At 39.3% G+C, this 288358-nt stretch overlaps 2 protein-coding genes across 12 annotated transcripts; both read right to left on the bottom strand.

Moving 5' to 3' along the window:
• Window positions 1-30651: 30651 nt before the first annotated feature.
• On the bottom strand, window positions 30652-32477 carry LOC126336480 (transcription factor Adf-1-like). Its single transcript, XM_050000221.1, has 2 exons — window positions 32345-32477; window positions 30652-31208 (listed from the first exon to the last, which is right to left on the bottom strand). The coding sequence occupies exons 1-2, from the start codon at window positions 32475-32477 to the stop codon at window positions 30931-30933; spliced, it is 411 nt and encodes a 136-aa protein (XP_049856178.1). The 3' UTR covers window positions 30652-30930.
• Window positions 32478-58189: 25712 nt separating this feature from the next.
• On the bottom strand, window positions 58190-247782 carry LOC126334859 (tubulin monoglutamylase TTLL4-like). 11 transcript variants are annotated; one of them, XM_049997533.1, is made up of 18 exons: window positions 247382-247782; window positions 226661-227921; window positions 224586-224689; window positions 206732-206787; window positions 197349-197477; window positions 197163-197264; window positions 196002-196112; window positions 192890-193058; window positions 176751-176853; window positions 162416-162623; window positions 162192-162318; window positions 158666-158882; window positions 136518-136781; window positions 136314-136399; window positions 113973-114094; window positions 100149-100222; window positions 65517-65644; window positions 58190-59299 (listed from the first exon to the last, which is right to left on the bottom strand). In XM_049997533.1, the coding sequence occupies exons 2-18, from the start codon at window positions 227819-227821 to the stop codon at window positions 59029-59031; spliced, it is 3432 nt and encodes a 1143-aa protein (XP_049853490.1). In that variant the 5' UTR covers window positions 227822-227921; window positions 247382-247782; the 3' UTR covers window positions 58190-59028. The 11 variants fall into 11 exon arrangements, 10 of the variants coding, with proteins under 10 accessions (XP_049853490.1, XP_049853486.1, XP_049853488.1 ...); XM_049997529.1 differs by having other exon boundaries at window positions 195987-196112; window positions 247382-247745; XM_049997531.1 differs by lacking the exon at window positions 247382-247782 and adding an exon at window positions 247156-247314 and having other exon boundaries at window positions 195987-196112.
• Between the last annotated feature and the right edge of the window lie 40576 nt (window positions 247783-288358).

Here is a 288358-nt window from a genome sequence, read left to right as displayed (position 1 = left end):
GCTCGATTAAAGCTTCATTTATTTTCCTGGCCAATTCCTTCTCTGTAAGTGCCTGTTTTCCATTCCTTTCCGTTTCTTATCTTGCTAACTTTTCGTATCGTTCCTTTTATGAGATCCTTTCTTTCTGAAACTCGGTAAGAAGTTGTTTTTGCCTCATTACTTGTCTCTCCTGTGTTTTTCTTAAAAAAAATCGTCTGGTTTCCCTGTCTTCCATTCTCTGACAATTCGAGTTTCGGGAATATCACAGAAAGAACATCAAGTCGGTTATTGCTGCGTGTAGGAGACCCACTGCCGCTGTCCTCTGCATTGTAATATTCATAACAGTCCCGCTATAGGACGTAGTTGGTATGTTTTTTCTCTCTGCTAACCCTTTGCGAGGGTCAGGAGTACTTCTGCCTCTTCTGTAACTTGCGTTTCCCAAGACAGGATTTCAGCAGTCAGCATTTTGTTCATAATTTTTCTACCCATGTGATGAATATTATGTGAGTGTGTGTCAGGTATCTCCTGAATGTTAAGTCTCATCTTCACGTTTTGGCGTAACTATTTTTCTCTAATGAGGTCGTACTGTACACATAGGATACACAAATGACTTAATACGAAACTTAACGAAGAACTTAATACGAAACAAAAATGTAGACAGAAATTGTCTGGCTACATGCAGATTGTATTGCGACAATTCAAGACTGTATTCACAGCTGGTGCTTTTGAGTCCCGCATCAACTGCTACTGCCAGTTAAAATCGATTATTCAGAAATCAATTAGGCATACACCGCAGGCTAATTGCTAGGCATGCTGAACATTCGCAGTAAATGCACATAAAAAGTGCTTACTTTGAGTAGATTCTGCACATTATTACTGTCATGTAAGTTTTGCGGTTAAGCTTTCTTCACATATCAATCAATACACTGTGCGTCCCAAGCACATGCTTGATGTCAATTTTAGTTAATTGTTCTCCCAAGTACACGAAAAAGAAAAACACAACTGCATTAACAAATTGTACAGATTATATACATCTACATACTCATATATCCAATGATGTTTATTTATCGAAGCTTCACGTTATGCAGTGTGAAACAATAAAAAAAAGTTTATCAAAACTAGACACGATTGTCTTATTGGCATTGCCGCTATCATTCTTTGACTAAAAATATAGCATTTCAGTCTTTGATCGCTATTTTTTTATTTTCAGTGACCGGTTCTGCCCATGTTCAGATCATACATTGCAGTTACAGAGTAATCTGTCAGTACAGAACTATTGGAAATAATGACGTCGCAGTCTCGTTCATGCGCGGAAAACGAATCGCTCCGCCACTGACATTCTCAACTTGGACTAAGACTCAATTGCCATGGCAACGAGTGCACATTGACTTTGCATGACCATTTTGGAACACTCCTTGGCTCATAGTGGTAGACTCTTTTAGCAATTTCCCATTTGCGGTGCCTATGGCTTCTACCACATCACGTAGCACCTGTTAAGTGTAGTCCTCCATATTTGCCAGACGTACTTGTGTCAGACAACGGACCACAGTTCAGTTCACGTAACTTTGAGCAGTTTTGTGAACGCGATGGCATTCATAATCTAACAAACGCTCCCTTTCACCAGCAGTCCAACAGAGAAGCAGAATGCTAAGTACGCACTTTTAAGCAACTGAGTGCCAAGCTTCGCACCACCCACACATGGGAACAGGCGTTACAACTCTTTCTCGTCTCCTATCGCTCCCACCCATGGGACGGACCATCACAGGCGGAACTTCTGCACGGCTGCCGCCATCGGACACTGGTACGCTTGCTGCACCCACTTGCAGCATCCAGCGCAGCCAATGGTCCGCAAATATCGCTTTGCGCGGCGTGAGCGTGTCCTTTTCAGGGTTTATGGCAACCATGGGCGCTGGGAAAGAGGAATGGTCCAGGAATGCATCGGCTCATGTATGTAATTAAGTGCAGGTCCCGATGGTTTGCAGCACCGCCACCAGAACCAAATTAGCTTATGTCATTTGCTCTGTGATCCTGCTGCTTTTCTTATCCCAGATTCATGGCTTCACAGGACTGTGAGGCCTTTGCAGCTGCCTACTGGTGCCACCAGGGCACCCCAGGAGAATGTGACGGATGAATGAGGCGCCCTCGCCCCCACCGTTCCCGCTCGCTGACCTGTTGGACTTGGACCCACCATCACCCATGCCGCCATCATCGCCCCAGCTCACGACCTCAGGCCTGGACGTGTGCCCTTGTAGCAGTTTTCTGGAGGCTGTTCCTGTTGCCTCAAAAGCCAAATGGCAGCATACAGTCAGGAGTACACCATCCTCCACAGCTATGGCTCCTGGCCCATTTCTACATGCAGCGTCCTGCCTCCCTCCGCACTATCGTTCACAGCCTCACTGCGTGACAATGGTGCGGCATTTCAGGGTGGAGGAACGTGCTGGTGTAAGCTGGCACAAACACACCATGTGGCATAGAGATTGTGCGAAGATCGGCAGAGGCCAAAAACAGACTCGCAGGAAACGAGCCGCCAACGCCCTCTTGGCCACCAGTGTTTAGACAGTCGCCTCGGACCTGAGGACAAGTCAGTTGGAGTCTGTTCGAGTCTGACACAGTCTATTGCACCGAGTAAGTTCCAATGTCATCAGTCATAGCACAGTGGGAATCGCAGTAGCAGTTAGCTCTGCCACTAACTCAGAGACAGGCAGCACTTAGCAATCATAGTAGTACATAGTGGACTTCATACTTTACCAGTAGTGAGGCTAACATGGACTATTACAGAGAGCTTGTGCCACAACGACGATCTGGAGTTAACTTTCTATTCTTATGAATAAAGAACCCAGTTAATATATGCTTGCAATTTGTGTTATAGGAAAAGGATACTGGCCACCAAACAACAGCCTCTCCTTGAGCATGGTATAGCTCTACAGAGACAACGAAATAATATAAAAAATCTTAACATCGTAGTACCCAGGAAATGACACTACCTTTATACAAACAAAAGAATATTATTTTAAATTTTTCAATAATAAATGTATTTTCAAACACAAACGAATAAAATATTAGTTGTTACACACCTTGAGAGATAAACATCAAGCAAAATGTTAGTGCGTCCATTCAGTTCAGCGGTACTAGCCAGAAATATGAAACATTTTATCAGACAAAAAGTTTGCCATATAGGCTTTCCAGTGTCGATTTTTCTGCAAGCTCAGACACATGCTACTCAATATTCCATCCTTGGTTCAATCCATCTTGTGAATGAGGCATGAGTATTTTTCAACTTACATGTAATGTCTTTACTAAAGTCAGTTCCAGAAGATGGTACATCGCAAGCAACTCGGATATTTTCACCCACCTACAAAGAGCAGTGGTCATTCTCAATCTAGAAAAAGGAATTTTCATAGTTGCTGAGACTGCATTCTTAGGGCACACTATTTCTGTTTCTGGCTAACAATCCCTGCCCAAGAAACCCCTGCCATCTGCGAATTTCTATGTCCACAATGCATAAGGAGCTTTCCAGATTCCTAGGCCTACCTAAATGGTTTTGTTGCTTCCTTAAGAAAAAAAGACCTGCGTTTAGGAACCTCTCACTGCCACACTGCAAGGTGACTGAATGAAGTATAACGAACCCACGATGTGGGCCCCACCTGTGGTAACCAGTTTCAAGAGCACTATGCGTGACCTCCGGTGCTTCTCTACTGGCACACCTCCACCCTTCCATCCCCGTCGCTATCATCGCCAGTACGAGTCATTCTGCAGTTGGTGTGGCCCTTAAACAGTGTGTTGGGGACATTTGGCAGCCGCTGACCTTCTTTTCAGTTACGCTATCAGAGCCCCTGTGCAAATGACCTACACATGAATGGGAATTACTCGCTATCTATGAGGCAGCGGAATATTTCCTCACTTCTATTGAGGGTCACCCTTTCTTACCACTGTCCTTTTACGACAGGCTTTTGTCAGAAACATGTTCTGACAACAGGAGTATGTGGCTCAGTTTTCCACCAGTATACTCCATGTAATCAGCAACAATAACAGTATCAACAACTGCCTCAGCCACTCATCCATAAGATTATCAAGTCCATGCCAGTCCACTGACACCACTGACCTTGTCCCCAACTCCAACGTGTCCCTGGCACAGATCTGCACATTTGATGTGACATCCATCTTGACCCTGTGCACACCGATGGATCCAAAGATCGTATCCACCCCTACCTTCCTCCCCCTTCTGTAAACTACTTTTCGACTCCCTGCATTGGCTGGCACGCCCCAGCATCTGCTGCCCTCGTCCAGTAACTTTTCTTCTGCTGCAGTGTCCAATACCACTGCCCACTTGGTCCTTGTCTGTGTGCTATGCAAGTGTACTGAAGTGTCGTCAGACTCCAGCCAGCCTCAGATTACTGCATCGTCTTCTCACAATGATAGACCATTTTACATGCTGACCAGAAGCCATTACCATCCTGGAAATTTTGGATGAAACGGTTGCTGCACCATTCATCCATTCATCAATGCCTAGGTTTCACATTTGTTTCCCCCACACATAACATCTGACGGCGTGCACATATAGGCTTGCTGTTGATGAATAACCCGGTATGAGGCTTGCACCACCCTTGTTCATTTTACTACCAGTTATCACTTTGCAACCAACGGCATGACAGAATATTTCACTGTACATTAAAATTCACCCTTATCTTCTACAATGCAAAATGGTTCGCCAATCTGCCATTGGCTCTGTTAGAATTGTGGGTGGCCCACAAGTCTGACTTGGCGGTGTCTGGCACTGACCTGGTATATGGGCAGACCTTAGCTCTACCATACTACTCTATCAATCCACAGCCTCTTCCCACTGCTACTTGTGTCCCAGCTTATGTCCAGCAGCTTCAAGACCATATGGTTTGCCTATGACCATGGTGCAATGGTGAATTAGAGACTTCTGTGCATCACAATCTCATTTCATCCACTTGTGATTCCGCCACAGACACCATCTGTGCCAGTGTTACTGAAGCATTGGTTGCCACCTGAGACCCAGTTGCAGCCACCTCAATTGCTTTTGCTTTCCCTTCCACTCCCACTTCTCAGGATGTGGAGCCCAACAATGAGCATGTGGCACCTGATGCTGAGCCAGATACCAGTCACAAAATGGAGACGCAGGTACCCCTGTTTCAGTAGCAACACAGCACACACTGAAACTCCAAACACAGCCTTCAGCAGCCCAGAATCGCTGCTAAACACCACCACCTTGCCTGCATCTCGCTAGGATATCTGGCAGAAGGCACCAATAACAGCAGCAGCATCATTCACACATTCCAGCACATAGTATGCCACACATGCCAGCCACACAGTGGCAATACTCTCAGTGAGACATCACTTCATCACAAACCTTTTGGTATTCAACAAATGAAAAGGAAATACTGTGCCCTATGGTTCTATCTTGGACCTAGTGTGGTTCTTGATATTTATCAATGACCTAGAATCATCCAAAAAACATACAAAATTTGCAGGTGACACAAATGTATTGCTAAAGGACAAAACTGCTGCTGAACGACAATATGAAGTAGAAAATTGCACCACACACATTGAAAAATCGCTCACCACAAACAACTTATTGTTAACACAGAGAAAACTGTTGCAATGCACCTTTATAATAGACATAATAAGCATTCATTAACTCCCACTATAAATCTATTTAAAAAATAGAAACTTTAAACTCAACAACATTTCTGGGATTATGGGTTCAGGACAATATGAAGTAGGACACACACATCAAATACATCAGCAAGAAGTTAAGTTCCATATGCTATGGCATAAAAATACTTGCTAAATGTACAACAAAAGAAACACTAAAAATGTGTATTCTACACAAGCGGAGTCACTGCTGTGAATGGAATAAATTTTGGGGCAAATTTGGCAATAAGAAAAAGCTGTTTCATAGCCACACCGAGAAATTCTTGCAAGCCCCTTTTTGTAACACTCTAGATACTATCACTACCACTGTACATTCTTGAGATAATTACATATGCAAAGAAAATTTCAGAAACTAAAAGCTACTTAGTATGTACAAATCAAGCAGTCCATGCACATGACGCTATGCAAAAATCGGACTCCCACAGTGAACTTGCAAGCACAGCTCTCAGACAAAATGGACCACAGCAGACTGACAATAAACTTCTCCACCCATCAAGTAAATAAAAGAAACAGAAGCCAAAGTGGCTTTGAAAACATATTTACTAGGCAGGTATTTTATCCTGTACATAAATATCTGTTAACATAAATTTAAACTATTTCCTTTCTTTTATTATATATCTGAAACTACATTTGTTATCTATTATACTATATATAAGGTTGTACTAATATTAATGTGTTGTATTTTAATGACGTGCTATACTGTATCATCTGGTTATATTATTTATGTTAGTGAATCAATGTTACTGTTACGTAACATTTATTTAAAATTGTTTACTACACTACAAAGTACGCTCTATCACATTTGAATTATTTGGTGCATGGATACTTAACAAATTAAAAAAATAATAATAAAGGAATGGGAGTAACAGCAGGCTTGAAATTTTGGTGGGAAACTGTACTGTTTTATCGCATTTTCAAAACTGGCAAAAGACTAGACCATGGGTGTCTATTCAAAATTTTGTAAACTTAAGGTGGAAAGTGTAGAACATGTGCATATCAATAATGTGTTTCTGGTGTTTCTGCTAAAAAGACAATGTGACCATATTTGCTGAACATGGAAAAACAACGCTTCTCAACTGACTTTTTTAAATGATCGTTAGCCTTAGGCCTTTATGGTAATGCAATTAGAAAATCGAAAACTTTATTTATGTATTTATTATTAATAAACAACATGTTTATGAGAGGACTCAATGTATTAATTATGACAAATGCAATGTTATTACAATCTACAAAATAGTATGTATAATATTACTATAAACATGAACATCAAAACAGTTATCATAAAACTTGTTATTGGACATATTTTTTTGGAGAATTAATATTCTTCAGAAGTTTCTCATTCCACCCCAAGAAATTGAATAACTCAAGGCAGCTGTATTTGAAATTTATTTTGGTAAGCAACTATGCTTCAGCATTTCACTGTTCAATTGCTTTTTTTCTCATGTCCTTATTTTGTTCATGCTTGCATATATTCTCTCTACAGGTGTATTAGTACCTAGTGGTGATAATCGAAATTATACCACATTGGTAAAGCTGCTGAATGATAAATTTTGAGAGGTGAGACACTGAGTCATTTCTATCCAGCTCAAATGAAATTCTTTTCCCTCATTATTCGACTGAGCAGTTTGTCTCCAGTAGTAAATTGCTTAACATAAACTAATACGCTAAAAATGGCGTTATCATCGATATTTTTTGATCCACCAGATGCATTTGTAATCACTAGCATACTTATAACAAACTCCATTTTATTCCATTTTAAACAAGATTTATATAGATTTCTCATATACTTCAAATCTGTCAAATTTAGTACATGAACTATTCTGTTTTGGAAATCCTCTACCTTCACCTCATTTTCTTCTTGTAATTCATGCAAAATACATTTTACAGCATGTGGGATAAAACTGTTCTCCTTTTTCTCAGTCGTATTTTCTTTCAACTCAAATTGACCTAGAGCTACTTGAACACCTTCTGTAAGCTCGCTTTCTACCTGGAGAACTTCCTTGTGGAAAGTTGTGGAAAAAAAAACAACAAGTTTTGCCAACGGATATTCAAGAAAAGATTTTATTATCTCTGGATATTTTTCCCTGAAGAACTTTTCGAGGTGCTGACATTAACAATAATCATCTACTGTTACTATAACCTAATAATTTCCTGTACTCCATCTCAGTAAAGCTGCAGAAATCTTTCAGTTATTCTATTTGCATGGTGTATGTGTGAAAATGATAGTACATTCTGCAAACAACCATTTTAAATCAGTACATTAACAGCCTGCAGTAGTCATAATTGTGTTGTGCACTATATATGCTGCACATCCAACCCGAAGGAATTCACAATTCAGTACCATTTCAAGTTTGTGATAATATTTCTTGTTCCTTTATGTGCTGCCCCCATCAAAGTTATTATTGATATTATCACCACAGAATGCGGTTATCTTAATATCGAGGTTGTTTTTTGCAAGCACATCAGTCAGGTTACGGGTAACAATATCTGCTGTTTCGCCGGGACATTGATCAAGTTCAAAATAAAATTCGGACATGGATACCCTGTAGTGATAAAGAGTATCTAATCCTAATAGGAAAGATCTTTTTGTTCCCGTGATTAGAAACACCCGTAAACATTGTAACATAACTGATTTCCTACAACTCTTTTTCAAACAATTCACAATACTGAGGGTCAAATACTCTACAACAATGTCTTCAGTTTTCATGAGACCACGAGAATTTCTGTTCAAACCAAATTTTACTAATTTTGAAGCATAGTCATTTGAGTGAAAATTATGATTTTCTTCAACCATATGGTAAGACTAGGCTCCTTTAATTGCAGCCAAGTGCAATCCATGGTCTCTTGCTGAATTTGGTCGAAAAAATGAAGTTGCACTTCCGGATGACACAGCACCGATTTCTGCATTTTTATGTTTACATGAATGTTGATGATGCTCAATGTCCCTCTTCCTTCCAAGATATTCACAAAACTCAATGCTACAAGTGGTGGAGTGTACATCAAAATTGGACACGTTTTCTTGTGTACCTGCGATAGAAGGTAAAGCATAATAAAAAGACTTAGTGTGTGTTGATTTATGCATCGTGAGTTAATTTGAAATTCTCTATTAACTTCAAGTCCTATGCCATCGGCTGAGCTACTTACTTTTCTTGCAACGCTGCAGTAAACGCACACTTTCGTTTTGGCATCTTGAATCTCTCAGGGAAGTGCCGAAACAATGCACATAACACTCCCACTGTCCCCATGAGAATGGGATCGAATTGTAGAAATGAAGCACAGTGTGGCCATTTAGATGATTTGGTTTTCGTAATTAATTTTGTCCATCGACAAAGTTATTTCCATTTTATCAGTTATGGACACAAATATTTAAGTATTAGGTAACAGAATACGAAGAATAAAAAATAAACGTTGCTTTCTAACAAAACAGAGCAAAGAGGCATCACAACAAAATCTATTGGGATGGCAGGTTAAAAACGGTGCTGTCCCGTTCAAAACATGATGTCTGGTCTCTTTAAATAATGAAAAAAACTAAATAATAGGATCGGTGATCATGCACAGTACAAATAAAACATGAAATGAGTGGGAAACATGCATAGCAAATAAAAGCAAAACACAGAAAAATATGCTAGTGAAAATACAATATTGTGGGGAATCCAAACGTCAAGAAAAAGTAATCACAATTGCTTCATTGTTCACATCCGCATATAATAGCTAAGCAGAAGTTGTCATTCAAATCATATCTTCAGTAATCGAACTACAGAAGTTTAATGGTTTATCAGTTGGTAATAATATTTCATTCTTACCGTGCATGCAGAAATAGCATTATGTTTATTGGAGAAGAAATGAAAAATAATTTTGCTCACTTCCTTATACAGTATGAACATTAATAACACCGAAAAACTACAGGGGTGGATTCCTGACTAGAAATGGAGGGGAAAAGGCCCTATAAACATGTGCCTGGAAATGCATCGTTGTCACAATGGATGGTGCTGAAGAATGTAAGTTCCTCTGACCACATTCCGCGTGTTCATTGTGTGTTACACGCTGTGTGACTGACACAGTGTATGTAGGCAACAGAATGGTCCGATACTCATGTTGGGAAAGAGCTGAGATGGTGTTTGCTTACGGCCAAGTAGATGGAAATGGTCGAGTGGCAGCATGGTTGTACCAAAATAGGTATTTTCGCGGACACCTTCAACACCTCACAACATTTCAAGCACTTTTTGGGAATTTGTGTGATTATGTGTCCCTTCAGACCGATGAACATGCAGGGAGGCGATAGACTGTGCATACACTAGATTTGAAGGACTGGGTTTATGGGACATTGGGACAACTCCTATACCAAACTCCCGGCAAGTGGCCCACCAACATGGTATAAGCCAGAGTATGACTAAGTGTATCCAGCACAATAACCGCTGCTATCTGTATCGCCTGCAACAAGTGCAAGGATTATCAGCAGCGGATTTCCCTCTACAGGAAGGATTTTGTAGATGGTTTTTGCACCAGACCATCACAAGTGGAATTTCTGTCATCAGTCCTTGTTACCGACAAAGTAACCTTTACCATAACTGGCACCATCAACCTGCACAGTAGTCATCTGTGGGCTATAGACAACCCTCAGGGAATGGATAAGGCGTCTGATCAGCATTGGTTCAGCATCAATGTGTGGGCAGGGATTCTTGGCGACCACATTTCTGTACCACTTATTATTCCATAATGTCTCGACAGAGAAATGTACCTGGACTTCCCGCCAGGGCTGCTTGAGAATGTGCCTTTGGCATTACGACTTATTACGTGGTTTATGCATGATGGAGCACCATCACACTACCGTATTACAGTTCACTGTCACCTCAACAACATCTTGTTGGATAGGACGCCGAGACCTTCTAGAATGGCCTAGTAGATCATTGGACATAACCGCCTCTGGGGGCATCTGAAAAGCGTTGAATTTGCCGAAACAATTCCTGGTGTGCAGAACCTTCAATGGCATGTTCACGACATCTTGACACTATTCAGAGAGAGCCTGGATTGTGCGTAAGAGTGCGGTAATCCATGACGCGACATAGGAACGTGTTCATTGTGTCATATGGAGGGCACTTAAACAGCTCTTGTGACGTGGAAGCAATGAAGATCTTTATTGCGTTCCAGGACGATTTGCTGTCGTTGCATGCACACTGACCATTTCCGGACACATACTCATAGGAGCTTTTTTCCTCAAATTCTAGTCAGGAATCTGTCTCTGCAGTTTGTCGGTTTTATTAACGTTCACCCTGTATACTCGGATACAAATGGATAATGATGATGGACGAAAGTATCACGATTTTCAATAAAACTTGTTTAATAATACATGTTCGTTTTTCCTTTATGGGAGTTGCTTGCAATTTTTTTATATTGTTGGGTTAAAAAGTGGGATATGAAAAGAGGTAGTTTCAGTGCATTGTTATCAGCTCTTGAAAAATTATTATTTATTGCAAACCATTTTGTAGGTACATAACAGATGGTGCATCAACAATACTTGCAAGCTACAAAGTGTAGCCACTCTACTGCGTAATCATTTACATTAGAATTTCACTGTTGTGCATTGCTTGAACCACAAAACTTAACTAGCTATCCATGATGTTATGAATGATGTGACATACAATATACAGACTATTTTAGATTCATTATATTTTGCATGATCTCAGAATTCAGAGGCTATTAAAACTAGGCCATGTTTTTCATGTTCGTTGGGTTGCTTCATGCTGTTGGAGTTCTTCTTGAAAGTCAAAGTCGTCTTGCATAACTTTTTGAGAAACTGAGTCACCTTGGCTCCCAATTAACTTACGAGAAATTAAATTTGAAGGGCTGCTTAAACATCTCACAAAGTGGTAGCTTATAACAAAATTATGGTGGCCGGGACGAAAATAGGGCTTCAAGGTCATCTGGAAATCTTACAGCATTGCCAGTTTTTTCTAATAGTGATAGTTTCAAACGTTAATTAAAATTTAAAAAAAATATTTGGCAACTCTATTTTTAGTCTAGAATATGATGGAGTACTTTCCAAAAGATAGCTGATAGGGTAAAAATGAAAACTAACGTTATAAGAAATTTTGGAGGAAAATAATTTTTTGCTTCAACCTGTGGTAGTAACAGAATCATTAATGTAATTTGACTGAACAAAAATATGAATTTTTTTATGTTTACAGATACATATGCTGCGTTTCTTATATTGGAAACATAAAAGTACTCTGAGATACAAAATAAAATATTTTAAGAGGTGTGAAACTGTGCCGACTGCGTAGCGAAAAATGTAGTCGTTGATGAATTTTCGTTCTGTAGGACTGCGAAGAAACTTCCCGCGAGAAAGTTGTTAAGAAAACTACAAAATTATTTTTGGTAACATTTCAGACATCATTATTATATCGTATCACGTACAGAGGCAAATTACTTCCGCGATATTCCGTGAGCAGCAGCGTGCGAGTCGTTGTAGGCCATAACCAAGAGTTCTATTCGGAAGGATGGCGTTAATATGACCGAGAATATTCCCTACTTTCCGAAAATATTTTACAGGCTACTAATACATATACTTCGTCATTGCATCTATCTACTCTAAAAGCCAATATACGTTTCGCAAAAGTAACTTTCTTTTGAAGCAAATATTTTCACTGAAGTCTAGCAAAATATTTGTTCGAGAGGTTTTGTGAAACCCAAGTTTTATCTAAATTTGCTGCAAACCTATTATTCTCAGCACGCAATATGTGACTGGTACACAAAAACCTCGTTCTTGCTAAGCGATGTCCCTGCCTTGTTATACAATTTTCGTCCATCATTACATTTACTTCTACGTCTACATGGATACTCTGCAAATCAAATTTAAGTGCCTGGAAGAGGGTTCATCGAACCACCTTCACAATTCTCTATTATTCCAATCTCGTATAGCGGGCGGAAAGAATGAACACTTATATCTTTCCGTACGAGCTCCGGTTTCCCTTATTACACCGTAGTGATCGTTCCTCCCTATGTAGGTCTGTGTCAACAAAATATTTTCGCATTCGAAGGAGAAAGTTGGTGATTGTAGTTTCGTGGGAAGATTCCGTCGCAACGAGAAACGCCTTTCTTTTAATGATGTCCAGCCCAAATCCTGTATCATTTCTGTGACACCATCTCACATATTTCTCGATAATACAAAACGAGCTGCCTTTCTTTGAACTTCAGTCCTATCTGGTAAGGACCCCACACCACGCAGCAGTATTCTAAAAGAGGACGGACAAGCGTAGTGTAGCCAGTCTCCTTAGTAGGTCTGTTACATTTTCTAAGTGTCCTGCCAATAAAATGCAGTCTTTGGTTAGCCTTCCCCATAACATTTTCTATGTGTTCCTTCCAATTTAAGTTGTTCGTAATTGCAACACCGAATTTGCGGCTTTTAGATTACACTGAATTAACGTGTACCGTAACCGAAGTTTAACGAGTTCCTTTTAGCACTCATGTCGATGACCTCACACTTTTCGTTATTTATGGTCAACTACCACTTTTCACTCTATTCAGATATCTTTTTCAGTGTGTTTTGATCTTCTGATGACTTCATTTGTCGATAAACGACAGCGGCAGGTGCAAACAACCTATGACGGCTGCTCAGATTATCTCCCAAATCGTTTATATAGATAAGGAACAGCAAAGGGCCTATAACACTACCTTGGGGAATGCAAGAAATCACTTCTGTTATATTCATTCGATGACTTTCAATTACTACGAACTGTGACCTCTCTCACAGGAAATCACAAAAAAAGGTTCAAATGGCTCTGAGCACTATGGGACTTAACTTCTGAGGTCATCCCCCAGAAATTAGAACTACTTAAACCTAACTAATCTAAGAACATCACACACATCCGTACCCGAGGCAGGATTCGAACCTGCGACCGTTGCGGTCGCGCAGTTCGAGACTGTAGCGCCTAGAACCGCTCGGCAACCCGGGCCGGCGACTGTGTGTCAATGGACCGTTTTCTTCGAGGTAATTCAAAATGTTCGAACACAACATATGTTCAAAAATCCTGCTGCATATCGACGTTAACGATATGGGCCTGTAATTTAGTGGATTACTCCTACTACCGTTCTTGAATATTGGTGTGACCTGTGCAACTTTCCAGTCCTTGGGAACGGAACTTTCGTCGAGGGAACTGTTGTATAGGATTGTTAAGTATGGAGCTAATGCATCAGCATGATCGGAAAGGAACCTAATTGGTATACAGTCTGGACCAGAAGACTTGCTTTTATTAAGTGATTTGAATTGCTTCACCACTCTGAGGATATTTACTTCTACGTTACTCATGTTGGCAGCTGTTCTCGATTCGAATTCTGAAATATTTACTTCGACTTCTTTTGTGAAGGCATTTCGGAAGGCTGTGTTTAGTAACTCTGCTTTGGCAGCACTATCTTCGACAGTATATCCATTGCTATCGCGCAGAGAAGGCAGTAATTGTTTCTTACCGCTAACATTCTTCACATACGACCAGAATCTCTTTAGATTTTCTGCCAAGTTTCGAGACAAAGTTTCGTCGTGGAAACTGTTATAAGCATCTCGCATTGAAGTAAGTGCTAAATTTCGAGCTTCGGTAAAAGATCGCCAGTCTTGGGGATTTTGCGTCTGTTTAAATTTGGCTATTTGTTTCGTTGTTTCTGCAACAGTATTCTAACCCGTTTTGTGTACCAAGGAGGATCAGCTCCGTCATTTGTTAATTTGTTTGGTACAAATCTCTCAATTGCTCCCGATACTATTTCTTTGAATTTAAGCCACATCTGGTCTATACTTATATTATTAATTTGGAATGAGTGGAGATTGAATCTCAGGAAGGCATCAAGTGAATTTTTATTTGCTTTTTTGAATAGGTATATTTTTCGAGGATTTTGGGAATACAGTATTCAATCTCGCTACGACAACCCTGTGTTCACTAATCCCTGAATCGGTTTTGATGCTAAAAGTCAGGTGTGTTTTCACAACCGTTTACTATTCGCATAGGCTCATGAACTAACTGCTCGAAATAATTATCAAAGAATGCGTTTAGCACAATTTCGGATGATATTTTATGCGTACCTCCGGAATTAGACATGTATTTTCGCCAACATATCGAGGGTAAATTAAAGTCACCACCAACTATTATCGAATGAGTCGGATATGTGTTTGAAATCAAACTCAAGTTTTCTTTGAACCTTTCAGCAACTGTATCATCTGAATTCGGAGGTCGGTAAAAGGATCCAATATTATTACATTCCGGTTGCCAACAATGACCTCTGCCCATACTAAATAACAGGAAGTATCTACTTCAATTTCACTACGAGTTGAGTTACTTCTGACGGCATCAAAGACGCCACCGCCATCCGTGTTTAGACTATACTTTCGGAACCCCGTTATGTTCTTCGCAAAAATTTCGGCTGAGCTTATTTCCGGCTTTAGCCAGCTTTCAGCGCCTATAACGATTTGAGCATCAGTGCTTTCTATTAGCGCTTGGAGCTCTGGTACTTTCCCAAGACAGCTACGACAGTTTACAACTGTTATACCAATGGTTCCTGTATCTACATTCTTCCTTCGTTCAGCCTGCACTCTTTGTGACTGAAGCCCTTCTTGTGTTTTCCCGGGACCCTCTAGCCTAAAAAACCGCCCAGTCCACGCCACACAGCCCCTGCTACCCCTGTAGCCGCCTCCTGCGTATTGTAGGCACCTGACCTATTCAGCGGAACCCGAAACCCAACCACCCTTTGGCGCATGTAGTGGAATCTGCAGCCTACACTGTCGCAGAACCGTCCGAGCCTCTGATTCAGACCCTCCACTCGGCTTTGTAACAGAGGTCCGCAATCGGTCCTGTTGACTATGCTGCAAATGGTCAGTTCCGCTTTCATCTTGCAAGGAAGACTGGCAGCCTTTACCACTTCCATTAGCCACGTGAAACCAGTTGCAGTTGGCTGCGTCCTGTGCTCTTCATGGCATCTGGGAGGACACTTCCCACATTTGGAATGACTCCACCCGGTATGCACATGGAGTGCACGTTCTTGTCAGCCGAGTCCCTATGGGGCCCCATAACATTCCTAACGTTGGAGCTCCGACCACCAATAATGCCACCCTCTGTGATTGTCCGGATCTTGCAGGCTAAGTGGTGTCCTCTCAAACAGGACAGTCGACAGCATCTGGGTCAGCGACAGTGTCAGCCACAGACAGCACCTGGAATTTGTTTGTCAGACAAACCGGGGTGGCCTTATGTGCGGCCGCCTGGGAAGTCTTTCGCTGCCTGCTTCGCATTGGGGCGACCTCCCAATCGACCACAGCTGAGGGGACAGCCTCAGTGCGAACAGTAACTTGCTTGGCCACCGGTGAGGTGCAATTGGAGGACTCTGACGTGCTGGACGTCTGTTGGATCCCCACAGCCGGCCCACGACAGTAGTGCCCATCCAATGCAGCCTCAAGCTGTGCCCATCCACTGCAGCCTCAAGCTGTGTAACTGAAGCCATCACAGCCTGAAGCTGAGAGTGAATTGTCACCAACTCGGCTCGCATCCGCACACAACAATCGCAGTCGCTGTCCATACTAAAGACCATGGAAAACTAAACTATGCAGATAAACGGACTATCGACACGCTATGCACAACTCTACTGTAGACCATGACGAAAACTCACCAACTATGTCTAGTAATACGCAGCTATTAAAAAACCTAACTACCGAAGCACTCGGGTGAAACTAAATAATTTGCCCCTGATTTGGAACTTGTAATATGTCAAAAAATCGGTTTACTTTCCGACGCAAACGAAAACGCGAGAACTGTGGCTATAAGATATTAAATTTACACGTAGAAACTCAAGAAACGAAACTATTAAAGCACACAGATGATATAATAAAATTCGCTACTGGTTAGGAACTCGTAAATGTCACAAAAGCGGTTACTTTCCTGTTGCTGCGTCTGTCTCGGTCAACTATTACTGCTGACATTTTATGAATTAAAAACCAAGTGAGCAGAGAAGACAGTACATTGAAGTGACTGGCCAGAATAATCAATTTTATCACGGACATTAACCTGTATTCTTCTAGCCATCGGATACTGTCCTCTGTCATACTAAAGAAATACAATTCTATGTTACAGCTTTTTGTAAAAGTCGTCAAATATAGATTTCTATGCTTCTCTCGGAGAATCAGAATAGGTGCTGGGACTGTTCTGATGTTACTGCACTGATTATATTAACTGCATTATCCTTACTACTAAACAGCCAGTAAATCCTTCTATGAAAAAAAGGAGTTACATTTCGAATGTAGTAGTAAACCGAATGCAGTAAGATTATATCTGGATGTAAAGACACTCGATACACGTTTTTAGGACACGTTTTTAGGAAAAACTGTTTTAATTAATAAAGAATTGACTATCTTATTTTAATTAACATATACTGTCGAGTGAATTAATCCCACCACTTGTGATAAATTTATCAGATGTCTACTGTAAGGGACAGACAGTCGCAATATGTCCTATATAACTGAAATGAATAGACAAACATTTAAATCAAGTCAGCTTTTTACATAGACGGCACTTACCTAAACTGAAGGATCTTCTGGCTCCGTGTCTTCAGATCCATTGTCGCTTGTTTCATCCAGATGTATCATCACAGATTCCATTATGGTGTCTCTGAAACCATAGTTCAAGGAATCAGTTTCTTGCAATGCTTTTGCTTGTTTTACGCACCTCTCCTAGTCCTGCTGAGTATTATTGTCAAGAGCTTCGTGTGTTAGCTTCTCGACATCAGCCAGTTTGAAAGAACTATTTCTTTTCGCTACTTCTCGCTTTACTTGGGCCCATAGCAATTCAATGGGATTACATTGGCAGTGATAAGGTGGTAGACGTACCACTTGGTGTCCCATTCCGTTTGCCAGTTGATCTAATTCGTAAGTCTTTTTGGCACCTGCGATTTCTTCCTTAGACAGGAGTTCAGACTTCGTTTCATCGACTGAAAATGAAACATTCTTCCTCTTTAACCACTCCATAATACCTGCCCTGCGCCAATTCGAACGTGGCGGCTTTTCTATCTGAATGGAGTGGTAGCTGGCGTTATCCATCACGATAATTGATCCTTCTTCCAGCGAACACAACAGTGGAATAAACCAATTCTTAAAAACTTCTCCATTCATTTCTGAATGGTAATCCGATTGGCAAGAACTTTTCCCACCACGAAAAACGAGTTTGACCTCTGGTATAAAGCCTGTGGTTAATGAACCAGCGTGGTCGATGATTAATCGGCCACCTCTACCAGTAGGCACTTTCAAAACACCGTTTCCTTTGGAGTCGTGCCATATATACTTATTGATGTGGTTCCGTGAAACAAAAGTTTCATCCAAGTTCACTACAGTCCTGGTGTCTTCAGCACGCAATAAGTGCTTTGTACGCAAAACTTCACTCTCGTTCCTGCAATGTCTCTGGGTTCCATTAACAATTTCCGTCCGTCATTACACCACGGGAGCGGCGAAGACGAAGAACTGCTTCTGAGCCCAGGTAATTTAGTCGTTGGATACTCTCCTCTGTCGTAATATTCAAGTACAATTCTACGCAAGAGCTCTTTGTTAAAATCATCAAAGTCGGTTGATTTCCGTTCACGTTCGTATCCCTTCCTGGAGAATCGAAACACACATTCATGTCTGGAGATTCTGCCAATGACGCAGACTTGCTAATACAGCCTACAGTTGACTTGGAATCAAAACACGCTTTAGCACTAAGTTTATGAATTTGTGCGAAATTTAAGTTATTCCTCGCTTCTTCATTGTCGGCCAGATCAGTAAAAAACTTGAATATATTCGATATGATAACTTTCGAATGTTTAAGAATGTCTTTCCGCCCTTTACGCACACCGACCGGAGGAGTACTACAAGTAGGCTGTTGCTCCTGCATTGTTGTTCACCAACGAACACTCGTCAGAGCACCTTAAGACAGTAAGGCCATTCCACACTGCACGTGGCGTGCGTGTCCGGGCGTACGCTAGCTACTTTTAAAAATATCGCTTCCCCTGTTATCAAATGAGACCTTTCACACTGCAGGGCCACTGCCACGCACTAGGCCAGCTATACTGGACACGTGTGGCTTCCGTTCGCTCCCTGAACTATCTTTTTAAACGTGGCGGACACGTTTTCAGTCCGCGCATGCGCAGAGCTAAGTTTACACCTCGTGCAAGCCAAACCTCGTGCGCTACACAGCGCGCCATCATTGTTGTCTAAGCTGTTGTGTTTATTGTGGATCATTTGCAAGTAGCAGGTGTGAGATTGTGCTTCCAGAAACTTTCGTGAGTTCAAGATGGAGCAATTGATTGAAGAAGTACATACTCATCCAGTGATTTGGGACTCTACATTAGAAGTCTACAGAGATGTGACATTGAAGGAAAAAGCGTGGGATGAAATTGTCGAATCGTTATCAAAAGACAGTAAGTACATACATATTGTGCAGTAATATTATTAAATATCTTATAAATAAAGCTGTATAATATTTTATTAAAACGCGCAAAAATTGTTAAATGTAGTGTCCAGTCACCATAATTGTTCACCGTATTTATTACTGATATTTGTATTTTTAATTTTATTATTACATTTTGAAAGAAACTAATATTTCAATAAACTGAAATCATCACAAGAAAATTTTAAAATCAGCTACTGTTATATTCTGTTCAAATAATAGTGCAGAAAATGCAGTAATTATAAATAAAATGCAGTATTAACATTCAGTGCTCATTGTGTTTACAGACAGTGAATACCCGTAACAGGGAACTGGAATATCCAGTGTTTTCATAAAATAATGGTGTGTTTTGGATATTAAATAGCAAACAAACCAAAAAGGTACATCCAAAACATTTAGTTTATTGAAATCCCCACAGAATACAATTAAACTATCTCTTAAATGAAGCAGATTGCAAATTTGTTGTGAGTAAATTATCTTTTTCAGCTATTTCTATGTGAACAGGATATTTAAATTATGTTTCCTATGGAAAATCGCAATATGTTTCTTTTAAGAGCAATAATGTGGCAGTATCCTCAGTAACAAAAGTCATGTTGTACCATGTGTGCTATGAACTAGACTGTCATTTAGACATTTGCACAGCTGTAAATGATGGGCACATTGACATGAACAAGTCTTGCATATATAATTGTATTTCGCGAGGATTTCAATCAAATAAATTTTTTTGTTGATCTTTTTTGGTTTATTCGTTATTTCATGTGAAAACTGTATCATTATTTTATTAAAACCCTATATAATGTTTCTAAGGTCCTACATCAGCTACAATAGCAAGTTTAAAGAGAGAGAAAAAAAACCTACGAAACTTAATCAAAGTAATAACACTGTTAATCTATAAACATTACATTTAAAAATATGTAGAATAATACAGTATATAATGAAAGTATGATAGGATTCTACGATGGCCTCTGAAGAGGCCATAGGTACCGGGTCACCTCTCCTTTGAAAGTAGTTGTGAGGACTTCTGTAGCTTTTATTATTTTGTTTACTGTATCAATGCTACAAGTCAATGGTCGAAAGTTCACCCGTCACCTTTGTGCCAGTATACTGAAAGCATTTTCAGCTACCCTCTTACAATGACATACCCTGTAATTATACACACGTTTTTCAGATGTCATTCTTTTGTCACGTGGAAAAGGGCGCAGTAAAAATCGCTTAAGAGGAAATCCCTCATCTCCCACAATTACATATGGGAGATTGCTTTCTCCTTCAACAATAGGCTCATCAGGAGGTACTGCAATACTGTAACTTCAGATCCTTTGTCCAAGGGCGCTTTCCGTGAAGATGCTTCCATCACACTCTTTACCATATGAACCAGTATCTATTGCTATAAATTTATAATCTGCATCAACTAGTCCAAGTAGTACAATTGAATAATACTGTTTGTAATTGTAAAATCTAGAACCAGTGTGAGGGGGTCTCTGGATGGCAACATGTTTCCCGTCAATGGCGCCAATACAGTGAGTGAAATTCCATTTTTCTTTAAATCACCACTCAGTCTTACGCCACATAGCTTCATCTGGTGTTGGCATGAACTCTGGCTGCAAGGGTTGCTATAATGCATCACAGACATCTTCCACGATGTTAGCAACTGTGCTTATTCCAACCCTGTAGCTGAAGCTGATCATAGTATACGTATCACCAGTTGCCAAAAATCTGAAAATAAAATTTTTTTTCAGTAAATTCCTTAAGACACTTAAGGGACACTTAAGACACTTAAGGGACTGCCACCACTAAGCTTTGAATAGAAGAAGAATTACGACTGGGCAGGCCGCAAACAAAATAAAAAAATGGAAGTGCGAGAATGATATGAAGTTCGTACTTAAGATGATGATGCATAGACCGTAAGTATAATTTGAAAATTAGGTTTCATTACACTCTTTAATTTGATAAATATTTTATCTTAGTGATCTGAAACTACTAACAAGTACCCAGGTGTATAACAAAAAATATCAGATTAGTAAAACAGTTATTTTAACTTGTGATTTGATCTCATCTTGAAATATATCTCTTCTCGTAGTTGTACACTAGAAAACAAACTTTCATTGTACAACGTGAACACTGTTATTTTTTTTAACTTCATTGTTGGTGGTGGAAGGTTTAGTTTTTAAACAAGCTATTGTGAACATTTTCGAATTTAGTAAAAAATTGTTTTGTCGTTACTTGTAGTTGATCTGCAGTTACAAACCAGCATTTAATAATTTATCAAAGATAGTATGGTATAAAGTAAGACAATTATTTTATGAAACATAAATTTTATGTTTGGTCCTAACACATAAGAATAGTACTAATTCGTTAATATACTTTCAGGAGTGACTAACATTCCCTTACCGGATCGAAACGAGGAACAAGAATTAAGTATTGGGAAGCTGCACTAAAATGAGGAACACGATGATATCGACAGTGATATCGAAAGTAATGCCGATGGTGTAGAAAAAGTGGACGAAATGGTTGCAATGGGGAAAGAACGTCGAAACCGAACTCCAAGAGGCATAGACGAAGTTCTAAATTTCATGCACTGCAAAGAAAAAAAAATAGAATTCTCATACAAAAAGTGTCCCTGATGAAATAGGCTTATTTTTTGCCAGTGCAGCCCAGTCGGTTTGGAAATTACCACAGCGGTTACAAGAAAAAATTGAGGTGCTAAATAGCATTTGTAAAGTGGAGACGAAAATGATCTGTACTACCATTCAGCTGTTGTTGTTGTGCTCTTCAGTCCTGAGACTGGTTTGATGCAGCTCTCCATGCTACTCTATCCTGTGCAAGCTTCTTCATCCCAAGTACTTACTGCAACCTACATCCTTCTGAATCTGCTAAGTGTACTCATATCTTGGTCTCCCTCTACGATTTTTCCCTCGATGCTGCCCTCCAATGCTAAATTTGTGACCCTTTGATGCCTCAGAACATGTCCTACCAACTGGTCCCTTCTTCTTGTCGAGTTGTGCCAGAAACTCCTCTTCTCCTCAATTCTATTCAATACCTCCTCATTAGTCATGTGATCTACCCATCTAATCTTCAGCGTTCTTCTGTAGCACCACATTTCGAAAGCTTCTATTCTCTTCTTGTCCAAACTATTTATCGTCCATGTTTAACTTCCATACATGGCTACATTCCATACAAATACTTTCAGAAACGACTTCCTGACACTTAAATCAATACTCGATGTTAACAAATTTCTCTTCTTCAGAAATGCTTTCCTTGCCATTGCCAGTCTACATTTTATATCCTCTCTACTTCAACCATCATCAGTTATTTTGCTCCCCAAATAGCAGAACTCCTTTACTACTTTAAGTGTCTCGTTTTCTTATCTAATTCCCTCAGCATCACCAGATTTAATTTGGCTACATTCGATTGTCCTCGTTTTGCTACTAAGCCTAATTCATCTTCGTCTTTTGTGTCGACTCTATCACCTACCACTGTACGCAATCAGTCCTCTTGTTCTCCTTTGTCAACTATTTCTGGACCGTCATCTATCCCTTCCCCAGAGTGTATTGCTTCATCCCTTCTACAACTGGGTATTTCCTTAAATATGTCAATGAAAACACCTTTGAACTAGTATAATATTTTTGTCAAGAAGGTTAATTTAAGTTATGTGACATGTAACATTTTCGTATGTTACTTTAATCTACTCAATTTCTCATTACTTTAATTTTTTAAATATACCGTAAAAATAAGTTTAATAAAACATAATTTGTGTAAATGTTAGTTTTTCATAAATTACAATAGTAACATAAATATGTTTGTTAACTATTAAAGAATAAATAGATAAAATGATACTGTCAAAATTGCATATTTTTCTTACGTTAAACAAATGGCCAGTCGTTCCCTGCTACTAATTGCTTCCCTGTAGGGAGTGTCTTTTTTCCTGATCACACCGTCAACCATTGTCAGGACCTCACTGAACTAGTCGTGACCTAACCTAGAATATGTGCTGAATTTTCCATTATTCGCCTCAAGATCACGCATCAAGTGGTGGTATTCGCCATGCTTCTTCCTTTTCCTATTGGTTGGATGCACCCACTCGTTTCTTGAAGTCAAAGTATACAATAAAACCAGCTCATCGTCACTACTGTAACTGATGCTGGTGTCATCAAACCAAGATAAGCCTCACGAAAATCCAGACTGACACCACAGAACCATCAGAGTTGACATGTTTCTGCATACTGACAGAAAATGTGGCCGGTATAGCATCGCAACTATCGCCGCTATGTGAATTGGTAAGAAGCTATCATGGCCGGCGTGGCGTACATCCAGACATGCACACCTCATGCAGTGTGGAATCGCCTTAAGGCACTGAGGTCAGACGTGAACACTCGATATAGCACGGTAACACTGAGCTTTCAGCTGCTCTGACCTACTGCAACGCTAAGGATACCTACATGGCAACAAAGCTGAGAGGTGGGCGAGATGAGAAACCTCCACCCAATACAGATACAAATTGGTGTGATGTATAGTGTAGGAAAAGAACTTTTCGATCTGCAGATGAGCAAGTATCACTCACAACACGAAAACAACAAACCAACAACATACACTAAACAAATCAGAATACATCTGTACAACCAAAAAAGCTGTATGCAACTGCACTAAAAAAAAGTGTAGAGGAAGAAAAACCTCAAGCATGTGCAGTACCTCAGCAATGCCTCTGCGACGTCTAGGTTACCGTCGTCGCTGGCGGCGCAGTGTACCTGTGTACAGGTCGTCAAAGGCCATTGATATTGACCTGGCTGGGCAGTTTTCCAAACAGCAATTGATTGGAGGAGAAAGTGTTTTTCGTGGACTGCGTCTGAACTTCACTTGTGATGTACAAGCTGTGTTTGGAGGCTCAACATGGCTTACCTTGGCTGTTGTTTGGGGCAATCATGCAGACTATGGTGGCCTTGAAGCATTTCCAGGTGCTAATATTTTGGCCTGGAAGACGTGGAGTATAACAGACAGCTGGAATACTAGCAAAAATCCCATATGGTACTCTCGTTCCCAGTATGCCGCTTGTTTTGTCTACCAGAAGAATTAAGAAGTCGAATGCTGACGAGTACCTTTCTATATTTGCTAAAGTGGGGAAAAACAATTGTAAAATAAAGATAAATGGTGACTGTATGTTATATGTGGGCTATCCACAACGTATATTACGTTTTGGAACTAAAAATAAATAAAGTATTGGAATTTCTTTTATTATATACAGATGAAAGCCACACTTAAATACTAGTTTTCTACATAGTTGCCATTTAAATTAAGGCACTTATCGTAGCGACGGACGAGCATGGAAATTCCTTCGTCGTAAAATTCGGCCGCCTGCGCCTTCAACCACTTGGCGACTGTCTTTTGGGGCAGAAAAGGTGTGATTTTGTGGATTTCCTGGAAAGAGGCACTACAATAAACTTTCAAAGGTATTGCCAAACTCTGCACAACCTCAGAAGAGCAATACAAAACAAGCGCAGGGGAACGTTGGGCTGAAAGATCTTGCTGATTCACGACAACACCCGGGCCCACACGGCAAATGACACTCGTGAAGTTCTCGAATCTTTTAAGCGGGAGTTGTTTCCTCATCCGCCGTACAGTCCCGACCTAGCACCGAGCAACTTCCACTTATTCCCAGCAATGATGAAGTGGTTGGCTATGCAGTGTTTTGATGACGACACACAGCTTCAAGAAGAGGTAACCACATGGTTGAAGGCGTAGGCGGCCGAATTTTACGGCGAAGAAATTTCCAAGCTCGTCCATCCCTATGATAAGCGCCTTAATTTAAATGGCAACTATGTAGAAAAGTAGTATTTAAGTGTGGCTTTCATCTGTATATAATTACAAAATTCCTATAGTTTATTTATTTTTAATTCCAAAACGTAATGTACTTTGTGGATAGCCCTCGTATTATAGACAAGAAAAATTCCTATCTCCTTTCTAAAAAAAATTAACAATTATCATGTAACTACTGTGTACTCGGTTTCGTGCTAAGTAGCGCGTGACCTTGAACAGCAGTTAATATCTGACTTGGAGTATTTTATCTATGGCGTTCAAGCTCTTTGGTCAACATGGCGGCGACCACGGCGCATGGGCCTTAGTTTCACTAGCATCAGTCAGAAATTCAAGTACTAGAGAAAGAAAAATCATAATAGGCACTGGTGAAGAACAAGGAATGCTATATGGTGAGAAAAGAGCATGGTTTCATTTATGGAAAGTGAAAAACGGCATAACAACTGAAAATGTAACCAAATTCCTTGAGAAAATCTTTCCAGAATATAGCAACTTTCATGCAGAAAGCTGTAAACAAAGGGTGTGAACAGCAGCTTCAAGATTGGCCTGGACTTCCATCTAAAGGACAAGGTATTGGACATGACACTATAGCCAAAGAATATTGTTGTCAGGCGTTTTTCATTCCGGAGAACGACCACCCAAGCCCCATAATATCTCACAGAAGTAACAGCAGAGATGATAGTTATAGGCCCATAGTTATAGCAGTTGTTAAGATACAGTGTTTAAGAACCAAGGTGGACCTTCTGTCATTCTTTGTAGAATAAGTCAAACCAGATGTTTTATGTATCTGTGAACACTGGTTAGATGAAGCAGAAGGTGACTATTACAGAGCCATTGAATATTTGGACATGGTAAATTCATGGTATTGAACTACTACAATTCATGGTGGTGAATTTGTATATGCAAGCAAGACTCTTAGTGTAAAGGAAATAGACTTAAATAACTTTTCCACAGACCTAGATCTAGAATTAGCTTCACTAGTGATAACAAATATTCACCTTATTATTGTCTCTGTGTACCACTCACCAGATGGTAATTTTGAAAAGTTTATTGCAGAAATGGAAACCTATTTGTCCTACCTAACATGTCTTAAATCTAAAATTGCATTGTGTGGAGGTACATATAGGTGATGGAAACACTAAAGAGACGGTATTCATGAGTTTGATAAATAGCTATTGGCTGTTTGTTGCAAACCGACTGCCGACAAGAGGTGATGCCTGCCTAGACACAGTTTTCACTAACTTCAATATCTGGAACTATAATATCAGTGTAGTTGAATCAATGATTGCTGACCATAGTGCATTAGTAATGGAAATAAGTATGAAATGCTCAAGCCAACTGCAACCAAGCTCATGGCACTCCAGTTACACATTCAGTAAAAGGATCATAAAAGAAGAAAGACTGAATGACCTTAAAATAGCCCTGTCAAGTGTAAACTGGCAGCAAAAAATTGCAATAATGGGGGCCAGTGCCTCATTCAAATGTCTGTTCCAATTATTAAAAACTAAATTTGATTATTTATTTCCAGAAATCCACAAGAAGTAGCCTACAGGCAAAGCTAAACAAAGGGACAAACCTCCTACAGGGAAGATGTGGTATACCTCTGAGCTAAACAAATTAAAATTGTGCTAATTTTCAGGGACCGTATGAAAGCAGCTAGAGATTTCCCATTTAGAGACCTGCTTCATTGTAACTATGTAAGAGCCAAACGAATTTACACAAAGCAAGTGGAGGAGGCAAAAAAAAAAAAAAAAAAAAAAAAAGCCCACCTCAGCCTTAAATTCCGGTAGGCCTGACGCCTTCAATCAGTACTTTGTTAGGATAGTGAAAGATACTATTAATGAAATACCTGACTCAGTCTTAGTCCCCACAAGTCATGAGAAACATAACCAGTAGCACTTTTGAAAACTCGAAGTAAGTGCACCCTAAGGATATTGTAAAAATAGTTAAGTCATACAAGAACTCAGAGAGCGAAGGTATCTATGGTATGTCTTGCACAATGCTGAAGAAAATTATTCTACAGCTTGCTCAACCATTATCTACAGCAATTAACAAACGCTTATCCTCTGGTGTCTTCCCAAAATTCCTTAAACTAGCACAGACAGTACCAATCTACAGAAAAGGTGACCCATGTGAAGAGTCTAGCCGCAGACCAATTTCTATCATTCCTATTCTAGGTAAAGTTATGGAGTCTGTTATGAAGCTCCAGTTACAGAATTATTTTGAAGTAAATAAGTTCTTCCAGGACACACAGCATAGTTTTCTAAGGGAAAGTCAACGTTTACGGCAGCACTGGACTTAACCAGAAAAATAAGGCAAGGATTTGAAGACAGAGAAAGTGTGGCACTGACACTCTGTGATCTTAGCAAGGCATTTGACTGCATTTCCCACAAGATACTGCACAATAAATTGAAGTGTTACGGTGTCGGAGGTGTTGTTCTGGTAACTTTTCAGTCTTATCTGGAAAACCGGAGACAAGTGGAATCAATTCATGGGGCGACATCACAAGACAAAAGCTGGAATATGGAGTACCCCAAAGGTCCATCACAGGGCATCTCCCGTTCCTTATTTATATCAATGATATGGGTTATAACAACAATATGTTAAAGTTTGCTGATGACACCACAATTTTTGCCAAAGGAAGAACTGCAGAAGAATCACTCCAAGAAACAGATGCGCTCTTCCAGAACATTAAAGAATGGTTCATCAAAAATAAAGTGAAAATGAACGAAGAAAAAAACACATCTGATATGCACCCTTAAAAACATTGGATGCCATGATAATATGGAGGCTGTCAAACTGTTGGGCTTCATGATAGGAATCTAATAATGGACGAACACACAGCTCTCCCGTGTAATATACCTTCTGAGGAGGTTAAAAGATGTATTGACTGACAAAAATCTCATAAAAGTATATTATGCCCTATTCCATAGCCACATCAATTATGGCCTACTGTTATGGGGACATTCTGCAGGTTGTAAGGATGTGCTAATTCTACATGAAGAAGCTCTCAGAATAATCACATCAAGCAAAAGACTGAAGCAGTACAGGCCTATATTAAGCAGTTAGGAATTATGACAGTCTTCAGCCAGTATGCGTTTTTATGTCTCATCAGCGTGAAAGAAAACCAAGGAGTCTTCAGCAAGAGGCAAGATATACACAATCACAATACCTGTAACAAGAGGAGCATCGAAATATCCAGGTGTCGACTGACGGGAATGCAAGACAGCTTTCCAGTGGTTGCCCTAAAGATGTTCAAGTCACTGCTTCAAGAAGTGCAATCCCTGCCGCTAGGAACATTCAGAAGGAGAGTAGCACAGGACCTGAAAGAACACCCATTGTACTCCACTGGTGAAGTCTTTAATAGTGACCAAAGTAAATGGACAAACAAATATTGTTTCTATTAAGTATAAATGTCTTAGTTTTGTGAATATCTTTTTTAATGTATATATGTAATTAATCTTGACGCAGTCTGTCCAGTCATGAATGGTAAACGACACAGATCTAGTAATAAAGACTCACTGCCCGCAGCCCCTGCTTGGGGGCAGGCAGCGTGCCAGCTACGTTAACTTGGCGCCAACTGCTTCGCTCGAGTAGAATGTATTGTAGCACAGATTTTTTTTGTTTTCCTTTAACCGAATTTTTATGTTGTTCACAAACTTCAACACCTTTTAAGCTTTTCACACTCATTAAGGCCGTAGATGCATGGTCTTGTCCAAATGTACTTGACCAAAAAGCGATTGTAGTAGTTGGAGCCCAAAAGTTTTGTACATCATGCCTTTGACGTTCTTTTGGAGACATTTGCAGAGAATATTTCATCCTCTAACACACATTTTAGTATATCTGACCGAAAATTGAAATACCAGTTTTCATACAATTAACTTTAAAATTCTTTTAATACACCATAAATAATATTTTCCTAAAAATTTTCATCCCCTATTTCACCTCCTTAGGGGTTGAATCTCAAAAAGCAGTGAAACATTTTTTTTATTTCTAAAAGAGAAGCCAAATAAAAGTTTTCATAGATTTAGCTTGGAAAGTGCTTTCATAATGAAATAATTTCGTAAAACTTTTCATCTTCTATTTCACACCTGTAGCAGGGGGGAGGGGGGGGGGATATCCTAAAAACTGAAACAATTTTTTATATTTTTAACTGAGAAGTCAAAAAATACCAGTTTTATAGATGTAACTTTAAAAATACTGTAGTAGTTTCTTTAACAATGATTTATTCAAAAGTAAACTTTCACCCACTATTTTACCTGCTTAGTGGCTGAATCTCCAAAAATGCTGAAATACCTTTTTTTTAAATTTCTGACTGGGAAATCAAATACCAGTTTTCGTAGTTCTAGTTTCAAAATTGACTTAATACGGTAGCGATTTACTTTCAAAAAGCCTTTCACCCCTTTTTCACCCCCTTAGAAGTGGATTTTCGAACAGTGCCTACAGTATAAGATTCTCATCCTCTCCAATTCCAAGTTTATGTAGTTGGTGGTTTGGGCTGGGCGATGATGAGCCTTAGGGATAGAATTTCTAAAAACTAAGAAACACGTATTTTTTTTTCCTTTTCCAACCGAGAAGCCAAACACTAATTTTCAAAGATTTAGCAAATGCAGTGAAATGTGTATTTTTTTTAATTACAAACAGAGAAGTAAAATAGAGATATTCATAGATTTATCTTAAAATGCTTCCATAATGAAATATTTGTATAAAAACCTTGATTCCCTATTTCATCCCGTTATTGGTTGAATTTCCAAAAATGCACAAACATATATTTCTTTATTTCTGAGCGAGAAACCAAATACAAATTTTAAGTCTAGCTCAAAATTGCCTTAAATAGTGAAATTTTTCAAAAAACCTTTCACCCCCTATTTCACCCATCTTAGGGGCGGAATTGTGAAAAAATCCCTTCTTAGACGACCCCTACAGTACAAGATCAATACTCTGGCCAAATTTCAAGTTCCTATCCATAGCAGTTTGTGATGGGCGATGACGAGTCTGAGTGTCTGTGATGTGATGTGATGTGAGGTATAATGGCCAAAGCGATGCAAAGCGACGTAGCGTTCATATTGCACACGATACAGCGCGCGCGCGCTTATCTGGCCAGCAGTTATTGAGCAGTCTCGGCACAATGTCGCTTTTCCTCGACCCAGTAAATTCGTTGTTATTAGAAAACAGTGCTCTGAGAATTCAACGCAGCCGTCAACGGGGGCATGAAATCAACAAGGAGGGCTTTGGGAGGATTTCATCATCTGTGCAGTGACTTGAGAAAAGATGAGGATAAATTTTGGAATTATTTCAGAATGGGTACAGAGACATTTGATTATGGAGTGTCGTCTGTTTCAATTAGATTACAGAAGCAAAACACAAATTTCAGAATGGCTGTACCCCTGAAGAGACAGTTATGGCCACCACCAGATAAGTACACAATATTAAGTTTACAGCAATCATTTTATTTTGAAAAATTTACAAATTGTGATAGATTCAAACTTTCTTTTAGTAAATTTTGACGTAGTTGACAATGAGAAGTAAAATACATCACAGTTCAGTCGCTGAAGTATCAAAGTTTTCAGTATCTTGGTGGCTTGAAATAACAATGTCATCAGGTTTGAATTTCAGAAATGACTATTTCATTTTGCGGATTTCCAGCAATTACGATTTCAACTGGATTTTCAGGTGCATAGGGTGGCATCAACGAATGTGCAGTGGAAGTGGTTGATTGTTCCAATTCTTCCAAAAGAACCTGCTGAATTGTTATCCTGGCTCTCAACTGAACTGCTGGTGATAGTTTTCGCATTGCTGGAAGCAAACTCACTACAAAATGATAGCTGTCATCTTGCGTTTCTGATTTAGACATTTGCTGCTTAATTAGCTTTAACTTTTGCTTCTCTATATTTAGCATCTCAGAGTTTGTCAATTTCTTGGGTCTCTTGTTTTGGTTTGTGTGTAGGGTGGGTGAGGGAGGAGGCATCGAAACGCTTCCCTCTGAACTTACAGTGTTGAAGACCTGGCTTGGTTGGTTTCATCAGGTGAAACACTCTCTTTCTCTGTTGAGAGCTGGTGAAAATGGTACGTTGTCGTGTGCGTCGTCGTGTTGCGATGCTGTTCTTTTACTGTGATGAACATTAGTCTTCGTCTTCCGTGGCGTCATTATGTCAGTCAGGAAGGTCATTAGCTCGTACCACAGCCAATTGGATTGGAAATGCGGCATGCCACCGTCTCCTGAACGTTCAGCACGAGTTTTTTTGAGTTCAGAGCGGAAAGTGTCACGTAGGTTCTTCCATTTATTCTTCAGTACCTCGCCTGAAAATATAAACGTGAAAATATGCGTAAATAATTAAGTACACTGTATACTTAATATTTGTCTTTAACACATTAACTGCAAATCCTATGAAGATCCTACACATCATTCAATTACGCTCATTTCATTCTTTTTCAGTTATTTGTCGGTTGGTATGTATGTCCGTGCACAGTCACAGTCGTTTGGGATGGGTCTAACTACAGTCGCACAATGTGTGCATGAAACGTGCGCCACAATATGTGAAATTCTGAGCCCTGTAGCCTTCTCCTACTGTACCACTGCTTCAAACCGCCGCAAAACACATGTATGCCAACTGGAATTTTCGAATTGTGTGAGGGCCATTGATGGTAAGCATGTTCGGTTCAATGTCCCCCTCATTCTGGGACAATGTATTACAATTACAAAAATTAATAGCAGTTGACATTGGAAGCTATGGCAAGCAATCAGATGGTGGCACATTTAGAGCAAGTAACTTGCACATTAATATTTTGAACATAACTGAAAACTGGCCTCCACCGAAAGAACTACCAGGTACATCAGTAAAAGCCCCATTAGTGTTGGCTGGAGATGAAGCCTTTCCACTAATGGAAAACTTAATGCGCCCGTTCCCTGGACTGCCACTGACTGAGGAAGAGAGGTTATTTAACAGGAGGCTATCGAGGGCTAGAACGGTGGTGGAACGCACTTTCGGAGTTACGGCCAGCAAGTGGCGTCTTGACCGAAAGGAAATTGAAACTTCTGTAGAACATGCAGACATTATTATGCAGTGCATCCGCGTCTTGCGCAATATAATAATCGATAAAGATGGGCCTGACATTTCCCTTCAATTGTCTATTGACCATGACATAACAGAACACAGTGCTTTGGCAGCATGCTTCCAAAATGATAGAGCAAACAGAAGTGCTTCAAGAAGAGCGAGAAGTGTCAGAGTGGCCTTAAAAAACTATGTCAACAGTCATTAATGCACATATATTTCATGTCGAAATTATCAAATACTGTAACTATTGTGAACGTCATTTCATTATCAAAATACTGTAATAGTATCTATACACAATTAAAATTAGAAAACAAACAAAGTTGTTTGTGTTACTTATTTCTTGGAGTCTTGTAGCTATTTATTTTACTTTTTTGTACTTACTGTCTGTTCCACAATCTTCAGCTATTTCATTCCATGCTCCACGAACAAAATCCCTATTGTGGCAATATTTATTTTTCTGGTCCCACAACACCGGGCGTTCACACACTTTGTTAATTAGTCTTTCGACGTCCATCGCAAGCAAGCAATTACTCCAGACGCAAGCGCAAACAAGCAATCGCTCCAAACACTCGCGCGAAACACAAACTCGGTTGTGACTTCAGCGGAGTCATCGCATCACATCGTTCGGCCCAGCCTGTAGTCTAAATGGGCACTGCTCTGTTGCCACTGTTAAACCAAGCCTGCCCATTGTCACGCGATTTCAGCGCGTCATCGCTCGGCTCGACATCGCGGGCAGTGTAAATTTAACCTGAGTGAGTCAGGACATCGCTTTTTATGTATGTGTGTAAAGATTAGTTACGCATAGAAGTTCTCCAAGTATTGTCATTATTTATACAAAACAGAAATTCTTCAGCCGTTGAAGTAAAACAAGAAACTGGCATGGCTATAAAAACTCTCGAAACACTGAAGGCAAACGACTCGCCGCGAATAAGGATGAAAGTAAAAGCACAGATTGAAAGGAGTCGTAACTAAAGAAGTTTCTTTTTTCCGTCTTTGGTAGACTATATAAAAAACCGTTTCGAAAACTTGGACTTCTTTTCGGATGCAGCATTACTAAATTCAGACACAGGGCCTTAGGCGAATATGAACATGTGTTTTATGGTGACATTTCATTCACTCGTTGTTGAATGAAGTGGATTTGCAGTTAGACGAAAGCGCGTGTGCATGATATGCGTATTACAAGGACCCCGCGCATGATACGTATTACAAGGAATGAAGCTCTCTAGAACTCAGGCACAATACACTCACAAAAAGAAACTTGCTAACATAAAGGAGAATCAAAAAGTTTCTGTTCAAAGGCCGTACGACCCAGAATTGGTATGGCATCAGGAAAAATCACTGTGAGCATTGAGGCAAACATACCACCAACATACTAGGTTAAAGATACCCTTTTGGTAAAACCCCGTGTCCTGCCGCGTGAAGAATTCAGTAACTGCCTACTACACACCCTCATCAGACAGGGATCATTGACGCTTCAATGCATTTCTGGGGACCAAAGGTTTGATAGTTGCGTGGGGCTGCTCTGATCGCCTCATCAACTGCCTACTTGTTGTCTGTAATGGATAATGTTGGCCTCCCAGATCTACTGGTCTCTTGTGTCGAATCATCACAAGCACAGAAGTAGGTGCACCATTCCACAATGTTAATTTTCGACAGACATGCAGTCCCAGTCCGATGGATGTCTTCCAGTGTTTGTCTTTCTGCAGCCAAGAAAAGAAAACAGCACATTGGTCCTGTTTTTATGCATTTGGTAAGAACGTCACCACACTTCACATTACCACATTTACCGCACACATCATAAAAACACTAATGCCAAACTAATACCTCACCTATATGTCAGTGCTTAGACAGGGTGTCTCAAACTTTTGCTTGAAATTGAAACAGATAATAGTGGGTCCCCAACAGACAGCAGTTGGCAGATGTATTTAATGTATGGTGTGACAGGATGTAGTGGCCATAAAGCAACAAGAATGTATAGAGAGTGCCTTCAGGTGTCACCCTAACTGGAGGTAGTTTAGTGGATGCCAACTTATGAAAGACGGGGTCATTCAAGCTACACACAGCCAGCCCAGGTTCCTGTTACAGACATGGGTGAACAACAGACTTTAAGGAGATAGTATTGGATCGAGTGGCCAACCACCCAGCAATAAGCACCTGAGAACTTACCTGTGAAATGCGCACTTCATAGGAGAGAACGGGAGGAACAGTACTACACCCCTAAAATAAAAAACATGAGCAAGCACTGGGACTAACAGGTTTTGAGACCCACTTTGACATCTGCAGTGCTGTAGTGCCAAACTTTGTACAGTTTGTATTGGACATGGATGAGGTCTCATTCACATGGGATGGTGTTTTCAACAGCCATATCTGGAGTGAGGACAATCCCCATGCCACATACATCACCACCAGCAATGAAAATGAAATGTCGTGTGGCTAGGGCCTCTTGTCAGGTAGACCATTTGCCTGGTGCAAGTCTTTCAAGTTGACGCCATTTCGGCGACTTGCGTCTCGATGGGGATGAAATGATGATGAAAGATACACAACACCCAGTCATCACAAGGCAGAGAAAATCCCTGGCCCCGCCGGGAATCGAACCCGGGAGCCTGTGCGCGGGAAGCGAGAATGCTACCGCAAGATCACGAGCAATGATTGATTCTCTGTCAGTGTAGGGACAGGCATTGTCCAAGATCACCTAATGGGACCTTATTTGCTGCCTTCCCATTTGACTGGTCCACATTATCTGGTGTTCCTGCGAGATGTGTTGCTACAATTCTTGGAGACTGTATCCCTTGTTGTCTACTAAAGGGTGGTATTTCCAACATGATGGTGCACCAGCCCACTTCAATGTTAATGTCTGCGAGCACCTGAACAACATGTACTCTCATCATTGTCCCAAGGCCAGTGCAATCGTCAGATCTCACAGCTCTGCACTTTTTCCTCTGGGTTTATGTCAAGACATTGGTGTATGGAACACCCATAGAAAAGGATAAAGACTTGCTAGAGTCCAAGCAGCCTGTCTCCTGGTAAAACACACAGCAGGGGTCTTCGACAGAGTGCAGCAGAACTTCATGTGCCATTGCCACGCATGTATTGAGACTGGAAGTCTATGAGCTATGTCAGTGTACACTGTGTATGTCTATAACACAATAAATATGCACTTGCAACCATTGGTTCCCTATCTCAGTAGGATCAGTTGTGGACCCACTATCACCTGCTTCAATTTTACCCAAAAGGTTTGAAGCACTCTGTATACCACATAGGAGGTGAGCTGCATCGAATATATGCTGCAGCAACACCCTCAGATTGAAACTTATTGATCACCTCTTATAACAGTGTGGCATGTATCTGGTCTATTCATTCATGAATCTTTGGCTAGATGGTGACACTTGTGTTATCATATTTTAGTGCACTCTGGTGAAACATTTACAAAATCTCTTCTACATTGGTTTAATTGCCAATGTCAGAACTACCTAAAACATTAATACTAAATGTTATTAACCTCCACCCTTGCACTGTACATTTCCATCTTAATATAGCTCAAACCATTTATGCCCTCTTCAACAACCCAGTACTCTTTTGTATAGAAATGGGCTACAAATGATATTTAAGCTGTAAGATATACTGTGTGTACAGTTCCAACATTAGATGTGGAAAATTTAGAAAATATAATGCAGGTACATGAAACTATATAAATTTTTGAAAAGCAAAAATTTGTATGTATATGCCTCACAGCAGACATATTTACAAAATTTAAAAAGAAAATGAAGTATTCAATTACTCAAACAGACATAACACTTAAATGATCATGTATTATGGTTTCCTCCATATTCTCTAGTTGTCTGTCCACCTACCAATAGATCATTGTCTGTATCTTTTCTTAACTTGTTTAATATGATGATAACTTGATTTGTTTGTATATTGTTCACTTCCATGGCTACATACGCAGCCCAGTCTCGTTTCATTTTCATTAATCATAATCATATTGTTTAGTTTGCTTGCTGATTTATTTTATTGTTTTCCTGTCTCTCCTCATTATCCACAACATGCGTGTCTCTACCACTCAACCAGAAACCCTAAATACATTTTCAATTGTTTTCACATGAAAGTACATGAATAACTGTCGTAAGTCAGAATAGGTGGCACACCAATTGCTGTTTCATAAACACTGGAAGCTTAGTGTTGAAAGGTATTTTGTTTACAAAATGCACACCAATCCATGTTTACACTTCTGCTTATTTCTTCCATCATTCATTGAGTTGTGCTCAACTGCTCTAAATACAAAAACTCAACTACTTTTAAGACTTCATTGTTAATCTGTACTATTTTTCTTTAAAATATGTTGCTTATATACTGTTTTAGTCTTGTTCTAATTTATTTTCAGAACTTTACTGTAGTGGGCTGGACAAGAACTTTTGTTATTGTTGAGCGGAAAAAGAATAGTAATGTAAAAAAAAAAATAGTAACAGTAAACCAGAGGAGCATCCATGGCAACACCCTAGAATTAGTATTTCTTAATAATTCCTGCATAGTATTAGGAACTGAAAGCCGGTGGAAACCAGAAGTGACACACAACAAAATCCTAAATTCTGATTGGAATGTATTTCAGGATACAACAAACACCTGTAGTGGTAGGGTATTTATTGCCATAGTGAACTTTGCCTCTGGAGCAGTAGTGGCAGAGTGTTTAAAAAAACTTGGAGAACAACACAAGTAATTGTCCTGATCATGAGATTATCATAGATATAATTATCCAACTACAGAATGGAAGAGTCATACAATTTAAACTGAGGTAGAGACAGAGATTCTTCTGAGTGCATTGTCTGAAAATTATTTTGAGTACATAGTGTGACAACTGTCACATGAGGGCATCTTACATCACCTATTAAAAAGACCCAAACTTTATGAACGAGTTATCTAGAGGTGGACATCAGCAATCACAAGGCTCTTACAGCATCAATAACAAAAGGTGTTATAAGTCATTCTAGCAATAGTAGGAAATATTTTGGCTTAGCAAGAATGACAGGAAAGAAAATGCACAGTCTCTGAATAGTGAGCATTCACTGTTCATCTTGCAAGGTGAAGCACAAGTGGATAAAATTTGAAGGATTCTATGATACACCTTATAACTACAAGTATGTGCTAGATTGTGAGTGATGGAAAAAACTCGCTATGGTTCAATTGCTGTTTAAAAAATTGCTAAGAAAGCAAGGAAAACCCCGTCACAGGTTTCGGTGACGCAAAATCTAGTTGACAAAGAAAAACGGCTGTTTTTGGGGGAGGAGACCAGACAGCGAGATCATCGGGCTCATCGGATTAGGGAAGGGCGTGGAAGGAAGTCGGCCATGCCCTTTCAAAGGAACCATCCTGGCATTTGCCTGGAACGATTTAGGAAAATCATGGAAAACCTAAATTAGGATGACCGGACCCAGGATTGAACTGTCCTCCTCCCGAATGCGAGTCCAGTGTGCTAGCCACAAAGAAAAACTGAATGAGTACAAAATGAACATAATGAGAGCAAGACAAGGAATATTCAACATATTTGCAAGTAAAACTTTGTCAACTGATGTGGCTAATAATCCCAGGAAGTTTTAGGTTTTTTAGTCAGTAACTGCACTGAAATCTCTTATTCAGTCGCCCAGTAATTATACTGGCATGGAAACTGAAGATACCATAAATAAAGCTGAAATACTTAATTTGGTCATATGAAATTGTATCGCTACAGAAGGTTGCAATATGGCACCTCCTCAATCATTGCATGAATTTCAATGTGGCAGATTCTGAGAAAAGTGGTCAAGGAGTAGAAAAATCTATCAGCAGTAGGAAGGCACCTGGACCAGATGAGATACCTGTGAGAGTATTGAAAAAAGGGCAACAAGTGATTGGAAAAAAGTGCATGTTATTCCTATTTCCAACAAGTATCATTGGACAAATGCACATATATTAGCCTATACCGCTGATAGCTGTCTGTTGTAGAATTATGAAACATGTTTTATGCTCACACATTTGTAGCACACACGCGTACACATCCACCCACCCACCCACCCACCCACCCACCCACACCCACACCCACACCCACCCCCACCCACACACACACACACACACACACACACACACACACACACACGGATTCTACAAACGTAGATCTTGGACTCATCTCACCCTTTTCATCCAAGAGAGCCGTAATCAATTGCATAAGTTGATACAAAGCTCCTTGACTTCTGGAAGGCATTTGATGCAGTTCAGTACTGCTATTTAGTGAACAAAATATGGGCTTACAGAATAATGGACCAGATATATGACTGGATTCAGTGCTGCTGAGTAAACAGAATTCATGTTCTTCTTAACTATCATAACTTACAGACATAAGAGTAACTTTGGGAGTAACACAAGGGAGTGTTATACGGCCATTACTGTTTACAATATATATAAATGATCTATGGGTAATTTTAGAAGCTCCATGAGAGTTTTAGCAGACAATACTACTGTATATGAGTAGGTTGCAGAGGATTGACAGTTGACGCAGGACTGGAAATTGACCCTGAATGTAAATAAATGTACCTAACATATTGAGCATAAATAAGCAAAGAGATTCTTTGCTTTTCAATTATATACTATTGGTGATAAAACACTGGAAGCAATAACAAGTGTAAAATACCTAGAAGTAACCTAAGTGACCTAAAGTGAAACAAATGAGATACCAGGCTGAGATTTATTGAAATAATCTTAAAAAATTGCAATTCATTCACGAAAGACGAGGCTTACAAAACTCTTGCTAGACCACTTCTTAAGCTTGCTCATCAGTCTGGAACACTTATCACATTTGATTAATAGAAAAATCCAATGAATAGTAGCATGTTTCAGCTTGGGATCATTTAGTAAGCACAACAGCTCAACAGACTCCAATGGCAGACAATAGAAGAGAAGATGAACATCCCAGAGAGATTTACTGTCGAAATTCTGAAAGTATATGTTCTAAGGACAGTACAGCAACATATTACTTCTTCCTACATGACTCACAAAATTAGCATGATGAGTAAATCAAAGAAATTGGAGTTCATATGGAGTTCTTCCCAAGCATCAGTTGTGAATAGAACAGGGAAGGAAACCAGCAGTACCCTTTGCTATACAGTGTGGGATAACTTGCAGAGTACAGAAATAGAACTTCATCAGGTAATTCTAGAGCGATAATTATACATCTGCTGGAAGACTATATTGGAACAAATGATCCAAGTTTCCTTATTTCAGTTCTAACAAATAAAGCAGAATTAAGAGGAGAGCTATTTGGTGTGCCATCACAACATGCAATATTTATTATGACAAGTCATTATCATGTGAAACTGAAAAATTTCCTACTGAGCTGGTAGTTTAAATGAGGGACTAATTGGTGTGCCAGCACAATATGCAATGTTTATATGACAAGTCACTCTATCATGCGAAAATGTGAAGCATTCCCTATTGAGCTGGTAGTTTAAATAAATTATTATTATTATTTAGTTTGGTGGTTTAAAGAGAATGTGGAACTATTAGTAAGCTTTAGTCTTCTTATCAACATCTTCCCAAAAGTTCAGCTTCTCAAGGTGGAGGAGTCAGATACTTGGCAGAGGCCTACAGCCAGGTGGTCGAGGTTCATAATGGCAGTGGTGGAAGAGCCCTTTGTCTGCAGTTTAGATGATTAGGTCAGGATTTGTTTTGAGATTGTGTATGGCTACAGTGATCACATCCATGAAGTCCAACACAGCCTCCAATCCCTGCTTAAAGTCTCAGGCCCTTCTCGGGAGCTCTCCCTGGAATCCATTTCCCTCCTCACCCCTATGAGACTCACACACCCACCTTCAACATGCTGCCCAAAATTCACAACAATCCTGGACACCACACTCTAGCTAGTTATTATGACCCCACTGACAAAATTTTGGCCCTTATTGACCAACACCTCCAACCAATTGTCCATAATCTGGCCTCTAATGTCAAAGACACCATCCACTTCCTTCATCGACTCTCCATCACCCCCATCCCTTCACCTCCTGGATACGTACTTGTCACTGTTGATGTCACTCCCTTATATACCAATGTGCCTCTTGCTTATGGTATTACCACTATTGATCACTATCTTTCCCAACATCCTTCAAGACACTAAATCCACTACCTTATTCCTCATACACTTTACTAACTTTATCCTTAGTCATAACTACTTCTCCTTTGAAGAGGACGTATAAAAACAAAGTCCGTGGCACAGCCATGAACACCCACATGGCACACTCCTATGTCAACCTGTTTATGGACCATTTAGAGGAGACCTTTCTAGCCTTCCAAACACCCAATCTGTTCAGATCCTCATTTCTTCACAATCTCAACAACTTCTCTCCCATCCACTTCAACTGGTCCCCCTCAATCTAGCATGCCACATTCCTGGATGTGATCCACACACCTATCCATATTAGAACTACCAACCACCATCAGTACCTGCATTTCAACAGCTGTCATCCCTTCCATAGCAAAAAATCCCTCCCATACAGCCTGAGCACCCAGAGATAGGGTATCTGTAGTGAGAACTCCCCTGCCCAATATGATGAGGGTCTCACCAAGGTCTTCACAGACGGGCACTATATCTCAAGACTTAGTTTCCAAACAGATCTCCTGTGCAGTTATCTGCACACCATCAATCATCCCACCACCACCAAAAACCGGCAGCAAAGGAGTATTCCATTTGTCACCCAATACCACCCTGGACTGAATCAGCTGAAACAAATCCTTTTTCAGGGCTTCGATTACCTACCATCATGCCTTCAAATTAATGAAATCCTACCCAAGATCCTTCCCATCTTATCTAAAGTGTTGTTCCATCGGCCAATCCCAATCCCTTGCCACAGTGATCATATCCCTATGGAAGACCCAGGTGCAAGTTCTGCCCAGTCTACCCACCCAGCACTTCCTATTCTATTCCCGTCACAGTCTTCTTGTACCCTATCAGAGGCAAGGCCACATGCAAAAGCAGCCATGTCACATACATACTCTGCTACAATCACTGCACAGATTTTTATACTGGTATGACTACCAACCAGCTGTCTGCCAGGATGAACAGCCACCACCAAAGTAGACCACCAAAGTAGACCACCATGTGGCACAAAGAGCTGAACACAAGATGATTGATTTCAATGGCTGCTTCACAACTCCACCATCCGAATCCTCCTCTACACCACCAGCTTTTATGAACTGGGATGATGGGAGTTATCCTTACAAGAGATTCTCCACTCCTGAAATTATCATGGTCTAAACCTACGGCAACCCATTGTCTCCACACCCTGCGTCCAATAATTTCTGCCCCCTCTGTCCTATCACCACCTCATGTATCATACTCTGTGTGCAGCCCTGTGCAGTGTACCCATCCATATTTCCCCTTCCCTCTCCTCTCCTGATGCTGCATGTGTTGGCAATCTAATCACAGTGTGCTTTGCCAGACAGCCCTCTTCTCTCCCTCCATCTGTACCTTGCATTCCCTTCCCCTTTCCTATCCCCTCCAGATTGCTGCTTCCATTCTATGGAACAGTTGCATCCTGGTCCGAGCTGCATTTGGCCAAAAGCTAAATGTTTAACTGTCTTTTAGTTGTGCCTGTCTTCAATTGTGTTTCATCTTTATGGTGAGTAGAAATCTGTCTTATCCTTATACAGCTCATAAAAGATTTTTAAGGCAATTTCGATTTTCCTGCTTCATTACTATATAGAACTTTTTTGCACAAAGTTTGTGCAATCTGTGGTTTGTTATTAATTGATTGTTTGTCTTGAGATATTTTTCCTTCTTAGAGTCTGTCTTTGGACATTCCTGATACAGCTTGAAATGTTGCAGCACATGCACTTACTGTTTGGCCACCTCTTTTTCCTTGTGATGTATTTTGCGAAATAGTTTTTCTTTCTTTCTTTCTTGCTGGTCCTCCTCCCTGACAATGCGGGCTCAAACTGAGCAATAATCACGAGTTAATGCTGTTGTGAAAACCACTAAATTATTTGTATAGTTTGCTCTGGCAGTTAAGTGTTTGCCTACTCTTTTTTTCTTCTTTTAGATAACTCTCTTGCATCATCGCTGTGAATGACACCTTACATTGTTATTCTTCCTTCAGTTCTCTCAGAAGCAAAGCACAATTTACATTTATTGATTTTTGTTTTAACTAGCTGAGAGCAAACACAGAGCTGTCCAAAAATAAAAGTAATTGTTTTCAACAGCCTATAACAACAGCAAATATTTATTTTTGACAAACTCATTTCAACATGCCATGCATGGCAAGAAGCTTGATTTGCAACTACAAGAATCTAAATTTTGAACAACTGAAAAAAACATTCCTCCTTTGTACTGCATACAGCCACAGAGGAATTTATCGGTGTATCAAACAGCAAACAAACATACATGTGAGAAGACTTATTAAAAATTAAATAGAAGAGAATTCAGTAGATTTTATGTAAAGCACGTTAAATAGATAATACTCCTGCACCTGAAAAAACTGGAATGACATAAGTAAAAATACTGAATATAATGAATTCAAATATCATTCATAGGTATGTTGAGTGTCCCAGGAACCTGATGTCTATGAATTAATTGACTTTAAAATAAAAGAGAAGAAGACAAATATTAGTTCAAAAGAGACACTGTGGTGTGCCCTGGGTCACAGCAGGGAGAATAACAGAATGACATAAATGAATTATTTTTGGATGTGGTCATGACCACTCTGTGAAAGAAGTTGCCAAATTTGTTGCTCCATAAACACAGACTGTCCGTGTGTACAAGGGATATTATACTACTTGTGGCCATGAAACATAGTGTAAGAACAATGGTTGTAAAAATATGCTAACAGAACTGGACCAGAGAGGACACATGCAGTACGTACCTTTCAAAAGACCATTGCTCAGTCACACTAACTACACATCTTCAAAGGGCTGGCCGAACAGAGAATGGAGGGATGTAGCTTTATCTGACAAAGTCTCTATTTTACGTCTTGGTGTCAAGTGCACCGATGGCTAAATGAGTCATTTAATCTATCGGCGCTGTGTGGAGGGAGTAGCTCATGCTAGCTGTGGTTCAGTAATGTTTGAGAGTGTTTTTCAGACTATGATTTGGGCCCACTCCTTCAGGTTACCATGAAAGTGAAGAAGGGTGTTTGCTTCAACATTCTGTGTCCAAGCATTACCCTTTCTTGTAGATGTTTTGGATGAGTATGCTTTCAAGATGAAAACAGCTTTGTTACTGGTTCAACGAACACTCAGGCAACCTACTGCACCACCTGGCTTTAATACCATAGGAAAGGTCTGGAACTCTTTGGAGTAGCGGGTGAAACACAGTGCTCAGCATCCCTGCAATTTGGTAGCTGCAAGGGTTCTAATCATCAATGAACAGAGTCTGCCAGATGTGAAATACCTGCAGGAACTCATGGACACTCTTCTTCATCAAAAGCCATTAACAAGGCTAATGACAGCCTTACTTAGTATTATCATTTTGTCTCTTGGGAGTGACCTTTTTTGTGTTTACCATCTTGGATGCAAATATTTTCTACATCATCTGTCATTCCATTTCCTAGATGACATTACTGATGATGACTCAAACATATACAATGCTTTTCAGAGAATGGCCAAGGGGAAGTGGTGAAGTTTGGCTTTGGTGGAAAGGGATTTCTCTTTCTAGAATATAGTTCTGTAGGGACTTTCCCATTTTTCTGCAAGAGCTTATTGCTCTTCCTTTACCATTGTTCCTGAAAATTTCACCTATGGGGTTAAAAATATTGATTTGTACATTGATTGTTGATTACAAAGCAATTATAGTAGACCTTTTCAAGGGATGGATTTAAAAAAGAAATCTCAAAATGCTATCTTTCATCTCATTTTTGTCTATTAATGTTTCTCCTTGGGAGATGTTACATTCAGCAGCATGCTTAATGGAGTTTACATAATTTTCTGACTGACTAAAAATACTGTTAACTACTATGTGAAGCAGTTATTGATCTTCCATAATAAGAACTATTCATTGGTGATTTGCTATATTAGCTTTCCCTACAAAAACTGTGCATTAAAATGTCAATCTTTTTTCCCCACGATATACTACTATGGTAATCAGTACTGTTTTATCTAATGACTTACGATTTTCTTGGTAATACTACCAAACTGTAAACTAATTTTCTGGTCAAATTTTAATATGTCAAACTGATTTCTGATCAACTACCCCATGTATATTGCAGTCATACCAAATTCTGTAACATTCTTCTGACACTATAACTTATTTTTTATTTCATTTCTAACCCGGCACTATAGTATCACTTTTTCTTATTTTACCACAACATGACTATGCAGCCTTCATCATCATCGTTTTCAAACTCCAGTTTCCTGGGTGTGGTGTACAAGTGCTTGCCATCTCCTTCTATTCTGTTACAGGACATCTTCCCATTTGTGTCATTTATTTTTATTTTATTTACATGTCAAGTTCCATTGGACCAAATTGAGGAGCAAATCTCCAAGGTCATGGAACGTGTCAGTACATGAAATTACAACATAAAAGTAATAACAGAAAAAAAATAAATGTCTATGAACCTGAAAAAAAGTCAGTCGACAAGTTTAAGTAAACACAATCAACAATACAACAAGAATCAGCTTAATTTTTCGAGGAACTTCTTGACAGAATAGAAGCCGTGACCCATGAGGAAACTCTTCAGTTTCGATTTGAAAGCGCGGGGATTACTGCAAAAAGTTTTGAATTCGGGTGGTGGCTTATTGTAAATGGATGCACCAGTATACTGCATACCTTTCTGCACAAGTGTTAAGGAAGTCCGATCCAAATGTAGGTTTGATTTTTGCCGAGTATTAAGTGAGTGAAAGCTGCTTATTCTTGCAAATAAGCTAATATTGTTAACAAGAAACGACAGTAAGGAATAGATATATTGAGAGGCGAATGTCAAAATACCCAGACTCGTTAACAGGGGTCGACAAGAGGTTCGTAACTTACACCACTTATTGCCTGAACCGCCCATTCCCGAGACAAAAAAAATACTTTTAGACTGGGAAAAGTTACCCCAAAATATAATACCATATGACATCAGCGAATGAAAATAGCAAAGTAGACTAATTTTCGTGTTGTACGATCACTCACTTTTGATATCGTTCGTATAGTAAAAATTACCGAACTATCAATTTAATAAGTCACAGCTGCAAAATACTAATGCGAATTCTTTACAGACAAATGGAAAAACTGGTAGATGCGGACCTCGGGGAGGATCAGTTTGGATTCCGTAGAAATGTTGGAACATGTGAGGCAATACTGACCTTACGACTTATTTTAGAAGAAAGATTAAGAAAAGGCAAACCTACATTTCTAGCATTTGTAGACTTAGAGAAAGCTTTTGACAATGTTGACTGGAATACTCTCTTACAAATTCTGAAGGTGGCAGGGGTAAAATAAAGGGAGCGAAAGGCTATTTACAATTTCTACAGAAACAAGATGGCAGTTATAGGAGTCAAGGGGCATGAAAGGGAAGCCGTGGTTGGGAAGGGAGTGAGACAAGTTTGTAGCCTCTCCCCGATCTTATTCAATCTGTATATTGAGCAAGCAGTAAAGGAAACAAAAGAAAAATTCAGAGTAGGTATTAAAATTCATGGAGAAGAAGTAAAAAGTTTGAGGTTTGCCGATGACATTGTAATTCTGTTAGACACAGCAAAGGACCTGGAAGAGCAGTTGAACGGAATGGACAGTGTCTTCAAAGGAGGATATAAGATAAACGTCAACAAAAGCAAAATGAGGATAATGGAATGTAGTCAAATTAAATCGGGTGATGATGAGGGAATTAGCTTAGGAAATGAGACACTTAAAGTAGTAAAGGAGGTGTGCTATTTGGGGAGCAAAATAACTGATGATGGTCGAAGTAGAGAGGATATAAAATCTAGACTGGCAATGGCAAGGAAAGCGTTTCTGAAGAGAAGAAATTTGTTAACATCGAATATAGATTTATGTATCAGGAATTAGTTTCTGAAAGTATTTGTATGGAGTGTAGCCATGTATGGAAGTGAAACATGGACAATAACTAGTTTAGACAAGAAGAGAATAGAAGCTTTTGAAATGTGGTGCTACAGAAGAATGCTGAAGATAAGGTGGATAGATCACATAACTAATGAGGAGGTATTGAATAGGATTGGGGAGAAGAGAAGTTTGTGGCACAACTTGACTAGAAGAAGGGATCGGTTGGTAGGACATGTCCTAAGGCATCAAGGGATCACAAATTTAGCATTGGAGGGCAGCGTGGAGTGTAAAAATCATAGAGGGAGACCAAGAGATGCATACACTAAGCAGATTCAGAAGGATGTAGGTTGCAGTAGGTACTGGGAGATTGAGAAGCTTGCACAGGACAGAGTAGCATGGAGAGCTGCAACAAACCAGTCTCAGGACTGAAGACAACAACAGCAACAACAACAACAACAACAACAGTAAAAATGGCAATATCAAGTCTTGGAACAAGATCCTGAATGTGCGCTATCCATGATAGCTTACTATCTATCTGAACACCTACAAATTTGAACTGTTCAGTTTCACTAATTACATGCTCATTCTGTGAAATTAAAACGTCAGGTTTTGTTGAATTGTGTGTTAGAAACTGTAAAAACTGAGTCTTACTGTGATTTAGTGTTAGTTTATTTTCTACAAGGGATGAACTTAGGTCATGAACTGCACTATTTGAAACCAAGCCAATGTTGCACACAACATCCTTCACTACCAAGCTAGTGTCATCAGCAAACAGAAATACTTTAGAGTTACCCGTAATACTAGAGGGCATATCATTTATATAAATAAGGAACAGGAGTGGCCCCAACACTGAACCCTGGGGCACCCCCCACTTGACCGTACCCCACATCACAGCCATTGTAAACATAGTGAATATTGACATTTTGCTGTCTGTTGCTAAAGTAAGAGATGAGCTAATTGTGAGTTATTCACCGTATTCCGTAATGGTCCAGCGTCTGGAGCAATACTTGGTGATCAACACAATCAAACACCTTAGTTAAATCAAAAAATATGCCTAGCGTTTGAATCCTTTTGTTCAACCCATCCAGTACTTCACAGAGAAAAGAGAATATAGCATTTTCAGTTGTTAAACAACTTCTAAAGCTGAACTTTACATTTAATAGCAAATTGTGTAATGTAAAATGAGCAATTATCCTTTTCAATAACTTTAGCAAACATTGATGGCATAGAAATAGGTCTAAAATTATCTACATTATCCCTTTCTCCCTTTTTATAAAGCGGCTTTACTACTGAGTATTTTAATCGTTCAGGAAACTGACCCTTCGTTATGGAAAAATTACAAATATGGCTAAATACAGGGTTAACATGTGCAGTGTAGTGCTTTAATATTCTGCTAGTCACTCCAACGTAACCACGAGAGTCCTTAGTCTTAAATTATTGACTCAATCTCCCTCTTGTCTGTATCACAGAGGAGTATTTCAGACATCAATTTCGGAGCGACATTTATAAAAGCTATATGATTCCCTGTAGAAACTAAATTTTTATTTAATTCACCAGCAATGCTCAGAAAAAGATGGTTAAATACTGCAAATATATCTGATTTATCACTAACAGAAATATTTTTACTAAGAACCGACTTCATATTGTCGACCTTGTGCTGCTGACCAGACACTTCCTTCACAACTGACCAAATGGTTTTAATTTTATTCTGTGAATTAGCTATTCTATTTGCATAACACACACTCTTTGCCTTCCTAATAACATTTTTAAGCATCTTACAATACTGTTTGTAATGGGCTACTGTAACTTAATCGTGACTGCTTCTAACACTTTGATATAATTCCTGCTTTGTTCTATGTGATATCCTTATCCCACTAGTTAGTCATTACTACTAATACCCCATTTTGAACATTCTAATGAAAAGCAACTCTCAAAGAACATGAGAAATGTGTTAAGGGAAGCATTATATTTATCATCTATGTTATCAGCACTATAAACATCCTGCCACTCTTGTTCCTTGACAAGGTTAAAAAAAAAACACTCTATTACTGTTGCATTAACTTTCCTATGTAGTTTGTAATTAATTGTGGTATTTGTTTGAGTACTAAAGCCTTTAAGTGTTAAATTGTGCAGCATGGTCTGAAAGGCCATTCAACCTTTTACTATCCAAAATGCCCATCAAGTAATGAAGACTGAATAAAAATATTGTCTATGGCTGTGCTGCTGTTCCCCTGCACCCTGGTTGGGAAAAACAGTCTGCATCAGATCATATGAATTTAGGAGATCTACAACATCCTTTTTCTTGCACCATCATATACAAAATTTATATCGAAGCCACCACATAAAACTATTTTCTGGTACTTCCTACAAATTGAAACAAGAACCCTCTCTAGCTTGAGCAGAAATCCTCTGACGTCAGAGTTAGGGGACCTATAAACAACAGCAATTAAAAAAGTTGTTTCACTAAATTCAACTGCCCCTGCATAACATTAAAATATCTGTTGAGTGCAGTGCTGTGATACATCTATGGACTCAAGTGGAATACTGTTTTTTTACATACATAGCCACTCGCCCGCCCCACAAGGAACTCCTTGAAAAACAGCCAGCTAATCTGTATCCTGGTAAAGGAAGCCTCTGAATTGTGAAATTATTTAATGGGTGCTCTGATATACCAATAATTTCAGAGTCAACATCTATAAGCAGTTCACTAACTTTGTCTCCAATACCTCTTATATTTTGATGAAATATGTTAATTCCTTCTCTACTTGAAAACATGGTGTCCTCTGGAGGTGAGCCTGTAGTCAGAGGGACTTCCTTTAAGCAGGCACACATATCAGCCGACTTTAATCTAAGAAAGATGCAGCTCTAACACCAACTACTACAGGAATTTTTCCAAAAGTGATACCACCACCACCACCACCACCCACTACACTGTCACCTATAAGCTTTTCCAGGCTCTTCTTCCCATACCTACTGAGGCGCACGCCATGCCTAGTGAAACCCGATCTACTGATAGACTCAACTGGCACCACTGATATGTGAGCCATGCCCTCTGACTTCAGTGCCTTCTCCAGCCCCATGTTAACACGCCTAACAGCCCCATTAAGATGAGGACGATCATGATGCTGAAACAGTTGCATGAAATGCACTTTAGTACCACCAGTTTGAGTATCTGTCTTTACCAGGTCACCATCTACATCATATTCCTCGTCCTTACCAAGGCTGTTCCCTGCTCCACCCACTATCACTATCTCATCTTCCTTTGTAAAATTCCTACATAATTCTCCTCTGCTGTCAGTCACGTGAGTCAACCCTGCACTAGCCTTCACAATGCCTCCTCCACGTTTGATCTTACAGTCCCTATTCAGTGTTTTCATGGTCTTTCCCACGGCCTTCTCCCTATTAGGTAAGGTTGAAATACTTTTTGGCAGGTCTTTTGCTGTTCATTCGCATTGTGTCCATACCACTGAAGGCTGTGCTTCTTTATGGCACTGGTAACAGGAACCTCAACACCAGCTACTTTTCTATTCACCTCATTTCTGATTTTGTCCTTTATTGTTGTTTGATTCAAAGTTCTAATGAATCTCATTTCTGTTGCCTGAATTCTGCTGAGGTCTTTGTTTAGTAGGATACATGTTTCTAAGGCATATGTATTTTTTATTGTCGCAGAGACGATTTCATTTGACTGTGAAAATTGGATGCTTTCTGTGTCTTGCTGAGTACTTCCGGGTTAATGATGTTGTCTTTTGAGGTCATGCTTCCTATGTACTTCAAATGGGAAACAGCTTCTACTTTGACTCCTCCTATTAGTATATTTGAGGTTGTTCCTTGCCTGTTGATGGTCATTCTTACTGTCTTTGTTTTACCTTTTTTTAGTCTGAAATTTTTGAATGTGTTGTTCCAACCATTAACTTTCTTCTGTGCTTCAGCTTCTGTCTCTCCCCATACCATATAAACCAACAAAAGAAAAATTACATAATAGAACTTCATCAAAACATTCAATACTTTGGTAATAAAAAATTAGAAGCAGAAATTATATATATATATTGTGCCGGTCTACTGGCGCTTTCCCACTTGGGAAGTCTTGGAATCTTTGTTTTTAATGTATTTTTCCCATGTGGAAGTTTCTTTTTATATATATATAGAAAGAAACTTCCACATGGGAAAAATATATTAAAAACAAAAATTCCAAGACTTACCAAGCGGGAAAGTGCCGGTAGACAGGCACAATAAATAAAACACACACACACAGAATTTCTAGCTTTCGCAACCGATGGTTGCTTCTTCAGGAAAGAGGGAAGGAGAGGGAAAGACGAAAGGATGTGGGTTTTAAGGGAAAGGGTAAGGAGTCATTCCAATCCTGGGAGTGAAAAGACTTACATTTTTTCCCCTTAAGGAAAGTTCTTCAAAGAACTGGGTATACTAACTACTGCCTCTCAGTATATTTACTCCTTAATGAAATTTGACCTAAACAATATATCTCTTTTTCCAACAAACAGTTCAGTTCATACATACAATACCAAGAACAAAAATGATCTGCACAAGGATTTAAAGGCACTTACTTTAGTTCAAAAAGGGGTCCACTACTCAGGAACACTCATCTTCAATAATTTGCCAGCAAACATAAAAAATTTAGTTACAAATAAAGATCAGTTTAAAAGGAGCCTGAAAGACTTACTAGTGCCCAACTCCTGCAACTCCACTGACGAATTTTTTAATAGAAACAAATGATGTGTTGTATATATTTATACTATTAGTATTGTTATTTCAGCTTTAAAAAAAGTGACATGTTCCACTTCCACGAGGATCTCCTCAACACGGATCTATGGAACTAAAAACTTATCTAATCTAATCTAATGACAGTTATTGACAACATAATTACTAATATGTGTAACTATGAGTCACATGTAGTTCATACAGAAATATCTGATCATCATGGACAACTAATCAGCTTTTGCAGAAGTAATGACACAGTATCAGAACCAAACTGACAACCAAAGAAATTAGGGTCATCATTGAACAAAATATCAACATCTTTAGAACAATGTTAAGTAAGGAAACCTTGGATGAAACCCTACAGGCCCAGAGTGTAAATGAAAAATATGATGCATTTATTTCAACAATTGAGTACCATTTTAATGTAGCATTTCCCAAAGTAAAGAGACAAGAAAGGTAGCAAGATCAAACACAGTGGATTACCAGTGAAATACTAGAACCGCGAAGGAAGCTTCAGGACGTAAGATGGATGGGCGAAGCTGAAAGCTATAAAATGTTAAAAAAGAAGAATGTTAAAAAAGAAGTATAGAAAAAAGAATAAGACAAGCCAAAGCAAGAGCAATTGACACCACCATAAAAAAAAGTCAAAGGCACCTTGGAATGCTATCAATGCTGAAAGAAAGGAAAAAGATGGGTCAAACAAAGAAGAAGGTATTAGGTCAATTAAAACAGACAACACAGTGGTCACAGATGGTATGGAAATGACAAACATACTGAATAATAACTATCAGTGTCATAGAAAACTTAAAATTGGAAAGAAATAGTCAAAAACAGAAGGATATTAAGGTACCAAAAAGATCATGCAGTACTGTGTTCATAAGACCAGTCACAGAAGATGAATTGCAGAAAACTATACAGAAACTGAAGTCCAAGAAATCAGCTGGTGATGACGAAATATCAAATCATGTAATAAAGCTGGTAAGTGAGGAGATGATAACACTACTGCTGAACATAGCAAACTGTTCTTTCAGAGATGCAATTTTTCCAGAAGAACTGAAGATAACGAAGGTAGTGCCAGTATACAAGAAAGGGTATAAGGATGATCCCAACAACTACAGACCAGTTTCACTGATATGAGGTTTCTCAAAAATCCTAGAAATGCTTATGTATACCAGATTACTTAACTATTTGGACAAACATAACATTCTCATACCCTCACAACATGGTTTCAGAAAGGGAAAATCTACATAATCAGCAATTGCCAGTCTAACAGAATACATTTTACAGCCCTTAGATGAGAAAAGGGTTGTCTCTGCAATGTTTCTGGATCTTTCAAAAGCATTTGACACCACTGACCATGAAATGCTGATGCAAAAATTAAGCAACTATGGCATTCGAGGGCAACCAGGTGAATGGATAAAATCATACTTGGGCAACCGCAAGCAGTATGTATCATTAGGAAACTCATACTAATCAGAAGCCAAACTCATCAAATATGGAGTGCCGCAGGGTTCGGTAATGGGGCCATTGTTATTTAATGTGTTTGTTAATGATATAGGTGTTGAGGAGGAAGAAAAGAAAATATTGTATGCTCATGACATGACAATACTAAATAGTGACCAAAATATGCAACAGCTTGAGATAAGTGCACACATATCTGCAAATGTCACAGCTCAATGGCTGTTAGAAAATGAACTAGTTATAAATCTAAAAAAAAAAAAACTATATATACAGTGTTTAAAAGCAAGGAAAATGCTGTTGACATGGATTTAGAGGTTGATGGAACAAGGCTGGAAGAAGTAGAATCTGCTAGATTCTTAAGTATTCTAGTGGATAATGAACTGAAACGGAAAAAAACCATAGTAATAATATCTGTAAGAAACCGAGCTCTGTCACATTCTTAATGATGCAGCTATCACAGTATTCACACAAGAACATTCTGTGTACAGTGTATCATGGACTTTTCGAACCATACTTACAGTATGGAGTGACTGGGGGGAAACTCAAACAAACAAGAGACAAAACGAGTGTTCACAAAAAAAGAGCAATTAGGACCATTTTAAGAAGAAAGACCTCTGAAATGTGCAGAAACTGTTTCAAGAATTTAGGTATCTTAACTTTTTCATTGTTGTATATATACTAAACAATAATGTACATCACAAAAGGTAGTGAGGACAGGATTTTTTTTTTTAGAAAAAAGGGTTAGTGTATACACCTACAATACAAGAAGGGAGAATGAAGTACGGAGCATACCCCATCGACTGGCAATGCTAGAAAAAGGACCCCAGTACTCTGGTATCAGACTACTAAGAAGTCTGCCTAAAACCTGCAAGATAGTGTACTTCACAATGACTTTCCAAAGAAACTTAAAGACTATCTCATAGAAAAAGAGTTTTACAGTGTTGCAGAATACTTATGCCATTAAATTTGTATATATTGTTATTCATTATCAATTATGTAAAAATGCAAGCTAAAGGTGTAGAAAAATAAGTGATAATGAATGTTAATACTTTGACATGTCCTATATTACACATACATTTACTGTACACAATGTAATCTTACAGGATCAAATAAAATTCAGTTCAATTAAAAAACCATCAAATGAGCAGCAAAAACCAGAGCATTTGGTTCGCTGCCTATTTTCTTGCTAGATTTTATGATTAGTCCATAACTACTACAAACATGAGTGGTAATAGGACACTTCCTTGTTGGACACCTCTGTCTGTTTCAAACCATTCTGATTATCTGTTGCCTGTCTGGACACACTGTAACTCTTTTGGTATAGCTTTATGAATTAGATACTTAGGTCTTCCAAACATTCCCATATCTTGTTTCGCGGAACACTGTCATATGTTGTCTCAATGTCTCCAAATGCAATCACAAGATATCTTCTATAATCCCAGTACTTTTCTCTCAGCTTTCTTACTGCAAATATAAGATCCATGGTACCTCAGTCTTTCCTGAATCCAAGTTGTTCTTCCTCAAGCAAGGGCTCTACCTCCTTTCTAAATCTTATTTTTATCAGCTTCAGCATGGGTGACAACAGTGTGATGCTTTTGTAATTTTCACATTTTTATAGATTGCCATTTTTGAACACAGGGATGACAACTCCTTTACTGCAGTCTCCTAGAATTTTGTTTTCTTCCCAAATCACTGATAAAATATAAAGCCAATTTAAGCATAATATTTCAGCTGCCTTTGTCATGCCTGATCTAAGACCATCAAAGCCTGTCAACTTTCCATTCTGCATGCTCTTTAATGCTGTTTCTACCTCATGCCATGTTAAAGGGGGTCTGTTGGTATGGACTTCATTAATTACTCTACAGTCATTGAAGGCTGTGTCCCCCATCTCCATTTAGCAGCATGTTGAAATACTTTTTCATTTCATCCCTTATCTCTTCCTCTGTTCATATTAAGTTACCGTCATTTGTTTCCAGAGCAAGGATATTTATATATTCATTTCACTTACTCTTTAGTATTTTGTATAATAATTTCCTACATGTCGGACAGTCTTCCTCTATCCTTGTAGTAAAGTCAGCCCAGCAGTTTTCCTGTTCTTAAGGAATCAGTGTTTTTACACTTACTTACTTTTTCCTGCGCACCAGATGTTCAATGTTAATTCATTTTGTCTGTCATCTGTTTTTTTTTTTTTAATATAATTTTTTTGATGCTCTACTACCAGCAAAGTTTTTGCACATGTCAAATAAATAAAAAACTGGAAATGGAACTCCTGATAACAGATGGCTTTTCTTTCTCGTTACTAGTCAATCAGTTCTAACTGAACTACTTTGTCACATAACTTTCAGACTTTGCAACTGCATTTGATGATGATGATGATGTCTCACACTTTATGTAACTATTAAAAGTATGACTTAAAAAAGGACTCCAAAACTATAAGTGATGTAAGTTTCAGCACTTTTCAGGATGAAATTTTATTCTGCACAACTAATGAATTGCTAAATGGCTCAGCAAGAAGCCGCTCCAGTGCAGCCACTTTTATACTGCACTATAACAATGACTGGTGTCATTGTATTAGCTAATAATTGGTTTAACAACCAAAAGGTGTTATCCCGTTAAATAGTTCGTACTGTGGAAGGACACAAAAAACTTGTGGCAATGCCACAGTTCTAAATGTGAGCATGCAGGCCATCTCTGAGACATCATGATCTCCGGCAGGCAGAGCATTTGCAATCATGCATTGTCCAGAGCATCCAGCAAAAGGGAAATCTCACGGCCAATTGGAACACGTGGCGCCAAGTTTCCTTAGTTTAAAAATTGTGCATCGTCAACATAAACAACATTAGTAATTTTGGTTGCTACTGTCATCAGCTATCTAGGGTTAAAATTCTGTGACAATTTTTCTCAGCCCTGTATACAAAATTAGTTACGAATGTATGAGAATGTGTTTCAGTATTTACTCAGTAAAGTGCCTTCTCATATTACAAAACAGAATACTCTCTTGAGAAATGCTGTATGTGCAGAAGACAGGCAAACTGTGACAGTGCGATTTTTTGATACAGGAGAGAGCTACTCTATTTTACAACACAGCACTCAAATATCACATTGCACGTTAACTATAATAATTCAATAAACATGTGATGTGATTTATAACACACTGAAGAGGGAATATGTGGAATAAGAACTATTACTATTTTTATTTTTGAATAATTGAATTACTGAAAAGCTTCTGGATGTTTCCACATGTAGAGGTGGACAGCTCACAGCGGTGACTGTAGACCTGAAGTTGCTTGCAGCATATTCCACCTACCCATCGAAATACAATTAATAAGAATGTTCCAAGTTGTTACATTTCACATTGCAGTGAACAGAAGACGGATGACTTATGATCAAATCTGCGGTGAGGCTCTACATTTGATCACATTTCTTTTACAACAGGTGAGATTTCACAAAGTTCTGTATTGTACCAACAAATTTCTTTCACATAAATTTTTGACATTTCAGCTTTGACAAAGAAATACACTATTGTAATGCCGACCTTACTCCCAGATCTCGGTCTCCCTCTCTGCCCCCCCCCCCCCCCCCCCCTCCAATTAGTGAACTGACAATCCCTTGATGTCTCGCGGGATGTGTCCTACCATCGAATCCTTTCTTTTAGTCAAGTTGTGCCACAGGTTTCTTTTTACCCAAGTTTCATTATATACTTAAACTATTTGCTATTCAATCTACCCAGCCAATTTTGAACATTATTTGGTAGCAACACATTTTAAAAACTTCTAGTCTCTTCTTCTCTTAAACTGCTTATGATCTCTGTTTGAGTTCTATATAAAGCTACCCTTCAGACAAATACTTTCAGAAGATAGTTACTAACACTTAAATTTATATATGATGTAAATAAATGTCTCTTTTTAGGAAACACTTTTCTTCTTAGTCAGTCTGTCAACTTTTTGCTATCCAAACAGCAAAACACAGTGACTACTTGTGGTGTCTCCATTTTCAAATCGAATTCTATCAGCCTCCCCTAATTTGACCACATTCCTCTACCCCTGTGTTACACTTGTTGATATTCATCTTATAACCTCTTTCCAAAACTTATCCATTTCATTCATACGCTATACCAAGACCTTTGCTGCCTGGCAGAATTGCGATGTCATAGCAAACTTTTTATTACGTCTCCCTCAACTTTAATTCCCTCTCCAAATTTCTCCGTGATTTCCTTTACTGCTTGCTCAGTGTAGAGATTGAATAACATTGGGAAGAGACTACTATTGTGTCTCACTTCCTTCTAAACTATTGCTGTCCTTTTATGCTCATCAACTCTTATAACTGAGTCTGCTTTATGCGTAAGTTAACTTTTTGCTCCTTGTATTTCACTACTACTATGTTAATAATTTCAAAGAGTACATTTCAGGAAACACTGCCAAAAGCTTTCAAAGTCCACAAATGCTATAAACAGTTTTATCTTTCTTACATCTGTCTTCCAAGATAAGCCATACAATCAGTATTGCCTCAAGTGTTCTTACATTTCTCTGGAACACCAACTGATCTTCCCAGAGGTTGGCTTCTCTTCGTTCTTTTATTTTGTAATCTATTTTGTAATCACAACTTATTCAACTGACGGTTCAGTAAAATTAGCAGGTGTAACCTAAATGTCATTAATACATGGTCAATTCACATTAATGTGACCACTTCCTATGCTCGATGACAATGTGCAACAACCACTCACAGGCAGCAGGTGGCAGCACCACCAGTGAAGGGTATATGTGTGTAGGGGGAAGGGAAAACAGTGTAGGTGTTGTACTGTGAAGACAGAGCAATTTATTTGATTCTATAAAGGCATCATCACTGGCTTTCGGGCAAACTGTTAAGTCTGTAAACTGTTCACGTGCTGCTATGGCTAAAGTACACTGTGCATGATAAAATTGCACTATCCAAACCCAGACAGGCAACTGATAACTGACTGACAGCCTGCCCAGAGGGTACCAACAGTATCTCCTCAATGAGTGTACAGCAAATGTTGCTGCATGTGGGCCTTCACAGAAGGCACCTTGTTCATGTAACCATGCAACAGCTGTTCACTGTGATGAAGGCTGGAATCTGCAAGCCAATACCTCAACTGCATGTCCACTGGGTGGCCGTTTCAGATAAAACTTTTTATGTTCCGTCAGACAGATGGCCATCCTTGCCACAATTATCAGATGGGTCCAGTTCAGTGGGCATTCGCTAGGTTAGCTCTCATTCTGGAAGGCACAATGGATCAACATAAGTTGCATCTATCCTTGGGAATCATGTCCACTCCTGCTTGTAATTTGTTTTTCCTCGACACAATGACATCTGCCAGTTGGACAATGCAATATGTCACACAGCTCGCAGTTTACGTGTATGGTTCGAAAAGCATGAGGATGAGTTTATTGTACTTCACTGGCTACTAGAAAAACTGGCAGAAAATCTGTAGGACCGCCTTGATTGGGCTGTTTCCACCACAGATCCTTAATAGAGAAACCTTGTACAGCTGCCCATGGCACTGAAGTCAGCATGGCTTCACATCCCTGCTGATACCTACCAAAACCTCATGGACACAATTCCTGCATATCTCTCAGTGTTCCGCAATGCGAACTGTGATCTATCATGCTTTTGACATGTGGACCAGAGAGTATAAGACCCAAAACAATAACCTGTGAAAGATGCTTTAAATAATGATATTTGTTGTGTTGAATTTATTGTTCTTCCCCCTCCCCCAAAAAGAGAGCTTCTAACAAATTCTACATTACGGTGGGGAGGGGGGAAGAGGCTCTGTTGTTTTCCCCCTCTTCTCCTTTAAACCACGATTACAAATGCATTCATTATATTTGACACCACAGATAAATTGTTTTTCTATTCCGTTCTTTATTAGCTCTTCTCTCTCTCGCCTTGGAGAGAGTTGCAAATTAGGCAGGCAATTTATGTCCCCCTAGGTTTTTTCTTCTTAGCAACACTCAAGAGCAGCCAGCACCAGAAACTGTAAAAAACACTTGTGATGACATCGCAAAAACATCTCACTTCAACAACAAAATGCAAACAAATACAGCTAAAAAAAAGAACAGTTTTTTATTCAAATTAAATTTACTGTGGTAAAAGATATGCAGGATGTGAAAAAAATAAAATGCATTAAAATTTATCAAGAAATGCAGTCTAAAAGAAGCATTGGAACAAAATACTATAGTTCTTACCAATAGTAAATTTTGAAAAACTTTTAAGTTTGTCAATAACACAAATACTAGTGGTTTGTTTGGAACAGTTCTGGAGACAATAACTTCTTTTTTAAGAATTAGCATTGTCTTAACAAACAATCAATGAAGGAACTCAGAACACTGAAAACAAAGACATAAATTTGACGTGTCAAAATCAACAAGACAAAGCAGGAAGAACAATTTCATCTTGTGTATCAATACTGAACCACAATTTGAACAAAAATGAATGAATTATTGTCAATTATATAGCATGGATTTTTATATTAATAACTCTGTGCTTGTCAAATTCTGCATTTATAAAACCTAATTTCTTTACCAAACAGTGCCATGACATGGAAGCAATGGCAATAACTGAAATTCTTCCATTACTTTGTAACAAATCTTTTTATGTATATTACTGTACAAAAAGGTTATTCTGAAATCAACTATCAACGGCATTTAGTAATCTCACATGTATCAGCACTTCAAAAGTCATACAAAACAATTTACACACAAGATGCCCACAATATTCTCCACAAACACAGGAACATGACACAATTATCTGTTACGACCTGGAATGTGTGATTTTCCCATAACATCATTATAAAAAAATTCTTGTATCAAAAATGACATTCTCACAGCATAAAACCTTTCAGAAGATCCTGTAACAGTTAATAAACTCCAAGAAACACTTGGTTTCAAGAATCCTGAATGCATATGGAAGAACACAGTTTACTGTCATTTATATGTCTCTCGTTATTTGCTGGAATCTTCATTTCATCATCGTAGGAGTCACATTCCGTATTTGCATCATCACTTGAGGTTTGCAGTTCAGACAGTGTTGTTGACGACTTTGGTTTGCGAACTATATAACCAGACCGAGGAAAAGGTTTCAGGACTACACCCAACTTCCCACTTCTGGGACGGGCAGCGCGGTGCAGTGCTACAGATGATAAACTGAGCACCTTCCTAGATAAGGAGAAGGAAACAGTGAATTAATGTTCATGCTTAAATTTATTGTATATTTTTGGCATGCAGCTTATGAAACCACTGACTAATGGACTTTTCTTAACTTTACCAACATTACAATGCTAAGACTGACTTTTTCTTATTTTATGAGTGTATCATCCCTATAACAAAGTGGACATTACAGAAAAAGAAGAAAAAGCATCTTGTCCAAATTTTGTTACAAAGACACATTCTTATGTTAGGTCAGCCAGGTTACTGTTGGTAAGCTCTTCTTCGAGAGGTACTCAGCAGTTAATCCACAGTCAGTCTGTTTAGTATCTGATGTACTTACATTAGATGTAATGTTATGCGTGAATTTAGAGTCACTCTAAATACAGTGCAGCTCCCTTGATATATTCCTGGATTTAATCTTTCTACACAGTTTACAATATTTTTAATCTGTCCCTTCAAATTTTCTGTGTTAACAAAGCTAATTTGCATCTGCTTTTGCATTATCACAATTACACATTTCAGGCTGTTTACATTTCATGAAACATTAATGCGGAGAAACAATCAAAGTTGTGCAATTGATGTAAAATGTTGCTGGTAAGGTCATGTTTACAAAGATTATGCAATTGAATTTCTTGAGCTGTTAATTCCTTACTTCTCAAACACAAGAAATTGTTAAAAGTCAGAATAATTCATACCAGTAGTGCCTGACATCCTAACACAGTTAAATTCACAATAACTATCTGGTGTGTAGAGTTTGTTACGATACTGAATGAAGTGATGGGTTGGGCTGAGCTTCAGTATGATGATGATAAAATGATGAGAACCCGCTGGGAACTGAATCCATGACCCCGTGCTCGGGAAGAGAGAACACAACTGAGAGACCACAAGCTGCAGACCTTCAGTACGAGTGCAAATGGATAGAAAGAGGGCAACAATAAATGAGAGTTATGGTATTGCCCTTATGGATAACATACAAAATAGTTTCAAACAATTATATATGAAAGCATTAACTTTGATCTGCAGGAGGGCATTATCAAGTGATGTATGGAATACATTTTCTTTTTTCAAAATACATAGTGGGCTCCAAGGTGATGCTTAGGTTGCATCGAATAGTGAGCTTTAAACAGTTGTGAGTGAAATATGTAACAACCATATTTAAATAAAATCATAATTTTTAAATATGGCACTTCTTTTGGAATGCTTACACCCTGGTTTCTAAGATGTTGGTTTAGAGAGGACTCGACAGTACAGTTCAAATTTAGCTGCACAATTATGTCCAATACAAGTATATTTCATTATGGTGCCATCTATCTACATACAGTTAATGATGTAAGGTCATTTATGGAAAACAGTTCTCTCATACGGTCTGCCACCTTATTCAATCACCCAACATCACCTTTTGCCATTTCAATCATGTTTTTAGCAATTTTCTTAAAAAAATTAGCGTTCGAAGTAGCAAGTTTTATGATCTGAAGTTTAATATACATCTTGTTTATAGTTTGATGCCATATGTATGTTTATAACATACATCTAGATCTTGTAATTGGTTTCTGACCCCTACTAAAATGTTAATATAGACGTCAAAGCTTTCATTTTTATTTATGAACTATAAAACCAGATACAAGAAAACAGACAAATTATAATTCTGGATTTTTTGGCAAGGAAAGTATTAACTAGGAATGTGTATGAAAAGTAAAACTTCTGTAATACCAATTGATTAACATTTAAGATCAGTATGCTACAATCAAATTAATAACTGCTGGGTTAAGAGGTACGTACAGGGTGGTTACAACAACACTTGCTACTTGAGAGGGCTCCATTGAAAAATTAGTAATCTTAGGACAATGAAACTATGTAGAAATATTTGTAACAACATGTGGAAGACAAATAACAAATAAATCACTGAAAAAAAACACACAATTTCATTTCCATAAGAGAGTAACATTTGCTAACTGCGCACCACATTTACATTCCTGGTTACAAATGTTGCTCAATGTGATGACCACCTGTATCCACGACAACCCTGAACCACAGTACAGATACCATTTCACAATTGTTTGTAACACTTTTGAACAGTGGATCATGGAACATTCAGCTGTTGTGACACAGCTTGTGCACTGCTTGAAGATCACATACTGCATCCAGCATTTTCCGCCAGGGCAAAACACAAATCCTGCAGTGTACAGTCTGAACATAATTCCTATTAAGTTTGGTATCCATATGGTAAATAGTTTTCTGCCTATATGGGCTCAAGTAGCAAGAGTTTAATTAAATTACACTGCACATAAATAATAATTACCAACAATTTACATTTGCCTGTAATTCACACCATTTTTGAAAGTACTTTGGAAGGTTGTATACATAAAACACGGATACTTATGGGGTTGTGTGTCATCATCTGTTGGGAGGAAATTCTCTACTACATGGATATTCTTGCATGTGTTAGAGCAATATTATAGCAAGAGAGAAGCTGTGGAACTTAGGTGAGGATGGAAACATGTTGAAACTGAGCTGGCCCATGAACTTTATTTGGACAGTGCAAATGGTATATCACACCAATTTTAACTAATCACAAATAATTATTATCAAATTATAGTTTGCTTGTCAGCGGAATCTTTATAGTTGCAAATTCCTGACTTATTGTCAGGGGACTGCCAATAATTACATTCAAGTTACAAAACTTCCAGTTTTTTTTCCCCTCAGGACTGGAAAAAGACAGAAACATATGGTTTGTTTTTAAATGTGCATGCACTCATTGTGAATGAGATGGCGGCACTGTGTGGGAAACAGAACTCTAGCAGCTGCTGTGAGAGTGAGCAAATGGGAGCATCTTGACTGATACAGGGATTAGTAACTATGAGGTGGTTGTGATTGGACTCTGAAGGCCATGTCATCATCAGCTGACAGACATCACTAAATGCAGATAGAGGGGGGCATGTGGTCAGCACACTGCTCTTCTGGTTGTTGTCAGTTTTCCTGACCGGATCTGTTACTTCTTCAATCAAGTTGCTCCTCAACTGGTCGCATAAGGCAGAATGCACCATAATTAGCAAGAGTACTCAGCAGACATGGATGGTCACCCATAAAGGGGCTACCCAAGCCCAACAACTCTTAACTTTGGTATACTGGCAGGAACTGTTGTTCTCTCTCTGACAAGACACAATCAATGCCTTCACTATGCAATACCAATGGTAATATTGCCAATGATAAGAGCAAGTAAAGCAGATAAACACAGCTTATCGAAATTCCCTCTCCACAGGTGATGTCTCGTAAAGTCATCACAAGAATATATATGGTGCAACATATGCAATTGTCTATCAATAATGACAAGTGTGAAATCATCCAGATGAGTGCAAAAAGAAAATTGTTAAATTTCGATTCCACAATAAATTATGCAAATTTAAAGGCTGTCAATTCGACTAAGTACCTAGAAATTACAATTACGAACAACTGAAGTTGGAACAATCATATGGATAGTGTTGTGGAGAAATTAAATCAAAGACTGTGTTTTATTGGCAGAATGTTTAGGTCCACTAAAGAGACTGTAAACTATGATTGTCTGTCCTCTGCTAAAGTGTTGCTGTGCAGTACGGGATTCTTACCATATAGGATTGACGGAAGACATTGAAAAAGTCCAAAAAAGGGCAACTTGCTCTGTATTATCGCAAAATCTAGGGGAGAGAGTCATGAATAATGATTTGGGTGGCAATCATTAAAGCAAAAGTGTTTTCCACGGTGCTGAAATCTTTTCATGAAATTTCAGTCACCAATTTCCTCCTTTGGATGCAAAAATATTTTTTTGTTGTCAACCTGCATAGGGAGAAATGATCACTGTAATAAAATAAATCAGAGTTCACACAGAAAGAGTTAAGTGTTCATTTTTCTCACATTCTCAGAGAGTGTAACCATAGAGTAGTAGTATGATGATAGTTCGAAGAACCCTCTACCAGGCACTCAAGTGGGATTTTCAGTGGAACACACTGCCTCCAAAGTTGACATTTCCACAGGATCCGTGCACACAATCCTGCACGAATACCTGAAACCTTGTAAAACACTACCATCTGTGCCTCTTCACCATGACAACATGCCAACATGCCAGCTCATCGGGTGAACGAGATGCTGCATTTTCTTCATGACAATAACTTTGAAATGATTTCTCATGCTCCCTACTCAGCTAAACTAACCCTTATGACTTTAGGCCCTAGCCAACAATGAAAGACTTTCACTGTGATCGCACATTCACTAGTCGTGCTGCTACTTCAGAGATTTTCCAGTGGTCAAATCAGACTCCTAGACAAGTTTTTTGCAGGGGCTACAGAATGATGGCACTGAGGTAGTGAATAATGTAGTATGGCTGCAGAGATATTACAATGAGAAGTTCCTCAGTTTTTAGGTGATTAGCTTGTGAGAAAATAAACTGGAGGAGATAATCTGTATGCACCTCATAAATGTAACTTCTGGCTAGTGGCAGCAGCAATTTGTCATTACCATTAACAACTAAAATGAAAAGCTAGCTGTCAAGGTTCTAGAATTTCACAGCAATTTTTTTGCTTCTCTGAACAATTATGGAAGGATGCACTGGTGAACCATACAAACACTGTCTCCCAGCTATCATGCTACACAGTAGTATGATATATTCACAGAGGTCTGTCTAGTACAATAGCTTTTTGTTTTACCTTCTATTCTTCCCAATCACTCTAAACACATTTAGTGTGTTTCTTCTTCCGCTGTTATGTCTATTCTGTAGCTTGCCATGAGCTTCTTAACAAATTTGTTATTATAATTATAAATTTCACTCTACTGTGAAACATTTTTCATATATCCTGAACTGCTTTAAGTCACCATGAGCTACTGCTGGTCAATAGTTCCTATTTTTCTACTGGTAAAGCTAAGTTCAGAATTTTATTTGTGAGGCTGTTGCTATTCATTCTTTGTGATCACAGAACTGTAATTGTTAGTCACTGATTGTATCTGTCATTTTTTCAGAAACTTGATAAATTTCCTTAGATTTCTACATAATTTATCTTCCTTGTTTCTCAGTGTGTGACTCAAGAGCTCCCACAAATGATTGTAGTTTCAAATGCTTAAAATCCTTCTGCTTTAACAACTATGTTACATCATAGCTTTGCCTTCTAAGACAGATTTTTTATATCAGACCTATCCCAAGTGAGTGTGTGTGTGTGTGTGTGTGTGTGTGTGTGTGTGTGTGTGTGTGTGTGCTCTTTGTAATTTGCAATTCTTTCTTTGTTAGTGTTTATTTTGCCAGGCTGGTTCAATAATCTTACCTAAATATCCAAGTCTTCAGTATGTCCACTTGGAAAACTTTCCTGTACCTAATAAATAATGGTAAATGGTTGAGTCTCGATGTGGGGCCATACATGCACAGTAACTTCTCTTATGAAGACTGGGTGTCTACTTTTTGCCCCTAATTTGTATAATGTCTCCATAGGATGAATTGATTCTTTCCTATTTTTGGAGACATCTGTGAATAGTTATACCCTTAAATTAATTTTGCTATTTTGTAGTCCCTTTATCCTGAACTACAAAGAACAGTATCCATCCTTCTATCTTTGTGGCACAAAAAGTTCTCTCGGCAATTTTGCTTATGTCTGTCACTCCTTCTATAGACCCAACACTTTTCTCAAGACAACAGATACAATTATTGTAATAAGTTTAAGCTGTGGAATTTGTTCTGCAAAGGATCTGCTTTTAGGTATCATTCCTGATATTCTGCAATAAAATCATCTGTTTATACTTCAAACCTCTTCAGTGGAGATTTAGAGGAATTTTGTAGCTGTGAGAGTAATGAGATTACTCCGTAGTTTTTTATATTTGACTCATTCTCTTTCTTCTGAAATATTTGAATTTATGTGCACTTCAGTTCTTTGGGGTTTTCTCGGTTTGTCGGATGTTGTGCAATATATCTTAAATGTTTCTTCTTGTAATATGGGTCCATAGCCTGTATCAATTATTTAAAGGACAAAAATTTCCACTTATGGCTTTACAGGGTTTCAGTCTGCTACTGCAGAATTCTGGAAGTTTTGAAACAGTTTTTCAACAGTATTTCCAATATTTCCACAATAACTCATCTTCTTCAGGTGCATTCCCACAGTAATAGTTATTGAACAGTTAATGGGGTGAAGGTGGGAAAAAATTAGGAAAAATACAAGCACTGTTCTTACATTTTAAAATGTTAAATCTGCACTTGCTGGAATTTCCATGTTACCTTTCAGGTGTAGGTCTGCTCTCAGTTGCTTCTTCGAATGCCTCCTGACAACTCTGTAAATTGTGGGCACCTTTGAGACTGAGTGTGTTGGGGCTGTGAGCCTGAGGATTTAGGTGGTTGACAGAAAACTGAAATATAAGGAGAATTCACGTCACTGATATTTGTAATAAAGTCAAAGTCAAGCAACTCTAGAATATGTAACTGGAATATATCAGCCTGGTATTAATTAATGATTATGAAAATAGATGAGTACACACTTCCTTATTTAACAGGGAACTTTCTTTAATATACATTTACAGAAATTTCTTTCTGGCCAAACCCTCATTATCTTGTTTCTCAATACTTCTTTTGCATGTTCTATTATTTGGTACATGGAAATGCAGAGTAACTGATGAAACAAATGTCAAATGAATAACACTTTGATGATTTACTCTAAGGAAAAGGGAGACCCATTATCACATTCCACAAAAAGCAAGTTTTGAAAAATATTGTTGCAACTCTAAGGGCAAGAATAAATCTTCAAGAACAACCCATAATCTATCTAAATGTATTCCATAAAGATGTGCAAAGCAAAAGTCGAGGTAATTTATGAATGTACACTTGTATGTGCAATGCAAAATTTCATTAGTAATCCAAAGCATTATTGATCTTAGGGTTTTATATTACAGGTTTAAGTACAATTCAGACATAGTGAAATCTATCATTAGACAAAGCAATTTGAAGGTATTACAGCAGTGGCATCAGTTTCTTTACATTTTGGATCAGGAATGACTGAAATGTAGAAAGAGAAAGAGAGAGAGAGAGAGAGAGAGAGAGAGAGAGAGAGAGAGAGAGAGAGAGAGAGAGAAGGGGTGGCAGCAGCAAAACAACTTCCAGTGAATTACTATACAGTCTTTAAAAATCACACAAAATTAAAAACAGTAATTGTATAAAACCTTCCGCATAACACACATGTTACTGATAGAAATCCTAACATTACATGAGCTGCACAATTTAACACTTACTAATCTCATACCACATCAATTAGGAAGGAAGGTGCATTGTACACATTTTAAAAAGTGCACTGAATACAATCATCAGCTACAAGGGCAGAAGTTATTAAGCCAAATTAATTTCATCAACTGAAAGCTGCATTTGAGTATTACAGTTTTTTACTAAGCAGTACCCTACTGGCTGTGGTATTCCCTGGCACGCCACCGACTCAAGAATGGATTAATTCAGCCAGATATATGTGGTGAATGTACTGTGTAATGTGGAACCTTAACTACTGTGCAACTTCTCTGAAAGCCACATTCATTTCCAGAAACAACTGTGACTAAATGGAGATTAGGACATGTACCTTTCAATTTGTGGTGAAGCACTCTCCCTCACCCCACAGTCATTAAGCTGTAGTGTAGTAATTTCCAATACTGAACAGAAGTTCTGGTGTTAGAACAGGTACAACAGAGAGAAGAAAGTACGGATAACGTTAAACATTTCAGTTACACTGGAATTATTATTGCTGGAGTCCTTACTCTGTTGGATATGAATGAAGGCCAATTGCTGATGACTTTGCTGAAGGAATCTTCCCAGTTACAAAAGAGCATGAGAACAATTGTTTGAATGTGTTGTAATTGCATGCAAAAATATGAATACAAAACATAATGCTAGTGACAGACATAGGAGGTGCAGTGTACTGATGTGTGTATTTTCAGTGAATGCTGGACATACACAAAATGACATTGTTATCTTAACTGAAGATAACTGAATCTACAAGGAACAGGAGACACCATAAAATGTGAAAGGGTGCCTAATAAAATTCAAAGCACACTGACATTTAAAGACAAAGAAAAAAGCTCACATTATTTGTAACTCCAAATTCTTTTATGTGTGAGTAAAATAACAAACTTAGTTAAATGATTTCCAGCAACCCCACAAGTGAATCCCATGGCCCAATAACAGGCATCTACGAACGTAAAATTGATGTGAATTTCTGAAAGCAACCACTGAATTTCGTCTCTTCTGTTCCCTCCCTCCCTCCCTCCCTCTCTCTCTCTCTCTCTCTCTCTCTCTCTCTCTCTCTCTCTCTCTCCTGCCAACCTCTCACATATTTATCTGGAATGATCCAATTTTAAAGCACTGCAGTATCTTCTAACTTTACTTTGCAGTTTCAAGTGCACAAAAGTGGTCACATGTTTGCAAACCATGCATTTCTAAAGCTCCTATCCAAAGTGAATAATTCTTGAACTTATCTCCTTATTCCAAAGTATGTAGTAAAAATAAAGAGGACAGTTGTTTATACTGAGATAGTGAAATCATCAGGTGAAAGCTCCAAATGTAACTCTGACAAGCACAAAAGTGGACAATTAATACCCTATTACTTTAAACCAAACTGTTACTCTTTAGCTATATAACTGAATAACAAGAAATCTAAGGGTAAAGAATTTTAATTTAATGTGACAATTATGATACATACAAACAATATCTGCAAGCTCAAAGTAAACTCAAATAGTCTCTTCCATAGGACAAAAGATTTCATCAGACTCAATTCACTTACAGATGTTATGTTTTTTGGACTATATCATTGTTACACTGCCAGCATGTGTCCTTCCTTCCACATTCAAAGCCGAGATTTAAGAAAGGATACTCCTTGGTCTCTATATTGTTCCCTCCCCCCCTCACACTACAACCTTCATTTTAAGTCATAGAAGTTACCAATACATATCTGAGAATAATAGTTTCAGCAATTATCAGAGAGACACATCTTTTCTGTGAGTTATTTGTTTAGATCTCGTATTTTCACACTGAGGGGAGTATCACAATTTCCTATCACCAGTTACTACAAAATCTGAAAAATTCATCAGTGGTTTGTCTTTTATAGCACGATATATGCTATAGTAGGGTCTCAATTATCAGAACATTTTCTGTAGCACAGCAAAACAAGCGTGAAAGATATTTAAACAAACTTTGCTCTCCAAGACACTTTCAAATTACATTTGTCTGCACTCGGAAACTGCACTGAAGATACCTAAAATATTTGTACTTTCACAAGAAAGATCTTTAAGTACACAGAACACATGTGTTTACAGAGTCTGCTGTCTGATCAACAACAGAATGCCATCTACACAAGTACAATTATTTCATTTATCTCAGAGTTCGGTGTTCCAACTATTCAAGATGTTCATCTCCTAACTCTTTATTAACTACTACTTAATGACACACAGGAACATAAACTGGAACATTTCTGTTAAATGTTCATGCTAGTTTACAAAAATTGAAACTTCAAGGTACAGAACGGTGTTACACTATTAAACATGCTCTATCAATGAAATTCAATCACTGCATCAATGAAACAGTGCATGGCAACAACAATGTATGGAAATAACCAACTGTTATACAAAAAATACTGGATTCTAGCAACAACTTAGTCGAAATTCAAGATATATTCTTTTAAATTACACTGTACTACAAATAACAATTGTAAGCATACATTACAACAGCTACCCAATACACATGTACAAAAACATGTACAAAAACATGTACAAAAACATGTACAAAAACATGTACAAAAATTAAAATCTATCAAGACATTTAAGAAAAATATTAATAATAGATAATAAAATACGATGAATAGTTAATAGCAGGCTTTCAATATAACAATCAATTTTAAGATGTTTACACATCAACTGGCAAAAACCATGCATTTCAGACCACTGGATCTAAACCATTTAAACATACCAATATTCAGTACCTTAGAACAATGCAAGCACATGACTTTTATTTTCTAAGTGTGCAGTACCCCCCTCCCCATGCAAGGTCTCACACATGCACGGACACACACGAACACAACGGGGTGGAGGGGGATAGGGGCTTAGGGTGAGGCGAGGGAGGAGGAGGGTGAGGCGAGGGAGGAGGAGGGTGAGGCGAGGGAGGAGGAAGGGTAGGGGAGGCGAGGGAGGAGGAGGGGTAGGGGAGAAGGAGGGGTAGGGGAGAAGGAGGGGTAGGGGAGAAGGAGGGGTAGGGGAGAAGGAGGGGTAGGGGAGAAGGAGGGGTAGGGGAGAAGGAGGGGTAGGGGAGAAGGAGGGGTAGGGGAGAAGGAGGGGTAGGGGAGAAGGAGGGGTAGGGGAGAAGGAGGGGTAGGGGAGAAGGAGGGGTAGGGGAGAAGGAGGGGTAGGGGAGAAGGAGGGGTAGGGGAGAAGGAGGGGTAGGGGAGAAGGAGGGGTAGGGGAGAAGGAGGGGTAGGGGAGAAGGAGGGGTAGGGGAGAAGGAGGGGTAGGGGAGAAGGAGGGGTAGGGGAGAAGGAGGGGTAGGGGAGAAGGAGGGGTAGGGGAGAAGGAGGGGTAGGGGAGAAGGAGGGGTAGGGGAGAAGGAGGGGTAGGGGAGAAGGAGGGGTAGTGGAGGGAGAAGGAGGGGTAGGGGAGGGAGAAGGAGGGGTAGGGGAGGGAGAAGGAGGGGTAGGGGAGGGAGAAGGAGGGGTAGGGGAGGGAGAAGGAGGGGTAGGGGAGGGAGAAGGAGGGGGTAGGGGAGGGAGAAGGAGGGGGTAGGGGAGGGAGAAGGAGGGGTAGGGGAGGGAGAAGGAGGGGTAGGGGAGGGAGAAGGAGGGGTAGGGGAGGGAGAAGGAGGGGTAGGGGAGGGAGAAGGAGGGGTAGGGGAGGGAGAAGGAGGGGTAGGGGAGGGAGAAGGAGGGGTAGGGGAGGGAGAAGGAGGGGTAGCGGTGGGGAGGGAGAAGGAGGGGTAGCGGTGGGGAGGGAGAAGGAGGGGTAGCGGTGGGGAGGGAGAAGGAGGGGTAGCGGTGGGGAGGGAGAAGGAGGGGTAGCGGTGGGGAGGGAGAAGGAGGGGTAGCGGTGGGGAGGGAGAAGGAGGGGTAGCGGTGGGGAGGGAGAAGGAGGGGTAGCGGTGGGGAGGGAGAAGGAGGGGTAGCGGTGGGGAGGGAGAAGGAGGGGTAGCGGTGGGGAGGGAGAAGGAGGGGTAGCGGTGGGGAGGGAGAAGGAGGGGTAGCGGTGGGGAGGGAGAAGGAGGGGTAGGGGAGGGGAGGGAGAAGGAGGGGTAGGGGAGGGGAGGGAGAAGGAGGGGTAGGGGAGGGGAGGGAGAAGGAGGGGTAGGGGAGGGGAGGGAGAAGGAGGGGTAGGGGAGGGGAGGGAGAAGGAGGGGTAGGGGAGGGGAGGGAGAAGGAGGGGTAGGGGAGGGGAGGGAGAAGGAGGGGTAGGGGAGGGGAGGGAGAGAGAGATTACATGCAGAACATCAGCCACTTAATTCCATATAATAATCCAATAATACCAAACATCAAATATAAGACTGACACTGCAGTTGGCTTAGCAGGGATGGAACTCTGTTGATGAACTTGAAATCTTAATACAAAAAAATGGCAAAGAAGGTATGTAAGTCTAGGAATAAGGATAGCTAGTATTTAATCCATGCACAGAAACCCTTGTCAAGCAGGTAGCTTATATCATGCTAGAATGCACATCGGTAAGTGTTTACAGTTGTGAAAAACACAAAATTCAAACAAAATGTATACAAAAATAAATAGCTACAAATTTTGAGCAACTGGTGTTTTAATGGTTGTCACACATTATCTCACTAAATCTTCTCTCTTTTTCCTCCTCCTCACTTACACACAGTTTCATTCGATATTAATTTACTGCTCTGCATCTGGTCTTGCTAGGATCATGGACCATTGCAATTATTTTAGCAGATTTTCTAGTCCACTTTTAATTTTCAACTCTTCACATGAACCCTTCCCTAAATCTGGTCCTAACACTCATAGTTTAAGATCTGTTATTAAATATTTTTGTTACTGTTATTACAATATATTGAAGGATAGTTGCTACTCACCATATAGCGGAGATGTTGAGTCGCAGGCAGGTACAACAAAAAGGTATCAGAAAATGAGCTTTCAATCAAGAAGGTCTTTGTCGGAGATGTAAGCGCACACACGACAGCAGTCTCTGGTGTGTGTGTGTGTGTGTGTGTGTGCGTGTGCGCATGTGCGTGTGCATGTGCGCGCCTGTGCGTGTTCTACCTTCGACAAAGGCCATGCTGCATGCTGACTGAAAGCTTGTTTCCTGACAGTCTTTTTGTTGTGCCTATCTTTGACTCAGCATCTCTACTATAAGGTAAGTAGCAACTATCCTTTTCATAACACTGTTCATTCCATCCTGGATTTTCCATTGTTATTGTTATTGAATACTGTCTGCTAATGTATCAAAATTCCTCCAGTTTCAAGCACATAAAATTATACTTACTCTGCCTATTTACTTAATTTAATTCTTATCCGAGTATAAATCCAGACTTTTATGTCAGACCTCTACGTGCCGATTATAACATTTGCTGGAAATTCATACTTAGTCAATATGTAACTTCTCAGCCTAAAATTAATCACTATTCCAAAGATATTTCTTTAGATTTACAAAACTAGTTTTGAAAGCTCATAATAAACCTTTATGGTGGTTATTCAAAACTCTTTGAAATAAAAAAAAGAAAATAGAACATCCAAATCACCAACCATAATGCCCAACTTCAATTTACTACAATACATTGCTTTGCATAGGTACATCTACCACCTTATAGGTGGATTAAAATGTTTTTGCTTGTCTCTTTGATGTAAATCAACACCACTTTATTAAATACATAAAATAATAAAACATTTGTTAGCAAGACAGGCACAATTCAAAGAATCATCCACATTTTTCTAATGGAAGAATGCATTCTCTACCACATTTAAGCAGTATTGTGGAGTAATAGTTAACAGCACATTTTTTCAGCAGCTCAGAACCTGAGTTAACAGGTGTTGACAGACGTGAAAATAACCGAGCTATCAGTTTAATAAGCCCTGGCTACAAAATCCTTTACAGATGAATGGAAAAACTGGTAGAGGCCAACCTCGGGGAAGATCAGTTTGGATTCCGTATAAATGTTGGAACACGTGGGGCAATACTGACACGACGACTTATCATAGAAGAAAGATTAAAGAAAGGCAAACCTACGTCTCTAGCATTTGTAAATGTAGAGAAAACTTTTGACAATGTTGACTGGAAAACTCTCTTTCAAATTCTGAAGGTGGCAAAGGTAAAATACAGGGAGCAAAAGGCTATTTACTATTTGTACAGAAACTAGGTGGCAGTTATAAGAGTTGAGGGACATAAAGGAAGCAGCGGTTGGGAAGGAAATGAGAGGGGGTTGTAGTCTCTCCCTGATGCTATTCAATCTGTATATTGAGCAAGCAGTAAAGGAAACAAAAGAAAAATTCAGAGTAGGTATTAAAATCCATGGAGAAGAAATAAAAACTTTGAGGTTCGCTGATGGCATTGTAATTCTGTCAGAGACAGCAAAGGACTTGGAAGAGCAGCTGAACGGAATGGACAGTGTCTTGAAAGAAGGGTATAAGATGAACATCAACAAAAGCAAAACGAGGATAATGGCACGTAGTCGAATTAAGTCGGGTGATGCTGAGGGAATTAGATTAGGAAATGAGACACTTAAAGTAGTAAAGGAGTTTTGTTATTTGGGGAGCAAAATAAGTGATGATGGTCGAAGTAGAGAGGATATAAAACAGACTGGCAATGGCAAGGAAAGTGTTTCTGAAGAAGAGAAATTTGTTAACATCGAGTATAGATTTAAGTGTCAGGAAGTTATTTCTGAAAGTATTTGAATGGGGTGTAGCCATGTATGGAGGTGAAACATAGACGATAAATAGTTTGGACAACAGGAGAATAGAAGCTTTCAAAATGTGGTGCTACAGAAGAATGCTGAAGATTAGATGGGTATATCACATAACTAATGAGGGGGTACTGAACAGAACTGGGGAGAAGAAGAGTTTGTGGCACAACTTGACTAGAAGAAGGGATCGGTTGGTAGGACATGTTCTGAGACATCAAGGGATAATTAATTTAGTACTGGAGGGCAGGGTGGAGGGTAAAAATCGTGGAGATGAATACACTACGCAGATTCAAAAGGATGTAGGCTTCAGTACGTACTGGGAGATGGTGAAGCTTTCACATGATAGAGTAGCATGGAGAGCCGCATCAAACCAGTCTTAGGACTGCAGACCACCACCACAACAACAACAACAACAACAACAACAACAACAACAACTTTCACTACTAAAGGTGTGCTCTCTGCATTCCATGCTCTGTGTGGCTTCTGTAATGGCTGCACTGCTTGTCAAATGCACGCTGAGTGACGGGCTCATCACTGACAGATATGAAATACTTTATCACATCTTATAGTCTGATATGTTCAGTCAATAAACAACTGAATTTCTTTTCAATGTGTGTCATACTTACTGGGCTGCAAAAATTAAATAAAATGCGTGGAATTTTAATGAGTTTGCAGAGGTCAAAACACATTGTAGTGAATGAAAGTAGACAAGACATAAAAAATTTATTTTAAATTGAGAGCAGAATGTTGTCTCATTTCATTCTCAAGCTATTGGGTTTTATAACCTACGGACGATTGCCCATGACACACCCATTCATTCATTGTACATCAATTAATCTAATCTAATCTCACAAATCATGTGGTCATAACAATCGTCATACCTCAAATGAGTTAAGACATTGAAACAAGGTTTTCTGCAAATGATAGCACACAATGAGGCATATATGTTGTATGATAAACACTCTAAACTTTTTTATTTATGGCGATAAGGAAGTAACTCATCTGCTGCAGTGAGAGGTTAGTGGCTCAGGACGCAGACAGACAACCATACCACTGTAGGGAAACCCAAGCAGTGCACACACACACATCCACAGCTGATGGGCAACGTTGCAGCAGGATGTGTATACTCATACATAGCAGTGAAGGTATTAACTAGCACAGTTAAGATTCGTATAAAAGAAACCTTGAATTCCTACTGTTGATGGGAAACTATTACTTTCAGACAGTAACCACCACCGTCAGTCTACTGCTTTATGCAATTGCAAAAAGGTAAGAATTTTTGTTTATAGTTCAGAGTTCTTCCATGTAGCCTATGGATAGAATTAACTGTACTGCAAACTGAAATTGAAAGATCTCAAATTTATAAATATATCACAACAGGCATCCAAGTCCTGTAAGAAGAGATAGAAAAATGAAATTAGTGGGAACAATTTTGAAGACACAACAAAAGTGTCTGTGAAATAATAGAATCTTTTAACCAAACAGGCAGAAATGGTTAATTCTGAGGAGGGTAATGCATGGCCACACATTTCAGATTTTTGAAAGTGCTTGCTTTTATCAAGTATGGGAACAGAATAAATATATAAAAATTGGTATTGCTTCCACTCATGTCATTAGATTAAGTTTTGTAATGTCTTCTATATACATTTCCTCATATTAATTTCTTGAGGTCTTGGAACAACAGCTTGCTCTCTAACAAGCATTTACTGTACATACAACTTTGCCCATTTGATAGCTCATGAGAATGGAGTGAAAAAGCCTGACGAAAAACACTCCTGTCACACGCGTCACATGTTGTTACAAAAAGTAATGATCATCTAATGTAAGACTGTTGAATTAAGAACACAAAAAATTATTATTTTTAACTTATTTTCTGAGCCACAAAGTAAACAAATATTCTGTATGACAAACTGTTACTGTGGCACATTTCCCAGCAGCACATTGACTATATAACTCAGGATTGAAAACTTAATTTATTTTCTACTTTTAATAGCTATTGCACTCAATCTTGGACTAAGTGGTTCATAACAGATTATGTTTACTGGAATGTGAAATGTGGACCTAACTACGTAAGTCAGGTCATTAGATGATGTAACAAACTGGTGCAGCAGCTGTTAATTACTAAAAATTAAAGATATCATAACTGTTACATACCCAACCAAGGGAATATTAAAGCAAAATCCACTACTTAAGAAAATAAGACTCTGGAATATTTTTGCAATATTCTCTGCCTGTATGAGGTATTTGATAAATACCTAGAGGCAACTTCCAGGGCCAGAATTATCATGCAGTGTATGTCAAACAGAGAACTGATTACTTACACTGAAAAACGATTTCTGAAATTAAACTCTTACAAGTCAGATTGTCTATAATACGCTGGCAGCACCAGACAAACCAATTCCTTTACACAGCAGCTTTCTTCAGCTATATGTTTCAGCAAGGGAGAAAGAAAAAGTATTGGAAGGAAGGAGATTAAATGTGGATCCATCCATGACAAAGGGAAAATGAACACTGGAGTACATAGAAATCAAGTGCACATTACAAATATGAAATTTTGAGTGCAATGCTGAAGCACTTATTTGATGCCTGTCCCAGGAAGCTGAACCAGGAGCACTAAGTGAGCTGTGAACAATGGAGATTATGTAATGCATGCTTTCAGAGTCAGTATGCATGTATTAAGTGATTTTCGTTTCACAGACTTTAAACTATTGTCCAACACATATTTTTCAGCCTAATGTTTTTTTTTAGCAGTGTCTGAGACATAACTGGAGCCTATAAAGGAACAACACAGCTTGCAGAGATTGTTTATGTTTGAAACTGCTTTCTGATTCTTTATAGTTTCTGATGACATCTCCAGCACTGAGAGACGAAATGTTAGCAGAGAAATATGCCTTGGGCCATGGCCTAATGCCCACGAACAAGAATTACCTGACATACATTGGAGACTGCAGGGAAATTATTGAACCCAGCATCTACTTTAAGTATGACTCCAGTTTGATATAAACTGCATCCTCTCACTATAACGGTTGGACAGCGACTTTAAACTTTCAATGCCCATGAGCACCAGCAATCTTAACCCCCAATAGCAATATTTACATCTTAAAGATGTAGTCTGATATAACAGTATTCAGTCAATAACCAATTCTAGAATATGGAACATGCTGATATTAAAAACGTTTCTGTTTACAATCAGCAATATTACAGTTTCTCTGGGAATGAAGATCCTTTCTGGACTGACATCTACTATTGTGAAAAAAACTTAAGAGAGACTATGGCAAATAATTCTAGCATGACCAGAAGAAATTTCGAATTTTTTAAATTCCTTTTTGAAATATTACAATACTTGGCATTAGTGACAGATCTATAATGACAGCTTAATGATAACCCTTCCTCACTTGTTCATACTGTTCAGATACAAATATTATTATTCGTTCTTTTAACTTCACAACAGCAGCCTGTCATTTATAACAGACACTTCTGGAGCCACAGTTTTTCTGCAACAATATGTTTCATCAATTGCACAAACACTTGTCTACAGGTTTTGTCAGGAGTATAAAAATACTGAACACATCTAAAGTTCATTTGCAAATAATTATAACAGTTTTCAAGCAACACATGCAACATTTAAATCAATTCTGTCCCACAGCTGTCCACTTCCTCATTATCTCTCTTCCCCTGAATTCTATTTAATCAAACAGCAATGGTTTCATATATGAAATGTTATCATTTCTGACAGGTAACTGTCTGTAACATGATAGCCAATTTATTTCACTATCAATTTTTGCCTGCAGCCATTTTCTAGGGGGATTTGGGATTTTGAAGTTCCATAGTGAACAACACTGACTAATGTAGTAAACAGTGTGCCAAATCAATAGTGGGACAAACTGAATATCATCCCATAGTCAGTCATCAGTTAAAAATACTACCTTTTCATAAATACAATGTGGCTGTGGCAACAACCATTGATGGTTGTGGTGATTGTAATTGGCAGGTGGGGGCTTATGTTGCGTAAGATAGGACTGAAGTAATATATACAATGAAATAGACCAGTGGCAGTCAGATGCTTTTTGTGAATAGCAAAAGCGTTAATGTCCCCAAGATTAATATCAGCATACACAGGGTGGACAGAGACAACTTGCTAAGGTCAAAACATGAGAGGCAACATTGAGTCTACCGAAATTTTCAAAATACCCATAGGTTGGAAACAAAGGATTATTGAGCTACAGCCATAAGATTATAGCTGATCAGCAATTGGCATTTAGAAGATCAGCAAATGTGTCGGTATGTCATCTGCCAGAGCAGTTTTGTCTGCTTATGCTGCTGCTGTGGTTATTATGCCATATTGCACTTTTTGAATTTTTAGCATTTCCTGTAAAAATGTAGCTTGACAGAAAAACAGACTTCAAATTTAAATTTATCAGTGATTTTTCATCACTATCTTAGATCATATATACTGATCTTCTATACTTGATAGAATAAATGTTCATTCATACTCTCAGTACATTTACAAAAAATTAAATTTTACTATCAATAACTTTGTTCATTACAGTACCACATGTTCACTATCTTACTGTAGTGCTGTTCTGCCATCCAGTGTATTACCTTTAACAAATTAATGGCATTATGAAGCTTTTGAGTAGTTAATTTAATAGTCAAAATTTAGCCAGCAAAAGTCAAAGAAAATTCAAGTCTAAAAGTAACCACCCCGGGATAGCAATTTAAAGTTTGAATTTTGCCTTGCCTTTGACAGTTCACTTAAAAATCATTATCCTCATCTCATTTAATTAGCAACTGCACTCTTTACAATAATAAGCATTAGCTGGTGTAAGTTACTTTAAATACACATACATTTCCAATCGCTCATCACTGAATGTCTCTTATTTCATGGCTACCGCTCCACAATGGTGCACTTCCTACTTATGGATATTCAGAAAATTGTGCTCTATTCGATCTACCCTACCTTGCTCTAATCTTATTGTCAGGTTGTTTTTCTCCACTTGTAGTAGAAATAACTATCTCCCCCCCCCCCCTCCCCTTTCCTTTTTTCATTGTAACATCTTTCAGTTTGTTTCTTCTTTCTCATTAGTATTTAAGCTCCTCTAAAATGCAACAATATTAGAAACAAAACATTATCTCAGCTTTATTAACACCAACAAACAATCACCTATGGCGTTCCTGAAGAAAATATTCCAAAATTTGCCTTAAATTAAGAATCTGTCAATGAAATTAAAATTAGTACAGCTTATGTGAACTGAATGATGACTTTTCCCCAACTATAAGTTCTATATTTTACCACTACAGTGCTACCTAGATATTTGCACTATTTTCACAAAATGAGTTCAAGTAACACAAATGAGTGATTATTTTTTTAATTCAATGCAATTGTAAAATGTCATGGCCGTTTGAAGGTCAAATTGTCAACTGACCTTTATGCAACTTCCATCCAACAAACTGTAACATTGCCAGGTGGGGTAGCACTGTCAAGGTGTAAAAACAGTACAAATATAATTACAGTATCTATAGCTTACACACACCCTATTATTCATGCCATACTCTTGCATGCAATTTCTCAGGCTCAATCATGGCTGAGGTTCAGTAATTTATGAAAATATAATACAATACTGGGTTTAAAAATTTGTAAACCAACCATTAGATATACAAACCCTATTTTTTAAATCAGCATTTCATATTACATAAATTCTCATCTTTCTGCTAGTGAGTGACACAGAAATTTAACATTCAAAACTGGTTCGCAAACAGCCAAAGCAGAGCCAAATCAGTACAAATGCGTGCAGCAGCCACTAACTGTGTACTATTTTCGTCAGAACTCTTCTGAAAATTTGCATTCTGTTGTCTTTTAATGACACTGACTTTTCTATTTCACTTTTGGAAGTGTTCCTATCTTCCCTGTGCAGTTTACTCATGAACCTTTCCAAATAAAACAGTGTACTTTTATCCTATGCTTTTATTTCTCAATTTTCTGTCTCAATTCCAACTATGTGGCCCCAGGACCAGGAGGAGAATTGGGAGGGCTGGGGGTGGTAATGAACAAGGAGGAGCAGGGTTGAAACAGTTCCTATGCTCTGCACTAGACCTCTCTACAGTTACAGAACCATGATCAGTCTCAAGATTCAACATGATTCTTATTTTGAATACAATCATTTTGGTGTTGAGCATCATCATTATAAATACTAAAGTCACTATGGATTTTTCAACCGTGTTTGCAGCAGTCCTCTTCAGGGTGATTAAACTGCTAGATTCTGGGATATCTTCCCTCTGTATATACTGTCTTCAGTTGCCATCACATTCTAGTCTGTCATTAAACAGTTTGAAGCAAAGATGCCTATAGAGAGGTGGCTGCATGATAGGATATTGCCCATGCTAGTCTAGTAGGTCACTGATAGGCATCACTGATTCAGCAGCTTGTAATCAGGGAAAGCATTTTCTTGCAGAACGATGTCAATGCCAAATGCCAGTTCCCTTACGACCACTTATTTGTAGTGTAGGTGCTGGGTCTCGTGGAGCTGCTGGCTAATGAGCACAGAGGTTTATTTGAAATCGCTGGCTGCCAGGCTATCAGCAACTTCTAGCCATCCATACTGTTCTTGCTGTTAGGTTGCTTGATTAATTTAGTAGTTTTTCCTTATTTTCTGTTGCAGCATCAATAGCTGCCAAGCAGGCACACTGAGTTTTTGAAACTGATGGATTGTCTACAGACATGGTGTTCAAATGTGTGGGGATTTCTAAGGGACCAAACTGCTGAGGTCTTCGGTCCCTAGACTTACACACTACTTAAACTAAGAACAAAACACACACACACACACACACACACACACACACACACACACACACACACACCAGGGAGGACTTTAACCTGTGATGGGAGTGGCTGCGCAGTCCGCGACTTGGCCCCTCAAACCGCGAAGCCACGCTGTGCAGCAATCGTGGTGTGTTACACATGTTGCACACAAGTGTTAATGCTCCGACATGCAAGTGCTAATCAATATCCTGATTTCAGTAACACAGACTTCTCTGCATTAACAATGTAGTTGTTAGGTGCAATACTTCATGGGCCTCAACAGAACTCATCTTTCAACGGCATTGAAATACTGGTTTAATTTCGACACAGAACAGCATTTTTTCTATAATGTTGTTGACACCTCTCACTTAGGGCAAGCTTCTAACTCATTGCAAGTTCTTGCTGCTACATCCATTTACACAGAATGTTGTACAAAGCCCATTTAGTTCATGAGGAAGATTATCAGCATTGTTAATTTGGTGAGCTCATGTCGTCACTGTCTGTAGAACACCATTCCTTCGGGCTGGTTAGTGACTTAATTCCACAAGCAAATATCTGCTGCTATGTGTCTGTTTTCTATACACTTTATGCCCAAGTTTGCCACTAGATGATGTGCGTACTTCTACCTCCAAGAAGGAATGGTACCATTGTTCTCCTTTTCTAGCACAAACTGACGTTTTGATAAAAGCTGACGAGACCCACATGAAATGTACACTGTTCTGCTCCTCCAAGCGGCAATCTGAAGAAAGTGTCATCCACGAACCTCAGCCAAAAATGTGGCCTGAGCAGTGTGGTACGTACTGCTGTTGTTTTGAATACTTTCATGAAAATGTCAGCTGTCACAGGTAAAAGGGGGAGCCCATTGCCAATCCATTTGCCTGCTCACAGAATTTGCACTGCTAACTGAAATGTGTTGATGACAAGCAAAACTGCAACAGATTGTACATGTTTGGTGACACATATCACATAAAGGAAGAGTCACCCTAAGCAATCTCAGGAATCCCAAAGATACTACAATTTTACAAGCAGACAGATAGACTGGCAATGGTCACCCATTTTTCACCTGTAACAGCTGACACATCCATGGAAGCATTCATACAAACAGCAGCAGGTTCTGCACCCCAGCACCAATGCTGCTGGCTAAGGTACGTGGATCACACTTTGGCGTATGGCAACATTTGCAAGCAGAACTCTGCACATTTCACCAACAGCTTATATAGAAACACTGTTCACATTAAAAAACAACAATGGTACAGTTACTTTCCTGGATGTACAACTATGTATACAAGAACATCTAGAAGCAAATTGCAACAAACTTGCAACAAGCAATGAGGTACAGAAAAGATGAAACAAAGAAACAGAAGGCAAGCAACCGCAATGGCAAGGCACTACCTGCACTGCACTGCACTACACTGCACTGCAGAGGAATTAAGCCAACATTCCAGAGTGGCTGGTAGAGCCGATGTCTGATGAGGCCCCAAAAGAGGTTCCAGAGAGGCATCTACAAACTTAAAAGTGGCTGTGAAGAAGTTATGTTGATGAAATCATGAGATTGATAACCTCTTGCATATCACAGCACGAACATATGTATGACTTAGGTAATTCAATAAATTATCTACTGCTGAATATCACAAGGACTGAGGCTGACCCATCAACTGTTTGGAAACCAGTGTGCTTGCTCAACAGCTGTGGATGCAGCAATGGAAAACAGAAAAGGCTATTGAAATAAATGCCCCAACAGCTTGAACATGGAGAATAGCTACAAGTTACCAATGGCCTGTCTGCCAGAGATCCCAATCCAAAGGGCTTTGTGTGTACAGCAGTCACTGGATCCACAAGAATCAGTTCTACAATTTAAACAAGCATCCACATGAGCGCTGTTATGTTGAATTGACATTGCACTGCAGAAAAACACTACCCTGAGTAAAGGCTGCCGATTCACTGTTACCTATCAATCAACAACCAGAACAACATGGACAATATTGCAGAGCCACACCTTTATAGACATATTTATTTCTAACTGCCCAATGGCCCACAAAAATGTGATGTCAGCAGTCATCTGGCAACCAAAGTAAAACAATATAAAGGATGATTCAGCCACAGCTTGCCTCAAATATTCCTGGAACTGTTTAAGATATCAATTCGGTTTTCACCCAGATGAATTGGGATGACATATAGTCTCTCTTTATAGCTACATTAATTACAGAAAGAGCACCATCAACATTGCTTTTTTCAAATGGAACTAGAATAATTTCTGCTGCTAGTATTTCAGTTCTATACTAGAGGAACTCAATACTGCTTCACCCTTCAAAATACGATTGTTAATTCTGAAGTAAACACAATAATTAGACATTTTTTCAAAGAAAAATCTGCACTGGCTGTATGAATGATTTTTATTAACACTGCAACCTGTTTCACACCACTTATCGGCACATCCTCAGGCAATCTGCAAAAAATTTACATCATAAGAGCTCGTATAAACTATTTGATCCCCCAATACTGAGGTGTAAATTAAACTTTTAAATAGCCAGTTTTTTTAATGAAACAAGAAAGTACTCACATGCACTATTTTAACATAGTAACATTGAACATTGCCCTGTAGCCACTCCCCACCATTCACGTCCAATATACCGTCATCTGGTGAAAGCGATAGCTAAAATTTAAAAATCTTTTTTAGCCTTACCCCTACAGCTTACTTGTTAGTAGGCCCTGTCCAATATATTTTTATGCATACTCCGGGCCTTACATATTCAGAACCGCCACATTTATTATTCTTATGGTTTTAACTAACTACCCATTTTTTATATTGGCCACCTAGTATGGTATTTAAAAAAACACAGACAAAGGAATTGTTTATCAAATGTTTAGCACCCCCCCCCCCCTTTCACACCTTGTACACGTCATCCGGCCTCTGGCAATTCTCGCGCCACTGCGTGTGTGCTTTCTGGGTTTCGGCCAGTCAGTCAGGCCGTGTCCGCATCTGTGTGGCTCCTCTCAACTTGCACGGTATGTTCCGATATGTTTACATGGCCCTAATTCCACTGTTTGTTCGTGCTAATGTTCCGCTCTTAGTCGTTCGTGTTTAGGGGAGTTTTATCAGCGTCGTATTTTATTTTTATTTTATAGGTCATTGCCACTCCCATCATAATATATTTTTATTTAAAAAACACTTTAAAATTTTGACTATCGTTTTCACCAGATGACAGTATATTGGACGTGAATGGTGGGGAGTGGCTACAGGGCAACATTCACCGTTACTATGTTGTAAATAGCGTATATGAGTACTTTCTTGTTTCATTAAAAAAACTGGCTATTTAAAAGTTTAAAGTGGAGGATTGATTAGTTTATATGAGCTCTTATTATACTATTTTTGTACAGATTGCCTGAGGATGCACCAATAAGTGGTGATAAAATGGTTGCAGATTTAATAAAAATCATTCATACAGCCAGTGCGGAATTTTCTTTGAAAAAATGTCGAAGTTTGGCTGCGTTTGCCCGCCCTACAAAACAATAATTAGCTTAGCATGGATCTCTTCTGAATATTAAAACAATTGCAGTCGTACATGAAACTTAGTGATTTGATATCCAAATAAAGGAATACATCACTTCAGATAAAGGAGAATCTAGAGTTTTGCACTGCTGTGACTCCAGTACAAATAAGACACAGAGGAGATGTAGTCTTCATTCTGCTTGTGTTGTTCACGTATGGTTGAGTACTTGCTACTTTGAAATCATTATCGTCTTTCACAACACAAGAGAAAATAGATACACTACTAATGGAGTGATCGAAACAGTTGTTCTGGCAGCTGTTGATAATGATCCATGTGTTAGCTCCAGAGAAATTGCATGTGCTCTGGATTAAGTCAGCCTAGCATTGTATACAGTGATGGATAGTCCCTGAATCTAGTAAAATACTTGCTCTGAAGATAGCCTCTGCAAAGATGGCTGAAACTTAGGTTGTATAGCTGTTTTAGTGGTCCGAAATAACTGTACCGAAATTGACACTGGCTATGGAATCCTATTTTCACTGACGGAAAACACTTTCCACGAAAGACCAGAAAAATGTAAAAATACTACTAATTTTCTCTCTAAATGTTTTTCATTTCCTATGTTTACACTTACTCTCATTTGTAAAAGTTGTGACAGCATGGCAATAATAAAATAATGCTTAATGCATTGCTACTTATGACTGATAACAATGCTAACAATTAACCTCTCTTTAAATTACAGAGTTCACAGTTATGGTCACAGTTTATTTTATTAACTTTTACAGTAGGTTTTTGCTTCAGAGCTGATACAAGACAGCTAATGTACCATTTATTTCTATTATAACACACTGACCATAAGCCTTAACAGTCATATTTTCAACTTGTATTAATTGTTTTCTACTCTCCTTCAGAATGTTAAAGTGTGTTTATATGTTTATATCTGTAGAATCAAAGTTAGGGAGAGGAGATAAGCTGCTTTCAATTTTTTGTTAAACAGTAACAACTATGGGATATAGATTAGAACCATCTTAGTAATTACCGTCTGTTGAAATAGAAAATAGCCAATCTCTCAAGTTTCTATGATGCCGTAGCAGTGGCACAAGTGACTGCAATACACACATCTCCCACAACTTCATCATCACATTCTGACAGGAAGTGAAGGTAATGTCAGAGGTATACAATGCCAGTCAGCTCTTCAAAGAGCCTAAATGGTCAGTCAGGCAGTGACACGATTACAGTACATAGGTTGCTGTCACAAAGATCATTGATTAATAACCATTGTAGAGAAGCCACGAGATTGGGGAAAGTGATCGTACCATCAGGAGCCCAAAAGATGCAATGAAGCGAGTACCAATACTGTCATTAAGAGGAGACAGATCAATATTGGAAAGAAGTTGGTCAAACAGAAGACCCTACCAGACACAGTGGTACTTAGCCATAGGGAGTACTGTGCACTGAAATTGCCAAACAAGGTAGATTGGGCGGGGGTTATTGGATTATGTTGGTCAGCTCAGGGTGAGTGAGTGTCTTGCCCGGAGGTAAATTAATATTAAAAATGGTGATAACTGGAATCATTTGCACTTGCACTGTAATTGTTTCCAACATGGTATGGTAGGGTGTCAGTTATCCAGTCATTGACAAAATCAGTTAAGTGTGTTTCCTGGAGAGCAACACAAATCGTAGAACAAGAGGAAGTTAGTTGTAGTTGCAGAACGTGAGAGTAATAATACTGGTATTGAGGGTGGCCTCATTAGGTATGAAGGGGTCAGGACAGGATGTAACTTATGATCAGTGTCTCACACTGGTGAGTGTGGAGCAACATTCGAGTCATACGGCATGGGGGGATCTGGCACATGCAGAGGGGCTTTCTTCCAAGATTTATTATTCTTCTCCTCCAACTTTACAACTTTAGGTGGTCAAAATTCTTGCGAAGTTTTTCCCCTTTGGGTGTAGGGACAGAAGAACAGTGGGAGCAATCCTTGAACCTACAGTCCATTTCCCCTTAAGCTGCTGGCTGATGCCGGGTCTTTAATCTGTGGATAACTGGGGAGCCTCACCTATGCACATTAGTGAGGGATGCTGTTGCTGCAGCTGGTTGTGGTGAGTAGTTCCTGAAGATGGTGCCGCAGTAACCACGGGGAGAGCTGGTCTATTGATCCCATGGTAAAGTTTACTTGCGTGACTACTGGATGCTGATGTTGAGGGAGTGAATACATCATGTACAGCTGTGACATGGCCACAGTAGAGGCAAAGATCGATGTAATCCTGTCGTAACCACATCAAGTCTAAATCCAAAGAGTGGGTCATCAGTTAAGTACAACTATTACCAGTGAATGCTTGTTTATTACAAATACCAGCATGCAGCCAGAAATGAACTCTTGGGTAGTGTGTGCTGCTTAAATACTCAAGAATATACAAATATAGTAAATTCTGAAAACCTTTAAGATGTGATACATACTAAATAACAAATAACTCTGATGATCAGGTTTCAGGTGGAAACCCAAAATGTACCAGTTAGCAATGGTAATAGTTACACCATACTGCATTCACCACAGCTTGCTCTTCTGGAGAAACAACAACCTGCTGCTTCAGAAGTTCTCACATCCTCTTCATTATGATGAGCATTGAATATAGCCTGTTGAACCTTCACATTCATCGAGGTAGGTTTTCAGTTTCCTTGAACGAGAACATCCTCCCCCGATCACTGATCTTTGCCGCAAGACTGCAGCAGGGCTTCAGGTACAGAACACGGACAACACGGCACTTTTGTCGCCTTGATAATGGGTCATAATCCACGACCGCGTATGCGACATCCGGCAAGCGATCAAGGACATGATATGGCCCAAAGCAGCACTTCAGTAACTTTTCCAACAGAACCTCTTTCCACACAGGCACACAAATCCACACCAAGTCTCCCTCGCTGTTTCGCACAGGCAGTGCTTGGCATTATAGTGCTCTTGGTCTATGTTGTGGGGGTCCAAGGTCTACATGCGAGGCAGCTATCTTGCTTCTTCGGTCCTGATGATGAGACGTTTCACATAGTCACTCTCAGTATTGCCCAACTGAAACGGGAACAGTGCAACCAATGTCGTTTCAATCTCATGACAGTGAAATGAAAAGAACAGTGTGAAGCCTTGTAGTACCTTGGATCAATCGTTTTATGTGAGTGTCACGATAGGCCGTATTGTATCCTGATCTCTCTTTTTGACAGCGGTGTACATGGAAAGCATATGTGCCAACATCTTATTTAAGTGTTCTGCGAGACCATTTGGCTGTGGGTGGTAGGCAGTTATCACCTTGTGGGTGATGTCTCAATTTGAAATTACTTCTGATAGTGGTCAAGTTTTCCAGTCGAGACTAGTAGCAGAGATCATCACAAGGGATGCACCATCCTTCAAAATGATGTCACCTACAAGAAACGTAATTTTGGAGCTTCAGTTGTCAGTACAGCTTCGGTGATAGCATAGTAGGCAAGTCAGTTAGTGCCGACTATTCTTGTTTGTTGGCATTGGGAAACACCCCAAGCCATTGATTCCAATCATTGTCAGTAGTCGATGCAGAAGCACCATGTGCTATCCTCCCCCTTCAAATGGAACATGGGGAAGGGCAGAGGACACACTAAAGGTTCAATGAAGTCATCTTGTAGCACCTTGGTGTTCGACCACATGCTGCTTGATCTCTCTTTTCTCCACTACAGATCTGAAAACCTCCGAAAAGTGGCGCACAACAGCTAATGCTCTCTGATGATGATCAACATCAGCATCCCCCCTTGGTTTGTTGTTGTGGTAGTTACGCAGAATTCTTTGTCAATAGCATTAAGCTGGCCTTCCTGGACTGGTTCGGCTGTCCCTACGCAAATGCCTTGAGGGATGAGATGTGGCTGCTTATGTCAATGAGTGATCCACAGTTCTCCTTGACTACCTAAAATGCTTATGAGAGTTGCTGGCATGTAGCTTTCATTTACCAGCCTGAGAATATTTCTGCTATCAACAAAAGATTCACAGTTTAACTGAGTTTCCAGACTGATGACAGACTCGTCTTGCTGCTGCTGCTGATGATGATGGACAACAATGTCACCAGAAATAGTTTTGTTATGTGTGCTTGTTGAAATAGCTTCGTCAATCTGGAGCTCTGATCTTCCACAGTCTATGACTGCATGTGATGCCTGTGAGCAGTTCCATACAAGAACATTATAACTATATTCAGATAAGATGACAAAGTCTAAAGGCTGTGTTTAATCAACTAGTGACCGGACAGGTTGGCTATCAATGACGATGTCAATGCGATTTCCTGACATCTTCAAGACTATCACCCATGGAGGATTTTCATCTGTGGTGACCTCACCTCCATAGACAATCACCTACGTAGTTTTCCCGAATTTTGGTATCTATGCAAGTGACCGATACCTGTGAATTGCAACGGGTAACAGCTAAAGCATGTTGGCGAGTAAAATGATGGGTTTTGTCCCACATGTCAACTAAAATCGGTTGCAGACGATTGGTGCAAAAATAACCGCCTTCTTTCTCTGCAGTTCTGCAGAGGAAACAAACCAATGTGTAGTCTTCTGTCCCCAAATGTGGAGGAGTTGGTAGTCCTATGGTGGTCAGGCGCCGAGTGGGTGGTTGATGGCTGCGGCGTTAAATCCGAATTGGACAAATCCATTCTTCCTGGATGCATAACTATTGCCAGAGATTGGTGCTTAAGATTAATACAACATTCTATATTACCTCCCGACATACGAGGTTAACATTCACGGTCGCTACATCTTGCTTAGTTCATCAGACAGTTCTGCCTGTCATAAAATGCTTTTCTTTCTTCTCCTACAACATAGTGTAGGAGAGAGGCAAAGACATGGCAGTCTTCCCCAAATATCACAGGGGCCACATTCTGGAGAGGGCCATACATCTTTTGTTAACTCCTTTATGCTGCATTTCCTCAATGCGCTGACACCATTTGATGAATTCCTCTGTTGTTGTCACATCCCTTACCAGAAGTTGTAAATTGCCATAGCTGTGTTGGAAAAGTACCAGAGCTTCAAGCGTTGATAGAAAGCACTGAATCTGAAAGAGTTATAGAAACAGAAAGCTGGCTACAGCCGGAGATAAATTCTGTAGAAATTTTTACAGAGGCACAAACCGTGTTCAGAAAGGATAGAGTAAATAAAATAGGTGGTGGTGTGTTTGCATCTGTTGGTAGTAGTTTATCTTGTAATGATGATGTAAATAAAATAGAAAGAAACTTCCACATGGGAAAAATATATTAAAAACAAAGATTCCAAGACTTACCAAGCGGGAAAGCGCCGGCAGACAGGCACAATGAACAAAACACACAAACACACACACAGAATTACTAGCTTTTGCAACCGATGGTTGCTTCTTCAGGAAGGAGAGGGAAAGACGAAAGGATGTGGGTTTTAAGGGAGAGGGTAAGGAGTCATTCCAATCCCGGGAGCGGAAAGACTTCCCTTAGGGGGAAAAAAAGGACAGGTGTACACACGTGTGTGTGTGTGTGTGTGTGTGTGTGTGTGTGTGTGTGTGTGTGTGTGTGTGTGCGTGCGCGCGACTGTACACCTGTCCTTTTTTTCCCCCTAAGGGAAGTCTTTCCGCTCCCGGGATTGGAATGACTCCTTACCCTCTCCCTTAAAACCCACATCCCTTCGTCTTTCCCTCTCCTTCCTGAAGAAGCAACCATCGGTTGCGAAAGCTAGTAATTCTGTGTGTGTGTGTGTGTGTGTGTTTTGTTCATTGTGCCTGTCTGCCGGCGCTTTCCCGCTTGGTAAGTCTTGGAATCTTTGTTTTTAATTTATCTTGTAATGAAGTTGAAATAGACATCTAGATGTAGATGTTCCTGCAAATTACTATGGGTTGAGGTTATATTCAATAGCCGTACCAAAATAATAATTGGATCCTTCTACCACCCCCCCCCCCCCCCCGACTCAGATGAAATAATAGCTGAACAATTCAAAGAAAAACTTGAATCTCATTACAAGTAAGTATCCTACTCATACAGTTATAATTGGTGAAGACTTAAATCTACCCTCAATTTGTTGGTGAAAATACATGTTCAAAGCCAGTGGTAGACAGAAAACATCTTCCAAAATTGTACTAAATGCTTTCTCTGAGAATTAATTTGAACAATTAGTTCATGAGCCCACACAAATTGTAAATGGTTGCAAAAACACACTTGACCTCTTAGCCACAAATAATCCTGATCTAATATAGAGCGTCATGACAGATACGGGGATTAGTGAACACATGGTCATTGCAGCGAGGCTCAAAACCATATCAACCAAAACCACTAAAAGTAAACGCAAAATATATCTACGAGAGACTCTCCATTCCTTCCAAGTTAATTATGCAAGTATAGACCGGCTCAAATTGAAAGATACAGTATCAAAAGCAATAGATAGATTGATACTGCACAAGTGAAGAAAAGATGGGCCTGATCCACCATGGTACACAAAACATGTCAGAACACTGTTGCAGACAACGAAAAAAGCATGCCAAATTCAGAAGAACACAAAATCCCCAAGAATGGCTAAGTTTCACGGAAGCTCAAAATTTAGTGCCGACATCAATGCGAGATGCTTTTAATAGTTTCCACACTGAAACATTGTCTCAAAATATGGTAGAAAACACAGAGAGATTCTGGTCATATGGAAAGTATGCCAGTGGAAAAAAACAGTCAATACTGCGACTGCGTGACACGATTGGAAATGTTACCGATGATGGTGCTACTAAAGCGGAGTTACTAAATAGTTTTCCGTAATTCCTTCACGAAAGAAGATGAAGTAAATATTCCAGAATTCGAAACCAGAACAGCTGTTAGCATGAGTGACATAAAAGTAGATATCTTAGGTGTTGCAAAACAACTCAAATCACTTGAGAGAGGCAAGTCTTCCGGCCCAGATGGTATAACAATTAGGTTCCTTTCAGAGTATGCCGACACAATAGTGCCTTTCTTAGCAATCACATACAACCGCTCACTTGACGAAAGGTCCATTCCTGAAGACTGGAAAGTAGCACAGGTCACACCAATATTCAAGAAAGGAAATACAAGTAACCCACTGAATTACAGACCTATATCACTAACTTCAATTTGCAGTAGGATTTTGGAGTATACACTGCACTCTAACATTATGAATCACCTCGAAGAAAATGACTTATTGATACATAATCAACAGAGATTCAGAAAATATCGTTCTTGTGAAACACAGCTAGCTCTTTATTCCCATCAAGTAATAAGTGCTGTCGACAAGCGATCTCAGGCTTGATTCCATATTCCTCGATTTCCAGAAGGTTTTTGATACCATCCCTCGCAAGTGACTATTAATCAAATTGCGTGCATATGGAGTATCATCTCAGTTGTGTGACTGGATTCATGATTTCCTCTCAGAGAGGTCACAGTTCGTAGTAATAGACGAAAAGTCAGAGTAGAACAGAAGTGGTATCTGGTGTTCCCCAAGGTAGTGTCATAGGCCCTCCGCTGTTCCTGATTTACATAAATAATCTAGGTGATAATTTGAGCAGCCCCCTTAGATTGTTTACAGATGACACTGTAGTTTACCGTCTAGTAAAATCATCAGACGATCAATTCCAATTACAAAATGATCTAGAGAGAATTTCTATATGGGGCAAAAAGTGGCAATTGGCACTAAACAAAGAAATGTGCAAGGTCATCCACATGGGTACTAAAAGAAATCCAATAAATTTTGGGCATACGATAAATCGCACAAATCTAAGAGCTGTCAATTTGACTAAATACCTAAGAATTACAATTATGAGCATCTTAAATTGAAAAGACCACATAGATAATATTGTGGGGAAGGCGAAACAAGACTGCACATTGTTGGCAGAACACTTAAAATATGCGCCAAACCCACTAAAGAGACAGCCTACATTACATTTGTCCATCCTTTGCTGGAATATTGCTGCACGGTGTGGGGGATCCTTACCAGGTAGGATTGACGCAGGACATCGAAAAAGCGCAAAGAAGGACAGCTCGTTTTGTGTTATCGCACAATAGGGGTGTGAGTGTCACTGATATGATATGCGAGTTGGGGTGGCAGTCACTGAAACGAAGGCAATTTTCTTTGCAGCAAGATCTATTTACGAAATTTCAATCGCCAACTTTCTCTCCCGGATACAAAAATATTTTGTTGACACCCAAATATCTAAGGAGAAATGATCATATTAATAAAAGAAGAGAAATCAGAGCTTGAACAGAAATATTTAGGTGTTCCTTCTTCCCACATGCCATTCGAGAGTGGAATGGTACAGAAGTAGTATGAAAATGGTTTGATGAACCCTCTGTCAGGCACGTAAGTGTCAATTGCAGACTAACCATGTAGATGTAGATTTAGAGCTTGGTACAATGTACATGTCTTCTGCAACTCCTTTCACAAAGTATCATATTTTGTTGGCTCGTGTCATGTTAATATTCATGACATGGCATAGACTCAAAACATTCTATATATATGACAGAGTCAAATCACCATGACATTCGGCCCTGTTCTTCAACCGCTCTTTCACTAAATGGACTTGCTGCTGATTATCGCCAAATACTTTCTTCAATTTGGCTTGTAATTTGTCCCAGCTATTGACTTTCTCTCTTCATTGTTCTCTAGCCACTGCTGGGTCATACCATCCAAGTAAAAGTACAAATTTGCCACACACATCGTGTCATGTCATCCCACCTGTCTTATTTTGTGACTTGGTCGAATCCTTTCATCAATTTAGTCGAGTCCTGATCGGCATTTCTGGAAAACACCAATGGATGCCAGATTTGTGATGTTTTGGAATCCATTGGTCTTCTAAATATGCAGACCATGGACCAATGTATTGCTTGTATTCCGATTCTCATCCATGTAGGTGATGGCTTTTACATTGCCTAATTGAAGTTATTGATTTATTTACACGTCAAGTTCCGCAGGACCAAATTGAGGAGCAAATCTCCAAGGTCATGGAACATGTCAGTGCATGAAATTACAACATAAAAGTAATAACAGATAAAAATAAAATATTTATGAACCCGAGAAAAGTCAAGCTTTACGACTAAGTAAATGCAAACAACAATACAACAAGAATCAGCTTAATATTTCAAGGAACTGCTCAACAGAATAGAAGGAGTAACCCATGATGACACTCTTCAGTTTTGATTTGAAAGCACATGGATCACTGCTAAGATTATTGAAAATGGATGCAGCAATATACTGCACACCTTTCTGCACAAGAGTTAAAGAATTCCAATACATGATGTTTTGAAGTACCTAGCATCCTCACCAAACAATGTTACGTCATAAACAGACTCTAGTCCAAATCCAGAAACAAGGTCATCAATGAAGTGTAACACTTAGTACTGAAAGCACATACATTACGAACACCAATATTACGTGAGAAGAGAACTCCTGGACAAAGAATACTGCTCATACACTGTAGGTTTTCACAGCCGGTGTTGTCTTCAGTTGAAACTTCCGGGCTGAGAGGCCATAGTTGATGTATAAAATTTCCACCCAACGTTTCGTCTCCATCTGTCGGAGACATCTTCTGAGGTTGTCTGGCTATTGCCACTGAGGGTGCAGGTATCCTTGCATTTATGGAGCGCATAGAGGGCACCACCATCCGACACGTGATGCCGACGGTATGCATATCTTTGGAAGGTGGCATCATTCTCGATTAAGGGTAATCGATTGTCATTCTGGTGGCGCAATGTCGACATCCATATTTTGTTCAACTTTAAAACTTCCTCTCTTCTATTAAAATTATTATGGTGTTTGTGAATCTCTATTGATTCTCTATTCATGCGCACAATGGGATGCTTGTGCTAAAACACTTGTCTCATTAAATTTAATTTTGTAGTTCCCATCTCAGAAACATGCTCAGCTATGGCCGATTTTTCGATGAGTCCCAAGCGACAGTTTCTTTGATGTTCGGCTAAGCGGGTGTTTACACTTCTTTTCGTTGCTCCAATATATACTTGTCCACAACTGCATGGAATTTTGTATACCCCAGGTGCTGCTAGGGAGTGTCAGGCATATTTTGCAGTTCTTAAGTATTCCTTAATCTTCTTAGTGGGTCGGAAGATTGCTTCGATCCCAATACCGGGCCAGAACTTTCCTGATACGGTCCGTGGCTTTATTAATGATCGGTAGGAAAACTTTTCCAGTAGGTGACCGTTGTTGCTCTTGACTTCTTTTCTTCTTTGATGGAGGGCTCGATCAATTTCCTTGCTGGTATATCCATTTTTTATGAAGGCTGACCATAAGTGGTTTAATTCATCTTGCAAGTAAGCCGGCTAGCTTGCTGCAATCATGCATTTGAAGAATGGACAGCTACATTAAAAGCTTGGCTAATTTTATTGAAAAACTGAGGGAGATTAACATCAACCCAAGTGATATTCTTGTGAGCTTCAATGTAAGGGCATTGTTTACCATGGTGGGTGAAAGTTAAAACCAGTTATCTGTGATGCTAAAACAAACCGTGGCCAATATTTAAAGTTTTACAATTTATTGAGGTGTAAAGATCACTTGTCTCCTTCAAAGGTCAAAGTGATAATTTCATGGCTTTTTTCCTCTGACTTGCAAATTACAAGTCCCTCTTCCCTAAATTCATTAGAATGCAATATTGTACTACCCCTGCCTGCATATGAGTGAACTGTCTCTTACTGTCACATTCTTATCCTGCTCCAGTTTTGTTACCAACTCTTCCTTAATCTTGGATCCAGATGTTGATTTAGAAAATTCACCTTCTTGTTTATTTACGTATCTGCTGCTCCACATCACATCACTTGTACAAGGTGAATGATTGCTGTCTCTCATACCAGAATTTCCCATCATCACTTGGGTGATTCCAATATCATTATCATTATCACTTGGGTGATTTCAATATCACTATTTGACGTTATTCATGCAAGAGCAGCACTCCAAGATAGTACTTTTGGCAGTTACAGTACTTTTGAACCGTTGCATCATCAGACAATCTCCTAATAATAAAGTCTGCCATTTTGTTTCAGTTACAGTCACATTACCCCTTTACTGCTTGCTTTGTCAGCTTTAATGTACGTTGTAATAGTGAGAAGAATTAAGTGTGAAGCAGTACTGACAGCCAAGTTCTGTTACAGGTTTCATTATTCAGGATCCCATTATCCTGCTAGAACATAGCACCAGAAACACACAAAAAGAAGAGAGTATATTCAACTGCTACAGCTTCAAAGAAGGTCTTTATTGGAGTATTCGTAGCTCGCAGCAATCAATGTTCTCGATTTTACTCCCACTATTACTATGACAGTAGGGTGAAGCTTTATACAAGTGCCAGACAAAGTATTCAAATCATTATCATCAAGTAATGTACATATAACTATGTCAAATTAATTTTATGCATCTCTGAAAATAAGGCAAACTTTCAAATTTGCACCTGTGTGTGCCAGCCATATGTACTAACTATTAAGAGTCGAAACCATCACTTGCTGTTTCGACTGACAAAAAAGCTTCAATGATTAGATATTGTGATAACACTTTCACAAACACACCATTCGTGACAGACCACATGTCGCCAAATCTATTCTCCCATGACATAACATTTCATTAAGGTTTCCAATTCATTACTTCCAGAAATGTTCCTGCACTGAAGTGACAATATAGTGGAGAAATTTGTACCACAGCAAGGGCGACAATTAGTTGCTCAAGTCTGTACATACTTTGCATGGCACTATTTGCAGTTGACATAACGTGATCGTTTTAAGAAAATTTACAGCTTGTCCATGAAAGCATAATACTTGTTTAACAGCTTCCTGTTTATACACTTTGTGCATATATACCAAAAGCACTGAATAGTGAAAGCATGCACATACGTCAAACTACCCTGCCATGTACTCTTGTAAGTTTCATTTAACTCTGATCAGTTTCTTAGGGCGAGTCATTTCCTGAAACAAATTTACTACGCAGAAAGTTGTGTCCTTAATTTTACTTCAGGTTTATTTACTGGCATAATCACCTTTAACAAGGACCATATGGACAATGAAAATTGACAAGTATGTTATTAAATAACTAATGAAGTTTGAAGCCTAATTAACACACAATGTAAGCAATTCCCTAAAGCAGAGACAGTGACAACCATTTTTTTTTCTTTCTTTCTTTTTTCTTTTTTTGAGGGGTTTGTACACACACACACACACACACACACACACACACACACACACACACACACACACACACTCCGGAATGCTCTGGCGACAGTTGTATTACATCAAAACAAGAAATGTAGTTCCTGTAAACATATGTTTGAAAATCTTTTGTTTTTGAGTTATTATTGAAAGTTTGTTTGCAATTTAGGCGATTGGAGCTCATCAACACAGACTCATAATATATGCCTCAAATGTCCTCTGCTTGCTTCTATACATGCATACACTTGTTGAATCATGGACTGTCACTCCCTTTCATGTACTCCATCACAGTTTTGAATGGTTATGCAGACTTTCACAATGTGTCGATGAAGAGTTGCTGCTTAGACCAACTGTTGAGGGTGCACCCAGAGATAATAATCCAAAGGACTGAGGAACATGCAGGCCATTGAACTGGTCCTCCTCTACCTATTCACCTGTCATAGTAGATACTAGCCAGTGCATCTCTAACACAAACTGAAAGGTGCTGGAGCTCTTATCGTGTATAGCCCACATTTCTTCATATGTGTAGGGGTACATCATCTAGTAGGTCTTGTTGTTGGTTGTGGAAATTTGTCATTCCATCTCCATGTTAATTAGCATTCGGATGGCTGCACATGAAAATCAAATCATTCTGCTCATGAAATGAATATCCTGCCATTTTTGAATGGAGCACTTTCCATTAGCTCACAACCTGTACACAATGGACACGTTGAAGACAGATGAAAGACAAATGTAAACAAATCTCTGTGGCAACACTATGCCATCTAGGACAAAACAGAATTCAATGGGTGCATAGATAAATTAACTAATTGGGTTGTATCTGGAAAGCTGCTGGGCATCAAGTTTCATTATCAAGTCAAAAATGAAGGATTTTCTGTCATATATTTATTATGAACTTTTTCCTTGCTTTGGTGTAAGGAAGGAACCTGGCTCCAAAGTTTGTGAAAATATTTTTGGATCACTGTGTGTGTGTGTGTGTGTGTGTGTGCCCTATTTCTGTTTTTTCCTTGTGTGGCTTAAGTCAGCCCAAACAAATGAGTTCACTATGTCTTTCATTTGACACCCACTGTTGATGGAAAGCAAAGTGATTTTTAAAGCAGAATTTTATGTGCCCATTTTTATAGAGTGGTCTCTGATTAGTCTAGTGAGATATTTGTTTTATCGATATGTATTAACAGGAACAGTAAAAAATCGAAGAATAACCAGTACACCAGCAACAACAGGACTGTTCTAGCTTGTGCCAACAGCTACCGCCCAGCATGCAGCACTTGAATTGCAGCTGGATTGTTGTCTGTTCTTCATGTTTTACTGTTCCTGTTAATATTTATCAATAAACCAATAAACTAATTTGATACTGCTCTATCAAATGAGGATACTAAATTCCGACATAAAAATTGTTTTGTTTGTGATGAAAAACAAACTGACACTTTCTGCTGACACTGGGCATCCCATGAAAGACAGGACAAACAATAATTATTTGGTCTAACTTTAAATACACAATGCAAAAATGAAATTGGAAATAGCTGCTGAAACACCAGAGAAAGTGCACCTGATGACTTTTAGGAGTCTGTGTGTGTGTGTGGGGGGGGGGGTCGGCGGCGGCGGCGGCATGCGTGCGCTTCAATCACACTGGACTGAGGGTCAAGGGAGGGGAAAAAGCAATCTGGGGGGGAAAAAAACCCACAAAGGAAAACAACACAGCAACAAATAAATCTGCTTTAAAAGAAATCACAGTAACAAATCGTGTATTAATGTTCAGCTGTGAATGGACTATGAAATGTGACAGTAATGAGTCATCACCAATTTCATAGATGTAATTAGAAGAATCATTTATTACTTTATTGTGTTTAGAACAAAAGCTTTTAAAAGTGTGAAAAAAGATTAGGTTATTCATGCCAGGCAGAAACACCAACAAACACTGGAAAAAAACAAAAACAACTATCCTACCTGTAACACAATATAAGGAAGAATAGGGAAATGTCAAGGCAGCTAAGATATTTATCAGTTAAAGCTCTGATGGATCTTGATCAAAGTAAGAAGAGTTCATCTGAAATCCATAACAGGTCTGAGAAAACAACCACAGCATTATTAATGCAGTAACTGGTAGGAAAGGACTAATTTTTACTTTGATTCTAAACCAGCTACAGTTTTATATGCTGGAAAGGGACTGCATAGTGCAATTTGTCTCTGTTCTGATGGCAGCAACACAAATAAATAAGCAAACAGGGAACAGAACTAGCTTAAAATGAAGTGCAAACATCAAGTAACTACCTTTGATTCCAGTATTTCTCACACAATAACTCAGTAAACTGAAATAATTTACCAACTGCTAACTCAAGATTAAACTATTAATTTGTAGCTGAAGTGTCTAACCTACATAAAATACTATGCTATAAAGTGTCACTTCTTAAAATATGTGTTTCTTACAGTTATAAATAACCAAATCTATTAATACAAATGGCCTATGCTAAAGTAAAACAGAACATTACAAACTTAAATCCAATATACCCTAAATAATCAAGTTTTAACTTACTCTTTTCGGCTTTCTTATATTGGCTGTAAATTTTCCTCAACAGACCAAAAACTTTGTCCTTAGTAAAGAAAATGACAAAAATGGTTTTTAAAATGGTACCCAACTGCACAATTTTATCTAAAATAACCTTATTTTCAGAAATTTAACATAAGACACATACATTTCACTCTGCATTTTTCGAAAAATAGATGAATTCCATTATCTAAAACTAGCATATAGAGCTGGTACAGCTGACCACAGTATTTATAATACTGTTGCTATGTAGGCTTAAAAGCTCTGTAACACCCCAATTTTCCAAAGGAAAATTAGATAAGAATGGACAAGAATGATTTTCTAATTATTGCGTTAAACTGATTCAATATGCATTTCCAATTTATACCAGAGTTCCTCTCTCTAAAGAAGATTGATCGAGATTTACTAAATGAAGTAGTACATAACATTCAGATTCTTGTGAGTGATGCAACTCCTAACCACAGCTTTACCAGACAGCACATTACTAGAAACTTAGAGCTAATTACCCCTTAACATTTAAGTTTTTATAATTATTGTCTATTCCTATATTTAGTTAAGAAATGTGCTCCACTATTACAGTACAACTGACTACAGTGAAGTTGTGTATATAACCATTCAATTTTTTTCCAGTCTATTCTACCAACAACTCTCTTACAAAAACTCAAAGAAAAGACACAACTTATTATTCAGTTTTTAGCTGCCGAGGAAAAGAATGAAATAATCAGTCATTATCTTGTGAAGATAAAGCGAATATTATTATATTCCAGTCAAAGGGCATAAATGTGGAACTTTTCTTCAATTTCCAAGTGTAATTAAATTTTAGACACACCATTTACTTTTATTATTGCATAAAAACATAAAAATGGAAATTTGCTTCTGTGACAAATCTTAATAAATTAATCTAAAAACATCCCAAAATACCCTACAATGAAATACAGCTTTTATAAGAAAAGAAATTGATGAACGGCTTATGTGAGGTATCAAACTGTTTTAAGAATGGTTCACTTAAATGACACATGACTATCAAATTAGTCTTTAGAAAATACTAAATTAGGTCTTAACATCCACACAATGACAAGGTTATTAGGGGCTAAGTGCAAGCTGTCACACAATGAGGAAGGAAATCCAGTTCTTTCCTTTTCAAACGAACAATCCTGGCATTTGCCTTAACTTACTTTGGGAAATAATGGAAAACATTAAAATGGATGTTTGGATGGTGATTTTTCAACCCTACTCTTGTATGAGTCAAATGCCTTAACCACTTTCCTACCTCAAAGGTGATTTTGGAGAACTCATTTAAGTTTATTTCTGTAAATAAACAAGGCATTCGGCTGGTATAAATAACACAAAACTAATTCCATTCACATAATCATTATGAATTCTGTAAGTAGATGGATGGGCTATTGTGTTTCTCCAGACAGAAAAGATACAAATCAGCAGATCAAATACAATCAGAAACAGGATTTTCTTCACAGAGAACGTGAAACGGAGATGGTGAAGTGTAGGCTAGGGTAGTGAAGTGATGTCAGTCTTAATTTGGAAATATTCATATATATTTAGCAGAAATTTTCCCCGAACCTTTCAGCATACAACCACAATAAAATCCCGGAGTATGATACAGATGGTTTAATTGGACTGTTAGAATAATGATGATGAAACACTTATAGTACATGACAATACAACAGCTGTAAGTACTCTCATTTTATTTCCACATCTATCTTTGTCAGTTACCAAATTTGTAACGCATGTTACACAATCCTGCTTTCAAAAATTTGGCCAAAACGGACAGTTCTTTGTGCGGAAGAGGTGGAACATTGTCAGAGCTTTTCCAGTGTGACAGATAACATTTATGAAAGCACTTGTTCACATCAATGTCAATAACGGGAAAATGCATTGAATGCCTCAACAGACTTATAAAGATGCACACAAACAAATATTTTGTATGTGCCTGAAATAAAATAGCTACACTAAGGATAGACATGGGAAACCACAGAAAGACTCACCTTTGCACCTGGTGTGGGGACTGGTACAGCCAGGTGTACTTTTTTACGACAAAGTGATTCCAGAACATCAATACCTGTAAAAGAAGGAACACAGAAATAAGTAAGCTTTGCAGCAAATCTCTTCAAAAATGCTCCAAAAATATATTAAGTTAACAGTTTTTACTTAACAAAGCCATCACTTTTTGCGAACAAAACCTATTGCTCCTACTTCCCAATTATTCATAAAACTTTTACAATGGTAGTGCCCTTGGGTTTGCTGCAGATCCTAAAATCAACACGATGAGACATTTTGATGTTCCACCTGTCCGCCACCTTCAGCAGAGATGTTGCTGCTGCTGAGTCCCAGAGAAAACTAATGCGAAGGCCAGCAACCATAGTCTGATAACACATGCGTTGCCCACTACAGATGCTGTGTTCAAAACCGGGTTCTTGGTGCCCTTAGAATGTTGTGTTTTGATGTGGGATAGTATAGGGTTCATTGTCCTGACAAGAGGAAAACCCTTGTCTCAATCAAGTTGTCTGCCAACCTAATTTCAATGCCTCTTTATAAACACTGTCCCAAAAACCAGACATACTGGCACCCATCATGGTTTCAGTCATATGTCATCCCCTGCCCTTGGTTACACAATGTTCCACAAGTGTTGATTTTTAGGGTGTAGTAGCTTCATTTGGCAATGATGTTCCACACCGCTGTCCAAAACTGTGCGAGCTGACAGGCTGTTTTATAAATGGCAGGATTTGTAACTCCCAAACTGTCCTTGACAGAGCCTAGTAGTTACCTGAACTTGACAGGTGCACAGAACCCACTCTTCATGTCAAACTTCTTGAAATTCTTTCAGTCTTAAAGGATATGCTCCCAGGATAAAGAATAAAGACTAAGGATCTATACTCCTTTTCGTGCAACTCCAAATATGAACCACACTCTGTAGGGAGAAATTGCTTTGGATAGTAACCATCTTCCTTAAACACAGATGCCAAGAGCTTAAGTCCACATGTCAGATAGTTAGCATCAGAAATAACATACTGACTTCATACAAAATTTGTAAGTACACCACTGCATTGGTAGTGTGGGTGGCAAGTCCTTACATGCAGACATTGATCAGTTATGTATTGGTTTTCAGTAAACACCAGGGTTTTTTGTAAATCATAAATGGAAGCTTCTCATCATTTTCAACCTCCACAGAAAATTTAATGCTGGGATGAAGACAGCTGAAGTGGCTCAAAAATCTGTTGAGAGCATCATGTCCAGATTGCCAGACAAAGAAGGAGTTGTATTCAAGGACTCTACCAGAGGGACTCATGTAAGTAGAGATACTATCATTGAAACTCACAAACAAATCCATAGGACCCAGCCTCAAGTATTTCAACCATCAAATAAAATTCAACAAGTTGGAGATACAGTGAGCAGCAAATGGGCGGTAAATACTTTATCAGGCTGTAAATGGACACAATCAAATTACTAACTATAGGGCATCAGGATACTCCTTAGTTGTGTCTCTTTGGCAGATCAAACAACCATAGTGGAACGGAAGTACCAAGACACAGTTTCTTGTACAAATGTTTCAACAAAGTGCTTCTTTTCAAAAGTGATAAGAGTCTTGCATTTAATGCAGGCTGCTTCATTTAGCAATGAATCCCTTTTAAATACATAATAATCCCTTGTTCTGGTAAAACTGTTACTTCTTCACTATTTTTCAGGGAACAAATATCTGTTCTCCTCAGAAGAGATGTTATCCTGTACACACTGTGTGGGACACTTCTTGCCTATTTCTCCTCCTCGATCCTGGGGGGTGCTGTGTAATGTTTGTTCTATAGAACAAACAATTTTGTAACCAGAAATCTCCTTGGAGTGGAAGCAAAATTTAATATTGTCACTGTAGAAACATCAAACTTGTAACTTCGAAAGAATGTATCCCTTTCTGATGCTGTAGAACAAGAAAGCAGCCATTCAAATTTAGGAGGGCTGTCAGTTAACCTGAATTGTAAGTGCTCGGTCCATCTTTGATCACATGAAACAATCAACCCACTCCCAAACATCTCTTGGTAACTGCAAGGAGCAATCCAAATGTCTGTAAAATATATCTTTGGAAATAACATCCATTTGTCTATGGGTAATACAAATGTGTTCCCTTACAGTGTTTGCTGGCACATTTCTTAATCCTAATAGCCCTCCTGCAATCAATAAAATGGACAAATCTGGCAACATTAGTAATGATATCTCCCTCAAGCAATCTCAGTGAGAAGATGAGTGTCCTCAACAGCTTTCCGTTTCGCGTTTCGTCCTGAATTATTTTGGATAAACTCTAGAGGAAGTTCTTGCTGGGGTGCCAGTAACTAATTTTCCAAGATGTGTCCATTTTATTATTGGCAGGAGGGTTTAAAAGATTAAGCCTGATTATGGAGCTGTAGATTAAAACTGAAGAAACTGTAAAAAGGTGGGAATTTAAGGAGATGGGATCTGGATAAACTGACAGAACCAGAGGTTGTGGAGTGTTTCAGGGAGAACATTAGGGAATGATTTACAGGAATGGGGGAAAAAATACAGAAGAAGAAGAAGAAGAAGAAGAATGGGTAGTTTTGAAGGATGAAACAGTGACGGCAGCAGAGGATCAAGTAGGTAAAAAGACGAGGGCTAGTAGAAAACATTGGGTAACAGAAGATATATTGAATTTAATTGATGAAAGGAGAAAATATAAAAATGCAGTAAATGAAGCAGGCAAAAAGGAATACAAATGTCTAAAAAGTGAGATCGACAGGAAGTACAAAATGGCTAAGCAGGGATGGCTAGAGGACAAATGTAAGGATGCAGAGAGGTATCTCATTATGGGTAAGACAGATACTGCCTACAGGAAAATTAGTGCGACCTTTGGAGAAAAGAGAACCACTTGTATGAATATTAAGAGCTCAGATGGAAACCCAGTTCTAAGCAAAGAAGAGAAAGCAGAAAGGTGGAAGGGTCTGTACAAGGGTAATGTACTTGAAGATAATAATATGGAAATGGAAGAGGATGTAGATGAAGACGAAATGGGAGATATGATACTACGTGAAGAGTTTGACAGGATACTGAAAGACCTAAGCTGAAACAAGGCCCCAGGAGTAGACACTATTCCATTAGAACTACTGATAGCCTTGGGAGAGCCAGCCCTGACAAAACTCTACCACCTGGCAAGCAAGATGTACGAGACAGGCAAAATACCCTCAGACTTCAAGAAGACGATTAGAATTCCAATCCCAAAGAAAGCAGGTGTTGCCAGATGTGAAAATTACCGAATTCTGAGTTCAATAATCCACGGCTGCAAAATACTAACAAGAATACTTTACAACCGAATGGAAAAACTGGTGTAAGTCGACCTCAGGGAAGATCAGTTTGGATTGCATAGAAATGTTGGAACATGTGAGGCAATAACGACCCTACGACTTATCTCAGTAAATAGATTAAGGAAAGGCAAGTCTACGTTTCTAGCATTTGTAGATTTAGAGAAAGCTTTTGACAATGTTTATTGGAATACTCTCTTTCAAATTCTGAAGGTGGCAGTGGTAAAATACAGGGAGTGAAAGGCTATTTACAATTTGCAGAAACCAGATGGCAGTTATAAGAGTTGAGGAGTATGAAAGGGAAGCAGTGGATGGGAAGGGAGTGATACAGGGTTGTAGCCTATCCCCGATGTTATTCAATCTGTATATTGAGCAAGCAGTAAAGGACACAAAAGAAAAATTCGGAGTAGGAATTAAAATCCATGGAGAAGAAATAAAAACTTTGAGGTTCGCCAATGACACTGTAGTCCTGTCAGAGACAGCAAAGGACCTGGAAGAGCAGCTGAACAGAATGGACAGCATCTTGAAAGGAGGGTATAAGATGAGCACCAACAAAAGCAAAACGAGGATAATGGAATGTAGTTGAATTAACTCGGGTGATGCTGAGTGAATTAGATTAGGAAATGAGACACTTAAAGTAGTAAAGGAGGTGTGCTATTTGGGGAGCAAAATAACTGATGATAGTCGAAGTAGAGAGGATATAAAATGTAGACTGGCAATGGCAAGGAAAGTGTTTCTGAATAAGACAAATCTGTTAACATCGAGTATAGATTTAAGTGTCAGAAAGTCTTTTCTGGAAGTATTTGTATGGAGAGTAGCCATGTATGGAAGTGAAACATGGACGATAAATAGTTTGGACAAGAAGAGAATAGAAGTTTTTGAAATGTGGTGCTACAGAAGAATGCTGAAGGTTAGATTGGTAGATCATGTAACTAATGAGGGGGTGTTTAACAGAATTGGGGAGAAGAGAAATTTGTGGCACAACTTGACTAGAAGAAGGGATCGGTTGGTAGGACAAGTTCTGAGGCATACAGGGATTACAAATTTAGTATTGGAGGGCAGTGTGGAGGGTAAAAATCATAGAGGGAGACCAAGAGATGAATACACTAAGCAGATTCAAAGGGTGTAGGTTGCAGTAGGTACTGGGAGATGAAGAAGCTTGCAAAGGATAGAGTAGCATGGAGAGCTGCATCAAACCAGTCTCTGGACTGAAGACCACAACAATGACATGGAACACATTGATTTTACCTCCAGACAGCAAGATATTATTTCCAAGAGATTTATTTTACTTACATTTGGACCTATCCTCCCAACTGTCAGAAGATGTTTGGGAGTGAGCAAGTGTTCTATGTGGGCACTACTGGGTTGATCATGTAGGCATATGATTACCAGACAGCCCTCAGAGTTTGCTTGGCTCTTACAGTGTCAGAAGCAGATGCATGTCAACACACTTTCAAGTAACGAGTTGGGTGGACCCTCAGTGGCAGTGTTAAATTTTGCTCCCCCTCCAAGTAGACTCCTGGTTAAGGAATTTATCTGCTCTGAAGAACAACTATTACACAGAATCCCTGAGGATCTCGCAGAAGATATTAAGCAAGAAGTGTCCTGCACATTACATCAGAGTTGGTCACTGTAGGACAACAGCTCTTCTGGAGAAACAGCAGCTATTTGTTCCCTTAGGAATAGTGACGATATAGGTTTACCAGCTAACAAGGGGAATATAACAGTTGTTTTGATAATGAATGATTATGTAGTAAAAATGAATTCATTTCTAAATTAACCAGCTTACAGAAGATTAAATACTGACAACACTGAAAGGATTAAAAACAACACTCAATTTTTGAAACTAGCTTGTTGTCAGAAGATTTGTGCAAGAAATTTCATCTTGGTGCTGCTGTTACACCAAGGTTGTAAAGTCTGACAAAGATACAATACGCAGGAGTACCCACACGCACTGTAGCTAGCAACTTGGGTGTGCATATTTACAACCTGATGAAGTACTGAACATCTATTCTTTGCCCATGTATTGACATACTCTCTCTCCTTTCGGTGGATTTTATTAGATGGTTGAAACATCTGAGGCTGGTCCTCAGGATTTACTTGTCCAGTTTTGACAGTGGTACCTCCACCTGATCAATATCTGATGTAGAGTTGTCACCCAACATATCAATGCAGTGTTGTCCTTAGGTCTTTGGTATGAAGGGCAGGTGCTATTTCCAGCACTGATGACTAACACAGGAACCTGCAAGCTTGGCAGCTGTGTTTAAGAAAAATGGTTACCCAGAAAAGCAGATTCATCTGGCTACGGTCCGCGGCTCGAGGTCTTGCGGTAGCGTTCTCGCTTCCCGCGCACGGGGTCCTGGGTTCGATTCGCAGTGGGGTCAGGGATTTTGTCTGCTGCGAGATGACTGAGTGTTGTGTGTCCTAGTGGCGTTAAAGAACTTGTGGAGCATCGGCCGAACTGCCCCCGCGAGGGGTCTCCTGGCCACCAATGCCATACGCTCATTATTATTCGCTCCCATATTTTATTTTCTCAGGCTTGTCTGACATTTGGCATTACCCCCCAAAGGCCTCACACTTAAAGTTCTCATCTCTGGCTGCAACCCTTCTTTCCATCAGTCCCTATACCAGTTTCAAACTGAACAATACATTCCCCTCACCCACCTAATCCTTCACCTACACATCAACTCAGCCAATGAACACACCCGTCAACTCCTATCCTTAGTAAAAGTCCTCAATTTTTCCTCTCCCACATCCACACCGACTGTTCAGAGCATCCTCCTACAGGCCAACCGCAAATTAGAACAGCATGCCACCCTCCACCTCAAAAAACTATCCAATATCCTGGTTTCCCACATCCAGAAAGGCAACTCAATCACCCTTCACAACCTTTCCAGCAAACCTCAACCTCCTCTCATTGCACACAGACCCAGTCTCTCCCATCTACTCAATCTCCCACTTCCAGCTCCACTCCCTCCAAAACCTCAAAATTCCAATCAACACAATCTGGAACCACATCACCCTAATTCAGTAGTTAACGTTTCCTCCAAACCTCTCTCCCAATCCAAAAACTCTGTCCTATCCAAAGGCCTCACCTTCAGCCCCACTCCCAGATTCAACCAAACAGCCCTCGTCAAAGATTTACTATCCTACACTCGTACTCTCTGCTGGAAATATCACTTTGCCACGAAGAAAAATGATCCTAATCCTACTCCCCAAGACACTATCCAAATTGAACTCTGCCTGGAACAGTTCCGTCCTCCGTCACAGCGGGTCCCACCTCCTCTTCCTCAAAATCACCCTCTCCAAACCTTCCAGGAATACCTGACTTCCAGCCTTGCCTCTCAACCTTCTTAAGAAACCTTAATCCTACTCCCAACATCACCACTGCTGAAGCCCAAGCTATCCGTGATCTGAAGGCTGACCGATCCATCGTCATTCTTCCGGCGGACAAGGGTTCCACGACCGTGGTACTTGATTGACGGGAGTATGTGGCTGAGGGACTGCGTCAGCTTTCAGACAACACCACATACAAAGTTTGCCAAGGTAATCCCATTCCTGATGTCCAGGCGGAGCTTCAAGGAATCCTCAGAACCTTAGGCCCCCTACAAAACCTTTCACCTGACTCCATCAACCTCCTGACCCCACCGACACCCGCACCCATACCTTCTACCTTCTTCCTAAAATTCACAAACCCAATCATCCCAGCCGCCCCATTGTAGCTGGTTACCAAGCCCCCACAGAACGTATCTCTGCCTACGTAGATCAACACCTTCAACCCATTACATGCAGTCTCCCATCCTTCATCAAAGACACCAACCACTTTCTCGAACGCCTGGAATCCTTACCCAATCTGTTACCCCCGGAAACCATCCTTGTAACCATTGATGCCACTTCCTTATACACAAATATTCCGCACGTCCAGAGCCTCGCTGTGATGGAGCACTTCCTTTCATTCCGATCACCTACTACCCTACCTAAAACCTCTTTCCTCATTACCTTAGCCAGCTTCATCCTGCCCCATAACTTCTTCACTTTTGAAGGCCGGACATACCAACAATTAAAGGGAACAGCCATGGGTACCAGGATGGCCCCCTCGTACTCCAACCTATTCATGGGTCGCTTAGAGGAAGCCTTCTTGGTTACCCAGGCCTGCCAACCCAAAGTTTGGTACAGATTTATTGATGACATCTTCATGATGTGGACACTCAGTGAAGAAGAACTCCAGAATTTCCTCTACAACCTCAACTCCTTTGGTTCCATCATATTCACCTGGTCCTACTCCAAACCGCATGCCACTTTCCTTGACGTTTACCCCCATCTGTCCAATGGCCAGCTACACTCTTCCATCCACATCAAACCCACCAACAAGCAACAGTACCTCCATTATGACAGCTGCCACCGTTTCCACATCAAATGGTCCCTTCCCTACAGCCTAGGTCTTCGTGGCAAACGAATCTGCTCCAATCCGGAGTCCCTGAACCATTACACCAACAACTTGAAACAGCTTTCGAATCCCGCAACTACCCTCCCAACCTGGTACAGAAGCAAATAACCAGAGCCGAATGTGGCTCTCCAGCAGGGATACGACTTCCTTTGATCCTGCCCTGAAATGAGATCCATCCTTCACGAAATCCTCCCCACTCCACCAAGAGTGTCTTTCCGCCGTCCACCTAACCTTCGTAACCTCTTAGTTCACCCCTATGAAATCCCCAAACCACCTTCCCTACCCTCTGGCTCCTACCCTTGTAACCGACCACGGCGTAAAACCAGTCCCATACACCCTACCACCACCACCTACTCCAGCCCTGTAACCCGGAAGGTGTACACGATCAAAGGCAGAGCCACGTGTGAAAGCACCCATGTGATTTACCAACTGACCTGCCTACACTGTCAAGCCTTCTATGTGGGAACGACCAGCAACAAACTGTCCATTCGCATGAATGGACACAGGCAGACAGTGTTTGTTGGTAATGAGGATCACCCTGTGGCTAAACATGCCTTAGTGCACGGCCAGCACATCTTGGCACAGTGTTACACCGTCTGAGTTATCTGGATACTTCCCACTAACACCAACCTGTCAAAACTCCGGAGATGGGAACTTGCCCTTCAGTATATCCTCTCTTCTCGTTATCCGCCAGGCCTCAACCTCGGCTAATTTCAAGTTGCCGCCGCTCATACCTCACCTGTCTTTCACCAACATCTTTGCCTGTGTACTTTCGCCTCAACTGGCATCTCTGCCCAAACTCTTTGCCTTTACAAATGTCTGCTTGTGTGCGTGTGCGTGTGCGTGCGCGAGCGAGCGAGCGCGTGTATACCTGTCCTTTTTTCCCCTTAAGGTAAGTCTTTCCGCTCCCAGGATTGGAATGACTCCTTACCCTCTGCCTTAGAACCCACATCCTTTTGTCTTTCCCTTTCCTTCCTTCTTTCCTGAAGAAGCAACCGTTGGTTGCGAAAGCTTGAATTTTGTGTGTATGTTTGTGTATCTATCGACCTGCCAGCGCTTTTGTTTGTTAAGTCACATCAACTTTGTTTTTAGATATACATTATTATTATTATTATTATTATTATTATTATTATCTGGCTATGCAGTTTGGACCACTCCTTGAGGTTCATGAATAGAAGCGTAGACCTGTTGTCTTTATTTCTTAGTCTGAGAGCATATCTTTTAAGACTAAAAGAACGTAATAGTGTGATCTGTTCACATGCCATGATTACAGAATTGCTCTGCTCTGTCAAGGACAATTTGGGAAGTATAAAACTCTATGTCAATGTGAGAAGGCTTACATCAGCCAGGTGACACACACATTTTAGGACAGGTGTATGGGTAATCAATGTCATATGGGGCTACAACATACCATTAACAGCAAAAAAGTAACAATTTTTGCAATGCAATGGATGAACAAACAATTTTGGTTGTGAAAGACAAATTACTGGTGGTGTATTTCGACAAAAAGCAAATAAACTCCTATGAGAATGCAACTGTCCACAGCATACTGTTCTCCATAGCTAATATACTCTATTCCTTCCTCATTCTTCTTTTAACCTTTGCAGATAAAAGAATTATTTAAAATGATTGTGAGATAAGAAAAATATACACTGAAGATCCACACTTAACCAATTCCAGTTACTGGAACAAATTTTTTATGGACTGTATATTTCACGAGTTTCTGCTACAATTTGGTGCAGTGTAGCACCAAATTTTTATGTTTCTGGCACTTCTAATGTGTATCCAGGTGGCAAATATTATAACAAACATTGTCTCTGAATCACATAAAACATCGAGAGGTCTACCAGTGTAAAAGATTATCGTACCGTGACAAGACCTATCTAGAAACGTGTGACAATAACACATCAATTCAAGATGATGCAAAGTGTGATATTAATGTACACACAAAAGTAATAATAATTAAATTTCAAGAACATCACTTTCAATTTTGTATGGATACAATCTATCATTCAATGCACAATTACATGTAATGTGTGATCTTATATGCATTTCGATCAACCAGTTACCTGGGATGCTTAATGCAATCTACTATCATTCTCTAAACAAATAAGGAATAAAGGGGGCTAGATTAGAATAATCAGAAGCAGAACATTTGTGTATGCTTACAATGGAAAGCTGTCCTGTTGGGGACTACAGGTGACTTGCTATAAAGATGACATCTTTATTGGGGGAGGGGGACCAACAAGGACTTCATAATTACAGAAAACACTTTAGACATTAAGAAATTAACCACCTCCAACAGAATATAGTCCAGTGTTAGTAGCAGTAGCAGTAGCAGTAGCAGCAGCAGGATTAGGAGTAGGAGTGGTGGTGGTGTGGTGATGGTGGTGGTGGTGGTGGTGGTGGTGGTGGTGGTGGTGGTGGTGGTGTAGTCACTACCATCTCTATCACTACAGCCAGCTAGAAATTTTGTTGATCCCACAATGCCATGCAAAGCAAATTTGATTCCTCTGCGTAAAATAAAATTTACGATTTCACATATTTACTATTTAAGGAACAAAGATTATGGACACAACCACAGGTTAAAATATTTTGATTTGCAACATATCCATCATTACACCAAGTCTCACCTTTACCTATCACAGTAACAACTAAGTTGAGTTGTTCAACAAAACAGTTCACCCCAAGTTGAGATGATTTTCCCAAAAGTGTTTCACACAAATTAATGAGAAAATAAATTCCTGGAATTAGTATGTGATCATTATCAACTTTGACATGTAGTACTATTGAGACTGCTTAAAGATTTTTGTATTTATTGCATTATTTCATGATCTGGCTTGACTACTGGCTCACCACAGCAACAAATGAAATAAATCATGAAAAATTTAATGGGAAAAAATCACTAAGGACAGTATCATATACAAAAGTATCACACTGAATCAATAATACCACATCTACTGTAATGAATGCAATTTAAAACAATAAAACATATCAATAGCAGGCATTGCATTTCATTTGCCACAAATGCACTTCATACCAAAAGGTTTTTTTTTTCTAAAATAAAAATAGTACAGTGGAACCTCCCATAGCCCACAATTCGTATAAGGAGCAAAACAAATTCTAAAAACATAACTCGCTTAACGAGTGACAATGATTTAGTGCGACGTCACCACAATATGAGCACATTTCATTGTCGGCAGTGGCATATGAATGATGTCTTTAGCACATCCTGCAGTTTGGGTTTACTGCTCTTTCTGCTACCATCTTAGTCCAGCTTGTGAACACAAATTTTTCTCAACTTGTGTTCATACAGAGTGTGTGTGTGTGTGTGTGTGTGTGTGTGTGTGTGTGTGTGTGTGTGCAGGCAAATTTTAATAACCTCCAACCTCCATAGAAATGTCCCCAAAGATGAAGCTGTAAGAAGACAATCACAAGAGAAAGAAAATTACCTTAGAAATGAAACGTAAAACATTGGAAAACTTTAACACGGTGTGAGTGTTGCTGATTTAGTATGCACACAAAATCGGTCTACATCAACCATTTGCACTATCCTTTAGAACAAGGGCAAGATTAAGAAGACAGATGCTTCCGAAGAGACTGACAAGAGTATCTAAACAACAGTTTCGTATTCTGGACAATGTTGACAGGTTACTCTTTATATGTAGAAATGAAAAGCAATTGCGAGGCGACACTGCTAACGAGATCATCATTTGTGAGAAGGCAAGAATGATTTTCGATGACCTTGTTATGAAGATGCCAGGATCATCAGCAGCCAAAGAAATGTTTTTAGGGGAAGCTGTGGGTAGTTTGAGAAGTTTAAGAGAAAAACCAGGATCCACAGCATTGTGAGGCATGCTGAAGCAGCCAGCTCTGACACAAAAGCAGCAGAGAACTTCATCAGAAACTTCAAAATGATTGTGGATTCTGAGGGTTATCTGCTGCAACAGGTTTTTAGCTGTGATGAGTGGGTCTATTCAGGAGAAAGATGCCGAAATGTACCTTTTTAACAGCACAGGAAAATGCAATGCCCAATCACAAGCCTACAAAAGACAGTCTCACACTGCTATTCTGTGCCAATGCAAGTGACAATTTGAAAATTAAACCTCTACTTGTTTACCATCCAGAAGCTCCACGAGCCTTCAAGAAATGTAGTCAGAGAATGCAGTCGTGTGAGAGTTGTGTTTGCACGAGTAAGATTCTGGAATGAATTATGCTCATTGTGCAAAGTTCCACTGTATAGTATCAAATGAAATTGGTGACTCGGTCGAGGACACAGCATATTGTCTTGGATGTACAGACACTAACAGATGTAGAAGTAAATTCACTCATGCCCCAGCAAAGTATTTGGACCCTTGCTTTTGAGGTCAATGTTTATGACCTGATAGTTAATATTAATAGTAAACTTAGACTTCTTTCAGATGATGTAGTTACCTATAAGAAGTATTGTCTGAAAAAAGCAGTACAAATATTCACTCAGATCTTCATACAATTTCAGAGTGATGGAAAGATGGACAATTTGTTTTACATGTGGAGAAATGTAAAATTTTGCACCCTCATAACTGCAAAAATATAGTATTCTATAATAACAACCTTAGAGAGTCAAGTTTAATCAGACAACCAATACAAATACTTGGGTATAACAGTTTGGGTGTATATGAAATTTTTAACACTCGCATAGGCTCAGTTGCAGGTTAGAAAGTTGGTAGACTTTGCTTTATTTGTACTACATTGGGAAAATGCAGTCAAGATCTCCAGCAAAACACTCGTGCAAACAATCCTGGAATATTACTCTACTTTGTGGGACACATATGAACTATGTCCAACTGGGACCCATACGAACTAGGTCCAACAATTTAATGAAAGTAAACAAAGAAGGGCAGCATGACAATCACAGGAGAATCACGGAAATGCTGAAAACCCTGTGCAATCCTTTTGATTCATAATGCGCCATCTCACCCCAGCACTGATGAATTATGTGATGGAGAAATTGTGGCGAGGTTTTTTCTGCTGAATGTTACACCACTTCTACAGCCAATGGTCCAGGGCATACAGCAAACATTAAAACTGATCTACAGAAAACAATGTTTAAGAATGCTCATCCAAGATGATAGCATTCCTTTAGTAGACAAATAAAAAAGACCAATGTGAAGCCTGTTGTTTCTTGGGCTGCTGAGGCATGGCAGAATATTTCAGAAAATACTCTGAGAAAATCGTGGAGAAAACTGTGGACATCTCTTGAATTTCAGGACAACCTAGCTGAAAATGAAGAGAAAAATTTACTACAAATGATACAGACAATCCCTGGATGTGAAGAACCTAGTGATGGAGACATAGATACGAGGATGGCAGCAGATGGGGCATGTGTGGAGAACCTTACTGACACTGATTTAGTTACTGCTGTTACTCAAGACCAGGAAGAAGTGGACTGCTGTGACGGAAGTGACAATGAATCAAAGTGACAAAGGAGAGCTGGTACCAAACAGTGATGCAGCAGAAGCCCTTGACCTTGCACTACGTTATTTGGAGCAAAAGTCCACTGCTACAACTGCCGATTTGATGTTTATGAGAAAGTGGCACAACTATGCGTCATATAACACACTGCCTTCATTACGCCAAAAAACAATGAGTTTTTGTCATCTAAAAAGTAGGGTTAAAAGGTCCGCTGTATTTTAGTAAGTTTGACAGCTTTTCTTTCATTGTTATGCATTGTTTAAACCTAATGTTTTCTTGGCAATTTTTCCAATACATATTAACTGTACTGTGTAAATTAAAATAGTGTGTATGTACAGCAGTTAACCGCACAGTTTTTCCATACTAAGACTAACATTTTTCATGTTCAGATGAACCAAACGTTCGGAGTACTGGGGTTTGGATTAGCGGGACTCTGCTGGCACGTGTGTGTGTGTGTGTGGGGGGGGGAGGGGGGGGGGGGGGAGGGTCTTTGATTATTCAAGGCCATTCAATTAAAAAACCTATAATTAATAAGGGCATCATTAATTTAGGAACAAATTATCTTTTTCTTTACTAATATTGTAACATCTGACATTCACATGACATACCTTCTTGTCTGTTGCTGTAATATTTATTTTCCCAAGCATCAAACACCATATTGTAATATCTAGGAGATTCAAAAAATTCATGGTACGTGTAAGTGTATGGTGTTGGAAATATCCTTATGAATCTGTAAGCCAAAAAGAGGGAAAAACATATTTAAGAAAACATGAAATTCACATATTAATACACAGTATAATCAAGTGTCTTAAGTAGAATGACACATCATCACATGAGGAAATTTCAGACACATGACAATACGAAAACAAAATAACTTATACACAAGTGTTCTATTTCTAATGGTCCCTGGATAAATGCTTAGAAATGTATTCTAATTCATGAAAGGGTTTCAATTTTGATCGATTCTTTTATCTTTTGTTTGGTCATGTTAAATATTTACAGTAGCATGGAATAATTCTACCGTGTTATAAGTGTCTCCATGGTTTCAGGAGATAGCTGCAAAAACTCTACAAGACATACAGAAAAATTGACCTAGTGCGACTAGGACTTGTGCTCTGAGGGTCCAACAGAAAATTAATTATGTGTATATTATGAGAAGGAAAGTTGCTACTCACCATGTAGCAGAGATGCTGAGTACTCAGATAGGCAGAACAAAAAGGTTCACACATTTAAAGTTTTTGGCCAATGGCCTCTGTCAACAATAGACACACTCACACACACACACACACACACACACACACACACACACACACACACGACTGCAGTCTCAAGCAACTGAAACCACAGTTGCCTAAGACTGCAGTCCTGTGTTCGAGTTGCATTTGTGCCCGCGTGTGTGTGTCTTTTGTTGACAAAGGCCATTGGCCGAAAACTAAGTGTGAAATCCTTGTTGTGCCTATATGCGACTCGGCATCTCTGCTATATGGTGAGTAGCAACTTTCCTTCTCATAATATTGTTACACTTCATTCTGGATTTTCCGTTGTTTAATTATGTATATACATAATTCACTCATCCAGGGAGTTGAGAATCATGACCGTTTTAGCCCACAGTCAATATCTATATTGGCAATATACTGGTCCTAGGAATTCCAAGACGTGTGTGTAATTTGGGTGCAATTGCTACAAAAATTCCTGAGATGCCACAGTTTATGATTCTAAGTCAATGGGAATTACCCTATAGGTTTTGATGAGCAAGTTTGCGAGTATCAAAATATGTGACATAAATGACCGTATATTTTGACTGCACTGACTTAGAAGCTTAAACTTTTTACATCGCTAAGCAGCTGTAGACCTTAAGAATGAGACAAATTTCAACTGATACACCTATCTTTCCCTGAGGAAAAGCGGACTTGACAGACAGACAAATAAGCAATCCTGTAAGGGTTCTGTTTTTACCAACTGAGGCAGGCTTTCCAGAAAATTTAGACAAATCATTCTTCCATATTGTCACACAAAATTATGAAAGAGTGCTGACAAGTAATATATCTACATTTTTTTATGTGAAAACTCTTAAAGCTTTCTAAACAAACAGAACTTTATTAACATTCTAAATCTGTATTCTTCATTTCTAGATATTTCTCAACAGTCATTCTGGTAACAAACTCATTTCTCCTAATGAAAGACCACTTTATTGATAATGTCACTGTATAATATTTGATTATGTTGACAAAACCACAATCTCACGTCGGCTTTGCAATACTTCATCAATATCAAAGAGAAGTCCTCGAATGTTATCTTTAGGTTTTGGAAGTAGATGAAAATCAGATGAAGCCACGTCGAGACTGTATGGAGGATGATTGATGACTGTGAATGCTTGGTGTCGAATTGTTGGAGCAATCTTGTGTGGACTGTCATTGCCATACTGAAGGAGAGGGTGCTCCAAGAGTAATCGAATTTATGCTTTCAGTTTCCCGAGAGTCTCACAATAATACCTTTAGGCATGAATTTCACATGCAACACACCTTCAACATTCCAGAACATTGCGAGTATGACTTTGCCTGCTGATAGCATGGTCTTTAACTTTTTTGGTGTCTGTGCACCTTTGCGGAGAAAATCCTCTAAAGCTCTTTTGTTTTCAGGGTCAAAATGGTGAAACCACCATTTATAGCCTTTCACAATGTTGTTAAGTAACTCATCACCATCACGTTCATAACGAAAAAGAAATTGTTGAAAGTTCATGTCAGGAATAAACATTCAAGGCACCGAACGCGCACACAGTTCTCTGTGTTGCAGTTCTGCAATGAAGGCCTTCACACACACTTGTGATCTGCCACACTTACCCGAGACCTGTGTTTGTGTTATATGATAATTTTCTCTAATGGGTTAATCAACCCATCACTGATGAGTCTTGCTGGTTCCCATACTTGGTTGCCCACAATGAGCTTTGTCACACACACTTCATTCTGAGCACAAACTACCCAATGTCTTATCACCAGTGTCAGTACAATCATCGTCATATGCAGATTTCATTCTTCTATGGATTTCATTTTGAGGAACTTTTTTGCAGTTTGAAACTTGATTACAACAAGCTGTTTCTCACGCACCTACACAGTTACATTATACACCACCATGTTACATGCTACAATTCATAACCCTTTAGTGAGGTTCAAATGGCTCTGAGCACTATGGGACTTAACAGCTGTGGTCATCAGTGCCCTAGAACTTAGAACTACTTAAACCTAACCAACCTAAGGACATCACACACATCCATGCCCGAGGCAGGATTCGAACCTGCGACCGTAGCAGTCGCACCCTTCAGTGAGGGTTGCAACTTGTGTCAATGAAGCAGTAAAGTTAACCGAATAATGTGCATTACATTTAATACCTCAAGCAATATTCAGGATAGAGTAAAAAGTTCGGATTCGTTCCAACTGTCGCCTAGAATCAGTTCACACCAGTAGACAGGCAACCTAATGAACAGATTTCCAACATGGGTTGCTGTTGCACCTTTCCAGGCAATTTTTGTCAACAACTTCAATGAACTGCACGCTTGTATTGATATTTGCCACATTACAAATGGTACCCCTACTGTGCACCTGTAATGTCATGGAGAGTTGCCCACAATAAGTCTACTACAACCTACAATAACTGTCCATTCTTTCATTAAAAAAAAATTGTCACATCATGCAAATCACTTACAGAGTAGATAATTGAGGCTATGAGCAATCACTGAGAACTGTGGCCACCAGTATCGTCTGAATATTGTTTCATAAGCAAATCAGCATATGCATATAACAATAATATGAGGATTAAATGAAAACTAATGCCTCCACCTTCATTAATTGGATTTGGATGGAAATATTTTAATAAATCAAATGCAAAAATGATCCTTAGAAAGTGATCTTTAATTACCAATATTCACTTTTCCACATAATCACCAGCCAACTGGATAAATTTCTGCCAATGATGAACAAGTTTTCTGAATCCTGTCCAGAAGACGTTGACATTTTGTTTGCGGAACACAGTCTCAGTTTTCTCAATGTCTTCATCAGCAGCATAATGATGTTCCTGCAGATCGTCTTTCATTATGAGGAACTATTGGACTGTTTGGAGGATACCATATGATGGTGAGATTCAGTCTCTGAAATTTTGCTGTGTTGGCACATGAAGTGTGTGGTTTGGCATTGCCAGGCTGCAGGAAAACATTTCCCTTTTCCTTTCAGACCCTTGTTAGCCATCATTCCAGAGTTTGCAGTGTTGTGATGTAATGCTCTGAATTTACTGTTGTTCCACAATCAAGGAAATCAACATGGATAACACCATCTGCGTCCCAGCACACTGTGGCCACGATTTTTCCAGCTGAGGGCTGTGTCTTTAATTTCTTCTTCAGCGGCGAGTATGTGTCGATATTACATAGACTGACGTTTTGTCTCTAGGTTGTAACGATGTACCCACGTTTCGTCTCCTGTCACAATTGAATGGAGAAAGGTGTCAGTTTCATTCTCATAACGCGAGAGGAGTTCCTGGCAAATTTCAAGTCTGTGCACTTTCATTTCAGGAGTCAGCTTCCGGGGTACCCATCATGCACAGATCTTCCGATAGCCAAGCAAAGCAATAATGCAACCCACACGTTCTTGTCAAGTGCCGATTCTGCTTGCAGTTTCTCTCTGAGTGATGCAATGATTGTTCTGAATCAATCTGCCAACATTTTGCTTGTGAAACTCGGTGGTTACTGTCACAGGACGTCCAATTCTTTGTATATCATGCAGGTCAGATGTTCCTGCCTCAACATCTTTAAATTTACTCACCCAACAACGTACAGTACTCACATCAACACAATAGCCATAAACTGTTTTCATTCTCTGATAAATCTCTTTTGGGGTGACACCTTCTGCTGTCAAGAATTCAATGACTGCATATTGCTTAAATCACATTGACCGACCATCTGCGCACGGTTTCATACTTTACAATGTAACAACCGTTCAATGCTAAGGCTTCCCACCAACTGGAGCTGTAGAGAAGAGGCTACGGAACAAGCCAACACCTGCTGCCAACTGTTGAAGAGTTACAGAGGTGTAGGCATTACTTTTCAGTCAACCCCTCGTAGAATCTGCATGAAACAAATCAGCACTTGCCCTAGTTCATTGTGCGAATGTAAGTGTGCTTGTTTGTTCTGCATATCCTCCTACAACACTGGACTGATTTCAACCATACTTGGTACACATAACTTATTGTCTGGAAAAATGCACTGTGGGGGTAGAAACCACCTACCTCTCTGAGGTGGGGGTGACAGGCTGATAAGTAGAGGGGAGAGGTTGGAGATGGACAGGGGGATGGGGAAACTGGGGATGGACAGCTCCTTACTGTAATGTAATGGCACAACGAACAAATAACAGCTAAAATGCCACACAGGATTCTTCTATTTCCTGGTATCTTTTAGTCTAGTCAAACAATCTTAAAAATGGTGGTTAATTCATTGTCATCCAATAATGCAGTTGTAGCGACAATGGACACCCAAGTACAAAGTATACAGGAAAGTTTACATGTTCAATGAAATGAATAATGCACCTCAAATTCAACACAAAACTAAAATCTATATCTACATCAATACTCTGCAAATCACATTCAAGTGCCTGGCAGAGGGTTCATCGAACCACCTTCACAATTCTCTATTATTCCAATCTCCTATAGCATGCGGAAAGAATGAACACCTATACCTTTCCGTACGAGTTCTGATTTCCCTCATTTTATCGTGGTAATCGTTCCACCCTATGTAGGTCGGTGCCAACAAAATATTTTCGCATTTGGAGGAGGAAGTTGGTGATTGGAATTTCATGAGAAGATTCCGTGGCAGTGAAAAACTGCCTTTAATTTTTAATGATTTCCAGCCCAAATCCTGTATCTTTTCTGTGACATTCTTCTTCCGTATTTCGTAATAATACAAAATGTTCTGCCATTCTTTGAACTTTTTCGATGTACTCCGTCATTCCTACCTGGTAAGAATCCCACACCGTGCAGCAGTATTCTAAAAGAGGACGGACAAGCGTAGTGTAGGCAGTCTCCTTAGTAGGTCTGTTACATTTTCTAAGTGTCCTGCCAATAAAACGCAGCCTTGGTTAGCCTTCCCCACAACATTTTCTATGTGTTCTTCCCAATTTAAGTTGTTCGTAATTGTAATAGGCCTACCTAGGTATTTAGTTGAATTTACGGCTTTTAGATTAGGCTGATTTATTGTGTAACCGAAGATTAAGGAGCTCCTTTTCGCACTCATGTGGATGACCTCATACTTTTCCTTATTTATGGTCAACTGCCACATTTCGCATCATTCAGATATGTTTTCTAAATCGTTTTGCAGTTTGTTTTGATCTTTTGACGACTTTAGTAGTCGATAAACGACAGCGTCATCTGCAAACAACCGACTACAGCTGCTCTGATTGTCTCCCAAGTCGTTTATATAGATAAGGAACAGCGAAGGGCCTATAACACTACCTTGGGGAACATCTGAAATCCCTTATGTTTTACTCTATGACTTTCCGTCAATTACTACAAACTGTGACCTCTCTGACAGGAAATCACAGATCCAGTCACATAACTGAGACGATATTCCCTAACCATGTAATTTCACTACGAGCCGCTTTTGTGGTACAGTGTCAAAAGCCTTCCGGATATCCAGGAATAAGGAATCAATCTGAAATCCCTTGTCAATATCTTGCAGAGAAGGCACTGATTGTTTCTTACCACTAACATAATTCACATACGACCAGAATCTCTTTGGATTTTCTGCCAGGTTTCGAGACAAAGTTTCGTTGTGGAAACTGTTATAGGCGTCTCACATTGAACTCCGTACAAAGTTTCGAGCTTCTGTAAAGGATCACCAATCTTGGGGATTTTACGTCTGTTTAAATTTGGCATGTTTGTTTCATTGTTTCTGTGTACCAAGGAGGATCAGCTCTGTCGTTTGTTAGTTTATTTGGCACAAACCTCTCAATTGCTGCCGATACTATTTCTTTGAATTTAAGCCACATCTGGTCTACACTTATATTATTAATCTGGAATGAGTGGAGATTGTCTCTCAGGAAGGTGTCAAGTGAATTTTTATCTGCTTTTTTGAATAGGTATATTTTTCTCTTATTTTTCGAGGATTTGGGGATTACAATATTAGATCTTGCTACAGCAACCCTGTGTTCACTAATTGCTGAATCAGTTTTGATGCTGGTTATTAACTCAGGATTATTTGTTGCCAAGAGGTCAAGTTTATTTTCACAACCGTTTACTATTCGTGTGGGCTCATGAACTAACTGCTCAAAATAATTTTCAGAGAACGCATTTAGCACAATTTCGGATGATATTTTATGCGTACCTCCGGAATTAAACATGTATTTTCGCCAACATATCGAGGGTAAATTAAAGTCACCACCAACTATTATCGTATGAGTTGGGTACGTTTTCCTGAACCATTCAGCAACTGTATCATCTGAACTGGGAGGTCGGTAAAATGATCCAGTTATTATTTTATTCCAATTGCCAACAATGACCTCTGCCCATATAAACTAACAGGCAGTATTTACTTCAATTTTGTGACAAGTTAAACTACCTGTGACAGCAACAAACACGGCACCGGCAACCATGTTTAGCCTATCTTTTCGGAACACTGTTAGGTTCTTCGCAAAAATTTCGGCTGAGCTTATATCCAGCTTTCAGTGCCTATAACGATTTGAGCATCAGTGCTTTCTATTAGCGCTTGGAGCTCTGGTACTTTCACAACACAGCTACGACAATTTACAACTGTTATACCAATGGTTCCTGTACATATGTTCATGTTTTCAGCCTGCACACTTTGTGACTAAAGCCCATCTTGTGTTTTCCCGAGACCCTCTAACCTAAAAAACCGTGCAGTCCACGACACACGGACCCTGCTACCCGTGTAGTCGCCTCCTGCGTATGGTGGACACCTAACCTAATCATTTGATTCCGGAGTGAATACATAGATATTGCTAACGTTTTAAAGTAAATATCTATGCAATATACAATTAGATAGATTTTCCTGCAGGTTTATGATAGTACCGAGAATTCCCTAGCAGTCAGGATGCAGCACGATATATTCAACCTAGAGTCATCTACAGATACTAAATTAGTATCTGATGTGTCCTAGGGGAGTTTAATAGGACCATCGCTGTTCATGCTACACATTAATGACTTAGCACATTGCATTAGTTTGAAAGCTCAAGAGTATTCACAGATGATGCAGTTATATAAGAGGAAATCCCATCAGAAAAAATGTTAGCCTGGTACAAACACTTGCAACTGGTTTTTAACGTATCAGAAATGTGAAACTGTGCACTTCACAAAATATAAGTATTTGTGGCACTATATGATATTGATCAGCCACAACTAGAGTTCATCATAGCATACAAATACTTAGGAGTAACAAGGCATGTATGTATGTATGTATGTATGTATGTATGGAGCGGAACAACCACACAGGCTTAAGTGTGTAAAGCATGTGGCAGGCTATGATTCAATGGTATGATACTGGGAAGCTGCAGTTTCAGTGTTCTGGGGGAGCTATCATTTGTAAAGGTTCCTGATGTGATTATGGCTGCATGACAGGAATTAACAGATTTAGAATGTGGAATGGTAGTTGGAGCTAGACACTTCGGGCATTCCATATCGCAAATCTTTAGGGAATTCAATATTCTGAGATAACAGTCTCAAGAGTGTGCCGAGAATACCAAATTTCAGGCATTATCTCTTACCATGGTCAACAAAACAGCCAACAGCTTTCACTTAATGATTGAGAGCAGTGGTGTTTGTGTAAAAGTTGTTAGTGTTAACAGACAAGCAACTCTGCATGAAATTAGCAAAGAGATCAATGTGGGACATAAGGCAAATCTATCCATTAGGACAGTGCAGCAAAATTTGGTGTAAACTGGATATGGCAGCAGATGACCGATATGAGTGCCTTTGATAAAAGAGCAATATCACCTGCAGTGCTTCTCCAGGGCTCATGACCATATTGGTTGAATCCTAAATGACCAGAAAACCATGGCCTGTTCAGATGAGTCCTGATTTTTGTTGGTAATAGCTGATGGTATGGTTCGAGTGTGGCGCAGGCCCCACAGCCATGGACCCAAGTTGTCAACAAGACACTGTGTAAACTGGTGGTGGCTCCATAGTGGTGTGGGCTGTGTTTAAGTGGATCACTGACTGGAAGTGATTATGTTTGGCTATTTGGAGACCATTTGCAGCCATTCGGGGATTTTATGTTCCCAAACAACAATGGAATTTTTATGGTTGACAATGCAACCTGTCACCGGGCCACATTTCTTCGCATCTGGTTTGAAGAAAATTCTGGACAATTCGAGTGAATCTACATCTACATCCATACTCTGCAAGCCACCTGACGGTGTGTGGCGGAGGGTACCTTGAGAACTGCTATTGGTTCTCCCTTGTGTTCCAGTCTCGTATCGTTCGTGGAAAGAAGGATTGTCGGTATGCCACTGTGTGGGCTCTAATCTCTCTGATTTTATCCTCATGGTTGCTTCACGAGATATACATAGGAGGGAGCAATATACTGCTTGACTCCTCAGTGAAGGTATGTTCTCAAAACTTCAACAAAAGCCCGTACCGAGCTACTGAGCGTCTCTCGTGCAGAGTCATCCACTGAAGTTTATCTATCATCTCCGTAACGCTTTTGTGATTACAAAATGATACTGTAACGATGTGCGCTGCTCTCCACTGGATCTTCTCTATCTCTTCTATCAACCCTATCTGGTGTGGATCCCACACTACTGTGCAGTATTCAAGCAGTGGGCGAATAAGCGTACTGTAACCTACTTCCTCTGCTTTTGGATTGCATTTCCTTAGGATTCTTCCAACAATCTCAGTCTGGCATCTGCTTTACCGACGATCAACTTTATATGATCACTCCATTTTAAATTACTCCTAATGCATACTCCGAGATATAAATTTATGGAATTAACTGCTTCCAGTTACTGACATGCTATATTGTAGCTAAATGATAAGGGATCTTTCTTTCTATGTATTCGCAGCACTTTACACTTGTCTACATTGAGATTCAATTGCCATTCCCTGCACCATGCGTCAATTTGTTACAGAGCTTCCTGCATTTCAGTACAATTTTCCATTGTTTCAACCTCTTGATATACAACAGCATCATCTGCAAAAAGCCTCAGTGAACTTCCAATGTCATCTACAAGGTCATTTACGTATATTGTGAATAGCAGCGGTCCTACGATACCCCCCTGCGGCACACCTGAAATAACTCTCTCCACTGAGAATGACATGCTGCGTTTTGTTATCTAGGAATTCTTCAATCCACAATTGGTCTGATAGTCCGTATGCTCTTACTTTGTTCATTAAACGACTGTGGGGAACTGTATCGAACGCCTTGAATGATTAGGGTACCCATATTGCTCAACATGAATCTGATTGAAAATGTATTGGACATAACTGAGAGGTCAGTTCATGCACAAAATCCTCCACCGCAACACTTTCGCAATTATGGATGGCTAAAGAGGCAAAATGGCTCAATATTTCTGCAGTGACTTTGAATGACTTGTTGAGTCCATGCCATGTCAAGCTGCTGCACTATGCCGGGCAAAAGGAGGCCCGAAATTGTATTAGGAGGCATCTCATGACTGTCACAGAGATTATGATAAAGTGTGGCAGATGACAGTTCTGACAGAGCTCTATAAGCAATCATTCTTCCCAAACTGCTTTTGTGGAAGGAAAAGGAACACAGACCAAGTCTGGAACAGCAAAAAGTAGCCTTTTCCATGAATTTCACAGTGATCCATGCATAATGAAATAGACGAACACTGCTAAATTTATTTCTTCAAGGAGACCAATGATGCAGTATAGAATGAACAACTGATAGGGTATTGCCTCACACAGTGTGGTCCCCTCCTTTGCTTCCCAGCTTGGCAAGCTTATAGGATGGTGCCCTCCTTTCCTTTCCGATAAAAACATTCGACTTAATTGTTTACTGTAATTGGCTGCAACAGAACAAATGATACACATTGCATACGAGTTTGTTAACACAGCAGAATGCAAGGACTGACCAATTTCTGTGATCTCAGTACACAAGACAAAATATGTAATCACTTTACAGTCATACATTTTGCCTTTCCTTCCATACAATTTGTTCCTTCCTTCCAATGGTTTTTATCATGAAATGAGTAATTTAAAAAATGCTCTACTGTTATTATTATCCTCTTTCAGGAGGTACTGCATTATTGTAACACTGTCTATGAGGCAAGGAGAGTTTGCGTGTTCCTGTGAAGGTGAGAGCTGTACCAGTGGTACCATAGCTACTGGCAGGTGGTCTTATGTAGCAGGAGGAGCCATGCAAAGTGTACCTCACAGTGAACCATCTTCCTTTATGTTCCATTCCCTCCCTGTTCTTTTCCATCTCCTGTTCCCTTCCATCAATTACTTCAGCAGTGCAAGAAGTGGGCAATGTCGATAGACGATGACGCAGAGTAGGGCCATAGCTGGTCACAAGCCTGTTTTGAGAAAAGGAGGTTGGTAAATGAATGGATGGATGGTAAGTCTTTCTAGGTTATGCCAATGTCAAGCAGACATAACCACTAAAACTTTAGCTAAGTTTTTGGCGCACATGGCATCTGTGTGTGAAACCAGTAAACACCATTCCTTGTCGGGAAGAATGAGGGCAGATGACTAGCATCTTAAAAATGGTCCTTTTGGCTAAGACATGGTAAATCTTGATAGAAGAGTCCCTCATCCTCTAGGTTGGGGTTGGTCATCTGGTTGAACATTATACACAATAAAAGTTGAAAAAGTTAAAAAGACAATAAATCAGCCTCGGATATGTGCTAGATTACCTGGAAGATAACTCAACAAGGAAAAGTGATCAACAATTTGATCACAGTCACCTGGAACATCCAAAGCCTCAACTGTCCAGGGGTTGCTATGGTAGTAGCTTTAGAGAGAATACATTATAAAATAAATGTAGCTGCCTTTCAGGAAACTATGTGGAAAATGAAAGGGGTATGTGAAGCAGGTAGCAATACTACAATATTCTACAGAGGAGGATCGGAAAGAATTTGACACAGATTTTGTCTGCAATAAGAGCAAAGGCAAACCAAGTAAAGGAGTTCAAACTGTGAGCAAACATTTGTCATACATGACAACTGAGCAGAAAAACTATGATGTGACCATCAAAATTCAGGCCATTTCCAAGGTCAAGACAGATTATGCAAAGATAACTTTTATGAAGGGCTAGATAATGTTTATGAAAAAGTTCTGAAAAGGAACATACATGTACTTCTAGATGATTTTAACACAAAAGTAGGCAGAAAAAATATCTATTATTTGACCATCTAGGAACACTAGTCACAAGACAGAAAAATGGTCAATCAGATAATCATGTAATGACAGACATACAGCAAAGGCAAATATTAAAAGATACTGCATCCCAATGGGGACCAGACTGTGGGGCAGATCGTTTTCTGGTGGAAGCAAAAGATCCAGAAAAGTTCAGATTTTGTAAGAAAGAAAAAATTGGAATCCTGGTGTTTGATGTTCTGAAACTAAAGTGAGAAAGAACAGAAAGAGTATGTGTTAGAAATAAATAACTGTTTCAGTGTAGTATGGAATGCAGGTGATGTGAAAGTGTGGCACATTGGGAAGACAGCTGTGACAGTTGCTGCAAATAAAGTGATATGACCGAGGGGGGGCGGGGGGATAGGGGAAAAGATGGTTTTGTAAGGAACAAGGAAACTTAGTTGAGAGAAGTATGAAACTGTGCCAGTTATGGCTACAGGATACACAAATGAAATACCAAATGAAACATACATAGAAGTGGGCAGAGAGAAATCAAAGAGTACTGAGAACTGAAAGGAGAAAATATCCCAAACAAACACAGAAAAAAAGAGTTTTTAAACATTAAATTTACTACATAAAATAAAGGAAAGGCAACCTCTCACCTACAGCCGATTGATGTGTGTAGCGCATTGTTACACCCAACTTCTATCTATTTATACTAGCCTTTGAGCTCATCTCTTTCCCTAAAAGAAGTACACACATCAACCACACATGATCACATAGACACCCAAACAGACATGCCTCTGGCCATGGTGGGACGGACTTCTGATTAGCAGTTGACTGGGCAGATGGAGAGAAAGAGAGATGGTAGGGAAGGATGCTAGGGAAGGATGCACGAGGTGAAGTGGGGATACTGTGAGCCATGTCTTTCCACCAATGACTCAGTAACTGCCCAACAAGATGAAAGGAATTCAGAGGGTAGAGCACATAAAGCAAGAGGAAACAAGAGGGGGGGGGGGGGGGGGACAGGAGGGATATGGGAAGGGAAGAAAGGAGAGGATGCTGGAGATAGATGAAGGATACAGAGAGGGAAAAGAGAAAGGGAGAGGGGTGGTAAAGCGGGAGGGAGAGAGGGAGTAAAAGAGAGATTAGGTTGAGAGAGGGAGCAAAAGAGAGGTTACTGTGCGCGCATGAGAGAGAGAGAGAGAGAGAGAGAGAGAGAGAGAGAGAGAGAGAGAGGACCCACATTGAGGAGTGGGTGGTGGAAGAAGGCAGTGCATGATTTGTATTGTGCAGGCATGGTGTGGAGAGGAGAGAGAAGGGAAAAGGTAAGGTGAGACAGTGGGCAACAGGTTAATGGAGGCTTAGTCCAAGGGGAAGGAGAGAAAATTCCCACCTGTATGTGTGTCAGAGAAACTAGTGCTGATAGGGAGAATCCAAATGGCTCATGATGTGAAGTAGCTGTTGAAGTCAGTTTGGGTGTTGTGCGCAGCATGTTTGGCAACTAGATGATTAAGTTTGTGGTTTGCTACAGTTTGCAGTGTCTGTGCCCATGTGGAATGCTATACAATAACTGCAGCAGAGCTGATATAGCATGGCTGCTTTCACACATGGTCTGGCCTATTATTGGGTAGGAGATGCCTGTGATTGGACTCTGGTAGGAGTTGGTGGGCAAATGTATGAGACAGGTCTTACACCAGGGTCAACCACAAAGGAATAACCCATGAAGCACAGGGGAGGAGCTCGATTGGAATAGGGATGGACAAGGATACTCTGTAGGTTGAGTTGGCACCGGAACCCAACTTTCAGTGTTGTGGGCACATCACAGAGAGTGGCAAGTGGTGGTCTAAGCACTGGTGAAAGGTGTTGTTGAGCTTGTCAAGATCAGGTCATACTGCGTGATCAGACAACTGCCAGTCTGTGGCTAGATAACAGATTTACTGGTGTCAGGAGGAGGAGATAGTTATTAAGCAATTTCAGCTTTTTTGATCATACAGAAGGTAAAATAAATATGTAGTACAAACACCAAAATGACTTAAACAATAATTTCTGAATTTGTAAGAAAAAGGAACTCTCATCATAGCCATAATTTACCAGTGTAAATAAACATGTTAATTGCAACATGGCAGATACTGGTCAGTTTTTGTGCAACATGCAAAAAAAGTTTCCAGAATGAGATTTTCACTCTGCAGCAGAGTGTGCGCTGATATGAAACTTCCTGGCAGATTAAAACTGTGTGCCCGACCGAGACTCGAACTCGGGACCTTCGAGTTAGAGTCTCGGTCGGGCACACAGTTTTAATCTGCCAGGAAGTTTCATATCAGCGCACACTACGCTGCAGAGTGAAAATCTCATTCTGGAAACATCCCCCAGGCTGTGGCTAAGCCATGTCTCTGCAATATCCTTTCTTTCAGGAGTGCTAGTTCTGCAAGGTTCGCAGGAGAGCTTCTGTAAAGTTTGGAAGGTAGGAGGCAGATACTGGCAGAAGTAAAGCTGTGAGTACCGGGCGTGAGTCGTGCTTTGGTAGCTCAGATGGTAGAGCACTTGCCCGCGAAAGGCAAAGGTCCCGAGTTCGAGTCTCGGTAGGGCACACAGTTTTAATCTGCCAGGAAGTTTCATGCAAAAAAAGTGTTTGTGCCAAAATTATAAGTGCAAAAAATCTGAATAATAAGAAGCACAATAGAAAGTTAGCACATATAACAAGTAACATATCATAAATGTATAACTTGTGGAGAGTAGCATTTTAAAAAAAAACTGTTGTGGTATTTCTTAAAATAATATAATCCATAGCCACAGAGCTCAACAACCAGTAAAATGGACAAGGTCTGCAGGATAGTTGCGGGAGAGGAAAGCACTGGTAAGGTTATTGGTGTAATTGTTGAGCACTGCTCCAGTGACGAATCCCTCAACAATTACACCAATAACCTGACCAGTGCTTTCCTCTCCCGCAACTATCCTGCAGATCTTGTCCACAAACAGATCTCCCGAGCAATACATTCCTCCCCGTCCAACAACAATGTTCCTACCCTCAGACCACACAGAAGTATCCCCCTTGTCACCCAATATTATCCTGGCCTCGAATACATCAATAAATTACTCCGCCAGGGATATGACTTTCTCAAGTCAACCCCTGAAATGAGATCATCCCCTGACAAAATTCTCCCCACACCACCCAGAGTTGCCTTTCATCGCCCCCCTAACCTCCGTAACATCCTTGTTAAACCCTACAATATTCCCAGACTACCTTCTCTACCCAGCGGTTCCTACCCCTGTAACCGACCCCGTTGCAAAGCCTGCCCCATGCATCCCCCCCACAACCACCTACTCCAGCCCCGCTACTGGTAAAACACACACAATTCAAGGCAGGGCCACGTGTGAAACTACACATGTCATTTATCAGCTGACATGCCTGCACTGCACAGCCTTTTACATTGGTATGACAACAACTAAGCTGGCTGAGCACATGAACGGAAACAGACGAACTGTCCACCTAGGAGATGTCCAATACCCAGTAGCGGAGCATGCCCACCAGCATAATTCTAGGGACCTAGGAACCTGCTACACCGTATGTGCCATTTGGCTTCTCCCACCCAACACCAGTCCCTCTGAACTGCGGAGATGGGAACTTGCACTCCAACACATCCTTTCATCCCACCATCCCCCTGGACTGAACCTACGTTAAACAACCTCACTCCCATTTACTCTTCAGTCTTCTCCTCTTTCCCTTTCCTCTTTAGCCATTCATGCATCTTTTCATCCTACATCTTTATACTATATACCTATTTACTTCTGTATGCATCCTCTCTGGTTTGAAGCTGGCACAGTACCTACAGTAGAATATCTTTGGCTTCCCTCTGACAACCAGGCCTCCATCCTTGCTACCCTACCTGTTTTCCTTTCCCTGTTGCTTCATAACCTGGGTTGTGAGTAACTAAATCCAATTTCCCTTCTTCCCTTTCTTTCCCCTCTCTCCTCTCTGATGAAGGAACATTTATTCTGAAAGGTAGGAGCGTAAATTTTCGGTTGTTTTTTGTGTATCTATCGGCTGTACTGAGCTAAGTACTGGCTAGCCCCTCTATCTCTTTGTTAGTATTTGCTTCACATCTTTATTTGAGATTTTCCATTAATTATTTAAAACATCACATCTATAAGTTAATTAAATTTATAGTATTTACAAAGCACAGAATGCCATGGACATATTCAATTTATGTCTTTGTTCCTGGTGAGGAATGCATTTTGGGCATGTAGGAATGATAAGCTGAACAGTTTTGTCCTTCTGCACCACAATCACAACCAAGCAATGTTATTAATTCCCGTTTATACTTTGAGCCAGCACATCTTCCATTATTTGTCCTTATTCTGTGGAATGCAGACCAAACCTTGCAGTGCTATTCGAAACTCCTGTTTGCCTGTTTGTTACTCAAATCGGAAAAGCAGTGTCAGTTGTGCAATGGTGTTGGTATCAGTGGGCATGTGAACATTCTCACGCCAGTAGGTCCTGGATGTTCACTCAGTACAGATGCCTACCATGATTGTCACATTGCAAGGACAGCAGTAGCAAATGGTACAGCTACCACAGCATAGTTAAGAGGACTTGTGGGTCCAAACATATTAACAAAAACTGTTGCAAACCAGTTATTAGCAATGGAACTACAGCCCATCTTCCACTGACACCAGAGCATCGACATGCTGTCAGAGGATCACTTAGAAGATCGAACTGCATACCATGGTCTTCAGCAATGACAGCAGATTCTGCTTGCACACAAGTGACAGTTGTTTGCGCATACAACATAAGGTTTGTGAACATGCAAGACACACTAGCACCACCCCAGACCTTACGCTCTGGGGTGCGATAAGCTAAAACTCTCATTCACCTTTGGGTGTTTTGGAAAGAACATTAACCAGCTCTCTGTATGTGCAGAATGTTGAGAGACCTTTTTTTGCGTTCTTGCAACAGGAAGGTGATATGTCATTCCAACATGGTAATACTCTGCCACACACAGCCGGTGAAACTCAACAGGCTCTGCAAGATGTGTCGCAACTTCAGTGGCCAGCACAATCTCTGGACTGGTCTCCAATCCAGCATGTGTGGAATATGATGGGACCAGAAATATTTGTGTGACTCATCAACCAACAACTCTTACAAAACTATGTCAACAGGTCATGCAGGTGTGGCATAACATATCCCAGGAGAGTGATTCACCATCTGTACAATTCGCTGGATGCCAGAGTCAGCATTTGCATAGTCGCATGTGGAGACTACCACAACACTTACTAATACGGGTGTTGCAGCATGGATCAAAACCTAGTACCTCAGAATTGCCTGAGCTATTGATCAGTAAATTTAATCATTTCATATACTACTTATGCACTGTTGAAACAATAAATCTTGAGTGAATTGGAAACCTCTAAAAGGGTGTACCAATTTTTTTTGTCAGGAGTGTAGTTTCCAGAACTGCTGAAAATTTTGCAAAAAGCAGGAAGTGTGTTCAGTTTTGTACAACAATAAGTAAATCTACATGAATGATAAATGTAGTAAATGAACAGGAATCTGAACATGGTACAATGTTCCTATGTTTATGGAAGTAACACACACTGACAATAACCTGAAGAAAAAAAAAAAAAAAAAAAAAAAAAAAAAAAAAAAAAAAAAAAAAAAAAAAAGACTGGACCTCCACCATACATCGTAATGTGGCTAACTGAGTATTGATGTAGGTGTAGATTGTTGTTACTTTAACAGCTGGGTTCAGCAACATTTGCTCTTTCCATAAGCGCTAGTTTTGGAAATAAGTCAACGTGCCATTTATGTAGCTAGTGATGTCAAAAAGAAACAATTCCCTACAATTTGAAAATAATAGTGATGTCCACAATAACAACACCTTTAGAGGTTAGATTAGATTCAGTTTTCATTCCACAGACCAAAAAATGAGGTGACTTTAGTGGGTGTGGAACAAGTCAGGAAGTATAACGTAGAAAATATAAAACATTTGTATATAATACTCACTACTCTGATCATTTGTCAGGGACTGTCAAAATAGGTGAATACATTACAGTAAACTGGAACAGTTAATATTTATAAAATCAATAATTTGTCAGAATGAAACACAGTTATACACTTAATAAATTTATCACACACAAAATACCTAATCTTGACTTATGACCAAGTGTTGCCAAAACTGAAATTAACAGGCATTTTTACTTAATCTGGTCTAACTGTCCCTTTTAAGATATTCATATAGCCCTGTTAAGATATTCATCTATAGAGTAGAAAGCATTGTCTACAAAAATTCTTTCATGCTCTGTTTAAACTGTACTTCATCTGAAACTAAGTTTTTAATGGTTGTTTCTTTTTGGATCAAGGTAAGCAATTTTAGGTCTTCATGTAGATTGTTCTTATTCCTAGCTATTGATTGGAAACAGATATATTACTTGCAACAAATTTCATTAAGGAATAAATATACTGAAAAGCAGTGGTTAGAATACAAAGTTCCTTCAACAGGTTTCTACACGATGATCTTGAATTTACACCACAAATGAGTCATATTACAGCTTTTGCAAGAAAACTTTTGCTTTGTTAGACGAGTTACTCTGGAATATGATCCCCTAAGCAATAACAGAATGCAAGTAAGCAAAGGATGCAAGTGTTTTTTTTTTTTAATATATATATTTACATCTCCTACATTTGACACCATCCTCACTGCAAATATAGACTTGTTTTGGGCAATTGTGTTGTATGCCCTTCCAAACTGAATTTATTATCGAGTTGTAATCCAAGAAACTTGACATTGTCAATCTCTTTTGATATGCCTGTCTTCATATGTTATATGTATGCTGGAAGGAAATCTCTTGTACGTTCTGAACTGGATATAGTGTGTCTTTTCAAAGTTTAATGACAGTGAATTAGCTTTATCCTATTTATTAATGTCAGTGAAAATTTGATTAGCAGCCTTTTCTAAATCTGTACTCGACTTGCTACTTATTGCAATGTTTGTATCATCAGGGGGAGGGGAAAAAAAAACCCCTTAGGATCTGGTTGTGTAACAGACGAGAGGTAGGTAATGAAAAAGTAACGGACACAAGATGCAAGCTTGAGGAACACCACATGTAATTAATTCCCAATCAGATGAAGTCTGACTGCTTACCACACAGGTATTCGCAACAACACATTTTGTTTCCTGTTAGTTAGATAACACTAACCATTTCGCAGCACTGCCGGTGACACTGTATATTTTAATTTACTTATGAGACTGCTGTGATTCACACAGTCAAAGACTTTTGACAGGCCACAGAAAATGCCCATAGCCTCTAATTTGTTATCTAATTAATTAAGTACACTCTCACTGTACATGTAAATAGCTTTCTCTATATCCAAACACTTAAGAAATCCAAACTGTGACTAGGACAATATTTTATTTGTCATCAGATGCTTAAGAAGGTGCTTGAACACAACCTTTCCAAATATTATGGAACAATGTCCAATATTTTTCAAAAAGTCAGCAAAAGTGAAATTGGTCGATAATTTGATGGTATCTCTTTATCCCCCTTCTTGTAAAGAGGCTATTTTCAGTATCTTAGCCAGTCTGGAAATGTTCTGCTCAAAGGGATTGATTACACGAATAACTTAAGACAGAACGCAACTTGCATGAGCACTATTCGTTACCTTAGTTGATATGTCATCGTAACCACTAGAATATAAATAAAATAGAAAGAAACTTCCACATGGGAAAAATATATTAAAAACAAAGATTCCAAGACTTACCAAGAGGCGCGTTCCCGCTTGGTAAGTCTTGGAATCTTTGTTTTTAATATAACCACTAGAATACTTAGATTTGAAGGATTTTGTGATGGATGCTACTTCTTTGGGAGACATGAATGTCTTTTCTTTTTTACTAACATTATTTGTAAAAACTGGTCTCAGGTATTTCATTACATTGTTTACCGAACCTTATGACCCCAAGCTGTCATTAATGTCTCATTTCTTTGTAGAGCTATCTGTTCCTCTCCCTTTGTTGGTCCCACCTGTCTCTGTCTTCACTATATCTTATGCAGTTTTTATTTTGTTGCCTAATGTAATTACCTTTTTCTTATAATAAAGCTATTTAGATTTATGGATTACATGCTTTAATTTTGCAGTATTCTCTGTAACACATTACAATGCTAACTAACATCAGAGCTGTTCCTATATAGTAGATACAGTCTCCTTTTTGTCCCACATGATATCTTTAATCCTTGTATAATCCGTAGTTTATTTTTAGACTTCTGTTTGATTTCAGTTGCCTTTAGGGGAAAAAAAGGAAGTAACTTGATTAATGAATGTTTTGTATTTTCCATCTGAGTCAGAAGTACTGTAAACATCTATCCAGTTCATGTCTTGAGCAATCTCATAAGATCTCAATTTTTGACTGATTTATTACCTTCCTGCACTCAGATTTAACACATTTTTAACGTGACAAGTTTCAACATTTAACACAGGATGCTGCATGTCATGATCAGATAGCCAATTTTCTATTGGTTTTTTGATATGACTTTTTCCCACATTTGTGAACAAAGATATTGTCAATAGCACTCTCAGAGACTTTAGATACCATAGTTGCAAAGTTGACAGGAGGAGTCAAACTGAACGACAGGGTTACCAATTGCAATAACTGTTCACCGACAGAGCTTTTCAATAAATCACTAGCAACCACTACTTCCTATTTTCTTTCTTTCTGTGTGACAGAAAAGCTTCTAGATTTTTTATGAAGAGGTTAACGTTTCCCGAAGGTGCTCTGTATATACTTACTATTATAAAGGACTTATTATGAAATAATACCTCTGTTGCACCAGCTTCAAGTGCTGCTCTGAGCAAAATTTATTAATATTAACACTATTGAAATCAAAGCAGTTTCTGACAAATGTGGCACCACCTCCTTTTTTCTAATGTCCTCTATGGAAGTAAGAAGCTAACTTGAATCCTGTAACACTTAACACATCTATACCCATGGTTACATGATATTCATAGACACAAATTGTATCGACACAAATAAGCAATTCATTATGCTTATGCTTAGACATAGAATACTCTGATGCAATGAGGATAACTGATTTTGTGCACTGGCTGAATTACAACTGGACGAACCTATTTTTTCTGCCAGTTTTTGAATATCCCCAGTTTCAATCAGAGGCTGTCTGCATGAATTGTGTACATTAAAATTTGGTTTCTGGTTGCCTGTTTTATCAATGTGAATGTCATTTTCAGTCTGTCTCTGAACACTTTTTGGTTCTCAGGAACCACACCGATATGAGACCCCACACCTGATCCAAGCAGTCATTCCACCTCTAAATTAACTCTACTAACAGAAGAGATTAAATAAAGCCAGTTATGGCACCTCATAACAGGTACAAGCCAACCCACTATTAACACAGTGTCTTCTCTTAAGCCTTTGCAAAGTGAACCTACATCCTCTATCACCTGACCCAGAATTGCACATAGGTAAAAAAAAAAACAACAACAACAACTTGTGACCTGGTAACCCAACCCTAGTTCTCCTACAACTGTTGGCCAACATCTCTACCATGTGAACTACCTAACAACAAAACTTTCTTCTTCTTAATTTTCTCTGACTATTTACTTCCCAGACACTTTTTGAAAGTTTGTTGTGTCCTGTCTACTCTTACACATACTTGTGGCTGATCAGTTTTCATCTGTGACAACAGATCAAACCTGTTTTCCACATTGGCATCAACACTGTCTAAGAAAGTCCTATTCCTATTTCTTCTACAACCTGTTCTGTTGTCACTTCCCACACCTCTCTTCCCCATTAACCTTTCCAGATCTTGTTTTGCCTTATCTAATTCCACCTGATGGACAGCAATCTTCTTCCTCCTGTTCCGATTTCCACAACGCTAGTCACCCACATGAAAAACACTGGAACAACCCTCACACCACACCCCAGAACTAACAATCCTACGGCGAGTCACACTCTTCTCACTCATGACAAACAAATTTTAGTTTTAGTCTCCATTAAACAAGAATCATTTCCTCGACTACTCCATTAATATTCAAAACTTCCAGAGAAATATAAACTATTAAATCTGTATTGTTTTTGTGATGAAACAAAAACAAAGAACTATGCCTACACTGTATGACCTTTTTACTTATTTATTAACTTTTCACTTGGGCTGCTTCCTGAAGAATAAATGCATGTGTGTAAGAATACACTACAATGAAAAAATTGAATAAATGCCATCCTTTACTTGCCACTACGGCTATTGGGTTCTCAATATGGAGTGACAAAAATCTTTTATGATGGGCCTATTACGAAAGTGTCTAACCAAAAGTCTAACAAGCAGCCAAGCAAACTTTAAATCTAAACGGACATAATATTTTTTGGTCACTATATTATAGACAAATTTTAGGGCAACTAGTAATGTGTAGTATATAAGGCAAAGATATTTACTTCTGTTATTATATAAGAGAAGAGTTGAGGACTAATATGTTCACTTTTATTATATGTAGTGCACTGCTGTCTTTAATCTTTAAATATATACATATACAGTTTGTTGTATCAACATAAAATGTGGATATAATCTATGGAAAGTAGAATCAGTTAACTGTAAGTAAAAACTGTACGGGTCCGATTTCAACAACACATACGTACCTGCCAGCCTGGGTGAGTTCATCCTCAGATTGAATAAGGTGTCTCACATCATCAGGAGTCAAATCTTGTAAGATGTCTTCTAGGTACTGATGACAAAGAGAAAGAAAAAATGGATATATGCCCAAATATATCAGCATCACCTGAATTACTGGCTCTTATATTTATCTCCACATTCAATGAAACAGCAGATGCTGATCTACATACCTCTTGGCGTGTGCTGTTTTGCAGGTGATGGTTGTGTTTTGCACGTTCCTCCTTTGATAAAACTGTTGTATACAGACGTTTATCAAAACAAAGATTCGTAACTCGACCTTTCAGTCCAAAACGATTTAGTAATTCTTCCTGCAGTGAAGAATGTAGCTTGTTGGGTATCTGATAACCTGCCATGTTCATGAGATCACACACCATTGGACCCTTTACAGCCAGATCAAGTGGAGATGATGAATGCAGTGATGGTGAAATATTTACCTACAACACAAATACCAGAATAGCGTATATCAATAATATACACAAAAAGGTAACTCAATCACGTGCCAAAGCAGATAAGAGAGCTCATTGTCTTCGATATATTTAGTTTATTTATTTATTTCATCATAAAGCATTTTGCATACTATTGATGTTCATAGTTTTTACAAATTAAGTAATACATAATGGTACACATACTAACAAAACAGTTTTGCATACAGACATACGAGTATGAGTTAAAATTTTATATCGTCGTTTGCACAATCAACAAATTCCTTTCAATTTTGTAGAACACCTCTGAAGAGATGAGAGTATGCTTGTGGTGGCAGTCACTAAACAGTTTCACTTCAAGATACAGTTTCCTGAAAAGTGGTTTACAAGATACAAAATAGCCATTACACACCTGACAGCCTTTTTTGCCACATAAAAACCTTTTTGACCCATTGGATCTACCCCAAAGGAGTATGCAATATGTCGTATGGCCATGAAAAAATGCTGAGCACCATGTTTTCACTCTCACGAGATGAGAGGATCCGAGAAAGGGAGGGTGACAGTTTCATTATACCTCCATTATTATTATTATTATTATTATTTCTTTCTTTCTTTCTCATCTCAGACGTTATGTCAGGTCAAAAGTAGAAAGTGACGCGGACCTCGATCAAGCGTGACTTCCTTTTAACTGTACGGTATATGTTATATTGCATTTAGGAACTTTCGGGTAATTGAACATATGCCTAAATATGTCTGCTTGTGTCTGTGTATGTGCGGATGGATATGCGCGCGCGCGCGCGTGTGTGTGTGTGTGTGTGTGTGTGTGTGTGTGTGTGTGTGTGTGTGTGTGTGTGTGGGGGGGGGGGGGGGGGGGGGAGTCTTTCCACTCCCGGGATTGGAATGACTCCTTACCCTCTCCCTTAAAACCCACATCCTTTCGTCTTTCCCTCTCCTTCCTGAAGAAGCAACCATCGGTTGCGAAAGCTAGTAATTCTGTGTGTGTGTGTGTTTTGTTCATTGTGCCTGTCTGCCGGCGCTTTCCCGCTTGGTAAGTCTTGGAATCTTTGTTTTTAATATAACTTTGTATTTTTGTATATATAAAAAAATAAAAAAGACCTCTTATAAATGGCTAGCCTGTAACTATGTTTACAAATGTGTGATGTAAATATAAAATAACTCATTCCCCATCATTTCAATTTAGTGTGCAAATGATCCATCTAACACGAAACTAACTAAAAATGGAAAGTCCAGATTGAAATAATAACACTATGAAAAGGATAGATTGCTACTGACTGAATATGACACACTGAGTTGCACACAGACACAACAAAAAAGACTGTTGCATCCCTGAGCATTCAGCCGAAGCCTACTTCAAGGGAAAACACACACACACACACACACACACACACACACACACACACACACACACTTCTCACGCACATGACAGCTATCTCTGATCACATTCAAGTCATGAATAGAATGAGAAGAAAACGTAAGAGTTACAATAAAAATTAATCTTGGTTATTCTCTTTGTAGCAATTTGCTAACAGTGGATAAGGAATTACTTTGTATATTAATTGTCCAAACCAGTGACAAACATCTACATGCAAAACTGGGTTCAAAAGATGTTGAGGTTGTTACTGGCTGTTTTGTGATAGTTAATGTTGTCAATACAATAGCCCAAGAAATGCATCAAAAACCTGCAGCACTGCATTGAGTGATAGTGTGTTATGTGTTAGCTACATGAGCTTGGAGACATAGGGCACATTTCTTTATCTATTTTCCTGTCAGTTGCTCCCAAGTGTTTCAAACTTCCTAGTGCTCCCCTCATTCATCCCCAAAATAATTACTAAACAAACAAACAATTATTTGAATACTATATTAAAATAAACTAATATCCGTAGAAATTGCAGCACCCCAAAAGAGTGGACAACTAAAATGGAATATGACAGCAAGTGATAGCAATTTGCATCAACGTCCAAGATCAAGTGTGAAAAGGGGGAAATGATTAGTTTTTATATGTGCTGAAATTTCAACTTGTACATGTACAGGTATTAAAACAATGGTCCATGTGAGGAACTAATGGACAGAAACGGCTTCAGCGAAGTGACGTGGATTCTGTCCCATGTAATGTCAACAGTGCATGAAAGGTCCAACTTGGGATTGAACATCAAGGTTGGGATATTATTTTGCAGTGAAGCTGCATCACTCAAAAGATGAGGGCCATTTCACACAAATCATTCCAGTCTTATGTATACCCAGACATCTAAAATATTGCACTTTCATGTTCGAAACATAACAGTTTAAAAGTGGAGGAGGAGAGGTGTGAGGCACTAAGTGTGGGGCATAAGTGGGGAAGCTGTTAGTAAATGCTGGACAGATGACACTCCAAGCAGTAGTGGTCATAAGCCAATGATAAGAGGAGTTAGATGAATCGTGGTCCATGTAGGCTCTTCCTGTTTTATCCTGCTCCATTATCAAAAGCGTAGCCTTTGTTACGCTTATATCTACATTATTATACAGTTGTTTATTTTCCATCACTGTGGCAGCAATTCCAAAACGATTTCTTATGAACAACGTCACTGCTTACATTTACGAGATGGAATGGAAAACTGTACAGTTGTTACATGTACAGAGGCTGCTGCTGCTGCTACATCACTATCGCAGTACAGTCAACCTAACTTGACGTAACACCAGCTGTCAAGTGCAATGTTTCACCAGTGCATGTACATCTGAATTCACTACATCAAAGTCGCTGCACGACGTTCCCAATGTACAAAAACCTTGAACGCCTCAGTCTGTAATGAGCATATGAATGCCACTGTTTGTGTACTGAGTTGCATAATGTAAATGCAAGCTGCCATGTTTACAGAGCAACCTACAGTGACACTGGTTCAAAAAACACAAGACACTAGATGCTGCCACACTGAATGAAACCCGGTAGTCCGTACCTTTAGTAGCACATCAAACATACTGAATGTGGCAGTTTTAGATAGCACTGCATACAACTTGCAATACGTACTTGTATCCACCGAGAGTATTCGGAAAAGCAGCTGCAAGCCAAAGATATTATACTTCCCTCAAGTAAATACACTGATAAGCCAGAACATTATGACCACTGCCCTCCATGAAGTTAGATGCCACCTGGTGATGTTGCGGGCACATGACACGGCGACAAAAGTGTGTGAGCAGAGCAGACATGGACTAGGGATCACCTTAGCGGAGGTGTAGGCTGTAAATGTGGAAATCTGTTGATGTAAGCATCTTTAACAAAGGGTAGATTATTATTACGCAGAGCCTGTGAACGAGTATCTCAAAAATGGCGAGCTGGTCGAGTGTTCATGTGCTCCTGTCATGAGCATCTACAAGTGAGATAGGAAGACAGTGAAACTACCACTAGGTGCTAAATGGTTTGTAGATTGGTCTGCTTTATAAAATACGATAGATGATGATCTGTGACAACTGCTGAAAGAGCACAATGCTCGTACATGCACAAGTCTTTTGGAGCACACTATTCATCTTATATTGTGGAACGCTGAGTCTACAACAGACCACCACTATGTGCTCACATGCTGGCCTAACGACATTGTTAATTACGTCTGTAGTCAAGCAAGGGACCATAAAGATTCAACCATTGACCAATGGAAATTGGGTTGGCTCTTTGGGGAATCACATTTTTACTACACTAAGTCACTGGCCGTGTCCACAAATGCCATCATTTGAGGTGAATGGCGGCTTGAAACATGCAGCACACCACAGAGACAGGGTGGTGGGAGCAGTATTATGCTACGGAAGACATTCTCCGGCACTTGCATGGGACTTGTGGTAGTAATCGAAGACACGTAGACAGCTGTGAAACACCTGTATCCCTTCATGCTTATCTTCCCTGACAGCGAAGTCATTTTTCAGCAGTACAACTGTTCACATCTCAGAGCCGGAACCATGCTACAGTGGTTTGAGGAGCATTATAGTGGACTCACATTTATGCCTCAAAGACCAAATTTACCTGATGTAAATCCTATGGAACTCATCTGGGTCGCTATTGGGCGCCATAACTATGTACGCAAATCTGTGGCTCGTTATTTACGTGAATTACACGACTGGTGCGTAGACATCAAATGCCGTACACTTCCACAAACCTACCAATAAATTGCTGGATCCCCAATATGCATAATCACTGATGTATTTTGTCCCAAAGATGGACAAACAAGCTATTAAGCAGGTGATCATAATGTTTTGGCTCATCAGTGTATACATGAATTATATTTGAGCAGGGAAGATCTAGCCACAACTGTTGAGGAATAAGCAATTCTACCAAGAATGACAGCTCAGGTAAAACTGTTAGATAACTTGTTAATTTCAGCCATTGTGGATACTTTGTAGACTCGTGTACAAACAGCACGTAGTAATGCTATCACAGAATATATGCATGCTCTCTTTAACTTATGACACATTCAGAATGTCAAAACGAGAGAAGAATATGTTTTAACATTAAATTTGTGACGCAAACATTCAATACATTGTTCTAACTCAGACTGGACAAGGATGAGGGAGAAAATTTGCACTTCTCCATTGTGGGTCTTTTTTCTTATTTTTATTTATTTATTGATTTGTTTTTTTAAGGGATTGTCCTGGGACATACGGTAAGAGATTTAAGCAAAACAGTAAAGCCGAAGTCTGTGGTGCGAGCCAGTGAACACGCTAGTGGTCTGACTGCCAGTAGCATGCAACTGCTCTATAGACTGAGGAAATAAGAAGGAGAGGAGTGGCGAGTCCTTCACCCAAACCCGGGCTGCCTTTCACCCTTGGGAAGTTCCACAGTACTCATGTAGACAACAGGCTGAGTGGAACTCGGGTTGTCCTGGAGGGACTGGAATGGCCTCCTCCAACTACTCCTCTTCAGTGTAAGTCCACAGATTTAGCCAATGTGCCACTTCACTTCGCCCACATTTAAGGGCTCCGATTGCGGCACATGGATGTTTCACCGCATATTGAATTCTCAACATGGGTCATATACTGTTCTACCATAACCCAACTTGCAAAACAAAGTTCATTCTGGATCCCTGTATCGCTCGTTTTCCCATTTTCACAAATGTTACTGGAGTTTGAATGACAATGAAAACTCCCAAATGGATGGAGAACACAAATAATTCGGGATGCCATGGGATCGGGGCATTGTCTGACCTAGAACTAATTATTTACAAAACAGGTCTGGGAAGATACAAGATATAAAATTTGAAATTAAACCACAGATATCGTCTAAGTATTTGCCACATGAGATACTCCAAAGTCATGAAGGTACCAAGTTGGGGGAACCACTGTGTAACGGGGGACGGGAATCACAGATACCTCAATTCGGGGAAAACATGCCTATTGAAGGTACCTGCTGATATCAATCTATGGAGGTGGTGAGGGCACATGACAGCAAGGACTTTAGCACCTTCAGTAGTAATGAGACTAGTGTGAATAAAGTTCGCAAAATTATTAAAATGAAAACTTCAAACAAAAATATAAAGAATGTCCTGCAAACTTGCACATTCTTTCACTCCCCGCCCCCCTCCGAAAAAAGGCCAACAAGAATTTCATGTGGTCAGATGCAACACACAGTAAAAAGTGAAGAAGCAATGAAAATAAATAAAAGAAGATTACTTGCAGCTGGCTGGCAACTGGAATAAAGAGGACACGCCATCCACTCTGCAACAAGCTAAAAATCTCCAGACTAGAAGCTTACACTAGGGTCAAGATAACTCAAAATTTGAAGAGCTCAATCACGTGTTTTGTCATCAGATAAAATAGAGGGTAGATCCCCATGTAAACTTGTTTCTGCCTACTTATCGTAACACTGAGGTGCATGGGGGCGGGGAACTAGTATGAGGTATGCCACAACCAGATAGTTTGCATGGGAATGGCACATTGTGTAACATTATATTCCCTGCAGCCCACCTTGGCAGCTTTGTCTGCCAGTTCATTTCTCCAAGTTACCACGTATCCTGGTACCCAGTAGAATAACAACTCCTTCCCCTGTTGCTGTAGTAAGTACAGTTAGTCACACGTGAACTGGACAATTTTCTCTGCTGAATACATGAGCTGCAACGGCTGAAGGACGTGAAGGGAATTGGAGCAGGTGAGAAACTGTTTGCTCGGAAGATATCTCATCTGCTCCAGTGTCTTCAAAATCACAAGGCTCTGCAGAAAATACGTTATAGTTACGTGGAAGGTAAAAAAAGGTAAATCCTGAGGACACAGTCAAAGAAGACGACTTAACATCAAAGGGAGTCCCTGTCTTGGGAGCCAATAGTGTAGACAGCATTAAAACTGGGATGCCTACCTGAAATTGTAAAGAACAAGAGATTGAAATTTAAGATTTTGAGAGCAATATTTCTTAAAACTCTTCAAATCTGCATTAAATCTGGGCCTCTGTATTAGCCAAGGTAGAGATCTGCTCCAACCTTGAAGTAGAATCTTAAAAGCAACCACATCCATCTCCAAAATGCATTCCTTCACACCAATCCCACAGGGATCTTACCCTCGGTGTCAAGTATGAAACTGATGGCTGAGCAACAGTATGGTATGGTACAAAGATGTGTATGTTGACTGGCACGCCATAAGAAGTCATCACTTGATGTGGAGCACTGCCTCACTAGCGTCAGCACAAAAGCTCGGTATGGGGCTGGTCAAAAGGCCCCAGTGGTCACCTGAATTCCTTTATGGTGTATCATCAAATGGTCAGCTGCCACACCACCTAGAACAATCTCCATACTATAAGCCATAGAAAACACTTCCCCCATGTGTATCTCTTTGCAGGGTAAACATTACAGGGCAAAAGAGATTAAAATAGGATTAGGAAGACAGCCACTGGATCATCTAATCATGGGAAAAAATAACATGAAATGCTGAATATGTTAAACCATAATCCTCCCTCCCATTCTTAACTGACAAGTTGCCAAGATGTGTTACATAATGGTACATGGCAATGACAGGTTATGATTGGGATGGAAACTACATGAAGCAAAGCATTCCAACTACCAACAGGCCACCGCACAGGTAGGAGTGGAAGTATGATCTGATTAAAATCTCTCTGTGACTAATGTTTCAGTAACTCAAGTGGTATGTGTGAGTCACCATTCAACCTCAATTCTTTCTCAAGTGCCAACTGCTTGCAGCACTGCCTGATTTGCAGGTATGTGCTAAGCTTTGTGAAATGTGGCTGGCTGCGTGCTGGTAACATAGAAACTGTGGGCATATGCTTTCAATAATCTAAATGTATAAAATACTATAAACTGCCATAGGCATACTGGTAAGAAATTAAAAACTTGGGGTTTAAATTTCATATAATAATGTTGTTCATCACAGATTTTTTTGATAATTAGTTCGAGTCATATCACATGCAATTCTCAAAGTTCGTCATCCACATCTCCCTGAGCTTTCTGCTGCAATTATGTTGCTATAGTGGTGTGCCTGTGTGAAGGTGGATGATGGGACAATTCACAGAGGCAAGAAGCTATTTACCATGTCACGGTACAGCCAACAACATTGTTCTGCAGTGTAAATCTGTAAAGTACACTTTGGCGTGCACAGAGAACATGTTAATTTACTTACGGTAATGTTCTTATCCAATTTAGCAGTGGTTCCCAACCTTTCTGAGATTGTTACCCCCAAACAAGATCAGATGACATCCAATACCCCAAACAAACATTGAATTTAATTTAACTCCAGATTATAACTATCAGCATTTTCTTTTAAACTGATAAAATTATTTATAATACAGTACAACCCCACTTTTACGTTCCTGGAATTAATACTTTCCTGCCGCTTACGACTTTTTTTTATCGGTCCCATCAAATTTCCTATGCCCACAATATTAATTTGCACCTGATTTTGCGTCAACAATTTATAATATTCCCGCGATTTACAACTTACGAAAAAAAGGCTGTGGAGAAAATATGATGCTGGCATAATGTTGGCTGTCCAGTAATGTTTACAAATATTAAGTGGTTAAGTCTCTTGACACCAGGGCACTCTATTCAGTAGATTCGAACGGTTAAATGAATAAAAGTTGTAACAATTCGTGCCTTCTCTCAGACTGCTGCCCAGCTCTATGTGGCGTGATGGTTGATGGAAGTATATAACTACGTTCGTTCGAATGAAGATATCATGACCAATCACAACCATTTACAAACTGTCTCTACTGCGCAAATGCAGTTTCGTGATTGCTGTGATCATGGTGACACCTTTGTCGAACCATATTTAGCGTGTTTCAGTGTATGGCCACGTGGAGCGCTAGTTGACACCGTCATTCACTTTTGTGTTGCTCAAATATTGTTAGTATAAACACAGTGCCGGTTATGTATTTTATTCATGCTGAGCAAAACTTGTTCGAGAATTTATTCTCGATGTCAAGTGCAGTATTTACATATGTATTTTTAGTGAAGTCACACAAACAAACAATGTGAGTGATAGTTTGCATGTAAGTGTGGTTTTCTACATAACTGACAAGGCACAGTACCTGATAACCTCAAAAAGACGCAGAATAACATACTCAAACACCATACAAAATACTTATTTACATATTTGCACTTGATAAAAAAAAAGATCTTGAAATGTGTCATGCTAATCATGAAAAAATGCAGTATTTCATTATTTAAATAATGAATGACAGCTGTAGGCTTTCCAAAAACGTCGATTATGACATTTGAAATCAAGTCAAACGTTTCCACTTCCCAGACAGCTATCACTCCCAGTTACATCAGCGGTTTTTATTAGCTAATAGACCTTTATTAGATAATAAAAAGTCACTGACAAGTCTCTTTATGTCTGTTATGTACATACATCATACATAAAGTGCAAGGGGGGTATCCTATATGTAACTTATACAGCTTAAAACATTATTTCCCACATTTTACACTATTTTTTGAAGTCCCTTGAGAAGTGTAAAAGTGGGGTTTCACTGTACTTAGTTAAAGATCAAACAATTGAAACATTCATGTTTTCCAAGTTTTTCACTACACTAAGAAATAATGCGTAGGGGAGGGGGGTGTCTGGTTCTGCTTACGTCTAATATTGCTTTTTTATGTGATCTGTCTTCTCATAGTGTATTTCTAACGTTTAGAATTATTGAGTGTCCAGCCAGATCATGTCATAACTTCTCCATGATATTTTGACACACAGACACATTGCCATTTTCAGGTGGCCCCTTATGAGTAGTCTGGGACCATCTGAAGATCACGACGAGCAGGTTTGCATAATCTCATGCAAAAACTGTGACGTGATCCCACCTGATACCTGGAAATGCTACAAAATACTTTTTTTATATCTGGTTTTCTGTGCACAACTACAAATCTTATGTCATGCATGAAGTTCAATCAGATTTTCATTTTCATTGTTACCATAGTCAAAGGTTTGTGTTCACACTTTTAAGTTGCAAATGTAATAGGTAGAATATGTTCTTCCAATAACAACAGCTACTAATAAACTGATCTTTTACTAAAATAATATTAGTTATGTTGCAAGGAAAACTGTTGGGAATGTATTGCCTTTTAGAGGCTCAAGAAATGGATGCATTACATATTAGAGTCTACAATTTAAAAAAATATTATCAAATTGATAATTAATTTAGAGAGATCAGCTTCAGTTATTAGAGAGAATTTGTAGTAAGGTCTTATGGGTCCAAACTGCTGAAGTCATAGGTCCCTTTTCAGAGAGATCAGCTTTACTTTTACTAATTATCTATCCAAACCATGACAGCTGAGCTAGTCACAAGGGCCCTAATCGCTGCATGTCAGTGGGAACTGTCCGTGGACAACTTGCACTGACTGGTCTAACCACATGTTACCTAATACAGTAATTTCATAACCTGAAGATGAGATTTTAAAACCCTGAAAGCAGTTGTGGTTTGAGTAAGTAATTAGTACAACTGAGGCAGGGTTGTAATTAATTAGCACAATTATCAGCCGTCTATGTCCTACATACCAAATCTTGTGCATTATCAGAGTGGTCACTAAGCCCACATCAAACCCTTTTGGTTTTCCCCTCAGAAACTTTAATTTTGCTCCCCGGGGGAAGGGGTATTAGCCTCAGTTTGGAAACCATTGCAGTATAATGTTAATTAAGGGCAGCATAAAGCAAACAGCAACTATTACCACAATAAGCAAGAGAGGTGATTGTCAAAGCATATAAATTATGTTAGGGAGGATAAGAAGCAGGAACAGTGGCCCAGTGTAGCACTTACCCCAGTGTTGCCAATTACCATGGCAGGCAACAGCTGGAGCATGCAGTGTGGAACAGAAAGAAAGCTCACTGGCAACACTGCAAAGTATGCTCTGTCTCTTTGCCCAGAATGCATAATGCAGCCGCCTTCTTGTGTGCACACTACTACAGCACTATGTCTGTGGATAAACAGGATGAGAAAATGTAATAATAGACTAAAGGATCATTGAGTGAATTCCAATAATCAGCGCAGTATTAGTGAATAGAATAAGAGGCTGATATGGGGGATGCTGTGAAAGTATTAAGTAAGTGCAAACCCTTTCCAGCAATCATTTAATAAACTTCTGGGAACATTCGTTTGCCCCCCCCCCCCCCCAGTTTTTTTTTTTTTTTTTTTTTTAGTTGTTTAGTAAATTTCGTGGTTTAGTTTTCAAATGACATTTCTTATTGTTTCTAGTAAAATATTTCAGTAAAACTTTGATTCACTGAGTGTTCCAGAGGCCACTTGAATTTTTGATTTTAGTTAATAGTTTTGTTAGTATCTGTATTAGCTGTGGTGTTGTTGTATTAATACAAGTCGTTGCTTTCTTAGTAGACAGAGAATTCAGAGTCCACTATTGTTAGTTTTATAAATAGTTCTACTAGTGTAACTGAACTTAGGTAACAAAGACATTTAGTTTTTTTTCATTAACTGTAAATTTTTTTACCATGAGTGAGAATTGTGGGCTCTGTTGTAGGTTTGAGAGTAGTGGGTTATGATGTGAGATTTGTTCAGTGTTTTCATTGGGAGGGGGGAATGCAGTGGAGAAGCCAGTGGGAATGCTAACGGGATCCTCTCCTGGGAACGCAAAATCTGTAGTAGAAATAAGATGATAGAGGAGGAGAAGCATAAGATCTGAGCCTTTCAGGTGAAGTTACAATGCACAAAGGAGGAACTAAATAGGCTGAGGAGAGAGAAGGGTGGTAGGGAATGGGAACTGGCAGTTGGCAAGAAGGCAGCTAGGAGGAGGTGGTATTCAGTTATACTTCGCATTTATGCAATATAATTGACCAACTGTCAAGAGTTGGGTGGAGAGGAGCCTCTTGTAGCTGTAGGTGTAGGAAACATTCAGCAGTCCTCAGCAGTTAGGAGGCCTAGGTCAGTTGCAAAGTCTAACAGTAAGAAGAAGGTTCTGCTGCTAGGTAGTTCGCATGGTAGAGGTGTGGACCAGCAGTTGCAGGAAGTGTTGAGGAGTGAGTACCAGGTCACCAGCATTGTGAAGCCTAGTGCAGGGTTGGCACACGTGATTGACAGCATAGGAGAATTACGTAGGAATTTTACAGAGGAGGATCAGATAGTGATAGCGGGTGGAGCAGGGAACAGTCTTGATACGGACGGGGAATATGATGTAGGTGGTGACCTGGTAAAGATAGCTATTCAACCTGGTGGCACTAATTTGCATTTCATGCAACTGTTTCAGCGTCATGATCCGTCCTTATCTTAATGCAGCTATTAGGCACGTTAACATAGAGCTGGAGAGGGCACTGATGGTAGAGGGCATGGGTCGCATTTCAGTGGTGCCAGCTGGGTCTATCAGTAGATAGGGTTTCACTAGGCATGGCTTGCTCCTCAGTAGGTATGGGAAGAGGAGGCTGGAAAAGCTTATAGGTGACAGTGTAGTGGGTGGTGGTGGTGGTGGTATCACTTTTGGAAAAATTCCTGTAGTAGTTGGTGTTAGAGCCGCATCTTTCTTAGATTAAAGTCAGCTGATATTATAGATGTTGACTCTGAAATTATTGGTATATCAGAACACCCATTAAATAATTTCACAATTCAGAGGCTTCCTTTACCAGGATACAGATTAGCTGGCTGTTTTTCAAGGAGTTCCTTGTGGGGCGGGCGAGTGGCTATGTATGTAAAAAAAACAGTATTCCACTTGAGTCCATAGATGTATCACAGCACTGCACTCAACAGATATTTTAATGTTATGCAGGGGCAGTTGAATTTAGTGAAACAAAACTTTTAATTGCTGTTGTTTATCGATCCCCTAACTCTGACGTCAGAGGATTTCTGCTCAAGCTAGAGAGGGTTCTTGTTTCAATTTGTAGGAAGTACCAGAAAATAGTTTTATGTGGTGGCTTCGATATAAATTTTGTATATGATGGTGCAAGAAAAAGGATGTTGTAGATCTCCTAAATTCATATGATCTGATGCACTGTTTTTCCCAATCAGGGTGCAGGGGAACAGCAGCACAGCCATAGACAATATTTTTATTCAGTCTTCATTACTTGATGGGCATTTTGGATAGTAAAAGGTTGAATGGCCTTTCAGACCATGCTGCACAATTTAACACTTAAAGGCTTTAGTACTCAAACAAATACCACATTTAATTACAAACTACATAGGAAAGTTAATCCAACAGTAATAGAGAGTTTTTTTTAAACCTTGTCAAGGAACAAGAGTGGCAGGAAGATAAACATAATGCTTTCCTCAACACATTTCTCATGTTATTTGAGCGTAACTTTCCATTAGAACGTTCTAAATGGGGTACTAGCAGTAATAGGCTGCCAGGGCGGCTAGCTAGTGGGATATGGATATCATGTAGAACAGAGCAGGAACTATATCAAAGTGTTAGAAGCAGTCACAATCAAGTTACAGTAGCCCATTACAAACAGTATTGTAAGATGCTTAAAAAAGTTATTAGGAAGGCAAAAAGTATGTGGTATGCTCACAGAATAGCTAATTCACAGGATAAAATTAAAACCATATGGTCAGTTGTGAAGGAAGCATCTGGTCTGCAGCACAAGGTTGACGATATAAACTCAGTTTGTAGTAGAAATATTTCTGTTACTGATAAATCAGATTTATGTATTGTATTTAACAATAATTTTCTGAGCATTGCTGGTGAATTAAACAAAAATTTAGTTTCTACAGGGAATCGTATAACTTTCTTGGCAAATGCCTTTCCGAGATTGATGTCTGAAATACAAAGGGAAGATTGAGACAATAATTAAATCACTGAGGACTGGACTCTCATAGATATGATGGAGTGCCTAACAGAATACTGAAGTACTGTGATGCACATGTCAGCCCTGTATTTAGCTGTATTTGTAATGTTTCCTTTAGGAATGGTCAGTTAGCTGAATGATTACAGTACTCAGCAGTAAAGCTGCTTTATAAGAAGGGAGAAAAGGATAATGTAGACAATTTTAGACCTATTTCTATGCCGTCAGTGTTTGCTGAAGTTATTGAGAAGGCTGTGTATGTAAGGATAATTGAACATATTACATCACACCACTTACTATCAAATATACAGTTCAGCTTTAGAAGTCGTTTAACAACTGAAAATGCTATATTCTCTTTTCTCTGTGAGGTACTGGATGGGTTAAACAAAACGTTTCGAACGCTAGGCATATTTTTTGATTTAACTAAGGCTAACTAAGGCGTTTGATTGCACTGATCACAAAATATTGCTCCAGAAGCTGGAATTTTACATAATATGTGGAGTAGCTCACAATTTTTAGCAATAGACAGCAAAAGGTCATTATTCACAGTGTTGAGAATGGCTGTGATGTTGGGTATATGTGGGGTACTGCCAACTGAGGGGGGGGGGGGGGGGGGGGGGGTGTGGCGGCACTCCTGTTCCTTATTTATATAAATGATGTTGTTGTTGTTGGCTTCAGTCCTGAAACTGGTTTGATGCAGCTCTCTATGCTACTCTATCCTGTACAAGCTTTATCATCTCCCAGTACCTACTGCATACCTACATCCTTCTGAGTCTGCTTAGTATATTCATCTCTTGGTCTCCCTCTATGATTTTTACCCTCCACACTGCCCTCCAATACTAAATTGGTGATCCCTTGATGCCTCAGAACATGTCCTACCAACTGATCCCTTCTTCTAGTCAAGTTGTGCCACGAACTTCTCTTCTCCACAATCCTTTTCAATACCTCCTCAATAGTAATGTGATCTACCCATCTAATCTTCAGCATTCTTCTGTAGCACCACACTTCGAAATCTTCTATTCTCTTCTTGTCCAAACTATTTATCGTCCATGTTTCACTTCCATACATGGCTACACTCCATACAAATACTTTCAGAAATGACTTACTGACACTTAAATCTATACTCGATGTTAACAAACTTCTCTTCTTCGGAAATGCTTTCCTTGCCATTGCCAGTCTACTTTTTATATCCTCTCTACTTTGACCATGATGTGCCCTCTAATATTTTAGGTAACTGTAAAATATTTCTGTTTGCTGATGACACTAGCTTGGTAGTAAAGGATGTTGTGTGTAACACTGGCCCAGTTTCAAATAGTGCAGTTCATGACCTAAGTTCAAGGCTTGTAGAAAATAAACTAACGCTAAATCACAGTAAGACTCAGTTTTCACAGTTTCTAACACACAATTCAACAAAACCTGAAGTTTTAATTCCACAGAATGGGCATATGATTAGTGGAACTGAACAATTCAAATTTCTTGGTGTTCAGATAGTTAGTAAATGGTCATGCAAAGCGCATGTTCAGGATCTTGTTCAAAGACTTAATGCTACCACTTTTACTATTTGAATGGTATCTGAAGGGAGTGATCGTTCAATACAAAAATTAGTCTACTTTGCTTATTTTAATTTGCTAATGTCATGTTATATTAGATTTTGGGGTAACTTCCCATTCTAAAAGTATATTTTTGGCTCAGAAATGGGCGGTTCGGGCAATAAGTGGTGTGGCGGTTTGGGCAATAAGTAGTGTAAGTTCATGAACCTCTTTTTGACCCCTGTACACGAGTCTGGCTATTTTGACACTAGCCCCTAAATATATATATTCCTTACTGTCATTTCTTTTTAACAATATTAGCTTATTTCCAAGAATAAGCGCTTTCACTCAGTTAATACTCGGCAGAAATCAAACCTGCGTTTGTATCAAACTTCATTAACTCTTGTGCAGAAAGGTGTGCGTATACTGCTGCATCTATTTTCAGTAAGGTACTGCTCGAATTCAAAAAGCTTAGCAGTAATCCACGCACTTTCAAATTAAAACCGAAGAGTTTCCTCATGGGCCACTCCTATTCTGTCGAGGAGTTCCTTGAAAAATTAAGCCGATTCTTGATGTATTGTTGGATTGACTTCTTTTGGGTTCATAAACATTTTACTTTTATCTGTTATTTCTTTCATGTTATAATTTCATGTACTGACATGTTCCATGACCTTTAGATTTGCTCCTCAATTTGGTCCTACGGAACTTTATTTGTAAATAAATAAATAAATCTCCTCAGAGGGTGCCTGACACTTTACGTCTCCCTCAGACACCTTTGCTTCAGTGTTTTGGTACATTTGTCTACCCCAACACCACTTCAGTCTCACTAGCCACTCTATGTCATAGACCCCTGTCTTCTACTTATCTCTTCATTCCTGATCCTATCTCTAAAACTCACTCAAATCACAGGTCTTCCTACAGCCCACGAGACAGACCTGGAGCCAATTTGCGCTGACTGTTGTGTCACTGTATCAGGGCGTTTGTTGTTGCTGACACGATGCATATGCCAAACTTTAATTTTTAAATTTACAGAGATAGTCAGTTTACAGAGCATGTAACCAACTTTTCCAAATGCCATTCAGGTGAGGCCAAATCACAGGTGATCTCTGCTGTTTGGTTACCTTGCACAAGTTGGATTTTACATCCCAGAAGTATGTATTGATTTACTATGTCCAGAGCATGGTTTTTGAAGGAGACACTGACAGTGACAGGACTAATGACTCTGACCTTTTCAAGGCGATTTTTGAGGCCTGCAGATTCATAAGCACGTTTGAGATTTTGGATGATTGTTGTCAGTTTATTTGTATAGTTGCTGAAGAGGATTATATCATCTGCAAAGTGAAGATGGTTGAGACACTTTCCATTTTTGCCGATACCTTTCTGTTCCCAGAGACGGACAGACACTTTTACATTTCTCTAGTCAAGGTAAAAATATAGAAGAGATTGTGTCCCCTTGTCTGAAGCCTATCCAAACGGATACCTTTCCAGTGACACAGTCTTCCTTTATTTTCACATGTAGAGTGCATTCTCGTACATGTAGCGTATTAAGCTGGTATATCTGTAGTCAATAAGGACTCTGTTCATTGATCTCAAATAGTGCCTAGGTCTATAGATGCTATCTGAAATGGAATGTTATACTCCATACATTTCTCTATCAGTGTGCATACTGCTTGAATGTAGTAACTGCAATGAAACCTTTTTCAAATCCCACCTGTTTCACTGCTTCCATAATTCCACAATTAACTGATTATGTTTAACAATTCAACAGTGATCAGCCTTCAAAGACTACTACTTAAGTTGTGTGACGACATTGTAAAAGCAACCTACAGTAAAATCCAATTATAAGGTAGGGCAACAAAAAATGTAATAAGTGGACTTTCACTGAACTTTCATGTTATCAAAATGATACAGCAGATCTACTGCCAGTGATACTGTGAATAAAAAATCAGTGGTAATGGAGAAAAAAAAGCTCCTCTCCTGTGAGGGTACAAAATTTGGCTGAATTAAATTTGGGGATTTTCCAAGAAGCATCACAGACATGAAATTTTATATACCTTAGTGTTTATAAATGAGCATGTGTGTCTAAAACTAATTTTATTATAATTTGTATGATGGTTAAAATACTACAGAAAGAAGTCATTTATACATATACAATGGCTTGTATTGATTCAATGTTTGTTTTGTATTTTATTAGTTGCTTGAGGTACTCCTTGGGCAGCATGCAGCAAATGGAGTTCATAAGCACACATTCCTGTTGCACAGAGCTACCAATGGCATAGAGTGCAAAAGGAAGTAAGATAACGAGATCAATAGAGACTGAGCAGAAGATCGGATTAGGGAATGATGGGGAAGGAAATCGCATGTCACAGCATTTGCCACGAACAATGTATGAAAATCTAAATCTGGATGGCGGATGGAGATTTGAAATGTCATCATCCTGAAAGCAAGTCCAGTGTACTAACCACTGCACCATTTTGTTTGGTAGAGCTGAGGAGGACCACTGAGTATTGCTTTACAAGATACACCAATGAAGATGACATTCATCAACGATGTCAACAAGAAAAAAATTTAAAACTCTTGTAGAGTCTTTAATTGCATAAAAGCATTTGATCACACCCTGTACCTGTAATCACGCATATAAGAAACGTTATACGTTATTCACTCACAATTGCCAAAAATTAACTGAAACATAATAATATTAGAAGATCGATAATTACGATTATGATTTGAAAAAGAACCTATACCGAGAAGATGTTTCAGAACTGCCGTCCTCTCAAAAGGACATAAAAGTATAAATTTTCTTAGTCAAACAATGGAAAATCCAGGATGAAATGGAACAATATCAGAGGAGGAAAGTTACAACTCACCATATAATGGAGATGCCTAGTCATGATAGGCATAACAAAAAAGATTCACACAATTATAGCTTTCGGCCGTTAAGCCCCCTCCCCCCCAACACACACACACACACACACACACACACACACACAAAGTCTGCAGTCTCGGATAACTGAAACCATACTGCGAGCAGCAGCACCAGTGTATGATGATAGTGGTGACTGGGTGGGGGTAATGAGGAGGCTGCAGCGGAGAGGGGGAAGGATAGTATGGTAGGGATGGTGGAAAGTTCAGTGCTGCATTTTAGACAGAGGGCAGGAGAGGAGGAGGAGGAGGAGGGGGGAGGAGGTAAGTAGTGGAAAGGAGAGAAATTAAAAGACAGGGTGTGGTAGTGAAATGACGGCTGTGTAGTGCTGGAATGGGAACAGGGAGGGGGGCTGGATGGGTGGGGCAGTGACAAACGAATGTTGAGACCAGGAGGGTTACGGGAACATAGGATGTATTTGCAGGGAAAGTTTCCACCTGTGAAGTTCAGAAAAGATGGTGTTGCTGGAAGCATCCATATGGCACAGGCTGTGAAGCAGTCATTGAGAAGAGGGATATCATTTTTGGCAGCGTTTCAGCAACAGGGTGGGCCACTTGTTTTTTGGCCACATTTTGTCTGTGGCTGTTCATGCGGACAGACAGCTTGTTGGTTGTCATGCCTACATTGAATGCAGCACAGTGGTGGCAGCGTAGCTTGTAAATGACATGACTGGTTTCACAGGTATCCCTGCCTTTGATGGGATAGGTGATGTTAGTGATCAGATTCGTGTAGGTGGTGGTAGGAGGATGTATGGGACAGGTCTTGCATCTAGGTCTATTCCAGGGGTATGAGCCATGAGGTAAGGGATTGGGAGCACAGGTTGTGTAAAGATAGACGAGTATATTGTGTAGGTTAGGTGGACGGCGGAATACCACGGTAGGATGGGGTGGCAAGAATAGTGGGCAAGGCATTTCTCATTACAGGGCACGACGAGAGGTAATCAAAACCCTGGCAGAGAATGTAATTCAGTTGCTCCAGTCCCGGATGGTACTGAGTGACGAGGGGAATGCTCCTCTGTGAATCGGATGATTTCATTTCATCTCATTTTTTCCCCTTGTACATCCGTTTCGTCCTTCTGTGATTTGTCACACATATTTGGGAGTATTTTTCTGACGTAATTCTAATTTTTTTACGCAATTTTTCACATTTTTTTGCACCACCATGGATTGTGGCTCCTTCAATCTGTGTAAATACAGAAAAGTTTCCTTATCCCTAGCCAGATCCCAGTCCCACATACTGTTCCTGCGTTTTTGCCTGGCTCATGAAATCCCCCCCAACGGCCTTACCATCAAATTACCTATCTCTGGTTGCCACCCCTCCTTCCACAATGACCTCCACCTGTTCAGATTCCGCCAGTCCTTAGCCCTCACCAACATACTCCTGCAAAACCATATCAACTGCGCCCAATCCTCCTTGCAGTACCTTCTCTCCATCCACAAAAATCTCCTGCTATGTAATGTCAAATCCCATAACACACATTGAAACTCTTGCCCTGCAGGAACTTGAGCAACATGCACACCACCACCTCAAAAAGCTCTCCATCCTGCTCACTTCCTTTTCCTGCCTTTGAGTGCCAGTATCCACCACCTCTACAACAAACTCCAAATCTCCCCCACATCCCCTCATAGCTGACAAACCCTGTCTCGCAGACCTACTACACTTACCCCACCCTTCAAAACTCCCACCACCACACAGAACCCAGAACCTAAACAGAACCGCAACACAGTCATGAACCTTTCCGCCAGAAGACTTAGTCCCACAGAAATATCAGTCCTTTCGAAAGGCCTCATCTTTTGCCCCAATCCCAAATTCAATCAAGCAGGACTTGTTAAAGACCTCCTCTCCTTCTCCTGATCCTACAGGGGAAATACTTTTTCGCACCACTAACCCGACTAGCCAGACTCAACCAAAGACCAATACTGAACATTGCCTCACTCAGTTCACTCCTCTATCCAACTGTGATCCACCACCACTGCCTCCAAACCATCCCCTGTTAACAGAATGAGATTTTCACTCTGCAACGGAGTGTGCGCTGATACGAAACTTCCTGGCAGATTAAAACTGTATGCCGGACCGAGACTCTGCAAGGTTCGCAGGAGAGCTTCTGTTAAGTTTGGAAGGTAGGAGATGCCTTCCAGAGATTTTTTACCTCGAACCTTGCCTCACTAACATTCCCCAAATCCCTCAACATGCAATCTAACCTTACATCCGCAGAAAGAACCGCAGCCCACCATCTAAAAACTGATTCCGACCTTATAATCCTACCTGCAAGGATTGTGTGGCAGAAGGACTCCATCAGCTGTCAGATACTTCCACCTACAAACCTTGCCACAGTGACCCCATTCCAGTAGTCCAGCAGGATCTTGAGTCGCTACTCAACTCCTTAGGCCCATCCCAGAACCTCTCCCCAGAGTCCATCTCTCTACTTACCCCCACCACTCCCCACACCCCAACCACCCAGGACATTCCATTGTGGCCAATTACTGTGCCCCCACAGAGAATCTCTGCTCTCATAGACCAACATCTTCAACCCATTACCCAGAACCTATCCTCCTATATAAAAGATGCCAACCATTTCCTCGACTGATTCCCCACAGTTCCTGTCCCTTTATCACACTGTACCCTGCTCATCACTGTTGATGCCACCTCCCTGTACGCTAACATTCCTAATACCCATGACCTTACTGCTACTGAACACTACCTTTCCAGACACCCTATGCATTCCAAACCAACAACCTCCTTCCTAATCACAATGACCAACTATAACCTCACCCACAATTACTTCTCCTTTGAAGGAATTACCTGCAAACAAATCCGGGGTACGGCTATGGGCACCCGCATGGCACCGCCCTATGCCAACCTATTCATGGGCCATCTAGAAGAATCTTTCCTAAAAATCCAGAATCCTAAACCCCTCACCTGGTCCAGATTCACTGATGACATCTTTGCTATCTGGATTGAAGGTGAGGACACCCTACCCACATTCCTCCAGAACTTCAGCAACTTCTCCCCCACTTGCTTCACCTGGTCCTACTCAACCCAACAAGCCACCTTCCTAGATGTTGACCTCCATCTCAGAGATGGCTACATTAATACCTCCGTCCTTATCAAACTTACTAACCACCAGCAATAGCTCCACTTTGACAGCTGCTACCCATTCCATACCAAGAAGCCCCTTCCGTACAGCCTAGCCACCCGTGGTCGTCGCATCTGCAGTGGCAAGCAGTCCCTATCTAAATATACTGAGGATCTCACTGAAGCCTTCACTGACCGTAATTACCCTCCCATGTCTTATCTTTCCAGTCTCCCACCACTCCCAAAGTCCGGCCACAAAGGAGCATTCCCCTCATAACTCAGTACCATCTGGGCTACTTGTGAAACCAGTCATGTGATTTACAAGCTAAGCTGCAACCTATGTAGGCATGACAACCAAAAAGCTGTCTGTCCGCATGAACGGCCACAGACAAACTGTGGCCAAAAAACAAGTGGCCCACCCTGTTGCTGAAACGCTGCCAAACATGATATCCCTCATCTCAATGACTGCTTCTCAGCCAGTGCCATATGGATCCTTCCTATCAATACCAGCTTTTCTGAATTGTGTAGGTGGGAACTTTCCCTGCAATACATCCTACATTCCCGCAACCCTCCTGGTCTCAACCTTCGTTAGTCACTGTCCTCACCCATCCAGCCCCCGCCCTGTTCCCACTCCAGCACTACACAGCCGTCATTTCACCGCCACACCCTGTCTTAATTTCTCTCCTTTCCACTAATTCCCCCCCCCCCTCTCCTCTCCTGCCCTCTGTCTACACTGCAGCACTGTACTTTCCACCACCCCTACCACACTATCCCTCCCCCACTCCGCCGCAGCATCCTCCTTCCCCCACCCAGTCGCCACTATCATCATACACTGGTGCTGCTGCTCGCAGTGCGGTTTCAGTTATCTGAGACTGCAGATGTGTGTGCAAGTTGTGTGTGTGTGTGTGTGTGTGTGTGTGTGTGTGTGTGTGTGTGTGTGTGTGTGTGTGTTTGTCTATTGCTGACAAAGGCCTTAATGGCTGAAAGCTATAATTGTGTGAATCTTTTTGTTGTGCCTATCGTGACTCAGCATCTCCGCTATATGAGAGTAGCAACTTTCTTTCTCTAATTTTCTCAGTCAAAATTTTAATAAACCAGTGTCACATTGTACATCACCACTTTGCAAAATGGTTCACTAAACCATTTATTTATTTATTTATTTTTGCATGTGCACTTACCTCAAGCAACCAAGGTTTCAGAGCTTCATCCAACAAGACATCAATTCCAAAAAGTTCATATGAGCAGTAACGGGAAACAAGATTTGCACGTGTTAGTTGACTTATGGAAGATTCCCCACTGATGATTGTCTTGATAACAAGATCCACAAGACTGTCCCACAATGCCTTAACATCAACACCATCCTTCTCCAGGTAACTCCACAGTGTTTTGACTGTCCTATAAATTTAAAACAATAGCTGAAACATTAATCAATGGCACGCAAAGGAAGAGTATACAATTATTTATATACAGATTTGGCACTGAAATGGATCAGCAGTTTTTTGTTGTATTTCAACATTATTTGTCATTACAAGTTGACTGATGTGCATCCCAAAGAATGAAGTGGAAACACGGAACTTCTTCACCTGTTTAGTTTCATTTAGATTTGACCAAACTAACAAGAAAGCACAATAATCACCTTCAGGTCACTTGATGAACCAAGTGTTAAGGAACGTGGCTCCATATGTAAACACACAATTTAATGTAAATACAAGTCATTTTTGTACACAACTGAGAATTGGTAGAGATAGTATAAGACACTATTCTTAATCTAGAAAAATCCATTTCAGTCAATCGAAAACTCTAAGTTAACAAAATATGACCCACATTCACTTATGGTTTTTAGAATTTTTATAAGGAGGCAAGTTGAACATTTTATTCCTCTACCATCCATGTATCCTCATTCGGTCAATTGTAAAACACAGTCTACAATAAATCCAAAAAACTTTGCAGATATGTAAATGTAATGCTTTGGCAGCATGGTTTTGAGTGGCAAATATTAAGCAAAAATATCTGTTGCAAACACACTAGCCATAGAGGAGATAGAGTAAGGAAGGTCGCACAGACAAGGAAAGTGTACACCCAGTGGGTCATCAATTTCTCTTATCTTTTGCACAACTGCAGTTTATACTTACAGGTATCAATGCTGGGTTAGTACAATGGGCTTCTTACTGTTTTCAAGAAATGAAAGTTGTAAGTTTTATAAGCCTAGTGGATACCATAAGAGCGCCAGCTATTGAGCAGCTGCATTAGAGAACTGGCTAAAACGGCAGGCTGGGTATATGTCCATACTGGATTCAAGTCTCAATTTCTTTTCTAATCTTCCAACAAACACTTCTATTGCTCCAACAAATCATGATTCTTCAGAAAGGAGCAATAATAATGAAGATAATCATAGTGGTATATTTGTGGTGAGGCTTAATAAGGAATGCTGATGAAATGAACATTTATTTATATCAATACATTCATACAAATATTATAAAGTAATTTCAGTGAAGTCATTTTACTTCATCTTTGTCATTGGTAGGTGAACACATGTTTAGGTTCTATTCATAATAAAATATGGAAACCACAGAAAACTTCCACCAAGCATATTTTACAAACAACACTTCCTGCCATGTACATTTAATTTTTTAGTAATGATATGGTGAAATACACCTTATCACCTTTTTAATAGGAACCTTATTTACTTTTTAATAAGAACCTTATTTACTTTTTAATAAGAACCTTATTTACTTTTTAATAAGAACCTTATTTACTTTTTAATAAGAACCTTATTTACTTTTTAATAAGAACCTTATTTACTTTTTAATAAGAACCTTATTTACTTTTTAATAAGAACCTTATCTACTTTTAAATAAGAATAATCAACCAGAAATTGTTTTTGACATACGCCATGCATATTTCAACATAGCCATGAATGCTTGAGAAGTGTATCAACTGATGCAATATCAGAGTGTGAGGAATAATTCACTCTTAAAGAGTGGTTTTTTCTAACCAAGTAACAATGTAGAAGCATTTCATCCATGTTTCTTGTTATTCTTTGCCACGAAAGAACCATCGCCACAACCAATGAAGAAACACTATTTGTTATAGCAATACAAGTGTTTGCTGGAAGCTAGGGGGGTGGGGGGATCCGGGGGAGGGGGAGGTGGTGGTGACGGTAGACTGACAACAGTGACCAAATATGGCTGTAGTATAATCAGACTTTTATCTGGCACCTTTTCCAGTTATGATAACACTGCTCTGGCTGACAGCTGGTGCTCTCAGTTTTGTAAAATTTTGAACCTCAATTAGATGAAAATGCTTGAAGCTCATCACACTAGAGCACCTTGTTACATTTAGTCTGTACTAAAATCGACTGAAAAATAAGGCAAATTGATGAGCAATTGCAATTTTGCTTTTATTGTGATAGATGTGCCATACCATTTTCGAGAAAGAGGTGATGCTGTAAGCAGTCTCACAAACCATATTCTGTCACTTCAAAGGAGCATTTACTCTGACAGGCTAATGACGACAAATTTAGTTGTAGTCAATGTTCAATGTATCTTTGGCACCAATGATATTAGATAAGGAATGCTGGCTCACATTAAAAAAGATGAAGTACAAAACTGACTGAAGGGGTTGGTGTAAGTAAGAGCTAACACTGAATTCAATAAGTGGTGGGATGATCACATTATCTGATATGTTTTCAAATGGTCTATATGCTGACGAGAAAAATCTCCGGAGGTACTGTTATAAAACATTGCTGGGTATGTAAATTATCTGTCTTATGGTATTTACCTCTCTGAATTAAACTGAATATACAATATGCAGTAACTCAAACTATGCTTTTTTGAGTTAGCACTATCCTAAACTGGCCCCTTCAACTGTTCACACTTTTTTGAACGAACCATACCTATAATTTCTAGAAATGGTTAGGGGGAGACCACTTGAAGTTTATAGGAGGACAAGTATACACAAGGATTCAATCTATACTTGTTCTGAATGAGAGTCCAAAGTCTTGACCACTGTGTCATGTCTGTCAGTGATGAAAGAACGAAATGGGTGGATGCACTAACCTATGATTAAAGGAGACATTTCAATCTATTCTTCGTAATCTTTACCAGAGTATTTTCCCATAACTGTACTTTATGTTAATTATGAGTCTTTAGATTACACACTCAGAAAATTAGATGGTTCAAGAAAAACAAATAAAAGTGCAAAACGTTGCATGCTGACAATAAAATGGGGCAAACCCTGATAATACTGTACAATGATAAACAGTACTGATACGCAACCGCTGGAAAGAATAAAAACCTACTACTTGCGACAAGATCAATTTTTGGCATTTGTGCCTTTTTAAGCAGAAATTAAAACTGCTCAAGGATGAAAATAATGTCTGGGCTGGCTTCTACACTCACTTTACAGCCACTATTTTACGTACGTTACACAAACATATTTATGACTGACACACAATTCTTGAAACAACGTTTAAATACTTCGCATACCTCCTACAAACTTAGCTAGAACTGACAGATCTGTAAACAAAATACACAGCTCATAAGGGTGCAAATAATTTCTTGTGTGTACTCTACATACACTGACAATCTGAAATCACAGCAAGAATAGTTGGAGGAGACATAAAACATTTCCAAATAAAACAACACGATTGTGAAATAGCAAAATTCTGAAATTGTGGAGTTTAAGTGTCATATAACACATTACCATTTGTGTCCCTGACATGCTGATGCATCTTCATTCTGTGTGTACTGGCTGCTCATTTTATTGATGCTGTAGTTTGTGAGATGCATGTATCTGTCACTTAGACATGCCATGTCACCAGAGTATTTAACTACAGGAAGAGAAAAAAATCCAATACTTAACACAATTAGGGATATAAAAATAATAAATTCTTGAAAATATATGATTTATCTGCATTTAATACATACCTGATGCAAATCTTACCAGGCCATCATCATAAATATAAATCCGCAGAGGATTGATACTTGTAACAAGAACATACAAGCGTAAATCAAACTTACTGCCATTTATCAAATATGGCTGTGAAATGTACTTCTGAACAACCAATGGTCTTCTCTTTGGTATCTGCGCCCATCGATGTATTACTTTAATGCCCGTTCCTCTTGCTGATGCAGGCTAGTAAGTAAGATAATGCATTAGACACTATTCAAAAGTGGAAACGGATTGGATTGTTAACACTTATGTCTTACAGATCACCTAAATTGTATTATTCTAATGTAATCACTGCTTTTAAAAAAAAACGGGTGATGGAAAAATATACTTTTTGGTCAAAAACGAAAATGTATTTTATGTTTCATAATATGGATACAGAAAATCTACTCGCAATGCAACAACAAGCCCCTTGTGTGGTTTCAATTCATTGTCAATAGCATACCATATAGCCATATGGTGAGATGGTAAGTTTTGAAACTCTGCAACTCACTTTTACTGTCAAGTGTCACTAGATCATTTTCCATGTCTCTTGCCACCTGCTGTTCACACACTCACTCTCTCGTTTTTGTTCAGTACCTCTATTCTGATTTCAGCTTGTAGGTGACTTTTGCTGTATAACTAGGAGTATTTCGTAGCCTCTCTTCTACCAGGTTGATATGTCCCTGGTTCCAAAAGTAATTTTGCCTTTGTCTCTGCTGCCATTTGACAAATCAAGTAATTTCAACACTTTACCCTTCAAAAATTATGTAGAAAGAAAGGAAGAGAACAAATACACTGCTAAAAAACAACAGCAACAACAACAACAACAACAACAACCAGAATGGGACTAAAGAAAAAACAAATGGGTATCATACTTCTGAATGAATATGTAATTAAGGGTAATTAAGGACATAACTAAATTTATGATTAGTGTAACAATCAGCATGAAATCTTCTGTTATCCTCTGGCAGTATGTTTCCCTAGTGCACGCTCATTACATGAAAACTAACAATAAAAATATGATGCCACTTCACACTAACATAAGTCAGTCAACCCATTACGGATACATCACTAACTCAGTATATACATTATTTTTTATAGTCATCACAATTGTACACTTTGTTAATCTTACACTGGTTTACACCTAACTGTCAATAACTTCCGTTAAGAACACAAAGCAAGTGTATGTCTAGGTTGTTTTCTGAAGGGAGAGGAAACAAGTTTTATTTACATCATATACAAAAATAATGAATTGTAAAGTATGATGTTCATCAATGGAAAATTCGATATATATATTAGCTTGGTTTCAATATATTCACACCTTTTCTTTTTCATGCACAGTTTACCGAGACCATGACAATGCAGCATCTTACTTTGGCCAGTTTTGCAGTGCTGTCACCACTATTGTTTTAGCCAATAGCCAGGTACTGCAAGAAGATGGGAACTCCATTGTCAAGATCTTTGTCGCATTTCATTACAATAATTATAATCAAGAGCTTTGTATTTGAGGGTACAATTAATGTACTGAAAAGGTTTTGTACCCTCAAGATCTGGTTGATGAAGCATATATTCAATATTTGTTGTATTGTACAGACAGAGAGCAAGCAATTTATGTCTTGTGCATTCAGTAAACTTAACAAACAAAAAGATTTAATGGAAATGAAATAAAATAAAATCCAGTGGTTTTATATAAAATGAATTTATTAATTTACAATACTGCACTTGAAATTTTTGATAATTCCTCAGAAAAGAAAGAAATAAAAATATAATTATAGGAAACACAGTAAACCTTTAATATATCAAAGAATGGAAGTAATGTCTGTCTTGATATAATATTCTTTTTCATAAAATTTGTAAGTGTACAAGATTTTCCAGATTTTTGTAGCCAAAATTTGTGGGACATAAATCATTTTATTGTTTGAGGGTGAAATCTCATATTAATTTTGATTATAAACAACCTTCATAAGCAGAAGATCAGTTCATTCGTTTATCCAGAAAATCACTCATAACTTAAAAGTTTAATTATTATATCAGAGGATTAGGTAAGGAGCAAGTCTTGTTTCATATGTTGTAATATTTATCTGAGGTATTCAGGATGGGCTCCATGCCATCCCAAGAGCATTAAAGCTGTATTTGACATCACATGCAAAGTAATCCGGAGGTGGCAAACCACTGGCAAATCTTTAGTTGTCGGTATACCTTTACCCAATGGTAATGCATATGCAGATGAACTGTTACTCTTTTTCTTTTTTTTTTTTTTTTTTTTTGGAAGTTTAAGCTTTGTTCAAAACGAGTTGCACATAGATGTTTAACCACTGATTACATTTAAAGACAAAACAAAAGCTTTCCAATAAATCAGAGTTAATGAGGCCTGGTTTTGATAGAAGTTGAGCTCTTCTACATACATTATATGAATTATCAATTAGTCAGGGGTTTGCAGACTTTTTGGAGATGAAGACCAGCATTGTGGTAACTTTTGAATTAACTGAACCCTTGCAAAGTACAAACAATTAATAAGGAATGGTCTCTCTTTGCGACAATGAGTTGTCTTAAGAACCTGCAGATATGAGAAAAACTGTTAAAAAAACTACTGCCACAAAAATTATTGTGCTGTGAAGTTTCCTCACATTCTTAGAAGGAAGATGAACTAACAAAACCAAACCACGGGGAACACCGCATCATCAACAAAATTAGCCTGGCCAAAAAGGGAAAAGATGATCTAGTGTACAACCTCTCATCACTAGAGTTGGCAAATATCCTAAATTAAATTACAAACCTCTATTGCAATGTCTCATTTGGTGACAGTACGCGACACAACAAATGATAATCTCTGAATGAGATTTGTGAGCTATCCCATTGCACACACCACCACGCCTCTCCCATAGCTGATAGACATGCGACCAGACTAGCCACAGTGTAACCATGCAGCTGACTGAAGACTCCTTCCCGCATCAACACACGGCAGAGATTGTACTGCGTGACCCACACCGTGCATGCCCCACCTGCCTTCTTCTCTGCAACACTACCTGCCAGCACCCTCTTGCGTACTATGAAACACTGCCTGCATGGTGCTACGTCTCTGCCATATGTGACCACCTCTACAGTAGTCACATCCGACGGGCTGTCTAACCAGCAGACCCCCGTTACCCCTCCTGCACCGGCACTTATGAGCGCTTCAGAAGTATCTGAACTCCACTTGCAAATGTCAGCACTACAGAACCGCTTGACTCAGCTGACCAATGGGGCAGCGCACCCAGCAAAGCCGATTCAGGATACCCTTGCCCCAGTTGCGCTACCCCTCATTTGCCCCCACTTCAACCCACAATGTGGTTTGCTTCCATTGAGGCAGGTTTTGCAAGCTGCTCTACCACAAGCGACGGAATGAAATTCGGGATGGTTGTCAGTCACCTCAACCTGACCACTGCTGCCCAAGTCTGGGATGTTCTTACACACCCACCCCCCTCCAGGAGCTAGAGTCAACTAAAAGATTGCATCTTTTCCAGCTTTGTGGCCTTGGAACTGCAACGGCATATAACTTATCGTCATCCCAACAGCGTGGCAACATGTGCCTGCTGGATTACGTGCGAGCACTTGCGAAACTGCACACCCTCCCTGAAAGCCTGCTTCTAAACTGCTGCCTTGCCCACCTTCCCACCCCCATTCAGGCTGTCCTGGCCTCACATGCCCATTTATTGTTACATGATGCAACGGTCTTGGCCGATAAACTGTTAGAAATCCTGAACTCCATCTCTGCTGTGGCTGCAGTGCTTAATGCTGTCTACCACTCTGCAGCTCCAGCTGGCTATTCATCCATCCCGAGCCACGACGTGCGTAACTGCACTTTAACTACCTGTCTCTAACAATCCTACACCCAGCATGCAGGCCCCCCGATCTCTACCAGATTCTGGCACACCTAAGTTTCGATACGGCATCACTTACTGCCTGTGTCGGCCATCTACACCTCATGCAAAGTCGTGGGATCTAATCCTGGTCGGACAACAGAAATTTTCAGTCTGCCTTTTTGAAAGCAAAACACAGCTATTGAGCCACACACAATAACAACAACGACGATTATTAATATTATAGCGACTGAAAAATTAAAAATTCTTTTTTTAAAAAAGTGCTGTCTTCTTGATGTTGGGTGTATTTTTTAAATCACAAAGTGAATTAGTGATTTTACTTATAACTTAAAAGTGAAAAACTGTTACTTCATGCCAGATACGCAAAGTTTCCAGCACATGACATCATATTTATATAATGTAACAAGATTGAAATTAGTTTCTGGTCACCATTTTTGGTGTAACTGAGGTTAACTCCTATTTAAGGAAAACACCCTCATAAGAATAAAAATATCACAAGTGTCCCAGGCATTCATTAAATAAATGATTTACTGTACTTGCCTTTTTACTCCCCAACATCTGTATTTTGAATCAAAATAGTTACACATCTAACTTCTCTATAGATAATTCAAATAAGATGAAGTCTACTACATATATTATATAGTGTATTGGTCAAATTTTTAGAGGGGGCCAATCCAAATGAAGTGTTCCAATAAAAATTAAGTAGGTTGCTTGACCATTTTTAAATATTTTAATTTTTTTTATATGTGATTACCCTATAATTGAGAAGTTAAAAACAGTTTCTTAAAAAATTTACCTTTCTCCTTTACTGAAAGGTGGCCATTTTCGTTTGTAAGCACGGGACAATGTTTCAGTTTACAGACGTTAGCAAAAATATGAATATCTCTGCACTGGGTTAAGTTACAACATTGCAATTGACATGATTGTTTTTAGAAAAGTGTCCTCTACAACATTGTCTATCACACAAAATACCCTAAATTAAAAAATAACCAGTCAAAATGACCTCCAAAGTTTGGTATCCAAAATTTCAAAAATCTACTTTTTAGTCCCAAAAATAACAAATGAGGAGTGATTTATGAGTGTATTTTTTCCTACAGTTAGATATCATACACTACTAGCCTCATATAGATCAAGAACACTTACAAATGTTTCCTTCATTTTTTATGAATTTTTGAATTTTGAAAATTTTCATTTTTTGTTACATTTGGGGTTAGTAATATCAGGAGGGACTGAATATAAAAATATGATTTTTGCACAGTTTATACACCTATATGATAGCAATGTAATGTAAAAATTTCAACATTGATTTCTGACTGAACAAAGACATGAATTTTTGAAAATGAGGGAACAATTCACATTACTCTACAACTCATCTTATGGCTGTTGCCTATTTAAATGGTTTATTGTTTCATTGTCATAAAATTTAATTGTGACATATATTTAGTTAACACTATTACTCAATATTCAATTAGTTTATTTATTACTAATAATGCAATATTAAACAATAGGAGCTTTCACTTTTGTTCTATGGTAATAAAAATGCCCACACAAGGAAGTAAGAAGAAAGCTGACAGTAAAAAACTCCATGCTCTTTTCGGACCCCTAGCCACGCACACGCACGCAAGTGCATGTGCGCACACGGATGTGTGTGCGCGCACACAAGGAAGAAATAAGAAAGCTGACAATGAACAACACCATTCTCTTTTCAAACCCCTAGCTGTCCACATTCAGACGAGGTGACAGCGGAGTGCAGCTGGAGCTAGTTGTGGTTGCCGACATCACTGTCTACAGGTGAAAATCTGCTTTTGAATTTATGTTCTTTACAGATCATGCTTTTCTTAGTAACTTGACAGCCATCAGGCTAGGACAAAAAAATGGGATTTGGATGTGTGTCTGTATGTGAACTCTGGGCAAAGATAAAATTTATTATATTTTTCCTGAAGGAACGTTAATTTAAATCAGCATGGCAATAAGTCAATGAAAGAATATGCCGTCTTTTAGAGTTGCAGAGGTGTGAGCTCTTTCCAATAAGCTTTGAGCTGATAATGAGTCTCCACTAAAATATCAAACGTAAAAAGACAAATCAGTACATTTCAATACCTTTACACTTAGGGAATGTCTCTTTGGATGTGTCAAACAAATGAGTGGTTGCATAATACACCAACTTCTATTTTACTTGTCCTACATTTGTACAAACTTCTTTGGGTACTTTCAAGGACTACAGGAAGTGACCACTGATGGTGCTTGGTAAGCCAAGAATAGTAAGCTGATAATGGTATCAACCTGCAACAGATGCAATGTTGCATCTCTTACAGCCATTCAATTAAGCATCACGAGCCTTAATGGTACCCAAGGATTAGAAATCGGGCACCATACGAAATAAAATGAGGCCTAAAATAGAAAATAAGATAAAATGAATTTGATAATGGAAACCCGCCAATAAAACATAAATCGTGAAGACAGACTGCAATTTCCTATGGAAAGAAAATAATAAGCACAAAAGGGTGGTGGTTATTGAAAAAGGTGGTGTTTACTGCTGCTCAGCTAACAATTTGAAGTTTTATCAGAGAATGTCTATGTGACAGAAGAGATTGATTTTTCCATGCCCTTATACAGTGCTGCATGAGACATCCTTATTTTGAAAAATGTGATAGTAGTCTAAGACAGATTACATACACATGAGGCATTAACAGATGTACTGGACTGATAATGTGCAATTGTGTTCAGTTTTTCCTGTTAACTCTAATGCTGTCTGCCATATTTCTTCACACTCCTGACAATCTTGCCAGGTCTAAGACCTGCGTAAAATGGTAATGCAAAGCACTTGCTTTCTTCTTAAATTTTTTCCTTGTAAGTGGCCATTAGTGAAAGTTTCATTTGCATCACTAAGTTTTCCTGAGTATCTCTCTCATGAGCAATAGTTACGAAAGCACGCCATTCTTGTTGCAAATTGCCAATTCTCTGTCCACTAATGTTGGTCACAGTATTGAGAAAGTACAAAGTGGTGGCTGCACCTAGAGTTTCAGTAGAGGACTGTCAGATTTTTCTTTCTGCAAAACAGAATGGCATTGTTAGTCTTCTCCTTCACAATGATTAGGAACATCTGACATCCATTTTCTTTCACCTCTTTATACTTAGCTTGATGTTCCTGTGTCACTCTAATGGTGTCCCACGAACTCAATTATATCCCAATGTCTGATAAGACCTATTCAAGACAGTGTATAAAAAATCTATAGGAGGATTTAGGCTTCATGCAGGTAGTTGCAAACACCTAATTGTGTTTTTGTCAAAATGTATCAGAAGCCCAACCACAGAGTTTTCTAGCATGATTTTTTTCTAGTGTGAGGAGATAAGTTTTGTTGACGTTCAACTTTGATGTTGACATTTAGTCAAAGGTAAGACTTATCCTTGCGAGCACTGTCACACGTATCTTTATCAGAAACAGTGGTACTCAAACGGGGTATTCTAAATCATATTATTGTGATGGGACTCGTTGCCCAGGGAACAGTATTATGGAGGTCTTTTTTAAGCCTGATTTACTAAGGAGTCTTCCACATTTGGTGTATGGTTTCCATTTCCATCAACAATGATTTAGCCTAACAATGCAGCATCATCTTTACCTGCTGCTAATACAACTATGCCTTTCTCTCCGTGCAGAGCATGTATTGTCCTAAAAACCGCAGTGGAAATGTAGCTCTCCAGCATTTTGGACATGTTCAGGATTCTGGAAGTTTCCCTTCTTACTTCTCTGGCGGCATCTGAGGGGAGACCAGAATAGATAATAATAATAACTGGTCATTTGTACTCTAATTTCCCTGATTACAAACACAAATAAAATGACAGCGTAATTAGTATTACCACCTCACAAAAATCCTGTGTTCTAACAAATAAGTATTTATATTACTCTGGCAATTGCATTTGTGTGTACAGTGATGAAAGCACATATAATTATGCTTTTAGGGCAAGTCAGTCAACATGTATTAGAAAATGCAGATAACTTTTTACGGAGAACAATTTTGACAAGCTTCCTTTAGTGATAATGACATCAATGTATCTCCCACAAGATATTTCTTGTGATTATGTTAAATGACTAATGATGGTATGGACCCTTCGATATTTGAATGTTCCAGTATTGTTATTCTGTCACCAGGGTTCCACAAGTTTCCCAAAGTGAAATTCCCTGATATTTCCCTGATTTCCAAACAAGTTTTAGCATTTTCCCCTGACAAATTTTTAAATCTCAAGGGCAAGTAAACACACAAGCTGGCAAAAAAAAAAAAAAAAAAAAAAAAAAAAAAAATTGTAAGGACTTCTGTATTTCTAAACATGTGAGCAAAAATCTTGATGTTAGTACTCGCCATCTTTTGTAATGAACTGTTTTTAGATGGAGAAAAAAAGACAAATGCTATATATGTTTCATTAAGATCACTGTGTTATTTTATTTCAATAAAATGAAACACATTTGTGACAAAAATACACATTTTGTTGGAGTCACAAGACAGATTTAAAATACCTTCACTGCTTTCCGAAATAATCTCAGAAAAAAAGTAGACCTCTTGAAAGAAATGAACAAGGTTGTAAAGAGTTGTGTGAACCAACACTATAGGTGATCGCCAATATGTTTGTTATCGTTGGTTAGTACCCACTGTTTATGTCTGTTATTCGACAGTTATTGTGCGATTTTTCATTCAAGAAATACACGAGTACATAGCATACAAATTGCCAGTGATTCCAACAACTTTCTTCTTCTTATTGTCCATACTTTCTAAATATATAAAATACTTTCGAAGTGCCAAAATGGACTAGAATAAATAAAATGTATATAAAACGCTGCACTGTACAACGTACATGCTTGAGAAAGTCGCAATTCCTGAAATCCATCGCCTGTGGCCTGCCGAGGAGCACCACACTCCTGAGTTCACGGATAAACAATGAAAAACCACCGCATTACGCCATACACAGACAGACCCAGCCTGCGGGCAGATCGACGAAACTATATCGACAGGCAGGGCCTGCAAATTAGATCCATTAGAGATAACCACAGAAATGGCCTGCAGTTTTGGCCCATCATGGAAGTCCACTCTTAAGGCCTACTATTCATGTGTCGCAGACACCATGTCGATGAAATGATACCACGGTGATCACCCATGCAACAGATAACTTCTGCAAATACACCAAGAATCAATACTAATGACGATAGGAAGCAACTCACTGTAAAGATGATAGATGAGCTATAGACAGGCACATGGGAAAGACAATCACACTCTCACAACTAAGTCGTTGGCCATAGTCTTTGTCAGAAAACGAGTGTGCACACACGACTGTTTTCTCCGGCACTACGTCAACAAGCTCTGAGAATCAAATCCAAACAAACCACTCCTCACACCCCACTCTGTCTCTCACTGGCAGGTGCTAGGCTAGCAGCAAGTGGTGGTGACAGCACTGACTGCAAGTTCATGGGAGGGATGGGACGGTGAGAAGAAGCAAGAATGAGAGAGTGGGGAAGCAGAGCATATACTAAGCTGCTCCCAGACAGCGATGAAGCATGACATCTCAGTAAACAAACAATTTCATGCTACTGAGACAAAAAACAAGATTTTACTAGTGTGATTTTTTTTTAATCCCCCCCCCCCTTCCCCCATGATTTCCAGAACTTGTGACAACCCTGGTCACTGACTTCCTTAACTAGTCCTCAATGTTATCTACTACTGTTGCCCCAAAACGTGATCTGACATCTTCATATTTCATTCCTTTATTCACACTGCTATTAACTCTTTGGCCTACTACAACCACAAGTGAGACTCTTGAGAAGGATAATGATGTTTGGTTTGGGGGGGGGGCACTCAAGTGCACGGTCATCTGCGCACGTACAAAGTCCCAATCATTACACAGTCCAATCAAGCCACTTTCATGAATGGTGATGATGACAAAATGATAAGGACAACACAAACACCCAGTCCCTAGGCAGAGAAAATCCCCAATCTGGCTAGGAATCGAACCTGGGATCCCAGGACCCAGAGGCAGCAATGTTAGCCAGGAGACCACGAGCTGAGGACCTGTTTTAAGGAAGTTGTATTATTAGCAACAAGCACGTGCCTACCTCATGGTACTTCATTTGGGACAAATTGCTCTTGCAAGTCCATACATTGGACTCATGGGTCAACATTACCCAACGGTCTCCTATTTCAAATACATGTACTCATTTGTTCATATGCAATGCTTACGATTAGCCAAAAGAGTTAAACAACCCATACACCTATCACATCAGTAAAAAGAACATTAATAGTGATGATAGTACTGATAAGTATTTTGTTACTGAGGACACTGATCTGGTAGATCCTGTTGATAATGACAGTGATATTGCATTTACTGCACAAAAATAATCAAGGAGATTAATCACTGTAGATGACACCCATGATGACAACAGTATCAATTATTGGAGCAATGGATTTGGAAGGAAGAAAATAACAAGCCAAAAATCTGGGAATATATGCAGACTCCTTGGATATGAGCACAAATTTTGGAGCAGTTAGGTGGAATAACACTAGCATTAGACCTTTTTTATATAAATTTTGACCAGGTGTTGTAGGATAATATTGTCATAGACGTGAATCAGTATACACAACAAACAATGATTACTGAAATATAAGACAGAAAGCTGATGAGACATGGATTCCTGTCATTTGTAATGAAATTAAAATATACCTTGCCTTAAACACGAATATTCGGGAAACTACGCCAGTGAAACAAGTTAGGCAAATCACAATGTTTTTTTTCATTTTACGACATGTAAAGTCACACCTGTGATAAACTATTTTCACAAAAAATTAAAAAGTATATGTAATGGAAAAGAACATCATAATCAAATTGTTAATGAAATTTAAGAGACACATGGTTAAAACAGTTTAATCCATCAAAGTGGGTGATATTTGGGATAAAATTCTGTAAACTGTTCGAGTAAACATCGAGCTATTGTCGAAATTTTAAAATATATTCAGGAAACAATAAAACAGATCTTGATTACAATGCATCTGAAACCGTTATGATGGAATTATCAAAGCCAAGTCTAAATAAGACACTTTGTACATGGATAATTGGTATTCTCCGTCGAAACTGTTTTTAACTTTAGATGGAAATGGAAAATTTATGTTTTAATAATAATAATAATAATAATAATAATAATAATAATAATAATAATAATAATAATGAAAAATGCTACAATATTTTGTTAACGCAAAACTAAGAAAGGGGGAATGCATAAGGATAAACTCCAATAGCATATTAATGTTGAAGTGAAAGGATAAATGTAACATCCATATTATCTCTACAAAGCAGAAAAGTGTAGAAATAACTGAACAAAACATAAGTCAATGAAACCTTATGTTCAAACCAAAATGTATTGTTGATTACAACAGTGAAATTATTGGTACTGACTGCCAAGATCAGATATTAGTAGGTTTCCCTGTCATGAGGAAATTCTGAAATGGTATTGAAAAATATTTTTTTACATATTTGATATGGCATTTTATAATTCATATATTATCTACACAAAAAACCGAAAGAAACAGAATTACACTGAGTATAAACTTCAAACAGCACACGCATTACAAAATGTGCTGCCGGAAGAGCTTGAAAACAAAGCGAAGCGATGAGGGAATGTAAAAACTGTCTAGTTGTATTATGTATACCTCACTGTTTCCAAAGCTACAACACAAGTGAAGATTACTAATCGCCCGTGAGACATCAAAACTGATGCATTACCTACTTGCAAATAATAAATAATTTTTGTTAACTAAAGGAACCATCACATTTACTTCTCCGACATATGAAATTATTGATTGAGTCCCAATGTTTTTTATTTTTTTAAAATTCCTTACATGGCACCAAAATATACATGCCATACAACATGTACATTTTGTGCAGGTTTGAGTACATGGCAAAACAACGCAATGGTTTATATTAAACGACCTTCTTGATTACTACACCTGAGCAATCAAAAGATTGTAAGTAGGCCTTGGATTGTTTTAAGTTACACAAAGCTTATTAATTTCTGCTCTTTGCTTAAGTGATTTTTTAAAGAAGCATTACACAATCACAGCCATCAATCAACGCAAGTTCTTTAACATTCTATCCTTCCCTTCTACAGAAGACTTCACTTATAATGATAAAAGGCACCATATAACAGTAAATTATACTCAGTTTCCCAATTTTCTGTTTGGTATTCTATGTCCGCAACTAAATGTAATAACAACGAAGTTATACTAACCCTCAAATTTATGACCCTAAATTACTTACCAATTTTTTCACAGTACTTACCCTGATTTCATTCATTTATACCACAGAGGAACTCCACTATCAATAATGGCTTTCTGTATATGGTATCGGGCCTGGTGACCTAGCAGTAAAGCACATGCCTGGAGACCGAAATGTTATGAGATCGAATCCTGGTCAGACCCCAGAATTTTTTTCCTTTCTGTCTTTAATGTAGGTTTCACCTTTCAACAATGTGAAGATTCACCAGGAACAACACTTGAGTCGTATTCCATTTTATACTTTGACCACCCCTGGTTGGATAACTAGGGTAGGTTAGGGACATGCAAGTCACTGAACTGGCCTTCAATTAAAAGGCTTGCACTTGGCCATCACATCCCGACATTATCTGCATAATGTATAGCTTAGCATGAAGTTCATTTTTTAGGTTTTCTGAGCTAGGTTTACTTGCTGAGCAGCATGCTATGTACTCCACTTGACTCCTGCTACTGATGCAGATAGGAGCACCACAAAAAATATACACGGGAGGGAAATTAATAATTCAGTATAACTGATATACACTCATTGCATAAATAAATTTTAGCTCTGGCTACGAAGTCCTTCGCAGAGGAGTTCTTGGATAAAAAATTATCCGTTTATTTGGCATGTCAAATTTGGAAAAATCCTTAACTTTCGATGACTGCATCCAAACACCATTGTCAAGTCTGACTGTCATGGAACTGGCAAGGCTTCCACTTGCATGTCCAGAGGATGGAATCTGATGGGCCAAATTAGTTTATTATGATGACAAGGAAATGGGACAAACTGATTTGGCACCCTCTATGTCCACGTTATGTCTGCGTTCTCTATCCAACATTGCTTGCTGCGCCACCACTCACATCGGGCAGTAAACTACTTTGCTAGATAGAATACATTGCTACTCACCATACAGCTGAGTTGCAGATAGGTACAATGAAAAGACTAGCAAACAAGTAAGCTTTCGGCCAAAAAGGTCTTCTTCAGAATCAGAATTAGACACACACACACACACACACACACACACACACACACACACACACACACAGCCTCTGGCTGCCGAGGCCAGTTTCAGTTTGTGTATGTTGTCTAATTCCAATGAAGACCCTTTTGGCTCGAACCTTATTTGTCTGACAGTCTTTTTGTTAAGCCTACTTGCAAACTCAGCATCTCAGCTATATGGTGGGTAGCAATGTATCTTTTCATAATTTTATCATTATTTAGTCCTGAATTTTCCACTGTTTGACTTTGCTGGATAGGGCGGACAGACATAATCTATAGATGCAGAGAATCATCTCAATATGCACCATTTCTGTGATGTAATCCAGCCAATCAGATGCATCTTCTGGACATAGAAGTGGACACCTCACCAGTTTCACACTGGTCAGATTGACCCTCTGGCGATGACGATGGAGGCAATTGCTGAAAGCTTTTAATTTTATCCGAATATGACAAGGCAAGTAAAACATACTTTTTATTCAACCTTTAGTTCTACTCTTGATAAATCCCTTGCAAAACAGTATATATTTCCTGAATATCTAAAACGTGAATCACGATTTGCTTTCTGTTTATCCAGTACCAGTTCCCTTAATATTCAGCACACATTTGTCATAAAAAAGATATTATCAAAGGGAATTTCAATTATTTATAGACAAGAAAGAATGAAAAATAAGTTTTAATGACACAGATCTTCAGTGGTGCCTGCTTTCGGCGTACGTGTGCACCACACAATATAAGTAATTCACTCAATGTCTCCACTACATGCTGAGTAGCAATCTATCCTTTTCTATTGTTACCCATCGCAAGTTTTCCACTGTTTAACTTAAATGACAATGTCGCTACACAATACAGTATGTGGTTGAAGAACACTGCTCTTACAGGCAGGGTAATTCCCATTCCAGAAACTTCTATCCCAATAATGATATTTGCAATCACATTTACAAAAGACTTGAATAGAAGCTCTGGCATTGCACCTGCAAGATAATGTCAAACAACGATGTTTTCTATAAAGGCAATTGTATAATAAAACTTCTTCAATACATGGTAAAAGTAATCTGATATAGTACATTTTTGTAGCGTGAACAAGTGTTTAAGAAAACTGGCATCACAAAACAATGTATTAAAATTACAACAAAAATGCACAGTACAGAAAAACTGAACTTCACAATATCACATTAGAACTTACAGGTTTGATAATCCACTTCTCCTTTCCACAATTCTTCTCCCAAGCCTGACGTAACATCTTGCTATCCTGTGGTAACACATAGGTTCGAGGAATGAATCCAAACCTGGAATACAAACTCACATGAATTACTTCTCTTCAGAAATATAAATAGCTGCCATCATTTTAAGTACATAAAATTCTTCTCTTAAAAGTACCACAAACAATGAGAGAATAATTTATTGAAATAGGTAAAATTGTTACTCACCAAATAAAGGAAGTACTGAGTAGTAGACAAGCACACTTAAAAATAAAATGTTGGGTATTATCCACCTATCACACAAAGTTCTTCATCTGACTATAAACACACACATACACAGACTTTGAAATTTCTCTCTCTCTCTCTCTCTCTCTCTCTCTCTCTCTCTCTCTCTCTCTCTCTGTGTGTGTGTGTGTGTGTGTGTGTGTGTGTGTGTGTGTGTGTGTGTGTGTGTGTGTGTGTGTGTGTGTGTGTGTGTGTGTCCCAGTTCCCTCTCCCTCCATAATGACTTCTCAAAAAGGACTCCAATTGCTTAGTCTGCTTTTACACGTGATCGTCTGTCACTCAACACCGCCTAATCTATTGTACCGTATTGCTCTTATCCAATCTCATACTTTCTATTATTTGATTACTAAAATGTGAGATATTTATAATTTATTGTAAAGGTAATGAAAGACGATTTTCTATCAATTCAAATAAGTGCTTGAAACTGGAATGATTTAAACCCGAGATACAAAAATAGCATAATACTGACGTTAGAAAAGGCATTGCTGATAGCTGATGAAAGCCTGAAATCTCAAGAAATGAAATAACACAATTTCAGAGACTTTACTCATCTCGTACACGGCTCACCTGCCTAGTATGCATGTGACCTGAGTTCAGCACCCGGCTTTGGTACAAATTTTCACTTGTCGCTTCAGTTTATATACATAAAATCATATCTGTATGAGACAAGCCTCTGAAACTGTGTCATTTTATGTGTATAAGTACCTGCATCTGGGTTTCAGACTGGATTCCCGATTCACATGCGAAGCTGAGGTGTTATTTCAGGACATAGATGGCTTCAGCAATTCTATTCGTGTGTAAGGACGTGTTTAAAGTAGACTGGGGGGGGGGGGGGGGGGGGCAGTGAGAATTTGGATTAAAGAGCGACACGTGACATGGTAACCCATGCAGGAAGTGAACCACTATGCCAAGGTGGTTTAGTTGCTAATACATCTGCCTACTAAGCAGGTGATCCAGGGTTGATTCCAGGCCTTGGTACAAATTTTCACTCACTGCTTCAATCTATATACACAGAAACTCAAGAGAACTACTAGGGCAGTTTATAAGCTTTCTTAGGCATATGTGTGTAGAGTTACATCCAAGCAGGCCTGGAATGCTCACCTTGACAGTTTGCCACCACAGAGCAGAGTTTGACAGTAATTTAAATAAAATGAAGATGGGAACATGTTGCCAACATGACACAGAACTGGGGAATTCAAAACTTTAAAATAATCAGCATTTAGCTTCATGTTAAATGAATGTTATACATGAGGGCGATTCAATATATAAATAGTAACTATTTTTATACATTTATTGACTCATCATCTAAGCAACTGAAACATTCTGTTTTTCTCTACGTAGTGGAGTGTTACAGCTCAAGTTGCGTGTTGTAACTTAGTCAACAACTTCACTATCCATCGGTCACAATGATGCTTTTAGTGATAAATTTTACCTACACTACTTTCTTACAGTTGCCTTCTCGTAGTTTCTTGAAGCTGTGGGACTGCTATGCAATACCAATCCTTGTAACGTGTTACTTCTTCTCCATTTGTAGAGGGTCGAGAACTGTAAGAGAACTCATATCTACCGAAATGCTCTATGAAAAGACGTAAATGCTTGTTAAAGAACTCTTCCGTATTTGGTTGCTCTTATATAATTATTACCACATTGGGTGCACAGATTTCTTATTAATCAGATTATCATCTCTGAAGTGGATCTCTGAGTAGAACAGAAGAGGATGTGATGACACTTCTCTTAAGATTGTTCCAACTGTTTCCATGCGTCATCATTTTAGGCTACACACACACCTCTCTCTCTCTCTCTCTCTCTCTCTCTCTCTCTCTCTCTCTCTCTGCCTTCCAAAACACCACGAAGCCCCAATGACAAAACATACGCGAGCCCTTCACTGCAGGTGAAATGCTCAATTGTGTCATGCCTTGGTGATGTTCTGTGCTCTTGTATCTCTCTCTCTCTCTCTCTCTCTCTCTCTCTCTCTCTCTCTCTCTCTCTCTCTCTCTCTCTTCAACCATCAAACCAATGCATGCACCATAGGAAGTCCTCTCCCTGCCAACTAACTAAATAATGTTTTTATACATAATCATACTTTATCTGATAGTGAAAAGTGAAATGTATTTCTAGATTAACAACATGTTCCATCATAATAGTCTCATGCACACACTACTCACTTTTGTCGGCAATTTTTTGTTCATAAATAGGTTTAAGGACATGTAAACCAACTGCACACACACTCCTCGATGTCTGTTGTTTTCAAGTCATTCCCCTCCAAGTAATTTTTTTATGGATTAAAAAAAAAAAACCTTTTATGGCTGAAAGGTGTGTTTTGGCCTTCACTGGGCAGGCTTCCATCCTTTCTTTATCTCTCATTATTTGTCATTATGGATTATGCAGTTTAATGATGGACCCATGTCTCATCACACGTGACAATGAGCTTCAATAATCTTTCCCTTCTTGTCAGAATTGATTCCAAAGTCTCTCACAGATCTCCAACCTGACCTGTTTTTGTTGTTCCACTAACAACTTCGAAATCCACTATGTACTAATTTTTCTAAAGCCAAGCTGTTCACTGATAATGGTAAGAACAGCCAATGCCAATATCTACGAGGGCCATTTCTTTTTCTTTCTTTCCTTTCTTTTTTCCAGCCTCCTATAGGCTATAAATAAAATACAAGCTCATAGAAAACAATTATTTTATTACTAAAAGTTTTGTACACTTGTGGCTACTTTTCAACATAATCACCATAAAGATTGAAAAATTTATCGTATCTGTGGACAAGCTTTGCAACACCCTCTTCAAAAAATGTTGCCACCAATGGTTGCAAATGAGCACTGACGTCGTTTTGAAGATCTTTGTTGGTTTGAAAGTGCTGCCCTCCTAGCCACGTCTTCAGTCAGCATTCCTCTTCATTTGATTTGAATGACCAAATTTGCATTTCACTTCAGAAACTGTGTTGATCCATTACAAAATTCATCCATACACTACTGGCAAAACCCAATGGCTCCTTGAACGATTTCAATGGGACATTTTCGATCATCCGCTGTACAGTCCTGACCTGGCACCCACCTACTTTCACCCTTTCCCTGAACACGTGGCTAGGAGGACAGCACTTCTAAACCAACGAAGATCTTCAAGACAATGTCAATGCTCATTTGCGGCAACATTTTTTGAAGAGGATATTGCACAGCTTGTCTACAGGTGCGATAAATGTATCAATCTTTTCCGTGATTAGGGTAATAAAATAATTGTTTTCTATGCACATATCTTTTATTTACAGCCTAACAGAGGTTGGAAAAAAAAAGAAAAGAAAAGAAAAAAAGGTCCTCGTACCTCTGCTGTGATTTCTTCAACAGTGCATTGCTAACCAACTTCAATAACCTCTCTCACAGCACAGATGTTATCAGTGAAACTTGACCTTGGGCGTCCAGCATGACCTTCACGTTCTACATTTTCTTAGCTGTCCTTAAATTGTCTGCCCTACGTAAGCACTCGCTTCTGCAACAGTGTAGCGTCTCTAAACTGTGCTTTCAAACAAGTTAAAACCCCCTGAGGTTTAAAAACTATATGACAATACATTGCGTACCAGAAGAAGGAACTACTCACTCATTGCTGTACTGAGACCAGATGAGAGTGCAGCAGCAAACCAAGCTGCTTCCCCATCCTTAATGCACCGATCTTCAATCCTCTGCTCCACCATCCTTCTTGGAACTGCTTGTTCAGTACACTGGCTTACTTGCAGTTTATATCTGAACCACCCTCATATTAAACATATGGTATTTGTTTGTGAAGTCTTAAGGTGTTATTCACAATGATAAATTGATTAACCTGCAATGAAGCTAACTGGTGGTATACATACACTGCCTGACAAGAAAAGTTAAGCACCTAGAAGACACGGTCTGATGTCAATATAACTTTGTAAACGAACACATCAGCATGTATGTAAATAAATAAATACAGTTGCAATTATATGTGACAAGTAGAATGGCCGCCCTAGTGTATTAGTGTTTAATGTTGGTACCAAGCCTGATAGGGTATATAAAGGGGTGTTGACAGTGTCAGCTGTTGAATGATCACTGAAGGATCTTCTTTCTATATAGTCTTCTGAGCAGAAAACACATTTCTGCGATATGTTTATCAGTATCTGACAAGAGTTTGAAAGAGGCCTTCTTGTTGGTCTCAGCTTGGCTAGATGGTTGAATCATGCAATATCGAGAGTGTGGGGCATTGTGGTGTGATAGTGGCTGCATAGAAACGTCAGGGCAGGCATGCTTGTCCTCAATGTTCTGTCGACCACATCTGTGACCAGAACATGGGATGACTGCCATATTGTGTACTAAGCACACCATAAATCCTTCACATCTGCACCTGCTATTCCAGAACAACTAATGGACTCTCTGCAACATTCTGTGTTATCCCACATCATTGGCCAGAGACTAGCAACAGCCAAACTGGGGAATTATCGTTCTCATGTGCAGAGCACCACAATGCAAAATGTTGATTGGGAGTGGTGCGCGCGCGCACGCACACACACACACACACACACACACACACATCCATCCATACATATACAGACACATTTAAAGGCATTTGTTTCTTTAGTCATATGAATATAATAGAGGGAAACATTCCACGTGGGAAAAATATATCTAAAAAACAAAGATGATGGGACTTACCAAACAAAAGCGCTGGCAGGTCGATAGACACACATTGTTTGTGTGTCCATCAACCTGCCAGCGCTTTTGTTGTTTAAGTCACATCATCTTTGTTTTTAGAAATGTTTCTTTAGTCAGAATCACATCATTGTTCCTTTTGTTTCCAGTGATTGCTGTTATTCTGTTTCTTTAGTCAGAATCACAATGTCAGAGTAAGAGTTAGTCTCCGCTGCTACACAACAAATCACAGTAAAAATTCTCACAATAGAGAGTGTAAAACCATCCAAAATTTTGAAAACACTTGCGGCACAGTTTGGGGACAACTTCCTGAGAAAGACAAGTGTAAGACACACACAGTTTTAACAAGGACGAGAAAGAGTTGAGAATGCAGCTCACCAATGTTGCCTGAGGAGCAGTATGACTGAGGAGAATATGTGCATTGTTAGCCAGCTTATTGAAGACAGTCACAGAATAACAGTTGTTGAAATTGATACCGAGGTTGGAGTAAGCTGTAGTAATGCTTAGGTGATCGTTACTGATTGGATTTCAGAAAGTATCCTCAAGGTAGGTGCCTCATCTTCTCACTGCAAAGCATTTAATTAATTGTTTCAAGGTGTGCAAGTGGCTACTGACATGCTTCCGAACTGAAGGGAAACATTTTTTGCACTGGACCATGCAACATGGGAGGACCACATTAGACCCCAAAATCAGAAAAAAAGCAACTAAAAGCACGAATCTGCACCTGTAGAAGTCAAAAACTCACTCTCCACAGGGAATGTTCCTGCAATGGTCTTTTTTTATTTTAAAGGAGTTTTTTCCCTTGATTTTCTCCAACAAGATCGTACTGTGAATATTGCATTCTATTGACAACTTTTGGTCGACACAAAATATGCATATCACCAGAAAAAGTGCATATTTTTAATCTGGGATGTGATCATGCTGTCCAAACTCGATAAAAAATTCGGGAACTGTTATAGGCCACACTAGAACCTCCTTTGTACAGTCTGGACTTATCGCCCTGCAATTTTTATTTGTTTGGATCACTAAAGGAAGCAGTCAGAGGACACAGGATGGCCCTGCCTAAGTGTTTATGCACAACTGGCTGCAGTCACAGCCACATTCATTTTACGAAAACGGGATCAAGAAATTACCTACCCACAGGGAGAAATGTGTTTTCTGCTCAGGAGACTACATAGAAACCTCACTCTGGTATCTCTGGAAGCCAACTGATTAGTCAGAATGTGTTCCAACTTCATGCTGCCCATCTCAATGGATGAGGCTGCAAATTGAAAATTTTTTAACGTGGCTGCATGGTCAGCAACCAATTACAAATTAAAATTAAAGCAATTACAGCCCTTAATCAAAAAAATTAAGTCTTTTGACCTGGTTTTGGCACTACTATGAGTGCCTTCATCAGATATAAAACAGTTTGATGCCTTCATCAGATTAAAACAGTTTGAATGTTTTACTTCTGATGAAGACACTCATGTTGTTGTTGTTGTCTTCAGTCCTGAGACTGGTTTGATGCAGCTCTCCATGCTACTCTATCCTGTGCAAGCTTCTACATCTCCCAGTACCTACTGCAACCTACATCCGTCTGAATCTGCTTAGTGTAGTCATCTCTTGGCCTCCCTCTACGATTTTTACCCTCCACACTGCCCTCCAATACTAAATTGGTGATCCCTTGCTGCCTCAGAACATGTCCTATCAACAGATCCCTTCTTCTGGTCAAGTTGTGCCACAAACTCCTCTTCTCCCCAATTCTATTCAATACCTCCTCATTAGTTATGTGATCTACCCATCTAATCTTCAGCATTCTTCTGTAGCACCACATTTTGAAAGCTTCTATTTTCTTCTTGTCCAAACTATTTATTGTCCATGTTTCACTTCCATACATGGCTACACTCCATACAAATACTTTCAGAAAGAACTTCCTGACAATTAAATCTATACTCGATGTTAACAAACTTCTCTTCTTCAGAAACCCTTTCCTTGCCATTGCCAGTCTACATTTTATATCCTCTCTACTTTGACCATCATCAGTTATTTTGCTCCCCAAATAGCAAAACTCCTTTACCACGTTACGTGTCTCACTTCCTACTCTAATTCCCTCAGCATCACCCGACTTAATTCGACTACATCCCATTATCTTCGTTTTGCTTTTGTTGATGGTCATCTTATATCCTCCTTTCAAGACACTATCCATTCAATTCAACTGCTCTTCCAAGTCCTTTGCTGTCTCTGACAGAATTACAATGTCATCGGCAAACCTCAACATTTTTATTTCTTCTCCATGGATTTTAATACCTACTCCGAATTTTTCTTTTGTTTCCTTCACTGCTTGCTCAATATACAGATTGAATAACATCGGGGCGAGACTACAACACTGTCTTACTCCCTTCCCAACCACTGCTTCCCTTTCATGTCCCTCGACTCTTATTACTGCCATATGGTTTCTGTACAAATTGTAAATAGCCTTTCACTCCCTGTATTTTACCCTTGCCACCTTCAGAATTTGAAAGAGAGTATTCCAGTCAACATTGTCAAAAGCTTTCTCTAAGTCTACAAAAGCTAGAAACGTAGGTTTGCCCTTCCTTAATCAAGCTTCTAAGATAAGTCGTAGGGTCAGTATTGCCTAACGTGTTCCAATATTTCTACAGAATCCAAACTGATCTTCCCCGAGGTCGGCTTCCACTAGTTTTTCCATTTGTCTGTAAAGAATTCGAGTTAGTATTTTGCAGCTGTGGCTTATTAAACTGATAGTTCGGTAATTTTCACATCTGTCAACACCTGCTTTCTTTGGGATTGGAATTATTATATTCTTCTTGAAGTCTGAGGGTATTTCGCCTGTCTCATACAACTTGCTCACCAGATGGTAGAGTTTTGTCAAGACTGGCTCTCCCAAGGCCGTCAGTAGTTCTAATGGAATGATGTCTACTCCAGGGGCCTTGTTTCGACTCAGGTCTTTCAGTGCTCTGTCAAACTCTTCACACAGTATTGTATCTCCCATTTCATCTTCATCTACATCCTCTTTCATTTCCATAATATTGTCCTCAAGTACATCGCCCTTCTATAGACCCTCTATATACTCCTTCCAGCTTTCTGCTTCTTTGCTTACAACTGGGTTTCCATCTGAGCTCTTGATATTCATGCAAGTGGTCGTCTTTTCTCCAAAGGTCTCTTTAATTTTCCTGTAGGCAGTATCTATCTTACCCCTAGTGAGATAAGCCTCTACATCCTTACATTTGTACTCTAGCCATGCCTGCTTACCCATTTTGCACTTCCTGTCTATGTCATTTTTGAGACCTTTGTATTCCTTTTTGCCTGCTTCATTTACTGCATTTTTATATTTTCTCCTTTCATCAATTAAATTCAATATTTCTTCTGTTACCCAAGGATTTCTAGCAGCCCTCGTCTTTTTACCTACTTTATCCTCTGCTGCCTTCACTACTTCATCCCTCAAAGCTACCCATTCTTCTTCCACCGTACTTCTTTCCCCCATTCCTGTCAATTGCTCCCTTATGCTCTCCCTGAAATTCTGTACAATCTCTGGTTCTTTTAGTTTATCCAGGTCCCATCTCCTTAAATTCCCACCTTTTTGAAGTTTCTTCAGTTTTAATCTACAGGTCATAACCAACAGATTGTGGTCAGAGTCCACATCTGCCCCTGGAAATGTTTTACAATTTAAAACCTGGTTCCTAAATCTCTGTCATACCATTATATAATCTATCTGAATCCTGTCAGTATCTCTAGGCTTCTTCCATGTATACAGCCTTCTTTTATGATTCTTGAACCAAGTGTTAGCTATGATTAAGTTGTGCTCTGTGCAAAATTCTACCAGGCGGCTTCCACTTTCATTTCTTTGCCCCAGTCCATATTCACCTACTACGTTTCCTTCTCTCCCTTCTCCTACTACCAAATTCCAGTCACCCATGACTACTAAATTTTCGTCTCCCTTCACTACCTGAATAATTTCTTTTATCTTATCATACATTTCTTCAATTTCTTCGTCATCTGCAGAGCTAGTTGGCATATAAACTTGTACTACTGTAGTAGGTGGGGGCTTCGTATCTATCTTGGCCACAATAATGCGTTCACTATGTTGTTTGTAGTAGCTTACCCGCATTCCTATTTTCCTATTCATTATTAAACCTACTCCTGCATTACCCTGTAGTCACCTGACCAGAAGTCTTGTTCCTCCTGCCACCGAACTTCACTAATTCCCACTATATCTAACTGTAACCTATCCATTTCCCCTTTTTAAATTTCCTAACCTATTAAGGGATCTGACATTCCACGCTCCGATCCGTAGAATGCCAGTTTTCTTTCTGCTGATAACGACATCCTCTTGAGTAGTCCCCGCCCGGAGATCCGAATGGGGGACCTCCGGAATATTTTACCCAAGAGGACGCCATCATCATTTAATCATACAGTAAAGCTGCATGCCCTCGGGAAAAATTACGGCCGTAGTTTCCCCTTGCTTTCAGCGTTCACAGTACCAGCACAGCAAGGCTGTTTTGGTTATTGTTACAAGGCCAGATCGGCCAATAATCCAGACTGTTGCCCCTGCAACTACTGAAAGGGCTGCTGCCCCTCTTTAGGAACCACACGTTTGTCTGGCCTCTCAACAGATACCCCTCTGTTCTGGTTGCACCTACGGTACGGCTATCTGTATCTCTGAGGCACGCAAGCCTTCCCACCAATTGGGGGGTGGGGGGGACGGCACTCATAGTAGTGCCAAAACCAAGTCAAAAGACTTAATTTTGCAACCGAGGGCTGTAATTGTTTTAATTTTACTGCAAAGTGATACGAAATGGAGTGAACATGTCGGGATGGTAATAGGGAAGGCGAACGGCCGACTTTGATTTATTGTGAGAATTTCAGGAAAAAGTGGTTCATCTGTAAAGAAGATTGCATATAGAATACTAGAGTGACCCATTTTTGAGTATTGTGGTTTGTGGGATTAAAGGGACCAGACTGCTACGGTCATTGGTCTTTTGAGTATTGCTAGAGTATTTGCAGTCCCCACCTGGTCAGATTAAAGGAAGGCATCAAAGCAATTCAGAGGCAGCCAGCCAGATTTCTTACCAGTAGGTTCAATCAACTAGCGAGTATTACTAAGGTGCTTCATGAACTCAAATAGGATTCCCTGGACAGAAGATTATGTTCTTTCCATGAAACTTTATTGAGAAAAATTTAGATAACGAAACATACAGACAGTTGTTTTTCTCTCACTATGTGAATGGAGCAGGAAAATGAATAGTAGTGGTTCAAGGTCTCCTATGCCATGCACCATAAGGCAACTTGCAGCGTAAGTAAGTAAGTAGATGTAGATATAGTGTAAATATTTATCCTTATTTACACTGCTACACAATATAAACTGGTTCGAAAGTGAATTTTTAAGACACAAATTAGTAATCAGACATTTCTGCAAGCCACTAGATTCATAAACATCAGCCATAGTGTCATTCCAACATAGCTTAAACTCAACAGCACAGAAATATCTCAAGCTTATTGTAGTATTAGTAGGTGGTGGCTAACCTGTTCAGCACTGGCTGGGAAAACTATGCAATACACAGTGTAGGCACATTAATGCAACCACTGTTTAAGTTCAATGTAACATGCATTAACATTTACATAGGGCAGATGGCACCATTATCGGTGGAGGGTATATAAAGCATGTTGGGTGGGTGGGGGTGGAACAGTGCAGCCTTTGTCACAATGCCAAAACGGAGTGATTTATGTGATGTCCAATAGGGCAAGACCATTGGCATTTCGGCCAAAGGTGAAAGCATTTCTGACACAGCTAAGTTTGTAAACTCTGTGTGCTGCCGTGGTTAAAGTGTACTGGGCATGGCAACAAGGTACTACCCAAATCTGGTGCCGAGGCAACTGTGGGGCACAACGGGTCATGGATGATAGGGCGTACGGCTGTGGAGATGCGTATGGGCGAATAGATGTGCAACTATTGAGCAACTGACCATCCAGATGCATCAAGGAGCTACCAATAGTGTCTCCTCAATGACCATTCACCAAACACTGCTGTGCATGGGCCTCCACAGCAGTTGCATGGTTCATACATTCCTGCTGACTGCTGACCACTTAGTGGTGAGGTGACAGATGGCCTTTCAGACGAAGTGTGTTTTATGATCCATCATAAAGATGGTTGTTGGCATGAATAGCGTGAAACATCTTAAAGCAAATGTCTTGCAACAATTGTCATAAGGGAATGCTTTTGTAGCATTTCCTGGGTGATATCATATTCTGGAAGGCACAGTGGTTTAACACAAGCTTAAAACTACCCTTGGGGACCATGTCCACCCCAACATGTAGTTTGTTTTTCCTCAGCCATATGGCATACACCAGCAGGACAATGCAATGTGTAATACTAAATTCATTCTCAGACAACTACATAGAACATCTAGTCCAACAGCCCACCCGCGGAAGAAATGTTTTAGGCCTCCTAGCTACAAACAAACTCAACGTTTTCGAGAGTGTACCCAATAGAGGGGGATTAGCAAGCATGATTCTATTAAAGGAACAATGGTCACCAAAGGCAATAAGGTAATCTAGAAAGCAACAAGAATATTCAAATTTGGTCAAACTAACAGACTTCACTAACAACCTACTTAACAAACAGAGAACATTTAGTTCAAACCTGAAAAACACAATGTTTTGTGACTTACACTCAAAGACACTATAAACCATGGTATAGATAAATATGTAACAAGCAAAGTAATAGACAAAGATCCCACTTTTTTAGTGACATCAATAGGTAAATATTGCAAGAACAGAAACTTTTATACTCTCGCTACAGAAAGGACTTCAGGAATAAGGAGGACTAACTATGTGTAAAGCATACAATTCCACAGATAAATCCAGGTGCAAGGTCTATTAAAAACCTTAAATCACCAAAGCTGAAATTGAAGACAGGAGTCAGAAACTAGAAATATTAAATTCCTCACTTCAGGGTGTGTACGCAGGCAAGGAAAAAAAATTCCAGACTTTTCCCAGATTTCCCTGTTAAAAAGACACTTTCTCCCGGGCGAAAATACACTTTTCCGTGTTAAATGACAGGATACTTTCCTCGGAGCTGTAAAATTTATCAATCCTTTGAAGGGTTAAGGTTTCATGCACCGGCTTGATATTCCCGGCACATTAGTAAACGACTGCGAGCGGGAAAAAAATTATATGCAGTCACAAGTATGCTGCATATTTTCATATTACAAAAGTACAAATTCGAGTTTGCGATTCACTTTTGTAAGTCAGTCATAATGCCAGCCAATGAAGGCAGGTATTTAGAGCATAGAACATGTGATGTAGTCAGTCAACAGCAACATCACTTAAATAGCACGAACACACTAGTAGGAAAAGTTAATGGTTTAAATTAATATATAAGTGTGGTTGCAAGGGAAGCTACGCTTTCACATATAATACTGCTCTACAAGATCAATTAGCCACCAGAAAAGCTAAGGTTTCACGTATAAATCTGTTTTTTTCTACGAGTGTTATAATCCAAGAGCATCAGAATTTCGTAAACCACACTAAAATACCCAATTCCACTTAAAGTAGATGTTTGTATTTCCAGATTCACAATGAAGTAGGTCCCAACCTGAAATTAAGCTTTGCAGTGCGGTTTTCAGAAAGTAGATTTTATTGGAGTATCAATACTATATTATTTCGTGTTTGGTTATTATCGTGGCACTGAATCACGTGAAGACCTGCACCTGGCAGCCATACTTCCCTGAATAGGAGCCTCCTGGCCAACAATGCCACACACACATTTCATTTTATCGATAGTACTATACGTGCTAGAAGAAGAAAATGTGCTCTTGCAATCCAGCAAAAAGTTGAAACTAGTCAATAGTATGGGACGAAACACTTCGTTTCAAATAAATTGACTGCCTCAGCAGAAAAGATTAATAATAACTAAATTTCTTTAGCAAACCGACGAAAATAACTTCAACATTCTGCAAGACGATTAATGCTCGATTGTTACAAACCAGGAATTAAAATAAAACCAAAAAACTGAAACGAATAACATATTTTAGCCTTCCATAATTATGTTATTTATTTTATCTATGAATCTACTAAATCTATGAATTGGTGTCTCCCGGCCACCGAAATATGTTTTGTTTTCATTTGACGTGAGATCTATAAACGAAGAGGAAACAGCAAAATAATTAAATGTAAACAATATGTCCCAGAAAAGTTTTCCGGGTAGCACCTGGTTGCTTGCTACAACCACACTTCCACAAGTAGCCAGAAGCGGGAGAATGTACTGTTCATAAGCGACTGGCATCTTTTCTAATGAAGCTAACGTAAACAATTGTGACGTCACGCTCATCGTAAGCAGTTTTCTGTTATGAAGTATTGCATAATCTTTCATCTAATGCATTTAAAACGCTTTGTTGTTGGCAGATGTTTGTGTGTGCAGTTTGTTTTCTTGTAAATGGCACATTTCCTTTGCAAATTAAGTTTTACTTAATTTTTTTTTCTCCCGTTTATGTTTTATTGCTGCAATATAATTCTACAGTAGTGAGGTAGAGAAATATTCTCTGTTAGACCATCAGTTGTTAGCAATCAAAATTACAAAATTTTAATTGAAAAACTAAAAATTCCCGGAGTTATAAAAAATTCCCGTGTTTATCCCGGTTTCCTCCTGGATGAAAAAAATTCCTGGATCTCCCGGGGCGTATACACCCTGTCACTTACATATGTAGCTGTTACCATACTAATGTTTGAGAAACCATAGCCTTGCACAAATGGCAAATACTAATACATGCACCCAAAAATCAAGTGAATTAAGACTACTCAAACCAAATAAGGCACCAGACCAACAGAATTCCAATCTAGTTTTTCACAGAACATTGTGGAATTAGTGCCTTTTCTAGCTTGCATTTGTAGAGAATTTCTTGCCCATTGGATAGTCCCCACTGGGGAAGAGTGCAGGTTATTCCTGCTTACAGGTGAGAAAGAATGGGTGAACAGAATTGCAGACCAATAGATGTCTATTTGTTGTAAAATTCAAGAGAATATTCAAAACTAACACTTATCAGAGCGGGGCGTTGGCGGAGGGGGGGAGAAGCGCTTCTCTCACAGAATCTACATCTATGTCAATACTCCACTAACCACTGTAAAAAGCATGGCGCAGGATACATCCCACTGCACCAGATATTAGGGTTTTTTCCCTGTTCCATTCACATATAGAGCGTGTGAAGAATGGCTGTTTAAATGCCTGCATGCATGCTTAATTAATCTGATTTTGCCCTTGCAATCCCTACGATGGTGACACATAGGGATTTTTTTGTATATTTCTAGTCATCATTTAAAGCCAGTTCTAAAAACTTTGTAAGCAGGCTTTCTCAGGATAGTTTACATCCTCAAGAGTTTTCCAGGTCAGTTTCTTCAGCATGTCTGTGACACTCTCCTATGGGTCAAACAAACCTGTGACCATTCATACTATCCTCCTATGGCTATGTTCAATATTCCCTGTGGGTCCCACACATTTGTGCAATATTAAAAGATGGGTTGCATGAGTGATTTGTAAGCAATCTTGTAGACTGATTGCATTTCCCCATTATTCTACCAATAAACGGTATATTACCATCTGCTTTACCCATGACTGGGCCTTTGTAACAATTCCATTTCATATACCTATGAAGTGTTACTTGATGAGTTGACTGAGTCCCGCTATGACTCTCTGATGCCGGAGTCAAAAGATACTACATTTTTCATTTTGTGAAGAGCACAATTTTACATTTCTGAACATTTAAAGCAAGGTGCCAATCTCTGCACCACTTTAAAATCTTATCAAAGGTCTGACTGAATATTTATGCAGCTTCTTTCAGACAATACTTCATTACAGATAGCGGCATCATCTGTGGAAAGTCTGAGATTACTGTTAACATTGTCTGCAAAGTCATTAATATAAAATATAACCCTTCCCTGTGCACATCCAACATTACTTCTACATCTATCAATGGCTCTCCATCCAAGATAACCTGCTGAGTCCTCCCTACCCAAAAAATCCTCAATGCAGACATAAATATTGCTTAATAACACCATACAATTGTACTTTTCATAACAAGCATAGATGTGGTATGGCATCAACTACTTTTCGAAAATCGAGAAACGATGCATCTATCTGACTGCGCTGACCCAAGGCTTTCAGTACATCACGTGAGAAAAGAGTAATTTGGGTTTTACATGATCGATGTTTTTGGTATCCACATTCTTTGGCATGAGGGAGGTTATTCTGTTTGAGATACCTCATCCTGTTTGAGCTCAGAATATGCTCCAAGATTCTATAACAGATCTATTTCCTTTGTAAAAATAACATTTGAAAGCAGAGTTTAGGATTTCTGCTTTTGCTTTGTTCCACCTCAATTTCAGCTCCTGCCTCATCCACAAGTGTCTGTATGTTACCTTTGATGCCACTACCAGCTCTTACATACCACTAGAATTTCTTTGGGTGTTGTGGAGGAGCTGTCAACAATATTCTGCTACAGTAACTGAAGGTTTCATGCACTGCTCTTTTGACAGCCAAATGTGTTTTATTTAGCATCTCTCTATCTAGTCCTATGATTGGTTTTGTACTGATTATGCAGTAGCCTCTGTTTCCTTAGAAATTTCTTTACCGTGAGTGTGTAAAGATGGAGAGACCTCCCATTGTGAACTCCTCTACTGGGTACATATCTGCCCAGAGTACTTATCTATCCAGAATGTTGTTCCAGTATTTGGAGTCACAAATTAGGCATGGCAGCAGCCACTGAACAAATTTATAGAACTGTTCCAATAATTGTCATAGGTCACTATAACCTAAGTTAAAGATTAACAGATATGTTTGGGGAACTTTAATGACAATCTTGAGAAGAAAGAAACATTGTTCTTGCCCAATCCTGTTGGATAAATTAAGAGAAACACTTTCTAAGGAAGACCGTGAAACATTTCGGCGGCCACTATCAAATGTATGGTTTAGGGACAATGGACTAAGACAAAAGATTACAGCATATGTAAAGGCATACAGATAGTAATTTTTCCCCTCTATCAATGAGACAATATATATAACAACAAAAAATTCAGAGAATCATATGTGACAGAGACACTCTAACACTGGAGCAAAGTACTTTCTGTCACATCTTGAAAAGTAATGGGCAGTGTGTACATAAAGATGTTTGTAAATACTCACTCTTTTTTACCAAATTTCGTCATAAGGCGATATAGATTTTTCCAAAGTCGATCCTTGCGACCGATCTGAAATGTGCCAGGAAAATGATTTACTTTTTGAAAGTCCTTCAGTGTTTTGAAACAAAAGGATTTCATATGCTTTCCCCAAGTACCACACCAGTCATTTGATTCTGGAAAACAAAACAATGGGAATGTAGCAAACTATGTTTAATCTAACTATTATGATACAGGATTAATACTATAATAACAATAATAATAATAATAATAATAATAATAGTAGTAGTAGTAGTAGTAGTAGTAGCAGTAGTAATCACACTGATTGATACAACACAGCTCTAGACTGATACAACTTATATTAGCTCCTTTTATTCTTGTGGTAGTTACCAAAATGCATGGTCTGTCAAAAACTTTCACTGTTTTGGTAACTGTGCAATGCCCACTATGGAAGCTTTGTATAAAGGAACTTAATATTTTTTTTCTTGTTGACAAATATATAGATAATAATTCAACTTTCATACCAAAGACTAATTTGAAAAATATTTAACACTGATGGACAAAAGAAAATTTATGCTTTTCCATTTATTGGCTTTAGTAAAAGTTACCTTTCATTGTTCTCGTGTCCTGGTGATAAGACGTGCTGTGGAATTTTAAAGTGAAATTTTGTTATATAATGAAAGCAATTTATGGACAATGTGATTTCATCATTAACGATACCATGGATCCCAGCTCCTGTAACTCTGGAAGATTATTATATTTTAATTTTGTATGGAGAATTTAGATGGAGGCAACGACAGAGACACATGAATGTGTTCATCTCTTTCCCTTCATGGCTGCCAAGGACAATTTCAATATTTAGGTAATATCTGCCATGACATTCAGAACCTGCAATCATTCTTTTCATTTAATTATGCAGTCCGATTATTTCCTTTCTCAGATGAATAAACTCATTTTAACCACAATTCTTTTTACCCAGGTCATGGGGAATGACAGTACTTAGAATGTACGTGCCTCCATCCCAATCATACGTTTGCTTACAATTGAGTGTGTACCAACGTAACTATACTTATGACCCATTTCCTTCACTGTATCCTATCACTTTCCGGGACTGGATCAGACTCTGAATGTGGTTCTCCAGCAGGGATACAACTTCCTCAAATCCTGCCCTGAAATGAGATCCATCCTTCATGAAATCCTCCCCACTCCACCAAAAGTGTCTTTCCGCTGTCCACCTAACCTTCGTAACCTCTTGGTTCATCCCTATGAAATCCCCAAACCACCTCCCCCACCCCCCCCCCCCCCCACCCCTACCCTTGTAACCGCCCACGGTGTAAGACCTGTCCCATGCACCCTCCCACAACCACCTACTCCAGTCCTGTAACCCGGAAGGTGTACACGATCAAAGGGAGAGCCACGTGTGAAAGCACCCACGTTATTTACCAACTGACCTGCCTGCACTGTGACGCTTTCTATGTGGGAATGACCAGCAACAAACTGTCCATTCGCATGAATGGGCACAGGCAGGCAGTGTTTGTTGGTAATGAGGATCACCCTGTGGCTAAATATGCCTTGATGCACGGCCTGCACATCTTGACACAGTGTTACACCGTCCGAGTTATCTGGATACTTCCCAACAACGCCAACCTATCCAAACTCCGGAGATGGGAACTCGCCCTTCAGTATATCCTCTCTTCTCGATATCCGCCAGGCCTCAACCTCCGCTAATTTCAAGTTGCCGCCACTCATACCTCACCTGTCTTTCAACAACTTCTTTGCCCCTGTACTTCCACCTCGACTGACATCTCTGCCCTTACTCTTTGCCTTTAAATATGTCTGCTTGTGTGTGTGTGTGTGTGTGTGTGTGTGTGTGTGTGTGTGTGTGTGTGTGTGTGTGCACGCGTGAGTGTACACCTGTCCTTTTTTCCCCCCTGAGGGAAGTCTTTCCGCTCCCGGGATTGGAACGACTCCTTACCCTCTCCCTTAAAACCCACATCCTTTCGTCTTTCCCTCTTTCCTGAAGAAGCAACCGTCGGTTGCTAAAGCTAGAAATTCTGTGTGTGTGTTTGTGTGTTATATTTCTTGTGCCTATCTACCGGCGCTTTCCTGCTTGGTAAGTCTTGGAATCTTTGTTTTTAATATATTTTTCCCATGTGGAAGTTTCTTTCTATTTTATTTAAAACAACAGCAAATAATGACTAAACTCTCTGTATAAACAAAAGACAAGCAACTGTAAAGCTTTCACAGGCTAGCCAACTTAAGGGACTAAAAAGTCATAAAAATGAAACAAATGACAGCAAATTTTATTTTTAACAGAGCAGACTGTGTGCCATTGGGGTGTCGTGGTGCATGAAGCCACTTTTAAACTCCTCTAATTTTTGTACTTTCTGTGGTTCACTTTCTTGAAGTAAACATTTTCTCATTCAGGAAACTATGGAGAATTTTTAAATAAAAGAATTAAAAATAATTTTTGACAGTTATTCATGTACAAGTCTCCTTAAATGGTTGGGTTTTCCTAACAGAACATAGCAATTGCACAGAACACGCAACACTTACAAAAACTCTAAAACAATATTCATAGCTCTGAAATATAAGAACCAAAATACATCCTACATGTCACACATGATTTACACAAAAGTATTTTAAGATTTCTAAGTTCTTGTACATAAAGTGTCACACTATACCCAGTATACACACACCAATTCTTAAAGTTTAATATTACAACATTTGATTTGACTTTCCCATGTTGGAGTAAGTTACAGGCAAATATAGCCTGACCAAGCAAAGTCTGTACCAAGAATTACAAGGGCACATTTTGGATGCAGTATTTGTACTGGGCTTCTTTTTCCTTTTGTATTCCCCCTCCAAGCAAAAAACAAAGACAACTATTTAAATTATGCTTAGTATTCCATATCCCACTTGCCTCAGATACGTAATTAACTCTTTTTCGCTCTGTTCGCTACTGTACAATGGTGCCTTTGTCGAAAGGCACAAACTTTGCTTGGTTGTGGTAGACAATAAACCATGTTAGTAAAGTTATTAGTCTGGACAGAAATTTGAAACAATTTTAAATGTTAGAAAAATGTGTTATGGTTCATGCACACCTCTACTAAACTCACTTCTCACAAGTCTGAATCCAGAATTTACTAGAGTTCGCCTAACAACCAACGGTGTTATAGTGCTCAATTTCCATTTCATGTGGCGACCTATTTCATATGGCAGAGGTTCACCTGTTGAATAAATGAGTATTTTGATAAAAATCAACTTTATACACACACACACACATATATTAAGTATAAAACTAGAGGAAAACCATTGCAAAATTCCCAGTTATCTAAACATAATATAACCAACTGCAACACTTCTTATGAATTAAGAGAACAAAAAAACCCACAAACTTTACAATATACTGAATGAAAAAGTATAAATTTGTATCAGCCAATTAGATGCATAGAGTAATTCAAAATTTGGGATCATATACAGATGAATAAAATTAAACACGAATAACTATACATAAGAAAAGAAGAAGCTCAATTCTAAAGAAAAGACTTAACAAACTTGTTGCCTTGCAGGTAGAGAAAGGACAACATTGTTTTATTTCATGGCCAATTTAATGTTATTTTTCTCCAGATCCTTTTTTTAAATTAGTTAATACTTTTGTCAAATTCATTATTATTGTCAAATTTGATGTATTTTTGACAGTTTGGTATCATTTTCTGCCAAACACAGTGCAATTTTTTTTGTCAAATATGGTGATTTTTCTTGCCAAATGTCTTTTTTTTGGCAAAGATCAATGCTACTTTTTGCCACACTCAGTGTTTTTTTAAATATTTGTTGTTACTTTTTGCCAGATTTGGTGGTCCGTTTTTGCTAAATTCGGTGCTATTTTCACTGTCACATTGAAGTTCATTGTGTGAAAATAGAGGTGTCCGTTTAAGATTACACATGAGCCCCAGCCTTACAGAAATTAGAAGTCAAAATGCAGTTTTAACATTCAGTAAATCTAATTTACTGGTGACATCGGAGCTTTCTGCCTGCTGGAAGAAATTCACGACTGTGTATGAATGTTAACCCCCCCCCCCCCCCCCCTCACACATCACAACCAAAGAAAGTTCCCATACTTCACTGGTTTATGTGGGAAAGAAGACTTACATTCATAACCACGACTGTCAAAAAGAAATTACCGCATTATTGATACATTACTAGAATTAAGTCTTTACATTTACTTACATTGCTCTAATTGTGCCATAAATTTGTACTTTCACTTGATATACACCCACCTTTTTCATCATGCATACAAAATCTGATATACGGAGGAACATATGAGAAGAGACTAGTCCTCAATGCTTGTGATTGGTTGCAGGGTTCTGTCGTAGTCACAGCTGCAATAAAATTTTTTTGTTATTTCTCTATAGCTTCGAACAGAGAGCATATTAATATTGAGCTTCTTAGTTATCTGATCTTACCTTCTACTTTGATAATCCTTTTTGATGATGTGTCATTAAGTGAAATTGATCCCAAAGATTCACCTACAACAGAGGGAGTGTTCGAATCTGTGGATACAGTTGTTAGGCTGCTAACTGCTGAACGAGTATCTGGAAGAAAATTTTTTTTAAAGTTGAGATATTCAATGCATTCGAGTAATTAAAATATAGTACTGATGTAAGGAATCTTCTATTCACACTTGAGACCTGCTATTTTCACAACACTAAACAAATATTGTAGTAGCACAAAAATTTATATTGACCACGATATTCCACACCAGAGTGAGACACGAAACAGTCTTATTTCATTTTATATTGAATGTTAGGTTCCGTATTATTCATGCAATGTGAATTTCTATGTTTCACATATGCATCAAGTATGATAGCTGGCAAAGTGGAGAACCTCAAGCAATATACATCACTATTACAGTGAGGACAGACTACGTTGCTCAACATAATGTCTTTTGTGATACCCAGTATTCACAAAAAGAAGCATTATTACCAAGTCATCATTAAATGATTTGCATACCTCAGTTTCAGTTTTGTGCACAGATTAGGTATATGTAAGTTTTTATCTGCACTGGCCTGAGATAGTGCACAAACTCAAAAAGATGAATATTATTTCACAATGACTTAGTAAGAAGTTGTAATTGGTAATGATACCAGTTAGGCGACCCCAGGCAAAAATGCACTACAAACAAATTTTACAAGATGGTCAACATGTTTCCTTAAGGCAATATGCCTCGATTGTGTAATAGTAAGAACACTGCTAGGTTTTGAACAAATATTTCTCCAGAGCTCTAAAGCAAAAATCGTCAGAAAGCTAGCAAAGTTCTCAAAATAATAATTACTTCTTCTAAATGACGATCTTTTAAAATTCAAGGAAGCTTAATGCCAAACTGTCATTTACAAAGTAATGACGTATTGTACCGGTAGTTGTTAATTGGTGATATTTCTAACAATTTATGGTTTAAACTGTGTCAATATTTTATTTTGTGTGAATTATACAAGGGGCTTTGAAAGAAAAAAAAGAAGGCTAATCACTCTCACAGTTTCTACACCTGAATAAATTTAAATTGAAGACAGAAGAGTCAAAAAATAAAATACATGTTGTGCACAAAATAGGCAATAGATATTCAAAAATAGATAAGTGCAAAGTAATCAATAGCCACTACAGAAACAGCTTTTAGTACAGGACTGGAAATTCTAATTGTGATTTAAACACAGTTGATTGTAAAACTTTGAACAGCAAAATTAATAAATTTGGAACACACACTGAAATCTTGGTATTTCATGAAAATAATTGTTTCTAAGGTAGTAGAGGAGATATTGTTTCATCACTGTATGCTGCTGCAATTATAAAGCTGCCAAAGCCTGGCACCTAGATTGCATGCAATAAGAGAAACAACAATCTTCAGAGTTGCAAAAGTCTAAAATGATAGGTATAGCTGACAAAAGAACTGAATGACCATAACATTTTTCTTTGGCTTAGTCACATACCATTATAGCTAAACCTTCAAGTTCATATCGACTCAAGAAAATAAGATCATGAAAGTTTTTGTTAACTCTTCTGCACCCAAAAAGCTATTTTTCAGTCAGAAATTGATTCATGATGAAGAATCTCTTATCTTTTAAACTGGGCATGGGAAATCTAAGGTGACCTGCTGGCCTGATTCACATACTTAAGCTCACAGGCTGCCAGGTTACATTATGCGACAGCAGCACTCTTAGCATATAAAGTCAAAACTATAGCATCCGTGATATTAACATTATGGGGTAACACACTGACAAGACAGCTACGCCTTTCCTGACGTATCATGACAACAAACTACATATTTTTAAGAGCACATAAAATTAATGTTCATCCTCTTTTCAGATGTTTACATTTTTGTGTGTGTCGTGACTACTGTTTATTTATGGAAGACATTTTACAATAACTGTATTAAAAAATTTCAATGCAAAATTCTGCAACACTGTTTCTAAAGAAACAATGTTCATGACATGAAAATAAATGTAAATGCTAAGCATATTGAAATGTAATCACAGAAAAATAAATGCCTACCAGAGCAACTGGTTGTAGCTACTTAATCATAAATAACTTCAGTTCCAACAACTGCAGTGTTCTAATATATCCCCAACAGACAGGAATTATTTACTAGTGTTAATACAAGAAAGCCCAGAAAAACAAAATATGGCAATGAGATACGCAATCCCAGTTGACAAGCAATCGTGAGTAACTTTGTGATTTTTGGCCACAAGCAGGTTATCTGAGTGTGTGAAAGTGTGTTACTGTCCACAAACACTACTGACAAGCATTTTTTAAATATTTGTCCAAAAATACTTTGATGACTGATTGCATAGGCATAGTTTGTTTCTGTAACACTAATTAAGAACGATGGACCTTGGCGTCGTTGGGGAGGCCTGCATGCCTCAGCAATACAGACAGCTGTGTCGTAAGTACAACCACAAGAGAGGGATATCTGTAGGAAGGCCACACAAGCATGTGGTTCCAGAAGGGGGCAGCAGCCTTTTCAGTAGTTGCAGGGGCAACAGTCTGGATGATTGACTAATATGGCCTTGTAACATTAACCAAATTGGCCTTGCTGTGCTGGTATTGCAAACGGCTGAAAGCAAAGGGGAAACTACAGCTAGAATTCCCCCCCCCCCCCTCCCCGAGGGCATGCACCTCTGTTGTATGGTTAAATGATGGTGTTGTAATCTTGGGTAAAATATTCCCGAGGTAAAATAGTCCCCCATTTGGATCTCCAGATGGCGACTACTCAGGAGGATATCATCTTCAGGAGAAATAAGACTGGCATTCTACAAATTGGAGCATGGAATGTTAGAGCTCCTAATTGGGCAGGTAGGTTAGAAAATTTAAGAAGTGAAATGGATAAGTTGAAGTTAGATGTAGTGGGAATTAGTGATGTTCGGCGGCAGGAGGAACAGGACTACTGGTCAGGTGAATACTGGGTTACAAATAGAAGGTCAAATAGGGGCAATAAAGGAGTGGGTTTAATAATTAGTAAGAAAATTGGAATGCGGGTCAGATACTATGAATAGCATATTGAATGTATTCTCATAGCCAAGATAGATACAAAGGGCACACCTACCACAGTGGTACAAGTTTACATGCCAACTATATCCGCAGATGAAGAGCTGTACAATAAGATTAAAGAAATAATTCAGACAGTTAAAGGAGATGAAAATATAATTGTGATAAGGGACTGAAATTTGATAGTAGGAAAAGGAAGACAAGGAAAAATAGTAGATAAATATGGACTAGGGGCACGGAACGAAAGAGGCAGCTGCCTGGTAGGGTTTTGAACAGAGCATAATCATCACTGATACACTGTTTAAAAACCATAAAAGAAGGCTGTATACCTGGAAGAGAACTGGAGACACCGGGAGGTTTCAGATCGATTATATAACACACATATTTAGGAACCAGATTTTAAACTGTGAGACACTTCCAGGGGCAGATGTGGTCTGACCAAAACTTATTACTTAAGAATTGTATATTAAAACGGAAGAAATTGGAATAAAGGCAGGAAATTAAAGAGATGGAACACGGATTAGTTGAAAGAACCAGAAGTAGTTTTAAGTTTCAGTGAGAGCATTCAGAAACGGTTAACTAGAAGAGAGGAAAGGAATACAGAAGAAGATGAATGGGTAGCTTTAAGAGAGGAAAGGAATACAGTAGAAGATGAATGGGTAGCTTTAAGAGAGGAAAGGAATACAGTAGAAGATGAATGGGTAGCTTTAAGAGAGGAAAGGAATACAGTAGAAGATGAATGGGTAGCTTTAAGAGAGGAAAGGAATACAGTAGAAGATGAATGGGTAGCTTTAAGAGAGGAAAGGAATATAGCAGAAGATGAATGGGTAGCTTTAAGAGATGAAATTGTGAAGGCAGAAGAGGATCAAATGAGTAAAAAGATAAGGCTTAGTGGAAATCCTTGGATAATAAGAGATATTAAATTTAACTGGTGAAAGGATGAAATTTAAGAAATTTAAAAAATGCGCAGCAAATGAAGCACGCGAAAGGGAATACATACTTTTAAAAGACAAGATTGGTAAGAAGTGCAAAATTGCTAAGCAGGGAAGGCTAGAGGACAAATGTACGGTTTTAGAAGCATATTTCAGGAAACGTAGATACCACATACAGGAAAACTAAAGAAGACTTTGGGAAGCAAAAATACCTGTATTAATATAAAGAGCTCAGATGATAACCCAGTCCTAAGCAAGGGAAAATGAGATGGGAGATTGGATACTACGAGAAGAATTTGACTAAGCTCTGAAAGATCAACGATGAAACAAGGCCTCGGAGTAAACAATATTTTGCCAAAGCTACCGATAGCCTTGGTAGAGCAATCTGGCGTGCAAAATGTATGAGACAGGCAAAAGGCTATTTACAAATTGTACAAAAATGAGACGACAGTTATAAGAGTCTAGGGCATGAAAGAGAAGCAGCACCTCGGAAAGGAGTGAGGAGGGTTGTAGCTAATTCCTTATGTTATTCAATATGTACATTGAACAACCAGTGAAGGAAATCAAATAAAAACTGGTATAGTAATGAAAGTCCATGGGGAGTGGGGGTTGCCGATGACACTGTAATTCTGTCACAAACAGCAAAGAACTCTGAAGAGCAATTGAATGGAATGAACAGTGTCATGAAAGAAGGATATAAGATGAACATCAACAAAAGCAAAACAAGGAATATGGAATGTAGTCTAATTAAATCAGGGAATGCTGAGGGAATGAGATTAGAAAATGAGACACTTGAAGTGTTAGATGAATTTTGCTATTTAGGCAGCAAAATAACTGAGAACTGGAATTTGTTAACATCAAATATAGATTTAAGTGTTAGGAAGTTTTTTTGAAGGTACTTGTTGGAAGCGTAGACTTAAATGGAAGTGACATATGGGCAATAAACACTTTTTAACTAAAGAGAATAGAAGCTTCGAAATGTGGTGCAACAGGAGAATGCAGATCAGATGGGGTGATCATGTAAATAATGAGGAAGTAGATAACAGAATTGGGGAGACCAAAAAATCTGTTGCACAACTTTAACAAAAGAAGGGATCTGTTGATTGAACACATTCTGAGACAACAAAGGATCAACAATGTAGTATTGAAGGGAATTGTGTGTGTGTGTGTGTTTTGCATGGCATCAATGCTGTTCATTAGTATTTCTAATATTGACTGTCATTTTATTAATACATTGACATACATATTGAACATGAGAAGGCCCCATAAATTCTCTTCGACATTTCTACCTTTACAGATGATAGGCACCAGGCTTCGCAGTATTCATGAGATGCGATAACAGCACCTCTAATGCTTAAGTTAAGAGGTATAGCATCTGTGACATTAAGTTTATGGATAATATATTTTAAAATTAAACATAAGAAAGCAACACGTGAAATACAATGGCTTTGTCAAAATAAGATAAGCAGGCCATACACTGATCAGCCAGAACATAGTGACACCCGCCTAATAGCCAGTATGTCCACCTTTGGCATGAATAACAGCAGTAATGCCATGTTCATTTTCACTCCAGGTGTTCAGTTGGGTTCAGATCTCTCGAGTTTGAGGGGGGGGGGGGGGGGGGAGAGCACATCAATTGAAACTCGCCACTGTGTTCCTTGAACCACTCCATTGCACCCCTGGCGTTGTGATGTAGCATATTATCTTTCTGAAAAATGTCGTTGCCGTTGGGCATACACGGTCTGCAAACAGTGTACGATACTCCTTGGCTTTTATGGTGCCTTGACAATCTCCACTGGACCCACAGATGACCATGTAAATTGTTCCAGAGAATAATGGAGGTGACGTCTGCTTGTCTCCATCCCACAGTACAAGTGTCAAGGAGCAGTTCCCTTGGGAGACAACGGATTCGTGCCCTCCCATCAGCATGATGAAGGAGGTATGGAATTCATCAGGCCATGCAATGCTCTGCCACTGTGACAATGTCCAGTGCCTATGGTCACATGCTCATTTCAGTCATAATTGCTGATGTTGGTTTGCATTTTAACACTGGCACATGCATGGGTCATCAGCTGCAGAGGCCTATCATTGGAGTTGTCGCTGCACTGGGTGTTCAGACACACTTGTACTCTGACCAACATTAAAGTTTGACATTAGTTCCGCAACAGTTCGCTGCCTGTCTGCTCAGTGTACAATGCTCGACATCTATAATGAGATGTAGCCACCCAGCCCCATGACATTTGGACATGGTTTCACTTTGGTTTAATCACATGTTGAAGACACTCACCACAGCACTCCTCTGACACTCAACGTGTCATGCAGTTTCTGAAGTGCTTGTACTGAGCCTCTGGGCCATCACATTCTGCCCTTAAACTCATATATATTGTGCACCTTCCTCATTCTACATACGGACAACATGCTCACTGATACTACATGCACCGTGTGTGCGCGTGCGTGAGAGGGGGGTGTATGGAGGGGAGGAGGAGGAGGGAAAGAGGGGGTGGGTGGGAGAGGAGGGGGAGAGGGAGGGTGGGAGAGGGGGTGGAAATTAGAGATGTGGGGGAGGAGAGGAGAGAAGGAGAGGGGTGAGGGAGGTGCGAGTCAGGGGGGGGTGCGAGGCAGGGGGGGTGCGAGGCAGGGGGGGGGGGGGTGCGAGGCAGGGGGGGTGCGGAGAGAGGGGGGGGGGTGCGGAGAGAGGGGGGAGGGCGGAGAGAGGGGGGAGGGCGGAGAGAGGGGGGAGGGCGGAGAGAGGGGGGAGGGCGGAGAGAGGGGGGAGGGCGGAGAGAGGGGGGAGGGCGGAGAGAGGGGGGAGGGCGGAGAGAGGGGGGAGGGCGGAGAGAGGGGGGAGGGCGGAGAGAGGGGGGAGGGCGGAGAGAGGGGGGAGGGCGGAGAGAGGGGGGAGGGCGGAGAGAGGGGGGAGGGCGGAGAGAGGGGGGAGGGCGGAGAGAGGGGGGAGGGCGGAGAGAGGGGGGAGGGCGGAGAGAGGGGGGAGGGCGGAGAGAGGGGGGAGGGCGGAGAGAGGGGGGAGGGCGGAGAGAGGGGGGAGGGCGGAGAGAGGGGGGAGGGCGGAGAGAGGGGGGAGGGCGGAGAGAGGGGGGAGGGCGGAGAGAGGGGGGAGGGCAGAGGGAGGTGGAGGGGGGACAGGGTGAGAGAGAGAGAGAGAGAGAGAGAGAGAGAGAGAGAGAGAGAGAGAGAGAGAGAGAGAGTTGTGCCTTGCTTCCTGGTAGGTCATCGCAAAAACTTACACCTTTTTGAGAACACATATCATCTTGCATAGAAACTCATGTGAAAAAACATCAACTTTGTCTACATCCGATACACGAGACACACAAATTTTGTCATCAACTTTTAGGAAAACCGCCTTTAATGCCTGGTATTCTGGCCAAAGATAGCAGTCATGTGTACGAGGTGTGCTTGCTCATGTGAATGTGTGCATAGCTCAGTTGTATAATAGTCTTCTTGCTGTGCTTTTCTGCAGCTTAATATGTCACTTTTAGGGTGAGTGGCAACCTATCGCTATTGTAATATTGTTGATATTCCAAGCTGGACTTTCCACTGTTTGATTTAAAGTTGTTAAAGTCCTTAAAAATTCAACAGCAGTTAAATGTGATATATCTGAGCTTGAATTTTTACACAAGATTGTTCATATATAGATTTCAATCGCTGACATGAGTCTTAAGGCATTTTCCAGTCTGTCACTGTTAACCTTTTACATATAGTGCATTTATTTATTTTAAAGAGAGAGGAAAATTGTTCACACTTAAGTGTGCTTCCAAAAAGACAAATTTCCTTTCTTGCAAATGATCTCAATTGTGTAACTTTATTTTTTCTCCATGAAATATAAAATACTGCCAGGCCATAGATTTTAAAGAAAAAATTATGAAGTGCAACAAGTCCCACTTAAAAGGTTTTCTGGCGCTTTCTATGTCACGTTTTGAAGTATTAGCAAATATGGAAAACGTGCTGTCTAACAGTTGCCAGCTCTCATCTGCATTTACCACAAGCACATCTTGGTCCGAAAAGCTTCCAGATGGCTGCTTGATTAGTGAGCTAACTGGCTCGGCTTCCGAAGTTTGTTATTTAAGTCATTTAAATAACCTGTGATTTCAAACAAAGACTAACTCTGCTTCAGTCAATGACAAATGATCTCTCTTTAACAGTCAAAAAATCTGCTATTGCTTGTTGAAGGTCATAAAAATGTTTCAGTATTTTGCCCTTACTCAGTCATTTCACTCGGCAACGGTAAATGAAATTTTCATGATTGGAACATACATCCTCCAAATATTGATTGAACTGGCAATGATGTAGTACATGGGACTCTATAAAACTGATGCTGAAGAATTGTTACAATAGCTTTCTCAATATTTAATTCAATAGATTTTTCATTTAATATGCCAATAAAATCTTTTCATGAACCGACCATCAAAGATGCCTAATCATACACTCCAGAGAGTTGTCTCCATGGTAAATTGAATGTGTCACTAATTTTTTTTTCTATACTTCAAAATGTAAATCATACAAAATTGCTTTTTCATATGATATTCTTTCACAACAGACAGTGATTCACCATACAAGCAAATGGTTTTATTTCTGTAAATAATGACGAAATAATCCTCCATCCATTTCTCCTGGCGACATTCAGCATGTAGTTTCCTCTTCTTAATGCTAGACATTTTTCAAATTCAGTAATCATACACAGAAACACTTGCACAAATTAACAAACAACTTGCACAGAACTTTATGTTTAAGCCAGCAACAGATAATTGTTTGTTCATGAAGTTGATGCTGCTGTTCAAACCAGCACTTTTCAGAAATAGATGGTAATTTCTGTACTAATGTCACCTACTGCCATCTGTGATCTATCACGATGTAGCAGACACACACACGCAAGCACATGGGCCGTAACTTTGTGCTAAGCCTGAAAATGTGTGTCTGTTGCTCAAATGCAGTCATGCTGAAATGGATTGAATATGTGCAGAGTAAGCATTTATCTTTGTCATGAGCTCCAAAAATGATGTGAGCCATTTGAAAACGTTTCCCTGGTGGACTGCAATGCAGGCACATCTCTCCCTCCCCACAAATTTGTTCATCATGCCAGATAGATGCCAATCACAGGCCAGATCTGGCCTGCGGACTGCCAGTTGCCAACATGGATTTTAAATCAAGTGCTGATTACAGACCCAACACTCTTAAAATAAATTACATTTCAAAATAGTGCTTCAATCTGTAGATGGCACCAATGTTTCTTCAAAATAAATCATCAACTTTATCCATCATTACAAAATCCTGTTGTCTACAAAGAGTGTCTTGCTTAATGATCTTCATTGTAAACCCTAAAAACGTGACTACATTTATTTTGAAATCAATGCTCGAATTACCTTCCTCACTGTCTTCTGCTGGCTCACCTTTACTGTCACCATCTTCTCCACTGTAACTGAAACCAAAACAAGTTTATCTGTGAGTGTGTGTTCTGAAACTGCTAAGGAGAAAAAGATACAGAAGTTAATGTGGAACAGCAAAATAGGACCCACTCGTAGGCAGCTTAAGAGAAAATGTCCAGATCAAAGATCAGTTTAACAAAATCAACAACGTAAGTGAAACAATTAATTGCAAATTATTAACACTAACATAAGCAAAGATAGGAGCAGATGTTGTTGTTGTCTTCAGTCCTGAGACTGGTTTGATGCAGCTCTCCATGCTACTCTATCCTGTGCAAGCTGCTTCATCTCCCAGTACCTACTGCAACCTACATCCTTCTGAATCTGCTTAGTGTACTCATCTCTCGGTCTCCCTCTACGATTTTTACCCTCCACGCTGCCCTCCAATGCTAAATTTGTGATCCCTTGATGCCTCAAAACATGTCCTACCAACCGATCCCTTCTTCTAGTCAAGTTGTGCCACAAACTTCTCTTCTCCCCAATCCTATTCAATACCTCCTCATTAGTTACGTGATCTATCCACCTTATCTTCAGTATTCTTCTGTAGCACCACATTTCGAAAGCTTCTATTCTCTTCTTGTCCAAACTAGTTATCGTCCATGTTTCACTTCCATACATGGCTACACTCCAAGCAAATACTTTCAGAAACGACTTCCTGATACATAAATCTATATTCGATGTTAACAAATTTCTCTTCTTCAGAAACGCTTTCCTTGCCATTGCCAGTCTACATTTTATATCCTCTCTACTTCGACCATCATCAGTTATTTTACTTCCTAAATAGCAAAACTCCTTTACTACTTTAAGTGTCTCATTTCCTAATCTAATTCCCTCAGCATCACCCGATTTAATTTGACTACATTCCATTATCCTCGTTTTGCTTTTGTTAATGTTCATCTTATATCCTCCTTTCAAGACACTGTCCATTCCGTTCAACTGCTCTTCCAAGTCCTTTGCCGTCTCTGACAGAATTACAATGTCATCGGCAAACCTCAAAGTCTTTATTTCTTCTCCATAGATTTTAATACCTACTCCGAATTTTTCTTTTGTTTCCTTAACTGCTTGCTCAATATACAGATTGAATAACATCGGGGAGAGGCTACAACCCTGTCTCACTCCTTTCCCAACCACTGCTTCCCTTTCATGCCCCTCGACTCTTATTACTGCCATCTGGTTTCTGTACAAATTATAAATAGCCTTTCGCTCCCTGTATTTTACCCCTGCCACCTTTAGAATTTGAAAAAGAGTATTCCAGTCAACATTGTCAAAAGCTTTCTCTAAGTCTACAAATGCTAGAAACGTAGGTTTGCCTTTTCTTAATCTTTCTTCTAAGATAAGTCGTAAGGTCAGTATTGCCTCACGTGTTCCAACATTGTGACGGAATCCAAACTGATCCTCCCCGAGGTCTGCATCTACCAGTTTTTCCATGCAGATACATATTCAAAAACATTTGCTAGTACAAGCTTTGACCAAAAATCACATCTAAACATCCAATGTAACAAAAGATAAGACCTTGCGCTAAACAGATATGACACTGCTATTTAGCTCATTAAGGCTGCATTATAATTTTCCACAAGATGAAAGCATCAAAGAGAACTTAAATGATTATATATATATATATATATATATATATATATATATATATATATATATATATATATGCCTTCAAAGTAGCACTACTCAATAACTGTTGGTTAATTGTTAGGCTATCACATAAAAAAATATTAATGTACAAGACAAAAAAGAACCGAAGATAGTACATAAAACTAGTGCATTCAGGACACTAAATATTTTAATTTTCCCTCATGAACAGGATATACCTTACTAGAAGAAACAGTATAGTCTGACCTTGACCCAGGAAGGAAAGGCGAGCATCATTTTGCGATTTCTGACCATTGTTTTATCTAGACCCTGGAATATACTGTCTACAATAAGCCCACTGAATGCTAATGCATATTCATCTTATATTACAATATTACTCTGAGTTCGCAAACGCTACAGCCAATGCACTTCACTAATGATGGGAGCTGATGAACTGAAAATTACTATTAGAAAAATGTGAGGCCACAGCACCACAATACTGACAGATCCTGAAAAGTAGTTAATGCCATCAACTTTGACAGAACTTGGACAAATATGATGGTTAAAATTTTCAGATGGTGTGCTGATGTGATGAGAAAGCTATTTGAGAAACAGGCAGCAGTACGACTGCGAATTAAGTATTACTGCATACCAGTTCTCCCAAGAGTGTCACAAGGCTTAGACCACAACACACTATTATTGTTCTCATTTACCAATGACATCTGACTAGTACTATCTTCCTGTAAATATCATTTTTATTGCAATTACCTCCCATTTTACGTGAGATCCAAACCAGAAGACATCAACACTGTCATTATCCAAAATGGCTCTGAGCACTATGGGACTTAACATCTGAGGTCATCAGTCCCCTAGAACTTAGAACTACTTAAACCTAACTAAACTAAGGACATCACACACATCCATGCCCGAGGCAGGATTCGAACCTGTGACCATAGCGGTCGCGCGGTTCCAGACTGAAGTGCCTAGAACCGCTCTGCCACAAAGGCCGGCATCATTATCCATATGAATGGTATCTTTCTTCGGTGTTCATATGGGCAAATAGCCTAAATACTGAAAAGACAAGCAATTTTAATACACCATAAGAAGTTAATCAGCTCAGAATTCTGTGATCAACTGTTCCCAATTGTTCTCTGTTGAATTATAACACCATATTTTGGATGGGCACCTCAATTGGGAAGAAAATACTGTTGCCATGTGCAGGATGACTTCTGTGGCTAACCTTTAATATGGGCCATCCACACACTGCATTTGTTTGCTGCATAGCAAGATACAGATTTATTAGTAGAAAATACAGAATTTTAATATGGACCTATGGGTCCACCTTTATGGGGTTGGGGGATTGATTTGGGGGGAAGAGACCAAACTACGAGGTCATTGGTCTCATCAGATTAGGGAAGGATGGGGAAGGTAGTCGGCCATGTCCTTTCAAAGGAATCATCCCAGCATTTGCCTGAAGCGATTTAAGAAAATCACGGAAATCTAAATCAGGATTGCCAGACGCAAGATTGAATCGTCATCCTCCCGAATGGGAGTTCAGTGTGCTAACCACTGCGCCACCTCGCTCGGTTCCATCTTTATGCAAAAGGCTTGTGTTATAACAAATAATAAGTGTTCTGCATCAAGGCAGACCCACAATCCCATATTGTTTTTTATGCAAATACAGACAAATGGGAGAGTTTCCAGATAAAATTACACAGAAATTTGTTTGATATGATTGTCACACACAAATTATATGCATTGTGACGAGGGCCCTCTGTTCATATTCTGCTATTGCAGTATATTGGCATTTGTATGTTAATGATTTATTCTGAAAGGCAGAATGTGGTGTTGGTGGCTGACTGATAAGAAAACTCTCATTGTATGGGTGGCCTATCTTCATTTGCTGCCATCTTGATGTTTCCGTTATTGATGCATGAAATTAGGCACCTTTTCTGTTGAAGCGTATATTATTCGATCTTAATTTCTCTTAACCTGTCACAGTACTGGCTGTGAAAAATAGGTAGTAATGTAAGCTCCCATAATACCTGTAGCAAGTGTCGCACAGGAACTTCTAACAGTGGACTTAAGGGGTCATGTACCACAATCCCAAAGTAAAGCTGAACATCTTGGAAGGCAAACATAGTATAAGTTGCCACATTTCATGTTCTTGTAAGTAACCAATGAGAAATATCAAATCAGATGATGTAAACATGAGATAGCACTCCCTCTTGAGGAGAAACATGATTTCCGTCTGTTGAATTTTCACCTATGGCAAGCAAACGACTTTTGTTCCAGTGACCTTGTTCTTGCGGATTACGAAAACAATATGATGAAGTCATATCGAATAGATTCACAGCCAAAGAACAAAAATGTGCAAGATGTGGTTGAGCTGTGAGACTCATTGCTTCTAAGAAAGGTACAGACCTGAAATGGAGCTGCAAAAAGGACGACCGCTGAGTAAACTGCAGCATTAGAAACATTCTTGGTTTGCAGGAAGCAAATTAGGTATCACAAAAATTTTGCATTTAACATATCTAAGGGTTAAACAGGGTAGACTTACATAGGTGAACTGCATATGACAGAAAAGAAGGTAGTGAATTGGAAAAGCCTTTGTAGAGAAGTGAGTGTGAAACAAGGAAAAAAGTTTGGTGGTGGAAATTGACGAAGCAATTTTTGTTCGATAGCTGCTTCATGTTTTCACGGCGTAAAGACTCTACTGTAAAATTTCGGGCATACAGCCGCATAAATTCAGCTTCTTCTAATATTTCAGCTGAATACTGTCCAGCCATCTTCAGAATGAGCTGACGTGACTAATGCTCCAGCACTTGCTCCGTCGTTTTAAACTCGAGAGCCCAACCACAGTATATGTGGCCAAAGATATACAAGGTGCTACAGACTTACAACCAAATAAATCTGCGGTGGTAGAGCACTGTATTCACACTAGGCACTCTATGGTTATGATAATGTCAAAATTTTAGCCTTGACTTCATCTTTCTGGGACTCAGTAGTGAAAGAAGCAACTGAAATTCAGTTGGAGATGAGTTTAACTATAGAGAAAGTGGCTTCAGCTTGGACAAATCATGGAATCCACCAATTTCTGTAAGTAAATCACAAAGACATCAAGATGACACAGATCTCCGTGACACATAGATATCACTGTGTGGACTGACTGCGCAGCCGTAGATTTAATTTCCATGCATATGCTACACCTCTTTCAGTCATTCCTCAGTTGCACCTATATTATTATTATTATTATTATCATCATCATCATTATTCACAGGAAAATACAGGATGTAATGTGATGATATTATGAAAGGGATGTTGCTACCCACAATATGACACAGATGCTGGGTCACAGATAGGCACAACAAAAAAGACTGTCAGGAAATACACTTTTGGCCAACAAGCCTTCATCAGAAATAGAAAAACACACACACACACACACACACACACACACACACACACACACACACACACACACAGTCTCTAGCTGCTGAGACAGACTTACTTTCTGGCAGTCTTTTTCTTGTGCCTACCTGCAACTCAGCGCATTTGCTATAATCCTTTTAGTATTATTGGAGATGTGGTCTGTATGTGCGACTAAGTAGGTCTATTTGTTTTTGTTCTTTGTGTGTTTCACTTCATTTTATTTATGGAGCATCATCAGTGGCCTGTAACACATGAAGTTTCATAAATAAAAGGAAGCAAAATGCATATGGCATAAAAACAGCTTTCTATTTAGTTTCACAGATGGACCATATCCCCAAGAATATAATAATCATAAAACCTGTGTTTCTGTGAAAATCCAATTTCATTGCACTATGATACATAGTAAGCCATAGAATGTTATTATGTTAAAATGCAATATTTGTTTTCCCACGATCCAAACTAATTCACTGGCTCTAACAATCAGCTTCTCTGCCCTCTTAGCTTCCCACAAGAACTCATGGCAGACATTTCCAGATGTTCCAGAATATTTTCACACGGAAGGTGTAACATAAGGTTGTGCAATAAATCATTCCAAATCTCCCTTTCAAATGGTTCAAATGGCTCTGAGCACTATGGGACTAAACATCTTAGGTCATCAGTCCCTTAGAACTTAGAACTACTTAAACCTAACTAACCTAAGGACATCACACAATACCCAGCCATCACGAGGCAGAGAAAATCCCCGACACCGCCGGGAATCGAACCCGGGGACCCAGGCGTGGGTAGCGAGAACGCTACCGCACGACCACGAGATGTGGGCCAAAGTCTCCAGTTATTGGGATATAATCCAACAGGGCACAAGTAGTTGAACATTTTAACAGAATTAATCACGAACGGTTGTCCTTTGCATCTGTAAAATCCATGATTGCAGTCAGACAAGGTAAGTGAATATCAAACTAATGTTTAAATCATCAACTTCTGTCTGCATACACTCCAGTACCCCCCCCCCCCCCCCCATCATAGATTAAATACCTATTGTATAATAATCATCACAAGTCTAACTTATCTAGTATGCCAACTGTGCCCATCCATTAACATCCATTAAACTTTTCCAAAATACTCCTACATTGCTACTGCCCCCCCCCCCCTTTCTGGAACAGGTCAGAATGCCTGGTTAGATGGAATTTGATATACTATTACATTCAAGCATAAGGTAACTTCCTTTTGACAACATAATTACTTTTCTATAATGAAAATTAACATAAGTAGCCATTTCTTACTGTATGGATAAATGATTATGGCGCCCTCTTGGGTAAAATATTCCGGAGGTAAAATTAGTCCCCCAATTCAGATCTCCAGGTGGGGACTACTCAGGAGGACATTGTTATCAGGAAAAAGAAAACTGGCGTTCTACGGATCGGAGCGTGGAATGTCAGATCCCTTGACCGGGCAGGTAGATTAGAAAATTTAAAAAGGGAAATGGATAGGTTAAAGTTAGATATAGTGGGAATTAGTGAAGTTTGGTGGTAGGAGGAACAAGACTTTTGGTCAGGTGAATACAGGGTTATAAACACACAATCAAATAGGGGTAATGCAGGAGTGGGTTTAATAATGAATACAAAAAATCGGAGTGCGGGTAAGCTACTACAAACAGCATAGTGAACGCATTATTGTGGTCAAGATAGACACGAAGCACACGCCTACTACAGTAGTACAAGTATATATGCCAACTAGCTCTGCAGATGACGAAGTAATTGAAGAAATGTATGATGAAATAAAAGAAATTATTCAGATAGTGAAGGGTGATGAAAATTTAATAGTCATGGGTGACTGGAATTCGAGAGTAGGAAAGAGGAGAGAAGGAAACATAGTAGGTGAATATGGATTGGGGCTAAGAAATGAAAGAGGAAGCCGCCTGGTAGAGTTTTGCACAGAGCATAACTTAAACATAGCTAACACCTGGTTCAAGAATCATGAAAGAAGGCCGTATACATGGAAGAATCCTGGAGATACTAAAAAGTATCAGATAGATTATATAATGGTAAGACAGAGATTTAGGAACCAGGTTTTAAATTGTACGACATTTCCAGGGGCAAATGTGGACTCTGACCACAATCTATTGGTTATGAACTGTAGATTAAAACTGAAGAAACTGCAAGAAGGTGGGAATTTAAGGAGGTGGGATCTGGATAAACTGACAGAACCAGAGGTTGTACAGAGTTTTAGGGAGAGTATAAGGGAACAATTGACAGGGATGGTGGAAAGAAGTACAGTAGAAGAAGAATGGGTAGCTACGAGGGGTGAAGTAGTGAAGGCAGCAGAGAATCAAGTAGGTAAAAATACGAGGGCTAGTAGAAATCTTTGGGTAACAGAAGAAATATTGAATTTAATTGACGAAAGGAGAAAATAAAAAAAAATGTAGTAAATGAAGCAGGCAAAAAGGAATACAGATGTCTCAAAAATGAGATTGACAGGAAGTGCAAAGTGACTAAGCAGGGATGGCTAGAGGACAAATGTAAGGATGTAGAGGCTTATCTCACTAGGGGTAAGATAGGTACTGCCTACAGGAAAATTAAAGAGACCTTTGGAGAAAAGAGGACCACTTGCATGAATATCAAGAGCTCAGATGGAAACCCAGTTGTAAGCAAAGAAGCAGAAAGCTGGAAGGAGTATATAGAGGGTCTATACAAGGGCGATGTACTTGAGGACAATATTATGGAAATGGAAGAGCATGTAGATGAAGATGAAATGGGAGAGATGATACTGCGTGAAGGGTTTGACAGAGCACTGAAAGACCTGAGTCGAAACAAGGCCCCCGGAAGTAGACAACATTCCATTAGAACTACTGACGGCCTTGGGAGAGCCAGGCCTGACAAAACTCTACCATCTGGTGAGCAAGATGTATGAAACAGGCGAAATACCCTCAGACTTCAAGAAGAATATAATAATTCCAATCCCAAAGAAAGGAGGTGTTGACAGATGTGAAAATTACCGAACTATCAGTTTAATAACTCACAGCTGCAAAATACTAACGCGAATTCTTTACAGACGAATGGAAAAACTGGTAGAAGCCGACCTCGGGAAAGATCAGTTTGGATTCCGTAGAAATGTTGGAACACGTGAGGCAATACTGACCTTACGACTTACCTTAGAAGAAATATTAAGGAAAGGCAAACCTACATTTCTAGCATTTCTAGACTTAGAGAAAGCTTTTGGCAATGTTGACTGGGATACTCTCTTTCAAATTCTAAAGGTGGCAAGGGTAAAATACAGGGAGCGAAAGGCTATTTACAATTTGTACAGAAACCATATGGCAGTAATAAGAATCGAGGGGCATGAAAGGGAAGCAGTGGTTGGGAAGGGAGTGAGACATGGTTGTAGCCTATCCCCGAGGTTATTCAATCTATACATTGAGCAAGCAGTAAAGGAAACAAAAGCAAAATTCAGAGTAGGTATTAAAATCCATGGAGCAGAAATAAAAACTTCGAGGTTCGCCGATGACATTGTAATTCTATCAAAGACAGCAAAGGACGGAAGTGCAGCTGAACGGAATGGACAGTCTTGAGAGGAGGATATAAGATGAACATCAACAAAAGCAAAACGAGGATAATGGAATGTAGTCGAATTTAAGTCGGGAATTGTTGGTTTCCGTGTGGGATGTAATCTCTCTTATAATATGCTATCTGTGTACTGTAAATAAGAAAGATGCCTGGTTAGATGGAAGAGAGGTCCTAATGGTCCTAATCTCATGAGGAAAGATAAAACTATTATTTGTATAAAGCACTGTATGTATGTCAGGGATCTCCTCCAAACCCCTGTGCTGATTTCAACCAAATTTGGCACAGAAACAGTAGGCCTCACAAGTATTAGCACTATGGAGTTTATACCCTCCTAGCTTCATTAGGAGTGAAAATATACAGGCAAAGACTTGTTTCTTCCCCAGTCTCTTGCATATAGACTACCCTGCATGACAGCTACACTAAGTGGGAACAGTATTGGTCTGCCAAAATTACCTGCTTTGCAGGAGAGCCTACATGTCTGGGGCAAGAAATAGTTTTCCGGACCACAAAATGATGCCTGCCCTGCACGACAGGTGTGTTGTGGTTGTTGTATCAGCCTGCTGTATCGAACAATATTGCAGGGGCTACATGTGCCAATGAGCATGGTTCGCAACAGGTTGAAATGGATAGGGGAGGGGACAGATAGGGGGGGGGGGGAAGGAAAAGTAAAGACGGGGAGATGAATGAGGCAGGAGGAAGGCACAGAGCAGTAGTGGGCAGGTGGAAAATAAAGAGTGGGAGTAGGAAATGGAAAGAGAGAGGGGAGAAGGATATTGTTGGATGGAAGGGTTAGAGGGAGATATAGTCTAGGATAGGAGGTGGAGGAAAGGACAGAGAGATGGGGAGGAGGAGATGAAGAGAGAGAGGGTGGGGAGGTTGAGATAGAGAAGGGAGAATGACGTGGACAGATAGAGGGTTGAAGAGATGGATGAGGAGGGGTGTTCAATATACACGTCAAAAGGTTATGCAGGCTAAGTTGTGGAGAAACGCTAGTAAGTAAACAAAAAACTCCTTAACACCATAATTTTTTCACAGATTATGTTTCAAAACCCACAAACTACGCAACTTTGTAAAACACTTGTTGTATATAAATATACTTCAAAATAACACAATAATAAGTTACGAACTCTTGCAGAGTGCTGTAATTACAATCTGTAATACATTTGTGCACAAAATAAGTGATGAAAGTTGAAAAATTAAATATTCTTTTTGGTGCTGTAGGAAAGTTCATATGGAATGTAAATAGTTTTGGATTAAAATAGACCACTCATAGAAAATCAGAAGCATTAGTGTCAATGCTATTTTTCGAAAGGTGGACCGAGTGTAGCGGCCGGTTTTCTGGTTAGAAATGTGGGGATGAGAGCTGTCATGATTGTAGAGCAGCATGCGGGAAACTGCACTGAATATGACATGGGGATATGAATGTGGAGGTGGTGACAGGACAGAGGAAGGGGAAACTGGTGGAGAGTATGGGGACTACAGGTTATTGTATGCTGAGGCCAGCCAGAACGATTATGAGCACAGAATATATAAGGGTAACTCCCATCTATGTAGTTCGGAAAAGCTGGTGATGTAGGGAAGGGTCCAGATGGATTGGGTTGTGAAGTAGCCACCGAAATTTAGCATGCTGTGCTTGGCTGCATATTAAGACAGGGTGGGTGGTCAACTATGTTTCTGACAACAGTTATGTAGTGGCCATTCCATTCATCCTGGTGGACAGCTGGTCAGCTGCCATACAAATATATTTTAGTGAAGTAGTAGTGAGGTATTCATGGTCAAAGGAAGGTAGATGATGACGAGGCTGTGTGTTTTTGGTGTAAGGGACACGAGTGTTGTGAAGACGTATTACTTGTTGGTGACTTAGCTCTGTATTATCGTAAATAAAGTGTTGACCTCAAATGAAAAGACTACACATTGATCTTGCCAAAAGCTGAGAAGCAACTCTTCTTGGTGTTGTAGCTCTCTGGGGCACTCTGGTGTGTGTGTGTGTGTGTGTGTGTGTGTGTGTGTGTGTGTGTGTGTGTGTGTGTGATCACACAGGTAGCAGGGGTTGTGTGGCGTGGACCGGGTGTGTTTTTTTTGTTAAATGGCCTCGGGCAAATATAGAAAGGGCAGCAGCCTCAAAGGGTGCGGGGTAAAGTCAGGACATGCGGGGGCTAAGCAGCAATCGGTATTTTAATTGTAAACTGTCGGAGCTGCATTGGTAAAGTACCGGAACTTCAAGCGCTGATAGAAAGCACCGAAGCTGAAATCGTTATAGGTACAGAAAGCTGGCTAAAGCCAGAGATAAATTCTGCCAAATTTTTGCAAAGGCACAGACGGTGTTTAGAAAGGATAGATTGCATGCAACCGGAGGTGGCGTGTTTGTCGCTGTTAGTAGTAGTTTATCCTGTAGTGAAGTAGAAGTGGATAGTTGCTGTGAATTACTATGGGTGGAGGTTACACTCAACAACCGAGCTAGGTTAATAGTTGGCTCCTTTTATCGACCTCCCGACTCAGCAGCATTAGTGACAGAACAACTGAGAGAAAATTTGGAATACATTTCACATAAATTTTCTCAGCATGTTATAGTCTTAGGTGGAGATTGCAATTTACCAGATATAGACTGGGACACTCAGAAGATTTTTAGGACGGGTGGTAGGGACAGAGCAACGAGTGACATTATACTGAGTGCACTATCCGAAAATTACCTCGAGCAATTAAACAGAGAACCGACTCGTGGAGATAACATCTTGGACCTACTGATAACAAACAGACCCGAACTTTTCGAATCTGTAAGTGCAGAACAGGGAATCAGTGATCATAAGGCCATTGCAGCATCCCTGAATATCGAAGTTAATAGGAATATAAAAAACGGGAGGAAGGTTTATCTGTTTAGCAAGAGTAATAGAAGGGAGATTTCAGACTACCTAACAGATCAAAACGAAAGTTTCTGTTCCGACACTGACAATGTTGAGGGTTTATGGAAAAAGTTCAAGGCAATCGTAAAATGCGTTTTAGACAGGTACGTGCCAAGTAAAACTGTGAGGGACGGGAAAAACCCACTGTGGTTCAACAACAAAGTTAGAAAACTACTGCGAAATCAAAGAGAGCTTCACTCCAAGTTTAAACGCAGCCAAAACCTCTTAGACAAACAGAAGCTAAACGATGTCAAAGTTAGTGTAAGGAGGGCTGTCTGTGAAGCGTTCAGTGAATTCAAAAGTAAAATTCTATGTACCAACTTGACAGAAAATCTTAGGAAGTTCTGGTATTACATTAAATCAGTAAGTGGCTCGAAACAGCACTCCGGGATGATGATGGCATTGAAACAGAGGATGATACGCGTAAAGCTGAAATACTAAACACCTTTTTCCAAAGCTGTTTCACAGAGGAAGACCGCACTGCAGGTCCTTCTCTAAATCCTCACACAAACGAAAAAATGGCTAACATCGAAATAAGTGTCAAAGGAATAGAAAAGCAACTGGAATCGCTCAACAGAGGAAAGTCCACTGCACCTGATGGAATACCAATTCAAGTCTACACAGAGTACCCGAAATAAGTTGCACCCCCCCCCCCCCCCCCCAACAGTCGTGCACCGCAAATCTCTAGAGGAACAGAAGGTTCGAAATGATTGGAAAAGAGCATAGTTCCAGTCTTCAAGAAGGGTCGTTGAGCAGACGCGCAAAACTATAGACCTATATCTCTGACGTCTATCTGTTGTAGAATTTTAGAACATGTTTTTTGCTAGTGTATCATGTCATTTATAGAAACCCAGAATCTACTTTGTAGCAATCAACATGGATTCCGGAAACAGTGATCGTGTGGGACCCAACTCGTTTATTTGTTCATGAGACCCAGAAAATATTAGATACAGGCTCCTAGGTAGATGCTATTTTCCTTGACTTCCGGAAGGCATTCGATACAGTTCCGCAATGTCGCCTGATAAACAAAGTAAGAGCCTACGGAATATCAGACCAGCTATGTGGCTGGATTGAAGAGTTTTTAGCAAACAGAACACAGCACGTTGTTATCATTGGAGACACGTCTACAGACATTAAAGTAACCTCTGGCGTGCCACAGGGGAGTGTTATGGGACCATTGCTTTTCACAATATACACTCCTGGAAATGGAAAAAAGAACACATTGACACCGGTGTGTCAGACCCACCATACTTGCTCCGGACACTGCGAGAGGGCTGTACAAGCAATGATCACACGCACGGCACAGCGGACACACCAGGAACCGCGGTGATGGCCGTCGAATGGCGCTAGCGGCGCAGCATTTGTGCACCGCCGCCGTCAGTGTCAGCCAGTTTGCCGTGGCATACGCAGCTCCATCGCAGTCTTTAACACTGGTAGCATGCCGTGACAGCGTGGACGTGAACCGTATGTGCAGTTGACGGACTTTGAGCGAGGGCGTATAGTGGGCATGCGGGAGGCCGGGTGGACGTACCGCCGAATTGCTCAACACGTGGGGCGTGAGGTCTCCACAGTACAGCGATGTTGTCGCCAGTGGTCGGCGGAAGGTGCACATGCCCGTCGACCTGTGACCGGACCGCAGCGATGCACGGATGCACGCCAAGACCATAGGATCCTACGCAGTGCCGTAGGGGGCGTGAGGTCTCCACAGTACAGCGATGTTGTCGCCAGTGGTCGGCGGAAGGTGCACGTGCCCGTCGACCTGGGACCGGACCGCAGCGATGCACGGATGCACGCCAAGACCGTAGGATCCTACGCAGTGCCGTAGGGGACCGCATCGCCACTTCCCAGCAAATTAGGGACACTGTTGCTCCTGGGGTATCGGCGAGGACCATTCGCAACCGTCTCCATGAAGCTGGGCTACGGTCCCGCACACCGTTAGGCCGTCTTCCGCTCACGCCCCAACATCGTGCAGCCCGCCTCCAGTGGTGTGGCGACAGGCGTGAATGGAGGGACGAATGGAGACGTGTCGTCTTCAGTGATGAGAGTCGCTTCTGCCTTGGGGCCAATGATGGTCGTATGCGTGTTTGGCGCCGTGCAGGTGAGCGCCACAATCAGGACTGCATACGACCGAGGAACACAGGGCCAACACCCGGCATCATGGTGTGGGGAGCGATCTCCTACACTAACCGTACACCTCTGGTGATCATCGAGGGGACACTGAATAGTGCACGGTACATCCAAACCGTCATCGAACCCATCGTTCTACCATTCCTAGACCGGCAAGAGAACTTGCTGTTCCAACAGGACAATGCACGTCCGCATGTATCCCGTGCCACCCAACTGCTCTAGAAGGTGTAAGTCAACTACCCTGGCCAGCAAGATCTCCCGATCTGTCCCTCATTGAGCATGTTTGGGACTGGATGAAGCGTCGTCTCACGCGGTCTGTACGTCCAGCACGAACGCTGGTCCAACTGAGGCGCCAGGTGGAAATGGCATGGCAAGCCGTTCCACAGGACTACATCCAGCATCTCTACAATCGTCTACATGGGAGAATAGCAGCCTGCATTGCTGCGAAAGGTGGATATACACTGTACTAGTGCCGACATTGTGCATGCTCTGTTGCCTGTGTATATGTGCCTGTGGTTCTGTCAGTGTGATCATGTGATGTATCTGACCCCAGGAATGTGTCAATAAAGTTTCCCCTTCCTGGGACAATGAATTCACTGTGTTCTTATTTCAATTTCCAGGAGTGTATATACATGACCTAGTAGATGGTATCAGAAGTTCCATGCGGCTTTTCACGGATGATGCTGTAGTATACTGAGAAGTTGCAGCATTAGAAAATTGTAGCGAAATGCGGGAAGATCTGCAGCGGATAGGCACTTTGTGCAGGGAGTGGCAACTGACCTTTAACATAGACAAATGTAATGAATTGTGAATACATAGAAAGAAGGATCCTTTACTGTACGATTATATGATAGCGGAACAAACACTGGTAGCAGTTACTTCTGTCAAATATCTGGCCGTATGCATGCGAAACGATTCTAAGTGGAATGATCATATAAAATAAATTGTTGGTAAGGCGGGTACCAGGTTGAGATACATTGGGAGAGCCCTTAGAAAATGTAGTCCATCAACAAAGGAGGTGGCTTACAAAACACTCGTTCGACCCATACTTGAGTATTGCTCATCAGTGTGTGATTCGTACCAGATCGGGTTGACAGAGGAGATAGAGAAGATCCAAAGAAGAGCGGCGCATTTCGTCACAGGGTTATTTGTAAACCGTGATAGCGTTACGGAGATGTTTAACAAACCTAAGTGGCAGACTCTGCAAGAGAGGCGCTCTGCATCGCGGTGTAGCTTGCTCGCCAGGTTTCAAGAGTGTGCGTTTCTGGATGAGGTATCGAATATATGCTTCCCTTACTTATATCTCCCGAGGAGATCACAAATGTAAATTTAGATAGATTCAAGCGCAAACGCAGGCTTTCAGACAGTCGTTCTTCCCGCAAACCATACGCGACTGGAACAGAAAAGGGAGGTAATGACAGTGGCACGTAAAGTGCCCTCCGCCACACACCGTTGGGTGGCTTGCGGTGTATAAATGTAGATGTAGATGTAGAAGCTGTTGAGGTAGTTGGATTTTGGTTTTGGTCACAGGCCCTCCTATTACTAGGCCTGTGACAGAGAAAAATTCATTTACGGCTGCGCAGTGGCAGGAAGTTAGATAAGGCTGTTGCGAGGCTGTAAATAGCCTTGCGGAGCTGGTATCACTGTGACTCTGGCTTGGAGTTTTACATGTGCAACAGCATTGAGTGGCTCACAATGGGGCGTCACTATCATTCTCACCAACACTTGTTCGCGACAGTGTATAAGGTTATAGACAATGTTGAGTTGAAAACTGCTGTTATCAGAGCGAAGAATAAAGTTAAAGGCATCGCTTCTCATACTGTTATTGATGGACAATGTGTGTTTTTAGGTTGTAGATTTGATTTTGCTGTTAACTCAGGCTTTATATTGGTTACCACTGCCAAACCGTTGTCAAGAACAAAATTGATAACCTAGTGGCACAAAATCCACCAGAGCATGACATACTCAGTTTCAAATGGCTACTTCACAATTTCAGCCATCTGGATCCTTCCATCCACCACTGGCTTCTGTGAAGTATGCAGATGGAAATTATCCTTGAAACACATCCTCCACTTCAATAATTGTCTTCGCCTCAATCTCAGGTAACCCACTGCTTCCACATCCCCCATCCAACAGCCTCCCTTTCCTCCATCTAGTCACCCCCTCCCAATTCACATCCCCACATCATGTTTAGCGTGTGCTGCGTCCCACCAACCGTTGCAATTCTGCCTCCCCTCCTTCCCCACATTCCTAGCAGGCAAACCAGCTACCTCTCTCCAAACCACTAGCCAACAACCCTTAATCCCTCTCTCTGCCTCCCTTTTCCTCTAACCACTCCACCTGACTGGCACTAAACCCATCTCAACCAGCCAGCCCACTTGCCACTTCAGTGGGTACCATGTAGAGGCCTAGTGTGAGTGAGTGAGTGAGTGTGTGAGTGAGTGTGTGAGTGAGTGAGTGAGTGTGTGAGTGTGTGTGTGAGTGTGTGTGTGAGTGTGTGTGTGAGTGTGTGTGTGAGTGTGTGTTTTACTCATCACAGGATAACTCTGAAAGCTACCAGTTTTCTTTCTTTTTTGTGTGCCCATTGATGAACATTCTTCTTCCCGGTTCTAAGGTATATTGGAGATTAAACGGTGGATTTACCATTAACTTAGATGTTTGTAGCTTTATTATACATGTGATCGCAAGAAACAACACACACGACTACATTACAGTCCTTACAAAAATGTCTGTTGCATAAATGACTGCACACAACGCAAGTTCTTGTTGGATGTTTTTTCTTTATATTAGGTGGAATAAGCAATGCAAAATAAGTGTTCAACTTGAAGCCTGGCATTAGTGCTTGAAGACAAATGAGCTACTGCTTTTGAGGCAAATTCATCTTTTTCACTTTTAAATTACCTTCTCAATAACAGCAATACAGAACTACAGTGAATTGTTCTTACTATCTTTAATGAAGAGGACACATGTATACCACAAAACAAATTCTGTAAGTTATGTAGAATTTAACCACTTCTTTTCCGAGTTGCTGGATTGTTTGGTAGGTGCTGATAACAACCTTATCAACTCCGCTCATCATGTCATTGTTGTGCAGCTGCTACTGGCTTTGACACCTCTCCACATCTTGTGACAGTTTTTGTCTCACGGCTGTGAAAGTTGATCAAGAATACACACCTCCCTTCTCTTTCCATCAAATTTTTGTTATCTTACCTCCCTGAAAAGCAGCAATTTCACCCTTCTTCAATTATTTATTATAAAATGTTGAAAACATGTCTCTTCCACATGGCCACACAGTTCCATATGTATCAGTCCTGTGAGAGACCAAGTTGGTCAGCCAGTAGAGGAAATTTGTGATAATTATTCACACTACGGAAATGACCTTTGTTTAGAAATGGTTTCATAGATACAATATTAGTTGACAGAGACATATATCTGTACTTTCCTGAAGTATATAGTGAGTTTTCACACATACACATTTCATGACTCAATATGAAGCATTGCAATTTATGTTGTACAAAGGCAGATTAGGTTGGGTGCAGTCTTATCACTAAAGATAGACTGCACCCAACCTAATCTGCCTTTGTACATCAACAACCTATGATTTTCTTAGTATCGATCATATAGATGATATATATGCTCAAAATGGTCTCTAGCAGCAGTCAAATGATTGCTGCTGAGCAAGTAGTGTCAAACTGGAAGCTCTATCAGTCCAACACTTAACTAATAACATAGTATAAGGATCTTGCTAAGATGCAAGAATAATCTCAGGATTTTAGGTTTCCATTAAATTTTAGTATACGAGGTAACTTGTGACTTTATGTTAAATGGTTAATGAGCCAGTGAAGAGCACACAACTGCCAGTTCAAAAACTTTTCTCTTTTACGGCTGTTAACTCTTTTGTAATAGAGTCCTGAGATAAAAAACTCTTAGTTAATTCCCCGCATCAAATTATTATTGATAAAGTTAAACCATCTCTGTCTTAAGGTCAGACCAAAACTTAAATTATTAACTAAAAAACGATGGATGGTAATTCCCAAAGAAGCAAAGGTTGGTGTTTCACAACTGTAACAGCATTCACTTTTTGGTGGGGCATAAGAACCTCTATGTACTTGAGATCCACATAATTTTTGCTTCTCAGTTGGAATTTTATCTGAAACACATTTATCTTAGAGTTTAACACACTATTAATAATCTTACTTATTGTGAAGGCTTGAGTCTAGGGAGATACTCCGATCACTCGAGTGAAGCTGAAGAGTTCTGGAGAAGTCGTCACAGCTCGGTTGCAGAGGGATACAGGGAAGCTGAAAAGAAGAGCAACATTTTTCTAATGACAGAAGATTTACCTGTCATCAGCAGTAATACCTTATTTACAGAATTTTGCAAATTAGGTAAGTAGTAGTAGTAGTAGTAGTAGTAGTAGTAGTAGTAGTAGTAGTAGTAGTGAATCAAATGCTCAGAACAAAGAAGCAACATCCCATGAAGTGTACACTGGATCAAATATAGATAAAACATTTAGCTACCAATAATGTGGAATGTGAAATACTTGAGAACACTAAACATACAAAAGCATACATTTGATTCCCCAGTATCTACCACATTAATGAAGAGTGTAAAAGCTTGTTGACCTAAGTGTCAAAATTGGGAAATTAGCTTATTTTTCCTCCATAGCCACTGTACTGATGCCAATGCTGAGCTGTATGATGCAGCTAGAAATTCAGATAACATTTAGTTCTTCAAAGTGTCACCAGATGTCAATGCTATGTCCACAACTAACAGCACACCAAACTATTTGAAATGCTATTGAAAAACTGCTATTTGCTATTTGAAAAACTGGTAGCTTGTGTATGAGACCTGCACCTCATAATTCCAACTTAGATCTGTACGTGTGTTGACATGGATCTTTGATATTTCAGTTTATTTGAAAATATGAAGGAGAAAGTAAAAAGGTAGTCGATTTTATAAGTAGCATTCTAACATTCGATCTTATTTATGTCTTAATTACAGACATGTTTAAGGTTCAGCATTGCCCAAGCTTATTCACAGCAGTATATATTAGCACCATCTTATCTTTTACAATTTAGGAATCTATGTAGCACGCATTTCATACTAAGTCATTTGTGTGTGTGTGTGTGTGTGTGTGTGTGTGTGTGTGTGTGTGTGTGTGGTGTTCTTATGTGGGGTAATGCAATGGCTAATGTGGCACAGGCAAGAACCAGTTAGTTTCGTGCATAATAGGGGCCCCCTATATGGGACTCTTCACAAACTACAAATGTAACCTTTGTGTAGGTAGTAACAACTCTGCTGGCCAGCATGGCAACAGGATGATTTCATTTTAGTGTACCTTTCTACTAACAGTATCACTGACATCATAAAACTCAAGTTTAGTAAGTCTGAAAACAGCTTCATGGCTGCATATCAAAAAATAAGATCCAGGTGTCTTTTTACAAGAAAAGTTGCTACAGAAATCATCTTGAGTAGGAGAAGCAGTACTTCTGAAAAATGGAATCACTATCAATCACTTGAGATATGCAGGATGTGCCTGTTTTTTTGTAGTGCCCGTAAGTGAAAAAGCGAAAAAGAACATCCATGCAATACTTGAATTTTTGTGTGAATAAGACAATCTTATAACAGCACTATACATGCCTAAAGACTTATCTAAAGATTGGACTTCGATCACATAGAACAACATAATGTGGACACAGACCTTTTCTGATTTTTTAAAAATTACACAAAAATCTACTTCATACAGTTTTCTCAAAATTTTGTTCTACTCAAACATATTCCTCACTATCAATGGATAACAAAAGAATAAATAAGGAATTTGTTTAAATTATTACTGCCGCACAGTTTTCCTGTTCTCCTGGAAAAACAAATGGTTCTGGCACTCAGTTAAATTAGCTTTTCGAATATACATTTTTATATTCTGCTTTGGAAGAAACTTCAATGGATAATAGTATAAATCAGAATCCACTCTTATGAGGCATAAAAGTCGAATAATTAACCCCATGTCAGCATGTATAATACTTTTAAAAATCTTACACAGTCATCAGAGCCTGAAACAATATTTTACTCAAAACCTATCATAAAATTCTCTGACACCTGTCTGTGAAAGCTGTGAGAACCTTAAAATGGAAGGGTCTGAAACATCAAAACTTAGCTCACATAATATGAACTACAACATGTACTGCTTTATAAATATTGCAGTCTCATATGTAATGGCTGCCATTACATAATTTATTATTTTTAATAAAACCAATGCATAGATATTTTACCTTCGCTTCACGGCGATGACATGGATGATTTTGTGATGGTAAGTAACTGCAGACTGGATCTGACAAACTTGAGGACATCTTTCGTCTGGAGGTGCATTCACCCATTCTGACATGGCCGTTACATTCTGGAAGTTTTGGGGAAATGTCTCTGGCTCTTTTTGGCTCCCATGATGATCCAGCTGGAATTCCTCCATTTCCAACACCAGGTTCAGATTCACTTCTCTGTCTCATGCGTTTACCATCAGTGCTACCTCGTAATTCACGTAACTTACTTCGGATTGCCTCCACATCACGTAAATATGTGTCCCGAACATCACTTGGAACTTCCTGAAAGGGAAGTCTTGAGTAAAAGTCATCATCAAACACAGGACTTTCATTTCTAGCCACATTCTGTTTAAGTGGAGAGCTATTATAACGATTGCCACTGACAGAAAATGTTTCTGATGGTGAATATACAAAATTATTGTGGGCACCATCCCCCCAAGGCTGGTTATTAGATGGGAAGTTTTTCCTACAGTGAGCTTTCGAAGGTTTCCTTTGAGAAGAATTTGGCACAGATCTCACCCTCCCCAGACTAGGATCATATCTATCACAGGCTTCATCCAACTGCCTAGCATTCTCACCCAATTGTTGAACCAAAGTATTGTGTGTTAATCTGCTGTGATCATGAGTCTTTAAATTATGGTGGTTTGGTGGTAGAAGCCTTTCTCTGAACTTTTTTACCGGTGAAAGAATTCTATTGGGCGGAAATTTATGTTCTATACCCATATCTATTTCCATAGGCTGTATAAATGGTTCTGACCGTGAATATAATTCTTCATTTACATCATTTCTACAAGGATCCTGACGGCAAATACGGTTGTGAGAATCATACTCTCTCACTATTTTTCTCTTCCAATGTTGAACGTCATAGCTTGTCTCTTGGAGTCGGTTATGTTCTCTCAAGGGATCTGCTTCTATTCCCTCACTCTTGCTCCTTCGACGTACACATTTAACACCACGTTGCTGATCACAAGCAGGACAACTTGCATATTCAATATTGCACTGTAAACAATTAAATGTACTTTTAACTGCTTTATTACACTCAAACACTGTTTCACCACTATGGTAAGCTGAGGCCATATTGCCCAAGTGAACTTTCTGAACATATGGTGTTGCCATTTTTTTATTTTTATTTTTTGTTTGTTTGTTGATTACATCACTGACTGATTATGGTTGCAATATTACTGTTAAAAATTTGGAGATGGACCTTCAACATAACCTGGAAAAAAAAAAAAAGATGGATTGTTACGTTTACTTCAATTCCAACAGCTATTTTCTATATACACTATGTGATCAAAAGTATATGAACCCCCAAAAACATTTGTTTTTAATATTAGGTGCATTGTACTGCCACCTACTGCAATGTACACCGTATCAGTGTCTTCAGTAGTCATTAGACACTCAGGGGAGATCACAGTCTTAGAACATGGTCAGGTGACTGGTTGTCATTTGTGTCATACGTCTGTATGTGAGATTCCCACAATATTAAGCAGCCCTCGGTCCATTGTTTCTGTTGTGATAATGAAGTGGAAACATGAAGGGACACATACAGCATGAGAGCGTACAGGCCGACCTCGTCTGTTGACTGACAGACCGCCCACAGTCGAACAGTGTCGTAATGTCTAACAGGCAGACACATATCCCGACTATCACACAGGAATTCCAAACTGCATCAGGATCCACTGCAAGTACTATGACAGTTAGACGGGAGGTGAGAAAACTTGGATGTCATGGTCAGGAGGCTGCTTATAAGCCACACATCACGACAGTAAATGCCGAACAATGCCTAGCTTGGTGTACAGAGTGTAAACACTGGATGATTGAACAGTGGAAAAAGTTATGTGAAGTGACCAATCATGGAACACAATGTGGTGATTTGATGGCAGGGTGTGGTTATGGCGAATGCCCGGTGAACGTTATCTGCCAGTGTGTATAGTGCCAACAGTAAAATTCGGAGGCAGTGGTGTTAGGGTACGGTTATGTTTTTCATGGAGGGGGCTTGCACACCTTGTTGTTTTGTGTGGTACTATCACAGCACAGGCCTACACTGATGTTTTAAGCACCTCCTTCTGTCCTGCAGTTGAAGATCAATTCGGTGATGGTGATTGCATCTTTCAACACGATCGAGCACCTGTTCATAATGCACAGCCTGTGGCAGAGGGATTACATGATAACATCCCTGTAATGAACTGGCCTGCACACTGCACTGAGTCTTAACATGAATCCTACAGCACATGTTTGGGATGTTCTGGAATGCAGATTTCATGCCAGGCCTCACCTACCGATATCGATACCTCTCCCAACAAATCTTCCAGCACCTGATTGGACATATGCCTGCGAGAGTGGAAGCTGTCATTAAGGCTAAGGGTGAGCCAACATCAGAGTTCCAGCATAACCAATGGAGAGCACCAAAAACTTAAATTATTTTCAGCCAGGTGTCTGGATACTTTTGATCACATAGTGTACCGTGTGAAACTGATAAACATTACAGTAACTTATTTTAAACTTGCAATCACATTTTTTGGTCATTCAAAACAAGTATAAATAGCTTATCATAGAATGTGTACTAAAACACATTGTATATAAATATTGTGATATGCATTTTACCACTCTTACAATGGTTAAATACACACCATTCAATTTTTTTCACACATGAGCACCTATGCTTAACTGTAAGTCTTCTTATGTAGCCAGAGCTCTGATCAAATAAAGGCAATGATGGGTACCTGAAATATAGTCACACCTACAAAGAAAAACATTGTGGTGGTCTATAAACCACCTCAGTTCTCCTCCGTATTCCATGTATCAGCCAGACATTTTATTTTTTGGCAATAATATTAAACAGGTTAAGGCTATGAGGTTCCTTCCAAGAACATACAACCAATTATAACAGTCTTAATCATTCCACCAGAAAAAGACATGAATAAAAAAAATTAAAACCTATCAACATATATGTGACACAATAAGAAGAATAAAGGGTACAACAAGTGAAACTCAAATGCAATTTCATGAAGTCTTAGCACTACCCACAGTACTATATGGAGCAGAAAATCAAAAGGCCTACGGCATCTTGAAACATCAGAAATCAAATTCCTTTGATCTACAAAATGCTGTACAAGTGGAGGCTAATTGCAAAATGAGGAAAGAGCTGGGGATAAAACAATTAAATGAAAAATTTATCCAAAGAAAGCAGGATTTGAAAGAGCTTGTATTGTGATGTCAACTCAGACTCCCTAAACAAGCAATGGAATGTAATCCTACTGAAAGGAATGTGGGAAGGTCAAGGAAAAGATGGTGAGGCTGTAACAGATCACAAGACCAAATCCTGGTTTGGAAGGAGAAGAAAATAATTCCAGTTATATATTCAAAAAAATTAAATTTATTTTTAAATTGTAATGGACTGTAAATAATCATTTTTGTCTGTCAGTGTGTTGTGAGGTCGCTCTAAGTATTCAGATCTGTAAAAACAGATCCAACAATACATATAAGTTTTGAGCTCCACACATTTCAGCTACTCAAATGTATCACAGTCCAACATAAGTCAATGAATACATTTCATACTTGTTTTGTACATAAAACCGTCTTTTCTTGATGCAACTTAATTTATTTTCACCTTGTTATTGCTGTAAGGCATCTTCAGTGGGATCTATAACGACACTGTTTTGTTACTTTAGATTATCGAACAGTTCAGTTCATGTCAAAAAAAATTTATGTAATTAAGTAAGTACTTAACAGTTTCCTGTGATCTGCGTTTCCTCTTATCTGGTATGGGCGGTCGCACTACCAGCTTATTTTCAAAACATAAGTGCAATTTTTTATTCCAAACTTTTGCACATTGTTCACCATGTTTCTCCTTTTTTGTGATGTACTATTATTCTATTGCCACTAGATACAGCTATTTGTTCAAACACTGTTTTTAACAATGTAAATATTGTAACTTCATTACGTGTTTCCTCCTCTTTGATTTACAAACAGGCTGCCACCTAATAAACTATATGTTTGAAACAAACTTCTATTCATGATGATGATGGTGGTGTGTGTGTGTGTGTGTGTGGGGGGGGGGGGGGGGGGGGGGGGTTGGTCGTTTGAGTTGTAGAGTGTTGAATATGAATGTAATAGCTGTTTCAGAGTGGTTGAAAGCTTTGATGACAGCTGATTTGACTTTTGGTTTCAATATTCTGTGGAGGAGTTCACGGATTTGTGAGTGAAAAAAAAATGATGGATGGTACTATCATATTGTGTGGTATTATTATTATTATTATTATTGTTATTATTATTTCTTTTCTATCTCAAATGTTATGTCTGGTTAAAAATGGAAAGTGACGCGGACCTTGATCAAGTGTGACTTCCTTTTAACTGTATGGCATATGTTACATTGCATTTAGGAACTTTCGGGTAATTGAACATGTATCAATAATAATAATAACATTTTATTATTATTATTATTATTATTATTATTACATTAACCCTCTTTGGGTGTGTTATCCCATTATTTTATCTATTAGTGTGAACAATGAACTGTTTGTCACGTGTACTTGATCATTCAACAAGCTTTTTCTTTTTGCTTTGGTTTTCTATATTTGGTAATGTACTTGCAGGGTTAGGCGGTGTTTTTTGTTGTTGATTCTAATTATTTTCACGTCTTTGCTTATGTTCTCCTAGGTGTTCTGCACCACAAACAAAAATTGAAAAACTACATACTGACATCAACAAGGTACATAAAAACATAAAATTCACAATTGAAAGAACAGAGTAACGAAATTAACTTTCTGGATATAACAATCCAAAAACAAAACAGTAATGGACACTATCAATCCCAAATACTCGAACCAACCCACTAACAAAAGCACACAGCACATCGACACAGCGCCACTCGCTAAAGAAAACTACCAAAAAGAACTGGTTATAATAATGCAGATAGCACAAAACAGTGTTTACAATAGCAACATAGTCACAAAGCTACACAACAAAATTAAAAGCAAAATAAAAGCAGCCAACAACACAACACAACCAAATATAAACAAGCAGTACCATAACGATGACACAGAATAATTAGGAAAAGATGAAGAAAACACAAGATGGTACACAATTACATACAAACGCAAACTCTCACATAAAAACACCAACATTTTCAAAAGCCAGAGAATAAACATAGCATACAAAACAGACAATACTATACAAAAATACACCACCATACTGACAAAAAAAAAAAAAACGGACATATGGGTCATTTCATGTCAAGTGGCCTAAATTTAGACAAGCTCCCCACTCGACCATCTCCAAATTTTTGCAGGATGTACATAAAAACCTTACATGAAGCACTGCCAAATTACAGCTTCATAAGTAGTATGGTGGGGCCACCAGTCACCTTTTTGTAAAGGCTCATTTTTTGACATTGCAACTGAAATGAATAAATGATCAACTTGGTTTTACCAATGTTCAAGACCTAAGAGATCTGTCATGGTGAAACTTTGTGATCCTGTTCAACTTTTTGGGTACCATAGCTTAGTTGTAGTACAAAAGGTCGAACTATGGTAAATTCATCATAGTGTGCTATCAAAGTGGCCCATAAATCTTGTCGTACCAAATAAACTTACATTTATATTACATCAAAAAATACATGTAACATTCGTCCTCCTTATGGTTCCCAAGCCAAAAATTTCAGTTCTTATTAATTCATTTGCTGAAATTTGTTACTAACACCAATTACAGTTGATTCTAACAAGCTGTAATGTCAGCCCATTCTTGTTGCTGATGGAGCTGGAATGACAGAAATAATGTGTTGGTTTGAAGTGCAACAAGCATCCTGCCTAGCTGGCCAATAGAATTAATGTGCAGGTACTATGGGGTGCACGAAACTGACTAAAACATCATTTTCTTCTTCTGAAACTTCAGACACATTACCATTTTCCACCATATATACAGGCTATGTATTGGCCCGGTTGTAAGGCTGTAACGTTTCTTAATGAAACTGTTGCTTGACTTTGGTCACCATGTGGAAAAAAAAAGGGGGGGGGGGGGGGTATCAGTTGGATACTCTTCTAATACAAACTTGCTTTTCATTTAATGGCACAAAATGGTGATTCTCTCTTGTTCCTGATACTGTGCAGCCATTTTTGAATCTCACTTCCTGCTCAGTTTTTAATGTTTCAATTTCTTATTTGAAACAAAAATGAATTGGATTCCTCCGATATTCTTTGTACAGTATTTAAACAAATCAGTTGGTCTTTGAAGGCTCGCTCTTGCTGCCAAGCACTTAATACAGTTCCTTCAATTCATCACATGGAGATTTTCCATGGCTTGTAGCAAAAAAGTTCCATTCAGCTGAGATTCCTAAGTCATTTTGATGGTGGCAGAGATTCAGAAAATTTTTGAAGTTTTTGTACTGCACTGCACTGCTGACCCATCAATGAAATAGTAAATGTGTGCGATTTTTCCAAGAAGACACTTTAGATCATGTTTCAGGCTGTCGCTCATTATACAGTAGCTGATGCTGCTGATGTCCAAGTTATTTCTGAAGTACAACAACAAATGGGTGTAAAGTTGTTTGGCTGTTATTCAGTGAAAACCCTGAGCTGCATCCTGGAAAATGAAGGAATAATTTTCAGCACAGTCCATTAATATGATCAGTTCAGTTGGCTTACAGCTTTCTCTTTATGCATTTTGGGTGCTTGCTCTGGTGCTTTGCAACATAATGATGAGCTGAAAGTTTGTCAATTTTTGAAATGAAATCTTCAATAAAATCTTCAGTGGTCATCTGCTTGGTTTCTAATGTATCTCTATCAGTGTGCACCCACTGTTTGAACTCAACGTTATCATCTGGATTACTGTCGTCCAAACTACTTCTAAAAACAGTTCCAGTAGTTCTTTTCCCAGACAGATTTCACAGTGATGAAGCATGCAGTCTTTGGATTCCAAATCCCACACCGTTTTAGCAATCAGACTTTTATAATATTCTTTAATTGGAGTGCTTGCAAGCATCAGTTTCACATTTTGGTGTAAGCGCAAACACAGACTGAGTGGATTACTGCAGCACCCACAGTGATGCACCATTTTAGCCTCAATTTGCAAAATTTGGGAAATCCAATTTCAGGCCCATGTCGAAGTCGATATGCAGCAAACATTTCTTTCAAATTATTCAGAAGAAGATATTTTTGCATCAAAGCGTTATTTCCTTCTATTCTAATTGATATACAGTCTTTTTTACCTGGACAAATTCGCCTAAATTCTTCATTCTGGAGAAATGTTACCACTCTTTCTTTTACGGAATCTGGAATCTTCTTGCCACACATGTTCTTTGGCAGAGCTAATACACCATTTTCTGCCTGTAACTTCCTAGCTGCTTTTACCATCCTCTCTGAAACACCAAATTCTTGCATTGTCTCTTATAGTCCAGATTTGTGGTACTAATGTCAGTACTTGCAATTTTTCACACTGCCTTGACAACTGCAACTTCTCTTTCAATTCTTTAATCAGCTGCTTATAATCTTCACAATCAGGACATGTCTTGCTAGTATTAGGTGTTTGCAGATCTTTTGGGGTGAATACTCCAACAGCAGCAATGTTATTCGCAATTGCCTCTTGAGCTTCGCTTATTTTTCTGTTTTGCGTAACCTTTCACATCCCTTTCTGATACACACTGTAATTTTAGAGGGGAGACCCCAAAAGCAGTTAGACTTGAAGCGATTGATACTTATGGATATGCTTCATCTTCTGACTGTTTTGAAGTTGACTGTGATTTTTCTGCTAAAAATTGTTTTTTGCAAGTTGGATAGATCTTCTGACCAGGTTTCACATTGCTCTTAGTCACAGCTTGCAATTGTTTTGCTGTTTCCACATTGACAATCCGTAAACCCTTTTTTAACAGAATGGTTCTTTCCACCAAAAGGATTACAACAAGATCTCTGTAGAAAGTCATACTTGTCCCCAAGTAGTGCTTTGTGATGAAAGCATATTTGTGCATTTTCAGAAAGACATTTCACTTCTTTGGTTTATTAATTCCTGATGCTTTACTGAAAATTCTTTGATTGGAATGAAGCCTTGTTGATGTGTATATTTTTTCAGATGACATGCAGAATTATTTGGAAGGCCAATAACACTTGGTACTGAAATCTTGTTGATATCCATTACACTAGAGTTAAATTTATACTTCCAATTACCATTTGTTTCAATATTAGATAAAGTAGAAGTGGTGTACATTTCCAACTGAAAAATATTAAACAATCATAGATAATGGGAACTTCCTTGACAATGCCACAGAAAAAATATTAAATAACCTGGTAAACATTTCTAAAGAGGCACCCCGTACATTGAAATAATTTTTACTAACCGAAACAAGATGTTTATTCAGTAATAACACACTTTACATCATTTAAAAAGGCACACACAACATATGAACACCCTTCACTACACAATAGTGTGCTTCACGCATGTTACCAAACTCCATAGTTGACACTAAACTGGTCTGTCTCCAAAATAAAACAACTTTTTCTGATCAGACAAAGTGAGCTCAGATAACTCAGTTATTATTTGAGCAAACTGGATGCCACTTGCAGAGCTTTATGACATGCTGGCAAGCTGCAGATAACCAAAGTATTATCTTCAGAAAGTTACTCTTTCAGTAGATACAAGGCAATAAAGTATAGCCAAAATCTGGTATCACAAGGTACATTTTTCTTCACAAGTAAGAGAGATTCTTTGATGAATTTTGCACAGCATACAAAACATACTTACAGGTGTATGAAACACTAGAATTTTCCAAATCTATTAAAAACTATGGTAAAAATTGAGATAATTAACTACAAAATTTGATTTTTTTCTAGACACAAAGTTTAAAACAGAGTTTCAGACACCCGTAAGTATGGTTTGTATGCTGTGCTAAATTCATTGAACGGTCTCTCTTACTTATGAAGAAAAGTGTTCCTATAGCAACAAATGCAGCCAATAGTAAGTGAAAAAATGATGAAATTTCACATGTAAAAAAAAAAAAATTGCTATGCATTTGAACTTCCGCTGCGATGAGTGTGAATCCTGCATCTTTGCTGGTCATGCTGACAAAGTTTTATGAATTTACTTGTAAAAGTATAGACAGTGGAAATTAAAATGTCCTATCCCCCTTAACTGACCGTCTCTGGCAGCAATACAGGCCTGTCAACAATGGGGCATGTTGTGAATGATGTCATCACTTTCATGCTGAGGCAACAAGGCACATTCTTCCTACAGAGGTGCTTGCAAATCTTGGAGGGGGTTGGTAGATGCTGACATAATGCATCTCATCCCCTTAAGGCATCCCAGAAATGCTCTGTGGGATTCAAATAGGGAGAGCAAGCAGGCCAGGCCATGTCACGCATGCAGTATCTTCCGTTTTCAATAAGACACCAACCACCTGTGCTCTGTGAGGTCTTGCATTATCATCCATGAATACAAAGTCTGGGCCCACAGCACCTCAGAACAACCACAAATGAGGTCATAAGATCTCGTCATGATACCTGACCTTGGTGATTTATGAATACAATTTGATGTGGAGGTGGAGTGAATCACTCTCCAGATCAAACTCAGACTCATCTGTGAAAGTAACACTGGCCCACTGTTTGAACACCCAGGTGGCATGATGTTGCTTCCACTCAAGAGGTTCCCTTCTGTGATGACGTGTCAGAGGTACACATACATCAGGTCTCCAATAATGAAGGCTACCCTGCCGAAGTCTTCTGTAAACCTTTTTCCTCGATACAACATGTTCAGTCGATGCTTTGAAGCCAGATGCAATGCAGTACCAAGACTGTATCGCCATGCCCTTATAGTCAAATAATGGTCCTCTCTTTCTGGTGGCAGATGTGGTCGACACTGCCCTTATCTTCAGAATACAGTTTCGATCTCTCTAATCTATTGCCACGTCCAAGAAACAACAGAACGACTTTCATTAAGCAATCGGGCCACATAAATTTGCAACTTTCCCATTACCATTCTTTCTATGGCCGTCCACCACAGCTGTCTGGTAGGCACCTTCTCTGTGCCATGCTGCACCACCTGTGACTATGTACAGGCACAATTTGAATGTGGGACTTCCCAGCAAACACTACCCCATTTGATAGATGCCCTGACATCATAGTTGGCGTGGTGATTTGTTAACTCGAATTCCATCTTCTGTGCCGAACACGATCATACAGACATCTGTTGACCGTTAGCATGATTATATCGTGAATTACACACAAGGCAGAAAAATAGCAGTTTGTTGCTTTAATTTTGGACACCAGTGTAGATAACTGCATTATATGCAAAAAGTCTGAGGTTGCTATTAATACTGTCTGCAAGGTGATTAACAAAGAGGATGAACAGCAACACACTTCTCTGGGGCACACCTGAGGTTACTTCTACATCTGCTGATGCTTCTCCATCCAAGATAACATGCTGTGTCCTCACTACAAGGAAGTTCTCACTACAGTCACAAATTTCACTTGATACCCCATATGATCATACTTTTGACAATAAGCATAGCTATGGTACTGAGTAAAAGGCTTTTTGGAAATCCCGACATACTGCAACTCCCCGATTGCCTTGATGTAAAACTTTCAGCATGCCATGTGAGAAAAGTGCAAGGTGGGTTTCCCATGACTGACGTTTTTGGAATCAATGCTGGATGGCATAGAGGTGGTCATTCTGTTCCAGATACCCGATTATGTTTGAGCTCAGATTATGTTCTAAGATTCTGCAACAAACTGATGTCAAGGAAATTGGATCACTTTTAGTACCCTTCTTGTTGTGTCCTGTGGTTTTTTCCCAAGAACTGGGCATGATTCCTCCCCCCACCCCCTGACCTTGCTCCCCAAGGGATCTATGACAGCAGGGATTCCACTGGGCCCCAGAGATTTGTTCAAAATTTTAATGTTTTCAATTGTTTCTCAACACCACTGACACTAACACTAACACTTCCCTCACCCATATTTTCAGTGGTACAAGGATTAAATTGGGGCAACTCTCCTGGGTTTTCCTTTGGACATGAACATTTGAAAATGGAATGAAACATTTTAGCTTTTGTTTCACTGCTCTCAATTCAAGTTCCTGTCTCATTTGCTTCGGACGGGACATTCATTTTGGTGCTACTAATAGCCTTTACACACAGCCAGAATTTCTTTGGGTTTTGTGAAAGATCATTTTACAATATTCTGCTACAGTCACTGAAGGCATCACGCATTGTTCTCTCCACAGCCAAACACACTTCATACAGCATCTCTCTATCTAGCCCTATGCTTTGTTTTACTCCTATTATACGGTAATCTCTGTTTCTTTAGAAGTTTCTTAGCAGGGACTGTATCCCAATGATGTTCCTTGCCATTATAAACTGTCCTACTGAGTACATATCTAACTTCAGCTGTAGTTCCTCTTCATGCTCCTGCCCTGTGCTGAAGGTTTTAAGTTCCTCATTGAGATGCGACACTACTGATTTTTCACCTAGTTTACTGAACACGAGTATCTTTCCTATTGTTTTAGTTGACCTCTTTACATTGGTAATCATTGGTGCCACAACAGCATCATGGTCACTGATACCAGTTTCGACGTAGAAATTTTCAAAGAAGTTAGGTATACTTGTTGCCATTGGATCCAACATCTTCCATCAAGAGTGGTGTTCTGAACTATCTGTTGTAGGTAGTTTTCAGAGGCATTTAGTAATGTGTCCACAGAATGTCTTGTCACGTCCACCACTAACAAAACCGTATTCCTTCCAATTGATTGTTGGGTGATTAAAGTCTCCACCGATGATTACAGTACAATTTGGGAACTTATGTACAAGTGAACTGAGGTTATCTTTCAAGTTTTTGGTAACATCAGGAGATGAGCCTGGTTGGCAATAGAAGGATCCAATTATTTTATGCCCACCCCTGATACTGAATCTTGCCCAAACAATCTCACATGAAGCATCAATTTCAATTTATGTGGATCTGAGTTTCTTGTCTACTGTGACAAATACACCACCTATATTTCCCATTTGCCTGTCCTTTTAATAGAAAAGCTTTCCCCAGAAATCTTACTGCTGTCAATTTCAGGTTTCAATCAGCTTTCTGCACCTAGTATTATGTGAGCTTCAGTGCTTTTTAGGAGTGCCTCGAAACTCTGGCACTCTGTTGCAAGTGCTTTGGCAGTTAACCATTAGGAATGTAATATTCTCATCTTTGGGAAGGATTTCTTCCGGTCTTCCACTGCTATTTCTGGGATTTCTACAGCTATCATTATCTGTATTGGATGGAGAGCAGCTTAATCTAAAAAAACAACAACTTGTGTGCACCCCACGCCGAGTCAGCTACCTGAGTAGCAGCCTCTGATGTGTAATGCACACCTGACCCATTTAGCGGACCCTACAGTTCTCAACGCTATGGCGCAAGTCCACAAAGTCGCAACCTAGTTTGTCACAGAACCTTAGATGTCCGTGGTGCACTCCTCCTCCTCAGAATCCAACAGCCACGATCAGTTCTAGAGACACTGCTGCAACTTGTGAGCTTCGTTGACACTCCATGCGCAAGGGTGGTCTTCTCAACCTACTCTATCAGTCGCTGGAATGATCAAAGAATGACCTCTAAGCCCAGACGACAGGCACTGTTTATTCCAATGTGTGTCACAATCTGCAGTTGGTTGCACCTAGTTCTCTCAATGGCTGCTGGAATAGCCTCTTCAACATGTTGAATGAGGCCCCCAGGCATAAACATTCACTGCACCTGGTGTCCTTTCCTGTCATTTCCCAACTTGTTGGAATAAGTTCTGGAATATGAAACTGTCACTTTTCAAGGTCTATAGTCACGTGAATTGTGGAGAATTAGTTTACATCAATGAAAATAATGATCATGATTTTCTTTGTTTATACTTCATTCGGTTTAACACTAACAATGAATAACTGTTTGCACCACCAACAGAAACTAAATTCTACTATTTATTCTCAATAAAATAATGGATCATTCACATTCACACAAGAGGAAAAGAGTTGAGAGTGGACTCCTGACCATTTTACATTTTAAACTGACTACTTGTTAACCCTCGGGCCTTCTGACCACACCAATTTTCGTTTATATAAGGGATAGATAATATTCCATCACAATTTCTAAAATTATTGGGGAAAGTGCCAACAAAACAACTATTCATGTTGGTGTGTAGAATGTACGAGTCTGGCGACATAGCATCTGACATTCAGAAAAATATCATCCACACAATTCCGAAGGCTGCGAGTGCTGACAAGTGCAGATATTATTGCACAATCAGCTCGTACATCCAAGTTACTGACAAGTATAATATGCAAAAGTATGAAAAAGAAAATTGAGGATGTGTTAGATGACGAACATGTTGGCTTTAAGAAAGGTAAAGGTGCCAGAGGATCAATTCTGATGTTACAGTTGATAATGTAAGCAAGACTAAAGAAAAATCAAGACATGTTCATTGGATTTGTGACCTGGAAGAAGCATTTAACAGTGTAATATGGTGCAAGACGTTCGGAGTTCTGAGAAAAGAGGGGTAAGTAATATACAATATGTACAAGAGCCAAGAGGGAATAATGAGAGTAGACGACCAAGAATTACGTGCTTGGATTAAAAATGGTGTAAGACAGGGATGCAGTCTTTCATCCCTACTGTTCGATCCGTACATCAAGAAAGTAATTATGGAAATAAAAGAAAGGGTAAGGAGTGGAATTAAAATTCAAGGTGAAAGGATATCAATGACATGATTCGCTGATGACATTGCTATCTTGAGTGAAAGTGAAGAAGAATTACATGATCTGCTGAATGGAATGGACATACTAATGAACACAAAATATGGATTGAGAGCAAATGAAGAAAGATAAAAGTAACGAGAAGTAGCAGAAATGAGAACAGCAAGAAACTTAACATCAGGATTGATGGTCACAAAGAAAATGAAGTTAAGGAATTCTGGTACCTAGGAAACAAAATAACCAATGACTGATGGAGCAAGGAGGGCATCAAAAGCAGACTAGCACTGGCAAAATGGGCATTCCTTGCCAAGAGAAGTCCACTAGTATCAAAAATAGACTTTAATTTGAGGAAGAAATTTCTGAGAATGTACATTTGGGGCACAGCATTGTGTGATAGTGAAACACAGACTGTGGAAAAAACTGGAACAGAAGACAATCTAAAAGTTTTGAGAACTGCTGCTAGAGACAAATCTTTAAAATTAACTGGACTGATAAGGTAAGGAATGAAGTGGTACTGTGCAAAATCAGAGAGGAAAGGAATATGTGGAAAACACTGAAAACAAGAAGGCACAGGATAATAGGATACTTGTTAAAGACATTATGGAATAACTTCCGTGGCACTAGAGGGAGTGTAGAAGAAAAAAGCTTTAGGGAAGCAGAAGACAGAGATTTAAATACATCCAACAAATAATCGAGGGCGTAGGTTGCATGTGCTACACTGAGATGAAGAGGTTGGAACAGGAGAGGAATTCATGGCGGGCCGCATCAAACCAGTTGGAAGACTGTTAAAAAAAAAAAAGAGGCAGGATGTGGGCCACTGTCAGGTGGGCACCACATTAGCAGTAAGGTGGGCGTTCACAATCAATCATGGGTGATCCAAGTATGACCAACATGTAGACAACAAAGGACAGTGGATTCCCTGTGAGAAGTGTGAACGGAAGACTGCTACATGGCTGTGCTCTACCTTATTGCAATCTGTTTATTTGGGGAATCCAGGCTGGACAATTCTGAGTTCCAGATCTCTAACAACTGATGGCATAGAGTCAACCCAAGGACTAGTTTTGGAACACCTCCACCCCCCTCTCCAAAACTGATACTGCATCCATTTGGCAGGAAGCACAGTTCATTGCGCGTGCGCGCGCGCGCTCTCTCTCTCTCTCTCACACACACACACACACACACACACACACACACACACACACACACACACTCACTCACTCACCTCTATTCCAGTGTGGATCCAACAAGTACTTCACACACTTTGTCCAGGAGCCTCCCAAAGAAACAAAGAATGCTTCATTTGACACACAGCTGAATCACTGTAAGTGTTCCAGTTCACATTCAAATGAATTTTAATTTGAATGTGGGTCAATCTATATCAAACAGGTCAACCTATATCAAGTAGACTGATTTTTTAAGAGTCACCACCGAACCATGCCCAAACTGAATGAAATTTTTGCACATATGTTCCCTACAGAATTTAAATTCAGTTGTGCAAATTCTGAGTTGAAGATAATATGAGAATGAAATTTGAACCAGCTGTAGAATTTTTTTGCTCCTCGCATTGTTTCAAGCAATTGTGCAATTTTTGAACCATTTTGTGATGTCAACTGTTTATTTTTTAAGTGAAGTGTACTAGAGCTTTTAGTAATTACCAAGAGAAATTACTTATTAATTTTACTGCAATCCAGCAGTTATTTGCAAGTACTCTATGAGTTATCAATATGTAAGCATAACCCCCCTTTTTAAATCAGATTTGTGCATACTTAAATGTTTCATTACTAAATATTATCATCTACATGAAAAGAATGGATTATTACTGTTAAGGATAGTTTACTAATCACCACATATTGAGTAGCAGACAGGCACATCAATAAAAGATAATATTAGGAGCATTCCCCAAATCCCTCACATGGAAAGTAAAATACAGAGAAAGAACAGCAATTAAACACTTGAAAACTGATCCCAACATTATAACCCTATGTGCTAACAACAGTTCTGCCACTGTGGTTAGGAGCTGAAGGGTTACCTGGCAGAGGGATTCTGTCACTGTCAGTTACCTTCACCCACAAGCTTTGCCACAGTGACCCCATTTCAGAAATCCAACAGGACCTCCATCATTTGGCAAATCCACAGGTCCATCACAGAACCTCTCACCTGGGCATCTCCCTATTCACCCGCACCATTCCCCGCAATCCCTTCTTCTACATGGTAACTCTAACTATATACTCACCCTCAATTACATCTTCTTTGAAGGATATTCATGGTCCATCTAAAAAAATCCTTCATAAACACATAGAATCCCAAACCACTTGCCCAGTTTGGGCTTATTGATGACATCTTTATGACCTGGATCAATTGTGAGAACATCCTATCCACGTTCCGCCAGAACCTAAACACCTCCGTCCACATTAATTTCATGTGATCCTCCTCATTCTATCACATCACCTTCTTTGACGTCTGTCTCCATGTCAACGATGGCTACACCAGTACCTCTGTCCACGTCACATCTATTAGCCACCACCATGCCTTCCTTCAACAGCTGCCCCCACTGCATATCCTTCTACACAACCTAGGCACCTGTGATCATTGCTACTGTAGTGATGAGCAGGCCCTTTCAAAAGATGCCAAAGGTCTCACTACAGGCGTCATAGACTGAAATTGCCCTCCTCACGTTGTCCAGAAATATGTCTCCTGTGCATTGTCTGGCCACAATGAGCATTCCCCTCATGACTCAGCACCAGCTAGGATTGTAGCAACTAAATCACATCCTTCGTCAGGATTTCGACTATCTCTAGTTATGCCCTGAATTGAGAAATACCTTTGCCACCCCTCCTGTAGTGGTATACCATTGCCTACCCAACTTACACAATATCCTTCTCTCTTCCTATTACAACCCTGCTAGTCTACCCCTTGGCCCATGGCTCATATTGCCGCAATAGACATAGATCCGAGACCTTCCTATACATCCCCCCAGTAGCATTTATTCCATTTCTGTCAAATGCATCTGCTACCCCATGAAAGCCAGCATCACATGTGAAAGCAGCTGCATATCTACCAACTTAGCTACAACCACTATGCTGCATTTTACATAAGCATGATCACTAACAAGCTGTCTGTCCACGTGAATGGCCATCGTCAAATCATGGCCAGGAGACAGCTGGACTACCCAGCAACCAGAATGATGTGCTTGGCATAGATAACTGCTTCGCAGCCTGGATTCTCTCACCAATACCAGATTTTCTTAACTGTGTGGATGGGAACTCTCCCGGCAACATATACTTCACTATGTCACCCTCCCTCCCTTCACAACCTTTAATGTTCCCTGTCCTCCACTTGTCTATACTCTTCCCTGCTCCCAATCCAGTCCTACACACACTTTCCATCACACCAGTGCACCTGCATGGTCCATTTCCCCTTCTTTATTCTTTTCCCCCTCGTTAAAATGATGGTTTGTGTATGTTTGGTAATAATATTTTCAAGTTCATTTTTTTAGTGTTATCTGGAGGGTCTCGAAAACAAGCAACACCCTTTCCAATACAAATACATGTGTTCTTTCCAATAAAACAAAAAGTAAGAAAATAGGAGGCGATAATATTTATATACGTAAAAAAAAAACATGAAATTAAGCATAAATATTATGCAAGAAGTTTTAATGCCATGTTAACATGTCAATAACTTCTAGAATAGTCAAATAATTGCTGCAATTAATACACTCAGTAACAAGTAACTTCTCTGTGGTGTTAAAAAAATATTTCAGACATAAAACTATCACAAAAAATTGGCACCACTGTTTTAGTTCCAACTTTGACCTTTGTGAGTGGGGGTAAGGGTGGCAGGATGAGGGGAAGAAGGCAATGATAGAAGTTCAATATTAGTTAAAGGGCATATAATATCCTATTGGTCAACATAAAGAGTTGAGTAGAGCACTGTTGTGTTCAAAGAACTGTCAGCTTGATTGTTGCTCTGCCATTCAATATGCAAATTATAAAAATGTATTCACACTGAAGGTAAACTTTCTTGTTGTTTAGTACTCCATTCTAAAATACTTTAAAATAAGTTTAGATAGACTAGAAGACATGTGCTTATTTTCTCTCATCAGTATTTGAGATATTTAAGGGAATTAAAGACCAGGGAGAAGAAATAAAAATTTGCAGTTTGTTGATGATACTGCAACTCTATTAAAGACGTCTTGGAAGGACAGTTGAATGGAATAGACAGTGTCTTGAACGAGGATATAAGATGATCACTAACAAAAGCAAAATGATGGTAATGGAATGAAATCTAATTAAATCAGATGAAGCTGAGATTAGGAAATAGTAATAGATGACTTCTGCTGCCTGAGCAGTAAAATAGGATGGCTGAAGTAGAGAGGGCACAAAATGTAGAACGACAATGACAAGAAGATTGTTTTAGAAGAAGAGAAATTCATTAACATTATATTTAAATTAAAGTGCCAGAAAATGTTTTCAGAAGCCATTTCTTTGGAGTGTAGCCTTGTACAGAAGTGAAACTGGACAATACACAGTTCAGACAAGAAGACAATAGAAGCTTTTGAAATGTGGCGCAACAGAAAATTGCTGAAGGTGTGTGTGTGTGTGTGTGTGTGTGTGTGTGTGTGTGTAGCGGGGTTATTGGGAGTTAAAACTGTAGAGGGAGGTCAAGGCTGAATACAGAAGCAGGATCAAACAGATGTAGGTTACAGTAATTATACAGCAAATTAGAGGGCTGTACAGCATAGAGTAACATAGAGAGCAGCATCAATGCAGCCTTCAGACTAAAGATAACAACAACAACCAACAACAGCAACAACAATTAAGTCTGGTATAGCTTCTTGACTCATTCAATAGCTCAAAGATTAACCTACTAAGTCAGCACAAGGATTCAATTCTCTTATTGAAAGAGTTATCATAACCAGAAGACTTCACCATTTTCAGAGACCTGAAGATTAAAACTGCCTTGACTCATCTTGTTTTAACCAATACATCAATGGCAAACACACTGCTAGAGTAAATCACTCAAATAATTATTTTCATGCGCCATTTCTACCACAGCTCCCTCTCATATACCATAAATTTGTTTCCTGCTTATAATGCTCCATATAAGATTAATTTCAGGGGAGCTTTTTCATGTAAAAAATGGCTTTGTTTCTTTTATTAAAGTAGCAGATTGGACCTTACAATATGGCTGGTAATTTTAGTATCTATTTAGATTACAGCCTGTCATATGAACAAATGTTTTCTTCTTGCCACAACACTTTGATCTCATTGTTTATCTGTGCTTCCTCTTTGCTTCTGTTTACTGTTATCCTGAATTTTTTAGTATAAAACATGCTCCATATATACGTTTGTGAGTTTTCCATCTTACACTGACTGCTTTCTAAATCACTTGCAAGTGTTCTTTTTATATAATCACTTTAAAAATCTTGCATGAATGTCTAGTTAGCATTTTTTAAAGCTGATAAGTAGGTAGTGCCATCAGTATGTGACCATCATGTTTAAATGGTGGTTTATTTACTACACTCAACAGTTTGTTGACCTTTTTTTCGGGAGGGGGGAGGGCAGATTCAAGTTTCCTTCCTCAAAAATTTCTTCACTCCGTGAAAGTGCAAATTTACTCTAGAGGATCCTACTGAGTAGAAAGAAAAATATTTAATTGCAACTGTCAGATTTGAGGCTCAAGAGCTGTTATAGCAAAGTAATTGAATAAAGTAATCTTAAGAAGTTGCCTTCTTGACTTATTTGTATGTAGCAATCACTGATATTTTTCTGAGAAACTGAATCAAGTGCACATTCATAAAGTATAAGTCAAGCATACTTGTAAAAAAGTTAATGTTTCACATATTTTCATTCTGCCAGCCATTCTCTTTCACAAATGAAAGATACTGTGAAACAGAATAATATATTTCCTTTGTATGTCTTAGTTTAATAAATTATTATGTAAAATATGACTTAACAACAGCTGGGATTACAGGATTTTCTGGGGATATTTGTCACATACACTCGATTGCAGTTGTGTGTCTCACTTGCATTATTTACATAGATATCAGTTTGATGCCAAATCTGTAGTGTCAGCTACTAAGAGTTTTTAATCAATGTTTCTTAGAGCTTCAAAAAATGAAATTCAAACGGCCGATTAAAGCAATGTGAAGATTACAATTAAAACTAACATTATACACACAGAAATATTGTGAATGTGAAAATATTTGTTAAATATTACTTTCATGCAAGTAACACCAAAATTCAAATTATTCTCAAACGTACATAGTAATTTGTCAAAGCTTACAGCATACACAAATACAATGCCATTCAACATAGCTTTACATATTAACGTAATACTACCGTGTAAAATAACTTCTAATGCAGAAAACAAATTTTACTTCTTTACCTATGCAGATTCTCTCCTACCAATCGGCACAAATCAGAATCTTACGTTTTTCATTCTGAATTAATTGGTAACATCGCGTACAGTTTCATCAAGTTTCGCCAAACACAAGCACAATCATAATATATCGTCCCCAAATACCATCGGCATTACGATAGACCTGCAGTACGCGCACCCATGTCTTCCATCTATCCCGCCGTTCAAAGCATGCTTCATACACTCCATGCACGAAGACATGCATGCGCGCTTCATGAAACGTTAATCCCCAGCAACTACTGAAATTTTTGTCTCCTAAATTAGATACAGTATAAATTACAGCCTTCGTTAAGTTAAAAATAGCTTGTGAGGCATTTACTAGATTCTTCAAAAATATACTCACCGAGATAACAATAGGCACGCTAACATAGCTATTATGACATCTTATGGCCAATGTAACACAAAATTTACAAATCGATTCCACCGTCGTCATTAATTTTAGTACCAACATATAAGTACAAAAGTAGAACAACAACATCGTCTTAATACTCATTATCATAGAAAATTATCATATACTACAGTTTTAAAAGAATTTCTCTTCTTTCGTAGTTATATTAATACCTATGTACCTTGTGACCGGCGATCTTCTGTATGTTGAAGATAAATTGCTAGATAGAGCTTCAATATTTTTTGACTATCCAACACAAATAATTTTGTTGTCCACATTTTCGTTCAACGTAACACGTAGTTTAGTGAGTTTTGAAGGGATCTGATACATTGTGGCTCAATTACCAACGTTAATGACAAAAGAGTACCAGCTGCTCACAAGGCTTTTGTAGTGGTACTTGATGAGGTGCGCATTTTTTTTTTTTTTTTTTTGTAGGACCTAATCATTTTTGGTTATATTTTTGACTAAACTGTATTTTTTGCAAGTTTATATATGCGTTGAGAGAACTAAACATATTTTCTGTTCCATTTTTTCGTAAAGGGATTGATCAGAAAATATGGGAGCCGAGAGCCAGACGCCGGTGTCAAAATCGGGAAATGTTACTGCTGAAACGAAAAAACTGAAACCGTGCTGTGCTTGTCCGGAAACTAAAAAAGCGAGGGACACTTGGTAAGACAATTTGTATTTGAATGGATACTGATAACTGTGACAGGTAGTTCTGTGAGTTGCAGAATGCCTTTTGATTTTCACACTACGCAGTTATCTGCACCATACAAGTGATTTGTCTTTTTATGTTGCTGAATCCCACGAATGATATTCCTGTCATCGAAAGTGAGATTGTCTTCTCCGGAAGCTCAACTGATAAGATCCCCATGCTTTTATGGGCTTCTGTGTTATCCATTAACAATATGCTTACTGATTTTGAAATAGATGTATATGCCCATTGATAACTGTCACCTTAAATTGTGCAATGAACTGGTAGGTATAGTTCATAGTCATAGAAGTAGAAGAGTATGTAGTCTTAGAAGTAGAAGAGGAAGGCTTGTATAAACCATTATGTATAGCGCAAAAGTTGAAGGCTATGAATAAGTGTTTATGTTAACAGATTACAGCCTTCCACACACTTTTTATATGTCTATTCCTTTTGTAGCCTTCTTTCTGTAAGTTACTATTTATCGAACGGTATTTCAAACATAGGATTAACATCGGAAAACCAAGCACTTGCCATACAAAGTCTTGATCTCAAAGGCATTTCTTATTCAACCAGCTGAAAATATAGAGCATACATTGTTTATGTGCTGGTCAATTTTTGCTTTAGTTTTGGACTTTGTTCTTAGTTTTTCAAATAATTTTGTATTGTAATTAAAGCTCACCAAATAAAGAATTGGGGCAGACATAACTAGATACATTTAACTGTCAAGAAGCAGACCACATTTTTCCACCATATTCAACAGTTGTTAGCGCTGTTTTCTGAGAAATGTGCTTTCCTAACTTGGTACACCAGAGTTGGTACAGTATCTTCTATAAACATGTTATTGGCCCTTATGATTATTTCTACTATATTTGTGTGCATATAATAGTGGATGACCTATAAGAACTGAAGATAGAGTTAAAAAAGAGATATGACTGATTGAGAAATGAAAGGAGAAAGAAGAGTTAATGGGAGTACTTGACTTACTGTTTGACAGAGGAAAACGGCTGTACAAGATAATTTTTGGGGAAAGATAATGTTTGCGATAGAAGTGCTTCAGCATGCAAATCGGAATTTGTGTGCAGACTGCAGGGTAAGCTATCTTGTGTCAGAGGTAGACAGCAGCAAAAGAAGAAAAGTTTGCTTGTTTATGATGGCATGACAGGGTGCTTAACCTGTGACATGAGGTACTGGCATGTATGGTCATGAAGCAGCCAATCAAGTAAACATAGCCTACTGTAATCACATAACATGTTTGGTCTCACCCATTCTACAGACATTATAAGATAGTCAGATGCTGCACTAACAAGCTTCATGGTTAGTTCTAGCCATCTAGTGTTCTCACTACTTTTGCTGTTTTGTAGTACATGGCAGTACTGGAGATTCAGTAGAATGAGTGAATGCACCAGTTTAAGCTTCACTTTCTGTGGAAATGTGTTCCAAACTTCTTAAGGGCATACAGCAAATGTAAATCTCCCTGCATGTAATGGCAGTAGCTTCTGCTCAGATGAGATGATCATCCAAAGCTATACCTGAGTTCCTCACTGTTTTTTTTACAAGATGTAAGAATACCACCAAGAAGAATAGGAGCAATTATTGGTGGAGATCAATGATTATTTATTTCAGATGGGATACTGAATTTATGTTGGTGTATATTTATTTATCTTGCAGTAGACAGTATGAATTATATGGATGTCATCTACACATAAATTTACACAATGCAGACTCATAAATACATTAATATATACAATTAGAAGCCTGTAAATGGACACATACATTATTTTCTTTACTATGTTACATGTTTGTACATCATATTTTACTGTTTTGTTGAACATACTGTAAAATATCACTTATCACAGGAGTTGACCATTAGCATACATGTCAACATAATTTATATGTCATTTCAGGTCATCTTTGGTAGTGTAAAAACACTTTTCAAACATAATTTTTTTGAGTATTCTTCAAGACATGTATTTCACTTTTATCTTAGATCACATGTGGAATTTTGTATATTTTAATTCTGTTATATAGGGTGTTCTAGGAAGAATAATCAATACACTAGACTCTTGTTAATCTGGCCATTCCTTGCACATATGGATGCCATATTAGTGAAAGTGCCAGGTTATTGACTGTGTCTTAAATTTATCATACTTTATTAAATCCAAAGATGCTTTTATTTTCAAAGAAAACTTAGTCCTTGAGTGTGTACGTGTATCAGTCACTATGAAACATGGACCAGGTTTTTAGCTGTCACAATGATGATGCACAACAGCAGCATGCTTTATCACACAATGGCTTTATAAGTGTTACATTGGTACTGCATGTTTCCAATTATTCTGGAATATTTCTCCAGGATGTTGTCTGCAACTTCAGCACCAACAGTGTGAAGATCATGTTCTATCTTTCTGTGTCCTCTTCTTCATCACTTCAATCATAACTTTCCTGTATGCTGTTGATTATCTGTATAAGTTCATTCATTAATAGTTGCTTAGCAACAATGACTTTCTGCAAGGAACCTCAGTTCAGCTTATCTCTAATTTAGAGTTCCTGCTTTATGTGTAGCATAGTGTGTTTCCATTTAGAAGCTATTATACTGAACAGCCTTGTTGCACAGGAGAATTCATTATTGTATGTGTGATTGCGGTTTGAGTGACTAGAGCTACAAGCACTTCTTAAATAGAACAGATATGTTTCACTGTAGCAAAGATGATAAAGTGCACATAGCTCTTAAGGTACGGTTTTTAGAACCCATGTTTACTAGACTTTTTTGCATTGAATAACTGTTCCTGTCATATTCCTGAATGTTGGCCATTTCCCCAGGAAAACCCTGCATAGCACACTATTCTGGGTTTTTGTTGATGTTAAGTGGTAGCTGGATGGTTCCCTGTAGAGACCTATTTTTTCTGTACTGATTGGTACCTTTCTTAATGTGAATCACTGTTTCCAAAATGTATTCACATAGACTCAATCAATTCAGTGCTGTTAGTTCTTTTAAGAAGGAAACATAGTAGGTGAATATGGATTGGGAGTAAGAAATGAAAGAGGAAGCTGCCTGGTAGAATTTTGCACAGAACGTAACTTAACCATGAAAGAAGTTTGTATACATGGAAGAAGCCTGGAGATACTAGAAGGTATCAGAATAGATTATATAATGGTAAGACAGAGATTTAGGAACCAGGTTTTAAATTGTAAGACATTTCCAGGGGCAGATGTGGTTCTCTGACCACAATCTATTGGTTATGAATTGTTGATTAAAACTGAAGAAACTGCAAAAAGGTGGGAATTTAAGGAGGTAGACCTGGATAAACTGACTAAACCAGGGGTTGTACAGAGTTTCAGAGAGAGCATAAGGGAACAATTGACAGGAATGGGGGAAAGAAACACAGAAGAAGAAGAAGAAGAAGGAGAAGAAGAAGAATGGGTAGCTTTGAGGGATGAAGTAGTGAAGGCAGCAGAGGATCAAGTAGGTAAAAAGTCGAGGGATAATAGAAATCCTTGGGTAACAGAAGAAATATTAAATTTAATTGATGAAAGGAGAAAATATAAAAATGCTGTAAATGAAGCAAGCAAAATGGAATACAAACGTCTCAGAAATGAGATCGACAGGAAGTGCAAAATGGCTAAGCAGGGATGGCTAGAGGACAAATGTAAGGATGTAGAGGCTTATCTCACTAGGGGTAAGATAGGTACTGCCTACAGGAAAATTAGAGAGACCTTTGAAGAAAAGAGAACCATTTGTATGAATATCAAGAGCTCGATGGAAACCCAGATCTAAGCAAAGATGGAAAAGCAGAAAGGTGGAAGGAGTATATAGAGGGTGTGTACAAGGGTGATGTACTTGAGGACAATATTATGGAAATGGAAGAGGATGTAGATGAAGATGAAATGAGAGATACAATACTGTGTGAAGAGTTTGACAGAGCACTGAAAGACCTGAGTCGAAACAAGGCCCCCGGAGTAGACAACATTCCATTAGAACTACTGACGGCCTTGGGAGAGCCAGGCCTGACAAAACTCTACCATCTGGTGAGCAAGTTGTACGAGACAGGCGAAATACCCTCAGACTTCAAGAAGAATATAAAAATTCCAATCCCAAAGAAAGCAGGTGTTGACAGATGTGAAAATTACTGAACTATCAGTTTAATAAGTCACAGCTGCAAAATACTAATTCGAATTCTTTACAGACGAATGGAAAAACTAGTAGAAGCTGACCTCGGGGAAGATCAGTTTGGATTCTGTAGAAATATTGGAACATGTGAGGCAATACTGACCCTACGACTTATCTTAGAAGCTAGATTAAGGAAGGGCAAACCTACGTTTCTAGCATTTGTAGACTTAGAGAAAGCTTTTGACAATGTTGACTGGGATACTCTCTTTCAAATTCTGAAGGTGGCAGGGGTAAAGTACAGGGAGCGAAAGGCTATTTACAATTTGTACAGAAACCAGATGTTACTTATAAGAATCGAGGGGCATGAAAGGGAAGCAGTGGTTGGGAAGGGAGTGAGACATGGTTGTAGCCTATCCCCGAGGTTATTCAATCTATACATTGAGCAAGCAGTAAAGGAAACAAAAGCAAAATTCGGAGTAGGTATTAAAATCCATGGAGAAGAAATAAAAATGTTGAGGTTTGCCGATGACATTGTAATTCTGTCAGAGACAGCAAAGGACTTGGAAGAGCAGTTGAATGGAATGGACAGTGTCTTGAAGGGAGGATATAAGATGAACATCAATAAAAGCAAAACAAGGATAATGGAATGTAGTCGAATTACATCGGGTGGTGCTGAGGAAATTAGATTAGGAAATGACAGTTTAAAGGAGTTTTGCTATTTGGGGAGAAAAATAACTGATGGTTGTCAAGGTAGAGAGGATATAAAATGTAGACTGGCAACTGCAAGTAAAGCATTTCTGAAGAAGAGAAAATTGATAACATTGAGTATAAATTTAAGTGTCAGGAAGTCGTTTCTGGAAGTATTTTTATGGAGTGTAGCCATGTATGGAAGTGAAACATGGACGATAAATAGATTGGACAAGAAGAGAATAGAAGCTTTCAAAATTTGGTGCTAGAGAAGAACGCTGAAGATTAGATGGGTAGATCACATAACTAATGAGGAGGTATTGAATAGCATTGGGGAGAAGAGGAGTTTGTGGCACAAATTGACTAGAAGAAGGGATCAATTGGTAGGACATGTTCTGAGGCATCAAGGGATCACCCATTTAGTATTGAAGGGCAGCGTAAGGGGTAAAAATCGTAGAGGGAGACCAAGAGATGAATACACTAAGCAGATTCAGAAGGTTGAAGGTTGTAGTAGGTACTGGGAGATGATGAAGCTTGCACAGGATAGAGTAGCATGGAGAGCTGCATCAAACCAGTCTCAGGACTGAAGACTACAACAACAACAACAGTTATTTTGCTACTTTTTGTTATAATTCATATCGCCAATATTAGAAGCTTAATAATTCTTTGGAGATTCTGCTATTTTGTTCATCGGAATTTTAATTCGTAACCAATTATAGAACGAACATGTGCAAAGTTTGTTATCCTCGTTTATGAGTTACTAAACATTGAATTTATCTAACAAGTACATAGTATGCTAAAGGTATTCACTTCCTGAGGGTAATATGCTCATATTGGGAGGTCCCAGGGTTAGGATCAACTTTTTGAAACCATTTGTACAGTGATGTGTGTTGAGTGTCGCAGATATCACACTCTGCCGCCATTCACTGTAATAGGGCCTTGTTGGACAGTAATTGACAAAAAAGTATTTCACCTGATGCTTTACAGCTTTAGTACCCAGAGCAGAGATGTAATTTAGTGATTTAGATGATTTCCTGACTTACTGAAGGTTGTAGCTTCTAATTTCATTTCTTTTTTATGGATTCAATTAATCATTCTGTGTACAGAGAGTACTATGTGATATGGGACCAGTCATTATAGTAGGCTAGTTAAACATTCAAAAACACCTGAGATCAAATTAAATACACCTAGACTTACACACTTGTAATTGTAATACTTAGTATTAGTATACTCAAAAGTTGTTCAAAATTAAAATCAACTAGGCCTAATTAAAATTTGAGGATACATTTAAAGTCAAATTAAGTACATACGAGCATTACATAATTTATACAACAGCTAAGGTTTACTAGATAAATATAATGAGTACATACAAGTAGATCAATTTTTAACAGTTGTTTAGGCCTTATAGAAATTTACATTTTGAAGATAAATTATAGTAGGTACAGAAAGAGAAGAGTGCAGATATGTTATATAGAAAAATAACATGCAATATATTCATGAAAGTTATGAAAAGAGTATTTTATTAATGTTGATTTAAGCCTTATTTTAAAATTTCCTGGGTTCTTGATGCTTTTATATTTGGTGGTAGATGATTATAAAGTTTAATCCCCATGCATTTTACACTATCAGCATTTTGTGGAATGGGGAAAATGTGTCGGCAAGTGTTTCCCTCTAGTATCGTGCTCTAGTATTTTGCTTCAGGTTGCCAATATTTAGATAGGTAAAACTTAGTATGTCCAATATGTACTGGCATGGAAGTGGAAGAGTACCTAGTTTTTGGAATAGTTGTTTACACGGGTCTCTCTGCTTTTTGAATAACATTATCCTGACAGCTTTCTTTTGGAGGTTAAATAATTTATTGGACTCAGAATTGTGGTCCCAGAATATGAGGCTATATGTTAGGATTGAGTGAAAAAAGAGCATGGTATACTGACATTAGGATTTTTATACTTGTTCCTTCCCTGATGGCAGAAGCATAAAACATACTTTAGTCATTTGGTAGCTAAGCTGTCAGTGTGCCTTTTGCAGCTTAGAGTGTCAGAGATAGATTTTCCAAGGAATTTAGTTACATTTTCCAGTTCAGTACTATCTCCACCCATTTGTATAGTTGGGACGATGGGATTTCGTAGCCTATTGAAGTAAGCAATGAATCCAGTAGAGCTGTACATTGGTTGACTGCAGCTTCAGTACAGTCATCTGAGTTAGACATCAGAGTATTGGTGTTGTTGGCAAAAAGGAAGGCATTGCAAGTTGATTGGTGAAGAGGAAGATCATTAATGAATAGGAGAAATTGGATTGGGCCTAAAACTGACCCTTTAGGGACACCATGTTTTACAGTTTGCATATCAGAACACGAAAGTGTGGATTTTCCTGCAGGGGTAACCTCACATATCTGCACATCCTTTTTTCTGTTTAGAAGGTAGTTTGTAAACCAATCATAGGCAGTTTTTGTAATAGTATTCTGTGGTTTACAACATTGAAGGCCATAGTAAATCAAGGAACCACCCCATAGCTGGCTGTTTCTTATCTACAAGAGTGAGAGTTGTACATAGAAATTTATAAACGGCATCTCATGTTGTTTTTGTTCCCTCCTGGAATCTGTATTGAGCTGGAGAGAGGATACTATACTTATTCAGAAATGATTTTAGTCTGTCAGCCACTACATACTCAAATATTTTACTAAACACAGAAAGGACTGCTATTGGCTGATAATTATTGGGATCTTATTTAAAGTCTTTTTTGTATATTGGTGTAATTTTTGCTATGGTAAGTAATTTACAGAATATGCCTTCTAAAAATCCCATTAGGTTCTTGGAAAATTTTTATTATCAAGACTTTACCAAAATTACTTTCATTATTATTTTTACTCAATTGGCCTAAATGTAATGTTTTAAACTGCTCATCTTTTGCTGCTGAATTTTAACCATCATATTAACTTTTTGTTTTTTCTCACTTTTTGTTCTTATCATTCTTTTCTCATTCGGAATCTTTGTGCACATGTTTTTTATTGTTTTTATTTACCTGTTGCAGTATTTAAATATTTGAAAACACCGCTCTATTGGTTAAAACACAAAAGACGAAATAATTTATTTATGTTAAATGGTGTTGAAAATGTATTTTTCTTTTCAAGATCAACATTTTATTAGATGGTTATCATCACACAAACTTTTAAAGTATAAATGCCAGTTGTACTTTGGACAAAATACAGCAGATGAGGATTGAAACATAAGAAAGGATTATAAATAAAATGAAATTCAAGCAAAGTGAATAACTGAAACAATGGATGCATTAATGTGGACAAAAAAAAAAAAAAGATAAAACAGAAGAAATTAAATCAGAATTAAGATATAAAAATAATAGAAATCACACGGACAAAGATGCCTGCCAAAGGAAAAAAGAATGCCAGGGAGAAGAAAATGACAGCAGATAAATAAAATAGTTAACACATTGATTAAAATGATGCCTCAAAGGATTAAAAAAAAATACGTTTAAACCAGATAAATGAAGAAACATAACAATCAAGTCATTTCAGTAAAGATTTGAAAATAGAAATACCCACGATCTTGAGCATTTCAGGAATATTTTTTAATCACTACCCCATGCCACAGCTCTGCGTAACACTATTATTTTTAAGTCTGTAGAGCATCATGCAAAATTCTCTGGGTGTTTTTATTACTCACAAATGAGGACCCACTACAGTACATGGGTGCAGGGTGTGATACCTGAGACCCTAACCTAAACTATTGTATAGGTGTCAGTTCCACTCTGGGGAACTCTCCTTGTCAATCCACTTTAGTTGTGAGCCCACATACATCCCTAGAATTTTGTTGTTGCTGATACACTTACAGTCACTGTTTTTTTTTTTAATGTGGAAACTAATACTGTTTCTTTAGTGTTTTTTCAGCTTTTTCATTTTAGTTTACTTGGTTGTTTGTGACCCATCACTGATTAGGATGTTGTTTTCATCAGCAAACAAACAGTACTGTTTCATTGTTGTGGTTGCAACTCTAGGGAAAATTGTTGACATGTATCAGGTAAGAATGTTAGGCCCAGAATACTTCCTTGGGGGACTCCAATATTGGCTTGTTTTGGGTTGGATAAGTGTTTTGTGGTACAGTTGAAGTTTTTTGAGAAATCTCCACCCATTTTCAGGTACGAATGAAACCACCTATTTTTTGCCCCCCTCCCCTCTCCCAAGTCCTAGTGTATCTAGTTCATTTAGCAGAACTGTATGGTCTTTTGCATCAGATGTTATGGTAAAGTTAATGAAGATACCTGTTAAATGATCCCATTTGTCTGGTGCTTCCAGAACATCATTTGTAAATTTAGCTGTAGCTAATCCTGTGATTTTACAAACTGTTCTTCACATAGAAGATTGTAATTTGTTAACTATACCATTAGGTTCTTTTTTCTGTTGCTTTTGGAAACAGAGAGTAGACCAAATTGGTGGACCTTTTCTGGGTCACCTTTCTTAGGTAGAGGTCAGACGTTTGCACACTTCAGTGTCTCTGGGAAGCAACCTGTGGTGAAGGATTCATTTAATATGAGTACCAAAAGGTCTTTGATACTGTCTGTAATGGCCTTCAGCAAGCACTGTCACTTCACTAATACCTGCTGAGGTTTTATAAAAATAAATAAGGTTGTGCACAAAATTGCTCAGTTCTTCTGCAGTGGTGGGTCACTATACCCATGTGTTTGGATCATAATGTGTTTCATCAAATTTCTGTTGTTGGTTGGTAGCTTCATTGGTGAAGTATTGATTCACAAAATTTGCTAGTTTTTTGGTAACATATATGATGGTACCATTGTGCTGAAATTGCATATTGATCTCTTTCTTTAAAAACAGCTGATTTGATTTTGTTTTCCACATTGTCTATAAATAGGGGACTCCAGTGTTACAGGTGGGACAATTGCACTATGTTTTCTGAAAATCAAAAGCTAAAACAACAAAAAGTAAAAGAAAAAATAGAAATACAGGTTATTATATGAGTAGTTGTTTTACCTCCCCTTTAAGTGTTTCACAAGTTTACAAAGTGAGTTGTTAATGATCTTTAAAATATTGTCGGGGGGGGGGGGGGCAGCAAATGGACATGGCACTGAATGGCCACCAACATTTTGCAAAAACATTGAATTAACACAATTAAAACAGTTCTCTCTATGATGAAGCAACAATAAATGCAGAATTATAAATAATATAAAGAAAAGATAAGATTGGTACTGACCATGAAGATGACACATTAAGTTACAGACAGGCACAATTTTAATTGTGGCTGTCTGCAATTTAATGTGTCATCTTTACAGTAAGTGACAATCTGTCTTTTTATTAGATTGTTGACATTCCATCCTGAACTCACCATTGTTCAACATTATTAATATTTGTTTATAAAAATTGCAATTGAAGACCATCGTGGTTGGAACAGGAACTTACCAAGGATATAATTCATGTGAAGCAGAACCTGTTCTTACAAGTTAAAATTAATTTTGGGTCATTCCATCCCAAGTGATCACATTTTTCAAAAGTTTCTCATTCTTGCATTTATGATGATATGCCATAGAAATGAACTCATGCAAAATTTGAGCTCATAATACCCAATATGTTGGACACTGTGGCCCTATATTTGAGAAGCTCTTTGACAAGGGTGTGGTGAAAGTGGGCTAACCCCTGTGTTTGGACCTTTCTTACTACAAGGAAACAGCAACCAGGAACCTCTTATTTTCAGATCTAATACAACTTTTTGCCCCGAATCAGAGAAACACAATGTGGTAGTGTGTAAAACACTTTATGAGCCAATGTAATGCATCAAAGTACCCCAAAAAACGTGCAGAGGAAAACATTCAAATTTTTGGGATTCTTTGGAGCCTGAAATCTCTGGAGGGAAAAAAACAAACAACAACAACAACAACAACAACTTGGCACACCCATTAATAATACCTGTGGCAGGACTCTTATCAGTTCACTTTCCTGTCTAAGCAGTTATTGTGTCTCATACTCAATCAGAAACATGTGCCAAGTAAAAAAACTGCAGAAAGTGAGCCAAGTTCAGGTGTATGTGTTGCAAAAGAATCATTTCAGAAGTTCTTTCCAGCACCACTGGAAAGAGAACACCTTACTCCACTAGAAACATCTTGTATCTTAGAGTCAACTCAGCAAAGGGGGGAAAACAAAGGTTGAACTTCAACAAAAATTCTGCACAACTTGCTATCATTGCAAGGTGATACAGCTTTCTAAATGTACAGTGCCAGGTCAAGCAACAGTGATTATTGGTAAACTGAGGCCAAGAAATAGAAGACGAAAGAAAGCTACAAGAAGGATTTTCAAATGGTCTTACTTTAGCTGGAACTTGCAAAAATCACTAATCTTTGCTAATGGGTTTGTACCACATGCAAGTTATCCGGGTTTCAAGTGATACAACTTCTTTTGTGGCCTCTGTTTATCAACCAACTGATAACGGTGTGGTTTTCATGTCAGTTTTAAGCCTTATTCCTGGCAAGTACATCCCCTGCATCTATGACGATCACTAGTGGATTGGTATTAAATGTGAAGTGGATATTGAAGAACATGATGTCCTGGTCAAATTCATGCACCCTTTTTGTACAGATTGCTTATTCTGTTGGCCTGAAAGAAAAGATGAATGTTGGATTCTGGAACGGCACATCATCTTGAATATTGCAGTACCGTCAGCAGGTAGAACAGGATGTCAGTAGAATTTTACAGAAGTACTGAAGAAAAATTTAATTCCATGAAGCAGTAAATTTAAATAGCATCGGCTTGGGAACCATCATGAAGAGACTCACATACCTTCTTGGGACCATGGCAAAAAACCCAGCTGAGGATTTGTAACTTCGGTGAAGAAACCATCAAGTATGGCTTGGGAACCAAGGCTAGAAACCCGAAGCTTTGGAACCTCAATGTAGAAACCCACAAAAACAGCCGTCTATATGTAATAGGATAAGCAGTGTCTGATAACATCATCTTGCACATCGGGCCTTAGCAACCGTACATGGTCACTACTAGAATAGGGACAGGAATGACTCAACTAATAGTTTTGCACTGATTGAGTCATGATATTTCCATGATTTTGATGACTAGCACCAGCATTAATATACCAGTTGTCATTTTTGCTTGTCTTGAAGTTATGGGCTCAGCAACCTGTACTGCACAGGTCTCCAGCTCATCTTCAGTTGGTACAGATTTTAGTTTAAGCCTGTGCTTTCTTTTTCTTGAAAATTCCTTCTAACAATCAATTAAAAATGTTCACAGGAGAAAGCCTTTATCTTCATGTTTTCATGTCTTTTTTTTCTTGTTCTTTTTCGTTATGGATGTTGTATTTGCTGGCACCTTTCCATAGTGTGTTAAATGGTTTAGATTTTAATTACTACCCAGAAAACTATCATGCATGGGACACAATTAGTTTCACCATTAATACATGGTGATTTACATATTAAACACTGCTTTAACAGTCATTAGATGTTTTTATTGGGCCTTCTCACTCCTAACCAAAAATTGCTGAGTTACAGAGCAAACTTTTTGGGGGGTGGGGGGTGGGGGGGGGGGGGGCAATTAAATACATAGCTGTTTTTTATAAATTTGCTGCATACTTACGTTTCTTTAAAAACTGAAGTGTCTCCAAAAGATAACGCTCTACTCAACAACAACGGCTCCAACTTAAATGTAAATAGCCTGCTTTGAAATAACAAACTTTTTGTCCTCCATTGTCATATACAGAAGTGCCGGCTTTGTTTAACTATGTTTCATCAAACAGTTTTGTAACTTTGATGATTTTTTTCTGGACAGTAAAATTTAACTTTTGTAGATTCAGAAAAGCATAAATAAATTTAATTAAAAGTAACATTAAAAAACTCTGGCTTATTTTCACATGGAATCACCTACATTTTATCAGTTTGGAACTTTTTTGCTTCTCAGCAATACTTTTCTAAATACATCTTTTTGCATGTGTGGCAGTAGTTTTTAAATGCAAGATCGTGTTGGTTGTTCGAATTTAAACAGTGGTGGAAACTTTAAATACTTCCCATTTTTGCTAGTCTCTGTGTCACACATTTCATTGTTCATCTGCAAGGAAAATTCCACTTATTTTGGCTTAGAGAAAACCCTTCTGTTTGTTATTATTTTAGTTTTGTTTTCAACAATACTTTTTGGGATATATTGCTACCACCACATGGAGTAGGCATTATTGAGTCACAGACAAGCACAATGAAAAGACTGCTAAAGTGTTTAAGCTTTCACACAAAGTCTTTCTTAATCAGAAAACATACACACATGGGCAGTTCTGGGGGCTTAGCCCAACTGCAAGTTGCATGATCCATCACCTCATAATGATTCTATTATAATGGAATTCTAGGTTATATAGTTTATTTCATATGCACTACACCACTGTTCCGTTGTGCAAACAAATGAGCTGTAATTAGGCTGCAGTAGCTCTTCTAGCTCCTATACTTTATTTCTTATGGACTGGATATTTTCGGAGAGAAATGAGAAACAGTGCGGACTGCTTACCGTAGAGACTTCATTTTTCTTGCCTTTGATTAAAAAATCATTTGGATGATGAGGAGATACAGTAGTCTTGTTGATCACTTCACTATCCACTCTTGCTTCTGTTCACTCGTCATCATTTTTGTTATTTTTGCTGACTCTAAGGACAGATCTATGGGTTCTACCTCTTTTGGAAGTGCTGCTGCTCTTCTTGTTGATGGAGTTATAGCTGTTATTTTGCTTTGAAATTAATTTGGATTTTGTGTGTGAATCTACGTTATATATTACTGATGTCAATGCCTTTCACATTTTAAAATGTCTACAGAATTTATCAAAATGCTCACAGCTCCAAAATTTTCAATTCGGGTATCATTTTGTGTTGTTTCACTGAACACTTCAGGAGAACTTAAGGTCAGCAAATTTTCTTTGAGCAGGTTAACATTTGGTTTCTTATTTGTCTGTGTCAATAATTCTTCTTGTCCTACATTATTTGCATTGCTTTTTATTTTCCCCTGGTTCACAAGAATTATATAACCATACTTCTTTGAGTAATCTGCAGTAGAAATTTCATTAAAGGAGTTCTCGCACACACAACTTACTGTACTTTCACAGTTTTCTCAAGTTAGCACTTTTTGCTTGCTGGTATTGAACTTCACATTTGTGGTTTTACCTCACTAAGATGCTACTAGTAAAGACATCACTGCCAAGTGCAGCAATGAATTGGAGACGTGAATGTCATCATAGGCATGCACCAAAGTGTTTCCTGATGCCACCACAGCTGGAAAATTATTTATTATTTATTTATGTCTAAATGCAGTACTGCTCTCCCCAGCCTCTTTGTAATCAGTGACCACCTGTACTTATCACTTACGATGACACTATCATCTTAGCACAGATTTCGCTGTGTGCTAACAGAACAGTTATTCTGAATTTTATATCTCGATAAAGACAGTTGTACTGTGATGTGAAACAGCCCCTCTGTGATTAACAAAATGCTAAATGTTGCAAGTGTCAGCAACAGCTTCAGATACATGTCAAGTTGTGGGCAGTAACTGTTTCCAAAGTTAACTAATTACCAAGTTCAAGTTTTAATAAGTTACTAATAATTTGAGTGTGTTGTTGTATCTGCTCCATCTCCTCCTGAGGTACAACATTGGGATAGGGGAAGGAAGTGTTTGCAGAATACTGAAAGTTTTGGCGTTAAGAGGTTTGTGCCAGGTGGGTTCCCAGGATGTTAACAGTGGCTCACAAAGAAACAAGAAAAATGGTATGCAGCGAACTTTTGGAACAGTACGAGAAGGGTGGAGATTAATTTCTTGGATGAATTGTGACAGGTGATGAAACGTGGCTCCATCATTTTTCACCAGAGACGAAGAGGCAATCAATGGAGTGGCATCATGCAAATTAACTCAAGAAAAAAAAAATTCAAAACAACACCTGCTGGAAAAGTTATGGCCATGGTGTTTTTCGATTCTGAAGGACTCTTGCTTGTGGACATCATGCCAAGTGGAATCACCATAAATTCTGATGCAAATGTGACGACATGGAAGAAACTTCAAGCTCGACTGAGCCGTGTTCGACCACATCGGCAAAAGCGGGTCAGTTTGCTGCACGACCACATGTCAGTTAAAAAACCATGGAAGCGATCACAAAACTCGGATGGAAAAAACTTAAACACCCACCTTACAGTCCTGATCTGGCTCCATGTGAGTATCATCTCTTTGGGAAACTGAAAGACTCTCTTCGTGGAACAAGGAAGATGATGACTCCCTTGTGCATGCTGCCAAACAGTGGCTCCAACAGGTTGGTCCAGAATTTTACCGTGTGGGTAGACAGATGCTGGTTCCAAAATGGAGTAAGGCAGTTGAGAGGGATGGAAATTATGTGGAGAAATGAAAATACTGTTCCTAAAGGATGTATCTACTCACTGTAAAATTTTTAAACATGTAGAATAGAAGATGGATTTAAAAAAAAAGTAGTGTGTGTTTCTTTTGGGGTGACCCTCTTAATTTTAAGACTTAATAGAGTTGAAATATAAACTTTACTCTTGGAATAATTAATCTGTAAATTCTAAAGGACAACACAGTAAGTTTATATTTCCCTTGTGTGTCCATATTTATTCCATTAGGTCTGAGAAAGTATAAAATGCAGTCTCAAAGTGTGGACTGAGTATCTAAAACTTCCACAATTGAAGGTTTTGAAAGGAATTTATCACTAACGTTAAAAGTGAGATAGTAGGTAACATACTTCTTGTTAGAATCCACGTAACCACACAAACACAAAAATGTATGGCTAAGCTTCACTACATCAGTGGAATTTTGAAAAATGAATTGCATTCAATTCTCCACATTATCGGAGAGCTGGCAAAATACTTAAAACTTCATTCACTTCAACATCAAATATGTGCTCTTTGTTTGCTTTGAATATCTTAATTCTGTCCAAATATTTGAGGTCCATAACTTTGATTTCCTGGTCCCTTACCTCTTGCACTACAGCTGCATATCTGTAGTTTACAGATTTTCTTTTCCCAGAAGAACTCCGACTAGTACCTATGCTCCGGGTTTAATTGAAGAGGAGTTGGGACAGAATAGCCAGTCCCAATCATCGCCATCTTCACAAAAAATTTCAATATCTTCAAGTTCGTCATCATCAAGCACTGGCAATTGCTCATCATCCTCAGAATCGTCAGTCAGTTCTGTTTTTCTCTTCTTGTTGGTCTTATCCTTTTTTACCTCTATTTCTTCTCATCAGCTTCCTTCAATCAGTATAAATCTGTTTCATTTGTTGACTCTTCTCCATACTGCAGCTGTCACAAACAAGAATTGACCTTTGTTACAGTGGGGATGGCAGTTAATTTTGTGCCACTTTGCACAGCTTTGCAAAATAAACCTCTAAGACTTTTTGGAGAGAAAATAGATTTGTCTTCTAAAGACTGCTTTTGAGATGAAACACAAGCACACAATTTTGTTCTTAAATCCAAGACATATGCTTACGGTATGCTGTGGACAGAAATATTGCATAGGTTAGGCCTATATTATGAACAGCTGAAGGAGGCAGAAGGGGTTAGATGTAAAGTCTGTCCTGTGGATCAGTAGATGATATTCGGGGAGAGGAAGCACTTAGTATGTTATGAAGAAAATGTCTGGATTGTTGCAAGTCCATAGTGTCAAATAAACCTTCAGAAAAATGTTCATAGTCAGCAGGAGTAATTCCATTGATAAGGAATCTACTTAATTTTTTCAGATGTTAGTGCAGCTGACCAAAGCTCCAAAGCTGAGCAAAGGCTTCAGCATATAGGCTGACATGGTACATGCCCATCACATACCAGTATGGCACTTTCACTGGGTAATTGTTATCCCCTATATATATGGATAAAAGCTGTGATGGGCCGCAGATGAAACTGGGTTGCCTCCATTCCCTCCCTTGTTCAAGCAACATAAAGTACCCCTGGGTAGACATAACTTGATGCCCATTGACTTTGAGCTGCAGTACTTTTGTATATGATCAGAAGTGCGAAATAAGTACCATCTGCAGCAACACAGGCTAAACCAGTTCCTGGTTCCCTACCTGATCCAGCTGGCACCCTATTCAGTGGCTTTCACTTTTACGAAGAGGTCTTACTCTAGGTGAGTCTCTGCCAGCCCCAGGCTTGTCACAGTTGTGGACAGAGCATGTGTTTTTTATCCACACATTTGATTCACATTCTTCAGTTCATTGTAGAAGGGATGAATTACACATTGTTCTCTAGCATCTTTCAGGACTTTTGAAACTGCTCAGGATTCTTCAAAGAAATGCAGAGGTTGCATTTCATAAAAGCATGATACAGTCCTTACCAGGTGACCATCTTTGAATTAAGTTATTAGTAATTTCCTTTTAACACATTGTAGCAATGACTTTTTCTTCATCACCTGGATATCCCACTTCTACACGAGCTTTAAAATATTTGAACAGTATATAGAATATCAGATTTCATTTCCTCTTTTCATTTTTTAAATAGTTGTACTCAGCCACATGTTGCCATGTACACATTTTTGGTACATATGAGAATTGGATATACATTCTATTCTTCTTCTCCCACCCACCCCATCTCTGTCAATCTCCTCCTCCTTGCCTCCTCTCTTTGTCCATCTCCTCCTCTTTCCCTCACTATTTGTTCCTCTCCTCCTCTCTGTGCCCATCTCCTCCTCTTTCCCTCACTATTTGTTCCTCTCCTCCTCTCTGTGCCCATCTTCCCCCTCCCCCTCTCTCTCTCCATCCCCCTCCCCCCCTCCACAATCTCAACCTCCATCTCATTCTTTCTGCTCTCTGTGCCCATTTCCTCCCATCCCTCTGTCCATCTCCTCTCTCACTCTGACCTTGAGCCTTGTTTATTGTTTTTACAAATTTAGATTCTGTAGTGGTATTTTAACCATAAGCTGATGAAACTGAAGTAGAACTTCCCTGTTTTCTATGAAATTGTCACAGGAGTATAATGAGAGAGAATATGTGTGAGAGAAAAATTTGTCTAATGGCTTAAATACCCCACTGTCGTAGTTAAAACCAGCTACGTCAAAGTTTCACATTTGTACAGCTGAGTTTCATTTTTAACAGAAAACCTGTAAGTTGTTATTTAAAAAATAATTATGAAGTCTTACTTTTATCTGCATGTTTGCTAGAGTATTGTTTCAAATTTAAAGTAAATTTTTCAAGTACTCTAAATCGATCAAGAATTTTTAGAGATTTTTGTTCACAACATTTCCCCTTTATATATTACATATTTATTTATATACTGTATGTATTAAAAATTGGTATGTAAAAATGCACATATTCACATGCAACGTTGTATCAACATTTCAAAGTAATTAGTGAAGAACTTTTGGAGATTTAAGATTTAAAATGAACAAACATGATCTTTTTTGCTAACATCCTATTGCCTGTGTATATTTTATAAATGGTGGTCAGAAACAGTCTGAAAAGCTTGAAAGGGTGTTGCGGTATAGGTTGTGCTGAGAAATAATCATTAAGAAAAAGTCTGTACTTTGCACCGTTTCTGAGTCAGCTAGCATAGAAGTTAGCTTACCAGGCTGTTGGGTGTGCTAATTCAAGCAGCCTGCCAGATACAATTAGTGATAGCTGTTCTCATAGCATAAACATAGTGCATGAGACTGCTTGGCCTTTGGCTGAGGTTTAATCCCAATTATTGTTCCATTTCGAGTTTTTGTATAACTCTCTTGTTCAATTTTAGGAAACCAAACTAAAAACATGTTTAGCAGCACAGTCTCTGGCGAGCTGCTTGAATTTGCGCATGCAATGGTCTGATTGGCTTACTTAAATGCTAATTAACTCAGAAATGGTGTAATGTATGGAATTTTTTTCTTAGCAATAAGTTCTCAGCACAACCTACCCTGCAATACCCTTTCAAGCTTTTCAGTCTATTTCTGACCACCAGTATATATTTATACACCATATGTTACTGGGGCTCCAGTAGGTATATAAAAACATGCCTGTATTTGCATTTGCATACAACATTCTGTCAGACTTTGAAAGCAGTTGATGTAGAACTTTCAGATTTAATATTTGAAGAAATGCTCATAAGCTATGTCGTCTTCCCTAAATATTTTAACTTTATTTATAATGTCATGTACAGCCCCTCAATCATTGTTTTCATTGTAACTGCAGTCGACACAGTTTTTAATGTAGGTATGTGACTTTTTCCAAAACCTGATTTGGAATAATATATTGTTTTGCAGTCGTTACTCATTTTCTGCACTCAGTTACCCACTTTGTAATATTTTAGGGGGGAAATGTAAAGATGCTATGGTTCTCATGTAGCTTGAAAGTAAATAATTTTATTGTTGTATTCTGGTTTGGGAGTGATAAAAAAATAAACAACAATAATGTATGTGTGTGAATTACCCATAAATCAAGGAAAAACACATTATTTTCTTTTTTTAGGAATTGTGAACTAACAAACTACTAGAAGACCAATATAAAAAGCTCAACTGTGAACAAGATTTAAAAAAGAAAAAGAGAAAGAAAGTGATATCAAAATTTAGGAAAATGGTTGAATACAATGCTACCAACAATTACACTAATTTATTTCCAACAAAATTGTATACCTCAAACAATGGAAAATCCAGGATGGAATGTAACAATAATAGAGAAGGAAAGTTATTACTCACCAAATAGCAGATATACTGAGTCGCGAAAGGCACAACAAAAAGATTCACACAATTACAGCTATTGGCCATTAAGGCCTTTGTCAGCAGTATATACACACACACACACACACACACACACACACACACACACACACACACACACACACACACACACTCAAACGCAAACGCAACTTGCACATGTCTGCAATCTCAGTGAACTGAAACCACACTGCGAGCAACAGCACCAGTGCATTATGGGAGTGATCACTGGGTGGGGGTAAGGTGGAGGCTGGGGAGGGGTGGGGGAGGGATAGTATGGTGGGAGTGGCAGACAGTGAAGTGTTGCAGTTTAGACAGAGGACAGGAGAGAAGGTGCAGAGGGGGGAGGAGGTAAGTAGCAGAAAGGAGAGAAATAAAAGGAAACTGTAAGACTGGATGTGGCGGTGAAATGACGACTGTGTAGTGCTGGAGTGGGAACAGGGAGGGCGCTGGATGGGTGAGGACAGTGACACGAAGGTTGAGGCCAGGAGGTTTACGAGAAAATAGGTTGTATTGCAGGGAAAGTTCCCACCTGTACAATTCAGAAAAGCTGGTGTTACTGGGAAGAATCCATATGGCACAGATGGTGAAGCAGTCATTGAGATGAGAGACGTCATGTTTGGCAGTGTGTTCAGCAACAGGATGGGCCGCTTGTTTTTTGGCCACAGTTTGTCTGTGGCCGTTCATGCGGACAGACAGCTTGTTGGTTGTCATGCCTACATAGAATGCAGCACAGTAGTTGCAGCTTAGCATGTAAATCACATGATTGGTTTCACAAATAGCCCTGCCTTTGATGGGATAGGTGATGTTAGTGACTGGACTGGAGTAGATGGTGGTAGGAGGATGTATGGGACAGGTCTTGCATCTAGGTCTATTCCAGGGGTATGAGCCATGAGGTAAGCGATTGGGAGCAGGGGTTGTGTAAGGATGGACGAGCATATTGTGTAGATTCACTGGACGGCGGAATACCACGGTAGGAGTGGTGGGAAGGATATTGGGCAGGACATTTCTCATTTCAGGGCATGATGAGAGGTAATCGAAACCCTGACGGAGAATGTAATTCAGTTGCTCCAGTCCTGGATGGCACTGAGTTATGAGGGCAATGCTCCTCTGTGGCCAGACTGTGGGACTTTTGGAGGTGGTGGGAGACTTGAAAGATACGGCACGGGAGATTTGTTTTTGTACAAGAATGGGAGGATAATTACAGTCAGTGAAGGCTTCAGTAGACACTCGGTATATTTTGAGAGGGACTGCTCGTCACTGCAAATGCGACGACCATGGGTGGCTAGGTTGTACGGAAGGGACTTCTTGGTATGGAATGGGTGGCAGCTGTCAAAGTGGAGGTATTGCTGGTTGTTAGTAGGTTTGATATGGACAGAGGTACTGATGTAGCCATCTCTGAGGTGAAGGTCAACATCTAGGAAGAGGTCTGGAGGAATGTGAATAAGGTGTCCTCACCTTCAATCCAGATAGCAAAGATGACATCAGTGAATCTGAACCAGGTGAGGGGTTTAGGATTCTGGGTTTTTAGGAAAGATTCCTCTGGATGGCCCATGAATAGTTTAGCATAGGATGGTTCCATGTGGGTGCCCATAGCTGTACTGCGGATTTGTTTGTAGGTAATGCCTTCAAAGGAGAAGGGTGAGGATATAGTTGGTCATGGAGACTAGGAAGGAGGTTGTTGGTTTGGAATCCAAAGGACGTCTGGAAAGGTAGTGTTCGATAGCAGTAAGGCCATGGGCATTAGGAATGTTAGTGTACAGGGAGGTGGCATCAATAGTGACAAGCAGGGCACTGTGTGGTAAAGGGACAGGAACTGTGGAGAGTAAGTCGAGGAAATGGTTGGCATCTTTTATATAGGAGGATAGGTTCTGGGTAATAGGTTGAAGGTGTTGGTCTATGAGAGCAGAGAGTCTCTCAGTGGGGGCACAGTAACCAGCCACAAGGGGGTGTCCTGGGTGGTTGGGTTTATGGACTTCAGGAAGCATGTAGAAGGTGAGATTACGGGGAGTGGTAGGGGTAAGTAGAGAGATGGACTCTGGGGAGAGGTTCTGGGATGGGTCTAAGGATTTGAGTAATAACTGGAGATCCTGGTGGATTATTGGAATGGGCTCCTGTGGCATGGTTTGTAGGTGGAAGTATCTGACAGCTGAAGAAGTCCTTCTGCCACATAATCCTTGCAGTTCAAAACAACGGTGGTGGAGCCTTTGTCAGCAGGTAGGATTATAAGGTCGAGATCAGTCCACCATCTAAAAACTGATGGCTAATGGCTGAAAGCAAGGGGCAACTACAGCCGTAATTTTTTCCCGAGGGCATGATGGGTAGATCACATAACTAATGAGGAGGTATTGAATAGAATTGGGGAGAAGAGTAATTTGTGGCAAAACTTGACTAGAAGAAGGGATTGGTTGGTAGGACATGTTCTGAGGCATCAAGGGACCACCAATTTAGCATTGGAGGGCAGCGTAGAGGGTAAAAATCGTAGAGGGAGACCAAAAGATGAATACACTAAGCAGATTCAGATGGATGTAGGTTGCAGTAGGTACTGGGAGATGAAGAAGTTTGCACAGGATAGAGTAACATGGAGAGCTGCATCAAACCAGTCTCAGGACTGGAGACCACAACAACAACAACAGTACCTCCGTCCATATCAAACCTACTAATCACCAGCAATACCTCCATTATGACAGTTGCACCCATTCCATACCAAGAAGTCCCTTCCGTACAGCCTAGCCACCCGTGCTCGTTGCATCTGCAGTGACGAGCAGTCACTCTCAAAATATGGCGAGGGTCTCACTGAAGCCTTCACTGACTGTAATTATCCTCCCATCCTTGTACAAAAACAAATCTCCCGTGCCTTATCTTTCCAGTCTCCCATCACCTCCAAAAGTCCCACAGTGCGGCCACAGAGGAGCATTCCCCTCGTAACTCAGTACCATCCAGGACTGGAGCAACTGAATTACATTCTCCGTCAGGGTTTTGATTACCTCTCATCATGCCCTGAAATGAGAAATGTCCTGCCCAATATCCTTCCCACCACTCCTACCGTGGTATTCCGCCGTCCAGTGAATCTACACAATATGCTCGTCCATCCTTACACAACCCCTGCTCCCAATTGCTTACCTCATGGCTCATACCCCTGGAATAGACCTAGATGCAAGACCTGTCCCATACATCCTCCTACCACCATCTACTCCAGTCCAGTCACTAACATCACCTATCTCATCAAAGGCAGGACTACTTGTGAAACCAATCATGTGATTTACATGCTAAGCTGCAACTACTGTGCTGCATTCTATGTAGGCATGACAACCAACAAGCTGTCTGTCCGCATGAATGGCCACAGACAAACTGTGGCCAAAAAACAAGTGGCCCACCCTGTTGCTGAACACACTGCCAAACATGACGTCTCTCATCTCAATGACTGTTTCACAGCCTGTGCTATATGGATTCTTCCCAGTAACACCAGCTTTTCTGAATTGTACAGGTGGGAACTTTCCTTGCAATACAACCTAAGTTCTCGTAATCCTCCTGGCCTCAACCTTTGTGTCACTGTCCTCACCCATCCAGCGCCCTCCCTGTTTCCACTCCAGCACTACACAGCCGTCATTTCACCGCCACACCCAGTCTTACAGTTTCCTTTTATTTCTCTCCTTTCCACTACTTACCTCCTCCCCCCTCTGCACCTTCTCTCCTGTCCTCTGTCTAAACTGCAATACTTCACTGTCTGCCATTCCCACCATACTATCCCTACCCCTCCCCGCCCCAGCATCCTCTTTATCCCCACCCAGTCGCCACTCTCATTATGCACTGGTGCTGTTGCTCGCAGTGTAGTTTCAGCTCTCAGAGACTGCAGGCGTGTGTGTGTGTGTGTGTGTGTGTGTGTGTGTGTGTGTGTACTGTTGACAAAGGCCTTAATGGCCGAAAGCTATAATTGTGTGATTCTTTTTGTTGTGCCTGTCGTGACTCAGCATCTCCGCTATATGGTGAGTAGTAACTTTCCTTCTCTAAAATTGTATACCAGCTGTTTCCAGTTACCCCTAGTCTGCAAATACATCACCTGATCCAAAATGAAAGTGGGAAAATGAGAAGTAACAACCTTGGATGAATATTGTTGAAGACTATAATGCTTGGAAACATCATTAACTCATTAGTGGTTATCATATGGTTGATGATGATGGCAGCAGTGGTTTGAATCAGTGCTTTGTATCTATAAAACTATTCCTCGAGATTTAGTAGGTATGAATTCCAAAGCTTTATCAAAATTATCAAGCTAATCCCAGATATAATGGTGACTCACACTGAATGCTCTTTCTATAATTTTATTCTTCACAAATTGCAAATGCCCAGTGTATCAATGTCATGAAAAGTTGCTACTCACCATATAGCAGAGATGCTGAGTTGCAGATAGGCACAACAAAAAGACTGTCCCAAATAAGCTTACACACACACGACTGCAGTCTCACTCCCCCCTCCTTATTGCTGCTTTTGTTTAAGGTGACAGTTGCATTTGCAGTCATATGTTTGTAAGGTGTATGTGCTAAAGTGAATGTGTTATTTTCTTTTCTGAGAAATGTGTAACAGTATTTTTGCTGTGCCTATATGCAACTCTGCATGGCAGCTTTATGATGAGTAGCAATCTAGCCTTTTCCTTATATTGGTGGTATTCCAACATGGAGTTTCCATTATTTGATACAGTGAAATATGATGTACATGACAAAACTAGTAACCTATATGTTTCCTGTATGTAGGTACATTTACAAAAGCTTTGTTAGTTCTTAATGCTTCATAGCAGTATATGAGTGCCTTTGCAAGCCAATATGTGTTGATTATGTAAGTTTTGTTATCAAAATTCTATTTATGCTCTTAGATGTAATCAAATTGCAGTATTTGTACTCTTTATGATTCGTTTATAGTTTCTTGACACTTACTTTCCTGTATTAATGCACACTAGACTACTTCACATTCCTGAAGCCTTTCCTTCATGATAAGTTCACTGGACACGTCTCAATGATCTCTTCCTGTCAGCGTTGTTCAGCAGTCTTCCTTCAATTCCCACTAAATGTTCATTCAGTCATGTTTTTCAAAAGCCTCTTTCCATTAAGAAAATTATTAAATGGGAATATATATTTTGCCATCAACACACAGCATACAGCCACACTGTTGCAGCAGAATTGTCTTTAAAAGTTTCATCCTGTCTTCGTGTAAAATAGTCTGCGCCCCCCCCCCCCCTCCGCCCCCTTTTCTCTACGCTCTCCACTCCTGTACCATCTGGTGACAGACTAACTCAACATTTTTTTAGTTGAGTGGTAGTTCTCCATCCTATCTCGAAAACTGTAGTAGTCTTCTCATTGGAGAGTAATCATTGCAGTATGACCCTGTCACCATAGATTAGCTCCAGAGTGATTACAGTAGCCCACGAAGAATATATTGCAGAGAGTATCTTTCAATATCTGACAATATAATAAACAAAATGTTCGCCTACTGTATTATATCTTTGATCTATGAGGGTTTCTGTTGTGAGTATCCCATGTTTCCAGTATTTCACTTTTGAGAGCCAAACTTAGGAAACGGAGGAAAAACAGTGCCATTCGTACCAAAACAGCTTACTGCCATCATTGGTCTCTTCTCCATTTTATCCCATAGTCTTTTTAACTTTGTTATTTTGTGTGGCATCCCACTTTCACCATCATTCAACTTTGTTTGCATTTTCTTACTCCCTGTTTCTGTCTGCAGCTTTTAACTGAGCTCTTCAACCTTGACCTGCTATTACTTACCAGCACATATTATTAGGAAATTTGTATCAGTTTTAGTCCATTTTCACCTTCTAGTTTTTCTCTCTATGGAACCAAAATTTTGAGGCATTTCGTATTTCCTATCTCCTATCTTTTTACTCAGCCATGTTTTTATATTTGTGCGTATCCACTGTCTGGAAGAAACACTTATCCACAGGTGTAGATCTCAAATCCCCATCCACCCATCTTTTGTTTTCTTAGATTACATGAGATGAGTTCAGAATGAGCACGTAAAAGTCACAACCAACTCCTTTCCCCATCTTTGCCCACTCTGAGCTATTGTTTAATCCCTAATGCCATTGTCTTTAGGAGTGATACCATGTTGTTATTGTTTCTCCCAATACTTCCATCAGACATCTTAGTAGATAACATTTTCTTTATCTCTGTGTTGCAGCATTATGGAACGTGGTGAGGAGAACTGTCAGAGCTATATAGAAGCTCATAAGGAGTGCATGAGGAAAATGGGATTCAATATCTAAAAGTGTAACTGTAAAATCACGTTTCTTCTCCATAAATTATTCATCATTGATTAACATTAAGTTTTAGTGTTATTCCTTCAACTCTGATATGAGAAAACATTAATAGCTCATTGTGCTGGATGGTTAAAGATTTGTTGAGACAACCATTTGGAAAATGTGTTGTCCAATGAAACCATTATATGGAACAGTACCTACTTAATAACCAAATGAGTCACTACACAAAATTGTTTCCTTAGTTACCGTTTTGTCTTTAATTTCTAGTCAATGCATAAAAGTTAGTTGTAAAGAAAGTGATGTTTCATTTAAGATGGGATTGGAAAAACCCATGCAGTTACTGCATCTCACAAGCAGATTGTATATTGAATTGACATATAATTGTAGTGTAAATAATTCATTAATGATCTAAGGTCTGTACAGATGAAATAATCTATACTAACAGTTTCTTGTTTCTCAGACAGTGTGATAGTTTTGTGTCTGTTCTGCAGAATTGGCTGTTGCATTATTAACTAAATAAAATGTTGTTATAGGAGTTCGTGTAATTTCTTCAGTATATAGACCCATTTCATACTTTCAAAGGAAGGAGTAAATGCAACCACTCTGTGTATAGCATGTTTTTGTGAAACAGTGGAAAATCTAGGAGTAATAATGACAATGTTGTGAAAATTGCTACTCGCCACATAGCAGATATGTTGAGTCGCAGATGCACAAAAAGAAAATACTGCTAAACGTAAGCCAGAAGGCGTTCTTTTGAAATTGACAACATAGGCACACACATTCAAGAAAATACAGCTCACACACTCGTATAAGGTGTTTGGGTTTCTTTACTCCTTCCATTATTTGTATTCTCCTCAAGACTTCCCACTTCACACTTTCGGAGAATACCATCTTATCCTTTTGAATCCTGTCAGGTTTGTTGTGGTGAAGCAGGAGCATTTGAATTAATGTGCTCATAGGTAAACAGTAGTTGACTGAGACACATTAGATAATGCCTCACATATTTAATCTTACATGTTTTACACCTCTATTTCAAGCTGTCCTTATAACTGTGTCCCAAAATTTTTCTCAGAGCATATTTATTAAAAACAATTAGAATTTTTGGTGACAGTCTCAGTCAACATATTTTTTACAATTACCCCCCCCCCCCCCCTCACACACACACACACACACACACACACAGTCTCCATTGTACTCTGACATTTGTACTGTAATTATTCAGTGTAGATAATGATAAAACAGTGTGGCTGACCTCGGAAAGTTAGATGTATGTGATAAAAATCATTGCAGTTGATTCCTGAATCAAGTTTGGAACCTGCATATTTCATTAAAGGTACATAAAGTTTCTTGTATTTTCTTACTAAGCTTTTGTGCAGTGATTTTACTTTCGTACATGAAGAAAATTCTGCCGATGTATTTCTGTAGCAACAGTGTTGTCTGTCTTCTTCTTGAGCATGTCACCAAGAATTTTAAATAATGAACTTTTCTTCTCAGCATTGCTTAACGAGAAGGACCAGGCTTGATTTTCTTTCATTGACAGACGTATTCTTGCTGTAAGTACAGCTGCAATATGTTACAGTTGATGTCCTTATCACTTCCATGATGCAATAACTTTTGTTTATCATTCACAAATTACTTTTGGTGTAGCAACTTCACTATTGGTTATGAAAATAGCTCAGATACTGTAATGTAGACTTCATAAGACTTCATCCAATAACAGGCTGTTACTGTATAAGTGTCTCCAATGTAATGTATTGTCTCACAATAATTATGCTTGGACGTGAAACATTTATGCTCAAAGCATAGCAGATTTTATATTCTATAAAAGTACAGGTTAAAACATTCTTATTTGCTTTTGTATCTCTTGTGGGATGTTTTAGCATTTGTTAGCACGAATTTCATAATTTTAAACATCAGCCTACAACAGATGTTGTACACTTAAATGATACATGATATCTTGCATTTCCTGTTGGTAAAAGCTCTTGTCATGTGCTTGTAGCCATTTTTTCACTGCATGATTTATGCTCTCATCTCTTTGTGTAGATAATTCTTATGTATGTGGCCCCAACAGAAGGTGCTCAGATAGCGCCAGGGCTGAGCTAAAAGGTGAATGAGACAGTGATGTCCAACCCAATTTGGCGATGTTTGCTCTGGATACTGAGACTTGTACTTGGGCTTGATTGCTGTATTGGAATGAGTTTTCTTTTGTGTTCTTGTCAGACCTAACATGTCAGAAATGGTTCTCAACTTTGTTCATAGTCTTCACACATGCCTTTGAATTAATGGTTGACCATTTCAGCAACACATCTATAAGAGCAACACCATGTCTGTCCCAAATCTTCATCTGATGACTTCCATTTTGGTATGTGGTCATAGTGTTCACTGTCTAGGTCACTTTTGGTATCATCGGCTCTAACAGATGCTACTGCAACATCATCTAGGTCATCGTCTTCCAGCTATGCCTAAATTCTTTCTTCTAGACTATCCACATATAAAACTACAAAATGATGATAGTGTACTCATTACATAGATACAAGAACAATGAACATAAAATGACATTTTAAGAAATATGAATAACAAAATATATACTTACATTGGCACTTGCTTGATGAGCAAAATGCCACACGGGGATGATTGGCACAACCAAATGATATCTGTAAGTGACACCTGCATACTGGCGCAATGACAACAGTTTGCGCGGATCGGGGGATGTGCAAAACCCAGGTACTGAGCGAATGACAATGCTGAAGGCATTGTTGACAAAATGCAATTTTTTTTAAAATTTGTGTGAGCAAAATACTCGTAGTGCAAGTGCTTGCAGGTTATGGCCAATGTGGGTGATTGGACGGAAGTAATAAGAAACATAAAAAGGATGGAACAAAAAGAACAAAATAATAAGAGGCGGTAAAGGGAATACAATGGATTGGAAATGGAGTGTGTTGATGTGCAATGTGCTGTAGTGAGCAAAGGTGTGTTTTTTTTAACTACCTGGATGTTATTAAGAAAAGTGGATACATGATATGAAGTATGTCTTGGTAATTATCGGCATTTTAACAAAAGTATTTAATTTGACTGTAGCAGTGTAAAAGGAGGATGAGTGAGGTTTCAGAATGGAAATTAATTTGGAAATGTAGCACAAATAACAAGAGTCAAGAAGCAGTAAGGAAATGATTCCTCACACCCTAAAAAAATGTGTGACTGCACTTTCAAATAGCAAATAACAAAATTTTAATTTCATGATTTTTTTTGAATGAGATATTTACACAGCACACACAGACTCGCTGGGAATAGCAGAAGGGAAAAATAATAGGAAATGAGTAAGAAATATTTAGCAGTTTCAAAGTTATCCAGTACATGCCATGTTTTGAGAATATTTATTTGTACTACACTAATATAAATTCCTGGATGTGAACAACAAACCAAAATGGTAAAAGCAACCACTTACCTGCGGCTGATTCATGCATGTCACAGAGATGCAAGTAACAACATAGAGACATTACTAACATTCAAGCTGCCTTTTTCTCATGCAAAACCATTATTTTTCTCCCACTGGCATAATGTCACACTATATCTTACCAACCTTATCTGAAACTTGGTTTTCAAAGATAACTTGTACCTCTAAATGTTGATATTTTGCAGTGGCCTGGGTCATCAAACTTAAAATTCAACAATAAAGTTACACACTGCCATATGCTTCATTAGGAGGACCATTGTGTTTGTTCTTTGTAGGTTTTTCTTATAGAAGAACTGCATTAGCCATTTTAAGTAAAAAGTTAAACAAGACAAAATCTCAAGTTCTTGTTGTTGATAATATCACTTACAAAGAAGCCAACAATTAACTTCATATGTATCTGTGAGTTACAGTAATAATTATTAGATTAATAAGGATTAGCTTTCACACTTGTTCTGTACAATGCAGTAAGCGTGTCTACAAACATACCCTAACACCGGTCTTCACACACACATGTATTGTTTGTCATTAATGACCACCTTAATACTGTGTGAAGAGGACAACATCAGTATTGGTAGTCATGAGATTACATTTTTATTACAAAACCATTTGACTTGGGCTTGTTCTCCTCAACTGTTGTATTGATCAGTTTATCTTTGTGCTATATTTTTTACCTGAATGCAGAAGCGATCCTGCCATCCTATTGGCTATAATAATGTAACAGGTCCAAATTCCTCATTCTTCCTACATCTAAATACACTGATGAGCCAAAATGTTATGATTACCTTCTCAATAGTGCATTGGCCCATGTTTGGAACATAAGACAGCAGTGGCTCTGTGTGGCACAGATTTGACAAGTTCTTGGTAGGTTTGTGGAAGACGTCTACAGTCAGGTCACAGAATTACACGAATTACGAGCCAGTTGCTTGTGTGTGAGGAGCTGGCACCCTATAGCATGCCAGATATCAGTGTGAGTTCATTGTCATGCTCTTCAAACCACTGTCGGATGATTTGGGCCATGTAACATAGACAGTTATCCTGTTGGAAGATGTCACTGCCATCCAGGAAGATGTCAAGCAAGAAAAGATGCGGGAGGTACGCAATAATGTTTACATAGTTCACTACTAACATGGTGCCTTTGATTACTATCACAGTTCCTACAGAAGCCTAGGTGAGTATACTCATGACTCTCCATGGCGGTGCATGTTTCAAGCAGCCATTCTCGCGGACATGAAGGTCAACATATTGTAAAAAGACATTTGATTAATCTTGCAATACACACATTTTTTGTTCATCTACAATTCAGTCTCAATGATCTTGTGCTCAGTGTAGTCATAACTGAAGCAAGAAGTCTGATGTTTCTGTTGACATTGTTTGCCAAGATCATTAATATACAACATGAACAGCAAGTGTCCCAAAACGTCCCTGGAGCATGCCTGAAGTTTAATCTACACCTGTTGACGCCTCTCCATCCAAGATATCATGCTGTATTTAACTTACCAATTAATCTATGAAGGTTGACTGAAAAGTAATGCCTCCACCTTTGTAACTCTTCAACAGCTGGCAGCATTGGTATGCGGTAGGTACTGGCCTGTTCTGTAGCCTCTTCTCTACAGCTGTAGTTAGTGGGAAGCCTTAGCATTGAACGGTTATATTAATATGGTATACTGGCCTTGCAGTGGTCATCCATAGTATGCTTTCCTAATTAATTTCAGTTATTACATAGGTGCAGAAGCCTGTAGTGTTTTTATATTGCATGTTGGCATTCTGGTTGCTATTGGTTTATTTATCAGTTGTCATTTTTTATTTGTAGTTTACTGTTGCTATTTGAGTTTAAATATTGTCATAGTGGGTCTGTGGGCACTAGAAAATGAAATGCCAGATGGTGAAATCTGTTCGTATCCAGAGGGGTCACAGCAACGGAGGCAGCCAGAAATACTTGCTCTGTGTATGGGGATAATGCCATTGGACAGAGCAGGAAGGGAGACTGTGCTGACAGTAGTGACTCTCCACATTGAGAAAGACCTTCAAGGTTTGATGAAAATTGTTTAAATGCATTAATCCACAATTGTCCCTGTTAGTGTACTCCAGAACTATCAGATGTGATGAACTGCAATCATTCCAGCATTGTGCGACTTTTCCACGCATTGAGTAAGATTCAAAAATAGGGTGTATGTGTACCGCATTCTCTAAGCCAAAATCACAAATTTCTTATGAGTGTCCTTATGTGCATCCCTGCTTGCTCATCATCAATTGGCTCATGAACAGCACTAACCATTCCTATCCTTTATTATTATTAGTGGTGATGAGAAATGGTGTCTTTATGCTAACATAAGGAAAGGAAAGGAATGGTTGAGCCCAAACAAAGCAGTAGCTTCCCACACAGAGACCTGCAGACAGCCACAAAAAATAATTTTCTACATCTGGTGAAACAGCTATGGTGTGGTGAACTATGAATTGCTTCCCTGAGGTGTAACCATTACTGCTGACATTTATTGTCAACAACTGAGACATGTTGCAGTCGCAATCCAAGAAAAACAAACAGGAAGACTGTGTGAAGTGATGCTACTCGACAATAAGTTCTTCTAGGGTGACAAAAAAACTATACAGGAGTTGGGATGGGATGTCATTCCCCACCTACTTTATTCACCTCATCATGCACCCTGTCAAACAACTTTCAAGGAACTTCCTTTCCAGATGAAAATGCCTTCCAAACATGGCTCTATGCAGTCTTCACTTCATAACAACATTATTTCTACAGTCACAGAATCGAAAAGTTATCCAAGTGTTGGGAGAGTTTGTAAATAGTAAAGTAGAATATATTATTAACGAGTCTCTGCTACATGTATCTGTTGTATTTTTTAAACTTCTAGAATGCTCTGAACTTATACATCAGACCAATACCATATTTACTCGAATCTAAGCTGCACCTGAAAAATGAGACCCGAAATAAAGGGAAAAAAGAATTCCTGAATCTAAGCCGCACCTGAAATTTGAGACTCAAAATTCAAGGGGAGAGAAAAGTTTTAGACCACACCTCCAAATCGATACAAAGTTGGTCCATTGTAATATGAGACACAATTTAGGTCGAATGAATGACGATACACCTACAGTAGTTTGGTTCAAGTTGTAAGCTTAGCAGTTAAGCTTTACCAGGTAGCCATTGCTATGCATCAGGCGCTCCGTTCGTATTTATACGCGTACCCTTCCTTTTTCACGTGCTTCGTCTGGTTTGAATCGATTGCTTATTTTGCTTTGATCTGATAAGTGCCGTTTTCTTTGTAATAGGTGTTTATGCCACTCTAAGCTGAAAATGCATTACTGTACTGTGTCATGTATTGTTTGTCGCATTCTGATAGTGCGTGTTTACGGCCTGTCGCCGCTCGCGGCATGGCTTGCTTTTGTGCACGCTACCGCCGCTTACAATTAAGAAAAAAAAAGAGAGGAATCGTCTCATTAGTGAAACAATGGCAAAAGACTGCTATTTGTTGTTACTTACACTACTGCTTTCTTTGTTAATGATCAACAAGAACCAAATAATATACTGCGTATGATAGAACATGTTCTGAACAAGAGTTAGGCGAAAATTTTTCTCCGTTTGAAAATCTTTGCGGACGCTTCTTTAGTACATCAAATTCTACACAGAAATTAGAGTAATCTTAGATTTAAAAATCTAGTTAGTTGCCGTGATTCATTTCTGACTGTATCACTACTAGGCAAAAGAATAATACAAATATAAACATGACACTATACGTATATTCTTCCGCATTTGCTGTTGTTTCACTCTACTTTCGTAGTTTATTAGGCAGACAGGATTTAAATGAGATAGCAGCAAACACGAAAGAATACACGGCAAAATGCTTATATTCGTATTATTCTTATGGTGAAGAGAATACTGCATGTGATTCACATTTCATCAGGTTCCTATTAGCAACCATCTCTTCTCACAGGTAGGAAAAAATTCAGAACGTAGAGTTGGCCATATTGACAAACATCCCGAACAGTCTTGCCAGTCAGATTTTCGTAGTACATTGAATTTCTGCTAAATCTGAAGATGAACAATACGGAGTTTGTATTTACTTCGTTGGATAATGTACGAAAATGCAGTGGTCGAAACTCGGAGCGGAGAAAAAAAGCTCGTTTACCACCTTTATTTTTTAATTTATTTACTGACGCAGAGGTTTTGGCGCCAGTACTTATCTTTGTGCCTACAAAGCATGCCTGTGTAGCGCTACATATATTCAACGGCAGAAGTTAGTGCCGGCACCTAACAACATTTTACAGAACTTCCGCTTGCTTTGCACTCAATTCTAAGTCGCAGGTGGTTTTTTGGTTTACAAAAACAGCAACAAAAGTGCGGCTTAGATTCGAGTAAATAAGGTACTTTACTGCATTAAATATTTAGTTCGTGTCAGTAGCTAGCAAACGTTAAAGTCGATTTTAGTGAGAGAAATCAGAGAATAACCCAACTGGAAGCAACTTGGACATTGCTCCAAATAGCCACTCATTTAACACATTCATAAATTCATTAAGTACTTTAAAATAACAATAATAAGCTTGACTACTTACTTTACAGTTAAACTAATCAGTCTTTAGCAAACAGTACAGTTTCAGCCATATCATCATTCAGTAAAATCAAAATACGAGGGTCATTCCAAAAGTAATGCCTCCTATTTTTATTTATGGAAACTACAGGAGAGACACAATTCACAATAGCACAGCTAAATATAACATCATTTCAGCTGCCATTTTTCCACATAGTCATCACCATTTGTTATGCACTTTTGTCAGTGATGAACCAGTCCTTGCATGCTGCACTTGTAAAAACTGGAAGAAGCTGAGGCTAATCACTTCCTTACAGCTTTGACAACAGCATCCGAGTCTTGAAAATGTTGATCACATAGTCTATCTTTCAGAGGCTGAGAGAGATGGAAGTCTGAAGGCACTATATTGAGGCAGTATGGTGGATATGGTAAGACAGTCCAGCTGAATTCAGCGATGAGTTCCGTGGTCGTAAAACTGCTGGGGGTCCTGGCGTTATCATGTTACAGATGAAAGTTGGTTTTCTTTTATGGCCTTACCCTGGAAATTTGGGCTTTCAGCTTAGTCAGTGTTGTCTTGTAGCATGCTGAATTGACAGTTTCTCCAGGCTCCAGGACCTCCAAAAGAACAACGCTATGGCTATCCCTGAAGACTGTGAACATCACTTTGCCTGCAGGTGGCTGCATCTTGAGTTTCGTTTCTGACAGAGAATTCGCATGTCACCATTCCATGGACTGTCTTTTGGATTCTGGCTCGTAATGGTGACACGACGTCTCATCTATGATGGCGATGCTACTCAGAAAATTGTTACCTTCGGCTTCATATTGCTCCAGGAGCTCCCAACTAATTTCCATTTGATGAGTTCTTTTGTTCTTCTGTAAGCATCCACAGGACCCATCTCACACAGACTGTATGATAACCAAGATGTTTGTAGGCTCAAGTTCCTCAGTGATACACACAGAATTGAAGTCTCGTATCCTGAAAGTGTCTTAGATGGTAGCCTCACAGCTCAATAACAGATGCAGCATCATCGCTTAAAGTTTACTTACATGCATGATTAGTCTCTTTATACCACATCTGAGTAATGACCAGCTTACTCATATCACTTCTGTTTGTATTTCACTAAGAAAAGTCTATCACTTACACTTCATGATTATTATCAGTGCATATATATTATGTTAACTTCAGCTTTCCACAGATCACAGTCACTTAGGCACAGTTCTTAAAGTGAGTCATGGACACATTGAATTAACTTTAAGGCACTTTTTATAAATGGATGTTAATTTCGTGCTAGCTTAGTGCGGACTTTGATACATTTTACCACAGGCTGTTAATGAGAGGAGTTATACTGTGTGTATGTGCGTGTGCATGTGCGCTCACACCTTAGGGGCTGGGTTTATAAGCACTCTGATAGAAATTAGTAGAAACATATCTGCTTAAAATGCTGAAAAAGTGATAAAAGAAGTAAGAGGTGATCTGACACAAAACTGTGTTAATTCTCTCCAATCTCTCTCTCTCTCTCTCTCTCTCTCTCTCTCTCTCTCTCTCTCTCTCACACACACACACACACACACACACACACACACACACACACACACACACACAGAGTCATCTTATCTAACATCCTGCTACATAGTGTTAAAATAGATATTCTAAAATCATTAATTAAAACACAAGGCTGCGGGAGGAAAATTAAAGTAATTACACAGGGGTTTGTGGCTGGCTGATCACTTACAAAAAACATGGATGAGCCAACTACAACAGTAATTTTAATGTAAGAATTTGTTATGGGATTGAAATCATCATTTAATTAGAGCAAATATCTCATGGTGTAAAACCTGTATTACATGACACACCTAACATGTACAAGTCTGCACCGGCGCCTCAACCGTACAAGTGTGGAACTATTGACTGGTTCATGCGAACTGGTTACACAATATACCTACCGTGAATGTGTATCCTAGCGCCCCAGGAGAACATATTTGGAAATACAGTAGTGTTACATTGTTGACTGTGAAAATTTATCATTTTGTAGAAGAGTTACTTATTCATATTAAATCTTCTGAGAGATCTAGATTCATGTTTATTACACAGCACTAGAATGCAATTACATGATGGTTATACAGAATTGTAGACTAAAGTGTTCTGTTCCTGGTGCAAGAATATTATTATTATTATCAATGTTTACTTTCACTCACGGTTGTTTAGACATGGATGATGCTATTATTTATGCTGCATTTGCAGTGACAGTAGCCTCTTCAGTAGTTACGAGGACAGGTCGGTGACATGATGCTAGGGGAGGGGATTGGGTTCTGCCTTGGCTGCAAAGAAGGGGTGAAGGCAGGGACATCTACTCCCTGTTAATGAAAGAGTTGAGGCCTGAAGATCCTCTGGAATTCAGGAATTTCATCTGAATGGATGTCTCCTCTCTTGCCAAACTACTGTCCATGGTACATGATGGGATTTGTGCATGTGACACTGTGATGAGGGAAGCTATCTTACCTAGTTGGAAGTAAGATTCAAGTCATTTAATTTGTGTGTTTTATGATTGGACCATCACATATCACTGACAACATCCATTATGCCCTACTATGTTTCAGGTTGGTTGTCACACTTCAGTTCGTGGCAACTGGGGAATCATTTAAGAGCCTAGCTTTCAGCCAAAGAAGTTCACAGCCAAGCATTTAAAAAATTATTGTGCAGGTGTGTGCAGAAATTTGCAACAAACTGAAAGATAAATATTTGAAGACACACTATCATTATTTTTCGAGAGTGGAATACCTTTAGGTGGCATTGAGACACTAATTGTGTTTAAATTTTTAACAGGCCCCAACAACAGAAGCAGAATGGAATTGAATTTCGAAAGAATTTGCTTACTTGTTACAGCTTTCAAATTGTATTGGTAAGCCACAAAAGTGAGCTATGTACCGTTGAAAACCTGTCATTAAGTGAATATGAATGTATAAAAAATGAAATAGTATCTGTAACATATTCTGCACTAGTAGGACTTTTCAGCAGTTTACTGCAGTTGCCAATAAAAATGTGTCAATTATGAAATGTATACGCAAATTCTCTTTTAAGATGCAATATATGGGAAACATGTTGGGTTTGTTCCTCATAGATGCGCCGGCTCGACATATTGCAACTACAAAAAGTTTCACAGCCTTGCGCTGTTGGCTGTTGTAGGTGTTAGGTATAGGTTCACCCTCATTGACACTGGTTGCAATGATAAATGATGGGGGGTGGGGTGTGTCTGTGCCAACAGCCAGATCAGTTCCACATTGCTTGAGAACTGACTGAAGATTCCACAGGAAAAATCACTTCCAGGCAGCAACATAAAAGTGCTACATGTAATACTGGCAGATGAAGCATTTCACTCCGAAACGTGAAGCGGTGGTGGTGGTGGTTAGTGTTTAACGTCCCACCGACAACGAGGTCATTAGAGACGGAGCGCAAGCTCGGGTTAAGGAAGGATTGGGAAGGAAATCGGCCGTGCCCTTTCAAAGGAACCATCCCGGCATTTGCCTGAAACGATTTAGGGAAATCACGGAAAACCTAAATCAGGATGGCCGGAGACGGGATTGAACCTTCGTCCTCCCGAAAAACGTGAAGCCTTAGAGAGTCTGTGAGATTGGGGAAGGGAGGGGAGGGGGGGGGGGGGATTATTCAACTATACAGGCTTTTGAGTGGAAGGTGTGTAGTTGAAAACACTTTTGGTAATATGGCAAATCGTTTTAGGATTCTCCTGACCAACAAACCTTTTTGCGGAAAAAGTGGTGTAAATCATACACACTTTGTGTATACTGCACAATTATTTAATTGATGTAGCAGATAGCACTTATCTGGTAAGTACTGATGAAGACACAGATGTGTGCACAATATGGAATGTGTCTTGGCAGTGTGACAAATCTCTTGCTAGTTCACCGCAACAGGGTGGAAACAGGACATCATTACATGCCAGAGAATCGCATGAGAAGTTCTGTGAATATTATAACTCTGAAGGGTATGTTCCCTGACAGTGGGAAGCTATAAAGAATGTAGCGGTACCATCATTTAGGATAGGGAAAGTTAGTTTTGTGCAATGTTCTGAGCACAAGTTACAGCCAGGTGCGGGCCGGATCGCAGTGAGTTACGCAATCAACAACTGCGAAGTAGAATAGAGGCCACAGGGCCGTCAAGTTGCTGAAAGAGTATACATAGTAGTTTTGCATGTCGCAAATCACAGGCAGAAGGGGCCCACTGGCCAACCTAGCGTGTTATGAGTACGTGACGCGAAGCGGCGCATGTGGCAAAACACAGGTGCACAGCCGCGTATAAATAGGTGCAGATATCTAACAAGATTCGTTCAAGTGTGGCAGCTCTCCTGGATGGCGGGGCGTGTCACACCACTAGCTACACACAGCAGCAGATGGGGCGCCAGCATTCTAGTCCACGGCAGGTCACTTGTCCACCCTCTGAAGCCGACGCAGGGCTTGCTACCATGGGCAGTCATCCTGGCTTCCAACACAGGACAGAGTCATCCCAAGGTGAGACCCGCAGATTCGGATGCCGGATCATGGGCACTTATTGTCGCCACGGTCTTAGCCACGCCGGCAAGAAGCATGCAGCTGGCTGGCTGGCTGCCTGCAGCTCACACTGAGTGGCGCTGAGTTGGCATGTACACTGGCGTACAAGGCTGACACACAGCAGTACAGCAGTGTACGCGCTGGTCACTGAGGCAGCCATTTCACGCCAAGCCATTTCGCAGACAGCGAAGTGGTGTCCTCAGCATTGCGGGACCAGGTGATGCAGACCGAGGGAAACACATCACTGTAGTTGGAGACAATAAATCACTTGGAAAGCTCGGACAAGTCATAATACGATGCCTTTTACCTCTTTCCACTACAAGAAGTACAATTTTTAATTTTCAATCTTTTATTTAAAAAATTTACAGTCAGTATCATTTTTAATTGTACGATGGAGGCAGTCATGATATGGCACTCGGTTTCTGCCTTTAATTTTCTATTTTTAATTGTCTGCAGCTCAGCTGAGACATATTGGCCAAACTCGTCATCCTCATTGCTGCCATTCATTGCTGTTTGGATGTCTTGCAGCATTGACAGTGTACTGCTTGCCAGGACATCTTTGGTCTCTCTTTTCCACTATTTTTGAATTGGCCATAGTGCCCCACTTTAGATGTTTCTGGTGAGCACTGACAGGTAAATGGTGAACTGTTCTAATCTGCAACCCCACTGTAAATATGTCTTGTCAGTACTAGAAAAAAAGAAAGAAATTTATGAAATATTGCATTGTAAACATGTTATAACATTAAAATTAAAATGGACTGTGCCACCTGCAGTAGATTGTATAACATTATTTGTGTAGGTGCCTAAATAATGTGTATGAAACCTGAATCTTAGAACCACTGTCTTGCTACAATAAATAAATACAATAATATGTTGTTGTTGGTGTTGTGGTCTTCAGTCCAGAGACTGGTTTGATGCAGCTCTCCATGCTACTCTACCCTGTGCAAGCTCCTTCATCTCCCAGTACCTACTGCAACCTACATCCTTCTGAATCTGCTTAGTGTATTCATCTCTTGGTCTCCCTCTACGATTATTACCCTCCACACTGCCCTCCAATACTAAATTGGTGATCCCTTGATGCCTCAGAACATGTCCTACCAACCGATCCCTTCTTCTGGTCAAGTTGTCCCACAAACTTCTCTTCTCCCTAACCCTATTCAACACTTTCTCATTAGTTATGTGATCTACCCATCTAATCTTCAGCATTCTTCTGTAGCACCACATTTCGAAAGCTTCTATTCTCTTCTTGTCCAAACTATTTATCATCCACGTTTCACTTCCATACATGGCTACACTCCATACAAATACTTTCAGAAATGACTTCCTGACACTTAAATCTGTACTCGATGTTAACAAATTTCTCTTTTTCAGAAACTTATTCCTTGCCATGGCCAGTCTAGATTTTATATCCTCTCTACTTCGACCATCATCAGTTACTTTGCTCCCCAAATAGCACACCTCCTTTACTACTTTAAGTGTCTCATTTCCTAATCTAATTCCTTCTGCATCACCCGACTTAATTTGACTACATTCCATTATCCTCGTTTTGCTTTTGTTGATGTTCATGTTATATCCTCCTTTCAAGACACTGTCCATTCCATTCAACTGCTCTTCCAAGTCCTTTGCTGTGTCTGACTGAATTACAATGTCATCGGTGAACCTCAAAGTTTTTATTTCTTCTCCATGGATTTTAATATCTACTCCGAATTTTTCTTTTGTTTCCTTTACCGCTTGCTCAATATACAGATTGAATAACATCGGGGAGAGGCTACAACCCTGTCTTACTCCCTTCCCAACCACTGCTTCTCTTTCATGTCCCTAGACTCTCATAACTGCCATCTGGTTTCTGTACAAATTGTAAATAGCTTTTTGCTCCCTGTATTTTACCCCTGCTACCTTCAGAATTTGAAAGAGAGTATTCCAATCAACATTGTCAAAAGCTTTCTCTAAGTCTACAAATGCTAGGAACGTAGGTTTGCCTTTCCTTAATCTTTCCTCTAAGATAAGTCGTAAGGTCAGTATTGCCTCACGTGTTCCAGTATTTCTACAGAATCCAAACTGATCTTCCCCGAGGTCGGCTTCTACTAGTTTTTCCATTCGTGTGTAAAAAATTCGTGTTAATATTTTGCAGCTGTGACTTATTAAACTGATAGTTCGGTAATTTTCACATCTGTCA

This window comes from Schistocerca gregaria, chromosome 2 (genome assembly GCF_023897955.1).
Source record: "Schistocerca gregaria isolate iqSchGreg1 chromosome 2, iqSchGreg1.2, whole genome shotgun sequence".
In the NCBI taxonomy this organism is placed as follows: domain Eukaryota; kingdom Metazoa; phylum Arthropoda; class Insecta; order Orthoptera; family Acrididae; genus Schistocerca; species Schistocerca gregaria.
This window is presented reverse-complemented; position numbering and strand designations above follow the sequence as displayed.

What these genes read in the sequence shown, in the direction of transcription:
- LOC126336480 (XM_050000221.1), bottom strand. Translation starts at nt 32,477, where the DNA reads ATGGACGTCGAAAGACTAATTAACAAAGTGTGTGAACGCCCGGTGTTG. An exon ending in TGAAGATTGTGGAACAGACA is followed by an intron (nt 31,209 to 32,344) that starts GTAAGTACAAAA and finishes TTATATTTTCAG; the next exon opens with GCGAGGTACTGAAGAATAAA.
- LOC126334859 (XM_049997529.1), bottom strand. Translation starts at nt 227,821, where the DNA reads ATGGCAACACCATATGTTCAGAAAGTTCACTTGGGCAATATGGCCTCA. An exon ending in GAGAAGTGAGTTTAGTAGAG is followed by an intron (nt 193,059 to 195,986) that starts GTGTGCATGAAC and finishes TTTGTTTTCCAG; the next exon opens with AATCAAATGACTGGTGTGGT. An exon ending in GAACTCACCCAGGCTGGCAG is followed by an intron (nt 114,095 to 136,313) that starts GTACGTATGTGT and finishes TTTGGCTTACAG; the next exon opens with ATTCATAAGGATATTTCCAA.